The following is a 230,884-nucleotide window of genomic DNA, read 5'->3' on the forward strand; positions in this document are numbered from 1 at the left end:
TGGAAGACAAGTGTCCCCTTTATTGTCATTTTATTAGTACAATATAAAATGTTTTTACATGACAGAATGCATGGCGATGGATCAAAAACAGTGAAGTAGGCTACATTTATGATTATATTCTCAGAAAATAAATAAATAAATAAATGGGCTTGGTTGGAGACAAGACAGAATATAAAGGCAAAAGTCGGACTGCCTGTGCTAGATTCGAACCTGCCATGAAGCAAAAAATTCACTTTGAAATGCGGTTACTTAACCCACTACGCCACCTCTCGGTAGTAAGAAGCAGCTAAACATTCCTACGAATACCAGGGAATACAAAACATTAGTTGGCGATGCATGTTGATGTAAAACGTTTTTACATGAAAATAGGCATGGAATGGATTCAAAATAACAGCAAAGTGTATGTAGTGGATATATTCCTGACATTAAGGCTTTGTGAAACGGCAATGCAGTGAATTTTGGCAATGCTGCAACATTGAGCTCTTTGCAGTTTTCCACAAAGCAGATCTGTGCTGAACTTTCTTGGTCTGGCTGCCTTGATCAGCCATTGGATGCAACCAGTTCAAATGCATTGGCTGTGGGAAAAGAAGGAAGGACATCATTATCATATTAGGAAAACGCGCGTATTTAACGCGCGTTCTGACCGACACGCGCGTATTTAACGCGCGTCTTGCGGTTCTATCATGACGCGCGTAAAAGGCGGCGCTTGTTGGTAAAAGACTGCGTAAAAAGCGGCGTAATCTCGGGAGAACGCGCGTTTTTTGCGGGTTAACTTCAATCTTAACGCGAGAATTCAATGCGAAATATGACCTTCTTGGCTTGCCATAGATGCAGAGGAAACCGTGGCTCTGTTCGAAAACCTAGGACGGGTCCTCCAAGGACGCGGTCTACCTAGACTGGATCCTTCGAAGTCCTTGAAAATAAGGAGACCGGAAGAGTTTAGGCTGTAAATTCGACCAGGTCTACCCTTCGGCGGGTTTTACCGCCGTATGCTCTGTTGCTTAGCAACCGTGAACGTTGACACACAAAGCAGGAAAAGAATGAATACAGAAGTTTTCAAAACTGTTTATTTATTTATTTTTTGTTGTGAAGTGAACAAAGACTACACTCACAAGAATCCAGAGTGGAATAAAGGTTCCAACCACCAGGAGCAGGAACAAATATAATCAAATATAATGATAGAAACCTTAGTCAGTTAAATAACCTGCTGCTGTCATTTTGCACATCTCTGATGTTGCTGCTATTTTCAAACATCCATTACTGTAAAAATGTCCATAGCTACATACTGCTTATTTATTCCCCAGTTTTATATTGTTAAAACACTTTACAGAATTTTATTGTTTATATTTTAACTCTTCCCTATTATATTATTCTTATACATTTTTCTAAGGTCCACATTTGTGTGACCATTTTCAATAATCTTTCTGCTGCTGTAAATTTTCCCATTGTGGAAAAATAAAGGGATTTTCTATTCTATTCTATAAAAGGGGTAGAAATATAAAAGTAAATCTAAACAATATATTTACAAAAAATATATCTGCAAAATCTCTAATATTCAACAACAAAAAATACAAAGTTAAGCATATTGTGCAAAACAGCAATAAAAAGATAAAATCCTATCAGATTTATAGTCCCCACCCTGCAGATCTATTAGAATCTGTCCTTAAATTACAGCCAAACTCATTTACACAGTAACAGATAAAATCCTTTAGATAAACCAAACATTACCGCCACATATCTGACTCAATAACCATTAAAACAACTATTTTCATTCATTTCAGACGGAACTATTCACAGAGTTGTATTATATTAAACTGAACTTCCAATTTTCACACATTGGGAGCAAATCCCGATGATGAGACATTTGTTCTTTCAATCAGCAAGAGTGACTAAGCAGGAGGTGCATATATGGGTGAGAGAAACGAAGACCATGCTAATCAGGCGTTTGGGAGCAGGTGTGAAGAAAGGGGTCTAGAAGGGAGCTAGGGAAAAGGAGGCTCACACAGGAGGGCAACAAAGGCAAACAAGAAATACCTAAGAACTCAAATACAATTTAAAAAATAACTGGAATAACACACAATGAAAGTAAAACAAATGAAAACTCAAATATAAAACCGGAAGCAGCCTTGAAGCTGTCATCTTCCTCATCAGACATTGAATCAATGGTAAAACCTTTCCTGGGCCAATGCAGGAGCAGCTTTAAAAAAAAAACAGATATCAACACTCTTGACATCTGAACAATCAGAAAGTGTTTCACTTGCAAGCTGGCTCTCCCTTGCAGAGATACAGAAGATTAGAAGATCAACATGTCATCCAAGAGAGATCATGAATGGAGTCCTCCAGAAAATAAAGTGCAAAAACACTATATATTGATGTAATGTCCTTAAAACTGGTCGAAACTAGGCTCAGTATTGTCTTTAGTCTCCACTGGCTATGAGCTCCCTACTACTCCTTGGCATGCTCCTGACAAGGTGGTCTCCTGAGGGATTTCCTCCTGGACCTGGACTAAACCACCAACTTTTGGACACTCTGTGGTGCAACACAATGTTGGTGGATGGACAGAGACATGATGTCCCACATTTGTTCACTGAGATTCAGGTCTGGGGAACGGGCGTGCCATAGCTTCAATACCTTCATCTTCCAAGAATTGCTGACACACTTCAGCCACTTGAGGTGTAGCAATGCCCTGCATTAGGAAGATCCCAGGGTCAACTGTACCAGCATAAAATCCTGGTATAGGGGTGGAAGGATCTCATCTCGGTACCTAATGGCAGTCATGCTACATCGGGCGAGCAGATGGAGGGCTGTGTGGCCATCCAAAGAAATGCCACACCAAAACTACTGACACATTGCTAAATCCGTTATGCTGAAGGATGTTGCAGGCAGCAGACTGTTCTCCATGCTTTCTCCAGACTCTGTCACACCTGTCAAATGTGGTCAGTGTCAACCTGCTTTTATCTGTGAAGAGTACAGGGAGTCGGTGGCTAATTTACCAATCCTGCTGGGCTCTTGAAAATGCCAAGCAGAAGATGATTACCCTTGTGAGTCACTTACCTGGTTTAACAGGTCAGTCCATCATCTCCAAGGAAGGCAGGATCCAGCCAATGGACTGATAAATGAGCAGCAGCACAGAGCCACCTAGACAATTTCCCACAAACCAAATGAGCAGGCAGAAATCTGATCCCGGGTCAGGGAAACAGATCAAACAGGACAGTGCAGGAATCCAGGAGTCCGCAGCCCGGTCTGGGGTTCCGAACCGCACAGTAACAGACAGATCCAGGGTTCAAGGGATCCACAGAGCGTGAAGACAGGTTCAGAGTTCCATGCATCAAGCAACCAGCTCAGACAGATATAGAGACAATAAACAGCAAACAAACAATGATCTGGCCCCGATAGCTGGGCTGAGCCATATATGAAGCAGCAGGCGCAGGTAGATAAGGTGAGCAGTCAGAGTTAGGCAGGTGGATGAAGTGAATAGTTTAGGTATCAGGGCAGATCATCACAGTTTGATGTTGTGCTAACTTCAGATTGAATAAAACATGGCTTATGTTTTGTTAAATTAAACACTTTTAAAAGTGTAATTAGTTATCTTTCTTGTACTTAATGGTATTTCACTTAGCAGATCATCCCAGAAATTCAAAATGATATGAATGTCCCAAGTGTGAGTTTTGACAGAAGTTAAAACAAAACATGCATTATCCACAGCATTTTTCATTAAAATAACATTATTGACATATTTAAAAATATATATATTCATATAGAAGGTACACTTAATAATAGTTGTGAAAAATAATTGCAGTTTATTAAGAAAGTATGTTTCATACTTTAGTATTTATTTGTCTGTTATTTTTTACTTGTACTTAAGTACCGTATCTGAGTACTTTTTCCACCACTGTCAGTGGAGCAGGTCATTTAAATAGATTACAAAAACTTTGTTCCCAGAACTGATCTTTGAGCTGCACTACAAGGATGTTCCAAAATCTAGATCCTCCCCCAAGTTATACTCTAACCCTGAGGAGGAAGTTTCTAGCTGAGAAATGTCTTTGATTTGTAAAGAATTACACACACCTGCTTGTCCCACCAACAGTTTCTTCATGGCATGACTTCAAATATGCTCTAAATTCTTAAAGAAGTTTACTGTTTCACTTTCTGTTGTGGTCATGATAAACACGTCAGGGACAGCAGGAGGGGGAATCATTTGTTCCCCTAGATACCATCTCCTCAGAGGTGGAGCTTTGCCACCACACCCTGCTTTGAGCAGGTATATGAGGACCATGTTAGGAGCTCAGGAACAGCAGCCTTCATCCATCTCCAAGAAGAAGAAGCATTCATCCATCCAGAGCAAGCAGCCTTCATTCATCCAGCAGCTGATCTCTATCTACAGACCTGTAAGTTTCCACCATTTTACGTCCTTCTTTCAGCTGTAGACCTGTCGTCTGTCTTCCCTTTTTCAGCAGGATATTCTTGTTAATGATGTGTTGATCAACACTGAGATATTGATGTCTCCTCTGATACCACATCATTATACTCGGTTCTAACATCAAAATACTCATGCATTTAATATTCCCATTATAGAAATATATTCAGTAGTTTATTAAATGTTACAGGATCCAAATTGTAAAATAAATTATATGTCTCTATTGTTTTTAGCAGTCAGATCTCTGTTTTATCCTGCAGTTTCTTTTTCAGTGTTCCGGTGCTGTGTGTTTCCTGGGCGGGGCCGCCTTTAACAGTGTCCTTTTGCATCTCTGCTTCTGTCTCCTTTATCCCCAGTTGGCCTCAGCAGACGGCCGCTCACACTGGGCCTGGTTCTGCTGGAGGTTTCTTCCTGTTAAAAAGGAGTTTTTCCTCTCCACTGTCACTACAAGCATGCATAGTGTGACTGATTGCCTTCGAGTCCATGAGTCAATGCAATCAACTGGTTCTCCTTAGAACTCAGAATTCAGCGTGTGTGAGCTGTGATTGACACTCTATCAGACGCTCCTCTGGCTGTGATTGGTTGTTTTGACTCGTCCCGAATTATTCTTTCCAGATTGAAATACAGGCAGTAGGCGGGACCAATTGAAGCAGTTTTTTTCACAGGTTACATATCACATGTACTGCTGTCTGGGCATAGGGAGAGTTTTAGCCAATATGACAAAAAAGTGATTTTTAAAACTTACAGACTTCAGCTTTAATTGACGTGTTGTGAATTGGCGCCAAATAAATAAATTGAATTTGTCTGTTTTCCTGTGATGCAGAAACTAAAGATGGGCCAGTACATCACTACTATTGATGTCTCTACTAAGAAGAATGAGGAGTCTGAGCTCGACAAAAAGGGCTTCACCAAAATTCCTGTTAATCTGAATCCAGGAAATAAAGCAAACGGAACCTTCCTCTGGTACAATACCATTGAGAACCAGCCTAACACCCAACCAATCACCAGGATCCAGTTTTCCTTCACAGAGGGAATGGAAAAAGGTCTGAAAGCTCAAAAGTACCAGAAGGTCGACCAAGATCTTACCAATGGTACTGGTGAAAGGCCCATCTACCTGTGGTTCTTCAGAGGCACCACTAGGTATGATGTTCCAATCGTAGAGCTTTTCATCTCCACTGATGCAGCAAGTGATGCTGAAATGGTTCAGCCTCTGTGGGAGAGGTCAGCCTGTAATCTGAACCGGGCTGGAGTAAAGTGGTTCCACCTGTGGATGAAGAGGTCAGCACAAGCTCATGTCTGTGATGTCACCGCCACTGACAACAGTGCTGCAGACGCCGACTTGTTCCGTAAAGGTTACATCCGAATCGACGAAAACCTCAACAAAGGTGCAGGGGGGGAGGAAGTCTTCCTCTGGTATCGACAGACCACTGATGATGATGATCTCATCAGAGATCTGCAGATTTCCACTAACCTTAATGAGATGAAGAGCCTTCAGGGCCAATATTATCAGCAAGTTTTAACCAACCTGAGTAAGAGAGGAGCCAATGTGTTTCTTTGGTACAAAAAAGAGTGCGGGAAAAAACCCATCAACATGGTCACCCTGCTCGTCGACCAAGCAGCAATTCCGCTGTTTAAGATCGCCAAGGCCACGATTATCACCAAGGATCTCAAACCAGGAATTGCAGGGACCAAAGAATTCTTGTGTTTTAATTAGAGAGCATTCTTATTGTTTCTGAGTCTGCTCAGTGAGAATATTTACTGATGTTGTTGTGATCATATCTTCCATGAAACAATCTTTCTGTCTCTTAGACGTCCTCTTGTTTTCTAACTCTAATTTTCCTGTTTTAATAAAGACGAGCATCTGATCCTGTCTGTTACCAATTCTTTCATGACAACATTTCAAAAACCAGACACCACAGGTAGAGCAAAGACAATCGGTAGAGTTATTAGACAGCATGGGATTAATTTCCACTGTTATGCTGATGATACTCAGCTATATCTGTCTAGAAATCCAGATGAAGCTAACCCATTACATAAATTACAGGTATGTCTTGAAGACATAAAAACCTGGATGACTCTTAACTTTCTCCTTCTGAATGATCAGGACCTATTATTTAAATCCCATATAAAAGAGGTTTCTAGAATTTCCTTCTTTCATCTGTGGAATATTGCAAAAATTAGAAATACCTTGTCCAAGGGGGATTGCTGAGAAGCTAGGCCATGCATTTGCTACTTCAGGGCTAGACTATTTTATAAGGCTGGACTATAATTATTTACTATTATCAAGTCCACCACCTGTAGTTAAATATGGAGGATAAAAAGTGCCAAAATTAAATAAATAATTAAATGTGTCAATAATTAATGAAATGTGGAATTATATAAATATATGTGTCATTCATTAATTAAAAACACGTCACTAATATAAAGTGCCACAATTAAATAAATAAATACAGCGATAAACAATTAATTAAATGTGTAATTCATTAAATAAATAAGGAATTAAATATATAAATGTGTCATTAATTTAATACAATACATCTCCATTTTATCAAAAAAATATATATAATTATGTCAGTGTGCATTTAATTATTTCATGGTCCTGTGTCGCAGTGCATCGAAACCATTAAAAGAATCTGTCAAACTCACCCATTAAAGTTAGGGGGCGGGGTTAACGCGAATCAAGTCTCTGTAATCGATTTGCTTCGCCTTAATGTGCAGGGCGACCAATCAGGTGTTAGATAACCGCCCCCTAACTTTGATGGGTGAGTTAGACAGATTCTTTTAATGGTTTCAGCTGATCCAAAATGCTGAAAAGGGATCCCTATGTCCTCCAGCAGTCTGAGCCTATAGCAGCATAACTATAGAGATAGTGCAGGATAACCTGAGGAAATCTAACCAAAAGCTTTACAAAAAAGGAAAGTTTCAAGCCTTGCTTTAAACGTAGACAGGTTTTCTTCCTCGCAGAATAAAACTGGTAGTTGTTTCCACAGGAGAGGAGCCTGATAACTAAAAGATCTGCTTCCCATTCTACTTTTAGAAATTCTAGGAACCACTAGTAAACCTGCAGACTCAGAGATAAGTGCTCTGTTAGGAACATAAGGAACAATCAGATCTCTGATATAAGATGGAGCTTGGCCATTTAAGGCTTTAAATGTGAGAAGGAGGATTTTAAATTCTATCCTGGATTTAACAGAAAGCCAATGAAGAGAAGCCAGGATAGGAGAGATATGATCTCTCTTTTTAATTTTCATCAGAACTATGGCTGCAGCATTTTGGATCAGCTGAAGGCTTTTAACAAATGTCCATGTAAATGCGCCTCTACAGCTCTAATCCCCATAGTATGATGTTGCTCCCACCATGTCTCACTGTGGAGGTCCCAGTTTTTTGGATGTTAGCCTAAAATAATTATTAACCACATTTTACAAGACAAACATCATCATTTGCTCTGTCTCATTCATGGCCTGAGGCAAAACACAAATTGGAAAAGCCAGACCATTACCGTACACTTTAATACACAACAAAACAGGACACGGTTATGTTTATATAGAACATTAATTTATTGAGAGCAGATGGCCAGAAGATGCAGTTGCTGCAAGCACACATCTGTCCAATAAGTAAAACGCACTCTCACACTCACACGTACACACAGATTTCACACGATCACCAGCAGAGCAACAATTGTTACGTATTTTGGCCCCTTTCTCAAGCATTCACACACAGTCACTGCAGATCCGATAAAAAGCTTCATCTTTTGTCAAGAAAGAAAAGATGGACCATAAATTCAGCCTTTCACCTCGACCCATGGTCGAAGAAACATGTAACATAATGCTTTCAAGGTGAGGGATAGAAAAAAAGGCAAAACTTTTTCATGTGTGATGGTGCTAAAGTTTCAGACTAAGTGAAAGGAGACATTCCTAAGCAGTGGCTAAATGTCGGTTGTTGGCAAATAAGTTTACTTGTGTTAATGAATTAACTAACCCGATAAAATCATAACAAAAACTAAAGTGAGTTTAAAAAAAATACCACAGATGAGCATTTTATTGATACAAAAACAAGTTTTCAGTTGGGGAAAAAAATTGCCTTTTCACTTCCATGCTAAGAGAAAGGGGGATTACTGAGCGCTAAGCAGCTAACCCAAAGCTAACGGTGCTTTCAGTTTGTCCTAATTTGTCTTCACTGTCGTGTATTTGTACAGATTACGATGTAGGACATTGTTTTTTATCACAAGTAAAAGAAAACAACACAGGGTAGCTCCTTTCAATGTGTCTGGGGCAGTTTTCATTCCCACTATCAAGCATTTGACCTTACAGTGCACAAGTTAAAGACTTTGGATGCGTTTGAATACTGGCTGAGAATTCGTAATGTTGTGGGGAATTAATCTTCTTCATCACAGACAAAGTGTCTGCGTTCCGTACTGAGATAATGTAAACAGTAGGTCATTTCTCAGACATTTGATTGGCCCTGCATTAATAAATAAACATATATTAAGGATGTGAATTGTAAAGATTCATTTCATGAAACATTTGTAACAGTATAACTCATCGTAATATATTCTGATACATTACGAAAGATGGTAATTGGGCTTTTTTAAAACAATATTAGTCTGGAAAAACTCACAATACCTTGTTGCTCTGCTGCGGCTGAATAATAGGCTTTTGGGTGGTGCGCTACCAACTAGCGCTGGAGGTTTAAGAGTTATACGAATGTAAGAAAATAGAACGGATATTTCCATATAATTATTATATTTAAGATCCATTCAACTGTATTTTAATCTAAACCGAAACTGTTTGATCAAATATTGCTATATTGTTTTTTTTTTATCAATACAAACATTGTCTAATGTAATATCCTGATATTTGACAGAAGTTTTTTTCTCACAACCCATTATATAAAATATTGATGCTGAAGCACTAATTATCTAAGCCAGAGTATCTTAGATACAAAGCACAAACATAAGAGTGGAACTAAAGTATACATTAGTGAGTTTGATGCTATTGCTCAAGTTGTTTTACTCTTAGCAGGAAAGTGTGCATTTTCCCAAGCAGCTTTTCAGATGTAGAGGAATCATGTTGCTTTTGTACCTTTGTGAAACATGCAGCCAACTTGGGTGAAGTGCAACAGGGTGTTTTCCAGTATGAATTTTAAACAAATGTAACTTTCGTAGCAAAGAGGGGAAAACAGATCGGTTTTCTGATATTTTAGATACCCATCCACTGTATTGAAGTTAGACCAAATCACAAAGCAAGGCACATGTTTGAAAGACCAAAAAGGAAATATAAATCATACAAAAAAAAACAGTCAACAACAAGAACTGCTTGTATTATAAACATCGCCACATCTGAACACGTCTGCAGAAAAAAATAATAATAATAAAATGTTATAAAAGAACACTTCCTTAAAATATTCCAACATGGTATCCTACAATGATCGATTAGCTTGGACCACTGAAGCATGGAGAAGCAAACTGGTTCGGAATACTCAGGTTAAATCTGATTACTTTGAAAAATACTCTTCATGATGACACACACTTCATAAATACACTTCTTATTTTTATGTATTTTTTTGCAGATATCCATATATATATATTCTCTATGTGATCTGAATTTAAATATCACAACTATTCTCTGAATTATTACTTATTCATAGACAAAGAGTGCAGCTGCTATGTTACCCATTTCCTTTAGGAGGTGCTGATGATGAAATGAAATACTGGAGTATTGCACCTAATTTATTTTGGTCAAATAGAACTTAGTTCTTGCCTGCAGGTCCAAACTACTTAAACACCTTTAGATCTCGGCCCTGTTTACACAAAAATCGCAGCTACATGTTGTAGCGACCGATAAAAAATGGGATTTGATGCAGTAGATTGTCATGGCAAAAAAAGATGAGTGGCTTTTAGGTGTAGAATGAGAGAAGTATGAGTAAGGTGCTGAAATGTCATGGACTTTTTAATCATGTTAGAATTCACACAAGTTAGCTGTGTGCTAAGGGTTTTAGCATTCAGGCTAACGTTGCTGCTGCCTAATCAGTATTGCTGCAATTGCAGACAGTGTCTTGCAAAAGTATTAACCAACCTAAACAAACTAAGTTTGCAACTGATTCTAAATCATATTTAGTTCTGGACTTTGACTAGGCCATTCTGACACATGAATTAGCTTTGATCCAGTAGCTTCATGTTTAGGGTTGTTGTCCTGCTAGATGGTCCAGTTGTTTTTTACCTTCTGATTGATTTTTTAGCAGGATTGTCCCTTATGTTGCTCCTGGGTGGTCTTAACATTTCTCGGCACATACATACATACTAATAATACCCATTTAAGTTTTGTGTTTTGTTGCATGGCAAAATGTAAAAGTTTAAGAGGTTGACTTTTTGCAAATCATGGCATGAATTCCTAACCTAATTCTTATTTAACACAATGAGTCAGGGTGGACCCATCCTGGCACATCCAGTGGCTTTGATTTTTTCTAAAAAAATTTGTTTGGAAAAAAAAAGTTCTTCTTAAAGTTTTTATCAGATTCTATTTTTTAGCATGACTTTTTTTGTAAATTTTCTTTTTTTCTTTTGATGAATTGTATTCAGTACCAATCCCCTTTAAAACATTTCAGCCTTTCCGCTCCTGGGTTTTCTGTTGCACGAACCAGTAGAAAAGCTGTTGCTGATGTCCAATAGGAGCAAATTATTCCCTGCCGCCAAAGTCGGGAGAAATTACGTATTTGAAAAAATTTCTTTCTCAAAAATAGAATCTGAAAAAAAACCCAGATACAATTGATAAAAAGAATAAATATCTAAAAATCTGAAATTCCAATTTGAAACATAAAATCAGAAAAAAAGCAAATCATTTAAAAAGAATTATGATCAAATAAAAAAAACAACAACCCAAAATTAAAATTAAATAAAAGTTGAAAATATGGTTTAAACTTTGACATGCACCAATATTACTCTCAAAGGTTTTTTTTCCAGACATATTTTCTTCAAATGTTTTTTTTTAAACATGTTCTTTGCTTTTAATAATATTGGAACACATTTGTTTCCATATTTTTGTTAATTTGAAGTCTATTTTAATCATTAAAAGTGTTAAAAGCATTAAATTGACTTTGATTTTGGTGTTTTGAATTAAGTTTGTGGGGACGTGATGGACAGTGATGATGGAACCTGATTCTCCTGCTATACTGGGTCAGTCAGCAGGGGATTTGCAGCCCTCTATGTTCTCATGCAGCTCCGACTGTGGTGCTTGTGCTGACCTTCACAAGGTAATTTGGGGGAACTCAGACTCATCTAACCATACACACCCAGAAATATCTGACTCATTTGCCTTTCCTTAAATCGGATTTCATAAGTTCCATAACAACATCCTTAAACGTTTCCCTTAAGCTTCGCTAAACGACGAGCTGTAGCCCTATTTTTCTATGATTTTAGTTCATCTTATGAAGGTTCATGTGTATATGTGTGTGTGTGCAAGCAGGCCGCATGGGTCATTGTGCTTCTGCGGTGTGCGTGTGGGCCTGTCCGCGTGCGTGCTTGCATACGGGGGGGCGATGCAGACCGTGTGACTCTGATCAGCCACCACTGGGAACTGAAATGTGCTCCTGAATTCCCACGGCGTTCTCCAGATGCACATCCACCTCGCCGTTCCACAAATGCTGCACTCTCTCACGCCCATCGGGAGGTGAATAGTCTTAATTTGGTCACATATTATAATTTTTTTTTTTTTCACCAAGTCATTTACATCATCACAACACCAGAGGTCACCATTCCACACAGAACCAGGACATCAAATCAAAGAGCTAGAGATTTTATATTTATCAGCATATATCATATATTACTGTGCTAATGCAGGACTTTTTCAGTAGATATAAACTCTCCATGCTTAGAATGTACACATACCATACTATGATTCATTACACAGATGGTTTTTAAATCTGTATTAGGATTTATTCACTTATAGAGTCCATGTGGAGTTCTTATAAGACTCACAATGTGATTGCAATCTTCTCAAAGATGAAACATTTCTTTGTGTTTGTTTTTCTCTCTCTCCAGTAAGTTAGGCCTTTTATTCTCTGTTTTTCATCCTGTCTTTTAATCCATTTTTTCAATCCTGTCACTTCTCTCTCCACAAGATCTCTGTCCAAGCGTGTTTTGTTGCTCCGTCACCTTTCATTGTTTGAGGGGCCTTTGCATCGCACAAAAAGAACATAAGAAAAAAAAAAAAAGACAAGAATTGAGTTTCTTCTGGAGCAGCGATGGACAATTAGACGGAGATGAGCGACGCAGAGAGAGATGGATGAAAGAGAGAGATAGCTGGAGGGGAGGTTGCCTCTTGTGCCTTCTGATTCAGTCTCGATGCAGCGTCGTCATGGAGATTCACTTATCAGATTTCTGCTGTTACTCCAACATGGCGTCCAACTGGTCGGCCAAGTCGTCAAACATGCTGCCGATGTCATCGAGGATGCTCACTGTGGTCTTCTGCTCAGCCATGGAGCTAAAGACAAACACATGCAGAAGATTACCATCTACAGACCTATGAACTTCCAAGGACAAAGTCCAGATAGAAGATTGTACTGCGGTGCTTCTAATGATTTCTGTTTAAAGCAAACAACAAAAACAGCTTCAGATTTTTGCTTTAGTTTTAGGGATGATGATATGGTTTCAGATCATTTTTGCAGAATCTCTGTAGTTTTGTTAAATAACAGACAGCTGGAGATTTATGCCATTATAAATTGCAAGCTAATTGAGCTAAAACTATCATGAAGAATGTAGTAATTGTAGAAAAATGAGGGGAATTGATTTAGGAAATTTGTCTCTATGCAGATAATATTTATGCATTGGTAATGGTTAGGTTTAGGGTTAGTTTAAGGGTTAGGCCATAGAAAATGTTCAGAATGACTGAAATCAATGGAAGTCAATGGGAGTCAACACATGGTGCTCACTATGTATAGCAGAACAAGAATGTGTGTGTGTGTGTTCCATACTCGTCCTGTCGCAGAATCTTATCCTCCACGGCCTGCAGAGCAGCAGCCAGCGACGCGCTCGTCTCCTCCAGCTTCTGATGCACCAAAGAGTCCACACCAAAGTCTGCATTCATTGAGGCCTGTGGTGTGACAGCGCCCCCTACAATCCCACTGTCCACCGACACTCCCCCGATGGAGGAGCGGGGGGGCTTTACGGGCGGCGGGGTCGGGCTGGGAGTAGCCGGGGTCTGGGGTGTCTGAGGGGTAGGGGGGGTCTGCGGTGTGTGGGGGCTCTGAGGAGAGGGGCTAGTCGGCTTGGCGGCCGGCGGGTTGGGGTTGCTGCATGGCAGGAAGGCGGTGGGGGAACTTGTCTGTCGCGCCACGGCTGAGTGCTGTTTGGCCGGGGCGGAGGCCGAGGTCGGGGAGGCGGGGCTCGTCATGGAGTGGATCAGCTTGGCCGGTTTTGGCGCCGTGAGTGGGGGTGCTGGTTTAGGTGAGACCGGTGGAGGGATCTTCTTTCCTTCCACTGTGCGATGAGAGAGAAGAGTCACTTCCAGGATGATAAAGCAGGAATTTACTTTTTTCTTTCACAAAATCAAGACACCAATGGGAACCTACTAGCGCTAAGTTGGCGACTTAGAAACGACACTGTCAAGGAACGCTATGGACAGAGAAAACATGTCAGAGGAGGAGAATTTAGTGTCGGAGGTCGTGGATGAGTCTCCTCCGTCATACATTTTTTATTTAGAGGAGGAAAGCAGGGATGAAGATGTTGTGGAAGAGGACGCCAGGGCGGCAGAAGCTTGGTTTGGTGTAGAAGGCTTCCAGCCGTACATGTTTGAGCCCTTGCCTCGCAACGCTGCCAGTTCCTATAGCTCTACGCCTGCTGAAGACACAGACGTCCATCCTCGTGAACACTGGGACGGAACTCAATGGGAAAGGAAATGATTCCTGTTTCTTATTTCAACCGTTGCGTACATTAGCTGCGACATATGAATCAAGATGCCATGACCGAAAAAATTTGATTGACAGATGACTGTTGATATATAATTGGCCGAATTTAGGTGTTCAGGCTGACGTATAACTAACTGGCCTGCATTAGATAATGATTAAAAAAAAAATTTTAATAGAAATTTTCTTAATTTTTGGAACAATATCATCTGATAAAGAAAGCATTTATATACATGTTCAAGCCAGAATGATTTGACATTAAAACTGTTCTTTCAGTCAAGGAGGATTGAGTCAGACTACCTTTCCTACGATTCAGAAGAAGCTGAAGGTAGTGTTTTAGTTTTTCTTCCTCTGATACAAGCCGAGTTAAATGCAGTGTTTCCTGAGGCCGCCTGCAGGAGAGCAAAGGAGAGCTGATACAACTCTGGTAACCTAAGTCTAACCGCCGAAGGAGCAACAGCGACGCCCAATATTGCTGTTTGCCCAAGAAGCCGTTAGAGGCCGATAGAAGCTGCCGATCCGTGACTAGTGCTGCCTAATAGGAGCCTTGAGGAGCTGCTACATGAGGGTTGCGGCTACCAGCTAACCGGCGTAGCTAAAGGGAGACGTCCCAGGCTACCATGAGTTATAAAATTAAACCCCCTTTAAAAGTTATCTCTTATTTATGCATAGGATTGATCCAAATCTCTATGAAACCTGCTGTTGGATGTAATGAACCGGACCAGGTGAAGAACTGAACCGGGGCGAAGGCCTTCCATTCCGCCAAGCCTAAACACTAACAAATATCTCTTCATCTGATGCTTAAAGGGGAACACCGTCTTTTTTTTCACATTGGCCCTTAATTTTACATTATTACATCATGTTCTACTCACCTATATTAGTTTTGTGTCACTTGGAGCCGTTCTGAAGATATTCGGTTAGGTTATATCCAAGTAACGTCTTCCTAGTCTTCCTATGGGCAACGACTTGAAGGCACAAACTAAACTTTTCATAATTTATTATTTATGGTACGCCAGCATTCATAACATGTAGGCGAATCACTGTCCTCCCAGACATCCGCGGTTATATATTTTGATATTTTTATTTATTTAAAACAAAGCGGAGTGTGTATGACGTCATCCGCACGCCAGACTGGAGTTGTGACAGGCAGCCCGGGCCACAGGCGGCTACGCTCTACTCCTCATATTCATTGGGCTAGCTAATCTGAATCGTTCAATTCCATTTGGAGAGTGAGATCATCTGTGGTAGCAGCACTAGACATCTTCCAGGCATGTGAGGAAAACTAGCAGCAGTTCAGAGGACAGGATTAATGAATGGTAGCCAGCGCACGCCGAATTTGATCTATAATACGAAATGTGAAATAATGCAATTTGTAAAACTTAATGTATATAAAAGAAGTTTATTCTGTAAGAAAACCTGTCTGAAATTTAGTTGTTTCTCTAAAAATAGAATCTGAAAAATAGAACATGGAAAAAACTAAATTAACTAAATCTGAGAAAACAGCAAAGTTACAAAACCCTTTTTGTTTAAAAGAAGTTTGTTTAGAAGAAAATTCCATTTACCAAATCTGTTCTTTTTTTGCAATAATAATAATGGAGCTAAATTCATTCCTTAAAGAATAGTTCAAATGAATTATTAAAAGACTAACAATATAATGGAAATGTTAGCCATGATGAGCTCATATAAATGTTTAAACTTCTCTGTATGAGTGCACATTTCTGTGAGTACCTGGACTTCCTGGGGTCCCCGGCCCTGGTAGGGGGACTCTCTTGTTAGGTGCAGTCTGCGGTGGGGCCTGAGGGCCCCCTTGCCTCTTTATCTGGGCCACCACAGGTTTGGGGGAGACCGGAGGCTTTGGTTTCCTCACAGGACCTCCTTCGTTTCCTGCAGGAGCTCCCTGGTCCACGCTGTCCCTGCGGGGAGCCGGGGCCACTTGTTGCTGAGGTTGATGCTGAAGCTGAGGCTGAGGTTGCGGCTGTTCTGTCACTCCAGCATCAGAAGGCGGGCGGCGTTTTACAGTGGCCGTGCCGTTCTGGTACGGCTGCGGCTGCGTGGTGTTGGGCTGCCCGGCGCTAACCGCTTCCCCGTTAGCAGCAGCCATTTCAGCGAAGCCCTCGGGCTCCTTGTCGCGACTCTTAGGACGGCGTTTGACGGTGGACGATTCCTGGAGGGTGAAGTCTGAGCCGTTGGGGTGGGATTTGGAAATACGGGGCCGTCGTTTCAAGGTTCCGGTGGCTTCAGGGCTATCTTCCAGGGTGAATCCCCCGTCTTCTGGGGGGGCGTCGCTGTCACCCTGCAGACAAACACAAAATACACACTAACGGAAAGTTCATACATTCATGATAAAAGGTCATTGTTGCACAAACAGTCAAAGCATGAACAAAGATAAATGGAAACAACAGTTAAAGCTGAGCAAGCGCGTTAGCTTCACCGTAGCTTTGCACATTAGAGCACACTGACTTTTAGAACATTACGTAGATAATGCAGAGTAGAATAGATCGACTGACGCATAGACAAACATGAATATATACAAATAGTTGGATAGTTACCTGTCCTTCTCCGTCTCCTCGAGCTTGGCGGCGGATGGTGAGGCTGCCCTCTTCGGCGAATGGAAGGTTTTCCGATGAGCTGCCGCTGCCTGCTGAGCAGGGGACTGGGGAAGATGGAGGCTGAGGTGAAGAGGAGTTCACAAGAGGAGGGGAGGACCGAGGCGGAGGTTGGGTGGAAGGTGGGGTGAAATCCATTGGACGTGGTTGTTCCCGCCTGGCGGCCTCCACCAGCTCGGTTACGGGCCCGCTGATGGTTCGCCGCCGGTTCACCACCTCACCGTCCAGACCAATGGTCTCTCTGGTTTTTCCCACCTGAAAATAATCAGCAAAGTTTCTATTTCTCGTGTTTTGTTAAACAAGACTTCTCTTGTTTCAAGACCCAGTTGAGGTGACACCATCCTGGAGGGAAATATCAGCTGAACTGCTGCCATCAGCACCTTCAACTATAGATATTAGCCTGACCTGTTTTTCAGTCCTTAGTCCTGTTTCTCTCCTAGACATAGCTATGGGCTAAGATTTTAGTGTGACTAACTATGTGGTGTCTTTCATCTTTTCTGACATGAAAATCAGAGCTTATCTGAATAACTGCACAAAAAAAATTATCTTAACATTTTCTAAACTAGAAAATATTTATAGATCAGTGCTTGTATGTTTCTTTTGTTTCTCTGCTTCCATCTCCTTTAACCAAATATCCACAGCAGAAGGCCGCTCATCCCAAAACTGTTCAGTATTGCTGCATGCATGCTCAGTGTAAGGGATTGCTGCAGAGTCAATAACAGACTGCAAATGCTGCAGCCAGAGTTCTGATGAAAATTAAAAAGAGAGATCATATCTCTCCTATCCTGGCTTCTCTTCATTGGCTTCCTGTTAAATCAAGAATAGAATTTAAAATCCTCCTTCTCACATATAAAGCCTTAAATGGCCAAGCTCCATCTTATATCAGAGATCTGATTGTTCCTTATGTTCCTAACAGAGCACTTTGCTCTCAATCTGCAGGTTTACTAGTGGTTCCTAGAATTTCTAAAAGTAGAATGGGAGGCAGATCTTTTAGTTATCAGGCTCCTCTCCTGTGGAACCAACTACCAGTTTTAGTCCGTGAGGCAGACACCCTGTCTACTTTTAAGACTAGGCTTAAAACTTTCCTTTTTGATAAAGCTTATAGTTAGAGTGGCTCCGGTTATCCTGAGCTATCTCTATAGTTATGCTGCTATAGGCTTAGACTGCTGGAGGACAGAGGGAGCCTTCTTCATCATTCTGCTTAATTCTATCTCTATTCTCCCACTCTGCAGAATCTGTTCAATCTCTAAAATTCTCTCTCTGCTTTTTCTCATAGTAGCTTCATCTGGTCTGTTCCTATTTGGTTGTGACTCCATCCTGGAGAGAAATATCAGCTGTACTGCTCCCATCAACACCTTTGTTTTCTAGATGTCGGAGATTTGGCCTGTTTTCCAGTGTGGTCCTGTTTCTCTGACTGTGACTGGCTGGATGTGCTCTCTTCATCCTCTGACATGGGAGCTGGCTCGGAGCTCGTCTGCCTGGCTGTGTGTTTCCTGGACGGGGCCGCCTTTTACAGCTGCTTTTTGTGTCTCTGCTTCTGTCTCCTTGAACCCCAGTCGGCCTCTGCAGATGGCCGCTCACGCTGAGCCTGGTTCTGCTGGAGGTTTCTTCCTGTTAAAGGGGAGTTTTTCCTCTCCACTGTCGCAACAAGCATGCTTAGTGTGAGGCATTGCATTTGAGTCAATGAGTTGATGCAATCAACTGGTTTTCCTTAGATAGAAAACTTTGAATCAATTTGACAGGATGATCTGGTTGAACTGTAAAGTGCCTTGAGATGATGTGTTGGGAATTGGCGCTATAGAAATAAATTGAATTGAATTAAGGTTAGTTTATAGAGAATTTGCTGGCATTTAAACGTGTGTGGTCACATGGTTGAGGGACCATTCTTACAGTACAAGCAGCCCCCCCCTCCCTTTTATCATATGAACACACACACACACATACACATACACCCCCCCCACACACGCACAGCCCTGCTTCTGCCGCTTTGCCGAACAAACTTCTGCTGCTGTTGTTAATGCATTTTAACCATTTATCATTTAAGCTGAATGTATTTATGCTGTTTTAATTGCACTGTTGTTATCATCATACCTGCTGCTAGTCCAAACGAAAATTATTGAATTGGTGAATTGCCGCTATATAAATAAACTGAATTAAATTAAACAATGGTAGACTTCAGAGTTGAGCTTTTGTTTTGGATCATAGGCTTTTAAACTTATTGTGATGCTTGTCTGTGGCGGCCCTGACAGCAAGCTGCAGTTAGGAAGCATCATTTTCTGCCTCCTGTATTTGTTACTGTCTATGTTCTTCTCTTTCCAACACTTTGAAACACGTGCATACTCTTAACTACGTTTACCGCGCAAACTCTCATGGCATAATTATCAAAACACCTGTTACGGCTACCCCTGCTTCATGTACTTTCTTCTCTATGATCTCTCTCTAAAGGATGCCGTCCTTGGATGTGGTTCTAGTCTCCTTACTCTAAGCAGTTTGTAGAAACACCAACTTCTGAATGATTTTATAAAAGCAGCAGAAAAGATCTTGACGATGTGATGAAAAAATTATTGGCTGCAACCTTACGAAGGACCATGAATGACCTGCTCTAGAAATGCAGATGTGTGCCCGTACCTGCAGGTAATTCTTCTGCAGTGCCATGCCTTTAGCGCCGCCGCCTATGGAAGACATCTCCAACATGGCAGCAATGCTCCGAACGCTGCCCATGCTGTTGGTCTCCACTGCAGCCGTCTCCACCGATATCCCCAGGTCGCTGGCCCGCCGCTGCTGGTGGTACGGCACATCCAGCATCCCGCCTGTGGTGGTGTGTGTCTGCTGCTGCGTGTTGGCCTCCGTCAGATTAGAGTTGGAGGTGGAGATGGCGGAGCTCGAGCGTTTAGGTGGGGGCGGCGGAGGACCTTTCTTCTTTTGACGCAAAGCGAAGGACTGCGTCTGGCAGCGACCGGTGGACTTTTCCTGGTTGCGGACAGAATGGCTGCGACTCACGCGGTGGGTCACTGTGGCGTACTTGCCTCCCTCCGCTCTTACAACCATGGAGCCCTGGGCCACTGCTGTGTCTGCTTCCCTTCCTCCTCCTCCTGCTTCTCCACCCTCCTTCACCCTCTCCTCACATTCCCCGTCTAAAGCGGCGTATAGGTTGAGGCTGTGGGCACGTTTCTCCTTGAGAGCTGAGGGTTCTTTTCCCTCTGCCTCTTCCTGCTCGGCTTCAGGAGGCAGGCAGAGCTGTGGAACCTGTTGCTGTGGACCATCTCGAACCTCCATCACCTGTGTCTGCGAATGAGGATGTGGGTGGGATTGTTGCGCCTGCTGTGGCTGGGGGACTTGACATGGAGCTCCCCGGTGGGTGGGAGATTGAGAGGGGTGTGAGTGCGACTGAGGATGGTCCCCTTGTATCGACTGGGGGGGAGGTTTGGTTTTGCTCTGTGGGGAAGCTGTGCTCTGAACAGAGGAAGTGGAGGAGGAAGATGAGTTTCTGGTCTTGGTGGGTGTGTGTGGGGGTGTGTAGGGAGGAGCAGGTTGGTTGTGAGAGTGACGGTGTTTGCCCTGCGACGAAACGCTTCCTCTGTGGGACGAGGCACTCCCCTGGCTGCTCTGCTGCCTCACTGTTCGTGCCTCCTTCTTCGGCGGCCCAACACCCACCGATGTCACCTCGTCGTGGTCTTTGCTAAGGTTACGAGCTCGCTGAACCCTGACCTCTTGACCTGAGTGAATGATGGCATTCTGTAGCTCTGAGCTCAACTCACTGTCCTGGAAGGTGCTCATCTTTGGAGACATGATGACTTCTGAGAAGAGAATGAGACGGTATCGATTAATGTCAGCAAGGAAGGAAGGAAGGAAGGAAGGAAGGGATCAGCTTTTAGTGGCAGTGACAATGGGTCAAAATCGACCCGGCTCAAAATCTCCTTCAAACGACTCGACTACAATCGGCATACAGTGGGAACACTAGACCCAGGTCGACCCTCTTATTTATGCGATACCACTGAGTGCAAAGTACCGACGTCAACATACTGCGTCTCGTCTGATCTAACAAGCCAAATGAACTCTGCTTACATTCAATAAACATGGCACAGCACTGGTGAAAGAGATATTTGGGCAGATAAAAGAGTGAAACGATACAGCACCCTTACTATGCCCTGGCTTCCTTACATGTTGCTCTCATTGTTTACCGATTTCTGTCAGACTGGTTACATCATGACCACTAACCCAGTGTGATGCCGTCACCAGACACACACCACACAGTGAGGGTGCAGAGGCCACACAGCTTGCCACAAGGCTTTTTTGCCAAATGCGGATTGTTAGGGCCCTGTCACATCTTGACGACCTAGCCAGCATATCCCTGACGTCCCAGAATCTCCTAAAACGCTTGCATACGCCAAACTTTCAAGGATTTTTCCCATTTTGGGCATATACATAGAGTATTCATAACGAGTCCAGAACTTATGTCCTACGATAGCCTAACTTATGCATAACTAGGGCTGGGTATTGATCAAAAATTTTCGGTTCCGGTACCAATACCGATACCTTTACTTCGATACCGGTTCCTGAACGATACATTTTTATAAAATCAATTCGAAGAAAAAGAAAATTACACAACATAATAAAGTACAAATCTTGAGTTTTATTTTAAGCTCTGATTTTTCCATTTACATTTTTCCTCTTACATAAAAAAAAAAAAAAATCAGTGTCTAATATTCACTGTTACATTGTGAGGACCTTTTTACTTAGCAGTTTTTACTTTAGAAAAATTACCATGTCTGACAAACAAGCCCGTTGAATGGGATCCTACTAACAGCGCACCGCTGGTATGTGGGGGTCTGAGCGGCTCCGACAGAAATATTGGAAGGCAGGATGAACTGACTGCACTGATTAAGTTTTCAGGTGGATTTTCCCACTTAAAGGGATAGTTCGGTATTTTTGACATGAATCTGTATGGCATCCCCATCACCAGTGGCATGCAATCACACTGACTTACCCCTGGCAGCGTCCTGTGAGCAGAGTTATCGTCCAGTTTTGGTCAAGCCGAAAGTAGTCCGGCAGGTTTTTAGGACCAGCGAAATAAAACTTTTCTCTTCCCAAAACATTGTGTTCAAAAGAGTGATATTTTTGCATCCCAAAAACATTGTAGTGGAAAAAGTCACACGTCGTTATCACTTGGTCCTATTTTCTCTCTGTTCGTATCAGTGCGCGCCGTCATTCAGACAGCGAGCTCAACAACAGCCAGATGCATGTCTCGGTCCGCCCAGCTAGGAGCTAGGCGGAGGGAGACAAGCATCTGGCTGTTGTTGAGCTCGCTGTCTGAATGACGGCGCGCAGTGATACGAACAGAGAGAAAATAGGACCAATTGATAACGACGTGTGACTTTTTCCACTACAACGTTTTTGGGATGCAAAAATATCACTCTTTTGAACACATAATGTTTTGGGAAGAGAAAAGTTTTATTTCGCTGGTCCTAAAAACCTGCCGGACTACTTTCGGCTTGACCAAAACTGGACGATAACTCTGCTCACAGGACGCTGCCAGGGGTAAGTCAGTGTGATTGCATGCCACTGGTGATGGGGATGCCATACAGATTCATGTCAAAAATACCGAACTATCCCTTTAAAAACATAATAAAACTACTTAATTCCCACTGATCACAGCAAATATAGCTGCAAGGCAAATAAAGGATAGAGTAGCTCCGCCCAACGCGCGTCAGAGCCACTTTTTGACCGCGCAGCCAAAGCAGCAAAGCTTCTTCAGCCGCGCGTCAGAAGCTGGTACAAGCAGCAAAACATGAAGCAGCAGGCGTGATTTTGCTGCTCCTGCTGCGTCCAGTTTGAAAGCAGCATTCTCCAAGAGTGTCTCGCATGATTCACTCCACTCTGGCTTTGCTCCGCCCACGGGCTGCTGAGAGGAGGATGGTCGCGCCGGCTGAAGTCCGCTTTCTTGCAGTCAAACACAGAGCAACTTTCTGCTCTTAAATTGTTTCCGTGCGCGATGTATTGCATTGCGCATTATTGGCATCAGTCTTAATAAAGTGAAGCCACACTTTTGACCTGGGGGGCATTTTAAAGGGGTTCCACGACGCTGCAACCAGTTCACAACAGATACACATGAACCCTGGCTGTAGGCGTGACCACATGTGTATTTTTCCTGGATGACGCAATCACGTTAAGTGTTACAGCCAATCACCGAAACTTGGTACCGAAAGACGAGGCATGTTTAGTTACTCTGTAGAACCGAAGCATTTCGGTCGGTACCATAAAAGAACCGAAGTTCGGTACCCAGCCCTATGAATAACGGCAGCGTAATGCCCATGAAATGATGCACAAGCATCCCTTCAGCTGGTCGAAACATGTTTTAAAAACCTGCATTAATCTGCTAATTTTACTGTGAAAGAGGCTTAAGTAAATTCCCAGCTCACCGTCTGGAGGCGGGCTGTCCATTGAGATGACTTCCTGCTGCTGCGTGATTGGAGGTGGCTTCTTTCGAAGGGAACCACGTCCATCTGAGCTGCGCTGCATTTCTGCCAACCGCTTTACGGCCAGCATCAGTTTCTTCTGGTGACCTTTAATAGTAACAAAGGAGTTAGAATTCAGCTCAATATCAATCACTAAAATAAACCCAGCCCTTAAATATTCCAATACCTCTAAAATAAAGCTAAGCTTTTTTTCACCAGGCTTCTCAGCTAACAGTCTAGAAGATAAGCCGCCTCTGTTCTGGCTGGTTTTACTCAATAGAACCTTCACTGTTCTCTCAAGCCGCTTTGCTGACTGCGTCTATGGTCACTGTTACAAGCTGGGATCAGGTAGCATTAGCTTCCCCTAACACCAGCTTCCCATCTCTCTCCTGTATTTATCCAGAGTGCTTCATCCTGTCAGTTGGTGCTCAATTGTAAGGGTAAAAGAACCAAAATCATCTAGATTAGAATCAACTCAAGATGTGTCAAATAGAAAGGTACTAATGGAAAACAAGCAATAGACATTGTTAAGGATAAGGTTGAGGAACTGGGTGCATAGAAGGTGAGAATATACACTATATTGCCAAAAGTATTTGCTCACCCATCCAAATTATTGGAATCAGGTGTTCCAATCACTTCCATGGCCACAGGTGTATAAATTCAAGCACCTAGGCATGCAGACTGTTTTTACAAACATTTGTGAAAGAATGGGTCGCTCTCAGGAGCTCAGTGAATTCCAGCGTGGAACTGTGATAGGATGCCACCTGTGCAACAAATCCAGTCGTGAAATTTCCTCGCTCCTAAATATTCCACAGTCAACTGTCAGCTGTATTATAAGAAAATGGAAGTGTTTGGGAACGACAGCAACTCAGCCACGAAGTGGTAGGCCACGTAAACTGACGGAGCGGGGTCAGCGGATGCTGACGCGCATAGTGCGAAGAGGTCGCCAACTTTCTGCAGAGTCAATCACTACAGACCTCCAAACTTCATGTGGCCTTCAGATTAGCTCAAGAACAGTGCGCAGAGAGCTTCATGGAATGGGTTTCCATGGTCGAGCAGCTGCATCCAAGCCATACATCACCAAGTGCAATGCAAAGCGTCGGATGCGGTGGTGTAAAGCACGCCGCCACTGGACTCTAGAGCAGTGGAGACGCGTTCTCTGGAGTGACGAATCGCGCTTCTCCATCTGGCAATCTGATGGACGGGTCTGGGTTTGGCGGTTGCCAGGAGAACAGTACTTGTCTGACTGCATTGTGCCAAGTGTAAAGTTTGGTGGAGGGGGGATTATGGTGTGGGGTTGTTTTTCAGGAGCTGGGCTTGGCCCCTTAGTTCCAGTGAAAGGAACTCTGAATGCTTCAGCATACCAAGACATTTTGGACAATTCCATGCTCCCAACTTTGTGGGAACAGTTTGGAGCTGGCCCCTTCCTCTTCCAACATGACTGTGCACCAGTGCACAAAGCAAGGTCCATAAAGACATGGATGACAGAGTCTGGTGTGGATGAACTTGACTGGCCTGCACAGAGTCCTGACCTCAACCCGATAGAACACCTTTGGGATGAATTAGAGCGGAGACTGAGAGCCAGGCCTTCTCGTCCAACATCAGTGTGCGACCTCACAAATGCGCTTCTGGAAGAATGGTCAAAAATTCCCATAAACACACTCCTAAACCTTGTGGACAGCCTTCCCAGAAGAGTTGAAGCTGTTCTAGCTGCAAAGGGTGGACCGACGTCATATTGAACCCTATGGATTAGGAACGGGATGTCACTTAAGCTCATATGTGAGTCAAGGCAGGTGAGCAAATACTTTTGGCAATATAGTGTATCAGCCACAAATGCAAGTAAACTTTATGAAATCTCTGAGCATGACTCCACTATGGTGGCATTCAGCAACCCAAATAATGCAGCTAAGACAAGAGAGGAGTGTTTTTAAGGAGTCTTTCAATTTTTTGGCCTACCATCCGATTGAACTAGGGCTGAATGATTTCGCCAAAAATTAAAATTGCGATTATTTTCAACCAATATTGGGATTTTAATGCAATTTTCCTTGCACTAAGCACAAGTTCGTTGAAGTTTTACTCCAGGGTTTCAGTTTTTTCATGACATTGAAAGCCTGCTTGTCCAGAGTCCAGTGTTGCAGGACTATGCTGTAACATTTGCATGAAAAAGCTCTTACTTCTACCATAGTGTATAGATCTAAGTGCTAGCTGCAACTCTCTGTTCATTTCTGCGCAACAGCATTCCCTCTTTAATCGTTTTACCGCCAGCTAAAGAGCCAGAGGGAGAAATTTAGTGTCTTGCTCTTGTTAAATCTATTGTGACTAAAATTGAGTGCCTCTGCGATTTGAAATTTGAACTTAAATTGCGATTATATTGCAAATACAATTAATTGCCCTGCCCTAAATTGAACATCTCTTAAAATCGGTGTTGTTTTTTTTGTTTTTTACAGACATCTTCGATTTAATCTTAGTTTTCAGGATGAAAACCTTGATTTGTCTTAGTCACATTTTAGTCATTAGGATATGTTTTAGTTTTAGTTGGTTTTAGTCGACAAAAGTTAAAAAGGTTTTAGTCAGGTTTATGTTGCAAAAAGTGAACCAGCTCCAGCCTAGATACTACAATCACTGGGTAAACCTTTGATTTATAGAATTCAAATAAAGTTTTGTTATGAATTAATGCTCTACTTTGTAAAAAAAGTGTCTCAAAAAAGTTTTGAAAAAAGAAGATATAATTCAGCACATCATATTGTTTAATATAGCAGACAGAAAAGCTAACAAAATGTACAATAAAGGAATTGTTTTAAACACTTTCTGATCTACTATGAATTATGCGTTACACACAGATCGATAAAATCCTCATTGCTCCAAAAAAGCAAAGAACAAAAACATTCTTCTTTCTACTTTTGGGAATTTCTTTCTTTATTTCTGAGAATTTGTCCCTCAGTTAGTACTGCTCGGGGGTCAAAGTAGATTTAAAGTCACAGGGTATTGATTTAAATATATACAGAGAGAACCTACTTCATTGCCTTGTACTGCCATAGCAATCCAGACCTAACTTGAATGAATATGCTAACTAAAATGTTGATATATTTAAAGAAAACAGAAAGTTTTAATGACAATGCAAGGAAACATTTACATCATATTTAAATAGAAATGAGAACAATGAGAGAGAAATATTCAGAGATCTATGTACCTTTTCATCAGGCTCATTATCCAAAAATAAACAGAATTCAGTGAAATATTTGCTTTGGATATAATTTATGGATTTTGTTTGGTAGAAATTATAGAATGTTTAGCATCACCTCTTGTGAGCTGGATAAAATAAAATCTTGATAGTTAGAAAAAGGTTTTTTTTTACACTTGGCAGAGGATGATCAGCCACATAGTTTATTAGGTAGCGATTGAAGAGCCATACTGCTGAGAGCGAACCGTTTGCTGATTACCGCACAATGATGCATTTTAAATGTCATACCGACCACCCGCTAACGTTTTTATTTAGTCTTGTCTCGTGACGAAAACTGAAACCTATGACTAGTCAATGTTTACTCATCAAAGATCCATATTTAGCTCGTCAGTTTTTCTTACCGTCAGCAAAAAAAGGAGCGACGAGAAAATGATTTAGTCATTGTCATTGTTAACGAAAACAATACTTCTTAAAGGAATAGTACACCCAAAACATGATTAGCCTTCATTTTCTACTCACCCCCATGCTGAACAACACTCTGGAGTACTTTTTTGATATCTCAAATGCATCTGGAGATCTGGGAGGCTTCTTGCTGTCTGCTGACATTCAAATAATGGAGGTCCATGGCGCCCGAGGCAGAAAGGTCCATAAAAGTCCACAAAAAACGTTTCAATATTCCTCCATACTGCTCGTCCAATGTGTTCCAAGTGTCCTGAGTGGGTAGCATCCAGAAGTTACTCGAAACAAAGTCATTTAGAATGTTTTTAGAGCTTAAACAGTAGTGTATAGGATTTCCTGAAAGCGCGCACATGCGCGATCACGAAGCTACGGAAGCCGGCAGACCAAACCAGATGAAAGTGCGCATTCAGCGTCTGCTCTGCCAATAATGCAAGCGTAGAAGAAGAAATGTGCTGTTTACCTGTGCAAAGAAAGAAACAACGAAAGAAAAATGTCTGAGGACTTCAGTGTTGAGGAAGAGCATGGGTTCTTTGCCGAGCTGAATGCGCTGGTTTGGTCTGCCGGCTTCCGTAGTGTCGCGATCGCGCACGTGCGCGCTTTCAGGAAATCCTATACACTACTGTTTATGCTCTAAAAACATTCTAAATGACTTCGTTTCGAGTAAATTCTGGATGCTACCCACTCAGGACACTTGGAATACATTGGACGAGCAGTATGGAGGAATATTGACATGTTTTTTTTGGACATTTTTGGACCTTTCTGTCTGGGGCACCATAGACCTCCATTATTTGAATGTCAGCAGACAGCAAGAAGCCTCCCAGATCTCCAGATGCATTTGAGATATCAAAAAAGTACTCCAGAGTGTTGTTCAGCATGGGGGTGAGTAGAAAATGAAGGCTAATCATGTTTTGGGTGTACTATTCCTTTAAAATACCTAAAAATGGAAATCTACCAAAAGTTTTGCCCAGTCTGACAGAGATAGAGAGGCTCTGCAGGATGGAATGATAAAAAATACATACCCAAAAAAGGTATGCAAAGCTCGTAGAGATATATCCATGTTGATTTGAGGCTCTGATTGATGGCAAAGGGTGCTTCAACAAAAAATATTGCATATACGTATAGCTGACCTTGAAAGGCTAAAAAGCATGAAATACAACATTCAAAATGTATATGTATATGTAGGGAAAAACAAACACTGCATCAGGTCAAAATAAAAAGCTAGTCCTACTTAGGAATCCTGTGTGTTCAAAATAGAATGTATGTAAAAGCCATACTGTAGATGTACAGTACTTAAAATGCAGGTATAGGTCAAATATGCAAGCTATAAAGATGATAATTGAGAATAAACAAAGCATCATTCTTCTCTGATGGTCATAGCTTTAACATGAAGAACAGGGATTGCTGGAAACCCTCTGATGGTCATAGCTTTAACATGAAGAACAGGGATGCTGTAAACCAAACAGTGGACCAACACTCAACAAAACGTTTCTGTGCCTCACCAAGTTTTGTGATGCCTATTTCCTGCAGATCTTCCCAGGTGATGTCCGTGATGAAGTCAATGTTTTCGTAACCATTCTGCACCAAAACCTGGTGGTACTGGTTCAGACCTATAGCTGTGAGCCATTCCCCAAGGTTGTTCTGTAGGGACACCAGAAGTATGTCTGTTTATTGAGCCAAGTATTCTTAAAAATGGTGGATCTCACAGTGTGACCCAACCAAGTTCCCTGCAAAACTATTCATACCCTTTCACCGCTAGCACTTTTTAAACTGTACTTTACAACCACAATCTTCTGTCTATTTTCACAGAGATTTTATGTGATTGTCTAATAAAAAGCACAGAAGAAGAAAATGTATGCATGGGTTTCAGTATTCTCACTCTTTCAAAATGTGTTTTCTTGGTGTGCTTAAAGTATTTCACTGTAATATTGGGGAACCGGGTTTGAAGATTGGAAAAAAACTTTGACAAAGCGGTGAGCAAGATGTGGCCGACCATAAACATGGGAGGACAGAAAGAATCGCTCTTCTAGACCCTGGGTCAGCAACCTAGGGCTCCAGAACCGCAAGGCTCGTTAGTTCCCCCTTTGTGTGTCATGATCTGGCTTGTTTGCTCTCCCTTAATTAGTCATTCCTTTCTGTCGTTTTCCCTCCCTGCCTCAATTATAATTTATTCCTCTCACCTGTTTCCTCTTGGTTATATTCAGTTCAGCCTGAGCATTCAGTGCCAGATCATTAACTGTTTTTCTGTTCAGTCTATTTTCTTGGTTCATGTCCTGGATCCTGGTGGCCAGTGGAAAGAGGGTTTTGTGTTTGTCTCGTCTCCTAATCGTCCACTGTTCCTCCCCTGCTGAATCCTCTGGGTTTTTGGCTCTATATGTGGGGAGGTTCAGTTTTTATCCAAGTAAGCCTGGCTCCAAGGTGGATACCAGTTTAAAGGTCCTGCATCAAGTTCTGGTTCCACGTCCTGTCTCGGCTACCCTCTTCCACTGAGTCTGCTCATCTGCACCTGATCCTGTCTGCTCCTTTGCGTGAAAACCTGGTCATGCTTTCGGACCCTTTCAGACTCGGAACCCTCCTGGAAGCCTGTGGATACCTTGAAGTCTGGATCCTGCCTCCTGTTTCTGTTCCTGCCTGAACTGGATCCTGTCCCTGTCTGTTCTGGATCCCTGACCAGGATCGGTTTCCAGCATGTCTTCTGGGACTGCAGCACTGGGACATTCTACTAGGACTGGACTGTTAGACCAGGTAAGTGGCCAACTCAGATAATTATCCTATGTCAGATGATCATGGTCACTTGCCTGTGTTTCTCCTGCAGAGTTCTGTGATTGGGCGGTGCCCTGCTCCCCATCCTGCAGTGTCCACGAGCCACAGCTCCACTTTAGTTTTTGTTAATTTTATAAACCTTTTTGAACTTTCCTGCTGACTGTCTCTCCTTTAATACTGGGTCCATCTGTCCTCGGTTCATGACATTGTGGCCCGCTAGGGCTTTTTCATAGCCAGCAAAATCAAAAAACTGTTTTGTTTATTTATTTTAATTTTGTGTATGGTAGATGGTTAGGACCACCGAAAATTTTCTAAAAATTAAACTGATTTTTTTATTTTATTTCAGTTTAATATGGGATAAAAGTCAGAATTCTGACTTTTTTCTCAGAATTTTGACTTTTTTCTCATCTTAGAGATTCAATAAAGTAGCATCTTGATATTATCACTGAAATATAAGTAGTATTATTTAATCTGACATTAATACTGTGGTAGGTGAAGAGCACTTGTGCATGTAAAGTTTATCCAAAGGAAATATGCTCTCAATAGTGGTTGTGAAATGTATTATTTTTCTATATCATTGATTCTCTAGGTCCTCCATAGGTTTTTAACACTTTTTAACAGCTTTTGATTTATCTCTTTTTTATCTGTTTTTTAAATTTTATTATTTTGTGTAGTTGGATGTGTGTATATATATATATATATATATATATATATATATATATATATATATATATATATATATATATATATATATATATATATATATATATATATATATATATATATATATATATATATATATATATATATATATATATATATAAAAAACTGTAATTGGAGCGTGTAACAAAAGTAATCTCCTCTGGCTGCTCCTCTTTATGTGAGCATAAATGAGGCAACTCCTTCAAGCTATTTAAATTTTCACATACCCAGAAGTTCTGGGCGAGGAGGAGGAGTAGCAACAATCTTCCAGTCTGACTTACTGATTACTCCCAAAACAGTTAATACCTACAACTCTTTTGAACATTTAACCCTTAATTTCCGTGATCCAAATTTCAAGGCAAGAAAACCTCTTCTTTTTGTAACTTTGTATCGTCCACCAGGTCCCTACTCTGAATTTTTAGATGAGTTTTCAGAGTTCCTTTCTGATTTGGTATTAAATACTGACAGGGTCATCATAGTGGGAGATTTTAACATCCATGCTGACATTGAAGGCGATAGCTTAAGAGCAGCCTTTAATGCTATCTTAGACACTATTGGCTTTGTTCAAAATGTGAATAATCCCACACATTCTCATCTTCATACTTTGGATCTTGTGCTGACATACGGCATAGAATGTGAAGAAATAACAGTATTTCCTCACAACCCTGTCCTCTCTGACCACTTTCTAATAACCTTCAGGATTACTTTAACAGAGTTCTCCTCCCCCAAAAGAAGGTTCAATTTTAGTAGATCTTTATCAGATAGTGCAGTTATAAATTTTAAAGAATCTGCTTCACTTTCTCTCTCCTCTGTGTCACTGAGCAGTGCTGCAGAGTGCAAAAGCATAGCTTATTCCCCTTCACAGGTTGATGATTTTGTTGATGGGGTTGCTAGTTCTCTGCGTACTGCCTTAGACAACACAGCTCCTTTGAAAATGAAAACCATTAAAAATAGAAAGCTTGCTCCTTGGTTTAATGCAGAGCTGCGTACTTTGAAGCAAAATGCTAGGAAACTGGAGAGAAAATATCGCTCCACAGGCCTGCGGGAGTCCTTCCAAGTCTGGAAAAATGGTTTACTGCTGTATAAGAGGACCCTTTGTAAAGCAAGAGCAGCATACTTCTCCTCATTAATAGAGGAGAATAAGAATAATCCTAGATTTCTTTTTAATACAGTTGCCAAACTCACCCAGAGCCATAGCTCTGTTGAACCGTCCATTCCACCTGCTCTTAGCAGCAATGATTTTATGGGATTCTTTATAAATAAGATTGATCTTATTAAAAATAAGATCATAAGCACTCCTCTATCCGCGATTGTACCTGAGGTAGTCATGGAATCTGAACCGGGTTTAGACTGCTTTGATCCAGTTGAACTTTCTGAATTAGCAAAATTATTGTCTTCATCTAAGCCTTCAACTTGTATGTTAGATCCAGTTCCAACCAGGTTATTTAAGGAGGTATTCCCTTTGATCTCTTCCTCCATTTTAGATGTGATTAATCTATCTCTGTTACAGGGATATGTACCTAAAGCTTTTAAGATTGCTGTAATTAAACCTCTGCTTAAGAAACCGTCTCTTGACCCAGATGACTTGGTTAATTATAGACCTATATCCAATCTTCCTTTCTTATCCAAAATTCTTGAGAAAGTAGTTGCCAAAGGAGTTTGCGATCACTTACACCATAATGAACTTTCTGAAGAGTTTCAGTCTGGCTTTAGAGCTCATCATAGCACTGAAACAGCTCTGGTGAAAGTCACTAATGATATTCTCATGGCCTCAGATAATGGACTTGTATCTGTGCTCGTCCTGTTAGATCTTAGTGCTGCATTTGATACAGTTGACCATAATATTCTTTTAGAAAGACTTGAATATTTTGTTGGAATTAAAGGAACAGCACTAGACTGATTTAAATCTTATCTATCTGATCGAATTCAGTTTGTTCATGTTAATGACAAATCTTCCACATGCTCACAGGTTACCTGTGGAGTACCACAGGGATCAGTGCTAGGACCAATTCTCTTTACTTTATACATGCTCCCAATTGGTAGAGTTATTAGACAGCATGGGATTAATTTCCACTGTTATGCTGATGATACCCAGCTATATCTGTCTATAAATCCAGATGAAGCTAACCCATTACATAGATTACAGGCATGTCTTGAAGACATAAAAACCTGGATGACTCTTAACTTTCTGCTTCTGAATGCAGACAAAACAGAAGTTATAGTCTTTGGACCAGAGTCTCTGAAAAAGAAGCTGATTAGTCAGTCACTTCATTTGGATGGGATTAAACTGATTTCAGATAATAAAGTAAAAAATCTTGGTGTTATTTTTGATCAGGACCTGTCATTTAAATCCCATATCAAAGAGGTTTCTAGAATATCCTTCTTTCATCTGAGGAACATTGCAAAAATTAGAAATATCCTGTCCAGGGGTGATGCTGAGAAACTAGTCCATGCATTTGTTACTTCAAGGCTGGACTATTGTAATTCTTTACTATCAGGAAGTCCACAAACTGTAGTTAAAAGCCTTCAGCTGATCCAAAATGCTGCAGCCAGAGTTCTGATGAAAATTAAAAAGAGAGATCATATCTCTCCTATCCTGGCTTCTCTTCATTGGCTTCCTGTTAAATCCAGAATAGAATTTAAAATCCTCCTTCTCACATATAAAGCCTTAAATGGCCAAGCTCCATCTTATATCAGAGATCTGATTGTTCCTTATGTTCCTAACAGAGCACGTCGCTCTCAATCTGCAGGTTTACTAGTGGTTCCTAGAATTTCTAAAAGTAGAATGGGAGGCAGATCTTTTAGTCATCAGGCTCCTCTCCTGTGGAACCAACTACCAGTTTTAGTCCGTGAGGCAGACACCCTGTCTACTTTTAAGGCTAGGCTTAAAACTTTCCTTTTTGATAAAGCTTAGTTAGAGTGGCTCAGGTTATCCTGAGCTATCTCTATAGTTATGCTGCTATAGGCTTAGACTTTTGGAGGACATAGGGACCCCCATTTCATCATTCTGCTTCATTCTCTCTCTGTTCTCCTATTCTGCAGAATCTGTTAGTTCAGTCTCTAACGTTCTGCTCTCTCTGCTTTTCCTCAGAGTAGCTTTGCCTCGTCTGTTCCTGTTTGGCTGTGACGTCATCCTGGAACGAAACATCAGCTGTGCTGCTTCCATCAACACCCTTGTTTATAGATGTTGGAGATCGGCTTGTTTTCCAGTGTGGTCCTGTTTCTCTGACCGTTACTGAGTGGAAGTGCTCTCTTCGTCCTCTGGAATGGGAGCTGGCTCGGAGCTCGTCTGCCTGGCTGTGTGTTTCCTGGACGGGGCCGCCTTTTACAGCTGCTTTTTGTGTCTCTGCTTCCGTCTCCTTGAACCCCAGTCGGCCTCGGCAGATGGCCGCTCACACTGAGCCTGGTTCTGCTGGAGGTTTCTTCCTGTTAAAAGGGAGTTTTTCCTCTCCACTGTCGCTACAAGCATGCTTAGTGTGAGGGATTGTATTTGAGTCAATGAGTCAATGCAATCAACTGGTTTTCCTTAGATAGAAAACTTTGTATCAATTTGACTGTATGATCTGGTTGAACTGTAAAGTGCCTTGAGATGACATGTGTTGTGAATTTGGCGCTATAGAAATAAACTGAATTGAAATTGAATTGAATTAATTTCCCTCTGGGATTATTAAAGTATTTCTGATTCTGATTCTTAATCATCTTTAAGGAATCCAGTTTTTCTTTCTTTTTTTTTTCTTTTTTTTTAAGTTTTTGGATTAAAGTATGATTTTTAAAATGAATCCATCACCTGAGAAACTAACTAGCTGTGCAACAGAGATATAGTTGAAAACCAGGCCTTTTCTTTCCACATGGTTGTAACGTAAAAAAAAAGTAAAAAAAAAAAAAAAAAGGGTATGAATATCTTTACAAGGCACCACAGTTATCATGAGTTCAGTAGAAAGAAGTCTCTGAAGATGTGATAGGCATATCCTTCTCCGTTATCATCGGTACTCACAGGTTTCTGCTCTGGCAGCCACTCTGTGACACTGAGCTTGTTGATCTCTGACGTGATCTTCTTTCGGTGGCCTGGTTTAGTTATTCCGATGGCTGTCAGATCCTACAAACACACCAACACACTTGTTAGTAGCATACCTTGGCGGCATTTTGCTTCACAGCTTTGCAGTTACAGCAATCCAAGTGCCCAGCAGTGTTTCTGTCTCTTTCTCTGGTCAGACACACTCATACAGGGAAGACATGAGACAGCGTGACATCTGATGAAAGCTTCTGCCGATTGGAAAGAATAGCGATGATGCAAATGTTTCCAAATTAAATAGAGAAGCAAGGAGGGAAAAGAATAAATGTCTGCGGTGAAAGGAAGCATCTAGAATATCTGATCATCCTGATTTCTTAAAACATAACTCATATAAAGTTGTCATAGACACACAAGGAGACACTTTGACAGAAAACAAACATTTGGATCTGTCAAACACGGACACACATACCCACACACTACACTGGTTGCATAACTCGTTTCTGTGCAGGTGAGAAATCTCAAGAAGACAAACCTACAAGGGAGAAAGATCCCTCTATTTACTTTAAGGAAGGCTTTATTAATTGATCCTTAAACCCTTTAGAACTAACAAAAAAATAGAAATACATCGAGTAGGGTGACCGGATGTCGCATATTTCCAGGGACAGTTCCCGTTTTCAACCACCTTTTACCGTTTTATGAATGAGACGGACAATGTCGCATATACGCTGTTATTAAGGTAAAAAGAGCACGCGAGCATGCTGCGCACAGAAGCAGCTGTTAACCTATAGATGAAGACCAGAGTGTTTTAAAACAGACGGGGAAGTTTATTATCACAGCTGGCTGGATGCTGTGTAACCCAGAAATCCCACATCCTCTGTCCCCGCCCCGCTGCGCTCCAGACCTGTGAAAAGCCAGGCCTACAGCCTCCGCTGTTCCTCCCGTCTTGCTCCGCTCCGACTTCCTCAGAGCTCGAGGAGACCATGACCTATCCCCATCAGCCTCCAGCACATTTGCAGTTTCTGCCCAAATATTTTCTTTTTGTTGTGGGTTTTTGTAACAGGGATATAGGATCATATAACCTTTACATTTACTTCCTATCAAAATAATAACAGCTTGTTTAAAACAAAAGGAACATCTGTATCTCTGTACACATGAATAGAAAATAGGTTTAGGATTGTGAATATATATTCCTATTAAGTTTAATTATAATTTTATTTAAGGACACATTACTTTTATGCCATGAAGCTTATTTTTCAATAATCTAAACTTGTAATGACAACACATGTATTTCTGCTTCATCATATGAATGATCCAGATTTATAGATGTGTTTTAATTTTTTTAATTTAATCTGAATATAAAAATCTAACCTAATCCAGGTTTTAATCCAGGCTGCTGAAGGCTACCAAATGCACTGCAGCTGTCTAGGATACAGCTACAGGAAACAACTGGAGGTCGTTTCATTTTATATCATTATGTAGAAAAAAATATGTTTTTCTATTTGTATATATATAAAAATGTTTCATTTTAATTTTTGGTAATGGAAAAAGAGGGAAACTACAAACTGTTACTGAAAACAATGTTATGTTAAGGGAAGAAGACAGAGAAGACTGAATCATGGCACTTATAAACACTATAGATTGATTAACATTATTTATCTTAATGGAAGAGGCGCATTCCTGGATTTCACACTTGATATTTGTTTAAATATGAATAAATATGTAAAAATTGCATAAATCTGGTCACCTTAACATAGAGGTATTGCAGAGATTGCTGATCTAGTCGAAGGGAAGAATGTGATGGTAGCAGGGCGAATGGAGGAAAGTGTTTTCTGTTAGAACGAGTTTATTAAACAAATTCTAATAACACAAAAAAAGACCTCCATTAATAGAACATATGGTTATTAAATGAAGACTTCATGGATAAAGAGAGATAAGAAAACAGTTGTGCTTCCGTTGGCAACAACAGCTCCCTTTAAAGGGATTGTCGATTCGTTGCAAGAACAGACTTCATCTGAGGAATATTTATTTACGATGTCAAAACAATACAGTGAAAAATTAGCAAGTTGTTCAGTTTTAATATATTTAGTTAAAATATTGTCAAAACGACGTTCCCATGTTAAATAAAGTATGCTAGGTCTTGTATTGCTAGCCCGTTCAGCCAAAACAGCCATGAGTAGCGATAAACCTTTTCACGTTGAAATTGATGACAATGTCGAGATCGCAAGAGGTAATGAAGATGATCAGGACATAACAAAGGAAGAGGGGAAAGTAGGCTGAAGAAGCTGGTGCTTTTGTAGCTGCGCTTAAGGATGCTAATGTCATGATCTGCTCTGATAGCTGGCCTTAATTGCTAATATCCCTCCTTCCCATCTAATTATCACTCATCTCATCCACCTGCTGTTGGGGCTTTATATTCGTTCCAGCCCAGCTATCGAGGTCAGATCATTATTTTTTAGGTTTTTGTTTCGTCTGTTAGTCAGTTTTTAGTTATTTTCTTGGTTCCTGGGGGCCAGTGGAAGGAGGGGGTTTTGTGTCTTTCTCATCTCCTGATCGTGTCCTGGTCTTTCCCCGCAGAGTCCTCAGAGTTTTGGCTCGGAACGCGGGGAGGATCAGTTTTATGCCCATAAGCCTGGCTCCAAGAAGGAGACCAGTTTAAAGTCCTGCTCATCCTGGTGCAACGTCTTGTCTCTGCTTCCTCTCAACCACCGAATTTGCCCGTCTGCATCTGAGGCTGCCTGTTTGCATCTGTGTGTGTCCTTCTAGGCACACTTCTGAACTTTGTCGGACTCTAAACCTGCCTGAGCGCTCTGAGGATTCCTAGAAGCCTGGATCCTACTGTTTCTGCCCGATCTCTCTTCACCTGACTTGGATCAGCTTCCAGCAAGATCTCTGGGGCTGCAGCATCGGGAAAACTCTGTGTGACGCTGCGTTGGTTGGAAGCCCATCGGCCCCCGGCCCCTCTAATGGACTGGAGACGGTGCTGGGCTGGAATATCAAACCAGACAGGTGACTCACACAGATAATCATCTCCTGTCAGATGATCATGGTCACTTACCTGTGTTTCTCCCACAACCAGAGTGCCTGTGATTGGGCAGTGCCCCGCCCCCCCTCCTGCAGTCGCCATGAGCCACAACCTCGTGCCCCTGTTCTGTTTCTGTTTGTTTTATGTTAATAAACGTTTTAGAACTTTCCTATTGACTGTATCACTTTGAATACTGGGTCCATCTGTCCCGTTTTATGACAGCTAATCCAGACAGAGTGCTATGCTATAAAGAGCTCCGGTTTCTAACGGAAACTGGTTAGCATCACAACATTTTCTGAGATGTATTGCAATGATTTGACACAAAGGCTGTTTCTCAATTCACAAGAGCGTGAGTACGGACTTGTGTCCTCACCAAGTATTTTCTTGATAAGAACACAGGAAAGTATTGACTTGGTAGGATGGGAGCATGCAGCATAAATTGGTTCGCTGGTTGCTGTTGTCCTCTCAACTTCTGAATTTGTTTTTTAAATTACGCACTAAATCAGTAAATGAGTCATATAATGATGCTTAGAAATATCTTCTCACCTCAAACAATCTTACAAAGTCTTTGGTTGAGTAACCGCAACAGAGAGGAGAACTTTTAACTTAATAATCTGAGGTCTGTGAGCGCTCCATTGAAAGTTACTGCTGCTGCAGTGCATGCTGGGACAGCTGTCAATCTCAAGAGTGGACAAGTTTGATGCATGCTGGGTAAATACTACACTCCTCAACAAAATAACAACTAAACTTCAGAACTGTAATGAAAGAATTTTGGGCTTCTACTTTGCACACAGACAACCTGAGTGATAGATTGCAAACAGGGCATAAAAAAAGAACTGAGCTCAACCTTTGACACTTTTTTCGTTGGGTGCGACATGACTTCCAGGTGACAAAGTTGTTTGGCACAATCTGTTTGTTGCCAACATAACTGTAAATGAGTCAACCTGTAGTTTGCACAGATGCATAAATCTATAAATAAACATCCTCTTTAAAAATGTGCAAATATTTGCTCTGTTTTAGGAGCCAAATTCCCTTTGTGTATTCTACAGATGTAAAACAGCTATGGCTGTGAATTGGGTAGAGGTTAGCAATACAAGATGAATCACGATACATGTTTCACGATATGATTTATCCTGACTTATCCCCATATTTTAACAAAGAACATATACTGTGATTCTTTCATAAGATATTTTGCTTCAGCAGGTGCAGAGTAGCTGAATATTAGGCTATCAGACTTAAGGCTTAAGAGAGTAAACAGTATGACAATGAAATGGATATTTGCCCCTAAACTATTTTAACATTTAAGATGTCATATTTGAATAAATACAGTATCATCTAATGAAATATTTTGATATTAGAATTTTGAATCAATACAAATATCACAGAATAAAATATCCCAATATTTGACAGAATCAATTTTTTCCTAACAATCAAGTGCACACATTCTGCACTGCAAATATACAGTATTTGTGAATTTCTATGCAAGTATTTGAATATTTTCAGAAACTTTTTCTCTTATATTTTGATCTGCACATCAAAACAGTTCTTCCATACCTTTAAGTTTAATTATATTCAAAGGATTTTTGAAAGGGGTATTACGGTAAATATACATGCACCTGGACAACATGGAGGACAAAACAAATCATATTATTTCAGAATAGTTTCGTCTGTGGTCCTTGGAGGGCGGGTTCATGATCTCTGGGTTTCAGGGTTTGGTTGCCTTACCTCCGGAGTCATTCGGCTAATGGTGGGCAAGTCATAGCCCGCACCCTGGAAGTTTGGAGCGTAGACCTGCAGCTGAAAGTCGCTCAGCCATTGGACAACGGCCTCTGAGCTCTACAGGAGAGAAGACAGGGGGCATGCGGTCACTGGCACCGTGTTTGCTACTACACAGCAACCTTTCATCAGTAGGGCCAAACTGGGCCATGCAGCCGCCACTTTAAAGTTCTTATGGACGGATCAAACCAATTTCTGGCTGGCAGCCCAGAGCTGTTGTTATTACGTGTTTTAAAGAAGTTTTTTTTTTTTAAACGCCACCTTTTCTGTAGCTTTAAATGGAGAATCTGGCTTTAAACATGACATAATCCTCTTGGTGCTGGTTCCCTAGCCTTAGCTCTATCGTTATGGGTTGAGTTTTGTTTTATTACTGTTGAAAGAATAGAAAATACTTTTTAAATAAACCAAACACATTTTGTCAAATAAGATTATATAAAAAAAAATCCACACACAACACTCTGAAAACCATTTTTTTTATTTTCCTTTCAGATTTATTTCTCTTACTTTGTTTTATTTCTCTTTTTTTTTTTTTTTTTTTTTTTACAATTTTTTTATTATTTCATATTTTCAAAAGATGTATTTCTGCTGGGCTTTAAGTGAAAGGGTCAATCTGAAAATATACAAAATATAAATCTAGTTGATTGTCTGAAACATAAATAGAAAATAAAATTAAATATTAGATAAACTAGTTTGAAATAATAAGATAAGAAAAAAGGGAGCAAAGTTACTTCCAAACTTTTTTTACATTTCATTTCTCAATTGCATCTTTTCCCAAATTTCAAATCACAAATTTTTTTCGTTTTTTTTCACATTGTGAAAAAAAAAATTATGTTTTCAACAATAATGGAACAAAATTCACTCCATATATTGAAAACTAGCCTAAAGTGAGGTGGAAGAAACACCTGTCAACCAGTTCTAGAACTAAATAAGTAAAAATATACTGGAAATGAGGCCTTATAAAATAACTGATGCAAGTTCTTAAAGTCGTAGGGAAGCGGCCATTCCAACGGTTGCATTTCCGAATTCTCCCGGAGTGGTGCACGACTTTACACGAGTGAATAAAGTGAATGTGATTTGTCGTTTTTCAAGGGGGCAGTATTGTTGTGGTGGAAGGTTTGCAAGCAGGTTTGGTTTTCGCCGGTTTGTCGGAAGCATCTTGCTAACCAGTTAGCAACTTAGTGCTAGCAGGTTCCCAATTGGAAATTCCATTGGGACCAAGTAGCACTAAATTGGTGACTTAGAAACGACACTGTCAAGGAACGCTATGGACAGCGGAAACATGCAAGAGGAGGAGAGTTTAGTGTCGGAGGTCATGGATGAGTCTCCTCCATCATCCATTTTTTATTTAGAGGAGGAAAGCGGGGACGAAGATGTTGTGGAAGAGGACGCCAGGGCGGCAGAAGCTTGGTTTGGTGTAGAAGGCTTACAGCCGTACATGTTTGAACCCTTGCGTCGCAACGCCGCCAGTTCTGTTGGCTCTACGCCTGCTGAAGACACAGACGTCCATCCATGAACACTGGGACGGAACTCAATGGGAAAGGAAATGATTCTGATTTCAACCGTTGCGTATATTAGCTGCGACATATGAATCAAGATGCTTTGACCGAAAAAATGTGATTGACAGATGATCGTTGATATATGATTGGCCAAATTTAGGTGTTCAGGCTGACGTATAACTAACTGGCCTGCATAAGATAACGAAAAAACCCCACAGATTTTAAGACAGGATTTTTTATTTTTTCAAAATTTTGGGACAATATCGTCTGATAAAGAGTACATTTTTATACACGTTTAAGCCAGAATGATTTGACATTTAAATAGGATTTCCCTACGACTTTAAATCTAAGTACTACAATACAGCCTAATTTGTTAGCTTGTTTTGGGGCCAATTTTAGTGACTGTTAGACTTAAAAGCAGTGGATAAGCTCTGTTAGCATTGTTAGCACATTTCTATAGTATAGTACTGTATTGTCCAACCACAGGTTCTTCCTTATAGTGGGTTAGACTAGCTATAGATGTTGGATCTATACAGCACCGTGACAGTCTGCTCGCTCCACTTCAATGCTAATCATTACATCTTTCTATCATGTATAATAAAAGCAAAAAATATATTTTTAATTGACAATGTCATATTTTAAATGAGTGTGAATACATGCAGAAATCTTACTGTCTGATCTATCAGATATTTAGTACATCAAATTCACTTTCTCTAATAGTTCACTGCATATCAACCCTTCCTGATTTGTTTTTGTCCATCTTTTCTTCCAAATTCTTTTTTTTTAATTGCATACTCATCTCTATTCTAAAGCTGATACTCACTACTTAGTTAAAGGGAATAAAATATGCTCTGTTGTTTGAGATTCTCAGAAGTTTATATAATTTAATCTTCTGATCTGTAAGGAAATAGACACGATTGAGCTAAAACCTGCTCTGCAGGCTGCAGGAATCGGCCTGATTAAGGGTTTCTTTTCCCTCTCTGTTGCTGGCTACACCTGTCATTTTTAGTTTCTACCCCTTATTTATCTGCTGGTCCCGCATCTCTTTTTTCTGTCCGCCATGTTTCCCTGCTGAAGGAGGTATCAGGAGGCTGTCTCACTGAGGAGTCAGGATTCCACTGCAGCTAACAGATGGTCCTCAGAACATGGCTTACATAGCAGCACAGATACAAACAGTGCAGGCATGTGATGCACGTCTCCCCCATCGAAACCTGTTTCTTTTTAAATTTGCTGCGTCTGTTTAGAACTTAAAATAATAACATGCCATTAGACATGAGGCTAATCCACCCATAAACATGCACACCCTATGCCTAAATGGCATCTAATTGTAGATGGTGGAAGATCAGATTTAGCACTTTTTGTGCCGAAATAGTCCTTCCACACCATGCAGATTCCTGGGCACCTGCCACCACACACACACACACCCTAACAACACAAGCAACACCCATTAATCTCTGTCAAACTTCTGCTTTCTCTGATTTTTAAAATTAGTTCCAAAGAAAAAAATAAAACAACAAAAAGAAAAGCAAATGTTGCAATGGAAGAAGAGAAACTGCAACTAAAAGGAGTGAATAATGAAGTATTGCACATCTTCTGACACACGTTCACGCTAGATTCCTCCAGCACAGATTTGCATGAGACCCCTTCACGCACACACTCACCGTGTCGTGGCTGCATCCGAAAACTCGCAGCACAGACGAAGCCAGTTGCGAAAGAAACCGCTGGGACATCTTGGTGTGAGTGTTTTTGTGTGGAAGCGGGTGAAAGCGGAGCTACATTCTCATCCCCACGCAGTCAGAAGCCCAAAGTGGCGACTGACTATGTGAGACTTTCTTTTTTTTTTTTTTTTTATTACAGAGGACTAAATCTGTGGGGATTTGGGACTGTCCTACCTTCCCCTCGCAAGGAACCTCCCCCTTCCTGGATGCTGTGGCGTCGTAAGGCGGCGCTTCGTGGAGCGGGCAGCCTGATTGGCTCGACGTTCTGGAGGAGCTGGCAGAGCCTGTAGGTGAAGAGAAATCATTGGCCGGGGAGAAGCTGTCAAAGCAATGCTTGGATGACTCCATCCATCAACAGATGATTTTCCTCAGCTAGCTCTCTGACTTTTACTCTCCTCCATCACTTTCTCATTGCTTTACCAAGCAACCAATCAGATTCCCATTTACCGAGATATAAAAAAACCATCTGAACCAATCATACCCTTCTACACTTCCTCCTACATCCCCTGCCTTGGCCATCTGTCTGCTGAACAAGCCAAGAGCTGTGAGTGAGTGTAGACGTGATATGATGACATTATTGAAAGGCCGAATCTTTAACATTCTCATTTTACAGTCAAAATGTCAAACTGCGATTCTTTAATGTTTGTTTTACTGAATCGCTCCATTACCACCATTCTTTTTAAGTTTTCCCTTTTCTAGTTTTTATGTAGGACAATGTTTCTCAACCTTTTTTTGCCTTGTGTACCTCTTTGGGTATTTTGTCCGAAAAACTATTGATGATTCTCCAAAAGTGGAACGTACAATAAAAAGAAAAAAATTACTTAATCTTTAATTTGAAATATGCTTTCTAAGGCATTTTAATCTTTCCATTAAAAAAACATAAATGTGTTCCCTGGAAGTTTATAAGGAATCGAGATAAATACAAAATAAAATCATATTATAAACCTGTATTTATAAAACTGGAGCTCCTCTGAGTAACTCCCTTAATTGGAAGCAAAATACAAAAAAAAAAAAATGATAGTCAGACTGACTTAATTAGTTTTATTTGTTTTCATCAAGACACCTGAGCCGCTTTGATAGTTCAGTGTGAAAAAAAGCAGATCCCAGGCTGTTCTCTACATCCAGTCTGTTCCTCTGGTTGGTCGTGATGTGGGTCACGGCTGAAGGTGAACTCAAATATAGAAGAAAAACTTACTTTTTGGTTAATAAAAGCTTGCTTAATTTCTCAGTTGGGTCTTCACAAAGCAGAACAGATCCCAGACCCATTTTATTTTACCATCTAATAAAGAAAATATTTTCATGGACCCCTTGCAATGCACTCGCGGACCACTAGGGGTACGAGCACCCCCTGTTGGGAATCACTGATCAGTCTAACCTGCAGGTTGGTCCACAGACTTGGACTGCTCCATCAGATGCTCCTTGGCTTTAGCAGACTGGGACAAGACGGTGGCTAAAAGCTGCAACCAGATGTGGACAAAGATTCATTAGAGCTCGGATTTAAGGCCATCTCACAATTTAACTCATTTACATTGTAGGAGACTGAACATGGGCTGGAGCGGCAAAGCAAAACATGTCCAAAGATTCAAGCAAAAAGTACAGGAAATCAAATTTTAAAGTAGATTTTAAATGCAGAATAGTTTTAGCTAAACAGAAGTTTGAGGTATTTAGAGTTTGAATGAAGTAGAATTGAGTTGTTTCTGAATGACAGGCAACAGATACGTTATCTAATCAAGGGCAACTATGCTGCAGTTACACATTTTGGACTAAATGTATGGAGGGAATTTTGTTCCATTATTGTTGCAAGCAAAGAACACATATTGAAAGTGAAATTAAACAAACAAAAATGCAATTCAGAAATTAAACTTTTTTTCCTGTTAAAAGGGAGTTTTTCCTGTCCACTGTCGCTACAAGCATGCTTAGTGTGAGGGATTGTATTTGAGTCAATGAGTCGATGACTGTATGATCTGGTGAACCGTAAAACGCCTTGAGACGACACGTGTTGTCTATTGTTGAACTTTGAAAAACATCTTAATAAAAAAAGAAATGTTTTGAGAGCAACTTTGTTGTTTGCTCAGATTTTACTTTTATAATTTTTTTCAATGTCTTTATTTCAGATTGAATTTGACAATTTGCAATTTTATTATATTTGCAAAAGATAAGTCTATGAACTGGGCTTGAACTGAACTCTGCGCGGTTCAAGCAAATCATTTCTACATTTCTGAGACACATTAATATACAGCAAAATGGACAATTAATATTTCAGACAAAGGCCTCTTTGTGTGTTCTAATAATCATATAATTTTGTTGTAACAGATTTGAACAAATATGAATTAAAGTCTGTCCTGCTCTTTCTTCTTTGTATGTAAAGATAAATAAAAAAAATATCCTGTTATCAGCACAAAGAGTTTAAAGCTTGCTAAAATACCTGCTGATGAAGTAATAACTTGGCATGATCTACATGTACATCAAAAAACAAAAACGTTATAACTCACCCATTAGGCTATCACGGTTTTAAGCTAGTCCTAACATTGCTGTTTGTTACACGTAGGTCACATCACCATTGGTAACTCGCTGAATTCTGGCAAAATGGCTCTCAAACTTTTCCAGTTGGGCCCCAATTTTTTTATAGGACATTGTTTTGCAGAGCCTACATTTTCTGATGTCATATCTCTATAAAGATTATCTAACTGCTAAGATAGGCATTTCTCTTTAGACTCATCATTTTGGGGGTAAAATTTGAGTTTTCTTGGACTGTATTATTGTACGTTTTAACATCTCTGTATAATGCAGTTAATGTACCATTTTAATATAATGACCGTACCTTAAATCCTATCTCTACAGATTTTTCATTTCCTTAAGGAATAAAAGGTATTCCTTAAAAGCAGAGGCGTAGCCAGAAAATCCTAATAAGGGTGGTCAATAACCAATGAACATTGAGGGGTGGCCAAAAGGCACATGAACCTCAGGATCAATCTACACTGTTGCAACAGAAACGAGCACAACATCCATATTTTCTAAATAAACAAAAACTATACTTTTCTACAGCCTTTGCTAACAAAGAGATGCATATTTTTAAACATCCATGCTGTCTAAATTAAAGGTGCAGTGGACAAGATTTTTCAGTTTTAAGTTCTGGGGCAAACATCTTATTCATCATCATTATTTACCTACTTTTATTAATAATAAATCTGCATAAAAATTTATATTTACATGTTCTAATATCCACATTAAATGGATTACTTGTTATTAAAATAGTTATTTATCTCTGATTTCAGTGAAGATTCCTTAGATGACTTGCAGAGACATAATTTTGTCTTTATCCAATATAAGAAAAAATCTAGTTCTGAAAAGAGCATGAATTGTGTTATTATCATCTTTAATGTTAGTATATTGATGGGCATAATTAACCGCAGCGTTTTTTTTGTAAGGTAATTGTTTACATATGGAAAATTAAAATGTTAAAAAAGTTAAAACATCCCACTTGAGAGTGTTACTGCTGCCACCGTCTGTATTAGAGGGATAAAAATGGTAGTGGTGGCCACAGGGGTGGCCAATGATTGGGTTAGGGAGGCCATGGCCATCCCTGGCCCCCCATCTAGCTCCGCCCCTGCTTAAAAGGAAAAGTCCAGTCATATTCAGAATTCAAACTTCTGAAATTACTTTAAGTATTAAATTATTACAAACTGTTCTATAAATGATGAGTGTTTTTAATTAAGAGTCATTTTCATTTGAATGTGCTTTACTGGAGGCATCCATGTTTGCCAAAGAACACTACTGCCACCTACTGGTTTGTGATGTCACGGTGTGGTATCGGCTGTTGATCAAGTCACAACGCGCTATTATTCAATTCATCTTGAAAACATTCTTCTTCCAAATGTTGGCTACATATTACATGTTTTTTCTCTGGCCAGAAGTTCAATGACAAATCCTCCCTCTTCAAGTTGGCAACCTAACAAGGAACCAGTGGAGGATCATAAATTGTAAAGGTGAAATAACTCATTTTCTTTCACTTTTACCCGATGTATTCCAACATCCAGCTGCCATGCACGTGGGCATTGTCAGTTTCACTATAGCTCTGGTGAATTTCAATGGTGAAGTCTTCTGGAAATCTAAAATAATTGTTGTTGATTGCAGATGTGTCTAGTAGTTCCCATTGATTTTGCTTGTAAAGCGGGGAGAATGGCGCTAGGCTTACCGCACCGTGATGTCACTGCTGGAAGATGTCAGGAGTGAGGTGTTACTATATTTGGGCAAAAATGGCTCCCAGAGCGGCCATTTTTTTACTGATATCACCGCAAACGTATTAGTTTTAGGTATAGATAATGATCCATTAATTATTCCTTACTAACCGGACTTCTCCTTAAACTTTTTTTCAATAGAAATCATCAGACATCTGCTGTAAGTCTTGAGCAGATCAAGGGTAATATCAGAGAGTGTGTTTGTTCCTGTGCGGCGCACCTTTACACCCTCTGCCTGCGCGTGGAGGATGTGCGCAGCACTTGTGGCGCTCTGACCGCTGCCGGATGACCTCACACTGGTCACGCTCCCAGAACTCCCAACACTGCTGCGATCTCCACCTGCAATGCATACACGCACGCACACACGCACAAGAACATACAAGTACAATCAGTCACACACCCACAGCATCGCCCAGACGTTGCGTGGAGACGTTATACACATGCGGAAGCATTCGCACACACAAACACACACACAAAGAAATTAAGCTAACATCCAGGGTTGCAGTGTAAGAGGTGTGGCTCTCCGTGGAAATGCACTGGGCAGCATGTGGGTGGATGGACAGGACAGACAGACAAGCCAACAGATGTCTGAGTGACAAACATAAAGTGGAATAAAGACATGCCTCTCGCAATCAGACTCGTCAAATATACACACGCATACTATTCCCTCTATCCATCTTATTCTTTCTTTGCCTTTTTCGGTCTCTCCCACATCAACATCCTCCCATTCGGAAAGACACACAGACTGTAGACCGATGCAAATGCCTGCAGCCTAGACATACGGCTACTATGCTCAGATAGGTTTCAGATGGAGGGATAAGCAAAACATGGGAGACTGTCGGGAGCAGGTCAAAAAGTATCTGAAAGCCTTCAAGCACCATCCTCCTACGGCTCAAACAGTCCGATGGCTTTGTTGTCCCCTGTGGGGGGGGACGGTTGGAAGGCCACAGGTGGCGGGAGGGAAGGATTTTTACAGACGTCAGATACTGTTTGGTCCCGTTCAGACTTTAAGGAGTCAGAGGCTGAGGGCTCAGCGCAGCGCGGCTTAATTACCTGCCACGGGCTTGCGCAGAACCCAGATCTCTTCGTTGGAGCCTCCATGGGGCCCGCTGGATGGGGTGGGAGAACTGTGAGGACTTGCCTCTGAGCCTTGACAACCTTCAACACAGAACACCACTGTTAACCTCTAACCGAGCCCTGAAGTGACAAAGGGAGCTGCTGATTTGATATGGAACCATGTTTTTACAGAAGCAGCAAATTATGTTTATTTTATATTTAGGACCTTCTGTTTTTAGGGGGTTATTTGACAAAATTTTGGTTTGAACGAGAAGTTTTAGTAGAAACATATTTAGCTTTCTCACTTTTACATCTTACTAAATGAACGAAAGTTTAAAAAAAATTTTTCAATGATAACTGAACCGGCAGCCTGTCATCACAGCTTCATTCTCTCTCTTTTCATTTATAATTATTTATGCTTATGTAACGTTTTTAATCCTTTAGCTTAAAGGTCATAGCTACAACTTTTTTAAACTTTAGAAGGGGGCTGGGTTTTGCTATATAAACATTTTCTACGTTTGCACTTGGTCAACTGATACCAAAGATTTTATTATGCAAATATGGACTGTTTCAGACCATTTAATACTACAATGCCTTCCAAAATTATTAATATATACTTGTTATTTTAAAACAAATTGTGCAAGTAGAAGCACTAAATGGACACCTCATGTGCGTGTCAGCTGATCCGACTGCCTTTACCCCTCCTGGCATGGAGATTTTCTTTTTTTTATAGCCCCTCTTTGTGTGTGAAAGGATTATTTTTTTTTTTATTTGACTCAAATCTGCATTTAATTAGATGCATATTTGCAGTGTGCTTTATATTATCACAGACTTTTTCTACCCAGGTATTTTTTATTTCGCATCCCTCCTGGTCACAGTACAGGGCCTGAGAACAAATTTACCGTAAGTTTTGTATGTAACGTGCCCTTGTATTTCATTTTCCATTAGCTTATCACTGACTATTTTTTTTTACTGTCACAGTAATACGGGACACTAAATACGGGACAGGTACTTCTATTTCTAAATATGGAACAATTTCATTTTTCAAGGGACGGTTGGCAAGCCTAGGTAGATTAGAGTAGAGTTTGTTTGAAATATACTGTAGATGGTTAAGTTACCAAACAACAGTATATAAAATATATCTAAGAATTGAACTATCATTAGAAAGAATGAATAATCTTGTGGTAGAAATTAGATTATTGAACATAAAAGATAAAAAAAATGTAAAGAATCAAACTAACTTCTAGTATTTTAGCATTTGGTTCCTATGCTCCAATTATCTGGAACAAAATCCCAGAAGACTTTAAAAGTGCTGAAAGTTATTTTAAATCAAAGTTAAAAACCAATTTTTTCTTTTAGAACTGCCTTACACAGTTGAAGTTAAATTTAACTGAGGTATTAATAGTCTAAGGTTGTGGTCGTACTGTTTTATTTTCTTCTCTACCTGCTTTTATCATGTTTGTTTTGGTTTGTTTTTACTTACTTTTATACTGCTTTTTTGTGGTCCTGTTGTTTAATTTGTTTTACAAATGTTTTTTTTTTTTATTATTATGCTTTTATTTGTTTATTATCTAATGCATGTAAAGCACTTTGAAAGGTCCATGTACTGAATTGTGCCATACAAATAAAATTGCCTTACCTTGCCTTGCCTAGTAGGAGCATCTGGCATATTGCTTTTGATTTATGGCGGCGCCCTGTGCCTGAAGCACGGTACTACTGCTTATTTCTGCAAGGCACAGTATGTTCCCACTGCTATAAATAAATGTTTATGTACTATTCATTATTTTATTCTTGCTTTTATCTTATAATCTTAAATCTAATTTTCTTGAATTTCCAGGATATACCGTTTTCTCAGAATAAAATGATGAGCAGGGCTGATGAAACTGATCCCTAATCAGAGACATAATGCACAAAGCATGAAGGTCCGTTTTTTTATCTACATCTGAAGCGCATTTTCATCCTCACACATTCTCACATCTTTCTTCTCTCTCCCACACACAGAAAAAGACAGCAGATATATATAAATATATGAAAACATTTATATACTCATTGTGTATACATTATTCCTTACACAAATACCCGTGTATATACACATATAATGCCATAATGTACATACACATACATATATAATGCATCCATTGGCGTGTGATTATATATGTTGGGCTTTTAAGAATGGAGCTGTAGTGCATTTGGAGAGTGGCATAAACCATTATAACCACTTTAATAGGGGTTTAGTAATGGTTTATATGTGCAACCAATAGTGCTCTAGAGAAACACACACATAAGTTTTATTTCCTTCCTTGTGATCACACAGCTCCTTCTAGGGGTCGTTTTGCATCCGTCCAAGTGAGCTCAGAAAAACATCCACAGACCCTCACCTTATTAAAATCATGGATGAAAAGTAGGATTTTAATCCAGGTTGGATAAAGATGCTTATTGCATTTATCTTCCTGTTGGAGGTGACAGAACTGTCGCTAGTTACAGAAACAGAGGAGTTTGTGAAACCTTACCTGCAAATCCTAGAGGGACATTTTCTAATGGAGTCTTTAAACTTTACTGCTTGTATTTGCAAAGATTTTTGTCAGGAAAATTTGCACTTGTGAGTCAACAAATATCAAAAATATGATCTGTTATCAATCAGGAAGGCAAAAAAAATAGATGTATATGGTATAAGTTAAATGAAGACATTCAAAATCCTGCATCTGATACCAAACTCCAATTGAACACAATCTCTTCCCAATAATAAAAGACATTTTTTCCTTCTTTTTGTATTTACTGCTGAGTTTACTGGTTTCATCTATGACTCCAGGGTTTAATGGTGATATAGTGGTAAGTACCGCGCTTACGTAGAACAACACACAAACACAAACACACACATTATGGGTGCAAAGTGGGTAAAAGTGACATTAGTGTGATTCAATGGGGGAAGAATGAGACAACGTGGACGAAACAGAAAACGCTGTCTGGTCAGCATAAGGTTTGTAAGGAGGGTGTGTATGTAAGTGGTGATAAGGAGGGGAAAAAGGGAAAAACAAGATGATAATCATAATCCTTATACTAAGGGGAGAAAAAGGGAAACTAAGAAACCCAGACATCAAACAAAAACACAAACCAACTCAGGGAAACTGATGACAAACTGGTAAAATCTCCTCCATGTTTTCTTGTAGTTTTTTCCTATTTCTACTAATAGAAAATGCTGATAATAGGTGTTGATCTAAGGGTTAATTTAAAAGTTAAAAAAATAGTGTTTGTCTGCTGAAAGTGTGGCTTAAATTGCAGAGGGTCTAACTACTTCTAAAATAATTATTATGAAACTATCCTGTTTTCTTTACTGGTCCATTCAATAATGATTTCTCACAGAGTTTAACCAGAAAGAAGGAAGTTTATTTGGGATTTTAAATAAATGATGAAGGCAAAGTAGCATTTGAATGTACTGGAAAGTGGAAGGCATATATTTTACTGTTAATAATTTTACTAGTAAAAATAGTAAAAATCCAGTATTGACCAGTATTTGCCTCCTGATTGAATACTTTATAGACTCAGGTTCATCAAGCTTTAGAGTTGAACTCTGACTAGGACATTATATTACTTAAAAAGGCCTTAAATTAAAACTGATTTCTGCCCTGAAGCTGCAGGAAGATCTTTGTGTCCTCTGTAAAGTAGATAAAAAGGATAGAGAACCAACATATGGTTTAAGATATAACAATAAATGCCAGTTTTATAAGCTTTATTATTTTTCCTTTTTGTTTAATTAGCTGAAAGAAACAGCTATATGTTTTTGATCTATTTTTCTTGCCATTAACTTGGAAGGTCTGGGCCTGAGTGGGTTTTAAAGGGTGCAGACCCTAATCTAAACCCATCCTTTGTGTTTCTAGCTTTTGGAAGGTAAATCTTCAGCCTCACTCTTGAATCTTTTGCACCATCTACACATATTAATATTTCTATGTATTACAAAAAGTTATATCTGACTCTGGAACCATCTGATCCTTTATAACAGGATATTTGAGATGCAGTAGTATTTCTTTAGGCTGTTTTATTTCGCAGTTTGCATTTTTATTCTTTAAATGATCCTGTTTCAAAGATTGTTTTTAATATATATGTACAGTAATTGAGCCAATCTTTATACAAGTTTTTCTCTCACTTTCCTGCCTGGAAGACAATTTTATATTTATTTATGCTAGAGGAGGTTTTCCATCAAGTCAGTGACTCCATTAAGAACTGGTCTGATTTATCCTTGCATCTGCTCTGCTTTACCAGAAGATTCATATAAGTGTCTAATTTAACTTCTTTATGTTTTAGTCACATGTTTTCAGATAGATCTTAATACATAGAATGGAATTGATAAAAAAACGTCTTATCTTTTGTAAACTGAACCAGGCGCTCAATCATGGAGATGAAAACAACATATAACCAGAAAACAAAATTTAAAATGTATGAGGAACATAGAAAACTTGATAAAGAATGACTCAGAACAGAAAACTTTAATGGCTGCCTTCTCTTAAAGATAAAAAAAACATTAGCGTGCTAATTGGAATCTTAATTGAGCAATTAAAACATTTTCAGAAATATATCAGAGAAGCATTCATTAAAGCTTTTTAAAGAACATATAATAATAATAATAATAATAATAATAATAATAATAATAATAATAATAATAATAATGAAAAGTGGGTGTGTACCTGGGGCAGTGGGTGTGTCTCCCTGTGGAGTTGTCACGGGCGACCTGTTATACCCAAAGGAAGTGAAAAGTGGAAGCAGTGGCTGATGGGAATGTGGTGGAGGAGGAGGCGGTGGAGGCAGGATATGGATCTGATGAAACGTGGTGTCGTTGCCGTTGACTACCGCGTTGGCAGGGGCAACCGTCGCCGGGGGAACCAGCGGTATCTTTTGAAATTGTTGAGTGCAAATGACTGTGCTGGCCAAACCTAGACAACACCCACGGTGACGAAGCACGGAAACACACACACACACACACACACACACAACCAGCCAACAGTGAACCACCGTCACAGACGAACGACAAAACAGAGAATTACAAGTAAGAAAAAAAGAGGAGGGAATACAGAAAATTAAAAACAAAGACTGTGGTTAGAAATCAAACCAGGGGAAGGAGGGGATGGAGCAGGAAGCCGATGGAAAACCACAGGAATGGAGATCAGGAAGAGCAACAAAGAGGACGAATGATGGCCATGTACAGTATGAACAGATGAAGAAAGGGTGTTCAAAGGGGAGTCCTTGAAGTCTTGTAGTATTTAATATAACACTAATATCAATACGTTGCATAGTTACACAGTCATGTATTTCAGATACCAGCTGAAAATAAACATTTTTTTTAAACCAGCAATCCAATTTGGGGTCAGACCAGATCGAAAAGATCGGATTCATAGCAGAAATTAGAAAGATGCATTGTCTTTAAATGCATGTCGGTGATTTCAAGCAATACAAACTCGAAAGAAGATGCAGTGTTGCTTAACTTCATGTCATCGATGTTTATTCTGAATGCCGTTTAATCAAAAATAAGATCTGCAGAAGAAAACCTGAAGAGAAACTGCTGTCGGTGCCGGTGAAGGTGCCCTCATGAGTGAATAAATCTACTGGCAAGCTATTTTCAGCTTCAATTAATGTATTAAAATATTGGAAACACCGAGGCATAGGCTGTGTCCAACTGTCCGTTATAACTACTATATGGGGCACTATACAGTAGTTACGCCATTTTAGATGAGTGTCAGAATGTCTAGTGGATGAAAAGATAGTGAACTAGAAATTTACCACAATGCACCTTGAAAAGTAGTGATAATCCATGGTCAATTGACAAGCAGATATATCCCGGATTTACATACATCGGAATTATTCTCGGATTTACTGTCACAGAGCCCCGCTGTTGCCATAGGCTTTCGCTACCTGACAGCGATAACTAATGACAAAGATGGCACAGTCAAAGCGCAGTCGACGAGAATTTACGTGACCAACTGGGAGCGAGAAGTAGTGATCATCTATGCAAACGGTCAGTTAATAGAGTTCACTATAACGTCCAATGTATCGTCCCCGCTCTATACAGCGATTGAAGGATCTAGGGGTTATGGTGGACCTTCAGACACAAATATAGAGCTATCTAAAAGAAAACTTTTAATGTGAATAAGATGATAAAACATTCCACAGAAGAGTCAAACCTAAAGCCGATAGTAGGAAGGCTAATCTGGGAAGATGTATACCAGGGGCAACCAATTAAAAATTAGTGGGTTCTGGATAGAGAAAATCATCAACCAGTAAAGGTCCAGAGACATTTTTTTTATTACAATCTGTTTCTTTATATGCATTTTATGCATCCATGTTATACACTGAATTTTTAAATATTTATTTTTTCCATTTTTCCATTTTAAAATATTAAGTGTTTTTTGAAATAGATGACAACAATCGTTCAGTTTGGTATATAGACAATTTCCTGATTCACATTGTTTATAAAACACCTAAATTTGTGTTTTATAAAATATGTTAGGATTCCAGTTTGTGTGGTTTGTTTTTGTGTTTTACTCTCTCCACCACCAGGTGGTGCCCTGTTCCTCGTTGGGCCTCCCTGCACACCTGCGGCTCGTTGGATCATTACCGGAGGAGTATTTGAGCAGCGGGCTGTCGCTACCTCGACGCCAGAGTGTTTGCCAGTGTTGGGTACTCTAGCCAAGCTGAGATTAGCAGAGTCTAACCGAAGCTTTGTTTCTTTGAGTCTAACCTTGTTTTTTTGTCTGTGCTCTTCGGCTGGAAGCCTTTCCTGTGTAACTGGATAACCTGGACCTTCTTCCCCTGGAAGGATTACTGAGTACACACTGATCAGGTGTGAGGACTTGATCTATTCAAGTCCTCTTCTGAAAACCAAGTGAAAGTCTGCTCCTTTACTCCTCTGGGTCAAACGTATCTCTACCTGTCCGCTCTCCAACGAGTTCCCTCTCCTCTGGATTAATTCCCCACAAACTGGATTCAAGAATCAACAAGAGCCCCCTCAAACGTGAGTTTCTCTCCAGCTATATTCAAGCCTCAGTCTATTTTCCTACGGTCCCTGAACTGATCACTGTGACCTCTCCTTCAGACTTTCCGGTTCCGGCTCACCAGTCCACTTGGTTCCAGCTCCTACTTCTGTGTTTCATCAACATTCAATAAACCTGTTAAACTTTTTTCCCGTGGTCTCTGAGTGGTTCTCTGCATGTGGGTCAGATCGCTTAAACCAATTATGACAAAATATTTGAAGCAGGAAATTGGTCTTTAAGCTTTAGGCTGCCCTGCAAGGCTTTAAACCTGGGTTTGAATGGAGACAAAGCCATTCTCAAGTACATATCAAGGTGCTCATTTTGAGCCTGGATCCATATTTGTTTTTGATTCTGTTCATGGTGGAGAATCCTGCTTCACAGCAGCAGGTTGAGCCAAACATCCTCTAAATGTGCAGGGTAATCTTTGTGCACCATTGCAGTTTTCTATCTCCAGTTCACCACAGTTCCTCCAGCAGTCCCTACTTTCTCTGCTCTCTTTTTCTTATCATCTTCTCCTTCTTTCCCATTGCCCGGCTTGCCACAGGTTTGCCTGCTGTGTCTAAAAGTAGCAGCAGCAGCAACCCAGACTGACAGCAGCTCATTGGATAATTTGGATCACATTCTGGAGGGCTTTACCATATTAACAGGAGAAGCGGCGCAAGTGAATTTAGACACTGTAGTTTAACAACATGCAGTAATTTATAAATGTTTTAAATCAGATTGTGTCCGGATTAGCCAGCAGATGGGTCCGATAATCTGTGACCTCTGCTGTGTACAGTGGGTAATGCAAGCAGGAGTCATCGTGCTATTTATAATATCAGAGGCAAATTTAACTCAAAAGATTCAGCCATATATGTTGTAGGCGTGTTTATGAGTTGTTAAGTGACTATAAAATGGTCACATTACAATAACTGTAAAAAAATGGGAAGAGCTTCAAAACGAAGATATTTAGCATAAGAAAGAATGTACTCTTCATCTTTCTGTCAACTTTTAGATGTAACAGCATACTTTTTTTGAGAAATATTTCTATTTGATGTAAATACAATACAGTAAAATATTGAGCTGTTTAGTTTTAATACATTTATACAAAACACTGTCACACAGACGTCACCATGTTTTCTTAGGCTGCAGTGCATTCTGGGTAAATTATGTATACAAGGTCCTGTAACGCTAAACAGAAAGAGTAACATGTTCATTTTGAACCGGAGCACATTATATTCAATGGCAATGTAGAAATCACAAGAGGGAATGAAGATGAGGAGGATCAAATGGAAGGCAAAGTTGGACAAAGACGGTGCGGCTAAAATGTGCTAACCTAGATTAAGAGCTACGCTACAAAGAGCTTGAGTTTCAAGCTATTTATGGTTAGCGTCAAAGCATTATAGGAACAATGTGATATAACCATTGAAAGATGCTTCACTGTCACTTTAAAAAGTTGTTCATTGTCAACCAGTTAGATGTCAAGTTAGCCTCTAATAGTGTTAGCACTAGCCAATATAGCAAAAGTAGAGCATAACACATAAATCATGTATATCCCAGTGAAACACAATATGATATAATTCCATCCTGCGTTTACTCTGTAGGTTCCCGTCCAATAGGACTTAAGTGCCTAATTTACCCAGCATGCATTGCACAGGTGAAAAAAGGATTTATACGTTTTGAAGTAATTATGAGTTTTATACGTATCAAAAATGTCTGATTTTATGTTTAAAATGAAAATGACAGCACATTCAGTCCAACATATTTAACAAGTACTTGATTCCTTTAAAGTCGTAGGGAAATCATATTTAAAGGTCAAATCATTCTGGCCTAAACATGTATATATAAATGTACTCTATCAGACCATATTGTCCCAAAAATTACAAAATTTCTATAAAGAAATAAAATAAAATCCTGTCTTAAAATCTGTGGGGGGTTTTTCCGTTATCTTATGCAGGCCAGTTAGTTATAGATCAGCTTGTACACCTAAATTTGGCCAATCATAGATCAACGGTCATCTGTCAATCTAATTTTTTTCGGTCATAGTATCTTGATTCATATGTCACAGCTAATATATGCAAATATTAAATAAGAAATAAGAATCGTTTCCTTTCCTATTGAGTTCCATCCCTGTGTTCACGGGGATGTACGTCTGTCTTCTGCAGGCGTAGAGCTAACAGAACTGGCAGCGTTGCGAGGCAAGGGCTCAAACATGTACGGCTGTAAGCCTTCTACACCAAACCAAGCTTCTGCCGCCCTGGCATCCTCTTCCACAACATCTTCGTCCTCTACATAAAAAATGTATGACGGAGGAGACTCATCCACGACCTTCGACACAAAACTCTCCTCCTCTTGCATGTTTCCTCTGTCCATAGCGTTCCTTGACAGTGTCATTTCTAAGTCACCAATTTAGTGCTACTTGGTCCCAATGGAATTTCCCATTGGGAACCTACTAGCACTAAGTTGCTAACTGGTTAGCAAGATGCTTCCAACAAACTGACCAAAATCAAACTTGCTTGCGAACCTTCCGCCACAACAATCCCGCCCCCTTGATAAACGACCAATCACATTCACTTTATTCACTCGTGTAATTATTCACTCGGGAGAATTCGGAAATGCAACGACTTTAAATGGGTAGCTATCCAGTTCCAGGTTGTTAACTGGCTCCACTGGCTTAAAACCAGATGCAGTTTTATTAGTAATAGGTTTGACTTGCTTGTCTTACAGTAGGTGGCTTGTCTTTTTTTCAAAATATGTGGCACTCTAATTGCACCTTACCTGTTTGTTGCAATTTAATTTTTTTGGTGTGATGGTGCAAAGTACCTCTACCTCGAATTTAAATTAGAGTTTAATATCCAGTTGCTTGTTTTGGCTTGAAGAATTTTACCGAAGCCAAATGAGCCCCTCCCACCTTTTAATGGGCAACAGTTAAATCAAAGTCTCATGTTGGAATGAAAAAAGCCCCAAATTTGAAATTTGAAAACATGTGGACAACTTTTTCCAACTCTATTTGAAAGCATTATTTATCATCTGTATATATTTCCAGTAATTTGATTTTGTTTTTATATATTTGTTCTGGCTGTGATATGGTTGTGTTTTTATAGAAGAGAAGGGTCTGGAGACATGGATAAATATGAATACATTCAGATTTAATTGTTGTTAAATGCAGTATCTTTGATTTAAAAACAACATTCACTTATACAATATATGCTACACACAAACAGCACTCTCTCTCTCATGTGATGTCAATTACCAATAAATTTTAAATAAATAAGTGATCACCGCTTGTGACAAAAATACTACAATAAAGGTATATTTTACTTTATTTTGTTTTAACCTACATTTCTCTATGTATCTATAATTACTGCATCTTAAATGTATTTTTTTTTATATATTTTAACATATTGCTGTGTGTATACAATTTTGAATCCACCATTAACAAAGCTAAAGAATAATTTCAAAGGAAAATTTTATCAAGATTCTGTTTTTATGGATGTTTCAGAAGAGAAGATTTAGCCAATATTCTTTATTTTACCTTTTACGAATTAATCAGGTTTAATATGTCACATAGAGAACCCCAGTTAAGTTGAAAAACAAAAAGCAGAGGATGGTGAGGATATAAAGCAATAAGGAAAAACGTTGAGGCAACCAATAAGTGGAAATGTGAATTTCTTTACCGAGACAGGTATACAGATAGAGACACACACAGGAAGACAAAGCCAACAAAGCCTTGTTTTGCTTAGAAAACATGCAAATGAACCTCTGAAAGCCAGGCTTACACTGTGTGATTTTTTGCCCTTTTTGGGGCGACTTTCCAGTTGTGAGAATTTTCCGCTGGGACCGACTTTCAGCCTGATCGTGCGTCGTGTATTGCAGTGGTCCCCAACCTTTTTTACACCATGGACCGCTATATGTCAGACAATATTTTCACGGACCGGCCTGGGGTGGGGTGGGGGGATACGATCAAGTAAAATTATACGACTGGCATAAAATCAAATACAAACAGCATAAAAATTAAACAACAAGCCGGTCCCATCTAGGCTTAATCGTAGACAATGACACATGAAGTGTGCTCCTGATGTCCAATCTTCTCCGTAGCTTTGTTTTGGTCGCTGTAACCGCAGAAAATCCCGCTTCATAAAGATGGGATGTTATAGATAGGATGCGTCTTGAACTGAATTAACCTGTGTCAAGAGGCACAGATGCACCGACTGATGTAATTGGGAGAGAATACCGCAATTTTTTTATATTTTTCAAAATAATTGGGGTAATAATTGTAACGAGGTTCGATCAGCCTCTCACAACCAACTCAAACATGTTTGATTTTCAGTCGACCGCCATGGGCAAATCGTTCAGTGGGCATGCGCAAACAAGGATTATTTTTCTTTTTCTTCCTCTCAGAAGAAATCACAAAAGCACGGCGGAGGTGCGAATGAAATGGAGTTCTTTCTGTAAAATTGACAGACCCTAGTATCCACGTTTGCTCAGAAATGTCTTTGTCAAAATATGGCGTCGCCTTTTCTTCTTAGAGCAGCATGTTTCACCCTAATGAGCTTCATATTCCTCTTCTACTGTTTGGCTTAAGGTTAGACGAGTCTGAGTAGTGCCATCTCACTGCGGAGCTGATACCAACGTAGTTTTTTGACGTAGAGTGTGAGCAGGTAGATCGCATCAGAGCGTCGGGCCACACAGTATGAGAACATACAATGTGAGCTGTAAACGCGCATTGTACGACGAAACGGCAGGGTTTTCGTAGTACAGTGTGAGCTGTAGCAACGATTGAAAAAAATCGCACAGTGTATGCCAGGCTTTACAGGAGAACAGATGACCTCGCCTATTCAGCCAGGCCAACAATTCCCTTTAACGACCCGCCTTCCAGAGACATAGACAGGTATAGGGTATTGCAGGCTAACAAAAGAAGCCAAAGACCCCCATTCCAAAGGGATGGACCCGTTCGTCTGTTTCAATTTGCATGTTTTCTAAGCCAAAACAAGGCTTTGTTGGGCTACTTTATAAAGCCTCAAACTTAACTTTATTTCTGACATTTTGAATTGAAAAAGTTTCCTGGATTGGAAGAGAAATGTCTTCAAAATTGGAAACAAAGCCCAGTGGATTGTTTTTAACCTTTTTGGAAAGATGAAGGGCAGTTACTGAAAAAGAAAAATCTGCTGGGTATTAAAAAGGCAATCTGAGTAGATGTATGTAAATCCAATGTTTGGTAAGATGGGAGTAATGATGGAAACATGTTGAGGGTTCAGGTCTTTATTATCCAATTATGGAGCACACTGCAGTAGGCTAACAGTTATCCGGCAGCTAATAGTTTAGAAATTAGTTTTCCTCAAAGTTTGTTTCCTCTGCCTTTGTTGTTTGGAACTGATTTTCATGTACGATAAACGTTGTTCTGCTTGCTGGACTTGATATTTAAGGCACACATTTATTTCCCCTACAGTCATTTTACTCTCGATTGTTTTAAGTGTGAAACCAGTTATTGCTTCAGAGGTAGTGCTGACTTTTTTTTTTGTGACTAAAGTGTGATAATCTTAAGTGCTGCTATTTTAAACATATTTTGGTGTAGAGATTAGAGCCAAAGGTAAAGTGATGTTCTGGTAAAGATGTTTCCACCTCATGCAGACTACAGCTATCACTTTAATTATAACACACCTTCACAGATGATTCAAAAAAAGTTGAAAAAACAATCCACTGGACTTCATTTCCAGTCGGGCTCGGAGGAACAATTTTCGGCCCTGACATTTTTCCATCTACACCGGCCCACTTATGGACCACAGTGGATGCCCAGCTCTAATCAGCTATCAGATTTACTGAAGTGGACCTTGAGGGGTAACTTTGGGCAGCTCTGATTTATGTGTTTATCTCTACATTAGGGATGGAACGGTTTTTGAAAACCGTCCGAACCGTTCGGTTCGACTGTCTCGGTTCGGTTCGCGTGTGTTTCGTTCGGTTCATGCGCTTCTCATAGGCGACGCGTTCACACTCCAGAGCAGAAGGTGGCGATACTGCGACCAAAGCCAACCACCAGTAGTAAACAAGAAGAAGAAGCGAAGCCGCGTAGCCTGGTGTAGCAGAAAAAAATCAGTTGTTGTGGAGAATTGCGTGGGTATGGCGAGCGGGAAAGAACAGTGGTCTGGTTGCCTTGATCAGCGATTGGATGCAACCAGTTCAAATGCATTGGCTGTTGGAAAAGAAGGAAGGACATCATTATCATATTAGGAAAACGCGCTTTTTAACACGCGTCTTGCGGTACTATCATGACGCACGTAAAAGGCGGCGCTTGTTGGTAAAAGACGGCGTAAAAAGCGGCAAAATCTCTTGCGGGTTAATTTCAATCTTAACGCGATAAGTCAATGGGAAAAAGTCCTTCTTGGCTTGCCATAGACAGGAGTTGGAAGACGCGCCAGCAGCACTTTATAGGTCTGCTGTATGGGACCACTTTGCATTTAGAGTGACCTACCATGACGGCGGAAAGAAACTTGTGGATAAAAGTGCAACAGTGTGCAAGCATTGTGCAACACGTTTTGTTTATGCTAACAGCAACATGACCAACATGTCATGCTAACCCCGAAATCACAGTGCTCCACCCCGCTGCGCTCCAGACCGCCTGGACAAAGCAAAGCATACAGCCTCCACTGTGGCTCCCGTCCGAGATGATTAAATCAAAGCAGCAAAACATGCGGAAATGATCCATGGTTTCCGCGAATCATTAAAAATAATTACAATTCATTAATTTTTTTTGTATTTTTTCATTAATTTCATTTTTTTTAAATGTCATTAATTTTTTTTTATAATTTTTCATTATTTTTTTTATTTTTCGGTGTAACAATAAACATATACCGAACCGAACCGAAAACCGTGACCACGAAACCGTGAACCGAACTTAACCGTAGATTTTGTGAACCGTTCCACCCCTACTCTACATGAATTTTGTGAGACAACAATAAGGATGAGACTTACTATGAAATACATTTATCAAAATTAATGTAGTTGGAGCATTTTTTTTTCATCCATGAAGGCTAAATCAGGACTAAGAAAGGTGGAAAGTGAGTCGAGCGTTCCTGTACTGCCAACCAGTAAAAGATGTAGGAGTGGGAAGACTTGCTTTAATGCCATATTTTTTTTTATGCCACTAGCTTCAGTGATCAGCTATGGATCTGAGTGAGCCATGAGCGTAATCTGCAGCATTTAAATCTCACAGACATTCGCTCAATAAATACGACTCTGGAGAAACCTGTCTCAGCAGCTCGTTGCTCTTTCATTCTCTGCACTCACAACTAAATAAACTATTATGTGGCTGAACAACAGCAGCCGAACGTGAAAAATGCTTTAATTTTCAGTATTTTATTTCTTCCACCTTTCTATATTATAGCCAGAATATACATTTAATTTTCTTACTGTTTATTTTTGGATAAAGACCCAGATGAGACCTTACCCAAATATTTCTCCGCAACTATCTGTATCCGATTAGGATGTAAATGTTTCCTTGTATTGTCCTACAAATGTCTTTTCATTTCCTTGAATATCCCAAGATTTTTAATTAAATTTTTTTTAAATTAACTTCAGGATTATAATGTAATATTATAATCCTGAGTAATATTGTATTTTAAGAGTGTTAAGGAGGTTCTGTGTAATCTATCTCAGCGACTGGTACCGGTCCGTCGGTCATCTGGTACCGGGCCGCACAGAAAAAAGTATATATGTATAAATATATAATTTATCGACGATCAGAGTCTGAGTGATGTTTTATTTTGAAAAATATAAAAAATTGCGGTATTCTCTCCTAATTACATCAGTCGGTGCATCTGTGCCTCTTGACACAGGTTAATTCAGTTCAAGACTCATCCTATCTATAATGTCCTATCTTTGAGAAGCGGGATTTTCTGCGGTTACAGCGACCAAAACAAAGCTACGGAGCAGACTGGACATCAGGAGCACACTTCGTGTGTCATTGTCTCCGATTACGCCTAGTTTGGACCGGTTTGTTGTTTTATTTTTATGCTGTTTGTATTTGATTTAATACCAGTCGTATCATTTTACTCGATCTTATTTACCCCCCCGGTCGGTCCATGAAAATATTGTCTGACATATAGCGGTCCGTGGTGCAAAAAAGGTTGGGGACCGCTGATCTATCTGATCCGGCTGGTATGAGGTGATTAAAAAAATATTTTATGATGGAAACTGTTAAATTGTAGGTTTATTTTTTGTTAATCAAGAGATAAAACAGCTGCTAATCTTTTCCATGTCTGAATATAGCCAAAAAAAGCTATCCCTGGTAAGTTTAACTGCATTATTGTCATTAAAGGTTTTCCATCTTCTAAGGAGTATGCACAAATAGTCGCTATGCATTACTTGTTAAATATTTTTAAAAAATTCAGAAAAAAAGAAATTATAAAAATTATACTGAAGGTAAAGAATGTCTGCACATTTTCTATTTTCAATTAATTATCAAATATTTGTCAGCCCTGGATATTCTTATCTATACTTTGTTTTTTTTTGTTTTTTTATCAAAACGGAAAAGAAAATTCCTCAAAATCTAAAATACAAAGTGAAATTTAGCCATTATACATCTTATATATTAGCATATATATGGAAAAGTCTTTGAAAAAAAAAACACTCCATTCAGGTTTGATTAAAAAAACAAAAACTATAAAGTATGGTAGAAGATGTGTGATGCTGTGGGCATTCAAAAAGCCTAGGAAGATTTATTAATGTGTGGAGCCATAAACCCTTTGAGAAATCAAGGTGTTTTTGTTCTACTCCTATCTGGTATCTTCCTCTATTCAAATGTGAATGTTGGGTGTTTCATCAGGATAAAGATGTAAATATATGAGCTCAACAATGAAGTGACGGTAAGAAAATGGTTCATCCAACGAAAAATCAACCTTTGTCCGTGGCATCGCTGTCCCCGGACCTAAAAACCCTTAAGAAGACATACAGGTTGAGCTTAAGAACAGAGGAGATAAGAAAGGACCGAAGAACATTTAGAAAAAGCTCAAGATCCCTCAGAATAAAAAAGGTTCAGGGGGGGAGAGCATAGTGCTGCAGTGATTAATTAAAGTATTTTACCTGTGAAGCCAACAAAATAAGTAAATAAATCAGAAGATAAAACTGTCCTAAAGGCCATCATAAATCTTTTTTTTAAGGACTGGTTTACCGCCACAATGTAATTCATGGTCAAACTCACCGTACAAAAGCAGAATCATGGCCTCTGGAGAGAAACCAGCAAACCTTTCAGGTGTTTTTATGTGATCCAACACACCTTTGACACTCCAATACACAGCACAGCGTCCACACACACACACGCGCACACACACTAACACACACACCTGTACGCTTGCTGATGACCTCCACCAGAGTGGATGGGAAGTACCCCACTCGATCGTTTCCTGTTCGGTTGTCGTGGATACAGCCTTTCCAGCGTCCGTCAGGATGTTGCTCCAAAACCTAAGAGGAAACATTTAGAGGAAGGACTGTTTGGTTTAGCCAAATTAAATAAGTTGAAGGGAATAATCTGATGGAAGACGTGAAAACTTCCCCCCCCCCCCCCCCCCCCCCAGCACTCTGAGTGGTTTACCATCTCTGGAGCCTAATTGTTCCCTCAGACCCTGAGGAAAGACTCCCCAAGAACAGCTTGGCTTCGTTAAAACAGTAATCAGTTCCACGAAGGCTGAATTAATTCTCATCCATATTTATGAAGGATGGTGACGAGTGAGAGCATGTTCCTGTAAAAACATGCTGGTAGTAAACAGGAGGATACTGTAGATGCTAATGCTCCTGTATTCATTAGGAGGATTATGGAGTTTTACAACCAAGGCAGCTTTCAGGTTCATGTAGAGCAAAGACACCAGCTTTAACGTCACTATTAAAGCTCTGAGCTGGGACCTAAAATATCCAAACATCCACTGGTCAAAGATTTATGTTAATTACCAGCATGGCTTTCAAATTCACCTAGGAAAATTGCTGAGTGTTTTTGACTTAAAGAATCCATCACTGGTAATAAAAACAGAATTTAAATAAGAAATATTGATTTGCTTTGTAAATGCAATACACAGGGATTAAAGCAAAACAAAAATCCTGAGCCTGAACTTTTTTTAACACAGTTCAGGCATATATATATATATATATATATATATATATATATATATATATATATATATATATATATATATATATATATATATATATATATATATATATATATATATATATATATTTAGATTTAGAATTATATATATATATAATTATATAGTTTTTTTTCTTCCCTTGTTTTTGTTCTCTTAAATTATAAATAAACTATATATATATATATATATATATATGATATAGTTTATATATAATTTAAAAGAACAAAAACAAGGAAAGAAGTAATTAAAACGTTTTTGGGTTAAAAAAAGAATTCTTATTTAACTTTTAGATGATAAATAAAAATAGAGAAGTTTATCATGATTACATTTAATGATACAATAAATACCTTCCCCTGCTTTAGAAGCTCAGAAGATAATTTTTTTTACAAAACTCAATTAGGAAGTTACTCTTTTTTTTTTTTTTCCAGCGTTTTTATTGTCATTACACTGTCACAAGTATAGTGCAACGAAATTCACTCTGCATTTAACCCATCCCCTTGGGGAGCTGTGAGCTGCCATTTTGCAGCGCCCGGGGAGCAGTGTAGGGGTTAAGGGTCTTTGATCAGGGACCCAGAGTGCCAGTCTGTAGGAGGGGGGTTTAAACTCAAAACCTCAGGATTCCAAGCTCTATGCAGGGGTCTTCAACCTTTTCCAGGCCAAGGACGCCAAACTGATGGCGAGATGGAGCGGGGACCCCCCTAATTATATATATTGTATGAAATTGTGTTATATCAAACTGGTCCTATAGTCACTCTATTACAGATGAAGTAATGTAAAGAAAGTAATTTGGGATTTTTAAAGTATTTCTGATTCAGATTCCACGTTGATGGGACAGGTGTTGTGAATGAAACGATGCCCAGCTTGAAAGAGCTCCTGTGTGTCATTGAATGTGTGCATTGATGACTGAAAGACATCTTCTGCCTCCATTTATCTGTTTACTACAATGTGTTGAATTCATGTTAATGTGGATTTAAATACATTTCAATTAGTGGGGAAAAAAATTATGGAGGATCTAATCAACCAAAGCTTTTTCAAACCCCTTGCAGTACCTCCGTGGACCCCTAGGGGTCGCAGACCCCCCTGTTGAAGACCTCCGCTCTATACCTTAACCACTAGGCTGCCACTCCCCCTTATTCAGATATTAATCCTAATTATTTACACTAACATTCTCAGAGTGTTTGTGGAATCTGCCTGGTTGATCGTCCTGCTAATTTTAGTGAGTATTACCGTGATGACGTCTCCAGCTTTGATGTTGAGGCTGGTCAGGTCATAGTTGTTGCAGTAATCCTTCAGAGCTCGAACCTGCAGGGCTGCTGATGCATCTGGGAGGGGAAAAAACAAGGAAATAGTGAGGATCCTCCGTACCTCATGTCCCCCCATCCATCCTGGTGTACAAAGCATCCATCCATTCATCCACACATCCATAAACCTCACCCCTCAGCAGCTGCTTTATTTCCCTGCTGGCCTGTGTTGCTGTGAACTGGTAGACGATGTCCAGCGCTGTCTGGCTGTACGTGTTTCTAACAGCTGCATTGATGCCGCTCTGCAGAACAGAGTAAAAGATGTATGTATTTATTGTCTAAGGTAGAGTTACAGTATGTACGACCAGACATAAACTTTATTTTTAGATGCTGCACTTATTAAAAATTCTGAATTAAAAATTCTGTCATATTCTTCATTGAGGTGATTTATTTTTTTTTTTGTTTTTTTTTGTTTTTTATCATATTTGTAAATTTAGACGGATCTTGTGAAGAGAAAATGATAAATTGTACCAAAAACAATGTGAATAATTATTTAACAAAAATCTTTAAAACTTGATATTTAATTTGTCAGAATGTCTAATAAAGTCTCTAGTTTAAAGAAATAGTTTTTTTTTTGACAATTATTTCATGGTTCAGACCTGGGTTAAGATTAGGGGTGAGTATTGACATCATGCCTGCTGCTAGCATGTGCTTATGCTAACAAAAAAATTTGCTTCTTCTTCTTTAATTTCGAATTTAGACTTCAACCCATGGCGGTTAGGAAAAATCCACAGAAATTATCAACCTTCATATATGCCACATGGTTCAAAGTGTGGGAAGAAAGTAGTGGCTTATAGTCCGGAAAATACGGTATGTTTTGAGTTTTATAACAGGGAGCATCAGCCATTCGCTGTAATTTTTTTTTGTAGTTCTTTACTTGAAGGCTGTAGTCCCAGTTTGACCAGCAGTATTCATCTGCATCTCCTTTGCATAATCTATAGAGCTGAAGGCTGTCCAGATTCAACACAGCAGTCCAAAGCTCCTTTCCTACTCTGGATAGTGTTCTAACTATTGACCCCACAAAAGGTGAAAGATAGGAGCTAGGAACAGGAGGTCCATTAGGAGCTATAATGTCAGGTATTCAAAAGACGCCTGAGTCTTTTAAGTTAAAGTGAGGATGGGTGGAGCTAAATAAAATACAATGCTGGAACCTGTTAAAGGCCTTCACTTTGCAGCCTGAGCCTCAGTGGAATGGTTTGGATCTGACCTTTGACCCTGAATGTTTTAGCACACGTGAATCAAAACATTGCTTTCCTTCCTCAGTAGGGTTGCCAACTCCCTGAAAAGAAAAAAAATGGACACCTCATGTGCGTGCCAGCTGACCCGACTGCCTTTACCCCTCCTGGCGTGCTGATTTTTTTCTTGCTGCTCCTTTTTGTGTGAAATGACACCGTGCAGTGTGCTTTATATTATTTATTTTTTTCCCATTCCGCCCTATATTTCTGTATCCTTTTTTTTTGTTGAAGGAGCATTGCTATGCAAAGGTGCACCGCCCCCAAAAGCAGCATCAGCATTTAAAATATTCCGTTCATCCCCCATACTGCTCTGTTGTCTCCCGCTATCTTCTCCGTGAGTAACACTTGGCTCGACCAATGGGATGAGGGTATTCTGGATCGTTACAGATATGTTGTCAGCTCATTGGTCACACCGCAGGACAGTGCCCGGGAACAAGTTTACCGTAAGTTTTGTATCTAATGTGCCCTCGTTATTAATTTTCCATTAGCTTTTTACTGACTATTTTTTTACTCTGAAAGTAATACGGAACAAAGTGCGTTCCTTTTCCGCTAAACACGGGACAGATACACCCATTTCTAAATACGGAACAATTCAGTTTTTCAAGGGACGGTTGGTAACCCTACTCCTCAGCAGCCATCCTGTGCTGCAGGGGCCTGTTAAATTAGATGACCTGACAAGTCAACTGGCAGCACTGGGTTTATTTTAGGGATTATTGGTGTTCAGTGGTCTGAATATAAATCCACACACTCTATACTTTTTTGTTTGTTAAAAAGGAGCATGTTACATAATGAGCAATAAAGTAAAAGATGATAACGTGACTTGAAATGACCTCATGCTTAGAATCAAAACAAAGTCTTGTGTGATTTAAACTGGTAACAGTTTCTGTCTGAATGTAGGAGCGGCCAATCATCGTGACATCAACAGAAAACATCCAAATACTCCTCTGGCTCCTATTTTCCAGCTAGAACAGCTGAGCGCTGCGGACTGATATCCTATTGGGGTCTGTGGCGTCTAACACAGACTAAATGAACAAAGATGAATACAGTCCTAAAGGGCTGCAGGGTAAAGTCTCGCAGCCATTCGCAGCCAGCGTCCCTAAACGACAGGCTCAGTTTGTCATGCTGGAGGAGCCGCAGCCATTGGAGCATATTGCCCCTTCTGTTTTCCTTAAACCTCGGGGCCTTTGATGTCACCATCACAAGATGACTGCTGGCGTCTCTCCTGCTCTTTAGCACATTTTTTTCTTCTGACTCTGACTCATTTGTATCACATGAAGCTGAAAGGTTTTTAACACCCCTTTAGGGGCAAAGTGATTAAGACAATGGCCTCAAATCTCCATGGAAAAGCTTAAACCCTTTTTAGAGATTATGATGTTTTAATCACTAAAGTTTGTTCATTTTATTGCAATTTCATATTAAAGTCCAACAAAAGAGTGTGTCATTGTAAATATCTGAAAGTCATAGCTACTCTATAGGTCTGTAGCATATAGAAGGTGTTAAACCTCCAAGTAGGATTCTTTTAGAAAACGGTTTTCTAAAAGAAAACACACGTTGTGTGTAAAGCAGACAGGATTTTAACTCCTATGCCAGAAAATAAAAAATCGTGAAACTCAAATCCCAGGTATTTACCACTTTAAATATTTTCCTTTTTTCCATCCTTATTTTTTACTTTTTGCAAACTGGAATCATTAAAAGTCTTCAGATACACTCTCAAATAAAACTGACTTAGTATTTCATGGACCGTTTTGGGTGGCAGACAGAATATTCTGCTAAATACATTGTGTTTGATCACTTTTAACATGCTAATCTCAATGTGTTGGTCATTCATGAGCCAACGTGATAGGGCTGTGCTACAAAGATGTGTAGTGTAGTTCCAAATACCTCCAGCAGGAGTCTCACAACCTCAGTCTTTCCACAAAGGGCTGCTTCATGCAGGGCAGTGCCTGCTTTGGTCTGTCTGTTAATGTCAATGCCAGCCTGGATCAGCAGTCTGAGAGAAGGAGCAGAAGGAAACAAACACAGAAAAGAGAAGAGGAAGTTAGATCATAGTTTAAAGGAGAAGAGGAATGGAATTATGTCTAGAAAGTAATTTAGATATTTCACTCTGCTCACAACGTATATACTTTGTGGTCTATTAGTTGTTGCACCAAAGCAATATGTTACAAAAAGTATTGGTTTAAGTGGGACCTCAAATTTACAGAGGAAGACAAAGTGAGATGTCATAAAATATACAAAAAAACTGAAATTAGCACTCCTTTATTTCATAGGCACAAAAATGAAATTGTTTAGCTATTGACTTAGGCTGCTATAGGGTTAGGCTGCTGGATGACATAGGGACAATTTTCTACAAAAAAAAACTATAAGAAATCTAAATTAAAAACCATAGTATCTCTTTAACAAACAACAAAAATAAAAATAATTATCTAAACTATACTTATGCTGCTATAGGTTTACGCTGCTGAATTACATTTTAACATTTTAACACAGCCTTTAAGTGGCAGAAAATCAAAGAAAAAAAAAGAATAATTGTGGCACAATCTTTGATAGCTCTCACTTTGAGATAAATGTAACCATGAAACATTTCTACCACTGGATGTGGTACATGAAAGTGAATATTTTGAGAACAAACAGCGCTGTTGGATTTGGAGGTGTCATAGAAACTTATATCAACTGCAAAGCACGGTGGAGGACCTGTAATGCTGTAGGCCTGTTTCCTTTTAGATAACCTATAGGGACAAAAAACTCTTTAAAATATGAAGGAATCTTAAATTAAGTTATTAATCCAGAATAAATGTACCTAAATAAAAAGTTGAGAGTTTTTAGTGTAATAGAAAATACTTTTGAGTACAGTCGACCAATAAATGTAGTCGCCACTGTAAAGCACTACTGCACATCTTCAGCTGGACTCCTTTTGCAGCGTAGCTGCAGGAGATAATAAAGATTAAAATATGCATCCATCCAACCAAGCTTGTTCTCTTTCCCTATTTGCATTCTGGCTTTGAGTCAAAAGAAGAAGATCAATCCGACTTTTATCGCTGTTCATTACACACAATGTGACAGCACAGTCTGGACACAGCTGGCACCAAAACAGAAACCAAAAGGAAACTGTCAGCCTGGCTTTGTCTCGTTAATCTCTCTGACACATTTAAGGAAAAAAAAAAAAACTATTAGACACTGCAGCTATAAAAAAAACATCTGCTCTATCAACCTGTTCAAGTGACCCGTCTAAAGTCACATGCTTTAAATTTCCAGGGGTAAATAAATATCCTGATGACTGACATCCAGAGTTATATAAGTTAGACACAAATATAATTGTAGTTCTGAAACTTTAAGCATTAAGCATTTTAGCAAAGTGCAATGAAAACCATAATAGATTTTAGCCTGAAAAACATGAACATTGCAATCATAGTAGAAATTCTGCACCGCTTATGATGCAGCTTTAATATGAGCATAATGTTTTAATTGTACAAAAAACTAGATTAGAAGAGAAAGAGTGGGAAAAAAATGACAGGGTTCCCATAGATTGGTTAACATCAAATGTAAGTATTTTTCAGGAAAACCTGATTAAAAGCATAAGCTATTACTGGGAGTTTTAAATTAGCTAAAATATCTCGCAAATAATATATGTGACCCTCTTTAACTAAGAAGCAAACCAAAAACTATTGTTTGGAAGCGTTTTCCTATGAAGAAGACTGACAAATTCTCACTATGCTACATGAACACAGACTGGTTGGATTTTATTCAGGGGTTTTAAAATACAGGAGACCTAATTACGGAAGAGGATTAAAAAATATAAAAAGTTAACTGATTTTTAAATATTATTTCAGTTTAATGTAGGAAACAAGTCAGAATTTTGGATCTCAATGTACAGGTGCTGGTCATAAAATTAGAATATCATGAAAAAGTAGATTGATTTCAGTAATTCCATTTAAAAAGTGAAACTTGTATATTATATTCATACATTACATACAAACTCATATATTTCAGATGTTTATTTTGTTTAATTTTGATGATTACAAATGACAACAAATGAAAATCTCAAATTCATCATATCAGAAAATTAGAATATTGTGAAAAGGTTCAAAATTGATGGCCCCTGGTGCCACACTCTAATCAGCTAATTAACTCAAACCACCTGCAAAAGCCTTTAAATGGTCTTTCAGTCTAGTTCTATAGGCTACACAATCATGGGGAAGACTGCTGACTTGACAGTTGTCCAAAAGACGACCATCGACACCTTGCACAAGGAGGGCAAGACACAAAAGGTCATCGCTAAAGAGGCTGGCTGTTCACAGAGCTCAGTGTCCAAGCACATTAATAGAGAGGCGAAGGGAAGGAAAAGATGTGGTCGAAAAAAGTGTACAAGCAAGAGAGATAACCGCACCCTGGAGAGGATTGTGAAACAAAACCCATTCAAAAATGTGGGGGAGATTCACAAAGAGTGGACTGCAGCTGGAGTGAGTGCTTCAAGAACCACCACACACAGACGTATGAAAGACATGGGTTTCTGCTGTCGCATTCCTTGTGTCAAGCCACTCTTGAACCACAGACAGCGTCAGAAGCGTCTTGCCTGGGCTAAAGAGAAACAGGACTGGACTGCTGGTGAGTGGTCCAAAGTCATGTTCTCTGATGAAAGTAAATTTTGCATTTCCTTTGGAAATCAAGGTCCCAGAGTCTGGAGGAAAAGAAGAGAGGCACTTCATCCACGTTGCTTGAAGTCCAGTGTAAAGTTTCCAGTCAGTGATGGTTTGGGGTGCCATGTCATCTGCTGGTGTTGGTCCATTGTGTTTTCTGAGGTCCAGGGTCAACGCAGCCACATACCAGGAAGTTTTAGAGCACTTCATGCTTCCTGCAGCTGACCAACTTTTTGGAGATGCAGATTTCATTTTCCAACAGGACTTGGCACCTGCACACAGTGCCAAAGCTACCAGTACCTGGTTGAAGGACCATGGTATCCCTGTTCTTAATTGGCCAGCAAACTCTCCTGACCTTAACCCCATAGAAAATCTATGGGGTATTGTGAAGAAGAAGATGCAATACACCAGACCCAACAATTCAGAAGAGCTAAAAGCCACTATTAGAGCAACCTGGGCTATCATAACACCTGAGCAGTGCCACAGACTGATCGACTCCATGCCACGCCGCATTGCTGCAGTAATACAGGCCAAAGGAGGCCCAACTAAATACTGAGTGCTGTACATGCTCATACTTTTCATGTTCATACTTTTCAGTTGGCCAACATTTCTATAAATCCTTTGTTTTTATTGGTCTTCAGTAATATTCTAATTTTCTGATATGATGAATTTGAGATTTTCATTTGTTGTCATTTGTAATCATCAAAATTAAACAAAATAAACATCTGAAATATATGAGTTTGTATGTAATGTATGAATATAATATACAAGTTTCACTTTTTAAATGGAATTACTGAAATCAATCTACTTTTTCATGATATTCTAATTTTATGACCAGCACCTGTATACACGGCAAATTCCTTCATCTTTTCCATCGTCAGGCTGCAATTCCTCAATTTCCAGCCACTTTTGTTGAAATTAGCATTTTCCCCATTCTCTAGGCTTTTCTCCGCAGAGAGCTTCTTTTCTGAACATACAGCTTTACGATCAAACGGAAGCAGTTCCGCGCAAATATATTGCGATGTATTTGCAATATATATATTGTTTAATAAATTGTTTTTATAAACTTTTTTTCTAAATAAAGCATTTTAAATGCCAAAATCATTGCATTTAATGAATTTTAATGCCAAATCAGGCCTTCAATTAAAAAATAATCATTCAATGACTTTTAATCATTTTTAATGACCCGCGAAAATCCTGATTATACTGAAATAAAATTTAAAAATCAGTTTACTTTTTTTTTTTCAGCAGCCCTAATCCTCTTCCGTGCCTAATTCACAAAACAATTTTAAACTTTTTTCTTAGTAAAAATATTTTTCAAAACAACATAACCTTTACATTTTCCTTCACAGTAATACACTATTTTACATAGTAATTATTTAAAAAAAATAATTAAAAGACTATTTATGATCTACTAGATTCACGGTGCCTTGTTGAACTGTAAAGTGCCTTGAGATGACATGTGTTGTGAAATTGGCGCTATATAAATAAACTGAATTGAATTGAATTGTTAAGTTTTCAGATGACAATATTCATGATAAAATTGCAATGCCACAGCGGGTGAGCATCATTTATTAGTGTCACTTCTGAAGAGGTAGGATCTGTCAGCCATGACAGTCATTATTCTCCCTTCCTCATCTTCTTTCTCTCTCCTCCTTTGCTCTGCTCTATATCCCAGTTCAACTTGCATAGCTTCTGTTATCTTTCACTGCAGCTTATTAGGTTTGTGAGGTTTTATGCTGTGACTTTATCTAAAGCTGCATCCCATTCTGCTGAGATTTTTCAACCTGATCGACTTTCGCAAAATGAAAGGTGGGGATCTGGAAAGGATCCACTTGTTACAGCAGCTGTTTTCCAAGCGGACACTTGGACAGGTGTGTATGAGTATAGGGGAGAGGTGAAAAGCCACAGTTCCTGCATATCTGTCTGTGAACATATCAACCTTTTCACTTCACATATCAACCATTTCTTCCACTGTGGAGGGATTTTGTTCCTTTATTATTTCAAGCAAAGACCGTGTTTTGTAAAAGGAAATGATTTTTTAAAAAATCCAGAAAAGAAACTTCGAAAAATGTCTTAATCAATAAAAGTTTTTAAGAGTAACTTTGCGGTTATATCAAGTGTTTTTTTAGCATTTTATTTTTCATATTTGATTGTTTCAGATTTTGTTTTTTACAATTTAATATTTTGAAATTCCAATTTTTTTTATTGCTGTTTTTTGAACTACACTCTTTTTAAAAATGTTTTTTTACTGATCCCTTTCTGGTAACTTCAAGGCCCATACAAAAGCTCACCATTGAGCAATAAAAATGTTTTGCTAATAGAAATGACCAATAAAGATGCATTTTCAGTCCCAACTCCAGAGGACATCCCGCCCCCAGTGGTGAAGAGAATGTGATCTGTAACGTGCAGTTTTACACGATTCCTAAAACTAAATTTGGAAGCATTAATATCTGAAAACATAAATTATTTTTGCAAAAGTTTGCAAAAACAAAAAATAAAAAATGTTAAAAAAGTAAAAAAAAAAAAAAAAGCAAGAAAAAAGCAAAGTTACTCAAGTCTAATTTCTGGATTGCATTTTTTTTTCCATTTCAAAAATATGTTCTTTGCTCACAGCAAAATGGAACAAAATTGCCTAAATATTATTTATTTAATACATAAAGAAACACAATTACTTATTAAAAACAAAGTAGGAAACACAGAAAGTTAAAGGACGAGGAAAGCATTAAAGAAAAGGTCACTAAGACAGGAAGAAAGATGGAGGGAAGAATGACAAGGGAAGGAAGGAAGGAAGGAAGGAAGGAAGGAAGGAAGGAAGGAAGGAAGGAAGGAAGGAAGGAAGGAAGGAAGGAAGGAAGGAAGGAAGGAAGGAAGGAAGGAAGGAAGGAAGGAAGGAAGGAAGGAAGGAAGGAAGGAAGGAAGGAAGGAAGGAAACATTACTTTACATTACAATCTTACTACGAAACACCTACCCATCCAAAAACACTTCTTTTACTGTGATCCCTGACCTGCTGAATGCTTACCTGATGATATCAATGTGTCCATTTTTGGCTGCCAGGTGGAGCGGAGACGTCCCATTTGGATCTGCTGTGTCTCCCTTTTTAGGTTCCAACAAAGCGGCGCACATGTTACTAGAGAGCAACAACTGGACCACCTACACACACATGAAAGAGGTTTTCGGTGAGGAGAACAAGAGGCCAGCCCTAGTATTAGTTGAATTTTCAGAATCTTTCTAAAGACAGATTTAAATACGTGGGCTTACCCCGACCCGGCCGAATTCACAGGCCAGATCCAGAGGTGTTTTCCCTGCATTATCCACGATGCAAGGGTTGGACTGGTGCTGCAGCAGCATCTCAGACTGGAAACGGGGATAGCAAATAAAAACACACAGAAGTCTGTAAAGTGGGAGTGGTAAATGCTTTTCAATCTGTAAACTCTCCAAATAAAATCCAGAGTAAATGAACCTTTAGAAGTCGCCTGACTTCTAAAGTCCATGTGTAAGCCTCAGACGTTTCTCACAGGAGAACAAACAACTTTATGAACCAGGGAACCCAGCAGATAGCCCACCATTAAAGCTATAGCAGAGTTTAAAGTATGGATAGGTTGGAAAACAATGTACCAGGCTTTAGCCATAAGACAGAGAAACATTCAGTCTATCATCTGAAAATGGTAGTATGGGAGTACAGCATAACTGCAAAAAATTTAGAGATATCACTTAAGAAGTCATCTTAAACCTTAGAGAAAAGAGTAAACCCATGTTCACAAGTCCAAAAAGAAAATGGATGCACTGTTTTAAAGTGACACAAAGAAATCAGGATAACTAGCACTCCATGGTCCTTTTATTAGTTAAATTAGAGCCTTTGCACACCATTCAAGTCATAGTGGTCCAACTAAACCAACAGACATTATGTACACAATAGAGACTGACATTTTTTCGGGAATCCCACGGGTCACGGGATTCCCGTGGGATTTCCTTGGGATGGGAGTCAGTATTAGTAACGATCACGTGATTGGGACGGTACAGGATTAAACATTAACGGGAGCAGATGGGAGCGGGAGAAAACCAATAATAACTAAAAAAAAAACTAGGATCGATGCCAGAAAATAAAATAAAATAGAAAGGAAAAAAATCCAGTACTGGCGCCGCCATTTTGTAGTTTTTTTTCCTTGAAGCCTACACTATAATGCAAGTCAAAAAAACTACACGACCCAAAAACCAACAGTGCTTCCGCTCTTAGTTTTTCACCCGCGCTCAAAAACAACTATGGAGGGACCAACAGTTAGTGGCGAACTCGACTTCGAAAGGTTTGATTGTTTTGATTGTTTATTCACCTAAGATAAGCATGGTCTGTTTCCTTGTTTGTTACTTTTATTATGTATTTATAATTATTATTCCTTTTACTTTAACTGACCTTTACTACAGTTAGAAACAGGAACTTAACTGACCCTTCATAGAAATTCAGATTCAATGTATTGGCAGAAATCTTATTGAAGACAACAAGAATGGGAGTGGTGCAGGAGCGGGAGTCATTCTGAATGGGAGCAGGATGGGAGTGGGAGTAATTTCACCAGGAGTGGGATGGGACAGGATTTAGATTTCTACTCTGGCCCGGAATCGGGACGGGACACAATTTCTTTCTGTGGGAGTGGGACGGGACAGGAGTGAAAATCCACTCCCGTGTCAGTCTCTAGTACAGAATCATAAAACTTAAGCTTTGCTTACACCTGTCTGCTAGGAGTCCATCAGACTGTGCAGATGTTCACTGAAAAAACTGTATGTCTGAGCAGGTAGGTGGGTCATTCCAGTTAGCCAATCCACAAATCCTGCTTTTAGGGAAAAAAGCAAGAAGAAAACAATAGAGGCAAGAAATTCATAAGTCCAGTTCACACTTTTCCACAAGCCACTCAAAGGACTCAGCGAACTTTTGGAAAAAGGTCCATTCCACTTTGATAAAAAAAAAAGTATTTTATTATTACATGAAAATCACTGAGAGTCAAACAATGATCAAACATGGTGGACGCAGCATCTTGTTTTAAGGAGCCTTTTTTCTCCAGAGGGAATAGAGAATCTGCTCACGGTGGTTGGAAAGAGGGAGGCAACCTAATGTCCAGCAATTTTAAATGAAAACTAGTCAGAAGCAGCAAAACACTTGAGACTAGAACGTAGGTTCCTCTTCTAGCAGAACAACAATCCCTCAACAGTCAGAGCTAAATGGTTTAGATCAGAGCATGTCTACGTATTAGAATAGTTAACTCATAAAGAAAACTGGAATCCAACAGAGCAGGAAGATTGGTGCTCACCTTTGAATCTTACTGAGATTGAACAAAATTGTTAAAAACTGACAGAAATGTGTGTCATCCTGCTTTTTGTTGAGTCTTTTTGAGGGCCGGTTGGAGGTAGTGGTCTGTACTGTATGTGGCGCGACCTTAATGTCTAGTTACCCTCACACAATTATGTTCTGCAATGCATTGTTCTATTGTATTGTATCCCAGTAGAATATATTAAGAGTCAAAAGGTTCAAGCAGCAGCTACAGTTCTTGTCATGCAGCCTGCCGATTTTTGGGCTGACTGCTGCTTACCACTCTCTGCTCATCCACCCCGCTCCTCTCTGTCAGTCTTTTTTTTTTTTTATTCTCTTTATTGAAATATCACATCATCATAACAAAGATGGTTACAATATTACAACAAAAAAAAAACATTTTTTTTCCCTTTTTTTTTTCCTTTTGTACAATCTGTTTTTCTATTCAGTACAGCTCGCCCATCGAACATAGGAACAAACATAGAACCTGAGGTGTTTTTTCATTTTTGTCAAGAGTAAAGGGGGTTGTTTGAAATGAAATAGACAAAGTTTCAAAAATAATTGAAAATTGATTCAATTAGATAAAGGAAGGGCACCTTGAAGAAATGTACGTTTTCCATAAATTCCAATTGTCTTCAAATTTTGATTTCTGTAACCTGATGGAGAAAGTAATTCTTTCCATTATGAATATTTTGTAGATGATACCATACCAGTCCTCGATGGATGGGCTGCCTGGTTTTAGCCATTTCTTGGTGATTGCTTTCCTGGCTGCTACACTCAATATACTAAAATAAATATTTAGTCTTTGAGTTTGTCGATATTGAGTGTGATATTCCGAAAAAATGTTCCTCCCAGTTAAAATCAGTTTTTGATCCAAATATAACTCTTAGTTCTGTGCAAATTTTTTTGCCAGAATACAGATACAACTGGGCAACCCCAAAAAAGGTGAAAATGATTGGCTTCCTCTGAGCCACATTTCCTCCAGCAGCTGGATGAGCCTGACTGATGGGAACTCTGGGCGGGTGTAATAAAGTACCTACAGAGATTTTTCCAGGCAAAGGTTCTCCATGAGGTTGAGTTTGATATCTTCCACTGAAAATCACAATATTTAAGCCATGTTTGTTCAGGAATAGTCTTGTTTGTCTCTTTGTCCCACCTTTGTTTGATATACATTGTGTTTGTCAATTTTGTTTCCTGTAATCCATTATACAGCCTTGAAATGGTTTTGAGTCCAGAATTCTTTGCATACGCACAAACAAACACTTTCAATAATTCATTATCAAACACTTGCTGGACATTTGGGATTAAGTTATTTATATGGTGTCTTACTTGAAGGAATCTATAAAAATCCCTGTCCTTTAATCCAAACTGTCCTTTTAGAGATTGAAAGTCACTCAAAATGCCCTGTGCGAAAAAAGTACAGTATGACGTGAGACCTTGTTCAGCCCATTTCTTAAAAGTCACATCTTGCTTATTTGGGGTAAAGTCTGGATCATACGGGCATCACCTTAGGATCTTAATGTCCTCAAGCCAGCCTCTTTTAGAAACTACGTTTAACCATATTTTTAGAGATAAAGTGACCCATCTGTTACCCACCTCAATAACGTTTTTAATTAGATTTTTATCCCCCAGACAAGTTTGGATTGGAGTCGTGCCAAATAAATTCTGTTCTATTTCTTTCCACCTGGCATGGAAATCAGGACTGCACCAGCAAATCAAGAATCTCAGTTGGGCGGCAATATAATAATCTTTCAAACAAGGCAATGCGAGCCCCCCCTTACTTTTCTTTAGCTGAAGCGTTTGGTATTTGATTCTTGGCTTTTTTCCTTTCCATACATATCTTGAAATTAATCTGTCCCAGTCATTAAATTGCGTGTCAGGTATTTCAGTCGGAATTGTCTGGAACAGGTATAACAACCTCGGCAGGACATTCATTTTCACTGATTCAACCCGGGATTCAAGAGTTAAGAATGGAATTAGATCCCACCTCTTAATATCTCCCTTTATCTTCTTATTCAGTAAATTGAAATTTAAAGCATATAAATTTGTTAGATCTTTTGGAATTATTACTCCAAGATATTTAATTTGGTCTAGGTTCCAGTTCAGTTGAAAGTTTGATCTTATCATTTGGCTTGGCTGATAATTAAAACTCAAAATTTGAGTTTTTGTAATATTCACTTTATACCCTGAGACAGCACTAAATGAATCCAGTACTGACCACAGTTTTGGAATTGAACTTTCTGGGTTTGACATATAAATTAGAACGTCATCTGCAAATAAGGAAATTTTGTGTTCATGACCAAATAATTTAATACCAGTTATATCCGCATTCTGGATAATCCCCTGGCTTAATGCTTCTATAAACATTGCAAAAAGTACTGGACTAATGGGGCAACCTTGTCTAGTACCTCTTTCCAGGTTAAATGAATTTGAAATAGCTCCGTTTATTTTTATAGTTCCCATTGGGCTATTTTAAAGTGCCTGTATGGTTCTAATAAAAGTAGGATGGAATCCAAATTTTTGTAAAACTTTATAAAGAAACTCCCAATTAACAAGGTCAAAAGCCTTTTCTGCATCAAGGCTTAATAATACAGCCTGGATGTCATTTTTAATTATATGGTCAATTACATGTAATGTTCGGCGAATATTATCTTGAGTCTGCCTTTGCTTTATAAACCCAGTTTGATCTAAGCTAATTATGTCGGAGAGAGTATTTTCGAGTCTTTTTGCCAGAATATGGGTGAAAATCTTGTAGTCTTGGTTTAGTACACTTATTGGACGGTAACTACCACAATCAAGTTTATCCCTTCCCTCTTTTGGTATCAGGGAAATGACAGCCTCTTTCCATGAAGGTGGTGTCTCACCAGTCCTGAGAACATGATCGAAGGTTTTTTTCATTATTGGGGTTAACAGATCCTTCATTTCCTTGTACCACTCAGATGGAAAACCATCTGGGCCTGCTGCTTTATTAGATTTTAAATTTGAGATGGCTGCTTTAATTTCTTCATCTCTAATTTCTTTAATCAAAAGCTTGTTTTGATCAATGTTCACTTTAGGTAAGTTTATAAGGTCAAGAAAGGAATCCATTTTTGATTTTTCTATTTCTGGCTGTGTATATAGGTTTTTATAATAAATTACAAATGACTGTTGTATGGCTGATAATTTATGACATACAGAATTTGTTATTGGGTCTTTTATTTTGTATATTGTGCTGTCTGCCTGTTGTTTCTTTAATTTGTATGCCAATAACTTTGCTGATTTCCCACCAGTTTCATAATATCTTTGTTTTAGAAAGATGAGCTTTTTCTTAATATCGTTTGAGTAGATTTCATTAAGTTCATTCTTGGTCTTTTCCAATTCTATTTTTAATTCTTGAAGTGGTGTCTTTTTATGAATTTCTTCTAGATTTTTAAGTTTTGTTTGTAGACGGTTCAAGATTACCTTGTTTTGCTTCTTTATGTTAGAACAGTGTCCAATTATTTTACCCCTCAAGACAGCCTTCAATGCGTCCCAGAGAACTGGCGTAGACACCTCCCCATTGTCATTTTCTTCGAGATAATTTGTAATATCAGTTCTTATTTGATCCCTCATTTGATTTAGTATTCCTGTATTTAATCTCCAGTTTGTTTTCTTCTGTTCACAATTCAGTTGGATGCAAATGTAAACTGGGCTATGGTCTGATAGATCCATGGATCCAATACTACAACTAAGTACCTTGCTTAAGTCCTTTTGAAACATGAGAAAGTAATCAAGCCTAGAATATACAGAGTGTGTGTGTGAAAAAAAAGTGAAATCCCTTTTTGTTGGGTTCAATTCTCTCCACGCATCAATGAGACCCAACTCTGCCATCATTAGTTTGATGTTCCTTGTGATTTTTGTTTCACTTGAATAATAGGGTCTAGACGTATCTAAACATGAGTTAAATCTGATATTGAAATCACCCCCACAAACAAATAAACCCTGTGCCTCTGAGGATATTAATTCGAGTATGTATTTATAAAATTCCCATTTGGATCCTGGTGGGGCATAAACATTTAGAATGGTTATCAAGACCCCCTCCAGGTGACCTCGAATGAATATGAATCTCCCTTCTGTATCCACCTTTGTATATATACACTCAAAATTTTTATTTTTTGGATACTAGAATAGTTACAACTCTCCTTGGACCTTGATTGCAAGATGATGAATACTGGTTAAATCCGAATCTCTCCAGTTTACTGTGCTCTGATTGTGTCAAGTGTGTTTCCTGAAGAAGAGCTACTTCTATTTTCTCTCGTTTTAACTTGGCCAAGACTTTACCTCTTTTAATTGGACTACCTAAACCATTTATTTACATTATATGAAATAAATCTAAAACTTTGCATTTCTGAATTGAAAATATTGCTTTAAGCCCCCAGGTTAACCTGAATCATGAAATACACCTCTACTGCCACAAAGAACGATGGCAAGAACAAGAAAACACTGAACAATAATATCAGATTAAAACAACTGACCAGAAAACAAAAAACAGTCTTGACTTCCAAAAGTAAGGCCTGTAAATCGGCCTTGTGGCTCTGGTGGAGTGAGAGTGTAGAGGGAAAACTCCTTTCTCTTTGCAGTGAAAGAGGGCCCTCTTTAACCTCATAGCTGAAGCTCATGTCTGTCATCTCCCATTCCGTCCCGACATGAAGTTTACACTTTGTTGCCCATGTGTTGCATAGATAAAATTTAAAATTGTATAGTTTCGAACCACAATGTTTTGACAAAGCAGTTCTTATCACTGTTTTTAATTAGCATTAGCTAGATTTTTATTTTTTTTTAATATTGGGTAAATAAGAAATAGAAGTTTTAAAGCTTTAAAAGAAGAATCAATAACCCAATATAGTCAGTTCTGGAGAGAGAGGGGAAAAGCAGGCTTTGTTTCAATTTACTGTGTATCTGAGAGAGCAAAAAACACATACCACCTAACAACAAGCAACTTCAGATTAAAGAGCATCGTTCTGTCGTCTGAATGCCTGGAGCCGCTCCTTGTAGCCTCGCGCTGCGCTGGCTTTATCTGCATTACCTCGTCTTCCGCCGGTTTGCCAGGTTATCTGGCTTATTTGATCCAAGAGGGAGGTCGGCTTTTTCAAGAATGTCACCGGGAAGCCCCTCTCCGCTAAATCCGCCGTGGCCTCTTGCGCCGATCCGTAGGTCACCGTGCCGTTTGGGAAAAAAACTCTCATTCTAGCCGGATAGGGAGTCTGAAACTTCACGTTTCTTTCCTTCAGCGCTGCGTTTGCCTCAGCGTACTCTCTCCTTTTCCTCAGCAACTCCGGTGCGTAATCGTGGTCTAGCTGCACTCTTTTCCCTTGGAAGTCGAACCCCTTCTTTTGCCAAGCTCTTTTGATAATATCCTTCTTCGTTCTGTAGCTGGAGAACTTGACCACGAGTGATCTCGGGGGGGCTTCTTTAGGTGGTTTTGATGCAAGTGCTCTGTGTGCTCTTTCAATGTTGAGCACGGTGGTGGAAGGAAGCTTCATTAGCAAGTCTTCAACAAAAGCAGTAACCGATGTAGCGTCGTCCTCGGCTCCCTCCACAACCCCATATATCCTGATATTCTTGCACCGTATGCGCCCCTCCAGGTTTGTTAACTTGGCCGTGGTTTGTGTGTGTAGCTTCACCAGCTCCACCAAGACGTCCTCAGAGGACTGGATGCGCTCCTCCGCCGTATTAATCCGCTCTTCGACCTCGTCCATTCTTTTGTTAATTTTGTTAATATCCTCTTTTGTGTCGTGTAGTTGTTGGCTGGAGTCTTTTCTAAATTCGCGCAACTCTTTCAAAATGAAACTCAGGCTGCCATTCTGTTCCCCGTCGTCCTCCATGTTTTTGCTAGCTTGCAACTGTTGACCGTCGTGTTCTTTGCCTCGTTCTCTATTAAGCGGTGTAATCTTCTTCACCTTACTGGGCATTTTAATCACCCGCCCCATCTTTGCTTAGTTGGCCTTATCCCTATTTAAATTCGAGTTTTAATGGGCAGAAATAACCCCTTTGTGTCGGGAGCCTCGTGCACTAGGCTGCCATCACTGCCTCAGCTAAACCGGAAGTCCCTCTCTGTCAGTCTTAACCAGATTGTCTCCTCCTTGCCTGCACCAGGTTTTTTTATCCAGTGATTATATGCAACGCCTGCATTCCTGTTTTCCTATACTCACCCGGTTCTCTCTGAATCTTCATCATCTTCGTACTTTGCTCCTGTCCCAGACAGCCTCTGCCTACCACCAGTCTGTTCTAGCTATCTTTTAAGTTAGCTAATATCATTGAGCTGTTTGGAATTGAAATTCCAATGAAGCACAGAAGGTTTAAACTGTTTTTTTAAACTGTATGAATTTTAATTTTACTACAGAGGTGTTTTGTTGTTCATACATGCTTTGCAACTTAATGTTAGTAGGTTCCCAATGGAAAATTACATTAGGAGCATTAGTAGCACTTTGAAACGACACTGTCAAGGAACGCTATCGACAGCGGAAACATGCAAGAGGAGGAGAGTTTGGTGATGAATGTCGTGGATGAGTCTCCTCCGTCATATATTTTTTAAATAGACAAGGAAAGCGGGGACGAAGATGTTGTGGAAGAGGACGCCAGGGCGGCAGAAGCTTGGTTTGGTGTAGAAGGCTAACAGCCGTACATGTTTGAGCCCTTGCCTCACAACGCTGCCAGTTCTGTTAGCTCTACACCTGCTGAAGACACAGACGTCCATCCCTGTGAACACTGGGACGGAACTCAATGGGAAAGGAAATGATTCTTATTTCTTATTTCAACCGTTGCGTATATTAGCTGCGACATTTGAATCTAGATGCTATGACCAAAAAAATTTGATTGAGAGATAACCGTTGATATATGATTGGCCGAATTTAGGTGTTCAGGCTGACGTATAACTAAATGGCCTGCATTAGATAACGAGGGGAAAAAAACACTTTTTTTAAATAGAAAGTTTCTAAAATTTGGAACAACATCGTCTGATAGAGTGTACATTTATATACATGTTTAAGCCAGAATGATTTGATATTTAAATATGATTTCCCTACGACTTTAAATTTGTCAAAAACAGTGAATACTAAAACTTAGTTGGGTGAATTTCACTCTGTAAACCTCCTTGAGTACTAAAGGTTTGACTTAAAGTCTGATGAACACTGTTTTATAAATGACGAGAAATATTTGTGGTACAGCTGATGTAGTCGGGTGAGAGCTAACAACAACACATTGATCTAAACAACTTTCAACTGGGTTTATTCCACCTTCTTTGCTTTTTTTTACAAATCAAAGTTAGCTTTTTCTCCTTTATAGATGATGCCATGGCAGAAGGGGAGAGTGGGGAAGTGGTGCACACTCTCAACATCTACAGATGGTGGTCGCCAAGTTGGTGCAGCTCACAGTTTGCGCTGGAGTCTGTGGACTAGCAGTCGTGAAAAAGACTTCTCTGCTTTGTGATCCCTCACGAGTTTCATCAGCGTGTTAGCACCAAAGGTGAAAATCGGTATCACTCACCACCTCATAGTGGCCGTGTTGTGCCGACAGGTGCAGCGGTATCTGGCCCTCGTCTGATTGGCCGTTGACAGATGAACCTGACTTCAGCAGCATTTTCATGGGCTCCGCCTTCCCCAGCCAGGCGGCATAGTGCAGCGGCCGCATTCCTGCAACAAAAAGAGCCACCCTCAAGCTACGTTCATTTTGATGGTCGCCACTTTCAATGGCAACCCCCCTGAAAACATTTGAAACAAAAAAGGCCTTGAAATAAATCTAAACTTAATCAAAGCTGGAAAGTTTGAGAAAATTCAGGAGATGAAAATATAACAAGAATCAACACATGAACGTGTGGCATAATTGCAGCGTTTCCTCGCACTTCTGAGTTTTGGCCGCCCCTGTTTTTGCCTGTTCTGTGTTTCCGCACTGTTAACTGGATTTCATTAGATGTTGACCCTGGATCTGTCTTCTGAAAACGGCTTGGATTATCCTTCTGGATCCTTCTGTTCCTCTGCATGCTCTGGCTGCTGCTGGTCGCTGCTCCTCTTCTCTCCTGGATCTCTGGTATCGACTCAGTTTCAAGCTGCGGGGTTTCGCTCCTCTGGACTACATTCCTTCTTCTGGGCTCAGACTGAACTTTACCAGGCTGGTAACTTTCAAAATTCTTGTCATTGCCTGTTTAAGTTTCGGAAGTCACTGACCTAAGTCTCCATCCCCACAGTGTATCCAGTGACACTGCCTCAGCTGACAAGCAGCTTTTTCAATAAACGACTTTTAAGTAATCACTGTCTGTCTCGTCTGAATTCTGGGTCCTACGTTCTGAGCACTCTGACATGGAACTTGCTTAAATCTCCTGAGAACCTAACTAGAACCGTGTACTTTGGTGTTAGACAGCTATTCATTTTCAAAACAAACACGACAAAGTAATAATTACTAAAAGCAAATGACCAAATCAAGACAGAACGGCTCCTTTGGCACAAAAATCAACCTTGTTTCATGAGCTACGCAGTCCTCAGAGCTAATTCCTACAGAAATCATTTAGTCTGACCTGAGGAGAAGCACAGAAACAGAAGGACTAACCAGGAAAGACTGTTACAAAGAATGGTTACACATGTTAGAAAATACTAAAATGCAATATTTACTTTAGATTAAATTTACCCCAACTAAAGGGTAGGGTTGGGAATTGAAAAGATTTTCAGGATTCCGATTCCCTTTTCGATTCTATGAAACGATTCGATTCTTTATCGATTCTTTTTTCGATTCAATTTGGGGGAAAAAGGAGAACAAACAGTTTGATTATCAGCATCAACTTTGTTTACTTAACTATTGCACAATCTTACAAACTCAACAAGATCAAGATGTCCACAGGAAATGTGAAACTGGAGTAACATCTGTGTTTAAATGAAAAATAAATATACAAGAACAAACTTAATAACCAACAATGTCTAATAACAAATGATGGGATAATAACCTATTTTAAATAACAAAAAATACTAATTATAAAACAGTAGTAGGGAAAATTAACAGTTATTTTGCAGAAAGATGAGCATATCTGCTTTTTCTGGAAGGATACAGGATCTTTCAGGGCTTATGGTGTCTCCAGCCGTGGAGAACACCCTCTCAGATGGGGTGGAGGAAGCCTGCACACAGAGGTAGTTTTCAGCCAGTCAGATAGCAAGGGCAGCGTATCTTGCTTGTTCCACCACCACAGTGTGGCGCTATCCCTGCAGGGGATGGAGGGCAAGCTTTTATAGAGCTGGATTTCCTGGTCTACCCTCTGGGCTAAGGAAAGACGGGGCTTTGATTCACAAAGTGACCGCAGCTCGTTGTCTTCCTCCTCGAATAGTTCTTCCAACTTGCGTAACTTGCGTAACTTGCGTAACTTACGTAAAAAACGTGACGTAAGTCGTGCTCCCCAGAGCCGGCGCTCTAGGCTCTGGTGCTGCGGGAATCGAAAAAAGAATCGTTCAGTGAGCTGCCAAACGATGCCATGGAATCGGAAAATACGGAACCGGTTCTTAACAGGAACCGGTTTTCGATTCCCAACCCTACTAAAGGGTGAATACTTCTTTAATGAAAGATCAACTTATTTCAAGGTTTTTACACATCTTTTACTATAGAGAGCCAATAAATACAGAGAATAGGGCATGTGTGTATTAGAGTTTAAGCCAGTGTGTTTGTGCATCAGAAAAATCCAAAGGTTCTGTTTCCTGTGCTTTGGTCCTGGCTGGCTCTTACCTTTCTGGTCTCTGATGTCGACAGCGGCCTGCGACTCCAGCAGCAGAGAGACCAGCTCCAGGTTCCCGTTAAGAGATGCATGATGAAGGGCAGAAAACCTGTGGCACACACAGAAACATTACAAGGTTTTACAAACATACCCCTGAACATCCTGGGTCAGTGATAAGGACAAACATAGCATGACAAATGGATTTTAAAGCAGATCAAACATGTCTCTGCTGCAGAGCTGTTAAATGGGACCTAGAGCGAAGAGACGGAAATGGATGAAGATTAGCATGAGGGGATCTGTTATCTGTTCTGCAGAAGATCCAGGAAAAATATGTGTGTGAAGCCAGAGGGTGAGAGTAACATGTCAGCTTTGATGGGCAAGCTTGACGAACAGCATAAGGCAAAAAAGGCAATCACGTAACCCAGGGACACAAATTGGCAACAAGGAACAGGAGAGTCTCAAACAGACGCTCATCAGAAGTGACAGAGGCACAATGAAAAAAAAACAAGCCTAGTGCCGGTTTAAGATCGAGATATTTCCTACCAACCCTTAAAGAAGTATAAATGTCATGATTGGTGGTGGTGAGGAACTGAAGTGGCATGCGATCATTGGGATGCGCATGAAAACGAAGAATAATTGACCCCCCAGACACCAGACGTTATTTAGACATTGGTTTTTAGGCTAAATCTGGTCGATCCTTCATAGTCTTTATTTAGTCCAGAAACTGTGGTTGGTCAGTCTGATTTAAGATCTGGTTATACTCCCGCAGTGTTTATGCCCAATATTGAAGCGTGGTCTGTGCGGAAGTAGGTGGTGAGAAAGTAGGGGCAAGTTTGTGCGACAACGGAGGGACATGAGGGCGAAAAGGGGTACCAGTGCTCTCGCGCACCTCTCTATTCTAGCTGGTCCGCGAGTCGTTTTCCACAATGGTGGTCATACAAACAAAACACACCGGTAAGGTACCAAACAGGACATACGCATAGTGTAGAGTGGATGTAGAATTGACCAATCAGTGGCTTCTGCAGACACGTACAATTTTGGAGAGGTGCAGCAGGGTGTCTGCGGAAGGGGCGGGGCATATTTGCGTTGTGACACACACGCAGAAAACATGGATTCTGAGTATAATCAGCCTTTAGTCCAATACTAGATGTTGTTACCCCACTGTTAGTATTAACTGGTTTCAATTCTAGAGAAAGCAACTAAGCCTTAACCCTATGTACTGTTAGAGGGAATCCAGGATTGTAGTGTAGTAATACGATCCAAAGCAAAGATGGCGGCAGACGCACCAATTCACATCAAATCAATTTGTTTCAGTTTATTTATGTAGATACAATTAACAAGACATGTAACCTCTGTTTACAGACAATCAATAAAATCATAGACATATGGCTTAAAGTTTTCTACCTAAAAAATACCGGCCGATGCTCTTCCCTATGCCTTCAAATTTAAGGAACCATGTTTAGCAGTATTTGTTGCCAGATAATGCACATTCAGGACGGTGCTTTGCAACTTTGCAAGTATCTAACTTACCAAATAATTACAAAAAACCTGCATTAAAAATTGCAATAAAGGACTCAGCTCTTTGGTAACATATAAGTCTTTGCTCAGGTGATAGGGAGTAAATTTTGTTCAATTATTATTGCAAGCAAAGAACATGTTTTCTACATGAAAATTTGGAGAGAGAAAAAAAATCCCCACAGGCCATACTGACTCAAACCAAAATATACTTTGATAAGCTACTGCAATTTTATATAGCACTGTTTATTATGCTAACTGTGTTAGGACTCCTTTCTGTGTGGTTTGTGTTTTGTGTGTTTGTCTTCCTTCCTCCACCAGGCGGCGCCTGGTCCTGATTTACCTCCTCACACACCTGCAAAGGGTTACCTAATTAACAGGTGCTCTTAAGCTACTGACTGCCACTACCTCAATGCCAGAGTGTTTGCCAGTTTTGGGTACTCTAGCAGAGCTGAGTTTTGCTGAGTCAAACTGAGTTTTTGTCAACCTGAGTTTTAATCTTGCTATTTTTGTCTTTACCTCTCGGCAGGAAGTCATCCTGCAAACTGGACGTTTCGGACCTTCTCTCCCTGGAAGGATTAACTGAGTCTCAAACTGAGCTGGGGATTCAAAATGGAGGTCTGGATCCACTTTTCTCCAAGGGATCGTTTGAGTTTCACACTGAGCAAGGGATTCATCTGTACCACAAGTACCGCAGGAAATCTGAGTGGCAGTCAGTGTCTCCGTTCTCCTACAAACAACCGCATTCTGGGTAAACCCTGTCCGCCCTTCACCGAATGAGACAAACACTGGAACACCCCACACCGACTGGAGTCAAAGAGTCAACCACTTTTCTGGAAACGTGAGTCTACAAACCTTTTCTCCTCTTCAAGTTCGAGAATCAATTTTCCCACTGAAGCTGAACTAACCGCAGTGTCTTCCCCTCACCTTTCAGTACCGGTTGAGCAGTGTTCAGAGCAACACTGGAATCTCCACAAGCTTCTCAATAAACCTGTTAAACTTTTTCCCTGGTCTCTCTCTAATGGTCTCTCTGCATTTGGGTCTGATCTTTAGTTGAATCATGACAAACTGGAGGTTTTCTGCTGGTACTTTGACCACTGCACTCAGTAAAAAAGATCAAATTATGCCAATTGTATGTAAGACTTAATATATCAGAGGAAGCAAACTGCAATAAAGGCATACTTTTATAGCACTGTTCCTACTTTCTGAGGTTCATTCAATGCATACTTTCATATTCATACCATTAAGACTGAATGACTGAAAAATAGAGCTTCTGTATTTTGATTTTTTGTTAAATACATCACGTTTTACCTAGTAAAAAGTGTTTACCTCTAAATTACCCCTCTGTTACAGGGATATGTACCTAAAGCTTTTAAGATTGCTGTAATTAAACCTCTGCTTAAGAAACCGTCTCTTGACCCAGATGACTTGGTCAATTATAGACCTATATCCAATCTTCCTTTCTTATCCAAAATTCTTGAGAAAGTAGTTGCCAAACAAGTTTGCGATCACTTCCACCATAATGAACTTTTTGAAGAGTTTCAGTCTGGCTTTAGAGCTCATCATAGCACTGAAACAGCTCTGGTGAAAGTCACTAATGATATTCTCATGGCCTCAGATAATGGACTTGTATCTGTGCTCGTCCTGTTGGATCTTAGTGCTGCATTTGATACAGTTGACCATAATATTCTTTTAGAAAGACTTGAATATTTTGTTGGAATTAAAGGAACAGCACTAGACTGGTTTAAATCTTATCTATCTGATCGAATTCAGTTTGTTCATGTTAATGATAGATCTTCAACACGCTCAAAGGTTACCTGTGGAGTACCACAGGGATCAGTGCTAGGACCAATTCTCTTTACTTTATACATGCTCCCAATTGGTAGAATTATTAGACAGCATGGGATTAATTTCCACTGTTATGCTGATGATACCCAGCTATATCTATCTATAAATCCAGATGAAGCTAACCCATTACATAGATTACAGGCATGTCTTGAAGACATAAAAACCTGGATGACTCTTAATTTTCTGCTTCTGAATGCAGACAAAACAGAAGTTATAGTCTTTGGACCAGAGTCTCTGAAAAAGAAACTGATTAGCCAGTCACTTCATTTGGATGGGATTAAACTGATTTCAGATAATAAAGTAAAAAATCTTGGTGTTATTTTTGATCAGGACCTGTCATTTAAATCCCATATCAAAGAGGTTTCTAGAATTTCCTTCTTTCATCTGAGGAACATTGCAAAAATTAGAAATATCCTGTCCAGGGGTGATGCTGAGAAACTAGTCCATGCATTTGTTACTTCAAGGCTGGACTATTGTAATTCTTTACTATCAGGAAGTCCACAAACTGTAGTTAAAAGCCTTCAGCTGATCCAAAATGCTGCAGCCAGAGTTCTAATGAAAATGAAAAAGAGAGATCATATCTCTCCTATCCTGGCTTCTCTTCATTGGCTTCCTGTTAAATCAAGAATAGAATTTAAAATCCTCCTTCTCACATATAAAGCCTTAAATGGCCAAGCTCCATCTTATATCAGAGATCTGATTGTTCCTTATGTTCCTAACAGAGCACTTCGCTCTCAATCTGCAGGTTTACTAGTGGTTCCTAGAATTTCTAAAAGTAGAATGGGAGGCAGATCTTTTAGTTATCAGGCTCCTCTCCTGTGGAACCAACTACCAGTTTTAGTCCGTGAGGCAGACACCCTGTCTACTTTTAAGGCTAGGCTTAAAACTTTCATTTTTGATAAAGCTTATAGTTAGGGTGGCTCAGGTTATCCTGAGCTATCTCTATAGTTAATGCTGCTATAGGCTTAGACTTTTGGAGGACATAGGGACCCCCATTTCATCATTCTGCTTCATTCTCTCTCTGTTCTCCTATTCTGCAGAATCTGTTAGTTCAATCTCTAACCTTCTGCTCTCTCTGCTTTTCCTCAGAGTAGCTTTGCCTCGTCTGTTCCTGTTTGGCTGTGACGTCATCCTGGAAAAAAACATCAGCTGTGCTGCTTCTATCAACACCCTTGTTAATAGATGTTGGAGATCGGCCTGTTTTCCAGTGTGGTCCTGTTTCTCTGACCGTGACTGAGTGGATGTGCTCTCTTCGTCCTCTGGCATGGGAGCTGCCTTGGAGCTCGTCTGCCTGGCTGTGTGTTTCCTGGACGGGGCCGCCTTTTACAGCTGCTTTTTGTATCTCTGCTTCTGTCTCCTTGAACCCCAGTCGGCCTCGGCAGATGGCCGCTCACACTGAGCCTGGTTCTGCTGGAGGTTTCTTCCTGTTAAAAGGGAGTTTTTCCTCTCCACTGTCGCTACAAGCATGCTTAGTGTGGGGGATTGTATTTGAGTCAATGAGTCAATGTATTCAACTGGTTTTCCTTAGATAGAAAACTTTGTATCAATTTGACTGTATGATCTGGTTGAACTGTAAAGTGCCTTGAGATGACATGTGTTGTGAATTTGGCGCTATATAAATAAACTGAATTGAATTGAATTGAATTAAATGCTTTCACCTCATAGAAATCGCTGTAAATAAAGGGCGATCTAGTTTCTATTTCAATGACATGAAGCTTTAACTTACTATAGCATGAAACTTGTACCGGTTCCACAGCCAGCTGCTAACTCTATCCAACCAGCTGGTTTCAATTTTGCAATCAAGCTTTATCTGTCGAGCCCCCACTAGAAAACTGCTGAGTGAGGGATTTTCACTGATGGGCTTTTAGGAGATCTTTCAGAACGATGAACATCCAAACACAAGAATGTAAAGATCAGGGGGTAGGAACACTGAAATCGGCCCATGTTTAGTTTTGTCTTTTCATCAGTGCAGCTCCTACTGACTGAGTTTAGAGACATTTTGTCAGGTGGAAAAGTCAAAGAAGAGGTCAGATGTTGAATGAATGGAGAGCCTATACACGTTTCTGAGGTCTGATGTTTTGATCCCAGAAGGCAAACAAATTTTAAACAAGAAAATGTGACGTCATCATGTTTGTTTACCAAAACATGAGAAAACTGGGTAGAAATCTCCCAGAATCCCCAGTCTCAGAAAGTTTAAACAAGGCTACACCCTGCAGCGCCAGGTTTGAACTGTGAAAATATCCAAGTAGATTAGGATTTGAAATGTTTTTTTTTTCCTGTTTTGTTAAAGTTTGCTTCCAACATTAACAATTCAATTCAATTCAGTTTATTTATATAGCCCCAAATTCACAACACATGTCATCTCAAGGCACTTTACAGTTCAACCAGATCACACAGTCAAATTGATTCAAAGTTTTCTATCTAAGGAAAACCAGTGGATTTGCATCGTCTCATTGACTCAAATACAATCTCTCACACTAAGCATGCTTGTAGCGACAGTGGAGAGGAAAAACTCCTTTTTAACAGGAAGAAACCTCCAGCAGAACCAGGCTCAGTGTGAGCGGCCATCTGCTGAGGCTGACTGGGGTTCAAGGAGACAGAACATCTCAATAAAAATTCAAATACAATGTGAAAGGATACATTTTTGCTTGTATTTGATCGAAAAAGGCTTAAATCTGAGATGAGATGCAGAGAAGAAGTAGTTTCTGATAATGGATAATAGGCTGTGCCAACACCTGATCTCAGTCTCACTTCAATCATATATTCCTATTGGTACACAATCCTTTAGTGTTTATATTGGCATCATAAACTGGAAATTTGCATGATTACAGACTACAACTCACCCTCCCCCAAGTTGGTGTAGCTGATGCTTACTTCCTTAATGGTCTAAACAACTTTTTTGGAAGGTTTGAGGCACTAAACAGCACTCCAGCAGTGAAAGCTGTTCCCCATCAGGGAGAGGAGGCACCCTGCCTTGACACAGCTGATGTCTGGAAAACTCCCCAATAACATACCTGGAAAGGTGTTCAAGGTGGCTGATGTCCTCACAGACATCTTTAACACCTCGCTGGACCAATCCATAGTGCCAGCATGCTTCAAGCCTGCAACCATTATTCTGGTCCCAAAGAAGCCTCAGGTCACCTCACTAAATGATTAGTGGCCTGTCGCACTGACTCCAATCATGATGAAGTGCTTCCAAAGGCTGCTTAAAGAACACATCATCTCCAGTCTGCCGCCAACATTCGACCCCTTCCAGTAATCCTACCGACGGAACCGCTCCACTGAGGACGCCATCCCTACTGCTCTCCACCTGAACCTGGCACACCTGGAGGAGAAGAACACCCACGTGCAGATGCTGTTCCTGGACTTCAGTTCAGCTTTAACACAAGACGACACCACGGTGGTGGGCCTCATCAGAGACGACAACGACCAGAACTACAGAGAGGAGGTGGCGCAGCTGGTGAACTGGTGCAAAGATAACAGCCTGATCCTGAATGTGGAGAAGACGAATGAGATCATCTTAGACTTCAGGAAGCACCGGCCTAACCACGCTCCACTGGTCATCAACAGTTCAGCTGTAGAGGTGGTCAACAGCACCAAATACCTGGGGGTGCGTATCACATACACCCTCACCTGGACTGTAAACACCACCTCACTGATCAAAAGGGCACAAAAGCGCATGTACTTCTTGCGGAGGATGAGGAGAGCCCACCTGCCCCTATCCTCACCACCTTCTACAGAAGCACCATAGAGAGCGTTCTGACCAGCTGTCTCATTGTGTGGTGTGGAGGCTGCAGCGCCTCAGACTGGAAGAAGGTGAGAAGATCATCGGGACTCCTCTTCTCTTCATAAAAGACATTGCATCCCAGCGCTGCATGCCCCGAGGCCGTAACATCATCAATGACCCCTCACACCCCCACCATGGACCGTTCTCCCTGCTTCCCTCAGGGAAGAGGCGTTGCAGCTCCGCTGCAGGTCCAGCAGGTTTGGCAACAGCTTTTCCCCGCTGCCATCACACTGCTGAACTGTTGAACTACTGTATAAACTGGACTCTGCATCAAACTATTTTTGCACTACCATTGTGGCTGATCTTTTATAATCCTTTCAAATACGACACAACTCAATGTTCTACTGCATTTTGCACCATATTTATTTTGCAATGCCCTGAACCTTTTCATCTTAACGTTCTTTTGCACCATCGTTTTAAACTGGTTTATTGGTAATCTTATTCCAAGTGCAATATCATTACACAGTTTTAAGCTGTATGCAACAAAATATCATTTTGTATACAAATGACACTAAAGTTTGTCTTAGTCTGTTATTAAATATATTTTGGAACTGTCATAATAAAAAAAATGATTACTTATATTAGTATTTTCAGTAAAATTTATACTTTATTCTGCACTTCTCCAGACATTTTGGATTAAAATGCTGTAGCTATGACCTTTAAAGTGTGTTTGGTTTTAAAGGCAAAAAGGATTTCAAAATGCAAAGTGAAAAAACAAAAACAAAAAAATTCATTGCCCATTTTAAATGTTTTATATGAAATTATATTTACAACTAGATTCATGAAAAGTGTTTTTAATCTCCATTTAGAAACAAGATTTGAAAATACATTTTCAAATTGCAGTATTAAATGGATTGCTATATTCAATTTGCAATTTTCTCTAATAATTTAATAAAAATGTTTACTTTTTTAAAAACACTTTTCAAGTTGGATTTCTAAATCTATTACTTAAAAGTTAAATTTGAATATTTTTGTATTTCTGTTTCACTGACTCTCCTGGTCCTCTACAGACAACAGGAAGCCTGTGCTTTTGCCAAGTTACACAAAGTGAAATGCGATATCTATACCCTCCATCTTTCTTCTCTCTCTCTATTCTTGTTGAGCAAACAGTCTGAGAGTCTGACTTCTTAATAAAGCTGTCTTCTACTTCCAGTTACTTCCTTGCTGTTCTTATCTTTTTCTATTTCCCTCCACAAATCCATCAGTGTTCCCATCTGATGCTTCCTGTTCCTAAAGCCAGTTTGTATACTTGAAAGAGGATTCTCATCCAGAACAGCTAATGTTGGCAGTCTCTAGTGTGTCATGTCGTCTCTGGAGCTTTAAAACACTACAAAGAACTAATCTATACTTTACAAGGTCAACACACGGGTTCTTTTAAAAGATAATAAATGGTGAATCTTAAAAGTGTTTATGTCTCTCAAGATGTTTGTGTTGAAATATATGGATTTCCTACTTTGTATGAGTCAGCTCAGGTAAAAAACAAACAAATGGATTAGAGAAAAGAAGAAAAATACATTTTAACTAAAGCTCAAATAACCTAGTTATTGAAATGTACAAAACCTTGAATTAAAACGTGGCTTATAAACATTTCTTAGCATCTTTATTGAGTTTATATATGCAATCGGTTATACAGCTTCAGAATAAATGTAAACAAAGTTTAACTGGAAGGATTTCTGTTTTTATGTGGGAAATAGAAACCACAAATGAAGGGATGGGAATCACATGTGAAATTCATAGGATATGATGTGGGAAAAGGAAATCAGATGTGAAATTAATGGGATTTTCATGTTAAAAAATGGGGATCACATGTGAAATTCATGGGATTTTCATGTTAAAAAATGGGGATCACATGTGAAATTCATAAGATATGATGTGGAAAAACGAAATGACGTGTAATTCAAGTGATTTGATGGGGAAAAAGGGAATCACATGTGCAATTCATGGGATTTTCATGTGGAAAATGGGGATCACATGTGAAATTCATGGGATTTTCATGTGGAAAATGGGGATCACCTGTGAAATTCATGGGATATGATGTGGAAAAAGGTAATCACATGTGAAATTCATGGGATTTTCATGTTAAAAAATGGGGATCACATGTGAAATTCATAAGATATGATGTGGGAAAACGAAATGACGTGTAATTCAAGTGATTTGATGGGGAAAAAGGGAATCACATGTGCAATTCATGGGATTTTCATGTGGAAAATGGGGATCACATGTGAAATTCATGGGATTTTCATGTGGAAAATGGGGATCACCTGTGAAATTCATGGGATATGATGTGGAAAAAGGTAATCACCTGTGAAATTCATGGGATTTTCATGTTAAAAAATGGGGATCACATGTGAAATTCATAAGATATGATGTGGGAAAACGAAATGACGTGTAATTCTAGTGATTTGATGGGGAAAAAGGGAATCACATGTGCAATTCATGGGATTTTCATGTGGAAAATGGGGATCACATGTGAAATTCATGGGATTTTCATGTGGAAAATGGGGATCACCTGTGAAATTCATGGGATATGATGTGGAAAAAGGTAATCACATGTGAAATTCATGGGATTTTCATGTTAAAAAAAAGGGGATCACGTGAAATTCATAGGATATGATGTGGGAAAACGAAATGACGTGTAATTCAAGTGATTTGATGGGGAAAAAGGGAATCACATGTGCAATTCATGGGATTTTCATGTGGAAAATGGGGATCACATGTGAAATTCATGGGATTTTCATGTGGAAAATGGGGATCACCTGTGAAATTCATGGGATATGATGTGGAAAAAGGTAATCACCTGTGAAATTCATGGGATTTTCATGTTAAAAAATGGGGATCACATGTGAAATTCATAAGATATGATGTGGGAAAACGAAATGACGTGTAATTCTAGTGATTTGATGGGGAAAAAGGGAATCACATGTGCAATTCATGGGATTTTCATGTGGAAAATGGGGATCACATGTGAAATTCATGGGATTTTCATGTGGAAAATGGGGATCACCTGTGAAATTCATGGGATATGATGTGGAAAAAGGTAATCACATGTGAAATTCATGGGATTTTCATGTTAAAAAAAAGGGGATCACGTGAAATTCATAGGATATGATGTGGGAAAAGGAAATGATGTGTAATTCATGGGATTTTCATGTGAAAAAAGGAAATCACATGTTAAATTCATGGGATTTTCATGTTGAAAAAGGGAATCACATGTGAAATTCATAGGATATCATGAGGAAAAAGGGAATTACATGTGGAATTCATGTGATTTGATGGGGAAAAAGGGAATCACATGTGCAATTCATTGGATTTTCATGTGGAAAATGGGGATCACATGTGAAATTCATGGGATTTTCATGTGAAAAAAGGAAATCACATGCTAAATTCATGGGATTTTCATGTGAAAAAAGGAAATCACATGCTAAATTCATGGGATTTTCATGTTGAAAAAGGGAATCACATGTGAAATTCATAGGATAGCATGAGGAAAAAGGGAATTACATGTGAAATTCATTGGATTTTCATGTGGAAAATGGGGATCACATGTGAAATTCATGGGATTTTCATATGGAAAATGGGGATCACATGTGAAATTCATGGGATTTTCATGTGAAAAAAGGAAATCACATGCTAAATTCATGGGATTTTCATGTGGAAAAAGGTAATCACATGTGGAATTCATGGAATTTGATGGGGAAAAAAGGGAATCACATGCGAAATTCATGGAATCTTGATGTGGAAAAGGGGAATCATCTGTGAAATTCATGTGATTTGATGTGGAAAATGGGGATCATATGTAAGAGTCATGGGTTTTTAAGGTGAACAATAAGGAATTACATGAGAAATTCATGGGATTTATATGTGAAATGTTCATAATCACGTGTGAAATTCATGGGATTTTCATGTCAAACAGGAGGAAAATCTGACTTCTTTCTGTTTAACTTTCTTGATAGATGGTCAGAATGTAAAAGTAACTCAGTTTAAATCACTCAACTTCAAACCATCTACTGTAGCTGACACAAGTACATGCTGAATAACTGCCATGGAGAGAGAAGTAGCAAACATCTCTTTTCTCTTTTATAGTTAGTTTATTCTGGGTCTTTAAATAATTAGCAGGGAGAGGAATGACATCTAAAATAACTGAGCGTGAGGCTCATTAACAGCTCGTGCAGATAACTGAGCTACAAGTTGATCTATCAGGAAGCAAAATGTGGAAACTATTTCAGAATAGCCTCCCAAGCATCTTGTCGTCAGGTTGCAATTAATTCTGTACAAATGGTTTGGAAAGAATGATGAATTAAAGAGATTAAAATGTAATTTCCAGTGGAAAAAAAACTAACTCTTTGAGAAGCGTTTCAATCTACTGACTGTAGCGCATGTTTCTGACAGGAGGGTATTTGTGATTTCAGCTGATTTTAAGTCAAAGCTTCTCTCTGCTAACATGGATCGCCATAGAATACTGTCACATAGAAGAGACACGCAGGATCTGAAGGTTTCATGTTAACATTGATGAACGACACAGTTGCAGTTTAGATGACAGAATTAAATGTAGGTAGGTGTGCAATTGATGCAGTGGTTAATGCGCATGACCTATGTACGGGGGCCTTAGTCCTCAACGCGGCCGACCCAGGTTCAAATCCAACCTGTGGTCCTTTGCCACATGTCTCTGCCTCTCTCACATACCTGCTTTCCTGTCAGCCTACTGTCGAAAAAAATAATTAGTAAAAAAAAAAGTGCTGTAAAAACTCTCAAAAAAAAAGATTACTTTACAGGATTCCCTGTAAAGCTGATGGAAACAGATGAGCAGAACATGCCAGGAGGAGAAGAGCGGCTGACTTACCCGTCTGTATCCTGAAAGTTTACATTCACCTTCTTCGTAGAACCAAGGAGCTCTGAAACACAAGAGAAAATAAATCATAAATAAAACATGTCTTTTTTTATTACCAGAAATTATTATTTCCATTTATCAAATTTCTAGAACCATTAAGGATTTTTTTGCATTTTATCAAACTCAAATGTTTACATACACAGTGATTACCTATGAAAATAATCAGGAAACACATTTAAAAGGAGCATTTTGAAAGGTTAAAGCAGCAGTTCAAAACATCCCGCTTTAGCTTGCAAGAAAGTTTTCATGCCCCCCTTCCCTCAACTTTTTTAACAGTTCAATACATTAGTTGTAATGAATCATAAATAAATGAAAACCATATTATTCAATAAATATCAAATGAAGCTTATACATTAAAACTAATACATCATAAAACATTGAAAACTAATACATAATATCTCAGTTAAATAAAGGCAAAGTCCATCTGTTTCATGCAAACATGAACATTATTGCTCATTATAAGAAGCATTGTCAATGTTCTTCTAAAGCAGAACGAGAAAGTTTCAATATAATAACAACCATCAGAAGCTCTATGGCAACCAGATACTTTTAAGGCTGAGAAATTCAGAGGGATGAGTTTTTATTACGGTAAGTAAGGGAGAGTATGTGTGATGCTCTGGGCCTGCTTCTCCTCCAAAGGCTGTGAGAACCTTTAGGAGAACAAGATCTCATCAAGAATTTAAAAGAAATAAAGCAGTCAGTGGTCATTGCGTCAGAAATGATGTTGAAATGTTACCAGACCTGAATACTACAGAAAACCTCTGGAGAGAGTGAAAGAGAAACCAGAACTCTGTGGAGGCTGTGGGCAGAGGATATTATTGAAAGCAGAGCGAATAATTGTTCCACCAGTCATTAGTTTAATACAATGATAAAAAAAAAAATTTTCACATCTTCACCAGCGGTGCTCTGCAGTAAGGTCGAGGCGTCCAGGGGCCGTTTTCTCATTGCAGCAGACTTTCAGCAAACCCTCACATTTTCAGTTCTGCTGATCCTACAATGTGCGAAACAGCTAAGTGTATTAGTGGCAGAGACAGATGGTTCCCAAGCTACAAAACCTCCATTTAATTACACCCTGAGTTAAAAGAATAAACAAAATAGACTGGGTTTCAATAATTAAATGTAAATATTGGCAGCGGGAACAGTCATAAAAACGTCTTTCATAATAAAAGACCCACAAATGTTTTCCTGGAACTAAGTTCTCACTATTAAACTGGAGTGAGAAGATATTTCTGCTTCTATTTCCATCAAGTTTATGAACAACAGACCAGAAAAAAAACAACTTTTCTCCGTAGGAAATCTGAAAGCGTTAGCAGTGACAGGAGCAAACTGAGGGGGCTTTTTGTTAATGTATGTTCTATTAAACGTTTGATCACATGTGGAATTTGCGATTACATATTTCTCTCATCTGCACCACAGCTTAGGATATTTTTTTTCCTATATAAAAATCATTAGAACTTTTATTTTTAAAACTCTTCTTACATTTACAAAACCCCTTGAATTTCATGTCAATCAATAAAGCAAAAATAATTTCAAAAACCCTTTTCCTAGTTTATTTTCAAGTTTCATCTCTGGATTGCATTTTTTTCCTAATATTCTTTTACAAAACACATTTGACAACTTTTAATTAATCTTTTATATTAAAGTTATAGTGGAGGATGTTCTTTTTCCAGGTGGATCACCAAACGAAGTGGTCCTGCTATGTGCTCGTCCCCATTCTCACTAACCGGTGGTGAGTCATAGTGGAAAAATTGCAAATCTCTTTTGGAAAGTAAGCTTGTATGAGCGATGCGAACAGCAAGTTTTAAACAGAGCGTGCATGAGAAGAAATGAGCTTGTTCACGCTCTGCACGTGTTCAATAGACGTTCCCTCTCCGTATGGAAGCAAATCGTTACCATATTTCAAATGAAAAAGCATTTCCAGAAATGCTTTTGTCATTTTAAGAATGTGGCTGCATTGTTTGACTCATAAATGAAATTTGTAATCAATCATCCTGTTTGCATTTTCATTTTCTTCTTCAACACTGCTCATACTTTTACTTAATTAAAATGAAAAAGACATTTGAGATTTATTTTTCAAAATGCACCCCAGCAAATACATACCAAAATTCAATTTGAAATGTAAAATTTGAAAATGAAAAAGCATTTCTGGAAATGCTTTTTCATTTGAAATATGGTACGATTTGCTTCCATATCTCTGGAGTGGGTACAGGGTTGTTCATGTGCATTTTGTTAAAGTAGAGAGGGCCTCCATTATACCTTAAAAAAACAGTAAAACTTTTGTTTTTTGTTTTTTTGTTTTTTTTTGCAGTCTTTCTTTCTATGCAAAACACCAAGCACTGTTAGGATTGGTTTATAACGTTGAAAAAATATATTTGGAAGGGTTGTTTCTGCCCAGATCCATCCATCCATCCGGTGCCGGTTCACGGTGGCAGCAGTCTAAGCAGAGAGCTCCTCCGGGGTAACTGAGCTCCTCACCCGATCTGGAAGGGTGCGCCCAGCCACCCTGCGAAGGAAACTCATTTCAGCCGCTAGTATTCATGATCTTGTCTTTGACCACAGGTGAGGGTGGGAACGTAGATCGATCAGTAAATCGAGAGCTTTGCCCCCCGACTCAGCTCCCGCTTCACCACGACACTCCGATACAGTGACTGCATCACTGCCGATGCTGCACCGGTCTCACGCTCCATCCGTCCCTCACTCGTGAACAAGATCTTGAGATACTTGAGCTCCTCCATTTGAGACAAGGACTCTCCACCGACCTGAAGAAGGGAGTCCACCGTTCTCCTGTGGAAAACCATGGATTTGGAGGTGGTGGTCCTCATCCCGGCCGCTTCCCATTCGGCAGCAAACCGCCCCAGAACACATCGAAGGTCCTGGTTTGATGAGGCCAACAGGACAATAATATCTGCAAAAGGCAGACATGATATCCTGAGGTTTCCAAACCGGACACCCTCCGGTCCCTGGCTGCGCCTAGAAATTCCTCTGAATTGTTTACCATATTTATTTAAAAAACAATTCTGTCCAGTTTCCTTTTTTAAAATCTTCTTCACAACTTTAAAAAATACAAATTTGTTCATAACTGTCGCTCTTATTACATACTTTTAACATTAAATCAGATCTTATGAGCCAACTCTTACTCAGTACTTCTACTCTTAACTATTTTCTTGGATGATTAATTTCTAGTTTAAAATCTCTGTTTCTGACTGATTTTTCTTCCAGTGATTAAAACAGAGACCTGAGCTGAGTGTAATCCAAATACCAGCTCTGCTTTCATTGAGCCTCCAATTCATCCTACAGGCGGTACTGTAGGTTCTGATTATCTTCTTTATTTTGCACAAACAGAGAAGGTCCTTTCTCTTGTCTGCATCCTCTCCACATGTGCAAAACAAATCCACGTTGCCGCCCAAAGTCTCCCATCGGCAGCATACCTAAAATCTTTGCACCACTGTTTCCCTTGTAATGTTGCGGTTGAGCCACTAACAGTAAGGTTTAGTTTCTTATTTAGTTTCTTAGGAGAAAAGCTCTTTTTATTTCCATTTTGAAAGAGTCAACAAGGTGCACATAAAGGTCCCTCAGAGCCCAAAGGATGATTCTTTTCTGCTGCCCTTTCTGTCAGCATTGCTGCTTATGCAAGCTAGAAAAGGTCAAAAATATCCACATACCAAGCTACAGCTACAGACCGTCAGGTAAGGCAGGTCCTTATCCACCTTTGGTAAATGCTCAGATTTTTTTCCTGAGGCAAAAATGAGCCAATTCTGCAGAAACAGGGATGTATAAGGATCAGTGTTTTTTTTTTTTTTTTCATGGCGATTTTAACATATTAATGCTAAACCAAAGACCGACTTGTCGTCCTGCAGATTGATCCTAAAATCTTCTAGGGTTGCCCAGAACTTACCTCCAACTATTAGCAATAGATAAAACAAACACACCCCAACAGGGCTTTAGAAAAACCTGAAGCAGTCATAATCCTATTTTATTCTGTGACATTGTTTCAGGCCAGCAAAATAATAATTAAAAAGGTTTTTATCAACCAAAAATCTATTTTTAATATATGTTTGAGTTCACCTTCAGCTTTGACACCCATCCAAACTGAGACTGGATGTAGAGAACAGCCTGGGATCTGCTGTTTTTCACACTGAGCTATCAGAGCTCATCAAAGCAGCTCAGGTGTCTTGATGAAAACAAAGAAAAATTTATTAATTCAGTTTGAATATAAATTTTGTTCACAATTCATCAAGTTAAAAAGTGATTATAGGGAAGCTTAATTTTTATAAATACAGGTTTATAATATGGTTTTATTTAGCATTTATTTCGATTCCTTCCTAACTTCCAGGCAACATATTTATGTTTATGGTGACCAGATTTGGGTTTCTGAAAAGGAAAGAGAATTTTGAAATTCCCCCCGCACATTTTTTAGGTATGAAAAGTAGGACATGTCTGGGGAAAAAAGAGGACGTCTGGTCGCCCTATTTATGTTGTTTTTTTTATTTGAGAAGGAAAGCATACATTTATAAAAAATTTAATTCTCAAATTAAAAGATTAAGTAAAATTGTCTTTATTTAGTTATTGTATGCGCCACTTTTGGCCAATCATCAATAGACAGGACGGTAATCATGTAGCGTAATATGACAGGCATGAAGCAGGACCCGAGCAGATCTGGTACCTACACCACAACTGCTCTGTGCTGCGTTCCACCATCTTGGATCTAAACCTTCCTTCTAACGTCGCCAAAATAACTAGTGTTGCACTGATGCCATTGTTTGGCCCTGATACCGATACCATCTGTTGGAAATTGATATATGTGTGTATTTATTTTTTGAAGAACTGCATACTACTTCGATGTAAAATAATTGCCATCACGGTTTTGTCAAGCTGCTGCCTACCTTTGTGAAGCAGGAAAATAAAAATGATACAAAGTGAATCCAGTACAACTTTTTATTGCCTACCTGGAATAGGAGACAATAGTTGAATAAACTCATGGCTCTCAAAATGGTATTGGTGCCCTATTTGTTGGTACTCGCTGATACCGATTAGAGGTGAGTATTGGCATGAGTGTTGTTGCGATTCTATTCATGTCGCGATACTTGGGTCACGATACGATATTATCACGATATTGCAGTATCACTATTAGGGCTGCAACTAACGATTATTTTAAAAATCGATGAATCGGCCGATTATTTTTCCGATTAATCGATGAATCGGACAAAAAAATGTTTTTATATTAACCTCTTTATTCCAAAATAAACATTTTAGACAGAACAAACAAGCACACAAGTACAGGTTGCTCATTAACTGTACTGATGCAATATGAAAAATAAATGTTTGTGTTAAAACTACGCAAACTTACATGAGAAATGTAGCTGTACATCCACAAAATATAGGGTACTTTGTTTCATAAATTTTTGTTTTTTAAAGCCCCTAAGGGGTTCAAACAATAGGCCCCCCCATTTCAACAAATGAGGTTTTTTTAGACTAGAAGAGTTCTGCCTTTTAAGACAGGAAAGTATAGCAGTTAAAGTTGCTGCTTGAGAAAATACTGAACCATAGAGATAAAAATAGCCCGGTGATTCAAATTATAAATTGTATTTGGAATAAAAATGAGAGAACTAGGGGTGCTAAAAAACACATCCTCCAAAGACAGATATTTACATGGGAATGTGGCAAATAATTAATTGACATATTACTGATCTTGCTGGATTTTATTCTGCTTTACTTCCATAAATTGCAGGATCTTCTTTACTTTATCTTTGCCAGAAGATTTAAACTTTAAAAGCCTTGCCCTCATAATTTGCAAGTTAATTTATTTATAAAGAAAATATAAACGCTGCTTAAGCTAATTCAAATGAAATTAAAAGTAAAATAAGTAGCCAACCTTATCCCTGTCTGTAACCTACTAACACGGTAAGGAAAGCATCAGATGAGCTACTTGAGAAACTAACGTAACGTTTCCCAACTTTAAAACCAAACAAACATGGTCGCTCACCCTGCTGATCAGCTCTCTTCACTGCCATTGAAGGCTCCAACGTGTTTTCTTTTCAGGTGCTGCATCATAACAGTGGTGCTTCCGTGCCATGTTCATTTGTTTTTACAAAAGCTGCATGTTACGACTTTTTTTTACTTTACAAAGCGCAGGCTATTTTAATTATTGTGATCAATTTGCGCCGTCAATCCCGGCGCATGCGCGCATCATTTGCAGTCTGGACGCTGAGGGTAAACTCCTTACTAATATCCTGCGGCTCTGACTGCAGCGCTGAGAGGGATTCCTGTGGGAGAGGGAGAAAGAGGTTGGGATGGGGGAGGCGCCCCACGGCAGGCAAAAGCCGCCAGTGACACCGTGAAAAGTCGCCAGATTTGTCGCTAGTCGCTTTTTTTTTAAAAATAGTCGCTGGAGGGGTCTGAAAAGTCGCTGAGTTGGCAACACTGCAACTGCGGCGCTGACTCGCTCCGCCATATTTTTTTTTCTTCCCCCGGATGACGGCAGCGGTGGATGACGCAATAATCGCGCGACACAACTAATCGATGATTAAATTCGTTGCCAACGCTTTTAAAAGTCGATTTTTATCGATTTTATTGATTCGTTGTTGTAGCCCTAATCACTATATATTGCCATGTTTTCCCCAGCTATCAAAATCAAATGATGAGATAAAACAGCAAGTGCTGTATATTTTCATCAGAAAATATTGATTAGGTATTATTATCCATGTTATTTGGGGTTTTCTTCCACTGTGACTGCCTCAAATACAGATTTGGTGCTGCACGCACAGTTAGAGGGCTCCACAGCGCTTTCTGCCAGAGTGGTGGTGCAGAGGTAGCCCATTTTCCCATCAATGTTTTATGTAACCATTTTTTTTTTTTTGAAAATCGATACTAAGAAGTGAAAGATCGATATTATATTGGGCAGCCGAATATCACGATATATCCCCAAAACGATTATTTCCCACACCCCTAATACCGATACCACCAATTTAGTGCTGGATCGGGGCTACGCCTGATGCTGGTATCGATATTGGAAAATAACACAACAAAACATCCATCAGGGGGCGCCTTGGTGAGGTTTTCAACCAACAAAAGGAGCACAAACCTGTTCATTGCTTGAAACAATGAAACTAAATTCCCCCCATTAGATGTGAATTGTTTCATTCATTTGTAAAAGAAACATAACCTGACTGCATTTTACTGCAACTAGGATACAAATTGAGTTTAAATCATTTGAATCTTTCCATATGATTGAAATAATGTGACTCTTTAGTCTAAACTGGATCGCTTTCTCTCTTCTGAATTGGTGCTTCTTTTATAAACTGAATTTAACTTAATAAAAAAATCTGATAGTTATTTTGCTTGCAGTCAGCCGCCCTCTGTGCCATGAAGAGCAATTAGAGGCCCTCACACTAACAGTGTTGCATGTTTGCACCTCCAAGGACTGACATAAAGGTGTTCCAAGAAGACCAGCCAAACGTGATGCTCCCTTCACCCTCATTATTTTTTTATCCTCTGCTTCTTTCTTCTTTGTATTTCTTTCTGTTCGCTGACGATGCAGAACTGGGGTATAGCGAAGATAGGCCAGCATTCACCCTCGTTATGGTTTCTCCCTCATTTCACACACATACACACTCACAGTTGCAATGTCTCACTCTGGGGTGCAGGAAACAGGACAGTCGCTCTATTGTGGAAGAGACAGCTCCCAGCGCCACTGGGAGAGGAACATTGATTTCCTTACAGACTATTTCTGGCTGCTCAATGCAGGGATTCACTCACACTTGCATACACAAGAAACCTTCCCAACATGCATCCTGTGTGAGGAATAAAACTGCGAGTAGCAGATTCCTGCAGGAGTGTGATTGAGCTGTGATACAGACATGAAGAAACGGTTCAAATGTCTGGAGAAGCCTTTTTTGTTTTTTGTTGTCAATGAATTGGTTTTTACCAAAAAGGACTAAACAGAAACACACACTCCAGGCCTTCTTGCTCTGTTGAATCATTCGCTGACCATGACCCATGACCTTTGCAATGTCATAACAAACAGCCATCTACCATGCAGCACAGCCTCATCAGAATTAAACAGCACTAGATAGTTGAACAGGACTAAGAGTCCTAACAAAAAAAAACATATTTAAATCCTTTGTATAGTTTACCCACATATTACAGGACACTAGGGGTGTGCAAAATAATTGTGATGATGATGCATCGTGATTCTAATTTTCGTGATCTACTGCATCGATTCTTGATGCCAAGAATCGATTATTAATTTAAAAAAATGAATAAATAAAATTGCATGAATGGTTGGCGAACATCAGCCAAAAACAAGTGCAATACCACTTCCAGTCCAATAGATGTCGCTGCAAATGTGTTGACGCACGCTGCCTTGTGTCACAAGCATTTCCGGCCGTGGGATACTGTGCCGAGTCATTCAAAAACAAAACATGGAGGAGAAAATATTGCAATGCATCCCAATAATTCAAGTATCGTGATGCATCGTGATAGAATCGCATCGTGGCCTGTGAATCGTGATTCGAATCGAATCGTGACTTCTTTGGCAATACCCACCCCTACAGGACACACAACTCTAAACTGCACAGTTAGCAGTTTTTAAGCTGTATTTTTTTATTCATGCTCCTCTGAAAACAGTCACCTGTAATGAAATAATATTAAAATATGCTCCAGCCGGATAGTACATGATAAAAAGCTAAAGTACAAAAATGAATGTAGGAGCTTGTAAGTCACAGGAGGAGACTACAGGAGCCGTAATTCAACCAGATCGAAATGTCACCGGGCTTTCAGCTTACAGCTATAGAGCACTTGTTGGAGGTTATGTTCTGGGTAGATAAATGAGGCTTAATGATACAAACATTAATATTTAATGATAGGCATTTAATCATATTGTAATCTAGGCCATTTTAGTGTGTAGATACCACAGGAAAAAGACAAGAGAGGTCTATTAGGGACACGCTGACATCCTTTTTAACATATCCAGAAGGGACATATGGTTTTCGAGTTTTCAGTCCATTACATGCGTACAGACAGGTTAAATATAATAATATAATAATAGGCATTTAGTATATACATTTGGCAATTAATTAGTAGTGTTTATGACCTGAATCTGAATTCCTGACATTTTCACTATGTATTTGTAGCTGTGCTAAAAAAGATATGCTTGTTAGGAATCCAGTTTGTGAGGTCTGTTTGTGTGCTTTCCTTCTCTCCACCACCAGGTGGTGCCCTGTCCTCGTTGGCTCTCCCTGGACCATTACTGGAGGAGTATTTGAACAGTGGGCTGTCACTACCTCGGCGCCAGAGTGTTTGTCAGTTTTGGGACGCTTTCCTGTGTCACTGGATACCTGGTCCTTCTACCCCTGGAAGGAATAACTGAGTTTACACTGAGCAGGGGAAAACCTCCACATGATCCGTTTAAGTTCCCTTGGGAAATCCAAGTGACAGTCCGCTCCTTTACTCCTCCGGGTCCAACGAACATCTACCTGTCCCCTCTCCAACAAGTCCCCTCTTCTCTGGAAAACCCCACACAGACTGGATTCAAGGTTTGACAAGAGCCCCCTCAAACGTGAGTTTCTCTCTTGCCAAATTCAAACCGCAGTCACAATTCCCACAGTCCCTGAACTGATCTCCATGATCTTCCCTTCTGACTTTCCAGTTCCGGTTCACCAGTTCACTGAGTTCCAGATCCAACCCCTGTTCTCATTACAACAAATAAACCTGTTGAACTTTTCTCCGTGTTCTCTGAGTGGTTTCTCTGCATGTGGGTCAGATTCGTTAAACCAATCATGACAATTCTAACATTTTGGCTACTAGTTTTATAGCTCCATTTACACTACCATTTTGAAACTGTGAAACCGGTAGGAGTTCAATAACCGAGATAACTGTAGAGCGTAAATGGCCAGCAAAACTGAAACCGGACTGCGCCAGACACAACCGAACCGCGCTAAACTGGTACTAGTAGTTTATAAGTGGGGCTCTGTGTAGTTCAGTCCTAGCATGGTTCTGCAATAACAAGGAGCACATGAGCAGATTGCATCATCTCCTTACAGTCAACCTCCGTAATCATGAAACTTCAGACATTCATAAAAATACTTGCTTTCCTACCGTGCCACACGATTTCCAGTGAGAATTCTGCTTAGCAACGTCTGTCATAATTTCCACTTCCCAAAAGTGACTCTGTCAAGTAAATTCACCAAAGGCTGCCTTTTTCACCTGACTCTGTGCAAACAACGAAATTTCAAAATGATACCAAAACATAACTTCCTGAATGTTACGGGCACTGCCTTGTTGGTTCGCTTGTTTACCTCTAGAGAGCAGTAGTACCGTAGATCACTGTTAGGAGGCAAGGATTTATGCCAGCGTGATGTATAAATGGTCATAAGGAACCAAGCTCGGCACGGTAAACTCATCCAGGCTTGGCATGGATTGGTTTTCAGAGGGTCTGGGTCTTACGAGCACATGGACAGATATTGATTTACGGAAGCCAGAGATGTTTTCTATCTTTTCCTCTCTCTCACTCTCTGCTCCATTTTCCTGATCAGCTATCTGTGTTTTTCTACCCCGCACTGACTGACAGCTGACTCCCAAATGAGGGGGTGAGGAGGAATCAAGAGGAGCAGAAACACACCTTTGGTCCCCCCCTCAGTAATAACAGAGCTGTTCAGGTCACCAGGAAATAGCCCGCTGCTGCCGGTGTCCAGTCCACCACTGAAGGTAGGAGTCCCATGAACCTTTCTTATTAACCTATGGCTTCATAGTCAAGGCCAGAAACCAACAAACACAACTACACAAGTTGAAATGTTAAAACAACTGATAGCATTTTTAGTGTGTTAATTATTTAAAAAAATCAGGTAGATTCATGCTTGTTCCCCATTACGTTAGCATGGTTTTTTTGACATGACTCAGTAAAGTTTGGCCTGTTGTGCACATTACTAGCTATAGTGGGGGATATCATATATTGATGGCCTAGATAATAAAAAAAACAACATTTTATTTCATTGTGGATCCCTGCCGGTTTCACACTGAGCTCCCACCAGACGACAGGCATCCACAGAACAATTACTACCAATGAAAACCTATGCAACCATCTCTTAAAACTGTTTCCTTTTCACAGTTTAACTAGAGAAGGGTAAATGGCCTATAATTATAAAGCACATTTTCACGTCAGGAGACTTGACCAAAGTAATTTAGACATTCAGTCATTCACCCATTCACGCACACACTGATGGTGGAGAGCTAGATTGTAGCTACAGCTGCCTGGGGGTTACTGAGAGAAGTGAGACTGCAGTGCCCCTGGGCCCTCTGACCAGCATCAGTAGGCAATGCGGGCAAAGTGTCTTGCCCAACGACACAACAACACTAAAGGACTTGAGCAGACAACCATCCGGTACAAGTCAAACTCCTGTCGCCCAACAAGAGAGAAGCCATGTGCAACAATGTGGCACAAACTCACACAAATGATTCCTTTCCCAAACTAAGCCTCAGGTCCTATTACATTGTGTTGAAAACACTGAGAGCAAAAGTAATGACATTTCTAACCAAAAAAATATTAAATACATATACTATGTGACCTTCATAGAAGGGAAAGCAAGAGTATCCAATATTCTTCCAATACATAAAGTTACTTTGGTTACATTTGATCAGTTCATAACCATAGCAACGCTCATCAGTGTGCACAGCTAATTGTGAGGGATTGCCTTTGAGTCAATGAGTCGATGCAATCAACTGGTTTTCCTTAGAAAAGTTTGAATCAATTTGACTGGATGATCTGGTTGAACTGTAAAGTGCCTTGAGATGACATGTGTTGTGAACTGGCGCTATAGAAATAAACTGAATTGAATTAAATTGAATTGACATGTGAAAAAGTATTCCCAAAGGAGGAATCCTTGACTTGACTGGGGTTCGAAGGTCACCCCTCGCTGGACGCAGGAGCTCTTCCACACTAGCAGCCAAATGGAAAGCCTTAGCCTACTTTTATGTGGCAAAGATCCCTCCTCTCATGACAGAAAGTAGCAACGACCTTCTGACTTGAGAGAAACACCTCATCCTCTTCCGTTTCTTTCTCTATGCTACTAAAAAACGCCTCCTGTCGTGTCATAACCTGCATATAAAACCACTAACTTCATAACAGCTAAGCTGCTTCAACAAAAAAAAAACAGTGCCGATCTGAATCTGTGTCAAATGAGAGACACAGATTCGCTCTCTTTTTCCAGCCGCAGTTATCTTCCCAGAACATATGGGTCTTCGCCTCTAAAGACTCAGCTGATGTTCAGGGATCCTCAAGTGTATAACGGAAAATGAAGGACAAAAAACCGACTTATATCTGAGAGTAACAACTAAAACTGTTTCTAAGAAGCATACGGCCCGGTGTTGCCTAAAATGAGTAGTCAGTAATCCACCATGCTTATGAATATTTCAGTGTTAGTGCTTTCAGACTACATAAGCAGTAAGGCCTGTAATGGGCCTTCTAGTACAAAAAGTGCAAATAACGGCCGAGAGATTAGCCAGCAGACACATGAATAACACATCATTCTCACAGGAAACAACACACAGTCCGAGTGGACGTTTTTTGTTGGTTTCTAGGAAGCTATTCTTCTTTTCAATACTGTTTTATGCTTAAAAACAGTCTTAAAGGAAAAGTCCGGCCAGCAAGGAATAACCAATGGATCATTATTTATACCTAAAACTTATACATTCGTGGTGATTTAATGAATTTAGCATTAATCAGTTAAAAAATAAAACCAATAATTTTCGTTGCAATCACTAAATCACAGAGTGAGCTTGTCGCGGATATTTTTGATTTATGCCCAATATTGAAGCGTGGTCTGCGCTAAGTTATTCCACGCCACAACGCCAGAGGGACAATCAGGAACTAGCTGTGGGTCTAGATACGGCCGAGGCGGTGAGGAAGTGGGGGCAAGTTTGGGCGACAATAGAGGGAAATGAGGGTGAAAAAGAGCTGGGATCCAGGTGGAAAAAGGGTCCAAGTGTTCTCGCGTACCTCGCTCTTCTAGCTGGTCCATCTTTACCAGTCGTTTTCCACAATGGTGGCCATACAAACAAAACAAGCCGTTAAGGTACCAAACAGAAAATACGTACAGTGTAAAGCGGCTGTAGATTTGACCAATCGGAGGCCTCCTGTCTGTGATCACCTACAATTTTGGAGAGGTGCACCAGAGGCTCTGCAGAAGGGGTGAGGCTCATTTGCATTCACTGCCAATCACACGCAGATGACCTGGTTTCTGGGTGTAAATCAGCCTTGAGTCTGGGAGCTCCTGCCATCTTCCAGCAGTAATGTCACGGTGCGGTAAGCCTAGCGCCATTCTCCCCGCTTTACAAGCGAAGTCAATGGGAACTACTAGACACATCTGCAATCAACAACAATTATTGAAGATTTCCAGAAGACTTCACCATTGAAATTCACCAGAGCTATAGTTAAACTGACAATGCCCACGTGCATGGCAGTTAGATGTTGGAATACATCGGGTAAAAGTGAAAAAAGAACTACCGTAATTTTCGGACTATTAGCCGCACCTGAATATAAGCTGCAGAAGCTAAATTGCATGATTTGTACATATACAAGCCGCACCGGACTATAAGCCGAAGGTTTTTTATGTTTAACGTCCGTCTTTCTCGCTGTCGTTCTGTCTCATACCACTCGCGGTAGTAGTCTGCTTCCGCAGGACCTCCGCATTCCCCCGCGCGCGGCTACCGTACTTGTGTGTTGAAGCAAATGTGACGTCAACATGGTGGATGGTAAAATCCATAGATTTAGGTATTACCCTAGTGGCCGTTAGCTGTAAAAGTCCATAGATAAGCCGCATTGTTATATAAGCCGCAAGGTCGAAAAATGGGGGGAAAAGTTGCGGCTTATATTCCGAAAATTACGGTAGTTATTTCACCTTTCTGATTCCAAACTAAAGATTTCTGCACACTTGTATCCAAGCAAAATGTCACTTTTGAATCAGAAAGACCTTCATCACAGTTCACTGAATAATATCCTTCACAGAACTGATGAAAACAAACCCGCCTTTACATAAAAAGAAACTCCGGTTAGTTCTAAAATCCGTGTATCATTCGTTCTTTCTATTTTCAATTGTCAATCAAAAAACAAAAAATAAAAAATTGACTGGTTATTTTGTTTTTTGTTTTTTATGGTTAAACCAAAAACGAAAAAAGGATTTGTTTTTCATATATCAATTCTAAGCTCAGATCAAGAATACGAAATGGAAAAACGCAGAATTTGATTTTAATATTTAATCGGTACAGTTTACGTGACCCGGAAATAGCTCTTTGCGAGGCAGTGGGGTGATGAAGTGGCTACCATGGCGACGCTAGAACGGTGTTTGTTGTTGCTAGTTAAAAGTACAGTGCACAGAAAAGTTTCAAGAAAAAAGTTATACCTGGAAAATCCTGCTGATTTTCTCCGTTGTCATGTCCTCCTCCTTAAGAGTCACACGCTTGGATCCTCGACCGTAACTGTCCATGGCTGATAGGTCCGACTGCCTTATCTGGTGCAGCTTGATCGAACGTGGTGGGGGTAAGCATAGATATCCATAATAAAGCCTTTATTATGGATATCTATGGGGGTAAGCCAATTGTTTTTTTTAGCTAAAGCTCCACCAAACTTCCGGGTCATGTAAACTGTACCGATTAAATATTAAAATCTAATTCTGCGTTGCTGTCCGTTTTTCCATTTCGTATTCTAGATCTGAGCTTAGAATTGATATATGAAAAACAAATCCTTTTTTCGTTTTTGGTTTAACCATAAAAAACAAAAAACAAAATAACCAGTCAATTTTTTATTTTTTGTTTTTTGATTGACAATTGAAAATAGAAAGAACGAATGATACACGGATTTTCTAAACATGGCTGCCTTTTCCATTGGTTTCAACTCTTATTAAACTCTGTGAGTGTTTAACAAGACTTGGGAGCATCTTTAGTTTCACTTTGGGGGCATTTAGTGAACAGTCTGCTTGTTTTTACCAAGTCAAAATGGAGGCTGCTCAGAGCCCAAAGGAGGTATTTTATTTTGCTGCCCTTCTCCAACATTGATGCATATGCAAGAAAGAAAAGGTTAGAAATATCCATATGCCAAGTATGACACAGGTGGTGAAGGTATGACCCGCTGAGTTCATAAAGTAGGTTATTCAGTCTGCTGCTTGTTTCCCAGGGAGAAAGTCGTCTGGTTTTATCCTCAGTGGAAAGAGAAAAAGATCAGATCATTTTTTTAAGGGTAATTTCTGTTAAACCTGTGAGAAGTTTTTCTCTAAAGGAAAATCACTTCACTGACTTAAGAGTCAACTCATTAAATTGCAGACAGATGAGGAGGCATCCTAGCAACATGAACTTGTGTTTTGATTTCTCTGGCCTTCTCCTGCCTCTCATGTCACTCTCTCTGACCCTGACAAAAAAAGAGTGGAAAAAACCAGCATATTACTCTCTCCTTCTCCCACTCTTTGCTTTACCTCTATTTCTCGTTCTGTTTTTTCTAGTTCTTTATCCCAAAAGTATTTGTTTAAACTCGGAGAAACTCGGCAGACATTGAAGAAAACATTTCTTCCTGGAGAAGCACAAACATGTTGACTTAGCTTCTACTTTTCAAAGGAAGACCCAATAAAAGTTAAAGTCTGCCTAAATAACCACATTTAAACATTTAATAAATCAGGGGTAAGCAATTAAAAATAAGCAGGGTCAGAACAAAGAAAATAATCAACCAGTAAAGGTCCAGATACATTTTTAATTATACTCTGTTACTTTTAACAGAATATTTTTCCATTTTAAAATCTAAAGTGTTTTTTGAAGTACAGAACAACAATCGTTCAGTTTGGTATATAGACAATTTCTTGATTCTCATATTTTATAAAACACCTGAACTGACCGTTTGTTTGTTTGTTTTTCTTTCTTTTTTCTGGCTTAAAGGCATACTATGCAACATTCTTCAGTTTGTTAATGTGTTCCATAACGTTTTGGATGACTAAATGAGTCATTTCAGGTCAAACAAAGGTTTTTTTCGGCCGGCCTCCCTGGTGGTCTGTAGGGGAAATACCGTACTTGCAATTGCAGGAGCCCTCGGCCCGCACCCACAGGCTCAGAAGTATCATGCATCGCGAGAGTCGGTCTTGCTTTACGGCGAGAACTTGGCTAACTTGCTAAATTTTCAAACTCGAAAATTGGAACAAAATAGTCACTTACCACGGTAGACATGGTGATTCGTTGCATTCGCCTGTCTGCTAAGCTCAAAACAACCGCGCCTGGCTTGACGGAGAAACCAGGAGAACAGCTGAGCATATTTACGACAGTGCACTTTTACTTTCGCCCTCTGGGGGGAGCCTCGCTGGAAAATCAACACTGGTTGCGTAGTATACCTTTAATGAGGGCAGTGGGCTTTAGGCTGCCCTGCAAGGCTTTAAACCTGGGTTTGAATGGAGACTAAATTCTCAAGCACAGATCAATGTGCTCATTTTTAGCCTTACTTTACTTTTAATTTGAGAAAGGTAACTCAGTTTATCTGAAAAAGGAAAAAAGAGTTGGGCCTTTCAAACAAGATAATTAAACAATATGCACTTGAAATAAAATGAAAGAGTTTCTTTTTCTATTTCAAGTATAAATCATCTTATTTCATCTGCAAACCATCTTATCTACTTGCTCAAAACGAGGTCATTTACATTTAATTCAAAAGAAACTTATATTTACAATTGTGTAGTTTCTGTTTTCACTACAGGGGCCCGTTCTACAGGAGCATTAGCTGTTTGGCCCTGCCTAGAAGCGCCCGTTCCTACCAATAAGTTCTGACCCGTCCTGAATGCAGAATAAAATCACATTTATCTCTTGATGTCCCCTGGTGGCCTGTAGCATCACTAATACTGGGAAATGGCCTCTACTTATAAAGCACTTTTTAAATTCAGGATATTTGACCTTTGAACTTTACACTACATTCAGCTTTTCACCCATTCACACACTCAATCACACACTGATGGTGGCAAGCCACATTAGCCCCATTTACACTACACTCTGAAAACCGAGTTTGGACCGAGCTTGGATCAGCTAACTGTGCCAAGATCGGTTCTTTACAACCTTTTACACACCACGCCAGCACGGTTCCTCGCCTCCTAGTGGCGATCTACGGTATTACTGCTCTCTAAAAGGAAATCAAGCAAATCAACATGGCGCTCCTGTAACATTCAGGAAGTTTGGTTATAAGTAGGGATGCACGACATAATCGGCCCCCTATCGGTATCGGTCTGTATCGGCCTTAAAACTGAATATCGGACATCGGCCACCCCACCGATATTTAACCCGATATTTGATCAGCTTTTGAGTTTCTAAAGTCTAAAAAAAATATATATATATACTACTTCTTCTTCTTCCTCAAAAACTTCTTTTTTACAGACTTAAAAACTTCTAAAGACGAGGGAAAAAATATTGATACATTAAAATATCACAATATCTTCATATGCTGATATATTCCCATTTAAAAACACCATATCAATCTCTTTTACTAATGAAATATTGCTATATGTCATCGTTATGCTACGAAATCCCCCTGAAAATTCACAAAATTTGGCCATATTTTTATATGTTGATATATTGACGCGGTATTGATCTATTTTACTAACAAAATCTCACAAGAATTTGCAAAATATCACGAGTTTGTAACAGAACGATGAAATTTCATGAGATTTTGAAAGTAAAATAGATCGATACTGCATTTTTAAAAATCTATTTGATATCAGCATATGAAAATATATTTGAGTATATTATTTTTCAAAGTGTCAGAAATAGATAACAAAACTGCTTTTTTCAATGACTACTTATTTTTGTCCAGCTTTAACATCGGTATCGGTTATCGGCTACATGAGTTTTAAAATATCGGCATATCGGATATCGGCCAAAACCCCAATATCGTTCATCCCTAGTTATAATTGTGATATTTTTGTTGTTTTGCTGCAGAGTCAGGCGAAGAAGGCAGCCCATGGTGAATTTAGTGCTGGATCGGGGCCCTGCCCAATAATGATGTCGATATCGGTGCAACACTACCTACAAGTATCAACAAAGTTACCTTTTAATCGTACATTAAAAGCTGTAAAAGGTTGGAGCAGCTATGGAGGAGGCGCGTTCAGCCCAGGTCGGATGCTTGGTTCTTAGAAGCCCATTGAAACTCAGTTTTGTATCCCTTTGGACAGATTATAATCCTGGGGTGAATCAGTCGGTGTTAGTCTGTCTACTTTTATCTGACTCTTCAAGCTAAATTAGGCCATGAATTGCTGCATTGCCATGAACACACATCTAGCTTTTAAAGTAAAAAAACAAAGGAAAAATTAAAATGCCATCCTTTAATGGCTTGCCGTAAAGAACATGCCTTAATACGCACAGAGCATTTAGCTGAACTCCACAAACGGCAGTAGACCAAGTAATGTGTTTGTATGTTGAAGCAGATTGACTGCAGGAGCTCCTTGATCCCCATTGACCTCTCAGCCCGTCTGCTTTATGCCATCTGCTCACAGTTCACACACATATAAACACTCCATGATGGCAGGGAGCGCCGGCAGTCAGGTGTTTGGGTGTAATCACTTCATTACTGCAGGTTTCTAGGATAATGAAACTCATTTGTTCCGTTTTTTTAAGGAAAGCAGAAGGTTCTGCTCAGCGTCGGACCCACTCAGGAACGGCTGAGTGATGGGAGTTGAATATCTTTTAGCTCCACATCTGTTTCTGTTTCTATCCAGCTCACGACACTTGGATGGAAGCAGGTCAGCATGCTGCGAGCCAGAGGACCGACCCCAAATCTTCTCTGTGCCATATTTAGAAGATCAGATTGTCTTTAAACGTTAAACTAGAAAGCAGCTGTCAGTGTTAGTAGGAGGGTCTCTTTTTATGAGTGTGATCTTTCCACCTGTTTAGATTCTCTATGGCAGAGTTTTCATTTTATTTCATTCAACCTTTTTTTTCATATCTAGTCAATAAGATTCTATGTTATCGTCCACAAACGTCCTAGGATAAAGAAAAGTGTTTAATCAGGACCAAAGAAAAAACCCACGGTAACACTCCTGTGACCTTCTGCTAACAGGAAACAGGTGAGGAAGGAATTCATAGAGTCACACATTTTTAACAGTTTGGAGTCAAACTGTGTCTTGGATGCTGGATAAACTTTTCTGCTCCTCAAACATCTTTAGCTGGAGGGTTAGCAGCCTCCACTGCTCCGATCTGATAAAGTCAAAATATTTGAATGATGGCAACCATAAACAATGTATGGAGTTACATTTGTTCCATTATTGTTACAGGCAAAATAAATAGAAATAAGAAAAAGAAGAATCAGGAATTGAAAACTGGGAAACATTTCTGTTATTTAAATCTTATTCATTGTTTGCGTTTCTTTTTTTTATATTATTTTTTTATATATTTTTTTCTTTTTTTGTCTTCTTCAAATTTCCCTAATTTTAAATTAAGTTTTGTGAATTGAAATCCTTTGAATAGTGTTTTCCAGATCACATCCTCTTCATTTCTAGAGGCGGGCTTTCAGAGATGTGTTCCTATTGGTTGGCTGGATGTTAGCAACATTTATTGGGCTTGAAGTGAGGAAAATATGATCTGTAAAAGGCAATTTAAAAAGAAAGTATTTTTTAAAGCTCAAAACAGGAGTTTGAAAAAATATATATTTGAAAATATAAAATAAGGGAAAAAATTTAAAGAAAAAAAAGTTTGAATAAAAATGTAAATGAAATTTAAAAAAGCAGGAAGGAAAGCAACATAGTTCCTCTCAAAACATTTTTCTAGGTATGAAAATTTTTCTTTTTTTTTATTTCTGATTAACAAAACATGCAGCAACAATTTAAAAACATGATGAATAACCTGCTTGGATGTCTTTGATCTGTGATGCAAAACTGTTAAATATACAGCTTCTTTTGAAACACCTAAATCAAACATATGAAAGTCAAATACTGCATCAAAGATTTTAATAAATATTTCCAGAGTTAAAAACATCTTCTACAGGTTAGACCTGGATCAGGCCGTGGATCAAGTGAGGAAAAGAAAAATGATGGCCTCCTTCCTTTACTGCTTCATTTATGGCACTCTATTCATCTACGAATTTTGGGGGATTTTAAATTGGCAGGGATTTTTTTGGATTATACCAGAAGCATATTAGATGCTGTAAACGGTTTAGATTGCAACAGATTGTAGTTAATCTGAATCCACTCAATCTGAAAGTGGCAGGGCACATCGGATTAACACGATTGACGTGAAGGTTAACTTTAAAGAACTAACAGAGGTTTATGACAATAAGATAAAATTATACCTGGGAATACTTTAAGTATACTTCAAAGTAGGCGATTATTTTGCAAATCGATTAATCTGTTGATTATTTTTTTGATTAATTATGGGATAGCCAAAGGTTCATTAAAGAAGACTTTTTATGAAATGACACCAGGTGAAACAAAAAAAATTTCCACTGTCATGAGCGGTGTTTGTATGGAGGACCCAAACGCAGAGACCAGTAGGCAGAGGTGAATTAAAGTCTGTTTATTTAAGTTCACAGATCCAAGGGCAGGAATCTAAGTCCAACAGAAAACAACAAACGCACCTGAACCAAGGAGACATCAGGGGTAAACCAAAACTAGAAGCCAGGGAGAGACGAGGAACATAGACAGAAGTTAGACGAGGATCCAGCAAACAGGAACTGAAGAGGGAGGGCTTTTAAAGGGGACAGGGACAAAGAGAAAGCTGACGAGGAAATTGAAAACAGGTGCAGGCAGAACAGAAAAACAGAGCAAGGGAGGACACAAGAGGGCAGCAGAGGACAACAAATGGAAAACCAAGAAAAACAGGAACAAACAGACCAAGACTCTGACATCCACTTCACTTCTGGACAGAGCAGATTGACAGACAGATAAGTTTGTTTTTTTATCTAAAATGCAAAATGTTTCCGTAATTTGTTTACAAAAACCCGGACAACTAAAGCCATTTTCTCTATACTACAGTTAACAATTAATCGTCTACAAGATTAGTTGATTATTTTTCAATAATCGATCACTCAAAATTAATCTGATTAGCTGTTTATGCCCTACTTTAAAGCAAACATGAAATCTCCCAATTTAATCACAAGAAGTTTATATGTGAAAATATAAATTAGCAGTGGCAGTATTCATGGTTTTGATAGGGACAACCAAAGTCCACATTGTCCCTCGTTACAGTCGTATTAGAGTTGTTCTTTACCCCTTTAACACCAGATGTTTCATATTTAATAGATGAGTTTTTCAGACCAGTTACCAAAAATTTTAGCCTGTAACTCAAAAAATAACAATGCTGGAAACCGGACACTGTGTTTGCAAATGTATTCAGTTCTTAAGAATATGTATCATTTTCAAATTAAGTTAAATCATTAAATTTTTCATTTTAAATATTTTATTATTATGTAATTGGAGAATTAGGTATTAAATTATGTATTTAACAATTTAATGGTATATTTTATATTTGAATCATAGATTAAATTAATACATAGTTTAATGTTAAATCTTTATATATTTTGGCTCTTCACATATTTCAGGAATCACATCACAAAGATTATAAAACCACCCCAGTGACCTCTAACCTCTACAGCTCTACACCATCAGTGTATGGAGAGCCATTTGATTCACTATTAAATAAACATATCAATACTGCATTGATTAATTGACAGTAAATATTTAATTGAAATAAAAGCAAATAAATATGTAAAAATATTTTTTATTTAATTTAATTGTTTTACATCATTAAAATTAATAATGATGTAATTTATTTATTTTGTTATTTATTTATGTATTTCATAATGGAGTATTATTTTGTGACGCTTTTATTTTGAAAGCTAATTCGGTATTCGGTACTCCTTTTTTCATTTCCTCTTAATGAGGAAACTGTTTCACAGCTAAACTTCATAAGCTAACAGGCATAAAAACAATTTAAGAAAACGATAAACCTTAGTAGGAATTTAGATCCATCATAACCATAACCATAACCATCATGCACGACTAATATTTTGCACGTCTTTTTTTTAATCTAACCTGAACAATCCTTTATATCACTGACCAGCTGACATCTAGCTTACAGTCATCTCAATTAATTAAAACTTTAATGAATCAACTGTGAAAAACCAACCTTGAATGAGGCAAAGCTGGCAGTCTGCTGCAGCAGAACTCTGGGAAAATACTGATTTCATAATGTTGCTGCAAACCCTCAGCCCTAAAACGTTTACACAAACACAGCATCTGCACACACTCTAGGTTTCACTGAGGCGGTTGCTAGGTAACAAGCATCCCAGATCTTCCTACACACGGAGAAGTGTGCACATGTGAAACACAAGGAGGCACCATCACGCACACCCACACGCACACGGATCAGCACGGAGAGAGAGAGAGAGAGAGAGAGAGAGAGAGCGACGGCGTGGCGTCCTTATTTCCAGATGAACTCTCCAGAAGAACATCTGCTCCCTACTCAGAGGCTCACAGGGAACAAAATAAAACTTGGTGCTGTGTCTCCTGTTCTGAATCCAGATCAGGCTGTCAGAAACAAAAACAGCAAAAATCCACTTCCTCATTTTTTGCATATCCCAGAGCAGCACAAATCAAAGCGACACCAAAGGGGAGCTATTACAGTTACAACTTCAGACACAAACACATTAATGGAGCTAAACACGGGGGACTGACAGAAGCATTTATGCTACAAATGACTACGTCTAATTTGGTTTATGCTTCTTTTTTTTGAAAGGATCCAGCCTGTTATGAAGCTCTGATTTGCAGAGTTTAGAAACTTGTGCGTAGGCGGAGGGTTATAAGCTGCACTGGATAGTTTAATTTCATAAAACAAAAACGATAAATGAGTTTGAGATTGTTAAGCATCATGTTGGTCTCAGAAAGTAAAAATAGCAAAGACTAAAGCTGCACTAACCACGTTATTACGGTGAATCATCGGCACAACTTGTGATAAATTAGGAAACACTTAACAAATGTTCTCTGCTTTTAATTCACTGCGGAAAAGAAAAAAAACCTCGCTTTCATCTCAACAACCTGTTACTGCACCATTTTAAGAAACATGAAGAATCTCCAAATCTATTCCTGGCACAGAGCCTAGATGAATGCTACTCAGTAGACTCGGTCAGAGCAGTTGGTTATGATTTATTTAGGATAATTGATCCATTTATATAATGAATAAACTTAGCGACCGAAAAAGCTGCCAGCTGATCATTTTTGGACGATTCAGGCAGTTTTTCCTTTTAGCTCGTTAAAGGCGGCGCCTTAAGATCACGGGAAGCTCACACATCGCCATCCCCTCCTGCTTTGTTAATGTTTTTCAGTTCATTTATAAAAGCTTCTTTTTTGTTTGAACTTAGACTTATATATAATCCAGAAAATCTAAAATTAGCAATAGCCAGAATGTGCAAAAAACACTTGTCTTAAGTATCCATTCCAAGTCAAATTATGGTTGTATTTGACAACCATAACTGCAATATATATTGCATCCAGGTACAGACAAACAAAATGATGAGTAAAACAGAAAAATCTTTCAGCTTAATAAGCTGTGACAATGACAGCCAAGTCCTCCCAGGGGCGTTTTTTAACAAAAGCTGAATTCAGAAATCCCAGGATAAAAGATTAAACCAGACTTCGGCTAACCTGATCAGTGGTTCCTGAGGGCCGTAGCACAAAGTAAGCCCAATGTAGCGGGATTACCTCCGATCTATCCAGTTTAACCAATCCATAACCATGTCAATCAGGATCAGCGGTACCATGAAGCTGGTTATCACCTCACTAAATCAATTGGCGGAGCTCATCTGCATGGCTGTGTGTTTCCTGGAAGGCGTCGCCCGTGGAGCTGGTTGACAGCTGCTTTTTGTATCTCTGCTTCTGTCTCCTTGAACCCCAGTCGGCCTCGACAGATGGCCGTTTACACTGAGCCTGGTTCTGCTGGAGGTTTCTTCCTGTTAAAAGGGAGTTTTTCCTCTCCACTGTCGCTACAAGCATACTTAGTGTGAGGGATTGCCTTCGAGTCAATTAGTCGATGCAATCAACTGGTTTTCCTTAGATTAGGGCTGCAACTAACGATTATTTTAAAAATCGATGAATCGGACGATTATTTTTTCGATTAATCGATGAATCGGACAAAAAATATTTTTTATATTAACCTCTTTATTCCAAAATAAACATTTTAGACAGAACAAACAAGCACACAAGTACAGGTTGCTCATTAACTGTACTGGTGCAATATGAAAAATAAATGTTTGTGTTAAAACTACGCAAACTTACATGAGAAATGTAGCTGTACATCCACAAAATATAGGGTACTTTGTTTCATAAAGCGCAAAAAAAGACATTTTTGTTTTTAAAAGCCCCTAAGGGGTTCAAACAATAGGCCCCCCCATTTCAACAAATGAGTTTTTTTAGACTAGAAGAGTTCTGCCTTTTAAGACAGGAAAGTATAGCAGTTAAAGTTGCTACTTGAGAAAATACTGAACCATAGAGATAAAAATAGCCCTGTGATTCAAATTATAAATTGTATTTGGAATAAAAATGAGAGAACTAGGGGTGCTAAAAAACACATCCTCCAAAGACTCCAATTTACATGGGAATGTGGCAGATAATTAATTGACATATTACTGATCTTGCTGGATTTTATTCTGCTTTACTTCCATAAATTGCAGGATCTTCTTTACTTTATCTTCGCCAGAAGATTTAAACTTTAAAAGTCTTGCCATCATAATTTGCAAGTTAATTTATTTATAAAGTAAATGTAAACGCTGCTTAAGCTAATTCAAATGAAATTAAAAGTAAAATAAGTAGCCAACCTCATCACTGTCTGTAACCTACTAACACGGTAAGGAAAGCATCAGATGAGCTACTTGAGAAACTAACGTTACGTTTCCCCACTTTAAAACCAAACAAACATGGTGGTTCAGTGCCATGTTAATTTCTTTTGAAAAAAGTTGCATGTTATCACTTTTTTAGCTTTACAAAGCGCAGGCTATTTTAATTATTGTGATCAATTTGCGCCGTCAATCCCGGTGCATGCGCGCTTCATTTGCAGTCTGGACGCTGAGGCTCTGACTGCAGCTGAGAGGGACTCCTGCGGGAGTGGGGGGAGGCGCCCCACGGCAGAGTAGGAACGATACATGCTTTCACGTAAGAGTCTCCAAAAGCCGCCAGTGAAACCGAAAAAAGTCGCCAGATTTGTCGCTAGTCGCTTTTTTGAAAAATACTCGCTGGAGGGGTCTGAAAAGTCGCTGAGTTGGTAACACTGCTCCTGCGGCGCTGACTCGCTCTGCCATATTTTTTTTTCTTCCTCTTTCAGTCAAGAGGCAGTGATGACGGCGCGGCGGATGACGCAATAATCGCGCGACACAACTAATCGATGATGAAATTCGTTGCCAACGCTTTTAAAAGTCGATTTTTATCGATTTTATCGATTCGTTGTTGCAGCCCTACCTTAGATAGAAAACTTTGAATCAATGTGACTGGATGATCTGGTTGAATTGTCTTTGTAAAGTGCCTTGAGATGAAATGTGTTGTGAATTGGCGCTATATAAATAAACTGAATTGAATCCAGCTTGAACTGATCATGAATCTGTGAACAGCACGTATAAAGTGGCAGTTTCAAGGTAGCAGACTGATTAAAGCCATGAGTGCAGAAGGGAGAGCGGCTATTTCTCCTGTGAGGAACAAAAATTATAGGATTAAAGAAGCAAAAACGTCTCAATGAAAATTCAAACATGGTAGAGCCATGAAGAGACGCCAAATATGGTGGGGAAGGGTTACTGAAAGCAACTGACAACTTAGAAATCAGTAACATTTAAAACAGAAATACATTCCAATAACTTTACTGCATATTAATAGCATTCCCCTCCGCAGTGAAGAGGACCTAGGAGCAGATACAGATAAAACACAAAAAATACTTTATTTGGTTAGTTGGACTTTTTAATTCAATAATGTTTGGGCTACAATAAAGCTGGAAGCTGATGCCACCATTGCATCAAATTAATACAAGAAGTGATCAGTCAGAATAAAATCATCCTGATTTCTGAGCTGTGTTGGAACTCAGGGAGCCAGAGAGTAAAAATCTGCTCTGCTTTTAAAATGGTCCAAGTATAAAGAATACTTTATACTTATATAAATATAATATAAAGATATACTTTAATGTCTTTTTATACTTGACTGAAATTTCTGTTTCAGTCTCATCCAGACCGTTTGTTCTACATGATCAATGATCCATTTCACTGTAACGTTACAGCTTTATTAGTGTTTTTTTTTTATTAACTGGCAGTTTACCATTAACCCCACTCCCTGACCTTCAGTGTAACATCTCCCCTTCTCATTGATACTGTTACAGCAAACAATAAGATAATACGGATCGGAGACCACCGGTTTTAAGCGCCGGTCATTGTGTTGATGAGTTCTTTTCAGAGCGAGCATCTTTCTCCTGCTCTTGGTCCATGTTTGTTTTAGTCACAGTGACCAAAACAGGAGGAAGAATAATCCATCAACAGAGTTAAGAGCTAAGATAATAGCAGAAACCAAAGCCGTTAAGATACCAAAGCCCTTTATAAACCAGAGCCTGTTATAAACCAGAGCCCGTTATTAACCAGAGCCCTTTATAAACCAGAGCCTGTTATAAACCAGAGCCCTTTATAAACCAGAGCCTGTTATAAACCAGAGCCCGTTATAAACCAGAGCCCTTTATAAACGAGAGCTCTTTATTAACCAGAGCCCTTTATAAACCAGAGCCTGTTATAAAACAGAGCGGCTTTATAAACCAGAGCCCGTTATAAACCAGAGCCCTTAATAAACGAGAGCTCTTTATTAACCAGAGCCCTTTATAAACCAGAGACTGTTATAAACCAGAGCGGCTTTATAAACCAGAGCCCGTTATAAACCAGAGCCCTTTATAAACGAGAGCTCTTTATTAACCAGAGCCCTTTATAAACCAGAGCCTGTTATAAACCAGAGCGGCTTTATAAACCAGAGCCCGTTATAAACCAGAGCCTGTTATTAACCAGAGCGGCTTTATAAACCAGAGCCCGTTATAAACCAGAGCCCTTTATAAACGAGAGCTCTTTATTAACCAGAGCCCTTTATAAACCAGAGCCTGTTATAAACCAGAGCGGCTTTATAAACCAGAGCCCGTTATAAACCAGAGCCTGTTATAAACCAAAGCGGCTTTATAAACCAGAGCCCGTTATAAACCAGAGCCCTTTATAAACGAGAGCTCTTTATTAACCAGAGCCCTTTATAAACCAGAGCCTGTTATAAACCAGAGCCCTTTATAAACCAGAGCCTGTTATAAACCAGAGCGGCTTTATAAACCAGAGCCCGTTATAAACCAGAGCCCTTTATAAACGAGAGCTCTTTATTAACCAGAGCCCTTTATAAACCAAAGCCCGTTAAGAGTAAAAAAACCCATTCCATTGGCAAACTATCTCATTTACCTTCTTAAATTAATTACTTCTTTCTCCCTTGACATCTTAATCATCATGAATGTCTCAATGTCTAACTACAGACCCTCAAACAGCTGCTTTTATATAACACTGATTCCTAAATCCCTCAGAAAACATTCCAGTAAAATGTTTAAATTTCACTCAGAGAGCTGCAAACTGTTAATTAAGCACCAGGCAGCATCTACTGGGGCTAAACATGGAGCTAAATCAATTTAACCTGGAACAAATGTTTGTTCGAAAGAACAACTTTTCAGATTTAAGTGTTTTGTGTTTTTTTTTGAACATGCAGATTATCTGGGCCGCAATACAATTTAATAAAAATTCCGTTAAAGTGCAACCACTTCTAAAAGTGAATTTGTTTCAAAAATGCTTTTAGGTAAATGTAACTGAGGTGTAGATACTGAATGATAGAGCAACCAAAAGGGTTAGAAAAAAGAAAAGGAAAAGCTGTTGATGAGGAGAAAAGGACGGAATGATGTGGAGGAAAAGGAGGTTAATCTGGAAGGAAAGGGAGGAAGGAGACGGGGAGAATAAATCAGGTAAAGGAGTTTTTCTTCTCTTTGGTGTTTTCTGGAAGTCTGCTTATCACATGTGCTGGGAATCACAGCCTTGACTCTTCCTCTGCTCTCAGGGTTTTATCTCCCGTTCCTCCTCCTCCGTTCCCCTGCTGGATGCCCCAGAAAACAGATGTGTCGTATCCCCAGTGTGAAAGAAAGATGTTTCTCCTATCATGTGCTGCCGTCACTCCCTGAGTGAGAGTAGAGTTGGTGAGGATGTGACGTGTGTCTTTACAGTGAATGAAAGCAGCTGGCTGCAGTTCAGACTTCCTCTGGCACGCTCTGAGCAATGCTCCTCCCAGTGCATGCAGCCCATTACCTATTACACCGGTTCACAGCCCCATTGTGTTTACATCCTCTGCTTCACGTGCTCTTTGTTTACATGTTTACACGCTGCATCTGTTAGGTGATGGCTATGGAGTCTGAATAAATGTTGAAATCACATTAAATACTGAAACGAGAAGTTTTTTTGGAAACACACAAGTGAACTCTACCTACAAATAACGCTCGATGGATTTTGAACGTCTCATGTGTCTTCATTCATTACCATGAACCCCATTGATATTTCCCAGCCATCAGTTCACACTCTGTTCTTTCTGTATGGTGACATGCTGAAGCCGACTTTCTCTCGCAAATCATGCAACTTTCAGATGCTAGAGCCATATGGGGAGAATTTTGTTCCAATATCACTGAAAGCAAATATAACATTTTAAAGTCGTAAAGAAACAGCTGTTCCAATTCTAGAGGTCCAGTAAAAACCTGTCTAGGTCATAAAATTAAGCTAATCACGCATCGTTGAGGATTTAAGGCCCAAACTTTTTTGTATTACGGTAGTAGCCATTCAAAATATCCCCACTTTCGTTGATGGGCCCTTGGTTGGTCCTTGGTTGGTCCATGGCTGGCCCTTGGCTGGTCTTTGGCTGGTCCATGGTTGGTCCTTGGCTGGCCCTTGGCTGGTCCTTGGCTGACTTTGGCTGGCCCTTGGCTGGCCCTTAGCTGGTCCTTGGCTGACTTTGGCTGGCCCTTGGCTGGTCCTTGGATGGTTCTTGGTTGGCCCTCGGCTGGTCCTTAGTTGGTCCCTGGCTGGTCCTTGGATGGTTCTTGGTTGGTCCATGGCTGGCCCTTGGCTGGTCCTTGGCTGACTTTGGCTGGTCCTTGGCTGGTCCATGGTTGGTCCTTGGCTGGCCCTTGGCTGGTCCTTGGCTGACTTTGGCTGGCCCTTGGCTGGTCCTTGGCTGACTTTGGCTGGTCCTTGGCTGGTCCGTGGTTGGTCCTTGGCTGCTCCTTGGTTGGTCCATGGCTGGCCCTTGGCTGGTCTTTGGCTGGTCCATGGTTGGTCCTTGGCTGGCCCTTGGCTGGTCCTTGGCTGACTTTGGCTGGTCCTTGGCTGGTCCATGGTTGGTCCTTGGCTGGCCCTTGGCTGGTCCTTGGCTGACTTTGGCTGGTCCTTGGCTGGTCCAAGGTTGGTCCTTGGCTGGCCCTTGTCTGCTCCTTGGTTGGTCCATGGCTGGCCCTTGGCTGACTTTGGCTGGTCCTTGGCTGGTCCATGGTTGGTCCTTGGCTGGCCCTTGGCTGCTCCTTGGTTGGTCCATGGCTGGCCCTTGGCTGGTCTTTGGCTGGTCCTTGGTTGGTCCTTGGCTGGCCCTTGGCTGGTCCTTGGCCGGTCCTTAGTTGGTCCTTGGCTGGTCCTTGGTTGGTCCTTGGCTGGCCCTTGGTTGGTCCGTGGCTGGTCCTTGGATGGTTCTTGGTTGGCCCTTGGCTGGTCCTTAGTTGGTCCCTGGCTGGTCCTTGGATGGTTCTTGGATGGTCCCCTACAATTCCTATTTAAACATCAATCTTTGTACTAAAATATTCTGTCTGTCATGATTTGGGGACATTACCATCTAAAGAGAAGCATCATCTCCTGGCCAGACCCTGCAATTCAGTGAAAGGATTGAGTGGGCTGCCATTGCATTTAACTGGAAAGGGCCATTGTGAATGGCTGCTACTGTAGCTCAGTTTGACGCCCAAATTTGTTTGACCATCTGAAACATTTAGACAAAGGGAGATGGATTCTCTAAGGGGGTGAATACTTTTTAATAGGAGAATAAAAATAATGCGTAAGGAAGTTGGACACCTGTGTGAGTTGAATGGTAGCCGTGGCATTTGGCACAGCAAATGTAGCACAGGGTGATGGACAGATTAGCTCTTAGCCCGCCTTCCATATTTGCACAGCTGCACACACACTTTGACATAAATGGGAGCAGAGAAGCAGGTAAACAGGAAGAGTGTTATTGAATTAGAGGAGAGAGGCTTTCCAAACGGATCCGGGGCCATCTGAGAGGAAAAGGACAGAGATGGATCAGAGGGAAGGTTAAAACAAGTGGGACGGACAGCAGGAAGCGGTTAGGAGGCAAACAAAGCAGCTCCTGGTTAGACTGTAGCGCTTCTTTGAATATCTCCCCTTACAGCTGTTCACAGTCAGATACAAATAATCATCAATGCACAGTTTATCTAGATAAGACCTCATCTGGAATCATGGAAAAATGTTTTCTGGTTATTTTCTCTTATTAAATCTTTTTTTCATTCTTCCTGCCAATGATTGTTTATATTAAAAGGCCAGAAAAAAACATGGTGTGTGTGAGAGAGGTTGGTTACTGTACATAAAAATAGTTTAAACAAAAACTAGTTGGTAAAACACTCAACAAGTAAACGTCAGACCGTTTAGAGCAGGACAGCTGCGAAGAAGCTCCGTTAAACAGCTTTGTTTCCTTCAGGGATTAATATCAAACTGTAAGAAAAGGTTTGTATAATTTTTAAAGATCCTATTTAAAAGTCACCTAAAGCAAAATATGTCATAAAATTACAATAAAGCCTTTAGAGATTTTGCAGGTTTCATTTTGGTATAAAATGCAGAGCTTCTTCCAACCAATGAAGAGATAGACAGAACTTTTTTAAGCTAAATGCAAATATTGATTATTTTAACATCATCTAACCGCTCCCCAATATGTACTGTTCATATTTCTGGGTCGTTTCTTGAAGCTGATCCCCATCTAGTTAATAGAAATCACTCACTGATAAAAAAAAAATGTTGAAATCTCAATTCAAACAAAAAGGAAACACTTATTAACAAATCAAACTTGGACTTAAAAAGTTATTTGGATGAATCCTAATTAATTGATTGGTGAAACAATTGTCAACTCAATTAATCCTTATCTGGGATATTTAGCCTCTAAAAAAGCAACCCACTCGGAGAAGTAACCTGCTGTGTGCTCATTTAGACTTTTGCCACTGTTGCTTGCCGTAACAATTGACAGAGTAAACTGCCACTGATTGGCTACTTTTCAGGAAATCCCAGTTCCTGAGAAAGTACGTTTTTCTTCCTGGTTGAGGCTAGTAAAATTAGCAAAGGTGTCACTACCCAATCCGTCCTGCACATGCACAAAAACATATACATCCAGGTGTCTATAAATAATGTAATTATGGTACTAAAACTACTTATTTCTATCCTTAACTCACTAAAGAATACTAATACACATCTGTAAAAAAATATTTTAAGGCTTTTGTGAGACAATTTTGATGCTTTTTACATTTTCTTCGTTAAACTGCTTCACTGACATCATCATGGGACATCTGTTCGGCAAAATATGATTAAACCACGTTTATCTGCATTTTAGTTGTTTCTTTCTTTAGATTTCCCACTATATACCATGAGGTTAAAATGAAACGGAAACATAAAACTCAAAAAGACTAGATAATGTTTAAATCCGAAGCCGAAATATTTAGCTACTGAAAGTAGCTTAGGATCCCATTTCTGGCTATTAACCTTTAATGCTGCGTTCACACCGGATGCAGCTGGCGCGACAGAAGCAGCGAGTTTACATGCAAAGTCAATGGTTGACGCGCGTCAAGGCGCAGCAAAAGGTCCCGCGGCGCGTTTTGAGCAGCAGGCGCAGCGCGTCTGAGCAGCTGAAGCAGCGCGTCGGGCGCGTTTAAGCATCTGACGCGCGTGACACGCCGCAAACGCGTTGCTGCTCGAAATGGAAAAATTGAATTTTTGCTGTTCGACGCGCCGCATCAACCAATCAGAGAAGCTGATCTGGGAGCTGGCTGGGAGAGAGACACAGCGCTGATGACACAGACCGCTCTGATTACTCCTCTTAAACAGTTTATTAACGCATAATTAACTTAAAATGCAGAAATCTGCCGGCAGAATATGTTCGCTTTTATTATTGTGGTGCCTGCAGATCGGATTATTTAGATGAAAAACACCTACCAGCCGCCGCGGTGAACCGCGAGGAGGCGACCCGGCCAGAGGCTGCTGTTGAAGGGATTCCTTCTGTCGGCGCACCGCCGGTATGTGGGGGTCTGAGCGGCTCCGACAGAAATAACATTGGGAGGCAGGATTGTAATCTGGAGGAACTGACTGCACTGATTACGTTTTCAGGTGTATTTTCTCACTTAAAAACATATTAAAACTACTTTATTCCCACTGATCACAGCAAATATAGCTGCAAGGCAGAGAAAGGATAGTGAAGCTCCGCCCAACGCGCGTCAGACACACTTTTGCACCGCGCAGCAAAGCTGCTTCAGCCGCGCGTCAGAACTAACTGGTACAAGCAGCAAAAAGGAAGCAGCAGACGCGATTTTGCTGCTTTTGCTGCGTCCGGTCTGAACGTAGCATAACACATTATATTTTGGTACGTTTAATATTTTGGGGGAGGAAAAATGTCATATAGGTATTTTTAACAAAATAAAATCGAGGACGACCCAGATGTATATCTATCTATCTATATATATATATATATATATATATATATATACTGTATATATATATATATAGAGAGAGAGAGATAGATAGCTAGATAGATAGAGATATCTCTCTCTCTCTCTCTCTCTCTCTCTCTCTCTCTCTCTATATATATATATATATATATATATATATATATTCTTTCTCCGCACCTTTCTCCGCTTCCATCAGTACTATGCATCGGCACCTCTTTTCTTGACATCAGAAAAAAGGTGACTGTGAAACATGAGGATAATCTGTCATAAAATCCTACTTTTGAACGGTAAATCCACTAGATCTGGTTTGTAGTCTTGTTTTATTTGCTTTCCGTAGGTGGAATAAAAGTCGGGCATCCTGAGAGACAGCTCTGGAAGGCTTCTAACTGTCAATACAAAACCAAAATTACATATAAAGTAAGAAAATCCTTTATATCCGCCTTAAACTTTGACGTTCTCAGTCAGCCAATTTATCTGGAAATCAGTTGAGAGTTCACCGGATTCAGAGAGTCTGAAACCATAAAGTATAATTTGACTCGACGATGATGCATCTGACGCCTCTCACCCGATGACATGGGGTCTACCGATGTCTATGGCTGCAACTAGGAGAAAAACAGTACCTCTCAAGAGGCGGGGTTGCCAGAAAATTAGCCAATCCCAGCAATTTTAGTCTGTCCCGGAGTTACAGCAAGCAATAGTGGCAAAAGTTAACCTGAGTGCACAGAAAAAGGCGCACATGAAAAGTGGGAGAGAATCTACAGGTGCATAAAAAGCAAAGAAGCCTTATGGTTTCTGCAGTCTAGAGAGAAGTTGATTTTTTTGCTTGAAACAGAACTGCTCATATGAGTATTTATAATACATGTGACTTCCAGCATCATTTGACATTTCAAGCAGTTTAACTTTAATGCGAACACAAATAAAGTCATTATTTCTCTAAAGGACTTTGTATCTACAGGATCCAAAGGTAAAAGCTGTACCTTTATACCAGTTTGGTTTCTTTATTTTCATTCGTACCTATTTATACACTCGGTGAAACTCAACCCTCCACTGTGGGCAGCGACTCAAACACTCCGCCTCCATGGATACCAGAGTGCTCCTCAATTAAAGCCCCACATTATCCTACCAACATTATCTCCAGCAGGCCGTCCCCATTCAAGCTTTCCCTCCACCAATCACAGCTGCAGCATCTTGGGTCTCTATCTGTGGCAGAATGAAGCAGAGCGGTGAAGATAAGGCGAGCTGAGCTGCAGCATCACACGTCCACGACCTTGATGTAGTTTTACCGCCTCAATGAGAGCAACAGGGGTGAGCGGAGGAGAGACACGATGTTAAGCTTCCTTTAAGCCTCTAAGAAGTCTGAGAAATCAAAACAGAAAGAACTTCCCATAATTACTGGAAAAACTACACAATGGCCTATACATTTAATTGTTTTTACATTTTCTCAATGATAAACTTCAGTGCTTTTTACAATTTCTCCAGCAGGTGAAAGTCGGCCGTATATGAAAATATGCTTCAGTTAAAGCTAATAGTTTGTAAAACCGTCATTTACTGCAGTAATATCAGCAGGTTTCTCTGTGAATATTCCCTCCAGCTTTCCACACTGACAGTAGAGATCAACTTAAACGTTTTTTTGGCGCTGATACAATTATTCTGACATCAGTCTAACCAACCCACAATATGTGGCACGGATTTTTATAAGCCAAACATTTAAAGCAATATTGCATTTTTCTTTTTCAATTTACATTATAGAAAAAAAAAACTTTACAGGTAATAAATTTTAGGGTTTAACATGTTCAGCATTTTAACAAGTGTAACATCAGTTTCAGCGAGCAAATACAAAATAACGTGCCCAGCTTGAAAGAGCTCCTGTGTGTCGCTGAATGTGAGCATTGATGACTGAAAGACATCTTCTGCCTCCATTTATCTGTTTACTACAGTCTGTTGAATTCATGCTAATGTGGATTTAAAGACATTCTAATTAGTGGAAAAAAAATGCAGGGGGGAATATTAAAAAAAAAGTCTAATCAACCAAAACTTTTGCGACCCCCATGTAGTACCTCCTTGAGCCCCCTAGGGGTCACGGACCCCCTGATGAAGACTTTCAGATCTAGATTAAACAAGCAGCGGTACTTTGTCCTACATTGTCACGAATCTTCTTTTTCTTCAGGTTAATCTAGAGTCAATCAAGTGGAACCTGGAGTTGAATGCTTGGCAAATGTGCTACATCAGCTTAAAAAATACACAGCATTAAAGCATTTTAGCTAATTAGATATTGAACGTGTTGAAACTGCCATAATATTTTATTCTATTGTTTCCACTTCATGTCATCTGGCCAGAGTTTCTACTTTCACCCTGTTTCCCTTATATGGCTTATAGCAAACTGGCTCTTTCTCAGTGGTGGATATAGAAAATATTACATGGGGGGGCAAAGGTCACCAGGTGGCTATGATGGACCTCCTTAATGAAGCATGTAACATATGTCTTATATGTAAAGTCAAAATAGAATCCCAAAACATTATTTTTTTAAATCAAAATGAAACTTACTGCTGTTTTTGAAGCTGAAAAAAGATTTTAAAGTATTTTTCATTTAAAAAAGTGTTTTTAAAACAGATCAAAGCTATTTGAAACTAAAAACAATTATTGAAAATTTAAAGACATTGAATTAAAAGAAAATGGATATTACACTGAAAAATAGGATTAAAAACTGAACGTACTTTTGACATTAAAAAAAAGATTTGAAAGAGAAAAATTAAAAAAAAAGGAAAAGGAAAAATAAAATTACTGAAACCGAAAAACTTGAAACAGAAAGGATTTAAACCTGAAAAATATTTCTGAAGCTCAAATACTATTATTTAATCTGTAATTAGGATTTAAAACCTAACGGTATTTTCGAGGTTTAAACAAAAAAAGATGGGAAGTTAAAGTCGTAGGGAAGCAGCCGTTCCAATAGTTGCATTTCCAAATTCTCCCGAGTGGTGAACGACTTTACACGAGTGAATAAAGTGAATGTGATTGGTCGTTTATCAAAGGGGCGGGATTGTTGTGGCGGAAGGTTCAAAACCAAGTTTGATTGTGGCCGATTTCTCCGAAGCATCCTGCTAACCAGTTAGCAACTTAGTGCTAGTAGGTTCCCAATGGGAAATTCCATTGGGACCAAGTAGCACTAAATTGGTGACTTATGGCCAGATTTAAGTGTTCAGGCTGACGTATAACTAACTGGCATGCAGCAAATAACGAAAAAACCCACAAATTTTAAGACAGGATTTTACTTTTTATAGAAATTTTCTAAATTTTGAGACAATATCTGATAAATAGTACATTTATATACATGTTTAAGCCAAAATGATTTGAAATTCAAATATGATTTTCCTTCGACTTCAAACATTGTTTTGAAAGTGATTTTTTTTTTTACATTTAAAGTATTTTTATCTGGAAAAAAAAAGGATTTGAGACTATAAAGCATTTTAAAGCAGAAAATTCAAACGACGGTTTTAAACAAAAAGAAACTTCTTTTTAGATTAAAGTTTTATTTTAATTTTTCAGATTTCAATTTAGTTCCATTGTTGGTCTTTAACGGCATCCTAATAGAATATTGGACATTTTTTTATGTAATTTATGAAAATGAAAAAATGAAAGATTTAATGAATGGGAATGAATACTTAAGTTACAGCTGTGCTACGCTGTCTCAGCTGTTTATAATAATCACAGATGGTCTCGCTCAAAACTCAAGCTTATCAAAAAACACTTCCTATTTATAATCACATAAATTGTTGCGTGAGCAAATTCTTCACATCTGATTACTGCTATGGTACACCTCTGGTTTTTTCCCCTCTGTTCACGTCTGTTCTCCCTTGGGATCCACCAGAGCAGAGTGCAATCAACAGCAGGCAGAGAGAGAGCTGATAATAAAATATGTGTTTTATATCTCCATTATCACTGTTCATTGGATCGTTGATGGGAAGCAATTCAGCTGAGGCACGGCGGCACCCCGTCGTTACCTAGCAACTGCTTTCCCACCCGATATCAAGGTTTTCTCCCTGAGGGGCCGACGTGTTCGTCAGGCTGGCAGATCTGAAAGCAGCGCGCCTTCCTGAGCAGGCAGGTGACCCTCCTGCTCCGCCTCTGCTTCATTTTCCAACACATATTTAGTTCCTGCGAGGAGTTTCCACTGCTATGTGTCACTTTCTGAAAAGTGTCTCTGTGGGTTTTAGTCCCACTGATGCACCGATTTAGTGTCTTTTTCACAGCGTGTTGAATGCTGAGGCGCTGAGAGATGTCTGTCTGTGCAGACGCAGCATGAAGAAAGAACACAGGTGTTTTTCTTTCACTTGTTTTGGTGAAGCGACGCTTCCTTGGATTTAACCCTGAGCTTTAGGCAGCTCCTTAAATAGAAAGAGTCAATGCAAACGTTACAACTTAGGCTTCTGTTTGTTCTGGTAACAATTTTAAAACATAAATTAAAAGCAATGACCGATACGGCCGATACTTTTGGCCAATATAAGCATCCTTTTTCTTTTTAGCTTCAGTTGATACGTGTACCTCTTGTGGGATCACACAAAGTGTATTCATTATGTTGTCTCCATTTTATGATTTAATAAAGCTTCCTTTTTTTTGTTCAAAATGAGATTTGTGTAACATTCATTATAGTTGTATTCTTTTCATCATGGAAATGGAGGAAAAAAACTTTGTTAGCTTTAAGAATCGGCCCCGATAGAATCTACAGCACGTTTCAGGGCACGCTCAGACTGATGTCATAATGATTGGTTTATCGCCATCGATCACCTTCTTTACATTTTATCACTGCTGCACTTTAAAAATGGAAATGTCTTGGGGCTGTACTAAATGAAATTTATTTTTCTATACACTCTGTGTGCACAAAATGACAATAAAGTCTAAGTAATTATCCTCATGAAAACAGCCTTATATATTCCTAATTAGTAGATATTAAAAAGGATCCCCATAGCATGACACTGACAGCACCATGTTATAGCATGAAACATGGATGGAGGAAGAAATGAATGATAAAACGAAGGAATGGCAGAATGATTTATTAAAAAAAAGACTCACTTCTGCAAAGTCTGTGCATTTTTTATCCATATTATACCATAGATACTTGCAAAGGAGGGATATATTACAGTTAATATGTTAACCTTTTTTCTTTTTGTCTTTTTGTCAAGGTTACCAGTTCTACGCACAGAATCTTCAGCTCAGTCCATGGCAACTTTATGTTTTGTAAAGTGATAGCCAGAATCATTGCAGATGGGGGGGGGGGTGGGTGTGTGTGTGTGTGGGGGGGGGGGGGGGGGGGGGGGGATGCTGGGGTGATAATTTACAAGAATCTGGATATTTGACGAAAACTTTCCTATCAGTATCCTATAACACTTTTTAACTGACACCCTGCAGCCAATCAGAATTAGAAGTATCCACTCAATTCTCTCATTGTTACGACTACTGTTTAAAACTGTACCAAATCTTACATAATGATTGATTTAATAAATATAATTGTCTGTCCATCTCTCTTATACATATATATATACAGTATATATATATATACAGTTACTTATCAAATGATAAACTAAAGTGCTGGTATCTTTGTGGAGGTGATCTACTTCTAGATCAGAGGTCACGGATTAGTGGACCCACCTGCTGGCTAATCCGGACCCATCCTGATTTAAAACATTCATAAATTCCTGCATGTTGTCCGACGACATTGTCTAAATTCACTTGCGCTGCTTCTCCTGTTAATACGGTAAAGCATTCCCGAGTATCCGGCACCAGGCTGCACGTGATCCAAATGATCCAATGAGCTGCTGTCAGTCTGGGTTGCTGCTGCTGCTACGTTTAGACACAGCAGGCAAACCTGTGGCAAGCCGGGCGATGGGAAAGAAGGAGAAGATGATGAGAAAAAGAGAGCAGAGAAAGAGTGGACTGCTGGAAGAACTGCGGTGAACTGGTGACAGAAAAGTGAAATTGTGTGTTCAAAGATGACTCTGCACATTTAGAGGATGTTTGGCTCAACCTGCTGCTGTGAAGCAGGATTTTCCACCATGAACAGAATCAAAAATAAATATGGATCCAGGCTCAAAATGAGCACCTTGATATGTGCTTGAGAATGGCTTTGTCTCCATTCAAACCAGGTTTAAAGCCTTGCAGGGCAGCATAAAGCCCACTGCTCTCATTAAGCCAGAAAAAAGAAAGAAAAACAAACAAACGGTCAGTTCAGGTGTTTGATAAAATATGTGAAACAGGAAATTGTCTATATACCAAACTGAACGATTGTTGTTGTCTACTTCAAAAAACACTTTAGATTTTATAATGGAATAATGTTCTATTTTTAAATATTTTTTAAAGTCAATGTATAACATGGATGCACAAACACCTCATAATATTATTTCAGTGTTAAATTCTGTTTAAATAACAGAGTATAATTTAAAAAATTCTCCGGACCTTTACTGGTTGGTGATTTTCTTTATTAGGACCCAACTGATTTTTAATTGGTTACTCCTGATCTAGATGGTTTTAAGACGATGTTGTTCAATACTTTCCCAACATGCCTTTTGCCTGGAATGAAGTAAATAACCAAGAAGCTGTTTAGACCAAGATGCAGATCAACAACTTATCTGCATTGCAGTTTGTTTGTCATCCCACGTCTGAGACAGGACGCCTGGAGAAATGGTAAATTCAATGAATATCAAGTGGAGACACAAATGCCACTTCGAATCCCTGAACACCTAACAAGCAGAGACGTGCAGACAGCGTGACGACACCCACACAGCCAGGCCAGCGGGCTGCAGGCAGACGAAACCTCACAGAGGACCCCAGCGTAGCCGGGGGGCCAGTCACAGCTTCACTGATCAATAGGAACCATGTGTCAGCTGGAGGAAAATCACTCTGCCCACATTCAAGGTCTTTCTTAGTGTTTTCATCCTTTCCTGCATTCTGCTTCCTTCCCGACTATCCATCTTTCTGTCACTCCGAAAAAAGCTAAAGTTTTCTCTCCAGATAAGGCCTGCAGGAGGATTCCTCTTTTCCTCCTTTAAAGGAAAAGTCTGTTCAGCAAGGAATGATCAATGGATCATTATTTATACCAAAACTAACACATTTGCGGTGATTTGACGAATTTACAGTTAATCAGTAAAAGAAGAAAAAAAATTATTTCTTTTGTGATCACTGAGTCTGGGAGCGGCCATTTTTGCCCAAATATAGTAACACCTCCTTCCTGACAACTTCCGGCAGTGACGTCACGGTGCGGTAAGCCTAGCGCCATTCTCCCCGCTTTACAAGCAAAATCAATGGGAGCTACTAGACACATCTGCAATCAACAACAATTATTGAAGCTTTCCAGAGGACTTCACCATTGAAATTCACCAGAGCTATAGTGAAACTGACAATGCCCACGTGCATGGCAGCTGGATGTTGGAATATATCTGGTAAAAGTGAAAAAAAGTAGTTATTTCACCTTTCAAATTCCTGATCCTCCACGGACGGGTTCATTGTTGGATTGTCAACTTGAAGAGGGAGGATTTGACATCAAACTTCTGGCCAGAGAAAAAACACGTAATATGCAGCCAACATTTGGAAGAAGAATGTTTTCCAGATGACTTGGATAATAGCGCGTCGTGACAAACACCAGATACATCACTGGGACTTGATCAACAGCCGATACCGCACCTTGACGTCACAAACCAGTAGGTAGCAGTAGTGCTCTTTGACAAACATGGACGCCTCCAGTAAAGCACATTCACATGAAAATTACTCTTAATTAAAAATACTTATCATTTATTGAACAGTGTGTAATAATGTACTATTTAAAGTACTTTCAGAAGTTTAAATTCTGAATATGACCTGTATAAGAGTATTTCCACTGGTCATTACTTAGGTTATTAGAGACATAATTTTCCCAGCTCAGGATTGTATCAAACAAATACTTGTTGAAATCGAACAGAACCTTAAAGAGCCACTTAACATTTAGCCATACAATCTACCAAAAACTTCCCCTCTAGACCAGAATATTAGATTAGATTAGATTAGATTAGCTTTTTTGATCTAACAGCGGAGAAATTCACTGGTCCCATATTGGAATAGTAATTAAAGAAGGTGCAAACAAGGAGGAAAAAGGTGCATTAAGAAAAAGATAATAAATCAAGATAAATAAGAATTAAGATGCAAGGTTACATGTATCACACACAATGAAAAACAAAATAAAAATAAGAAATAAAAAAAATAAAACATACAAGGGAGTAACACAGAGATTATCTGCTGAACATGGAGGACAGAAATGCATAAACTGTCAGATGCTCGACATAGGCCAATTCCAGCCAGTTTCTGCGTCTTTATATTAGCTGCAGTAATAAAGCTCTGTGTCTGAAACCTAAAATCCTAACTTTGTGTGAGATGACTGACAGCAAATCTGGGCCAGTGTGTCCTAAATCACCCAGAATAGTACTGCTGATCCTGCATTACTCACACCACTCACTTTCATAAGGGTGAGGGGATTTTCTGCTTGGAAAGCAATACTGTATTCAGAGGCCTGGTGTATTTGTATAATGGACATGGATCTAAATCTTATGCTCCTATATCCCCTGTGCTTTCTCTGCCAAGATGTTATTTACCACAAGAGATGTCAAGAACAGAGAGATGGTGGCATTTAGAGTAAAGGTGTTAAGGTGGAAATAAACCAGAGGTTCTTCCAGTGTGTGATGTAAGCGGTGCGGCTTATTGGTGTATTTATGAAAACAGAAAGTTACACAAAAAGCTGCAAAGTACGCAATGTAGAAACTGGGTTCTGACCAAAGAAGAACTTTCCCTACTTGAGTAAATCATTTAATCAAAGCTATAGGGGTAAGTTATAGGGTGACTGGATCTCCAAAAAAACTAATCTGGGAAACTAAGATGCTTATAAGTGACGATGCAGGACAGGCGTGGCATTTTCAGCTGTGAGTTACTTTGGTGAATCACTTTTTACAATGTCGTTTTACATCCTCATCATATTGAAAAATAACTTTGGTAAACTTAACGGATCACCTGTCACTCCCTCACCTAGTTATAAACAATAATTAAACAGTTTAAAATAAAATGCTGTCACATGTGTAACCTACAGGCCTAGCATGCGTACAGGTTTGCTGAGCTTACGTGCCGTAGCACGTCTGGTCTATATTCTCCATAAGAAGAAAATCAATTCCAACAAATATGCATTGATGTATATGGTGATGATTTGAAAGAGGGGGAATAATAAACTACAGCCCCAGTCGCACCTTGATGACCAGCATACGCCTGACATATGAAAAATCTGGCAAACATGCTAGCATACGTTGGATTAGTTATGGGTACGTTTTGTTTAAGTTGTGAGCACGATGAAACACACTGGCACATGTCGACAGAAGGCGACATTTCTCGAGTAGCTAGTAGTGAGAGCTTGTAGGTCCCATGTCTGTGGAAGCTACTAGCCAGTGTGTTTCCTGGAAGCAGCCGCCTGTGGAGCTGGTTTACAGTTACCTTTTATATCATTGCTTCTGTCTCCTTGAACCCCAGTCGGCCTCGGCAGATGGCCGCTCACACTGAGCCTGGTTCTGCTGGAGGTTTCTTCCTGTTAAAAGGGAGTTTTTCCTCTCGACTGTCGCGACAAGCATGCTTAGTGTGAGGGATTGCCTTCGAGTCAATGAATCAGTGCAATCAACTGGTTTTCCTTAGATAGAAAACTGAATCAATTTGACTGTATGATCTGAAAACTGTAAAGTGCCTTGAGATGACGTGTTGTGAATTGGCGCTATATAAATAAACTGAATTGAATTTATAAGTGTCTTTGGTAAGAATTTTATTAAAATCTGTTCATAACTTTTGAAGTGATCCTGTACACAGACTGACACCAACACACAAACTTGTCTAAAAAAAATATATCTCCATGGTGAATAGGGGTGGAACGGTTCACAAAATCCAAGGTTCGGTTCGGGTCACTGTTTTCGGTTCGGTATATGTTGATTGTTAGCATGACATGTTGGTCATGTTGCTGTTAGCATAAACAAAACGTGTTGCACAATGCTTGCACACTGTTGCACTTTTATCCACAACTTTCTTTCCGCCGTCATCGTAGGTCACTCTAAATGCAAAGTGGTCCCATACAGCAGACCTATAAAGTGCTGCTGGCGCGTCTTTCAACTCCTGTTCTTTCCCACTCGCCATTCCGACACAATTCTCCATAACAACTGATTTTTTTCTGCTACACCCGGCTAAGCTGCTTCGCTTCTTCTTCTTCTTGTTTACTGCTGGTGGTTGGCTTTGGTCGCAGCACTGCCACCTTCTGCTCTGGAGTGTAAACGCTTCGCCTATGAGAAAAAGGAGCAGCGCATGAACCGAACGAAACACACGCGAATCGAACCGAGACAGTCGAACCGAATGGTCCGGACGGTTTTCATAAACCGTTCCATCCCTAATGGTGAAAGTAAAAAGGGGCCTAGTCATAACTCAAGTCAATACCCATATTTAACTTCAAAGTGACTGGATTATGTGGCACATCCAGTTATCAGATTTAGGGGTACAGTACGTTTCTTTTTGCTACACAGATCTAGATTTTTCCCCTTAAATAAAGAATACAATTATTTTAAAACTTTCTTTAGTATTTTTTCAAGATTTCTTCTACATAAAATATATTTTATTACCTGAAGCATTTGAAACGGACATTTGAAATCTGCCGGTTCAGTTGTTCTCTGAGTGTTAAATAAATCCTAAATAAGCACAAGTGTTTGTTTTGGTGAGAGCTACAGCTAAGTGACCCCCCTTTACACCAGACTCCTGGGCTAACATGTGATTAAAGTCCACAAAACCCGTGTCCCACTGACACATGCACAACTAAAGCACCATCAAGCCGCAACTCTGTTCACCTAAAAGCCACCAAAGGACTGTCATTTTCAGGAAAATGCTCCCCGTGATAACAACCACACTCGGCCAGTCCCACTCAATGTTAGCTATTTACATGATGTGTTTCCTAAATCCACAAAGGCACGCAAGGCCATCTGTTGCACTACAGACACCTTATAAAAAGCGCTGGTAGAACGGGTGCGCAGACGGAAAAGCCTCCAGAGTCAGCGCCTGGAGGGCAGGTCTAGTCGCAGGGCGTCATTATGTCGTCCTTCATCACAGAGGCCACATGTTTGGCTTGGAGCAAAGCACAGGCTGGCAGCGGAAATGAGGGAGAAGAAAGGATTTGTTAAGTGGTAAAGAACAATTTAAGGGAGGAAGGAGGAGACAGAGAGCAAGGCAGCCATGTGAATGCTAAAACACAACAGATCATGTCTAGAGATTCACAGAACTTTTACAAGACACCTGGAGAATGGTACGACTTATTGAACCAGTGAAACCTTCCTAACTGAATATATCTAAGTGTTTAAATACATTAACTGCAGCTAATGGATTTAGTTTTCTAAACACACGAGTTCTGAAAACACAGATAAACAGGTCAGGTGAGTAAAAAACGGACTTGTTGGTATAAAAACACAATATTCACGCACTGAATCATGAGTCATGATGTTGTTGATAAAGCTTGTAGTTAGAGTGGCTCAGGTTATCCTGAGCTATCTCTATAGTTATGCTGCTATAGGCTTAGACTGTTGGAGGACATAGGGACCACTTTTCATCATTCTGCTTCATTCTATCTCTATTCTCCCACTTTGCAGAGTCTGTTAGATCAATCTCTAACAGTATGATGACTCTCTGCTTTTTCTAATAGTAGCTTCATCTGGTCTTTTCCTGTTTGGCTGTGACTCCATCCTGGAGATGGAGAAATATCTGGAGAAATATCAGCTGTGCTGCTGCCATCCACGCATCTTTTTTATAGATATTGGAGATCTGCCTGTTTTTCAATGTAGTCCTGTTTCTCTCACTGTGACTGGCTGGATGTGCTGCAAAAACAATCCAGAAATAAGTAAAAAAATTCTTAAATTAAGTATATTTACCCTTAATTTGAGCAGGTAAATAAGATGATCTGCCAATGGAATGAGTATTTTTACTCTTAAAATAAGATAGTTAGATAATATTTACTTGAAATAAGACGATAAAATAGTTTTTTCTTATTTTAAAAGGAAATTGTCTTGTTCCATTGGCAAAGTGTCTTACTTACGTCCTCAATTCAAGGAAAAATTCACTTATTTTAAGAAAAAATAACTTATTGAGGTTTCTATTTTTTGCAGTGATATCCTCTGACATGGGAGCTGGCTTGGAGAGCTCGTCTGCCTGGCTGTGTGTTTCCTGGACGGGGTCGCCTGTGGAGCTGATTTATAGTTGCCTTTTGTATCTCTGCTTCTGTCTCCTTGAACCCCAGTCAGCTTCGGCAGATGGCCGCTCACACTGAGTCTGGTTCTGCTGGAGGTTTCTTCTTGTTAAAAGGGTATTTTTTCTCTCAACTGTCACTATATGCATGCTTAGTGTGAGGGATTGCTTTTGAGTCAATCAGTCGATGCAATCAACTGGTTTTCCTTAGATAGAAAACTTTGAACCAATCTGTCTGTATAATCTGGGGGAATTGTCTCTGTAAGTGCCTTGAGATGACATGTATTGTAAATTGGTGCTAATTATATAACTGAATTGAAATTAAATGGAAACCCAGCTTCATCTGGATGCAGCCTCAGCCTCAAACTGGTTTTCCTCCAGAATATCCAAGGGTTTATCTCCATCTAAATGATCAGGTTCACTGTAACTAGTGGAGAAAGGCCTCCACACAGCATGATGCTGCCACCTGAAGTAGCAGATGAAGTAGCAGCTTCACACAGAGGAGAAAACTGTCTCACTCCACCACTCTCCCTTTGCTCTTCTCTTTTTTGTATGCTGAGTTTGTTCCTCACCTGTCAATATGATTTCTATCAGACCCTCGCTCTGCCTTTCTCATCTTGAGCCCTCCATTAAACCCTAACGCGTGGGCTGGGACTGTAGTGGAACAAAGTGATCGCTCAGTAGAGTGAGAGGAGGAGAGAGGGAGGGAGGGAGGCGATACAGAAATAAAGAGAGACAGCGGGAGAGATAAATTAAGATTAAAAAAGGTATAGAATCCTGACCTTATAGTGGTTAACCTTGGGGAGTTAATAAAGCAGAAAACTAACAGGAGGAGAGGAGAGGAGAGGAGAGGAGAGGAGAGGAGAGGAGAGGAGAGGAGAGGAGAGGAGAGGAGAGGAGAGGAGAGGAGAGGAGAGGAGAGGAGAGGAGAGGAGAGGAGAGGAGAGGAGAGGAGAGGAGAGGAGAGGAGAGGAGAGGAGAGGAGAGGAGAGGAGAGGAGAGGAGAGGAGAGGAGAGGAGAGGAGAGTCCCAGATTCATTATGATCTGTCATCTGCTCGCGTTCTCCCTCATGACTTCGCACTCAGCTCCAGAAGGCCTTTTGATGCCAGGGACTGGCAGTGAGCTCTTTCCCAGTGACCATGCAGCCTCCATGGGCATGACTCACACACACACACACCTCCTCCTCTCCCATTATCCATCAGGCGCTGCCGCTCATCTAGACCTCCGCTCCACTTTCTGATCTCTCCTCCAAAGCTGCTCTCCCTCAGTCACGCCCCCTTTTTATCCCGTTTTTCCCACTCAATCATCCTTTGCTTTCACCATCATCCTCTTGTTCCTTTTTCTCCAGTGGGTTCTTAAACTCCCATTTTCCTTGATTTTCTGCGTTGCCTCCCCGGCAGCCCTCTCAGGCATCCTCTTACTCCCTTTTTCCGAGCAGGGTTTTCGTTATCTCCAGCTTCCAGGCCGGAAATTGGCTTTGGAAAACGGCCAGGACATAAACCCCAGCACCAGCGTCATGACCACCACCCCCTCTACGCCAACACACGGCGCATACAGATTAACAGGAAATATATGTGACGGCTAACTTATAGTAACAGGAAAACCCTTAAGATGCATGATGGATGCATGTATGGACAAAGACAACCTGTGCAGAAAAGTAATATAATAACAAATGGTTTATAATCGCACCATTTTCTAAAAAAAGACCCATTTATAACTCAGCTAAGTGCACATGAGATGCACATGTATGAAGCTTTCACGTCACTCCGTCCACCAACTATTTTTGGTCTCAGTTTGAGCAGAGAGAGACTCCCCAATCTGCTGCCTTATTTAGCTCATAAACCAGGCTGGCTGATTAATAGTGGCTCGATTTTCCTCTTTGGAGATTAGTCATGTTCCATCATTGAGGCAGGGATCTTTGCCAGCTGATTTGGTGCACTTTTCTAAATCCTGCTAAAAACAAACACAAGTAGAGTAAAAGATGCACAGGAGGAAAATATTTAAAGCTGTTTTTTTTTCTGAGCTTAGAAGATGTCAACAAATTAGCATTTAGAAATTCTGCCTTTAAGACTGATCAGACACTCATATGGAGTGAATTTTATTCCAATTATTGTTCCTACATTCTGTTGGTATCATGTTCCTTTATTGTTGCATATAAACTGTTTTATAATCTGAAATGTGAAGAAAAAAAACGCAATCTGAAATTAAATTTAAAAAACTGAATTTTGCTGTTTTTACAGATTTTGTTTTTTCTATTTCTTTTTACAGATTTTATATTTTCATTTTTTTTTCCATTTTTGTTTTTTTAATATTGATTTAGAGAAAGCATTATTTTCAAATTTCATTTCACAGATTAAATTCTCTGGAGTTTGGAGAGAAAACACAACTTTTTTGCTCTGCTGGACGTTAGCAACATCGATATTATTGGTCTAATAATGACCTGAAATATCAACTATGCAAAAACAAAATTGAAACAATATAATCAGCTTTTATAATTTTATAATCTTTTATAAAAAAAAATAAAATATAAAACATACATTAGAAAAGAAAAAAACATTAAAATAAAATCTTGATTACATTCAATTTATATGTCTGTTGTTGTTTCTTCAAATTTCCGTTTACAAAATGTGTTTCTTTTTTTGCAATCAACAACAGTGAAAAAAAATTCACTCCATATGTTAAAAATCCAGAACAATCAATCCTGATACTAGAGATTGACAAATACATCATCTGACGGATATTTCTGGCTGGTATTAGAATATCTTTCCATGTGTTGGCAGATTCATTAGCGCTTTTAGCAGCCACGCCTTAAGGTCAAGGGAACAGCAGCCTTGTCACTCTGTCCATTTGCTTTCCATGGGTAATATGTCTTCTTTGATTTGTGAATAATCATTTCTGTCCTCTTTCTGGTGCAACATAAATTATCCTGGTGTCCTTTGATCATGTAAATGTAAGAAAGAGCAACATTTGCCTAAAAGGTCGGGCCAAAAAAATCAGATGTTTTGGTGAAATCTCCTTTAAAGGAAAAGTCTGATCAGCGAGGAATAATCATTGGATCATTATTTATACCTAAAGCTAATACATTCGTGGTGATTTAATGAATTTAGCATTAATGAGTAAAAAATTAAAACAATTTTTGTCGCAATCCCTGAGTCTAGGAGCAGCCATTTTTGCCCAAATATAGTATAGTAAGCCTAGCGCCATTCTCCCCACTTTACAAGTGGACAAGTAACTACTAGACACATCTGCAATCAACAACAATTATTGAAGATTTCCAGAGGACTTCACCATTGAAATTCACCAGAGTTATAGTGAAACTGACAATGCCCACATGCATGGCAGCTGGATGTTGGAATACATCGAGTAAAAGCATTGGCGTAATGACATAACAATAGGCCTGTAAGCAACATTACCTGGGTGGGCCCCATATGAAGTACAACACGTGTTTAAGGTTCAGGATACGGCGACAGTTCCATAAATCAGCCAAAAAGATACAATTATGCAATTCTCAGTAGTATATGTTCACACATCACACACGGAAAAATATTTACTGTGCACCAACACATGTTAGCGGTTATGCTTTTAATCTACGCTCTGGGTTACCCATAATTCCAAGTCATAGTGTTAAAAATAAAATGCTCAGATACATTGTTTTTTTTAAGATCTTTATTGCGGTTTGAAACATATTATGTGAGTGTATTTTTCCCAACCATCTAACGAACTATACACAGTTACTAACTAATATAAGACCTGGACGACCAGCTGCTCCAAACTCATCAAGAAGGCCCACCAGCGCCTCTTCTTCATGAGGACCCTGCGGAAGAACCATCTGTCCACAGAGATCCTCACGAACTTCTACCGCTGCACCATCGAGAGCATCCTCACCAACTGTATCACAGTTTGGTATGGGAACTGCTCTGCCTCGGACCGGAAGGCGCTGCCGAGGGTGGTGAAAACCGCCCAGCGCATCGCCGGGGCACCGCTTCCTGCCATCCAGGACATCTACAGGAAGCGGTGTCTGAAAAGGGCCGGGAAAATCACCAAGGACCCCATTCACCCTGTACACAGACTCTTCTCCCTTCTGCCCTCTGGGAGGCGTTACAGAAGCATACTGACTAAAACCACCAGGCACCGGAACAGCTTCTTCCCCACAGCTGTCACGCTTCTGAAGGCCTCATGACACGAACTATAAGGACTGTACTCCCATCCCCCTACACAACAATAACCATGGACGCTCCTCACACATACCACAAACTGCTTCCTCACACGCATTCACAATCCGTGTATATAATATGTTAACTTGTACCATACATTATAACCCCACTAATATGTATATTTATATGATCCAGGTAACATCTCTGTATAGTTGTATACATGTATATAGTGTTTATATTCATTTACAGCCTCAATCACTGTTCATTGCTGATTACTATCAATGCTGTTTATACTGTTTAACATACATTTTATAGTCTATTTATACATACCCTCTGTACACTTGTAAATGCATATTTATATCCTGTATAGCACTTCTGGATAGATGCTAACTGCATTTCGTTGCTTGTACTTGTGACAATGCAATGACAATAAAGTTGAATTCTAATTCTAATTCTAAAAGTACCACTGTCTGCTTTGCTATTGGTGTCTAAACGGCTCACCATCATGTTGAAATCTGCCATGTGTTGCGGTATAAATACGGTCCGGTGAGGTCAGTCAATTCGGTATCAGGTGGGTTTAAGAGGAATTTTTCGCACTATTACATCTGCAAAGAGACGTCCTTGTCTACAATTGCGTAAGGGGGCCACCAACTGTCAGTGATGGGGCCCCCTAGAGGTTGTGGGCCCGTAAGCAACAACTGTCGTTTCTTACAGATATTTACGCCATTGGGTAAAAGTGAAAAAAGAGGCGCGCGCTTTCAGGAAATCCTATACACTACTGTTTATGCTCTAAAAACATTCTAAATGACTTTGTTTCGAGTAAATTCTGGACGCTACCCACTCAGGACACTTGGAATACATTGGACAAGCAGTATGGAGGAATATTGACACGTTTTTTGTGGACTTTTATGGACCTTTCTGCCTCGGGCGCTGGGCACCTCCATTATTTGAATGTCAGCAGACAGCAAGAAGCCTCCCAGATCTCCAGATGCATTTGAGATATCAAAAAAGTACTCCAGAGTGTTGTTCATCATGGGGGTGAGTAGAAAATGAAGGCTAATCATGTTTTGGGTGTACTATTCCTTTAAGCCTGTCAGCCAGAAAATGTCCCTCTGATCCTAAAGTCTACTTCAAATCAGCAAGACAAATCCAACTAGCAGCTGACGCTAGCCGGATAGCCGCAGAGGAAGTTGGTTCTCATGGAGAGAACAAAATAATTCTGTTTTCTGAAAGCGAGGAGATGGTATTTGAATATTCACTATGCAGCTGAAGCACTGAGCCACTCTAGGTAGAAAATCATTTCTATTTTCTTACTGTAAATTTATGCCTCTGCCAAGACAGCTGGGAGATTACATAAGACCAAAATAGGCCAACAGAGGAATAATCTTCACCCTGAATATATTTATGCCAACATTAAATCCAAATTGTAGACTAACTTGTCTAAAAAGCAAATTACCATTCAGTGTGAATAAAGAGGGTGAGAGAAACAGAAAGGTTCGGCCTCGGAGGCCTCTGATCTGCAAGATGGTGCATCTTTCTACGAGAGCAAATGTCAGGTTTCTCCCTGAGAAGTCCCGGGGAGAAGGTCTAACCCTTCATGTGTGTGAGTGAGTGTGCAGTCAGATCGTGCTATGGATCTATTCCAGTTGACTGCTGGTACACACGGCGCTATTTCTGTCTGTCTGCTGGGAAACAAGGACACAAACAGAAAGATGAAGATTGAAGAAAGGAACAAAGGCAGCTTGGAGGAGCTCTTGAAAAGGGAGAAAAAATAAGTTAAAGAACAAGAGCATCTAAAGAAGAAGAAAAGTTTGGATTTGAGCTTTCACTGATTGATGGCCTCAAAAGGAATCCTTACTCTCAGCTTATTATAAAACATCTTGACAGTTTGGACTGAAAACAGTAAAGCAATGAAAGGGGTAAACAAGAATCCATCAGACGAAAGCGACCCGTGTTCACTGCCCTTATAAAGAGATTACAAAATGAGGTCGTCTGTCCCTCTAAAAGGCCTGAAGCTTTCGGAGACGCATAGAGGAGGGTCACACGTTGGTCTGCTGAGAATGGAAACCAAGGATGGTTCCAGTAGAACTGGAGAATATCAGAGGCTTTTTTAAACATGTTGGGATTGTCTTACACTAAAATATGATAATCCGATGCTGTAAATGAGGTTCAAACAGAGATTTATACAACATGAGAAGTGAAGAAAGTGTAGTTATGTCAAAAGTACACATATTTGTTACTTAAGTAGAAGTATAGATACTGCAGTTTAAAAACACTGGTAAAAGTATCAACTTGACCTCTTCACTCAAGTAAAAGTGAAAAAGTATGTGCTCCAAAAACTACTTAAAGTATAAAAGTATAAAGTAACCTTAAAAAAAAAAAACAGCCAGATGCCACTATATGAATTAAAAGCTAAATTTTTCGACTATTTCAAAACTTTCTCCGAGATAGGGCCAAGGATGAGGGAGGTCTGTTGGTCTCCATCTCCCTATACTGTTAAGAATCCAGTTTGTGTGGTTTGTGTTTGTCTTCCCTCCTCCACCAGGTGGCGCCTGGTTCTGGTTGGCCTCCTCACACACCTGCAGATGGTTACCTCATTAACGGAGTGCTCTTAAGCTGCTGACTGCCACTACCTCGACGCCAGAGTGTTTGCTAGTTTTGGGTACTCTAGCCAAGCTGAGTTTTGCTGAGTCAAACTGAGTTTTTCTCACCTGGGTTTTAATCTTGCTGTTTTTGTCTTTGCCTCTCGGCAGGAAGTCGTCCTGCAAACTGGATGTTTTGGACCTTCTCCCCCTGGAAGGATTCTCTGAGAACCAAACTGAGCTGAGGATTAAAGTTTGTGTTTTGGATTAACTTTCCTCCCAAGGATTGTATGGGGCTTCTCTCTGAGCAGGGGATTCATCTCCACTAGAACCCGTTCAAGTACCGCAGGAAAACTAAGTGGCAGTCAGTTTCTCCGTTCACCAAGGAACAACCGCAATCTGGGCAAACCCTGTCCGCCCTCCAACGAGCAAGTCATTCACTGGACCAACCCACACTGATTCAATAAGAGACACCTTTTTCTGGAAAATGGAGTCTGCAACCTAAATCCTCTTCTTCAAGTCAAAGACACTAATTTCCCACTGAGCCTGAACTAACCGCAGTATCTTCCCCTCACTTTCCAGTTCCGGTTCGACAGTGTTCAGAGCAGCACTGGATTCATCTCATTCACTATCAATAAAAACCTGTTAAACTTTTCCCTGGTCTCTCTGTTTGGTCTTCTGCATGTGGGTCAGAGCTCTAGATAAAATCATGACAGATACGCTCTCGCCTGTGTCCTATCTTTCAGATATTTCAACGTCTTTTCCTTAATCCTACATTGTAGCATGGCATAGACAATTCACGTTTGCAGTTTGAAGAACACCTGCTTGCTTCTGATGATTTCCTTAAGCTAGCTAATGAGTGTTTGCGTTATATGACTCATCCAATTGCACTAGTTTTCACTAGATGTGGATGGATCCAATGATCATTGGATGGCGCACATGACGTGAAATAAATATTAACATAAAGTGTACTTAAGTACAGTAACAAAGAATTTGTACTTCGTTACTTGACACCTATGATAAAGTGGAAGGTAAATCAAACTTGTTTCCCTGAGCATCATGTTAGCTATACCAACAGGAACAGCTAAGGGCGTCTTTTTGTGCTGTATAGACATCACTGGTATTATTTTTGTAATTTACTCATGTTTAAAAAGTCCTGCATCTGAATTGGAGTCAGTATTTTTAATGTTGGCTCCAATGATGTTTTGATGTCAGTCAGAAAACCTGACATCAGTAGTTCTGGTTTATAGGAGGAGTCTGTTCAGCAAGGAATAATCAATGGATCATTATTTATACCTAAAACTAATATGTTTGCTGTGATTTAATTAAATTTATTGTTAATCTGTAAAAAAAAAAAAAAAAAAAAGATAAAAATAATAATTTTCTTCGCCATTACTGAGTGTGGGAGCGTCCATTTTTGCCCAGATATAGTAACACCTCACTCTTCCAGCAGTGATGCCACGCTGCGGTAAGCCTAGCGCCATTCTCCCCGCTTTACAAGCAAAATCAATGGGAACTACTAGACACATCTGCAATCAACAACAATTATTGAAGATTTCCAGAGGACTTCACCATTGAAATTCACCAGAGCTATAGTTAAACTGACAATGCCCACGTGCATGGCAGCTGGATGTTGTAATAAATTGAGGATTTGCCATCAAACTTCTGGCCAGATAAAAAACACGTAATATGTAGCCAACATTTTAAGATGACTTGAATAAAAGCGCGTTGTGACAAACACCAGATACAGCACTGGGACTTGATCAACAGCCGATATCACACCGTGACATCACTAACCAGTAGGTGGCAGTGGTGTTCTTTGACAAACATGGATGCCTCCAGTAAAGCACAGTGTTGTTGATCACTTGCATACCCCTTATAAATGGAGTACGTACGCCCCCATCCCTCAGTGAGGCCTAGAAGCAAAAGATCTATATCCAGCCATTCAGCAAAGATACTACATGGTTGTATATCTTATTTTGCCAATTAGATTAGCCCTTGAATGACAAATTACCTACTGTAAATTAAGTTGGAAAAATATAAGTTAACAAGTCAAGGAAAAAAAAAAGGTAAAAAGCTAATTGAGGGGTTCAAAAGTTAAAAAGCCTATTTAACAATGTTATTTAGGTTTATAAACCAAACAATGTGCCGGTATCAGCATTAATGCCTCTAAGGTTTTGTCATACCAAAAAAAAAAGTGTTGTTTTTTCACTCTCAGAGTGTTTTTTTATGAATATCATATAGAAGCACTTTTGTTACATTTCTTAATATATTCAGGCAAGTTGGCATTTTTTATTACATTGATATAAATTTTTTGCTATCGAAATATCCATATTTTTTTAACGTCACCAAGGTAATAAGTTCTTGTCCTGAATTCCAATAACTGTATTAACTTGAGCACCCTATAAACAGATATCAGTCTCTTAGCACGTTGGAAAATTGAGCATTTTGATTGTTTTCAGGTTATTAGCTTAACTTTTAGTTTGTTTATTTTGTTTATTCACACCTAACAGCCCATGGATACAGAGAGTAAGTTGTCCTTGTTGACAGCTTGCCAGGCAGAGATGCAACTAAACTTCCACCCTAGACCAAGTCTTAGACTGGAGTCACCCTCTGTCTCTGGATCCACAGATAAAACCTTTGATTGGTACATTCCTACAGGCTTAAATATAACCCAGAACCTCTTTGCAACTCCTTGGAAAGTTTCCCTTGAAACTGTTTCTAAACAGGCAGGATGCAAAAGTCAGCTTTAAAATACCGACTATCTCATTTGAATTTTTTGGATCTATGTGATTTCAGGAAGCTGCCTTTTAAACATGATATATCCTGAATTTAAAAAGGAGTCTGAACTCTTTGAAACCAGGCGAACAACTGGTCCCTCTCCCTTTCTTTCCCCCTCGTCATCCCGTCCATGAATTGTCAACCTATTAAATGTCTCTTTGTATCTCGCCCATTCACACGCACTTACCGGAACGCTCTGGACGGGCGCTGACTAGCAGAAAGCAGCGTGTGTGTGTGTGTACGCGCACATGATGGCTGTAACAGAGATGTCCTAGTTTCTCTCTGCGCACCGCTGTGGTTTTTACTGGCTGAGAAAAGTGAAGCACTGCATATGTGTGCGCCTGTGCACGACTGTGTGTAAATGAGACATAGAGCTAGAAAGTGTGTGATAGAGTTACATGGAGAACAATAGTCTTATTGTACCTGTCTGATGCTACTGTCTGCATTGTTTTGATAATACAGCTTTGCTGCAAGACTTGCCTTAAATATATAAATCCATCCTTCACCTTAAACAGTAAGAAATCAATTTTATATTGCAACAAAACCAGGGAAAAGAAAACAGTAATTAAACGATCCACTACGGATGATTTGGATGCACAGCAGCGCTGAGCTAAACCCGACCTGCACCATCCGCCCTCCCCCATGCATTGGCACTTGGCCCTGCAACCATAGCAGCAGTGAGAGGAGTACTGTGGGTGGGGGGGTAATCGAAGATGTGGTTGGAAGGATAGAACTGGAGAAGAGATGGCACCCACACAAAGATACAAGTCTGAAGAGCTGCAGAGATTAGTGAAAGGTGATTATGGAGTCAATTTTGTTCCATTATTGTTGCAAAACAAATGTAGAAATGGAAATTTGGAAAAGAAAATGTAATCCAGAATAATAAAAAACTTTTAACTTGTTTTATGTATTTTTTCAGATGACCACAAAGAGGCTTAAACTCATAGGAAAGCTGCAGTTTCAACGGTTGCATTTCCAAATTCTCCAAAGTGGTGCACGAGTGAATAAAGTGAATGTGATTGGTCGTTTATCAAGGGGGCGGGATTATTGTGGCAAAGGTTTGCAAGCAACTTTGGTTGTGGCCGGTTTGTCGGAAGCATCTTGCTAACCAGTTAGCAACTTAGTGCTAGTAGGTTTCCAATGGGAAATTCCATTGGGACCAAGTAGCACTAAATTGGTGACTTAGAAACGACACTGTCAAGGAACGCTATGGACAGAGGAAACATGCAAGAGGAGGAGAGTTTAGTGTCGGAGGTTGTGGATGAGTCTCCTCCGTCATACATTTTTTATTTAGAGGAGGAAAGCGGGGATGAAGATGTTGTGGAAGAGGACGCCAGGGCGACAGAAGCTTGGTTTGGTGTAGAAGGCTTCCAGCCGTACATGTTTGAGCCCTTGCCTCGCAACGCTGCCAGTTCTGTTAGCTCTACGCCTGCTGAAGACACAGACGTCCATCCCCGTGAACACTGGGATGGAACGCAATTGGAAAGGAAATGATTCTGATTTCAACCATTGCGTATATTAGCTGCAACATATGAATCAAGATGCTATGACCGAAAAAATTTGATTGACAGATGACCGTTGATATATGATTGGCTGAATTTAGGTGTTCAGGCTGACGTAGAACTAACTGGCCTACAGAAGATAACGAAAAAAAAAACAGATTTTAAATTGGTATCCAGACTTTTGCTCAGTTTTATATTTTCAAGACATTTTGACGCCTATCCAGGAGCCCTTGTCGATTTAGTTTGCTCGCACCACAGCAAACTCTAGTTGGAGCGCTGATGTCTTTAAGCAGCATGGAGGTCTTACCTCCTGCACACATTCAAACTCAGATGCTAATCAAATAGCCACCCCTTGTTCTTCTAGATTGTTGGAGCCTTTTGTTGTGCATAGGCTCTATGATTGGTGTTTTCAAAAGAATTTACAAAGGCATATTGTTCTGATGTAATTTTTAGAATAAAAAAAACTTTTCTATACCGTATTTTTATTTTTGTGCTATTTTTTTCTTCCAATTTTTGTTTTTAAGATTAAGTTTAGCTATAATTGAAATCTTTCAAATTGTGTTTAACAAATTCCATTCTCTCCAGTTCTGGGGGCGGCCTTTTCCTCTGGAGTGAGGAGAGAAGTCGCATTTCTATTGGTCTGCTGGACTTTAGCAACAATAATTGTTTTGCTCAAGTGTTTGCATTGTTCCTCAAGTGAAGAGAATTTGATCTGTAAAATACAAATTCAAAAGAATGCCATTTGTAAAACTCAATCAGAAATAAAATAAAAACATGAAATCTATAAACAATATTTTTTTTTATCAAATATGAAGCAAAATTTGCAAAAAAAAAATTAAATCTAAGAAAGCAGCAACATTATTCTTAAAACCGTTTTTTTTTTTTTCTTGAATAAACTAATTACTGGATTACTTTTTTTTAATTTTCATTTAAAAAATAGGTTCTGTGCTTGCAACAAAAATGGAACAATGTTCACTCCATAAATGGGCCATTGCATGATGGAGGACTATGGGATTAAATTAAAATAAAGGGTTAAACACCAAATATACACATTATTTCATAATTGGGTTGTTTTTAACTGGAAATGATGAATAAAAACAGGAAAATTAAAGCAAAAAAAGAGACTTAATTCAAAGTGTTGCAAGGAAGTAATCTGCTATGCTAATCCGTTTTATCAGATTATAATGTAATCCCATGACAGAACACCAAGGGTGTGAAGAATATGGCTGGACCCTAGAATACGGAGCGGAGCGCTGATCGAGAAATTTCCTGGCCTACAACGCTTTTTGTTACCATGGTGATGGCTCTGGAAAGTGGGAGAAAAGGAGAGAAAGAAGGAAAAAAATAAGATGTGTTAAAAAAAATGAGAGCAGACCCAAAGGGGAGGGGTGTTCAGATATATCCGCACACATGAGCATGCAGGGCCAAACCACATGCTCTGCATGTGTTACACAGCCCATCAGCTCCAACATATAAACAACTCTGCTCATTGGCTTAGAGGAGCCACTACTTCTTCCCCATTGGCTGATGAGCCGCAGCCCCACCCCTGTAATTGGACCGTGGTCACACTCAAACACACCGCAGCTGGAGGATCAAAGGATGCTGATATGGTGCTGCTACGTAAAAACACATGGTGCTCTGAACGCCCTCAGTGACGTAAAGGAAACCTGGAGAAAAGTTCAACACAAAGATACAAAAGGCTCCAATTTCAGGATTAATGAAGATGCTTCTGTTTAGATCAGCGAAAAACTGATAAGAGCAAAACCTCAGAGAAGAGTCGGCTTTGTCACATGAGATCCATTTTAAACGTCTTTGAGAGAAACTTTGTAAGGGATTGACTAGTCGATTAATTAGACCAATATTTGCTGTAACCTTTGTTCCAGCTATTGGCCGTGTCAGACCGCATTAAGCTGATTAACATCTGATGGATCATATTAAGCTGATTACCAGCAAGCATTTTTTTTTTGACACCAATATCCTTGTCCTGAATGCAGAGAATGATCAGTAGCAACAGGATCTTTATAAAGGGAACAGCAGTAAAGAAAAATTATTATTCACTGGTCATCCATGATCTTTTTTTTTTATAAATATATTTCCTTTAAAAGTTCCTTATGTTCCTAACAGAGCACTTTGCTCTGCAGGTTTACTAGTGGTTCCTAGAATTTCTAAAAGTAGAATGGGGGGCAAATCTTTTAGTAATCAGGCTCCTCTCCTGTGGAACCAACTACCAGTTTTAGTCCAGCTTATAGTTAGAGTGGCTCAGGTTATCCTGATGGATGGATGGATGGATGGATGGATGGATGGATGGATGGATGGATGGATGTGGATGGATGGATGTGGATGGATGGATGGATGGATGGATGGATGGATGGATGGATGGATGGATGGATGGATGGATGGATGGATAGATAGATAGATAGATAGATAGATAGATAGATAGATAGATAGATAGATAGATAGATAGATAGATAGATAGATAGATAGATAGATAGATAGATAGATAGATAGATAGATAATTTAATGCAACGATTTCATTACCAGATCAGCATTACTTTCATTAATGTTTTTTTTTTTTTTATAGCAGACAGGCAATGTAAATCAGCTGAAAATTATTCTTTAAAAAATTCGCTCCACATAAAAAATGTGACACCAACCAATCCATCTGATGTCCTACAGATAATCTTGTCATTGAAAAGATCCCAAAAAAGTAATAAAGATGGAGCAGTTGTCTGAGTTTGCTAAGTGAGGGATTGCCTTCGAGTCAATGAGTCGATGCAATCAACAGGTTTTCCTTAGATAGAAAACTTTGAATCAATCTGACTGTATGATCTGGTTGAATTGTAAAGTGCCTTGAGATGACATGCGTTGTGAATTGGTGCTATATAAATAAACTGAATTGAATAGAATTAAGTTTTCAGGAAAAAAGATATTATTTTGGCAGAACTTGCAGCCCAAAGCTTTCTTCGGGTGTAGTGAAGTGTTCATATGAAAAGAAGTTAACTAAAGAAGAACCAGGCCAAGAGATCATTCGGTATTTCCAAGAAGATAAAATGTAAACCCCTTCTTAAAGAAGAAAAAAGAAAAAAAGAAAGAAAAGGGAGCAGCTGTTGCTTTGGCAGATAATTCCAGACTCACTTCTCTTGTCAACTTCACTTTCACCGGGTCCCTGGAAGCCCCACTCTGCCAGCCAGACTGATTCGTGGAGCAGACAGGGACAAACAGGGGGCTGAGGGTAGCAATGGGAAGGAAGGAAGGAAGGAAGGAAGGAAGGAAGGAAGGAAGGAAGGAAGGAAGGAAGGAAGGAAGGAAGGAAGGAAGGAAGGAAGGAAGGAAGGAAGGAAGGAAGGAAGGAAGGAAGGAAGGAAGGAAGGAAGGAAGGAAGGAAGGAAGGATTTGGTGCTAAAGTGTCAGTCCCCTACTTTTAATGTTACGGGGGTTGTTTCATGGGCGTAGGCGTAACTTTCTGAAGGACTGGTGGGGACATAAATAATTTCAATACTAAGACTTTGGCCCTCGAGTATATGAGGGACAAATTTCTAAATTAGATTTTGCTGCTTTTAAAGAAAGATAATCACTGATGTAACTGAAAGGGAAAACATCCATCAATCAATCCCAATTTTTCTGGATGGATGAATGAAACTGAAATTGTTAACATACTAGGCACCATGTTTTGCTGTTGGCATTGGAATCTGCTGTAATTCAACCTTTTTTTTATATATTAATGTCTAACCACCCATACATGTTCATATCAGTGTATTTTGGTTCTTTTGTGTTCTCGTTTGAGCTCAATTTCGTTAAAATACAAACCCTATTGAAAGCGTTAGTGTCGAGTAACTGTAGGTCCATCAGCCACCACCCTTAGAGTGTCCACACCGACTTTCATCACCCAGTTCATGGGTATGGAGTAAAATCAAATTAAGGTCAAAGTTAGGAATATACTTATAATGGTTAGGGTAAATGTCAGGGTTAGGAATAACTGCAGTCACTAAAATAAATGATGGTCAATTTCAAGTCCTAATATTGGTTAAAAACAATACAAACACATGCTTTTATGTATGCTGTGTCTTGGCTTTATTTTACCTTCATAGATGCACATTTGCAGAAAATTCCACAGACTTTACCCGACATCCAAAAACTAAGACAAATTACAGTGCGTACTGAATGTGTGGAAGTGAAAATGGCGTCTGACAATATTAACCTTTAGCAGTACATACCTAACCGTAAAGCTAACCTGAACTCAATTCACACCTGAGTGCTAAAGCTAACTAAAAGGGTGCAAAAAAGTGAGAACCAGGCAGATGTCCTAGTGTGCAAAAAAGTGAGGACCAGGCATATGTCCTAGTGTGCAAAAAAGTGAGGACCAGGCATATGTTCTAGTGTGCAAAAAAGTGAGGACCAGGCATATGCCTAAGTGTGCAAAAAAGTGAGGACCAGGCATATGTCCTAGTGTGCAAAAAAGTGAGGACCAGGCATATGTCCTAGTGTGCAAAAAAGTGAGGACCAGGCAGATATCCTAGTGTGCAAAAAAGTGAGAACCAGGCAGATGTCCTAGTGTGCAAAAAAGTGAGAACCAGGCATATGTCCTAGTGTGCAAAAAAGTGAGAACCAGGCAGATGTCCTAGTGTGCAAAAAAGTGAGGAACATGCATATGTCCAAGTGTGCAAAAAAGTGAGGACCAGGCATATGTCCTAGTGTGCAAAAAAGTGAGGAACATGCATATGTCCAAGTGTGCAAAAAAATGAGGACCAGGCATATGTCATAGTGAGCAAAAAAGTGAGGACTAGGCATATGTCCCAGTGAGCAAAAAAGTGAGAACCAGGCAGATGTCCTAGTGTGCAAAAAAGTGAGGACCAGGCATATGTCCCAGTGAGCAAAGAAGTGAGGACCAGGCAGATGTCCTAGTGTGCAAAAAAGTGAGGACCAGGCATATGTCCTAGTGTGCAAAAAAGTGAGGACCAGGCATATGTTCTAGTGTGCAAAAAAGTGAGGACCAGGCATATGCCTAAGTGTGCAAAAAAGTGAGGACCAGGCATATGTCCTAGTGTGCAAAAAAGTGAGGACCAGGCATATGTCCTAGTGTGCAAAAAAGTGAGGACCAGGCAGATGTCCTAGTGTGCAAAAAAGTGAGAACCAGGCAGATGTCCTAGTGTGCAAAAAAGTGAGAACCAGGCATATGTCCTAGTGTGCAAAAAAGTGAGAACCAGGCAGATGTCCTAGTGTGCAAAAAAGTGAGGAACATGCATATGTCCAAGTGTGCAAAAAAGTGAGGACCAGGCATATGTCCTAGTGTGCAAAAAAGTGAGGAACATGCATATGTCCAAGTGTGCAAAAAAATGAGGACCAGGCATATGTCATAGTGAGCAAAAAAGTGAGGACTAGGCATATGTCCCAGTGAGCAAAAAAGTGAGAACCAGGCAGATGTCCTAGTGTGCAAAAAAGTGAGGACCAGGCATATGTCCCAGTGAGCAAAGAAGTGAGGACCAGGCAGATGTCCTAGTGTGCAAAAAAGTGAGGACCAGGCATATGTCCCAGTGAGCAAAAAAGTGAGGACCAGGCATATGTCCTAGTGTGCAAAAAAGTGAGGACCAGGCATATGTCCTAGTGTGCAAAAAAGTGAGGAACAGGCATACAATATGTCCCAGTGAGCAAAAAAGTGAGGACCAGGCATATGTCCTAGTGTGCAAAAAAGTGAGGACCAGGCATATGTCATAGTGTGCAAAAAAGTGAGGACCAGGCATATGTCCTAGTGTGCAAAAAAGTGAGGACCAGGCATATGTCCTAGTGTGCAAAAAAGTGAGGACCAGGCATATGTCCCAGTGAGCAAAAAAGTGAGGACCAGGCATATGTCCTAGTGTGCAAAAAAGTGAGGACCAGGCATATGTCCCAGTGAGCAAAAAAGTGAGGACCAGGCATATGTCCTAGTGTGCAAAAAAGTGAGGACCAGGCATATGTCCTAGTGTGCAAAAAAGTGAGGACCAGGCATATGTCCCAGTGAGCAAAAAAGTGAGGACCAGGCATATGTCCTAGTGTGCAAAAAAGTGAGGACCAGGCATATGTCCCAGTGAGCAAAAAAGTGAGGACCAGGCATATGTCCTAGTGTGCAAAAAAGTGAGGACCAGGCATATGTCCTAGTATGCAAAAAAGTGAGGACCAGGCATATGTCATAGTGAGCAAAAAAGTGAGGACCAGGCAGATGTCCTAATGTGCAAAAAAGTGAGGACCAGGCATATGTCCTAGTATGCAAAAAAGTGAGGACCAGGCATATGTCATAGTGAGCAAAAAAGTGAGGACCAGGCATATGTCCTAATGTGCAAAAAAGTGAGGACAAGGCATATGTTCTAGTGTGCAAAAAAGTGAGGACCAGGCAGATGTCATAGTGAGCAAAAATGTGAGGACCAGGCAGATGTCATAGTGAGCAAAAATGTGAGGACCAAGCAGATGTCCTCGCTGTCCAGAAATGACCTCTCTTTGTTGATTAAAATGTGACTCTGTCTTCTCTTGGCATCATGTATAAAAACAAACACACACTCAGATCAGACTAAACATCTGTCCTGCTTGCCAACCCCTCCCCGACCAGGATCATTGCCCCCCTCCATGAGGCCGTTCACACAACCACACATGCCGGCACAGAGAGAAAAACACACTTAGTTATGCTTTAAATAGTGGAGAATCAGAATAGTTAAATATTTAAAAAGCAAAGAGCTTAGCAGACAGCAGCTTTAAGAGATTTTTAATTGACTGCTTATAAAAGTGAGTATTTTTAGAGCAGACATAAGAGTTTGGTTACAAAAAACGTTCCAGCTTTTTCCTTTGTAGTCACTTATTAACCAAATTCATCTGAATCTGGGCTTTAGTCACACTGCAGGCAAATAAATGAACAAAGGCACAAAAACAGGGCAATAGTACAGTTTCTACTAATAGACACTGGTTTGGAAAAAACAGATATTTCTTGAGTTTTTCATAAGAAAAAACTACTATATAAAAACAAATAGCTGTTTACATTTTTGTCAAAATGGACGCTTGCTAATCAATCAATTCACTCTAGTTTATTCAAATTAAAATTCTGTTTATTTCTATGGCGCCAAATCATAACACATGTCACCTGAAAGCACTTTACAGTTCAACCAGATCATCCAGTTAAATTGATTCAAAGTTTTCTATCTAAGGAAAACCAGTTAATTGCATCGACTAATTGACTCGAATGCAATCCCTCACACTAAGCATGCTTTTAGCGAGTGTGGAGAGGAAAAACTCCCCTTTAACAATAAGAAACCTCCAGCAGAACCAGGCTCAGTGTGAGCGGCCGTCTGCTGAGGCCGACCAAACTATAAACAAATACACAAACTCACCAATCTGATGAATATTACATCAAATTTGGGGCTTACCTGCATTGTTTATTTTCCCGGACTAAAGGCTCATACAGCATATGATAACAACGGTTTCTAAAAGCCAGAAATTGGTAAATAACTTTAACTGTATTTCACATATGGTCAAAATTATACTATATACTATATATTAGGGATGCACGATATAATGGGCCCCCTATCAGTATTGGCCTTAAAACTGAATATCAGACATCGGCCACCCCACCGATATTTAACCCGATATTTGATCAGCTTCTGAGTTTCTAAAGTCTAAAAATAAAAAAAAATACTACTTCTTCTTCTTCCTCAAAAACTTCTTTTTTACAGACTTAAAAACTTCTAAAGACATTTAAAAACACCATATCAATCTCTTTTACTAATGAAATATTGCTATATGTCATCGTTATGCTACGAAATCCCCCAAAAATTCACGAAATTTGATATCAGCATATGAAAATATATTTGAGTATATTATTTTTCAAAGTGTCAGAAATGGATAACAAAACTGCTATTTTCAATGACTAATTATTTTTGTCCAGCTTTAACATCGGTATCGATATCGGTTATCGGCTACATGAGTTTTTAAATATGGCATATCGGATATTGGCCAAAATCCCAATATTGTGCATCCCTACTCAGAGGCGTGCACAGACATTTTGGGGGGCAGGTGCTCAGGAGGGGGGGGAGGCACTTTTTAGCGCACGTGTAACACTTAATTATAAAAAAAAAAATACATGCATGTTTAATGAAATTTGACTTTTATTTGTAACATTCTCTAAACATGAGTTTTCAATGGAAAAAAGTCACATCACCAACACAACAGACTAAAGCATACTTCTTTCATCTGGCTCATCTCCCTGTTTTCCCCTCACCCATATGCTCTCCCTCATCCTGCTCTTCCTCATCTCCTGTCCTGTCAGGGGTGTCAAACTGGTTCCAGAAAGGGCCATGTGGCTGCAGGTCTTGCAGCCACATGGCTGCAAGACCATGTGGCTGCAAGAGAGAGAGAGAGAGAGAGAGAGAGAGAGAGATAGGCTGGTCGGTTGTGCGTAAGAAGGTGGCTCATTTCGGGGCATTGTTTCAGTCTTTTTTAATGGCTCAGGTTTTCAAAAGATAATTTCAAAACCGACATCAGTAAAATCTTAATAATATTAATAATAATAATAATAATAAAAAAACGAGTTTCAAAAGAGCATTTTCTTTGATAAAGGGCAAACTTCCTAGTGCTTTAGCACCACCTAGTGTCTATGTATGCACGCCCCTGTCCCTACTATATATACTGTACTGTACCATTAAACTAGAGTTTCAGATATTTCAAAGGGAAAAAATGGAGACATAGCTGTTATATTTTACTTTCATCCATTTTCAGTTCCTCCATAAATCCTAATGGAAGATATTGAGAGACACTGAAACCATTTAAAACTTTAAATCAGAGTCTGAATCAAATGTATTGATTAGAAGCTGGCAAGAAAATGTCCTTGAATCTTGCTTGAGGATAAAACTTTAGATTTGTAAAAGTTTTAAATAGTTTAGAGAGTTTTTCAGAAACATTTAATCGTCGATCCCAAACAGTCTGTGATTCTTTCTGAACATATTTCTGTTAGCTTTCAAAAACCTAGAATGCAGCAATCGAGTTGATCCCTTCCAGCCATCATCGCAACCCCAACCCCTTTATATGGGATAAAACGACCTCCCCTATTCAGCCCAGCCAACAATTCCCTTCAATGACCCCCCTTTCAGAGACATAGACAGGTACGGGGTATTGAAGGATAACAAAAGAAATCAACCGACTCCCATTCCTAAGGGGTGGACCCCTTCGTCCGTTTCAATTTGCATGTTGTGCTACTGTATATAGCCTTGAACTATTCCCAGAGATGGGAAGTAACGAAGTACAAATACTTCGTCACTGTACTCATGTAGATTTTTCTGATATTTTTACTTTACTTTACTACTTATTTTTATGGCGACTTTTTAATTCTACTCCTTACATTTTTACACAAATATCTGTACTTTCTACTCCTTACATTTTAAAAAATTGGCTCGTTACTTTAGTTTTGAGTCATTTCAATGGAGTTACTGTTATTATTTTTCACGTCATCAATACCAAATTCAATCTAATTGGATGGGAATCTACGCTGCATTTGACGCACCACTACAAGATGAATCGACAGATTCGGCGGTTGCATTGGCTGCAAATCATTGCAGCTTGGTGGCGGTGGCGTTAGCATAGTAGCATGGACGACGAGATGATTGAAAATGAACACAACAGAGATCTAGTCCTATTGGCAGACATCCATTTAAAATGTAGGCAACGGCATAAAAAAAGTGGTTTCTACTTTTACTTTTCTACTTTAAGTAAATTTACAAGCCTGTACTTTGTTACTTTTACTTGAGTAAAGAAGTTTAATCAGTACTTTCACTTTTAACACAAGTATCTGTACTTTTACTCAAGTACGGAAAGTGAGTACTTTTGCCATCTCTGGCTATTCCTGACATTTTGAATTGAAAAAGCTTCCTGGATGGGAAGCGAAACATCTTTAAACTTGTAAACAAAGTCCAATGGATTGTTTTTTTACTTTTTGGAATGATTTTCCTGTTAGCTTTCTGAATGATGCATCATTTGCCACTCCAGAAGAACATCTCCATGCATATCATCAACATGTTTTATGTTTTATCAATCATCTGGATACTTTATAGGAATGAGAATGTCCCTCAGAAATACAACAAAATCATCCAACTTTCACCTTTATTGTTGTGTTCAGTCTAGTTTAGATCTGCACATCTCGATCAACCATCAGTCTCCCATGTGTCGGTATACCATGGGTGCGTCAGTGAGCTGTGAGCAGGCACCCAAACTATGTCCTAGGCCTGTTTTTAGTGGCTGCCTGCATAGCGGCTTTCATTCAGAGTCCCACTGCGATGCTAAATGCATTCACTGTGGGCTGGGTCGGAACATTTCTGCCCTGCTCTTGTGTCGAGCACAGTAAAACCTTGTCAGCCTTAGAAAACTAAAATAAAAAAAATGAAGCATCATTTCCGGCTGTTACAAACTACTCAGACGTTCATATGCAGCAGTAAGAACATGCTGTGTGTAATGAAAGCTGGGTGTGAGTGGAAATAAGCAGCCGGAGGATGTTAGAGGGGCACTCTGCAGGAACATCTGACACACCCTCACATGCTGCACACAGACGTTTTATTACTAATGAAATGACACAGCTTTTTTTCGTATGCCTTTGAGAATCAGTGTGTGTGCGGCGGCCTGGTGACTCCTGCCCCCCCGTCAACATGCTTGACTTATATGCTTAGACTGTACCTCTCTGTGCCAGTTACATAGGGTAGACAAGCTCTGGGTCTTTGTGTGAGGATCAACCAGAGCAGGAGGAGCTTAATGCCACTATGGTGCCGACTGAGTGAAAGGAGGTCCCAACTAGCCGTTCCTCTCATTTTGCGGGTGGTCTTCACATCAGGACTAAGCTACTCAATCCCCTTCTACCCCCCCTGCTGCTAATTGACCTTCCACAGATGACAGATGGACAAAATGAAAGACAAAATGCTGACACAATGCACATGATGCTGATTCTTCAATTTTGTCTAGTTATCATTACTCATATTCACAGACCCTCTGGCGGTCTTCTTCCCCTTAATCATCACCTTCTAATTAACATCTGCTTTTGCCTTTTGCCAATTATTTCAGCTAAAAAAGATCCCAATATTACCAAGACTTGATTTGATTTTAACTAAATTGTTAAAGTTTTATATACAGCAAATTTTGTTTGATTGATTTAACTCACAGGGAGGTCATTTCAACACTTTTAAAGCATATATATTAGTGCACCCTAGATCAAGTTTAAAAAGACAACCCTTTTAAAAGAGTTAACCAGTTAACCCTGTAATAGAGTGAACAACACTCCTAATAGTTTAAATTGAACTCTTATCAGGGTTGAGTTTATTTAACACGTATATATTGTGTCCAAATTTAAGCCTACAGGACTTTTGGACAAATATAGCTGTATATCATCAGCATAACTGGTAATCAATCCCACGCTGTCTGATACTTTGTACAGGGTTCCTACAGCATAAGGCAGGTTAAATTCAAGACTTTTTAAGACTTTTTAATGCCACTTGAAATAAAAATTTAAGACCAAATTCACAAGAAACACAAAAAAACCTGCTTGCGTCAACTTAACCCAAAGGTTTATTTTAACATAAACCGCTGCACTAACGTTTCAAATTTTGAAAAACTTCACATACATGAAGAAAGCTAAAAACACACAAATGATAGATATATTTAAAAAATTATTTAACTGAATTCACAAAATTATTTAACTGAATTCACAAACTTTGCTTTAGCAGGGAACAAAACAAATCAGTTTTAAAGCCACAACATAACCAGTGCTAAGACTTTTTTGCAGCTATTTTTCTTTGTATCGTTTTCTTAGTATGTTTGATTTGGTGATAAGTGGAGGCATTGCAGAGACGAGGGTGGAACAAAACTGAGAAATACCGGCTGTTTCTCGGTAACTCGATTTTGACGCTTTGTGTTTCGTGCTTCGCATGAGCGACTCCACTGCCTTAATTCCCATCGTTCTGAGCTTGAATCGCCTCTTGCACAAAATCCACTGAGCCTCATGTATGTTCCCCTGGTTTTATCCATGGAGAAAACTCTTGGCTGGAGCCAATTTTGGTTACATTTACACTTGCTCATATTTTCCAGACAAAAAGTAAATGGTGCATCTCCCAAATGTCCCGGCCGCAATAACGCTTTTATTGGTTTCGCTATCGGGACGGAACCAAAAATGGTGAGCCATTATTTTTTTTTAAATAAAAAAAAAATTTGTAAATTTTAACGTTTTTTTTAGATTACAAAAGTAAATCGTAATAAAAATAATCCTATTTATGATGTTTTAAAAATTAAGACCTACGAAAGACTAATTTAAGACATTTTAATACCAATTAAAGCCTTCATTTTATTTTGAAGAATTCAATGCCTTTTAAGACTTTTTAAGGACCCGCCGGAACCGTGTTTGTAGCCAGAGCTGCCCTGGGGCATGCTGACAGAAGCAATGCTACATTGTTAGCACATGTGTTTTTAAAAGATAAGAGTTCAAAACTATCATATAATGTAATAGATGCATATATGGGATATTGTGATACGATATGTGTCACGATACTTGGGTCACAATACGATATTATCATTATATTGCAATATCAACATATATTTCAATATTTTTCCTGCTATCAAAATTAAATGTTCGTTCACGTCTTCCACTGTGACTGCCTCAACTACAGATAATGAACTGTGCCGCACAGCAAAAGGGCTCCACAGGACTATCTCCCAGACTAGCGGTGCAGAGGTAGCCCATTTTCCCTCAGTTTTAGGTAAATTATATCAGCCAGCCAAAAATCACGATATATTGCCAAAACAATTTTTTCGCACACCCCATGTATATGGTGCAATAACTATCAAATGGCCGATTTAATTCCATTAAATGTAATTTAAATATATAATAGGACATGGGACCAGAGAACAAATCACTGCCCTCTTCCATCTCTGGAGGAGATATACAGAAAAGTATAAAGCGAGGCTGCCCTAAAGGGAGACTGAGCACAGCATCACCAGTAACCCATACCCCCTCAGCCATCACCTCTTAAAACTACTGCACTAAGGGACGTGTTTCAGAGCAAGAAAGTCAATGACTAACCAACAAAAAAACAGTTTCTACCCAAGAGCCATTTTTGCCCTAAATTATGGAATTTCATCCAATCCTCTATTTATTTATTTATATCAATATCAAGTAGTTTCCGTGGTATATGTGTTATGCTGCTATAGGCTTAGATTTCTGGAGGACATAGTGTCCCCTATTCCATCATTCTGCTTCATTCTATCACTATTTTCGTTCTGCTCTCTCTGCTTTTTCTTATAATAATAATAATTTACATTTAAAAACATTTATAGTAGCTTCGCCTCGTCTGTTCCTGTTTGGCTGTGACTCCATCCTGGAGAAAAATATCAGCTGTGCTGCTTCCATTAAAGGAAAATTCCGGTTTTTAACACTTTTAGCCCCTTTTCTGTAGTGTCCAGGATGAAATCGAATGATCGACACCAAAATTTCGACGATTGCTCCTGTCTCTGCTTTTTGGCTCATTTAGAATCCACCCCTGGCTGCTTCAGAATGGCTTGCATAGTGCATGTCAGATAATGTCCTTAAAACAACCTTAAACGTTCTTTTTTTTAAATATGCTACTCACCGAGTCGTCAACGCTGTTCAATGACGTTCCAAAAAAAGTTTCGTAAAGAAAAAACGTTCCTGTAGTGTTTAATTTAGCATTTTGTAAATCCCATTGAGTTCTGTTGGAATAGTCAATATCCCTCCGCCACCGGAAACGGAAAGGGGGCCTGTTTACGCTTAGTGGTAGTCTTTTCGCAAGGCCCAAGTGTTTCTGCTTCACTCTGTGTACTCCGACGTCGAGGTGCTAACGTCTCTGTTAAACACTTTAAAAAACTCTGAAAATGGAATACGAAAGGTGGATTCTTGAGGAGGACATATTGGACTTTGAGTTTAACGGTAGAGGATACCGTTTTGAACCGGAATATACCGAGGAGGAGTATATAGAGACATTGTCGCCAACTAGTGGTCTGGAGTGTGCAACGCTTCAGATTCGAACGGGAAGCGGAAGTTTATAAGCGGTTGTGATGTATTGGAAAAAATAGTTCTGGGATTTACAAAATGCTAAATAAAACAAGACAGGAATGGTTTTTCTTCACGAAACTTTTTTTGGAACGTCATTGAACAGCGCTGACGACCCGGTGAGTAGCATATTTAAAAAAAAGAACGTTTAAGGTTGTTTTAAGGACATTATCTGACATGCACTATGCAAGCCATTCTGAAGCAGCCAGGGGGGGATTCTACATGAGCCAAATAGCCGAGACAGGACCAATCGTCAAAATTTTGGTGTCGATCATTCGATTTCATCCTGGACACTACAGAAAAGGGGCTAAAAGTGTTAAAAACCGGAAATTTCCTTTAACACCTTTGTTTATAGATGTTGGAGATCGGCCTGTTTTCCAGTGTAGTCCGTTTCTCTTCATCCTCTGACATGGGAGCTGGCTCAAGGCTCGCCTGCCTGACTGTGTGTTTCCTGGACGGGGCCGCCTTTTACAGTTGCCTTTTGTATGTTTGCTTCTGTCTCCTTGAACCCCAGTCGGTCTCAGCAGATGGCCGCTCACACTGAGCCTGGTTCTGCTGGAGGTTTCTTCCTGTTAAAAGGGAGTTTTTCCTCCCCACTGTCGCTACAAGCATGCTTAGTGTGAGGGATTGCATTTGAGTCAATGAGTCGATGCAATCAGCTGGTATTCCTTAAATAGAAAACTTTGAATCAGTTTAACTGTATGATCTGGTGAACTGTAAAGTGCCTTGAGATGACGTGTTGTGAATTGGCGCTATTTTTAGGTCCAACCTTTAGTTGCTTTTTTTTTATGCACAATATAACTACACTTCAGGTATTATAGAAAAAATATGTCAAATATATATATATATATATATATATATATATATATATATATATATATATATATATATATATATATATATATATATATATAATAAAGTACATCACACATTTAAATGCAGATCATTTTAATAACATGTGAGTGTAAAGTGGCAGTGTCTGTGCTCAGGCATATCATAGGATCAGATAGATGAGACCGCTTCATTCCTGCTTCCCATCCAGTTCCACCCTTTTCCTTCCCCTTTCACTCCTTCTCTGTCTCCCAGAAGATCCCAATGACCAAATAAACCAAAAATACATCAATTTAAGTCAAATTATAATTTATTTCTGAAGGGGTAGTGAAGCTGTTTGCGTTTGGAACAAAAGTATGGGGAAAGGGCAGCATTTTCCCATCTTTCTGTTTCCTCACCACCCCCATCTGTGCTCATCAGCAAACATCTTACCCCTCCTCTCACTTTAGGATATCTCTCTCTCTTTTTCCGTCTTCTGTAACTACTTTCCTGTTTTCCCTTAAGCAAAAATATCCATCCCGCTCTCTCTTTGACTGCGTCTATCTCTCTCCCCATCTGTGCTGTAATTTAATCACGAAAGGCAGTCGGCAGCAGCAGAACTGAGTGATGATGTTTTGCAGGAGCCACAGCAAACCAATCCACCACTCTGACTTTGTAGATGTCATCATTTTTAATAAAGCGAGCCTCAATCTCAGGTTGAGTAGCGAGTTCAGAGCAATCTTTCACACCGTTTCTTCTCTGCTCATGCAGCTATGCCATATTGATGGTATGATATTCTTTACCCAAAATGCATACAAAATAAATAATAGAGCAACAGTCTTTCTGCTTGAGTCATTAAAAAAAAGAAAACGCACATAATAATGAATAGTGTGATAGCCTCTAAATATTACATTTAGTCTGCACCTTGAGGAAATCCTGCAGGATGTCACTCAAAGTTATTAGGATTTAATTCCGGGGTCATGATCTATCATATGTTTTATAAATTGATCTCTAAACTAAAGGCATATATGAATATTCATCGCTCTTTATTGCCCCAATTTAGGAAAACACATAACTTTAAAAAAGCAACAACAAAAAAATGTCAAGTGTGAAAAAGTAGTTTTTGGACAGAGGGAAACTGCAACAAAAAAAAAAATGGGGAAAAACAGACAGAACAGGTTCACTGTAACACTGTTACGCAGATGACACCCAGCTTTATTTATCCAGTATTCCCCATTTCCTCACTCCCCCCCTCTTGTCCCTTACTAACTTCTTTTAGTTATCAGGCTCCTCTCCTGTGGAACCAACTACCAGTTTTAGTCCGTGAGGCAGACACCCCGTCTACTTTTAACGCTAGGCTTAAACCTTTCCTTTTTGATAAAGCTTATAGTTAGAGTGGCTCAGGTTATCCTGAGCTATATCTATAGTTATGCTGCTATAGGCTTAGACTGCTGGAGGACATAGGGACCCCCATTTCATCATTCTGCTTCATTCTCTCTCTATTCTCCCAATCTGTAGAATCTATTAGTTCAATCTCTAACTTTATGCTCTCTCTGCTTTTTCTCATAGTAGCTTCATCTGGTCTGTTCCTGTTTGGCTGTGACTCCATCCTGGAGAGAAACATCAGCTGTGCTGCTGCCATCAATACCCTTGTTTCTAGATGCTGGAGATCTGCCTGTTTTTCCAGTGTAGTCCTGTCTCTCTGACTGTGACTGGCTGGATGTGCTCTCTTCATCCTCTGACATGGGAGCTGGCTCAGAGCTCGTCTTCCTGGCTGTGTGTTTCCTGGTTCTGCTGGAGGTTGATCTGGTGAACTGTAAAGTGCCTTAAGATGACGTGTTGTGAATTGGCGCTATAGAAATAACCTGAATTGAACTGAATTAACTGCCTACTTGAAATTAAAGACTGGTTCACCTTAAACTTCCTTAAACTAAACAGTGATAAAAACAAACTCCTCCTCATCACCACCAACCAATCACTACCCATTGACAACTCCTTGGTCTCCCCCTCCCCTCGGGTCAAAAGTCTGGGTGTCATCCTCGATCCTCCCTCTCCTTTCAGTCACACATAAATAACATTACCCGATCTGCATACTTCCACCTTCGCAACATTAACCGCCTCTGTTCCTCCCTTACCACTCACACTGCCTCTGTCCTTATCCACAGCCTCATCACCTCCCGTATTGATTATTGTAATTCTTTTTGGCCTCCCTCATAAATTCCTCCATAAACTTCAACTTCTTCAGAACTCAGCAGCTCGTATCGTCACCAGAACCCCCTCTTTTCATCATATTTCTACCCCTGTCCTTCAGCAACTCCATTGGCTCCCATTTCAATTTAGAATACAATTCAAAAGCCATCCATAACCTTGCTCCTCCATATCGGTAAAGACCTCCTTCACATCACCACCTCCTCTCGCTCCCTTGGATCCTCCTCCTCCATCCACCTCAGTGTACCCCCAGCTCGACTTGTCACCATGAGGAGCAGAGCCTTCAGCCGCTCTGCTCCCCAGCTCTGGAACTCACTCCCTCCTGACCTCCGCAGTATTGACTCTCTCTCCTTATTCAAAACCCATCTGTTCCAGCTGATTATTTGTAAATATATTGCTCTTGTCCCTCCCCATAATTGTTTTTATATTCCTGTATTTGTATTTTTGTATTTATATTTTTATTTCTGTAAAGTGATCTTGAGTGTGAAGAAAGGCGCTGTTAAATAAAATGTATTAACTTATGCAAAAAGCACCTCAGTTTAAAGACCATGAAATGTCACAAGACATCCTGAGGGGGGCAGCAATGCACCTGGAGGCGGCCGGCCTGCATAAAAAGAATTATTTGATTGCGGCATTAACCCTAGCTGCAGTTTACCATCCGCCACTAATAGGTTTATGATAAGCTAGACACCAATACTTATGAGTAACTTACACTTAACGTATGTCAACGATCAGATAACTTACCTGTAACGTATGACCCACGTAAGTTATACGCTGGCATACGGTGGGACATTTTTAGCATGCTTAACATTTCCACTTGTATGTCGACTTGTGCCGGCATTCATCAGCACGCCAAATTTATCATACATCATCATAAGACATCATCATGTCTTATAGTGTCAGGGATTCCACAACAACTCAGTTTTTAAAGTTTTCAGAAGTAGCTTCATCAACCAATCAATCATACATTTAGCCTGGGTGCCATTCCGAACTTAGTCCCGCCCACAAGGTTTGAGGTCGGGAAGTTTGGTCTGGCTCTGCTCCATAGTAGCGCGAGGATGATCGCCCACCCTCTGGCGATCCAATCAAAGTGTCAGGGCGGGCTTTATACGATGATGGACAGATGATCAACAGTAACGTAATCAACCACGTGACCAAAGCGCGCTTGGGCGACAACAACAATGGCTGCCGCCGGAGAGTTGAGGTGTGTAGATTCTGCTATTAGGTCTGTTCTAGAAGATATCGACAGCAAATTAATTTTAAAAGATGACAAGAGAAACGCGATCAAGTCTCATCTTCTTATTCTAGGCGCGCAACTCCACGCTTTGATTTTTGTTGACAACAACTATGCCTGGCTTAACAAACGTCACGCACTCCGTTGCTCTTATTGGTTGTAGGTCTATCCAATTGAGTGCAGAGGCATTTTTCTTCCTGGTCTGTTCAAAACACGCCCCATAATCACAGCTCTATGGAGCAGTATCAGACTCATATTCTGACTAGAATTGAGTAGGACTACGTCAGGCTATCAAACATTCCTTTGTAGAATCCCTTTCTGTATCCCTGATTATAGTGAGCAAATTGCTTTAAAAAAATCTATTCATTACAAAAAACAGATCAAATAAATCATTACATGTGGGTTCAAAGTAAATGAAATGTCATCATATGATTTAGTATTAAAAGCCTGTTGGAATAATAAAAAAAAAATCTTTTAATTTAAAATATTCATGTTTAGTTATAGATCAAATATGTAGTGGAAGCTGAATTAAGAGTGGAGGGGCTTCCATAGGGAAAGCTTGCTCCACCCAGTGTTCGTACTTTGCCCCTAAAACTCTGAATCAATGTTGACTGTCTGAACTCAAGGACTTGGTGCAAATAAATAAATAAGGGGAGAGCTACAAAAAGCTCTGCTAAGAGCTTCCAAACAAATACTAAAAGCTTCAAGTGATTCCTAAAACAAACAGGAAGTCCATGCAGTTAAAATAAAGCAGGTGTAATGTATCCCCATCTGGGAGTGTGGGATAAAAGGAAAGCTGCTGCATTCTGAACATGCTGGGTGTAACCATAGGATGACTGGGGCACGCAGACGTGCAGAGCATTAGAGGAGTCAATACTAGAACTAACAGAACAATTAACAACTTCTCCAGATCACAACTGGTTAAAAAGAGCTTTAGGTAAGTTAGAAGACATGCATAATCAAAGCCAGAGCAAAGTACAGAGGTAATGTGTTTGTCAGCTTACCTTAAACACCTTTCGACACACTCGCTTAAATTAGCAGACAAAACTCCAACACCAAACAAAAATTAATTCTGTTTTTGGGAAGTAAAAGGAAATCTGGTTTCGCTATGGTTTAATAGCTGAGATGCGTTCAATAAGACCACTTTGAGTTTCACTGTATTCTGACTTTAACTGCAAATAAATCTACAAATCATCTGCATAGAGATTTGGGCTGGGCAATTAATTGCATTTGTAACAAGTAACAAGAGTAAAATATAATAGTTTTCCCTCCCACCCTTTCAGTGGTTATAAAACTCTTAAAGGTGTTTTTCGACATACAGAAAGGTAGAGAGAGAGGCAGCTTGCATGTAGATCCATGCATATAAGTAGAAGTAAACACTTTTTCCACATAATGGTTACAGTTAAGGGCTGTAACAATGGACTCTGGCAAACAAGCTTTTTCAAACGGAAAGCCTGGGGTGAAACATCTGCAAGCTTGAGGATTCTGCAAAGGAAAATCGAAAAAAAATCGCAAACGATTTCGGTGAAAAATAATCGCAATTTGGATTTCTGGCAAAAATCGTTCAGCCATAATGGAACTGTACATTGACCTGGGTTAGGAGAGAGCCAAGTGATTTTAACTAACATCCATAACTAAAACGTAAAGATTTGTCATTATACTAACAAAGTATTTCAAGATAATTTAATGTGTCGGTTCTTTGCTTTTGTACATAACAAACCACTAATTGTTTAAAATTACTTAATTCAGAATTGTTTGGGTTATCCATAAGTACTGAACTTTGCTGAATCGAGCCACAAAACTACTGTAAATAGCAGTTTCAGCTGACGCTCTTATAAGTGGCGTAGTAGCACAGGCACACTCAGTAGAATTAAACAAGCGCACCCTTTCCCAGGCTGTCGTTCTATTGGCTGGAATGGTTGCTAGGCGACGATCCAAGTGCAATCCGAGAGAGAGCAGAAAAAATCCGCAAGCAGAGCCTACGGGTTTGCGAGTGTATCTGAGACTCGAGCAGAGCGCGGTTTGTGCGCGAAGAGAAGGAGGCAAGCGAGAGGAGAAAATATCTGTGCAAGAAGCATTAAATCTGAGAGAAGAAACAAAGATTTAAGAGAGAAGAGAAATATTTGAGAGAGTGCATGTTTTGAGTGTGAGCATTGTAAGTTTTGAGTGCAAGAAGATGAAATTCTTTTCTCAAATTGAAATTATGTGCCTTGCATTATGGCAGGATAATTCTCCCATACATCTGTAAGGATAACAGAAGAGGGCTTAAAACATCTGTCAATCAAGGCCCCCTGGATGATATTTGATTACCATTAGAACCGGCCCACAGGCCACGGCTGCTGCTGTGACTTTGCGGGCTACCGTTGCATTGTGGGGAATGTAGTGTTGGTGCAGTTGTGTTACACGCACCAACACTACATTCTGAGGGGAAAAACATGACTGTGTTTTTCTTTTATTTAAATGTTTTTATTGTGCTTTGCATATTTGGATTGCTTTGGTTTTTGCTTTTGCCTCTTTACCAATCAAAGCTGGGCTGAATCAGGTTGTCTAAGGAGGCGGAGTGCACTAACTGTAGTGCACTCTGAGATTAGACAGATTAGACTTCTGCAGCCGCACACATCAAATGTCACTTAGGTCCGGTCATGAACCAGTTTTGCTGGTATGCTTCTGCACAGTCTAGAATTTCTAGGGACGCACAGCAGTTTCCCGCTAAAGCGCAAGAGGGAGCCTATTTGAGAACTTGCGAGAACTTCGGCGGATAGTCACAAGAACCGCAGCGGCATCGGCGGAAGTGTTTATCTTCCAAAACAACAATAGCATGTCTCCAAGATATCACGGTCACGGAGATGGATCTATAGTTGCTAGACATTGAAGAAGATATATTTATATAATTTGTCTGAGGCATCAAGTGGTTATACTTCCGAACCTCCTCGATTAACCTTTCGTCGTAGTTATCCATTGTAGTTGTTCCTTGGTTTTTAAAAATGGTCGAGAAGGACGACCACACAGACAGCCAGAAAGGCATACGAAAAATGCGCAGAATTTCATTGGCATTCGTTGTTCTGAATTTCACTTGGAATGTATGATACTGGCTGCCTACTTCCATTTATCCTGCCTTAAATACTATTTGGCTGTGATGGCAGAACAATTTCCACAAATTTTTTTTTTACTTTGTTTCGCAAGTCAGTTTGGCCAAGATTCCATTCTGTGTTTTTTTTTTTTCTTTTTTGTATTGCCGTGCAGAAAAATTCCAGCTGTTGGAAGATGTCTGAATAATGTTCTGTTTACCGTTATGGTAACTGTATTTTTTCAATACATGAACATAGTATTTTATAAGTTCAAAGAGGCACAAAATCTCGTTTTTATTCATTCCACTGGTAGTCTGTTTTATTCAAATAGAAATAATGGCCTGGACCAAGATGTATCTGAGTGAAATAAAGGCCCCGGTCTATATTAGAGGATTTACGGTATTTTAATTTGATATTCCTGGCCTAAAATGTACCAACAGCCTACTGCAGTTTGTACAATATCTTACCTCACAGCAGCACACAGCAGAAATATACAGACCTTGCTTCCGTCATGGAGTGGTTTTCCACCAATTAAAAATCTGAGAGAGAAATGTGGGCCATGATTGTCCAATCAAAAGCTCTGAAACAAACCCTTTGTGAAATTCAGCAGGCTCCATGTAGTAAGTGCAGGTCATTTATCATCATCAAATGGAGTTAGAATTACATGTCCTTTGCTGCAGCGGATTGTCTTTCCATGCAACCAAAGTGTCTGGTAAACATCTATTTGGAGTTATTTTTATGGACGACGCAGTATTTTTCTAAGCTTTTCCATTTGTTGTTTTGCATTTGTCTTTAGCAATAGCCTGAATGCAGAGGCTTCTCTGTGAGCTGCGTATCACACGCATTGTTTTCTCATTTTTTACACAGATAAACATAATATTTTAACTAATTTAATTCATATGAGAGACCATCACAAAGTAGAACATTATAATAGAATAGAATTAAAATAAATAATATTGTTTTAACAAAACTGCATGGGGGTTTTGTTCACCTTTGAATTTGTTGTTCCTCAGTAAGATGAACATCTGCCTCAGTTTAGAGCCTCTAAGAGCCTGTTGAGCTTTAAGCTACAGATAGCACTTTGTAAAGGTTAAATAGCATCTTTTATCGAGCATGTCTGCTTTTTGTCAAAGTAGCTTAAAGGAATAGTACACCCAAAACATGATTAGCCTTCATTTTCTACTCACCCCCATGCTGAACAACACTCTGGAGTACTTTTTTTATATCTCAAATGCATCTGGAGATCTGGGAGGCTTCTTGTTGTCTGCTGACATTCAAATAATGGAGGTCTATGGCGCCCGAGGCAGAAAGGTCCATAAAAGTCCACAAAAAGCGTGTCAATATTCCTCCATACTGCTCGTCCAATGTATTCCAACTGTCCTGAGTGGGTAGCCTCCACAATTTACTCGAAACGAAGTCTTTTAGAATGTTTTTAGAGCATAAACAGTAGTGTATAGGATTTCCTGAAAGCGCGCGCCCGCACGTTCACGACGCTACGGAAGCCGGCAGACCAAACCAGATGAAAGTGCGCATTCAGCGTCTGCTCTTGATAATGCAAGCGTAGAAGAAGAAATGTGCTGTTTACCTGTGCAAAGAAAGAAACAACGAAAGAAAAATGTCTGAGGACTTCAGTGTTGAGGAAGAGCATGAGTTCTTTGCAGAGCTGAATGCACACTTTCATCTGGTTTGGTCTGCCGCGGTTTCCGTAGACTCGTGAATGCGCTTTTAGGAAATCCTATACACTACTGTTTATGCTCTAAAAACATTCTAAATGACTTTGTTTCGAGTAAATTATGGACGCTACCCACTCAGGACACTTGGAATACATTGGACGAGCAGTATGGAGGAATATTGACACGTTTTTTGTGGACTTTTATGGACCTTTCTGCCTCGGGCCCCATAGACCTCCATTATTTGAATGTCAGCAGACAGCAAGAAGCCTCCCAGATCTCCAGATGCATTTGAGATATCAAAAAGGTACTCCAGAGTGTTGTTCAGCATGGGGGTGAGTAGAAAATGAAGGCTAATCATGTTTTGGGTGTACTATTCCTTTAATCTGGTCTGTTCCTGTTTGGCTGTGACTCCATCCTGGAGAGAAATATAAGCTTTGCTGCTGCCATCAACACCTGTATTTATAGATTTTGGAGACCGGCCTGTTTTTCAGTGTAGTCCTGTTTTTCTGACTGTGACTAATAGTGGTGGATCCCTTGAAAAGATTCCATCCAAAGGTATTATATGGGCCCCTTCTTGCTCTCTGTGTCATTTTAGGACAGTGATTGCATAATAACTTCAGTTGTCCCAGACTTTAGTGGTTTTTATGAGTGTCCTGTGAGATTGTTTTGTGTCCTAAATCTGCTTCAAGCTTCCCAAACTTCCCGCTGTGTTCCTTAGACTTTCTGATGCTCCTTCTCTTCTCCTTTAAGACAAATCTGCTTTATTCAATCAGCAAATTTCCTCGATATCAATAAATGTGTGAGATCAAAGAAGGTAGAAGAGAATCCAAAACATTAAAGACTTTAGAAATAACAGAGCAGAACCAAAAGTGTCAATCATTTCCAGGATCTTACAGCAGCAATCCGTGCACAGATAACAAATATGAAGACTCTGGCTGAAAACACATCCACCCAGCCTGTTCCTTTGTCAATGTGCAGTGGTGTGGATGCAATAATCTACTCTAGTCCCACAGCCGGACTAGCACATCATCGTAGAGAGAAAGGGGGGGTGGGTGACCGCATCTGTGACAAAGGTTGGAAATACGAGCGGCAGATAAGCTGTAAGGAGATGATTCAGGTGAGGTGCAGTGAAATCTTCCAGCTCTGCTCAAACACACAACGGTAATAAACAATTAATACGGATCACAGCAGCTTTCCTGACGTGCAAACATTGAGCCCAGGTCACGCTCTGATGATACCCCCCTCCAGGTGACGCCAGATGTACGTGTGCATGTGAAGCGTGAGTGTGACGGCGGTGTGTGCAGGCCGTGTGTTTGGGAAGAGAGGGAGTAAAGGAGTCGCCGGGGGGCGAGACTCTGGAAGCCTTAGCTGCTCCTGTGAGCTTTGTGTTTAATGCTGGATGACAAACAGGTCGGTGTAAACGTCAAGCCTGTGTTAGACTTTCCTGCTGTCTACTGAGCACTAAGCTCCACCCCTCTGGTTAACGCCTACCTGCTCAGACCACATGTGTTTTTCTGTATTACGTGGCCCTTACTTTAAAGTTTAGATCTTTTTAAGGCCAATTTTAGCACAACCTGTGCTTTTTCCTGTAAATGTTCATGAACATATTCAAAGGTTTGCGATGCTGCTGAGGGAAGCAATAACCGCCGGTTTGGGACATAGGAACAGGGGTAATATAAAGCCAGTAGTTTAAGTGAGAGGTTGAGAGAATTTTAAGCTTTTACTGATGTTAAAGGCAGCCTGTAAACCAATGGTGGGAAGACAATACATTATGCTTGGAACAAGACAAAAACCTGTCATATAAAACTTCATTTTAAAGCTGAATTTTATACTTTCCATTTAACCTACTTCCATCCATCGTTTTTTATAACCAACATAAAGATATTAACAGTTATGGGAATGCTGGTGTCTGTCTACACACATCACTGAGATAAAGGTGAGGTATACCAAAGGATGCAGTTTAAGGCAGGATTAGATACTTAAAGTCATAGGGAAGTCATATTTAAATGTCAAAATATGTATACGTATTTATCAGAACATATTGTCCCAAAAGTTAGAAAATTTCTATTTAAAAAAAATCCTGTCTTAAAATCTGTTTTGCTTTTCATTATTTTATGAAGGCCAGTTAGTTATAGGTCAGCCTAAACACCTAAATTCAGCCAAACATATATCAATGGTCATCTGTGAATCAAATTTTTCCATCTGGCGTGCAGGTGGAGCAGAGGTTAGCACGCACGACCCATCTGTGGAGGCCTTAGTCCTTGAAGCGGCCAACATGAGTTAGAATCAGACCTGTGGTCCTCCGCTGCATGTCTTTCTCCTTCTCTTATACCCACTTTCCTGTCAGCCTACTGTCAAAAATATGAGCCACTAGTGCATAAAAAAATTTCAATCATAGCATCTTGATTCATATGTCGCAGCTAATATACGCAACGTCTAAAATAAGTATCCTTTACTTTCCCATTCCGTCCCAGTGTTCACAGGGATGGACGTCTGTGTGTTCGGTGGGCGTAGAGCTAACAGAACTGGCAGCGTTGCGAGGCAAGGGCTCAAACATGTACGGCTGTAATGCTACGTTCACACCAAAAGCAGCAAGGGCAGCAGGAGTAGCTGGTTTAAATGCAAAGTCAATGGTTGATGGACGTCAAGGTGCAGCAAAATGTCCTGCAGTGCGTTCTGAGCAGCAAGAGCAGCACGTCTGAGCAGCTGAAGCAGCACGTTGTGAGCGTTTGAACATCTGACGCTTGCGACGTGCTGCAAACGCAGCTGCTGCTGGAGTTTGAAAAATTTAATTTTTGCTGCTCGACACACCAAATCAACCAATCAGAGAAGCTGATCTGGGAGCTGGAAGGGAGACGGACACATCGCTGCTGATGCAGATCACTATGATCACTCCTCTGAAACAGTTTATTAAATTAACTTCAAATGCTGAAATCTGCCGGCAAAACACACTTCATTTTTATTATCCTGGTGCCTGCCGTTTGGAGTACGTACATGAAAACCGCCTTCCAGCCGCCACGGCAAACCGCGAACAGACAACAACTGCTGTTGAATGGGATTCCCAATGACTGGCACCGCTGGTATGTGGGGGTCTGAGTGGCTCCGACAGCGAAATAATATTTGAATGCAGGATCGTAATCTTTCATGTGGACTTTCTCTCTGTTTCTGCATAATAAAACTACTTTATTCCCACTGATCACAGCGTATATAGCTGCCATTGTTCCAGGCAAAGAAAGGATAGGGTAGCTCCGCCCAACGTGCATCAGACCCACTTTTTGACCGCGCAGCTGAAGCAGCTTTGCTAATTTCATCAATGCAACAAAAACCTAAACCGCGTGGTCAAGGGCAGTGAATCAGCGAAGCGTTTACTGCTCCTCCCTCACCTGATGCTACATTTGCTCCAGGATAAACATTTAATCATGAATGCTTATCATATATTTAAGCCCACATAGTCATTTTCTATACTGGGTTAATACACTTAGAGCCCATCTTGCCATACGAGACATATATAAGACTTACATTTTTGCAGCTCCAGACAGATTTATTTTTTGTTTTTTTTGGTCCAATATGGCTCTTTGAGCAGTTTGGGTTGCCAGCCCCTGAGTAAAGGGATTAGCTCATACTAATTTCAAATTAGACAAATCTTTTCTTTTTATTTAATCAGAGATTATGAACACTTTCCTAAGCCCTCCTGTCACCTCACAGTTATGGCAGGGGATTATTTAAAAAAGAGCAGTAATTAAAACCTAAATATTTAATGGTACGTTGATTTTAGAGCTTTATCCTGATGTAACAAACATGAAGAAAGCATGCGTCCTATAAACATACAGCCTGACGCCCCCAACAAGCAGTACATAATGCTGCTTTTATCTGCCGGACTTGTTTGCTCTGCGATCCACTGAGAATTTTTTTTTTAACAAACAACTGTGCATCATTATCTTGAAAACTGAAACACAATCAGAGGAGGGCTCAGTGCTGAGGTGCATTAAAGGTTGTTTTGTAATGTGATCTTTTACTAATGTGCCCCACTTAGTTTTAAAAGGGCCCTTTTCTGGGCTCTATCTGTGGCCCCTGGATGCTACCAACTCTTTGAGGGGGCAGGAGGTTTTTGGTTAATTAGGGCTTGCCATATGCTGTTTATTTTGCCATTTGGGGTTTACCATAATAGTTCCCTTTGCTCACTTTGTGCCAGGTGTTGTTTTGTTTTTATCTGGTTAAATAGTCTCTGTAAAGGGCCTTGACATGACAAGTGTTGTGAAATGGCACTATATAAATAAACTGAATTGAAGTGAATTGATTTTACTTTCTCTAGTTTTCTATAAGCCCTCTCTGTATTATGACTTCTCTCTCAGACTTAATTAATTGTAGATTCCATTCACCAGCATCTCCTCGTTTTTGCCTGTTTTTTGCAGTTGTTTTCACTCATGACTGTGTCTTCGGTTAGGCTACATACAAATGAAGAAAATGCCTTCAGATTTCAGAAGCTTTCTCAGTGAGCTTGAAGCCACATCAGTGAACAGCCCAACTATGGAGTGTCACTCGCATTAAATTCCCACTTGTAGCTATGGAAGGTGCCTGAATTGTATGGAGCTATAACGGTCTCAATTTTCACAAATACACATATGTGATTTATTCATGCACAGGACAAGATCCACACACACAGAGAACGATTCATGAAAGCACAAAAAAAGGTGCAGATGGAGGATGTTGGATGTGGGATGTGGGGGGTCATCCCACGTGGCGTAATTTCTTGTGATTGGGTTATACAAGGGAGCTTTGTGATTGGTGGCAAACTATTCCCTGTTTAAAAAAATGCATTTGTGTATCGAGCCACATAAGGGGAGTCTCAAAAATCCACACAAAAAGGCAGTGAAGTTTAAAGACCACTGGTACTTTTTAAATTAATTTATAATTGTTTATGAACCAGAAATACCTTATTCTGTGCATGTGTGGATCTTGTGTGCTTGTGTAAATCTTTCTGTGCGTGTGTGGATCTTGTGTGCTTGTGTGAACTGTTTCATGCGTGTGTGGATCTTGTGTGCTTGTGTGAATCATTCTGTGAGTGTGTGGATCTTGTGTGCTTGTGTGAATCGGTCTGTGAGTGTGTGAATCTTGTGTGCTTGAGTGAATCGTTCTGTGCGTGTGTGGATCTTGTGTGCTTGTGTGAATGATTCTGTGAGTGTGTGGATCTTGTGTGCTTGTGTGAATCGGTCTGTGAGTGTGTGGATGTTGTGTGCTGGTGTGAACTGTTCCATGCGTGTGTGGATCTCGTGTGATTGTGTGAATGATTCTGTGAGTGTGTGGATTTTGTGTGCTTGTGTGAATCGGTCTGTGAGTGTGTGGATCTTGTGTGCTTGAGTGAATCGTTCTGTGCGTGTGTGGATCTTGTGTGCTTGTGTGAACTGTTCCATGCATGTGTGGATCTCGTGTGCTTGTGTGAATGATTCTGTGAGTGTGTGGATCTTGTGTGCTTGTGTGAATCGGTCTGTGAGTGTGTGGATCTTGTGTGCTTGTGTGAACTGTTCCATGCGTGTGTGGATCTTGTGTGCTTGTGTGAATGATTCTGTGAGTGTGTGGATCTTGTGTGCTTGTGTGAATCGGTGTGTGAGTGTGTGGATCTTGTGTGCTTGTGTGAATCGGTCTGTGACTGTGTGGATCTTGTGTGCTTGTGTGAATCGGTCTGTGAGTGTGTGGATCTTGTGTGCTTGAGTGAATCGTTCTGTGCGTGTGTGGATCTTGTGTGCTTGTGTGAATCGTTCTGTGTGTGTGGATCTTGTGTGCTTGTGTGAATGATTCTGTGAGTGTGTAGATCTTGTGTGCTTGTGTGAATCGTTCTGTGCATGTGTGGATCTTGTGTGCTGTGTGAATCGGTCTGTGAGTATGTGGATCTTGTGTGCTTGTGTGAAATGTTCTGTGCGTGTGTGGACCTTGTACTGTGTGTGCGTGGATATTTTGTTCTTGTGTGATTTGTTCTGTGTGTCTGTGGATCTTGTCCTGTGCATGTACACTATATTGCCAAAAGTATTTGCTCACCTGCCTTGACTCACATATGAGCTTAAGTGACATCCCGTTCCTAATCCATAGGGTTCAATATGACGTCGGTCCACCCTTTGCAGCTAGAACAGCTTCAACTCTTCTGGGAAGGCTGTCCACAAGGTTTAGGAGTGTGTTTATGGGAATTTTTGACCATTCTTCCAGAAGCGCATTTGTGAGGTCGCACACTGATGTTGGACGAGAAGGCCTGGCTCTCAGTCTCCGCTCTAATTCATCCCAAAGGTGTTCTATCGGGTTGAGGTCAGGACTCTGTGCAGGCCAGTCAAGTTCATCCACACCAGACTCTGTCATCCATGTCTTTATGGACCTTGCTTTGTGCACTGGTGCACAGTCATGTTGGAAGAGGAAGGGGCCAGCTCCAAACTGTTCCCACAAAGTTGGGAGCATGGAATTGTCCAAAATGTCTTGGTATGCTGAAGCATTCAGAGTTCCTTTCACTGGAACTAAGGGGCCAAGCCCAGCTCCTGAAAAACAACCCCACACCATAATCCCCCCTCCACCAAACTTTACACTTGGCACAATGCAGTCAGACAAGTACCGTTCTCCTGGCAACCGCCAAACCCAGACCCGTCCATCAGATTGCCAGATGGAGAAGCGCGATTCGTCACTCCAGAGAACGCGTCTCCACTGCTCTAGAGTCCAGTGGCGGCGTGCTTTACACCACCGCATCCGACGCTTTGCATTGCACTTGGTGATGTATGGCTTGGATGCAGCTGCTCGCCCATGGAAACCCATTCCATGAAGCTCTCTGCGCACTGTTCTTGAGCTACATGAAGTTTGGAGGTCTGTAGTGATTGACTCTGCAGAAAGTTGGCGACCTCTTCGCACTATGCGCGTCAGCATCCGCTGACCCCGCTCCGTCAGTTTACGTGGCCTACCACTTCGTGGCTGAGTTGCTGTCGTTCCCAAACACTTCCATTTTCTTATAATACAGCTGACAGTTGACTGTGGAATATTTAGGAGCGAGGAAATTTCACGACTGGATTTGTTGCACAGGTGGCATCCTATCACAGTTCCACGCTGGAATTCACTGAGCTCCTGAGAGCGACCCATTCTTTCACAAATGTTTGTAAAAACAGTCTGCATGCCTAGGTGCTTGAATTTATACACCTGTGGCCATGGAAGTGATTGGAACACCTGATTCCAATAATTTGGATGGGTGAGCAAATACTTTTGGCAATATAGTGTATAACTCACATATGTGTATTTATGAAAGCTGAGACTGATCTAGATCCATAGAATTGAAAGTGGGGGGGTATAAATGAGAATGGGATAGCCTCTTCAGTCCACCAGAAAAAGAATGTAGTCGTTTCTATGACAACACAGTGTGCATGTGCATGGCTGTAGCTTTGATGCGCAGCTTGAGATCAATCAAACATTTGTCCCTTTCTTAAAAATAAATGTATAGAGTCAAACAACTATTAAATAGAGGACCTTCACTTTAGAGGTTAATGACGTCTTTTTTTTCTTTTTCCTAACTTGTGATTTCCTGAGATGAAGATGCAGTAAACCAGTGGATCTTACATTTGAATCCATGTGGTTCCTCTGTCACTATTTCACCGTTACACCCGCTGCCAAAACCCAGCGAGGCTGCACTGATGCAGACTTGCTATTTATGGGCTGAACGGTCCACTAGCCCTCCCCACTAAATGGTTTGGAATGACCCTTAACATGGCGGACCCTCATTGGGAACATGCAAACAGAGGGTTAGTGGGGGGTCGGCTTATGATTAGGCCATCGTGTGATTCCACAGTAAATGCAGCTGAAAACACTGAAGTTATACCAGAACAGTGCAAAACTTTACAAATCTATGTTCATTTTTGTTAAAAAGTGCATTTTCCCTTGATTTAAGAAAATGCCCCTACAAAAACATTTAAAATAAGGAAAAATAACCTTATAATATTATTTCAAATTAATGTTAAAAATCCTCATTCCTATGCTGATTTTTTTGTTTGTTTTTTAAATGTTTTTACTCTTTTTTTTTAGATCACTTTTTGCAATGAAGAGAACTGGATATACGCAGACCAACAATGTTTTGGTGCCATTGATGTCATTGTGTTTGCATAGAGCAGGGGTTTCCCATTTAATGAAATACATAAATATGACTGAAATAAATATACCATGAAATAAGTCATTGTAAAATGAATTTAATTATTTAATACATGATTTAAATGCAATATTAAATGTCCAATTTAAGCAACTCAAAATACATTTTTAAATACTTATATGTCATTTTCAAATAAGTAATTTACACAAAATATAATATAATGTGCTTTATAATATAAAATACTTATGTAGTATAGTAATTATATTGATTTTAGGAGATGACCAGTTAGTTTTGTTTTTATTTTGGGGAACTCAGGCTGAAATCTACGAGAATATATGGGCATGCTTATGACTTTTTAAATATTTTCACTCTGGTTTCAGAAATTTTCCCTTTATAGACGCCCTAAACGCCCGCTGCATGTGGATGATAGGCCTGAGCTTGTCTCAATTGTCACATCTTGCTGCTTCCAAACATCTGTCTGCACTCTGATGCTGAACACCAGACCCTTTCTTGGCATTTAAAGATAGAAAGAGATGATAAAGAGTGAATTTAGTTGAATTTAACATGGTTTTATTTTTATTAGCAATCGGTGCAAAACTGTGTTTCCTGTTCAGAGAAGGCCCACCTGATGATGGACCTTTTCCAGACAGGACACCGTTTCAGATACAGCTGTGACACCAGCAAACTAGTGAATGGAAGGGCCACTAATTAGCTAATCTAATTATTCCACATTTCAGTGGGATTTGATGAGATAAACACAAACAAAGTAGTTCATGTCGTGCATCGAAAGAAAAGTTTTAATCTCAGATTGAGACTTTTATCAGTTTAGACAGACAGTCTGGATTTGGAAGGTCTGTATCAATATGGAAAAGCAGGAACAAACAAAACAGTGACGGTTATAGACCAAAAGGGCCCAGGTTGGGGCAAGTGTTTTTTTTATTGACAGAAGAAACCAAACAAGAAAGAAAGAAAAAAAAGAGGAAAAAGTTCATCGTTTCATATGTCAAATGATCCTAAGAGCCATTTGCAGCTCTGGAATCCTCTGATTTAGCAGCAAAAAACTGTGATTCTATCTGAAGATGAAGCTCAAAGTGCAACAAATTAATTTTTAAAGTCGTAGGGAATCTGTTCGAACCGCTGCATTTCCGAATTCTCCTTAGTGGTACACGACTTTACACGAGTGAATAAAGTGAATGTGATTGGTCGTTTATCAAGGGGGCGGGATTGTTGTGGCGGAAGGTTCGCAAGCAAGTTTTGTTATGGTGGGTTTGTGGGAAGCATCTTGCTAACCAGTTAGCAACTTAGTGCTAGTAGGTTCCCAATGGGAAATTCCATTGGGACCAAGTAGCACTAAATTGGTGACTTAGAAAAAACACTGTCAAGGAACGCTATGGACAGAGGAAACATGCAAGAGGAGGAGAGTTTAGTTTGGGAGGTCTTGGATGAGTCTTTTTTTTACAGGAGGAAAGCGAGGACGAAGATGTTGTAAAAGAGGACGCCAGGGCAGCAGAAGCTTGGTTTGGTGTAGAAGGCTTCCAGCCGTACATGTTTGAGTCCTTGCCTCGCAACGCTGCCAGTTCTGTTAGCTCTACGCCTGCTGAAGACACAGACGTCCATCCAAGTGAACACTGGGACGGAACTCAATGGGAAAGGAAATTATTCTTATTTGTTATTTCAACCGTTGCATATATTAGCTGAGACATATGAATAAAGATGCTATGACCGAAGAAATTTGATTGACAGATGACTCATGATATATGATTGGTCGAATTTAGGTGTTCAGGCTGACTTATAACTAACTGGTCTGCATAAATAATACAGGATTTTTTTTTTATAGAAATTTTCTAAATTCTGGTACAATATGGTCTGATAAAGAATACATTTATATACATGTTTAAGCCAGAATGATTTGATATTTAAATATGATTTCCCTACGAAATCAATAAAATAAAACTGGAAAAATAAAAAAATATATAAATCAGTCCAAGACTCCTCCTTCTGTATTACGTCTTTGGTACAGGGGCCGGTTCTAAAGGAGCACTGGCCCCTATTGGCCCCTGTCTAGACCTTTAACCAATGCTTTCGCTTTTTGTTTTTATGTTTGTTCCCTAATATTAACGCAGATTACACATGAGGAATCCATTTACAAACTACACAGCAGTTGATCCAGGTGTGTCAAAATAAAATAGATGCATGCCACACTTTCCAGTTTCTAATCCATAACTATGCACCAATCTGCAATATTATATCACAAAAAATCCCAGCAACGTACGCCCCGGTTTGTAACCTCTACATCAATACATCTGGGGAAGTTCAAAGCATGAATGTTTGGAAATCACTTTGTTTGGGTCCAATTAGGCCACCTGTTGCATTAAGTATTCACAGCCATAATCACCCCCCCCCCACCCCCCACCCCCCCAGCCATTGGCAGTGATGCAGTATATGAGTGGAAGCAGCAGTCATCTATCTGCAGCCTTCTCTCTGCCTGCCTTGCCCACACATTAGGAGTGGGCTGTGCAGGAGAAGCAGTGTTGCAGATCTTCCTAACCTGCAGGAAACCAACGGGTTTTACCTCAGGGAAAAATAACCAGCATGGTCACAGTTCCTCCCTCTTTTCCTCTGCAGTGCACTCACCCACAGCGGGGTTTCATCCGTCTCCAATCACCACTGTCATCTCTCCCCCCCTCCCTCCATCATCTTGAACACCTCGGCCTTGCAGCCACTGATGAGGCAGATGCCATTGCATGGCTCCAACCCGGCCATCTACAGGCCTTTATTTGGATTCTATTGTTATCAACCTTTTTGCACAGATTGTCTTACTTGCTTTCCCTGGCCGCGGCCTCTGCAGCAGCTTCTGCACGGTGAGGAGGTCCTCGGTCTTCACCGCCTGCAGCAGTTCCTGGTCCTTCCCCATCTTCCCTTCTTACTCCCGCAGCATCCTCCAGCACAGCGGCGCTTCAGCCCAGCCTCAGCGGGCGGACGGTGCGTGTTCGGCGGCCGGGGACAGCCTCCCGCCCCGCCACCCCCACCACTAACAAACGCACCTAAATGTTTAGCATCTGATGGGGAGAAAAACCAGGAGCTGGAAACCAGAAGGAGTGATGCTCTGGGATCCCCCCCCCCCCACCACCACCCCCTCCACCCCTACGCTCCCAGCGTCACCAGGCAGGTTCGGTGATCCCGGTACCGGCTATCAGGCTCTCCTCATGCAGCTGCGCTCCGGAACGGAAGCCTCACGGAGTCCAGGCGTGAAGGAAGACGGTGCGATCAAAGAGCGGGCGCGCGCGGAGTTCTTCCCATCGGTCTCGTGCTCCAGGTCGTAAACACAATCCAGCGGTGCCACAGCAGCAGCAGCTGCAGCAGCTGCCATCTCCCCGTAAACTCGAGCTCTCTGAATGGGGGGGGTGGGGGAGTGAAAGGACCACGTTCACGCGCTCGCGCTCCACAGTTGGCTCGGCTTGTACCGTTAAACGACTCGTGTGCGGTAACTCGGGGGCGGACCAGCAGTGGTGCTCCCTCTTTTCATCTCTCTCTCTCTCTTTGTGGCTTTCCCTCCACAGAAGAGCTGCTCAGATTTGTTCTAGAAAACTCAGCCTGTTTATCAGCTCTAGTTGGTTCAGCTATGGAGTGAAATCTGCTCCATTATTGTTGCTCATTTTGCAAATGGAAATCTGAAAAATAATCATGCTTTTTAAATGAAAATTGGAAAGAATTTTGATTTAGAAAGGAAGTTTCAAACACGTTGATATTCAAAAATGGAGTTTATTTATTTTTTGAAAAAAGTTTTTTGTTTTATATTTTCGAATTTAATTTTTTTTTCAACTTTTTTTCTGATTGAGTTTTACAAATTGTATATTATTCAATTCCTGTTTGACAGATTACATTTTCCTCACTTCAAGGCCAATACAGACGTTTAACATCCAGGCAGATGAACGGAAATTTGTTTGCACTCCTTACTCTATAGCAGGGGTAACCAATTAAAAATCTGTGGGGTCCGAATAAAGAACATGAAAAGAAAAACGGTCTGGAGACACTTTTTCATTTTAAAATCTAAATTGCTTTTGAAGTAGAGAACAAAAATCTTTCAGTTTGGTATATAAGTAGACAATCTCCTGACTCGCTTTTTTTTTTTTTTTTTTTACAAAACACCTGAACTGACCGTTTGCTTTCTTCTTTCTTTTTTATGGCTTAATTAGAGAAGTGGGCTTTACACTGACCTTTATTACGCTGACCTGCCAGCCCTTATTCTTATTTTTTATTTTAACTGTTGAGTAAATTTAGCTGCAACATATAAATCAAGATGCTATGACTGAAAATATTTGATTGACAGATGACCGTTGATATATGATTGGTCGAATTTAGGTGTTCAGGCCGACGTATAACTAACTGACCTGCATAAGATAACGAGGGGAAAAAATGATTTTAAGACAGGACTTTTTTTTAAATAAAATTTTCTAACTTTTGTGACAATAAGATCTGATAAAGAGTACATTTATATACATGTTTAAGCCATAATGATTTGACATTTAAATATGATTTCCCTACAACTTTAATTCTTAATCAGTATGAATCACAAATATATGAACACAAACCCCAAATTTAACAATAAGTAACAAACTGACAAGAAGACTCACAAATGTATGAGTACAAATCTCCAATTAACAAAAACAAATCACAAATTTACAATTCTGAGTAAAACATTTACATTTAATTATCAGGAATTTATATAAGTACAAATTATAAATATACAATCAGAATCACATATTTTCAAACCCTAAATACAACTTTACAAAAGCAGATTACACATGAGCATGTTAGAACCAGCGTGGGGCAGCGGGTAGCACTACTATCTTGCACCCCGAAGGTTTTGGGTTCAAATCCTTCCCTGGGGTCTTTCTGAGCATGTGTGGGTTCTCTCTGGGTACCCCGGCTTCCTCCCACTTTCCAAAAACATGACTGTTAGGTTAATTGGCTTATCTAAATTCTCCTTAGGTGTGAGTGTGCGCGTGAATGGTTGTTTGTTGCTACGTTGCCCTGTGATGGACTGGCAAACTGTCCAGGGTGGACCCTGCCTCTCGCCCGTAGACAGCCGGAGATAGGCACCAGCACCTCTTGTGGCCCTGTTTGGGATAAGCCAGATGGAAAATAGATGGAAGTAAAAACCACAAATTTATGAGCACAAATATAAAAACCCTCTGGTGAAGCAGTTACACTCCTTACCAGTCAGTGGCAGTAGCACACCTGCACGTCTTTGAGCAGAAGACGAAAACAAAACCGTTGATCCAAAGTCACACTGTGCCGCACTGAAAGCAACTTTTCAGCAAAGATTTTTTTTATATATTTAAATAGATAGATATATATATATATATATATATATATATATATATATATATATATATATATATGTGTGTGTGTGTGTGTGTGTGTGTGTGTGTCTTCTTCCTCTTCTCCTCATTGAAAACTGAAACCAATGGTAGGGAGTGTAACAGCTTTATCCCAGCTTATTGATTCAGTTCGTATTTTAGCAGGGTTCTACCATCATAATCTTACATTTTGTATTTTCCCCGATGAAACATCTGATGTCACATGATTGCATGAGCTGAAAAGGTGTAAATACAAATCTAAATTATTTTAATTTATTTAAATTTACAAATGTAGACACCGTGGCATATGCTTTTATTGATTGTTTTATTACTCCATACAATCCAGATTTAGATTCTGATCCAGTTGCATCAACGCCATTTTTTAAAAACAAACCTCAAAGCAATGAGAATCATTTTAGTCAAAATAAAAAATAAAAATGTAAATAAGTAAAAAGTTTTGTAAGGAAACCTGCAGATTGCATTGAATATTTGAAATCCCCCATCGAAGCCTGGAAAAAAGATTAGAATAAGCAGTTTTAGTCGTTTCTGTATCTGATTTATTTTTGAAAAGGTAGAATAGATTCTTGCTCAGCTAAGCTACATAAATCCAGGTTAAATATGTGATAGAAGATCATAGAACGGTCACCAAACCAAAGCATATCCCTCTTTTTGGAACCCTGGAACCTTCAACCAAACTTCCTTCACCTTAGAGTAGAAAACGGACATGGAATTGTCCCCATATGTTGTGTTTAGAAACATAATCGGAGGAACGGGAGCGTAGATCTGTGAAACAGACCGTGACTTCTCACAGCAGAATGATCAGTTTTTTCTCTGTCTCCTCCGGCTTCATTATTCCATTCTCTTCTTCATTGTGTGTGTGTGGGCAGTTTGCAGGGCTTGGATGCTGCTCCTGCCTCCTCCGCAAATCCACTGAGTTATATAAGAGCAGCTGAAGAGTAGTCCATACTTTAGAAATATTTAAAAATATGTCTAATGAAAAAGAGAAGCTAACTGCCCTGGAGCTGTGATAACTCATGTTTTAAACTCAGAGCTTTATTTTATGTTTTTCATAACTATTAAAATGTATCTTATGAATTTGCTTCATTTTATTTTATTTTATTTAAAAAGGCCAAAACAAAGAAGCGTATTACATAGAAGTGGAAAGAAATAATGCATGTTTTTTGTTTTTCCATTTATTTGCAAATTAAAAACACAAAAATGTGCCAAATATGTGAGTGTCCAATTTAGCTGTTACCTTTTGACTGAAACATTCGCTTTTTTTTTTGCAAATTATGAACAATCATATGAAGATTATATATGATATAAGCCTCCAGCTGGGTGGGACAGATGTCAAAGTTTCACATTTAGACCTGTAATGTGTTTCATCCTTAAAAGCAGCAGCCTGAAAAAAGAAGGATTTGACCAAGAGCATCTAAAAATTGAGCAAACATGAAAAATAAGATAATTAAAAATAAGATGGATTTGATTGTTGTTTAAATACGTGTCAAGATCTTCTAGCTAGAGCCAAAAGAAGGATAAAATAGGGTCAGTTTGAAGGGTTTAAGATCCCATAGCCACGCACTGCCCTCTAGCGGCCAGAGGGAAGAATAACCCTCAGGTATTCAGTGTTGGGAAAGAATACTCCTGTTATTGACCGAGTAATTGGAAGGAAATATTTATATTTAATCATATTTACTATTCATAAGTGGTAAATACAAAGCTTAGATAGAAAGGGTTTACATTTTTTTAAACAGCAAAATAGGTGAACTCTCTTTTATTCTTTTTTATAGACATAAACGAGTGAAGTGTCTGAATTATATGCCAGCACTGCTTTTGTGTTATTCCAATGGAACCATTTACTACCTCCACCAGTCATTTAAGTTATACGGTGTTCCTTAAAAACTTAAAGGCTTTGTGGGAAAATAGAGAAAAATAAAAATAAAAATCATGGTTGGAAAGCATTGGCAGAGATTGATGGCTCAGAAGGAGCTATTTGTAGACATGGCAACTCTGAGCTGGTCTTTAGGGAAGAGTCATGGCATTCCGAAAAAAGTTAAAAGAACGATGCACTGGACTTTGTTACCAAGTTTGAAGACGTTACACTTCCCAGTCGGGAAGCTTTTTCAATTCAAAATGTCATGAATAAAAAAACAAGGCATTGTTGGCTATTGTATAAAGCCTCCAACACAACACTATTTCTGGCATCCAGGTCTGGCATGACCTGGATGACTGAGAATCTTCACCAGCAAGAGTCATGACAGTTAATGAGAATTTGGACTGGTGGGGTTTTGTGAAATTGTGAATTGATGCTATATAAATAAACTGAATTGAAATGGAATTGAAATTTTAGATTTTGTACTAGATGTGGTATTGTACGATTGTTTAGCCCCTTGAACCCTACGGACCCACCGGTGGCTCCAGCTGCTACGTGACCTCGTAATTTTAACAAACCCCCAGTATTGATGTAAAAAACACATTTGGCACAGTTTGGTGACATTTTTGGATAAATGTGCCAAAATGGCCTCTCTGCCTAAGAAATTTCTCACTAATAATATTCTAAAATAAATATGATTCATCTGATTGAGTCCAAATTTGGTATATTTTTACACAACATTTAGATTTAAAAGTCTGTACTACTTTTTTGTGCTATAAATAATATTTTGGTAGTGTTTTGCAATGTTTATTTCAAAGAAAATTTTGGCGAGGTTCAAAAAATGCTAAATATTTTGTATTTTGTCCCTAATATTTCAGGCAGGGTCAAAGCTACAATGGTGCTGACACCAGAAAACCATTTTATGACATCTTACCTTTACAGAGGTACCAAAAGTTTCTTCTTAAATCTAATGGCTGTGAGGCTATAAGTGATTTACTTTTGTGTGTTTTTGTCAGGCAGAAATTTATTTATACCCCCTGAGGGTGTAAGAGGTTAAAAAAATCACTCCTGCTGCTGTAATACATGTAATAAATAATTCTACTGTGGTATGGATACTAAAGACATGTGATGTTTGCATATTTTTGCTGTTAATATTAGATTTCTAGATTGTATGAAGATTCAGTTACCTTAAAAATTGCCAAATTTATTTTGCTTATATTTAATTGACTATAGGTGTTCATTCTATTGTGAAAGGATGGTGTAAATGAGAAAGGTGATATTTTTTTATGTTAATAAAAGTCATAGAGTATCTAATAATATACTGGGTATTGATATTAGGTTTTATATTTTTGTAGTGTTGTGGTGGAAATTAGCAAATCATATTGAACACAGCCTGGTGAGGCTCACAGACACTGAAAGAGCAATTTCTAACCCTTTATAGGGCCCTCAGTGAAATCCTTTAAAATCACAATTTCAGGCCAGTAATGTTTTTTGAATCCAGGATAACACCTTATTACCTTTGTAACATTAAAAAATATGGATATTTTGATGGCAAAAATGAATGTCAATATAATAACAAGAAACGCAATCTTGCCTGAATATGTTAAGAAAAATAACAAAAGTGCTTCTTTAAGAAATTCATTAACTTTTTTAACTTTTCAATTTGCTTTTTACCTTTTATCAATACTTTTTAACATTTTAATATTTTTTTTTTACCTTTTTGCCTTGACTTTTTAACATTTAACTTTTTACCCATTTGTAAGGGATATTCAAGTGATCAGAAACGCTAAATTGCCTTATAAAGGGTTAAATTATGGTAGCAATTTGGGATACATTATAAATGTGTGTTATTTTTTAAATGTATTTATTTTGATATGAGAATGTAGTTCAGTTTTGTCTCAATTGGGACGTTTTCTGGTACAAAAAGGATCATATTTTATTGAGCGAACTAGTTAAGCTGTATAAACTAGATGCATTTGCCACTCACAGCATGGCGGCTGCGCCAACGTATCATGGCTGCCAAGAGAGCCCATGTCATACGCCCATACATCCCTTTGATTTGATTGGCCAGTGGCCACGTCCGTCAAAGACTCCGAGCGACGCGCAGTCAGACAGTCTGAGTCGGGCAGGTTGAAAAGCCTCGTAGGCTTGAAGCGATATTCAAATACGGCTGGTTGCAGGTTGTAACCGGATCTGAAACACAAGCTGGTAAGAGAGGCTCTATAATGATTATTATTTTCCCTGTTCTCGGTGTTTCCTGTTAACCTTGCAGCCAGACGCTCACCGACCCATGAAAAATCCCTCCGCTGCTCTGCGAGCTTCGCCTCGGAGGGATTATTTTTAGCCAGATCTCGCGTTAGTACTCAGGCGTTAATGTTGGCTTCTCGTTATGCTTAGGGATGGGGATCGAAACCCGGTTCTATCAAGGACCCGGTTCCAGTTTTTTCAAAACCCGAAAATCAATAACGTTTGGGCTTATCGATACCACTATCGAGTCTGGTCTTTTTTTTTTTTTTCCCGGAGGTCCTGTAACATAATTGTGTGTCCCTCGAGTCGCGTCACAGCATTTAAATCTAATCAATCCAATCACTGCAGCATGTCTACCAATGTTTTGGAATGAAATTGTAAGCAAACAGATATTAAAAGTAAAACAAGTGAAGTCTGGCAGTTAACTTTGCTCGCAACTCGAGAATGGCTGAACGGAAAAGACTCCTCCTCCTCCTGCTGCTGCCCCGCCGCACCACAGTCGGGCCCGTCTTCATCATCCACTCAGAGAACCACTGGTTAGCGCGCACACAGACTTTGTAGCTTGTCTGGTCACTTAAAAATGGTAATTGTGAAATCCGTGTTGTAATCGGCAGCATACAAGCTAGTTAGCTTAAAAAGTAAATAAAGTTTCAGACGTGCTGCGTGATGATGTGTTCAGGTTGGCTCAGTAAAACGACAATTAGGTTATCATGATGCGTTCAAGTGTAACGTAAAGAAAAGGGAAATTGAGTTTTTGGCGAGAAACATGAGTAATACAGTTGTATATTGCTGTAATTATTTTACAATATATAATTAAACTACTGATGCCAACATTTATTAAAAATTACATTTAATTTAAAATAAAATTATTTATTTGATAAATATTTTCCTAATCTCTAAAAACCTGATGAAAAGTGACAGACATGTTAATTTTTCTGCAAAAAAATACCTGTTAATTTATGGGCTGATATTTTATTTCCTTTTTTTCTGACACAGCATATTATTCATTTAATTTATATACATTATGACATTTTATTTTTCATTTGGTGCTGCTGATATATTCTAGTTAGTTTTATGTCATTTAGAAGTGGCCTATTACATTAGCCATGTTTACTGAAGGCTAGAAACTTTTTTGTTATGCTCACTTGTTAAGCAATAAAAGCAATACCAGTTCTGTTAAAAACATATTGTCGCATCGTCTTTCCACCAAATAACAGAAAAGTATCGATAGTGGTATCGATAAAGACTCGGATCGATAAGGAGTATCGATAAAGGTATCGATATCAATAAATATTAACGATCCCCATCCCTAGTTATGCTACGATGCTAAAGTCGATCCTATTTCCCTGTTTATTGAAAAATTATTTATTATGATTACTATTATGGTCTATTATTTTATTTCTGTATTAGAGCAGCTCATATTTTAAATCTGGTACAGTGTTAAATTAAAATACATCCCTGAATTGTGTTGGTTAGCATAGCATGGTTAAAGCTAACGTCGTGACTGTTTTCACCCACTGCCTGTCACGTGCTCATTTCTTATAAACAAGGAACTACCGCAAAAAAACACAATTGTTAAAATCGTTTGAAGAGTTACTAACATTTTTACTTTTTCGCACATTATTTCTTATTGTAGTCTGACCGTTTTTCTACTGTTTATCACAGACTGTAACCTGATATGCCCTCTTATAATGATTATTATCACCTCCAATTAGCATGGCTGGGTTTTTGTTTTTATTTTTCCTGTCCGAATAGTTAAAATAATTTTAATTTGGATAAACTTTTTGACATTTCGCTTCAGAAAACAACCTGGTGTCATTTGTTCCCAAATTTACCTTGAAACTTGTGAAAAGTTGTCATTAAAATCACAAAAGAAGAATAACTTAACAAATAAATTCAGCTACTTCCATGAAAATCTGTGAAGTATTATTAATTATTCTACTTATTAAGAAGTTACAATTAATATCAGTAAATATATCTGCAGTGGTTCTTTTATTTTAGGTCGTATTTAATTATTTTATGTATTTATTATATATATTATTATTTTTATTATTATTATTAATTTAGGTGGTATATGGAGAGGCATGATTGTGTATGTTCAAACATGAAGCTTTCTGGTACCGTTTTTCCAAGCAGCACCTTTAAAATTTCATCGATTTATGTAGAAACAATTACTGAAATCTAGATATTTTACAGGCTAATTAAACATATGTAAGGTTGAGTTTTTCTAATAGTTTGAAAACCTCATAGAGATTACTAGAGTTAAGTCATTTATCCGTTTTTTAAATGTAAATCCAACCTTATTTAAAGATCAAAATTACAACAAAAAATAAAGCTAAATTTCTGACTATCCTATTAAAAGAAGCGTTTTTATTTAAATTGTAACTAACTAGTAAATGTAGTGAATGTTTTTTGAGGGGATAGAGCAGATGGGTCTTATCACACGTCACAGGATCAGGGTGCAAACTACACCCTGATAGCACCATGCTTCTATTGTGTGCAAATTCACCACAGTTGTCAATATTATCACTTTGTTTAAATGTGTCGTCAATATGCTTAAAGTCTGATCGCAGGCTCACCTTCTTATACACCATCAGTGGAGGGAATGGATTTAATCACTTATTCCCTGCCCTAAGTGTTAGGATTAAAACTAGAAAAGTATTCGGAAAGCGCAGACCTGCCAGGCAGCATATTTCCCCTCCATATTATGATTTAAACCTATAGCTACAACTCTCAGATGATCTGGATCATTACATGGTGTTAATGAATTTTTCCTTGACACGAGGCCGGCCGCTGGTAAAAATAACGTTAAAATCTGTTCAGAACTTTTCAAGTTATGCTGTACAAAGACAGACAAACACAAACGCTCCAAAAAACTCCTGATCCAGTAAAGTTGTTCTCATCATGTTACCATTTTACTGCAGGAAGTCTGGAGTATCCTTTTCTGTTTTTAAAAAGGTCTTCTTTTGTAACTAGTTCAAATAAATAGACAATTTTTAACACTGAACAAACGTTAATATTCTAACATTTTATATGGAGCTGAAACAATTACCGTAATCAGATTAATCGATTATTGAAATAATCGTCAACTAGTTTAATAGTTGATTAATCGTTAACTGGAATATAGAGACGATAAAATATGTTAGCTAACAGTGACCCTGTTAGAGCAGCCTTTATATCAAAATTGTTATAAAAATGTAAAAATTTAGCATGTAATATAAAAAAAACCTTTTAATCTGTCAAAATGTTCAATCCAGAACTCCTCAAGTGGAAAAGTTTTAGTTTCATCTGGTTTAATTTTGTAAAAAAAAAACTTCTTTTAGGAACCTTTTGCTATCCGATTATTAATCAAAAAAATTATCGACAGATTAATCGATTTGCAAAGCAATCTATAGTTGCAGCTCTAATTTTATATATATAAATTTTTTTCTGGGTTTGAATCCTATACATAATGAAGAGATGATTACAGATTATATTGGTATAATGCTTCCCCTGCTAGTCGAGCCTTTATTATATTCCAACTATGACAACTTCAACATATTTTCTATAACCTTAACTTTCCCCTCAGCCTTTTATGTACGAGGATAACATTTCAATGAGCTGAAGTAGAGCTGGGCGATATGGCGATATATATCGTGAGGACGAGAGAAACATGTCTATCGTGACCTTTCTCCTCTATTTTTTCTATCGTGATAAACTTTTTTATTATTATTATTACTGCTAATATACATTTTAATATAATTTGTTAATATAACATTTTGCGTTTTTGCTATGCAAACTCGAAGTGTATATAACGAAAAAAAAAGAGAATAAAAAGATAATGTGTAGAGAACGTGGTTTTGCGACACTACACCGCTTTACGTCACGCGGCTTTGCACCATACGTTTGCGACATTACTGACGGAGAGAGACCGCGAAATTTCTTTCTGGCGTGAAGAAAAATGAATGATGGACACCCAAGAAGATGTTACCACAGCAGCGGTTACAGAGTCCGAAACGGTTGCCAGGTCACAGACACAACAAACACCACTTTTGCCCAAAAGGGGAGGCAGCTCGGTTGTTTGGTTATATTTCGGATTTCAGCCATCTGATAAAGAACAAACGCAGCCGATATGTAAACTGTGCAGCAAAGCCGTTCCAGCGGCTGATGCAAATACTTCCGGCCTCTTTTACCACCTGAAGAAAAATCATGAACAAGAACACGGGAAACTACAACCACTCCGATCAAAACAAACAAGGGATGAAAATACAGGAAGCACTGGAAAGAAATTCTCACAGCCGAAGCTTAAGGAAGCATTCGCCCAAGGATCACAATATGAGAAGACGTCTCAGCGACACAAGCAGATCACAGGTGCTATTTCACGCTATATCTGTAAAGGCATGGCCCCCGTTTACATAGTCGAGAAAGACAGCTTTCGGGACCTCGTCCGTACACTCGATCCCAGATAGAAAACAAGGTAAGTGAAAGACAAGAGAAAAACCTGGCCTTGGAATTTTATAAAATGTCAATAACAAACGAATATGAAATGATTAATTACTGCAGCGCAATAGCCAGGATTCTATACTGTTCACTGTCATGGCCGCAAATTGCATAACTGGTGTTCTTGGTTTGGGGTTGGGATTCTCATATTAGGAAACAAGATGATGGGTAAAAAATAGGCGATGAAAGATTTTTTTCAACCCTGTCCATCTGACGGACTATGAAAACATAAAATGCAACATCAGTAGTGGTATATCGTGATATATATCGTTATCGTGATATAAAATAATCCATATCGTGATATAGTTTTTTTTCCATATCGCCCAGCCCTAAGCTGAAGTAGTTTGAAGGAAGTTAGCCATTGGCATTGCCATATCAGAGCGACAGTCGTGCATGAATTATAGTGTCGTGTTTTGGAAAGTAGTTCAGATTAATTCTGCTTTACTTCATCTGCTAAGTTGCTCACCCACCAACATAAGTTAGTGTGTTTTTCACGTTAGATTCAACCATTCTGAGCAACTTTAACAGATAGAATTTAACATGCTGAAAATCTGCAAATCCATAAAACATTCTAAACTTCACATCATGTTCTCTGTTTCTACCCCTATAATTATAAAGGTTATTTGTTCCATGCACAATTAAACTTGGTACAATGCATACCATTAAGACAAATGTAAAGAGATGCGTATGTGTAAGATTACATCAACGAATCTCTAAAACCCATTATGTAGGTAGGAATGATGTCGGGTTGCTGTATTCATCTTGGATCATGTAAACAAAACGTTGACATCTATAAACTTATGAGCAACGTTGTTGTCGTCATGACAACAACATGAAATTGTTTAATTGACGCTCCTCCTTTTTTTTGACGATAAAAAAAACTGACGAGCTAAACATGGATCTTTGATGACGAATCATGGGTGTGAGGTTTCGTTGATGAGACTAAATAAAAACGTAGCGGGTGAGATTTTGGTCGACCACAATGCAGCACGTAGTCGAAACACACCGGCCACTCGAACCGAGCCGTCAGCGCCGGCTGGTCCGGGAACCCCGGCAGACGGGGGCAGGGAGGCAGCCGGGGATGGAGCGACTGGCCCTGGACACCGGCGGCCCCGTGGACTCCTGGGGAGCACGGTAAGGCAGGCGGGGGGAAGGGGTCGGGTTCGGTCGCTCCGTCCCCTGCTATTCCAATCTCCACTATTCCACCATTGGAGGAGAAAAAGGGAGTGGCATATGATTAGCTAAGGCCTGCTGGCCCCCCATCTAGCTCCGTCCCTGATAGTATATGCTTGTTTCTAATGGGAAAAATGTCTTTATTTTCACAAGAGGAGACCCCTTTTCTTCATGGAAAGGGGTTTCCTAAGCAGTAGCTCACTGAGAAATGAGCTTGATCTCACCAGCTGAAATGAGGGGCAGTTGCTGCAAACTGGATCCTGTGCTCGGTTCAAACCAGCCTCTTTAGCTTAGCGGTGTTCCTGCTCGTCGTTAACCGCTCCTCCATCTCCACTGCAGGAAGGTCTCAGCGCAGCGTGGGTGCCCAGGGATCCACTGCCTGAGTGTGGCCAGAGCAGCGGCCGAGACCCCAGAGACATGAACCACACCAAGGGCGGCTTGGTGATCTTCACCGCCAACTCACACCCGTCGAGTCGCGAACTCGGCAAGAGGATCGCTGAGTGAGTATGGGGGGGGGTTTATGGGGTGTTGAGGACCGCACAGGTTTAGAATAAGGAAAAGTTAAACTTCTAATGGCACATTTAGACATTTATTACGGGTATTTAAAGGGGGAAGCCTTTTCTTTTTACATTGGGCCCTTGATTTTACGTTATTACATCGTGTTCTACTCACCCATATGAGTTTTGTGACATTTGGAGCCGTTTTGAAGATATTCCGTTTGGTTATATCTAGGGCTGCAACAACGAATCGATAAAATCGATAAAAATCGACTTTTAAAAGCGTTGGCAACGAATTTAATCATCGATTAGTTGTGTCGCGCGATTAATGCGTCATCCGCCGCCGCCGTCATCCCGGGGAAGCAAAAGAAATATGGCGGAGCGAGTCAGCGCCGCAGTTGCAGTGTTGCCAACTCAGCGACTTTTCAGACCCCTCCAGCGACTATTTTAAAAAAAAAGCGACTAGCGACAAATCTGGCGACTTTTTACGGTGTCACTGGCGGCTTTTGGAGACTCTTACGTGAAAGCATGTATCGTTCCTACTCTTGTCCTCCAGCGGCAGCTGCTGCCGTGGGGCGCCTCCCCCATCCCAACGCCTTTCTCCCTCTCCCACAAGAATCCCTCTCAGCGCTGCAGTCCGAGCCGCAGGATTTTAGTGAGGAGTTTACCCTCAGCGTCCAGACTGCAAATGAAGCGCGCATGCCCCGGGATTGACGGCGCAAATTGATCACAATAATTAAAATAGCCTGCGCTTTGTAAAGTGAAAAAAGTCGTAACATGCGACTTTTGTAAAAACAAATAAACATGGCACGGAAGCACCACTGTTATGACGCAGCACCTGAAAAGAAAACAGGTTGGAGCCTTCAATGGCAGTGAAGAGAGCTGATCAGCAGGATGAGTAACCATGTTTGTTTGGTTTTAAAGTGGGGAAACGTAAGTTAGTTTCTCAGGTAGCTCATCTGATGCTTTCCTTACCGTGTTAGTAGGTTACAGACAGTGATAAGGTTGGCTACTTATTTTACTTTTAATTTCATTTGAATTAGCTTAAGCAGTGTTTATATTTTCTTTATAAATAAATTAAATTGCAAATTATGAGGGCAAGGCTTTTAAAGTTTAAATCTTCTGGCAAAGATAAAGTAAAGAAGATCCTGCAATTTATGGAAGTAAAGCAGAATAAAATCCAGCAAGATCAGTAATATGTCAATTAATTAAATGTAAATATCTGTCTTTGGAGGATGTGTTTTTTTAGCACCCCTAGTTCTCTCATTTTTATTCCAAATACAATTTATAATTTGAATCACAGGGCTATTTTTATCTCTATGGTTCAGCATTTTCTCTAGTAGCAACTTTAACTGCTATACTTTCCTGTCTTAAAAGGCAGAACTCTTCTAGTCTAAAAAAACCTCATTTGTTGAAATGGGGGGGGCCTATTGTTTGAACCCCTTAGGGGCTTTTAAAACAAAAATGTCTTTTTTTGCGCTTTATGAAACAAAGTACCCTATATTTTGTGGATGTACAGCTACATTTCTCATGTAAGTTTGCGTAGTTTTAAAACAAACATTTATTTTTCATATTGCACTAGTACAGTTAATGAGAAACCTGTACTTGTGTGCTTGTTTGTTCTGTCTAAAATGTTTATTTTGGAATAAAGAGGTTAATATAAAAAAAATATTTTGTGTCCGATTCATCGATTAATCGAAAAAATAATCGGCCGATTCATCGATTTTCAAAATAATCGTTAGTTGCAGCCCTAGTTATATCCAAGTAAAGTCTTCCTTGGGGCAACGACTTGAAGGCACAAACTAAACTGTCCATAATTAATCATTTAATGTAGGCCAGCATTCATAACATGTAGGCCAATCACTGTCCCCCAGACATCCGCGGTTATACCTTTTATATTTATATATTTTTAAAAACAAAGAGGAGTGTGAATGACATCATCATACACACTCCACATGTTTTTTGCTGTTTAGAAAAATAGGATTTTTATTATTTAAATATCCTAAATAATCACCTCTGAATGTGGCCCAAGTTTTCCCCTGATGTCGAGTTTTTTTTATTTATTATTTTTCAAAACTGTGTTTCACTCTTTTCGCTTTAGATCTCTCAGTTCTGATGATGAAACCAAATATAAACGGCCGCTGATGCTTAGTGCTACAAACTCTTAAAAATTTAAAAACATGAAACTGTTTAGAGAAGGAAGGAACAACTTGGCTTTGTCTGCTGGGCACTACATTTCACGACAGGACTTTGATACATTCTGCTAGAAAACTATATTTTGAATACTTTTGACAGGTTTATTTTCTCCCTTTATTTCCATATAAATATTCACGTTTATTTCTGTTGAATCCATTGATAGTGGTGGTATTTATTAGCCAAATCACAGGATCTTTAGATGTTTGCTCACCTTTCCAATGGGAGATGTTGCTCAACGCCTCAGGGATGCATGTGGAAGCCAAAAAGGACATAATTTGGCTAAAACAAACTCTAGTGATGTTTCACTCCACCATGTGATGCTAATGTGAAGCCGGCAGCGCTAACAGCTGATTAGTCATGTGACATACATATTTGCTATGTCAGAACTTCATGAAACCGTTTCCGTCTCCTTTGATCTCATTTGTCAAAAAAAAAAATACAAAGTCAAAAAACCAACTCAAGGGAGTGTAAAAACTTTTTTTTTTTTATTAAGTAAATGTCCCATCTTTCTTTCCCCATCAAGTTCTTTTTAAAGCCAAACTTCAATATGAGCAATAAAATAAATGATGTCAGTTTAACATTAAAGCCAAATGAGGAGGAGGCTGTCAGTGAAACGGTCGTCCAGAATTTAGAAAGAGGTGGAATTGGTTTTAAAGCCGAATGTGACGGCGGCAGACAGGAAGCACCTTGGATTCCAGCCAGATTGCCGCAGTGAACCTCTTAGCCTGGAGCAGCCGGTTCGGCACATTCATTGTTCAGCAGTAGCAACTAAAAGCTGCAATAAAACAAACTTGGAGCTTCAACTAAAACACAACCTGCTGGAAAAAAAACTACATCCAGTTGGCTGTCTGAGTTCCCCACACACTGTCACAGGAGCGCTTCATCTCCAAACCAATGTTTAAAAAGTCAAAATTATGTGTTTAATATTACTATAGTATAAAGCGACTTGTTTGAGGAGTAAAACATTGTTTGTGAGGTTTTTGTTTCTTTTTTACCAATTTTGTTTTTTGTCAACAAAGAATACCACATTCACACCTAAAGCAGCAGAAGCAGCAAGTTTACATGCAAGGTCAATGGTTGACGCGCATCTCGGCGCAGCAAAAGTTTTTTGTTTTTTTTTAGCAGCCGAAGCAGCACCTCACGAGCTCCTGAACATCTGACGCTTCAGAAGCAGCAGCTGCATTTTGCTGCTCGACGCGCCGCATCAACCAATCAGAGAAGCTGATCTGGGAGCTGGCATGGAGACAGACACAGCACTGCTGATGCAGATCGCTATGATCACTCCTCTAAAACTGTTTATTAACGCCTAAATTAACTTAAAATGTGGAAACCTTCTGGCAAAACATGTTAGATTTTATTATCCTGGGGGCTACAGTTAGGATTACGTACGTGAAAAACGCTAAACATCTACTTCCAGCCGCCGTGAACGGTAGCGGCACACCGTGAAGAGGCGACCGGGCCAGAGGCTGATGTTGAAAGGTGACAGAGCAGCGCAGGTGTACGGGGGTCTGAGCGGCTCCAACAGAACTAATATTTGATGACAGGATGGTAATCTGGATGAACTGACTTAACAGATGATGTTTTTAGGTGGATTTTCTCACTTAAAATATGTATTAAAACTACTTAAAAAAAAAAAAAAAAAAAAAAAAAGATTAAGAAAAAAAGGGTGGTAGGAAAAAGTAGCCTGGGTGCCATTCCGAACTTAGTCCCGCCCACAACGTTTGAGGTCGGGTCAAATTGTCAGGGCGGGCTTTATACGATGATGGACAGATGATCAACAGTAACGTAATCAACCATGTGACCAAAGCGCGCTTGGGTGACAACAACAATGGCTGCCGCTGGAGAGTTGAGGTGAGTAGATTCTGCTATTAGGTCTGTTCTAGAAGATATCGACAGCAATTTAATTTTAAAAGAGGAACAGAGAAACGCGATCAAGGCTCATCTTCTTATTCTAGGCGTGCAACTGCACGCTTTGATTTTTGTTGACAACAACTATGCGTCGCTTAACATAAGTCACGCACTCCGTTGCTCTTATTGGTTGTAGGTCTATCCAATTGAATGCAGAGGCATTTTTTTTTCCTGGTTCGTTCAAAACACGCCCCATTATCACAGCTCTATGGAGCAGTATCAGACTCATATTCTGACTAGAATTGAGTAGGACTACATCAGGCTAAGGAAAAAGTTCACCAGCAACAGGAATTATAACAGCATTCAAGCAAAATTGGGAAAGGCTACAGAAGAACAGAGTAAAGCTGAACCACATCAAGGAAATTCCAGGAAGTGTGAATCTCTAACTTGTGGCAAAACCATTTTTTTCCTTTGTTTCTTTATGTGCTTCCCATAAAGCAGTTATTTTTTTATTAAAATTATGTGTCTCCCTTGGTTTGGCAACTTTAACCTAGACTTAGACAACTTTTATTGTTGTTTTGTTTACACAGAGATTTCATTTACTTTGCTGCTTTTCAGACAGTAAATGAACATTTCGATTCCATAAAGTGCAGCAGTGATTAAATGTAAACAGTGTCGGAACGCAATGATGAATTATTCTGGATCAAGAACATGTTGTGAGGAGTTTGGAGGAGGTAGATCCAGCTGTTTAGAGCACAATCTGGAAATGAATCTGACTGTCGGATGGGGGCTGGAGGAAACTTTTCAAAGCTTTTCAATATTACTTTTCTTGCCCTGAAAAAATAAATCATGCGTCTTTTTCATCTATGTAAGCATATTTACTTACTTTAATACAGCTGTTTCTTGTTAGCAGAGTAAGATATGAAATAATTGTATAAAAGTAACTTAATATGCAAGATACATGACTTCTTTTATTTAGTTGTGTTTTTAACTATTTTTGCAACACTGTGTGATACCTATGTAAAAAGCACTAGTTTAGTAATAGTTTATATAGCTGCAATTGTTACAGACAAAGAAAGGATAGGGTAGCTCCGCCAACGGGCAGCCAGAGCAGCAAAGATACTTCAGCTGCGCGTCAGAAATAAACTTGTACAAGCATCAAAAATGAAGCAGAACGCGCATTTTTGCTGCTCCTGCTGCTTGCAGTCTGAACGTAGCATGATACTCCGTTTTATTTTTTGGTTTTGAATATTTAAAATGTCGTCCTCTTCCAGTGTTCTTCAAAATAGAAGCTTTATTGATCTTTTATAGGATTAACTTACATTATTTATTATATACCGTACATGAAAAATATACGTTGTCATTTATTATTATTTATTGCAATAATTTCCAATAAAAGATGTCCTTTCCTGACGGTACTATTGAAGACACATTCTTTCAGTGTGTAGCATGGTGGGGGCAGCATTATGCTGTGAGGATGGTTTTCCTCAGGAGGCACAGAAGCTTATTATTGATGAGCTCAGATCTGTTTGAACGTTTTAAAACCATTTCTTTCCTTCCATTTCTCAGTAACACCAAGTTTTCATTAAAATATTTAATTTCATAATCTGGCGATATGTTAAATAACTTAATAATAAGTGACTGAAAATATATTCTCATTCTTGTATTCTCCCATTCTAGGCGATTAGGGGTGGAGCTGGGAAAGGTGCAGGTTTACCAGGAAGCAAACAGAGGTAAGTTGATGACCAACAGGAAACGCCCTCCCCTACCCGCCACATATCTGACTCAAAACCATTAAAACAACTATTTTCATTCAGAAGGAACCATTCACATACTTGGATTATTTTAAACTGAACGTCCAATATTCACTGTTAGGCGCAAAGTACCATTTCCTCTGATCATGGATGTGATGAAATAAAGTTAAAAAAATATATTTTTTTTCTTTATAAAAATTAAGATTTTCAAAAAAGAAGAATTGGAATGAATGACGGATTTCTTTAAGACCTTTTTGATTTTGGAGTTTTTGAAAGTAAAATTTCTGGATTGCATTTTTTTCCACCTACAAAACTTGTTCTTCATTTGAAACCATGATGCTGGGAATCAGTTTCTTATTTCTTATTATCAATCTAGTGATCCAGGCGGACCAGGGTGATTGTTTGATGATGAGGCCGCCATTTTCAGAATAATTAAAATTGTAATTAGAAAACAATTATGTTGGTCCATTAATCTGAACATTAAGAACTCAACCCTGAGCATTTAGATTGCTGTTGCACTTTTTATTCACCATGACCTCACCAAAACAAAAGTCATGTAAATAAGCTCAAACCACAGGGCAGGGAATGCAAAGCTGCTACAAACACAGTGAGCTCAGGTCATTGACCTCAGTCCCTCTGACTGGTTCAAAAAGATTTAGAGCAAATGTTGGAGCAGCGATCAAATAATTTTATGAATTGTTCAAAGAAAATCGATTTATTTGAACCAATCACATTGTTCCAATAAAACTATAACCAGATTCCTAAAAAGGTTTAATAAAGATGTCTTTAAAACCTCACTTATAAATGTGTTTCTTCATAAATGCCTCTTTAAAATCCATGGGAGAGGGTGTGGTCTGACTTCAGAGGCGTCTGATGCTCCATGTGAGCTTAGAGCTCCTCTAGGCTTCGCACTACAGCGGAGCAGACATCATGGAGTTAGAAGTTTGGCGCGGAGTTTAAACTGGGGGTCAGAATGCGTTCACGCTCCATCACATTCTGTCTAAGCAGAGATGATCTGTTCCACGTGACTTCAGCCTTTGGTGTTTGTTTTTACCAGCATTGTCACTAATGATTTAGATGCTGATTCTAAGGCAAACTGTTCCTGCTGCCTGTTTATCTGAGACTGATGATGAAAAATCATTAAAAAAACGGATCAATCTGAGGTTAAACTACAGAACCCGTCTCTCCACACTGTTGTGGGAAACCGTTGTGTTTCTAATTCCCTCCTAATGTGGGTGGTTTAGTTCTGGAATGCTGGTATCTACAGCAGTGTGGGGGGGGGGGGCTTCTCAGGCTTTGTTATCAGATAACAGGCTGGATTTTATTTTTTTTTAATTTTTTTTCATACCCTGTTTTTGTTTCCTTAGAAACGCGGGTACAGATCCAAGAGTCTGTCCGAGGAAAAGATGTCTTCATCATCCAGACGGTGTCAAAGTAAGAAAATATTCACACCCCTTTAGATTCATCTTATTCTGTCACTTTAGACGTTATACTGAGAATTATTATGGACCGCTTTTCTTTTTTTTACTCATATTTTTATTGTTGTTAAAACAGATGTACAATGCCATTCAGATTGTAGTGTTTTATGACTCTTTTACTAGTGAGAAGGGACAGTTGCAAGTTTGTCAAAATAACTCAGACTTTGTAGAATTTTTTGGTTGATCATTTCAGAAAATATTCTACTTTTTCAATTTTTAGGAGCATCATTTCAATTCAATCAGTTTATTTCTATAGCGCCAATTCACAACACGTCATCTCAAGGCACTTTATAGTTCACCCAGATCATACAGTCAAGTACATACCTACACATAGGTGGTAATTGGGATTTCCATTCTAACAGTGTTCTCCTTCGAGCAATTAGAGTTGCAAAATCAATAAAATTTTCCTTGCTAGATATCGCTAAGATGACTCCGCCAGATGGATTTGCTCCGCATATCCATCTGGAAACCTTCCGTTGAAGTTATTTTGGGAAGGGGCGAAAATACTGGTTAGCTGATTGGCCTATGTTGGTGATAGACGGGCCAAATAAACCAATCAGATCAATGAAGCATATGACGTAACAGAGCGACGACAGAGAGGAGCCAATTGATAGATCAAACTCTTGCCGAAATCAGTTGGGAGAAGAGCATAAACATCTTTTCCTCTGAGAAAAGCTTCCAGAGCAGCGTTTTGCTCTTCTTTCAGTGAAGCAATACTCTGTAATTCCGATAAAACTTGCTCGATAGCCACGCTAATGCTAGTTTCATCGGCTGAAGCCGCCATGTTCTTTAGACTGAACTGTCGCGCTTCTCGTTGCGTCACACCTCAACCCGCCTCAAAGCCAACGCTGATTGGACGTTCGTTTGGTGAACTGCCCCAAATTTTCTTTAACGGAAAGTAGCCAGACTGATCTGCGATTGAAAACTTGAAAACTCGCAAGATCAGGATGGTCTCACGAGGCTAAGATATCGCAGCATCAACCTCAAAAACAGCCATGAAAGGAGTCGGTTTTAGATGTACGGACCACATTTTAATCTTTGTGATTTCATACAGTAAAAGAAAACCCAATTAACATTTAATACAATAACTGAATATTCCAAATGCTTCCTTCCTTCCTTCCTTCCTTCCTTCCTTCCTTCCTTCCTTCCTTCCTTCCTTCCTTCCTTCCTTCCTTCCTTCCTTCCTTCCCCACTCAAATCAATGTTGTCGCTAATGACCAGCAGACCAATAGAAATGCATCTTGGCTCCAGAGAAAAGCCAGAAGTTCATATGATCTGTGGAACGCAATATTTGAAGAATGTAGTTTGTAAAACTAAGTCTGTGATAAAATAAATTTAAAAACAAATTTTTTTTTCTTTATAAAAATTAAGATTTGAAAAAAAAAAGAAGAATTGGAATGAATGACAGATTTCTTTAAAAGCTTTTTGATTTTGGAGTCTTTGAAAGTAAAATTTCTGGATTGCTTTTATTTCCATTTACAAAACCTGTTCTTCCTTTGAAACGATGATGGAATAAAGTTCACTTCATATTTTTCACCCGACGACCTTCGTTAACATAGATGGACTAGAGATAAAAACTTCAGGAAAAAGATGGTTTGAGATTTTTTGGCAAAATCTACTAAAATGAGAGAATCAGAAGTCCTTAGCTTAGCTTAGCTTAACTTAGCATAGCAGCGCAACATATTAACGTCGGAGACGGAAACGAAGGTTTCCAGTGGAGACGGCGACAAGCGCTAAAACCTCTGTTCGTCTTCAGCTCAGTAAAACACGGCAGACGTTGGTCAGAGTTTCCAGGTGACATGTTTGTCCACAAACTAAACCTAGAAGAACCTGAGAGGATTTAGAGAAACTAAATAGAGCAAACAATGAGGCCAGTGTCTCCAGATAACTCGTCTTTATCTGCAGCGTCAGCGTCTGTTTTACAGGTGCTGGTCATAAAATTAGAATATCATGAAAAAGTAGATTGATTTCAGTAATTCCATTTAAAAAGTGAAACTTGTATATTATATTCATACATTACATACAAACTCATATATTTCAGATGTTTATTTTGTTTAATTTTGATGATTACAAATGACAACAAATGAAAATCTCAAATTCATCATATCAGAAAATTAGAATATTACTGAAGACCAATAAAAACAAAGGATTTATAGAAATGTTGGCCAACTGAAAAGTATGAACATGAAAAGTATGAGCATGTACAGCACTCAGTATTTAGTTGGGCCTCCTTTGGCCTGTATTACTGCAGCAATGCGGCGTGGCATGGAGTCGATCAGTCTGTGGCACTGCTCAGGTGTTATGATAGCCCAGGTTGCTCTAATAGTGGCTTTTAGCTCTTCTGAATTGTTGGGTCTGGTGTATTGCATCTTCTTCTTCACAATACCCCATAGATTTTCTATGGGGTTAAGGTCAGGAGAGTTTGCTGGCCAATTAAGAACAGGGATACCATGGTCCTTCAACCAGGTACTGGTAGCTTTGGCACTGTGTGCAGGTGCCAAGTCCTGTTGGAAAATGAAATCTGCATCTCCAAAAAGTTGGTCAGCTGCAGGAAGCATGAAGTGCTCTAAAACTTCCTGGTATGTGGCTGCATTGACCCTGGACCTCAGAAAACACAATGGACCAACACCAGCAGATGACATGGCACCCCAAACCATCACTGACTGTGGAAACTTTACACTGGACTTCAAGCAACGTGGATGAAGTGCCTCTCTTCTTTTCCTCCAGACTCTGGGACCTTGATTTCCAAAGGAAATGCAAAATTTACTTTCATCAGAGAACATGACTTTGGACCACTCACCAGCAGTCCAGTCCTGTTTCTCTTTAGCCCAGGCAAGACGCTTCTGACGCTGTCTGTGGTTCAAGAGTGGCTTGACACAAGGAATGCGACAGCAGAAACCCATGTCTTTCATACGTCTGTGTGTGGTGGTTCTTGAAGCACTCACTCCAGCTGCAGTCCACTCTTTGTGAATCTCCCCCACATTTTTGAATGGGTTTTGTTTCACAATCCTCTCCAGGGTGCGGTTATCTCTCTTGCTTGTACACTTTTTTCGACCACATCTTTTCCTTCCCTTCGCCTCTCTATCAATGTGCTTGGACACTGAGCTCTGTGAACAGCCAGCCTCTTTAGCGATGACCTTTTGTGTCTTGCCCTCCTTGTGCAAGGTGTCGATGGTCGTCTTTTGGACAACTGTCAAGTCAGCAGTCTTCCCCATGATTGTGTAGCCTATAGAACTAGACTGAAAGACCATTTAAAGGCTTTTGCAGGTGGTTTGAGTTAATTAGCTGATTAGAGTGTGGCACCAGGGGCCATCAATTTTGAACCTTTTCACAATATTCTAATTTTCTGATATGATGAATTTGAGATTTTCATTTGTTGTCATTTGTAATCATCAAAATTAAACAAAATAAACATCTGAAATATATGAGTTTGTATGTAATGTATGAATATAATATACAAGTTTCACTTTTTAAATGGAATTACTGAAATCAATCTACTTTTTCATGATATTCTAATTTTATGACCAGCACCTGTAGTGTCTCTGATTAAACTTTGAGCGCAGCACAGCTGTGCTAACCCCGGGGGGTTAGAACAAACGAGCTAAAAAGATCGAATAAGGAAATGTTCAATAAAGGCAAAGAAACAAAGAACCTGCAGAAAGCATTTATCAGGTTACTCTATTAATGAATGGGTTAATACATGTTTTTACGACCTGATTCTGACAAAATGAACGACATATGAAAGCTCATCATTCCTCAATCCAGTCAGAATCAGGTTGAGTCTCAAACGGCATCACACTCTGTGTTAATTTGTTTAAATGAGGTTTTCAAAAAGGAAAATCTTTATTTGAAAATATAAACCTGTAAAAATATATTGTAAAAATATATATATACTCAAATTAAGAGAAAATACACTTAATTTAAGATGTTTTTACTAATTTCTAGATTGTTTTTCTAGTGTATTAGAAAGTTAGAAGTTCCAGCAGAATAAACGGTGTTTTTCTGTATCAGGGACGTCAACACCACCATCATGGAGATGCTGATCATGGTGTACGCCTGCAGGACATCCTGCGCCCGCAGCATCACGGGCGTCTTTCCCTACTTCCCCTACAGCAAGCAGTGCAAGATGAGGAAGAGAGGCTCTATCGTGTCCAAGCTCATCGCCTCCATGGTTTGTAAAGCTGGTGAGTAGGAGGATCAAAGCTCCGCCCTCTGGAACGGTTCCTTCATAGAGTCAAACATGACGGTGTGGTTTCTTTGAAGGCCTCACCCACCTCATCACTATGGACCTCCATCAGAAGGAGATTCAGGGTTTCTTCAACATTCCAGTGGACAACCTGAGAGCGTCTCCGTTTCTGCTCCAGTACATTCAGGAGGAGGTAAACCATCTGGGGAAGAGCATCGTCTTCCTTTTTCTGTCACTTAAATGCAGGGATTACAGTATTCTGGCCCCAGGCCATGGGTAAAAAACATCACTCGAAAATAAATTGACAGTAAATACATTTTAAAAATACAGTTGAAATCCCTCTTGCATTTGTCAGCAATGGTAGCAAAGGGGCGTCTGAAACTAACAGTATTAACCAATCAGAAGAAGAAGGGGGCGGGTCTTAGGAAAGCATGTACCTTCTACTCTCATTTCTTGCCAGATAGATTGTGGTTCAGTGCTGAATTTCTACACAGAGAGTCACCTTGCACCGTTTACGGCTCCATTCAACAGAGAGATGAGTAACAACTCAAAAAATAAATAAATGAAACTCTGTGTTTGGAGAGAAGGACGATGGAGAGAACGGAATTGCATGGATTGGGTACAATGCAGTTCATGAAGATCTCACAACCATAGATAAAAGACTCAAAAATAAATGGCGCTGGGCCTGGCTGGAGGAGACAGGGCGAGATGGCGAGCCAAGCAGCAGCTGGTGCAGGAAGTTAGGTTAACCAGGCGCTTGTTTCTGCACGCTGTGCTCCAGGGAAAACTTGTCAGCAAAACTGGACATCAAAAGAAAAGTGGTTCATGCAAGTGGTAGATATAGATTTGGTATTGGATTTTCAAAAGTCAAATTTAGTCTTCAATCATTCATGCAATCTGTGATCCCACACACCCCCCCGGCATAGCTTGAAAATACAAATGCACACACGCATATATATATATATATATATATATATATATTAGGGCTGCAACTAACGATTATTTTGAAAATCGATGAATCGGCCGATTATTTTTTCGATTAATCGATGAATCGGACACAAAATATTTTTTTTATATTAACCTCTTTATTCCAAAATAAACATTTTAGACAGAACAAACAAGCACACAAGTACAGGTTTCTCATTAACTGTACTGGTGCAATATGAAAAATAAATGTTTGTTTTAAAACTACGCAAACTTACATGAGAAATGTAGCTGTACATCCACAAAATATAGGGTACTTTGTTTCATAAAGCGCAAAAAGAGACAGGCATTTTTGTTTTTTAAAGCCCCTAAGGGGTTCAAACAATAGGCCCCCCCATTTCAACAAATGAGGTTTTTTTAGACTAGAAGAGTTCTGCCTTTTAAGACAGGAAAGTATAGCAGTTAAAGTTGCTACTTGAGAAAATACTGAACCATAGAGATAAAAATAGCCCTGTGATTCAAATTATAAACTGTATTTGGAATAAAAATGAGAGAACTAGGGGTGCTAAAAAACACATCCTCCAAAGACAGATATTTACATGGGAATGTGGCATATAATTAATTGACATATTACTGATCTTGCTGGATTTTATTCTGCTTTACTTCCATAAATTGCAGGATCTTCTTTACTTTATCTTTGCCAGAAGATTTAAACTTTAAAAGCCTTGCCCTCATAATTTGCAAATTAATTTATTTATAAAGAAAATATAAACGCTGCTTAAGCTAATTCAAATGAAATTAAAAGTAAAATAAGTAGCCAACCTTATCACTGTCTGTAACCTACTAACACGGTAAGGAAAGCATCAGATGAGCTACCTGAGAAACTAACTTACGTTTCCCCACTTTAAAACCAAACAAACACGGTTACTCATCCTGCTGATCAGCTCTCTTCACTGCCATTGAAGGCTCCAACATGTTTTCTTTTCAGATGCTGCGTCATAACAGTGGTGCTTCCGTGCCATGTTTATTTGTTTTTACAAAAGTCGCGTGTTACGACTTTTTTCACTTTACAAAGCGCAGGCTATTTTAATTATTGTGATCAATTTGCGCCGTCAATCCCGGGGCATGCGCGCTTCATTTGCAGTCTGGACGCTGAGGTTAAACTCCTCACTAAAATCCTGCGGCTCGGACTGCAGCGCTGAGAGGGATTCTTGTGGGAGAGGGAGAAAGGCGTTGGGATGGGGGAGGCGCCCCACGGCAGCAGCTGCCGCTGGAGGACAAGAGTAGGAACGATACATGCTTTCACGTAAGAGTCTCCAAAAGCCGCCAGTGACACCGTAAAAAGTCGCCAGATTTGTCGCTAGTCGCTTTTTAAAAAAAATAGTCGCTGGAGGGGTCTGAAAAGTCGCTGAGTTGGCAACACTGCAACTGCGGCGCTGACTCGCTCCGCCATATTTTTTTTTCTTCCCCGGGATGACGGCGGCGGCGGATGACGCATTAATCGCGCGACACAACTAATCGATGATTAAATTCGTTGCCAACGCTTTTAAAAGTCGATTTTTATCGATTTTATCGATTCGTTGTTGCAGCCCTAATATATATAGATATAGATATATTTTTATTTATTTTTTTTTTTTTTCTTGCCTGTGTTGAAAAAGTTCAGGCTCAGGATTTTTCTTTTTTTTTTGCTTTATCCCTGTAAATGTTAAAGATGTTTATACTGGACTAAGAGAAGTTGAGTTCAATTATTATTAAATTATTATTTTTTTATCATTATTTATGTATCTAAATAAGTCAATTTTTTAAATAATTTTATATATATATTATTTAAAAAATTGTTAGAACTGTAAATTTACAGTCACTTTTACTAGTTTTCAAGGCAGTACTTTTAAAAGATGAAATTGTCCAGTGAGCTGTTTCCAAATTAAATTTCTTTTTGTTTTACACTTGTGTAAACAAAATGACAAATAAAATCTGTATAAAGTCTAAAAAAATAAGTTTTTAAATAAGTGTTCTGGTGCTCTGGTTGAGCTGTAGATCCTGTTTGACTTGGGGTGAAATCTGGATCCTGATTGGTTGATTGTTGATGAGTCCAGCATTGATTGACAGGTCAATGACATTCAGACTTCAGTCAGAAGCAACTTTCTCAATCAGATGGAAACACAGATTTTTATTACCAATAAATAAATCATCTGATCTGTTTCTGATTTTAACCAAAAGCAAAAGGACTTTAAATCTGGTTGTTTATCAGAAGACACAGCAGCATCTATCCTGGTTCTCACAGCTTTATTTTTATTCCTTTTTATTAAACAAATCTTAGATATTTATCATAGAGCCTACAGATTAACGACTGCTCCACCGTTTTAATCCCATTTTACTTTCTTGCCTTCAGATCCCCGACTACAGAAATGCTGTAATTGTGGCGAAATCCCCGGCTTCGGCTAAAAGGTGAGGTCTGCTCCGGTTTCTATGCAGCTTTATTGGTTTGTTTTTTACGCCAAAGCTGCAGAATCAAAGATTTTCACATCTTTCTTACTTTCAACTGTGTGACAGAAAATAAAAGAACCAGGAACCTAAATATTCAGACATGTTTTTGAATTTGGCTCCCAGGGGTCGACTTTTCTATCGTGTTTATGTTCCAGTTTTACAAAAACTAAACACAGACGCATCACGTTGGGTATGCTGTCTTCAGAGCGATGCTCGCTGTGAGTTTTCTGCTTTAGATGGAATTTAACATGAAGTCAGATGAAAATAAAAAGTTCCTCCTTCAGAACGCGTGGAAAACTTTTAACAAGGATTTAATTTTTACCTGCTTCCCATCGAGGCTGTTAGCTGTTAGCTGTCCTGTTAATAGATTCTCCCTCCTGAGCTGTGGACTCCTGCAGCTCCTCCACCGCCTTCTGCCTGATGTTCTTATTGGCCACTCTTGCTCAGTCTTGTTGGTTTTTCAGGATTAATCTATAAAGGGGACAGTTTGAAACATTTTCAAGTTTGTAAAATTAGTTTTTTCCCGTTTTCCTTCCTGAACATGATGTTTATCAGGATAGAGGAGCTCCTAGTGGAATAGAAATATGTGCGTAGTGTCTGAATTTGTCATTTTAAGGCATTAAATCTGAATAAATATAAGATGTGTATTTGTTCCTTGTGGTCAACTCATACATACATACATGTGACATCAGATGTTTAAACTGAGGAAACAAGTTTAGAAATAACAACTTTCCAAAACTTACTGTAGAAATTGTAATTTCTAAAGATGAATCTCAATCCCTGATGAAGCTGTTTACACTCCTTACCAGTTGGTGGCAGTATTGCACCTAAAAGTTGTACGTTAAGCACCAATAAAGGAGCAATAAGTAAGAAATGTGCAGCATAACCAGAATATTCTGAATGTATGCAGGGATTTTTGTTCCATTATCATTTCAAGCCACAAAACTGTTTTGTAAATAAAACAAATTGAATGCAGAAATAAAACTTCATAATTAAAAAATGTTAATTAAAGTAACTAGAATGAGTTTGCATTTATTTTCCTATTTTTTTTTTTTCTTTTTATAGGTTTTAGATTTTTTTAAATATAATTTTTCAAATATCAGCTTTTCAGGAAGGCAAATTGTCAGAATTTGCATTCTTTTCAAAATGGCATTTTCCAGATCATGTTCTCTTCACTTCTGGGGGCGGGCTTTCCACAGCGCTATGCAGCAAAGACGGATTTCTGTTTGTCAGCTTGGGTGATGGCATTTTAATAGATCACGACTGAGCTTTTATGTTTGGTAGAAGTGAAGAGAATGTGAAAAAAAAAAAAAATCAGTTTGTAAAAATAAATTTGAAACTTTAAATTTGACAAAAAAAAGAATCTGTGGAAAAAATCTGTAAAAAATAAAAAAAATGTAAAAAAAAAATAATTAAAAAAGAAACATTTGTACAAAAATTCAGAAAATTAACTTACTCTTAAAACATTTTTTATCGACATTTAAAATTCTTATTTTCTTGCAACAATAATGGAACAAAAGTCACTCCATACATAACTGAGATGGTTATAGCATCTAGAAACGATCTGTTCTCTCATCATCAACCTCTATCTGGTTTTTCTCTTTAAACTTAAAAGTGCGGCCCAGAACTCCTTTCCGTGCGGTTTGTCGCCTTTGTTTACTTCCTGGTTCCTGAGCCAATCACGTGAGAGTTCCCAGAAAAGAAAGAGACTTAGCGTTTAGTTTATGGTTAATGAAAGTTTTCAAGGCGTTCACTGTTCGACAATCACTCCGTGGTTCTGCTTTCATCTTCCTCATCTCGTCATCGGAGCACTGGATCCTACAAAGCTTCTACTTCTAAGCTTGTTTTTTTATCAGGAGAAAACTCTGTCACACAAATCTCTGATTTAAAGGAACAAACAGATCGAACCTTTGCCTATAATCTCCTTGGTGATATCAGTCTCTGCTCTGTGTTCAGGGCTCAGTCGTTCGCCGAGCGGCTTCGTCTCGGCATAGCTGTGATCCACGGGGAAGCTCAGGACGCCGAGTCAGACCAGGTAGACGGTCGACATTCCCCGCCCACCGTCAAGACCACGGGAGCCATCCACCCCAGCATGGAGATCCCACGTAAAGCTCAGTTTCTAACCCCGAACGCCCCCAGCTGTGTGAGCCGCCGTTGCTTAGTGGAAATGTTGATCTGTGTCCGCAGTGCTGATCCCCAAAGAGAAGCCCCCGATCACCGTGGTGGGTGACGTTGGGGGCCGCATCGCCATCATAGTGGTGAGATTCGCACAGGTCATTTAACTTCATCACATTCTCAAACAGGTCGCCATGACGTCTCTTGTCCTGCAGGATGACATCATCGACGACGTGGACAGCTTCGTGGCGGCGGCAGAGACGCTGAAGGAGAGGGGGGCCTACAAGATCTTCGTCATGGCGACGCACGGCCTGCTCTCCTCGGAAGCCCCGCGGTTTATAGAAGAGTCGGCCATCGACGAGGTCAGATGCCTGTTTTTCCTGTTTCTGCTGGACCTGCTGTGACGTCCTCCTTCATAGTCTCCTCTGACCCCCACAGGTGGTGGTGACCAACACCATCCCCCACGAGCTGCAGAAGCTCCAGTGTCCAAAGATCAAAACGGTGGACATCAGCATGATCCTGTCGGAGGCCATCCGCCGCATCCACAACGGAGAATCCATGTCCTACCTGTTCCGGAACATCGGCGTGGACGACTGAGCGGGCCGCCATGCCGCTACGGGACTCTACCGCCTCTCCTTTTCCTGTCCCACACCCACACTCCAGCCTGGGGGGATCCAGAGGTCACTGCGGTGGTCATGGTAACGTTTATACAGGGAGGAAAACAGAAAGCATCATGGCCCCGCTGCTGTGTTTATTGGATCAGCTGAATTCATCTCCTCACTTCCTCTAAACCTCCTCTGGTTTCCCTCTGACCTTTTTCCACAAAAACAAAACAAATCTGCTAAAAATCAGTCAATATTTCTGGATATGGAAATGAAGGAAACGATATTCCAGGAATGATTATTCCATCCTTAATATGAGATTAAATCTACGTGATAAAATAAGATTAAAGAAATTATCTTTTTTTTTTTCTCTCATTCTGAGCAATAAGATCTGCTTCTATTGGTGGATCTTTTGATTTAACTACTAGAATCCGGCGAAAAAAACATATTTATATGTTACTTTCTTTTCTTCCCTTTTTGCTTTGAGGATTACAAATTAATCTAACAAAATGTACCGACTGACATTTAAGCTTTTTCACTTTTCTCATATTACAACCTCAGATGTCTTTATATTTTATTGAGGTTTAGAGAAAAAAAACTGACAAATTAAGTCATAGATGTCATGTTTTTTTCTAAATAAATCTGAAAAGTGTGGCTGGCATTTGTAATCTGCCCCCTTGAGCCGATAAACTTCAGTTTCTGTTGTCTGACCAAAGCAGCATAGCCTGTAAGGGGGGAAAAAAGACCTTTTGGATGGTTTCTATTTGAATCTGTTGTCATTTCCATCCTTCAGTCTAGATCTAGATCTACACATGTTCCTTTAGTTCTTGTCAGAAAGATCTGGACTTGAATGAGGAGCAGAACCCAGCGATATTACTCTGATCTCAATAAGACCTCATCACGGAACGAGTGCAATGTAGCTACATGAAGTAAATCAAAGATGGCGGCAATAAGGGTGCAGAGAGCATTTTTACACTGCAACTTTAAGGCCACCCCCCTTTTTGTTCTGCATCAAAGCTGCGAGCTCTGAAAATACTTAATATGATAGGAAAGTAATGTATGGAGTGAAATTTGTACCATTACTGTCGGAAGCAAAAAGCAAACTTATGAAATGGAAATTTAAAACAATTAATTTAGAATAAAAGCTTTCATCAAAAAATGTTTTTAGAGTAATGTTTTCTTAGAATTTATTTTCCTTTTTTTTTTTTTTACAAATTTTTTTCTATGCAAATTTCTCTCAATCTGAATTTGTTTATTTAAATCGAAGTTTTTCCAAATAAAAAAGGTGCAAAAATATTTATACAATTTTTTTTTTTCCATTAACAGATTGTGTTCTTTGCTCTCAACAGTAATGGAACAAAACTCACTCCATATATTTAAATCAATGAAGAACCTGGAAACCATTGAAGTCAGTGGTTGTAATTTGACAAACTGTGTTAAAGCTGAAGTGCTGTTGGTGCCTTTTACTGTTTTAATCGCCTGTAATGGATTTAATGGATCACTTCCTGGCTGCGGCACTGTCCAACCCAAACACACCTTCAGCTTCTCCTCCCGTCTGAAATGTTTTGCGTAATTCGGTTGTGCTGAGAGATGGTGCCTTCTGGAACACAAACCTTCACGGTTTCGCTGCACATCTGATAATGTCACCGATTGCTTCTTTAAACCAGAGGAATATGCAGGTTCAAACTAATCAATCTTGTATCTTTCAATACTTTTTTAGATAATACTTATTTCTTACGGTTGACCCGTCTTTTAGTTGCAGCTAGCCATAGATCTGTAGTTGCCAAAGTGTTAGATTCTTATGTTGTGTCAAATTTTTATTTTTTTAAATTGAACTGGAATTGAAGTTGAGATTTCTCCCGTTTTCTTTAACTTTAACTGGACTTAATGGCCGAGCACCTGTGCAAGGTTTATTAGTAACGCTCATACACTATATTGCCAAAAGTATTTGCTCACCTGCCTTGACTCACATATGAGCTTAAGTGACATCCCGTTCCTAATCCATAGGGTTCAATATGACGTCGGTCCACCCTTTGCAGCTAGAACAGCTTCAACTCTTCTGGGAAGGCTGTCCACAAGGTTTAGGAGTGTGTTTATGGGAATTTTTGACCATTCTTCCAGAAGCGCATTTGTGAGGTCGCACACTGATGTTGGACGAGAAGGCCTGGCTCTCAGTCTCCGCTCTAATTCATCCCAAAGGTGTTCTATCGGGTTGAGGTCAGGACTCTGTGCAGGCCAGTCAAGTTCATCCACACCAGACTCTGTCATCCATGTCTTTATGGACCTTGCTTTGTGCACTGGTGCACAGTCATGTTGGAAGAGGAAGGGGCCAGCTCCAAACTGTTCCCACAAAGTTGGGAGCATGGAATTGTCCAAAATGTCTTGGTATGCTGAAGCATTCAGAGTTCCTTTCACTGGAACTAAGGGGCCAAGCCCAGCTCCTGAAAAACAACCCCACACCATAATCCCCCCTCCACCAAACTTTACACTTGGCACAATGCAGTCAGACAAGTACCGTTCTCCTGGCAACCGCCAAACCCAGACCCGTCCATCAGATTGCCAGATGGAGAAGCGCGATTCGTCACTCCAGAGAACGCGTCTCCACTGCTCTAGAGTCCAGTGGCGGCGTGCTTTACACCACCGCATCCGACGCTTTGCATTGCACTTGGTGATGTATGGCTTGGATGCAGCTGCTCGACCATGGAAACCCATTCCATGAAGCTCTCTGCGCACTGTTCTTGAGCTAATCTGAAGGCCACATGAAGTTTGGAGGTCTGTAGTGATTGACTCTGCAGAAAGTTGGCGACCTCTTCGCACTATGCGCGTCAGCATCCGCTGACCCCGCTCCGTCAGTTTACGTGGCCTACCACTTCGTGGCTGAGTTGCTGTCGTTCCCAAACACTTCCATTTTCTTATAATACAGCTGACAGTTGACTGTGGAATATTTAGGAGCGAGGAAATTTCACGACTGGATTTGTTGCACAGGTGGCATCCTATCACAGTTCCACGCTGGAATTCACTGAGCTCCTGAGAGCGACCCATTCTTTCACAAATGTTTGTAAAAACGGTCTGCATGCCTAGGTGCTTGAATTTATACACCTGTGGCCATGGAAGTGATTGGAACACCTGATTCCAATAATTTGGATGGGTGAGCAAATACTTTTGGCAATATAGTGTATCTCGTTGTGCCATCGTCACAGAGCTTCCACACCTTTTATGTCGAGTTCTGCTTTAAATGTGTAACGTTTGTCTTTTTTTCCTCCCTATTCTTGGTTTGAAGGTCTGAGAATAGAAATGTTACATACGGCGGTCAGTTTCTGGTCAAAAAGTTGTCGTTTTTTTAATGTTGAAATTGGTAAAAACTTGATTCTTGGATCTGTGTGGAAGAAATCGCATTAGTTTTCTTTTATCAAAGTTCCAGACGTGTTCCGTGTTCGGAGCAGTTCTGTGTTAACCTGTTAGCATATGCTTCAAAAACTGTTTTTGTATTTATTTTCTGCACTGAAGATTAATAAATGTTGTCAAAGAAAGCCTGTTGTTTTTGGGTTCTTTTAAAAAAAGGCAGATTAACCCGGTTAATGTGAATGTATGGAGTGAAATGTGTTTCATAATTGTTGCGAGCACAAAAAGCGGTTTGGAAATGGAAATAAAACACCATAAACCAGAAATGACACATTGATTTTAATTTTAAAAAGTTTTGAGAGTAACTTTGCTTATTTCTTTTCTTTTTTATTTCAAATAGTTTCCTTTTTCCATTTTCTTCATTTTTTAAGATATATTTTCAAACAAAATTCAGAATTTTATTATAATTTTTTTTCTTTATTTTTCACTTTCAGATTTAACGTTTAACATTTTGTTTTTAACCACTGAATTGGGAAGATGCTCTCTATATGTGGAGGAAAATCTGCTACATTATTGTAGCAGGCAAAAAACGTATTCTGTAAATGGGCATTTAGGGAAAAAAAATGCAATCCAGAAATTAAGCTGAAAAATATTTAGATATTTATAATAAATTAAATTTTTTTAGCTAATTGCATTTCAGAGTTAACACTCCTCACTACAGGCCAATTCAAATGCTTGTTCTTAAAGCTTTCTGTGACAAAAATGTTGTTGCTAACGTCCAGCAGACCAATAGAAATGCCTCTTTGCTCCTCGATCCAGAGGAAAGCCCGCCCCCAGAAGTAAAGCGAACACGATCTGTTAAATACAATTAGACCATAATGTAATTCAAAAATTTCTATCTGGAAAAAGAGAAATGAGAAAATGTGACATTGTACAAAAATAAAATGGAAAAGTAATCTTAGAAAACAGCTTAAAGAAGTTATCCTCAAATCAGTTTTTTTTTATTTACATATTTTTCAGCCAAATTTCTGGATTGCTTTTTTTCCCCCCTAAATGCCCATTTACAAAATGTGTTTTTTTTGCTTGCTAAAATAATGGGACAGATTTTCCTCCATTTCAATGCAGCATCCATCCAATTCAGTGGTTTAAAAATAAAATATAAACAGCCTTTAAAGTTGTGAAACACGTCAGAAAAATGAGGAAACCAGGAGGTTCATTGCTTTTGGTGAGAAGCTTGTTTGTTTGACACAACCTGAACTTAGCAGGACGAGGAAAAACTGCTGCAAAGGATGATAATTCAAGTCTCTTTACCAATCAGACATCACAGGTCTGCTGGTTGTTTAGGAGCGATACAAAAAAAAAAAACTCTTCTGTCCTACCATCATAAATGGTGTTTAGTAAATTCTGCAGCAACTTTATTTAGTAACAAACACTCCAGCTGAGTTTAGAGTAAAATAAAATCCCACATTGGAGGATCTGTGATCAGGGGCGGATTTAGGAAATTTGGTGGCCTAGGCAAAGGCAGGCAGGGGACCCTCTAAATTGAGAAGACAAAACATAAGACAGACCAATTATACAGATACAGACATTTTAATAGAATAGACATACATTATGTGTTCTGTGTTTTGTCCAGTGATGGGCAGTAGCGCCGCTACATGTAGCGAAGCTATTAGTTTAACTACATTTTCCAGTAGCTTGACCGTAGCGTCGCTGCTTTATTTATCAAGTAACTTTCCTGTAGTGACGCTATTTTTTTGATCAAGTAGCGACGTCGCGTCCACAAACGCTACAAAATCCAGGGCATAACTAAGCAATGAAACCAGGTTTTCTATTTTGAAACAACAATCGGAGTTATTCGTTGGACATTCACGCATGAGCCTCTATTCTGCCTCCTCTGTGTGTATCTACGAAACATGCGCATGCGCATGGCAGTGGAACTCACCGAACAACACACTGAGCCACACACCCACACAGGATGGAGGAGGAGACAGAAGCAGAGCGAGAGGAGCAGCCAAAAGTCCCTACCACATCGTGGCCTTACCTTCACAGATATATGAAACTTGTTGAAACTTCTGAAAAAAAGTAAGTGTTCAGATGTCTGCTTTGTAATCCCAAAACGAAACTGTTGTCAACGTCCTGGACATCGAACACCAACCTGAGAACCCACATTCAGGCGAATCACTGATTTCCCTACTGCAGTATGCAAGTAAAAATGTCTAGCATCAATGTACATCCCAACTCACTTTAGCCAAATGCTGTATATAAATTAGTAAAACGAAAGCTACCTAGCTAACCAGCAAGCAGTGTGTGATGGAAAGGGACTAGCCAAGTGGCTAAGCAGAAGTGTTAAAAAAAAAAGCTTATGCAGTTTTTAGAATTGTAAAATTCGATTAGCATGTTGTTTTATAATGTTCAGTTATTCAAACATGAGTGATTTTCAAGGTTCTTGGCCATAGAGAGCTCATGTGGCCAAGACTAGCCATTTGTTTTACATAGCTTAACACTCAATAAAACGGTCAACTACAGTCAATTTAAAAAAAATAAAAATGAGAAAAATATATCAGCTTTAACTTTATTAGCGCCTTTAATTTCCAGATAGTTCCACTAAGATACTCTTATTAGAGAGCAAACTTAGATATTGTATTTTCATGGCCTAGTTTACCAGACAGGATGATTATATGAATCTGTTTTAGGGCTTATTTGCACAGATAAGATATTTTTATATATGGAGGAACAGCTATGCCATATATATAAAATAAATACAAATATAAATAAATGCTCAATAATCAAATAAGCATTCAATTAATTGCCCCCAAAAATACAATAAATAAATATATGTAGGTAGAAATTAAATTATACAGTGAGACATGAATGTATATATATCACTTAATTAACTTCTTTATTTTTTCACCTTTGTAATCATTCTTATTTATTTATGTAGTATTTTATCTGTTTTATTCTTCCTTGTAATTTTTTACCCTATTTATTTCTTCAATGCTATGTAGATTCGAACCAATGAGCAGAAGTTGACCCTCTAAGACACAGCCCTTCCTGATTTGCATAATGAAGCAGAAATGTAAAAACCACAGGCAGAAATAAATAGGGAGAAAAAATACAAAGGCAGAATAAAACAGACAAAAATAATATATCATGCACATAAATAAATACTTAAGAAAATTTTAATAAATAAAGTTAAAGATTATAACAACAATAAATAAATAAGGTAATGTTACAAAGGCGAATAAATAAAGAAGCTAATTAAAAGGGATATATACATTTATGTTTCACTGTATAATTAAATTTTTACCTACATTTATTTATTGTATTTTTGGGGCAATTAATTGCATGCTTATTTATTTATTGAGCATTTATTTATTTCTGTATTTATTTTTAAATATGGCAGAGCTGGTCCTCCATATGAGGGGGGTTTGGGACCACAAAATAATTGTGAATCAATCATTTCTTCTTTAGAGGGTCCACCCAAATAAAATGGAATGGCTGGACAAGGAGCGTGCTCGGGCCAAAAAAAGATGTCACCAGATGTCGCCACCTGGAAAAGATGAAGACCGTGACTTACAACCCAGCGTGTCACATTTTTTCAGGGGGGGCACACCCATCATATCTCAGGAACATTTCGATAAGCTGATTCTTAACTTCATAGTTCAAGGAATGCACCCCCTCCACACTGTGGACAGACCTGAATATAGACAATTATTTAGTGAAATTCTGCCCTCAAGGCATTTGATTCCAAGGCGAACATTAGGGCGACTTCTTGACAAGGAATACTCTTCCATGAAGACTGCTTTGGCTGAAGTAATGTCCAAACAGAGTCACCTGTGCACCACCGCAGATGCCTGGTCATCAAATAATAGGAGCTTCCTCGGTGTCAGTGTCCACTGGATAGATGAGGACTCCTTGAACATCCGCTCTGGAGCATTAGCCTGCCGTAGAATTGTAGGGAGGCACACTTTTGATGTTTTGGCAGAGATGCTTGAAGCTGTTTACAGAGAATTCAACATTAAAGACAAGCTTACTCTGACAACTACCGATAACGGTTCTAACTTTATCAAGGCCTTTAGTATATTCACGGAAGTTCAGAGAAGTATCCAGGAATACAGAGCTGAGGAAGAGGAGGAGGAAGACGATGAGGATGAGGAAGATCAACCTGTCTTCATTAATCTCACAGAGATCCTGGCGGAAACACAGGAAGATTACAGCCTTCCTCCACACCAGCGCTGTGCCTGCCACTCTCTAAATCTTGTTGCCAGCAGAGACATTGAACACGCATTGACCCAGTCAGAGACATTCAAGAGATTATCGAGATCAACGCTTGCCAAATGTCAGGCTCTCTGGAACAAGCAACACAGGAGCACTCAAGCCTCTGACACCATTCAAGAGAAGCTAGGATGTCAGCTGATAGTGCCCATTTTAACCAGGCGGAACTCCACTTACCATGCCATGGAGCGCTTGAATACTTGTATCCTCACAAAAGAACAAGAATTCTATGAAGTCTGTGAGAAGCTGCAGGTGGCACGATTCAAGTCAACAGAATTCACATACATACAGGAATACCTGAAGGTAAATATGCCTAGTGTGCAAATAGTATGTGAATATGATGACAACAAGCTATCACAATAGCCTGAATTTTATAAGTGATAAATAGGGCTGGGTAATTTTGCCAAAGTCCTGAATCAATTCGATTTTGATTCATACAGTTCTAAATCAATTAATTTCAATTCGATCTGTTTTTACAATAATGAAAGCGGTTCAACTGTGTTTCAAAATACTCATATATTTTATTTTTTCCGGTCATATTAAACACAAAGTGCAAACTTGTAAATCAGACAGTTTAAACTGGAGATGTGAACAAAACTGTCTCAAAAGTGCAAACTTGTTTGTGAAAAGTGAAAAAGTGAAGCCTCACTCGAGCAAGCAGACGTGACACAGCAGACATGCATGAGCTGCATTATCTCCACTGCACAAGCCATATTTTGCAGTGTTGTCTGTAGCAACTACAGGGTGTTTGCTGCTCAGCCCCCATTTGTTAATGTCTTCAGTCGACCTATTGGCTATATTTGCAGCTGTCTGGCATCTTGAGTGCTTCTCTCCTGCTCATTTGAATATGCACGTCACAGGCGTCACTATTAAACCAATCGATCTCATTTCCTAGACATCGATTTTGCAAAAATGTAAAGGAATCAATTCAAAATTGATTAAGTTGATTTTTTTACCCAGCCGTAGTGATAAAGTAAATAACTAAGAAGGCACTTGGAGAGCGCAGACCTCCGCCAAGGTAAAATGGGTGACTGACCCACAAATTCCACACAGTGTTATGGATCACCCCCAAAAATCAGCTGTTCTTTGTCCCAATACCCATGTTTTTTGAAAATTCCATCCAAAATATTGTCTTGCTAACAAGCAGACAGACAGAAATAAAAAACATAACCACCTTGGCGGAGGTAATATTAATATAATAAAAACAACTCAATTTTTTTACTTAAATAATTTAACAATATGTGATTTATGTGAATTAATATTTTTCTTTGACTGTTTTCCAAGGTTATGACGCCTTTGGCCAAGGCTCTTGACGTCTTACAGTCTGACCGAATGGGCTTCTCGGGAGTGTTGGTGCTAACCATCTCAATTCTACTTGAAAGGATGGAAGAGATGAAGAGGGAGTGCCGGCTTCATCACTGCAACCCAATGGTAGATTCGATCATCAGTGGGATTAAGAAAAGATTTGAGTACATTTTTCAAGATACCAGGTTGCTCAGAGCCTCTGCAACTCATCCGATGTTCAGACTGACCTACATCCCGAGTGACAAGAAGGCTCAAGTTGTGTCAGACCTGAAAGTAGAGGTACAGCTGCTTCAAACCCAGCCTTCAGGTCACAGGCAAACAGAAGATGACAACCTAGCTGATGATGTTGATGAGGTAACGGGGTACTTCCCATCACTGAGATCAGCCACAGAGCTGAATGAAGTAGACACCTACTTGCAGTCATCTGAAACTAAACTTGTAAATGCATTCCAAAGTCTGCCACTAATGAAAAAACTCTTTCTTAAGTATAATACAGGAGTCCCAGCAAGTGCAGCCTGTGAAAGAGTCTTTAGCGTAGGGAAAGACATTTTCAGACCAAAGAGGAACCGCCTTTCTGATGCAACTTTTAAAAAGCTTCTTTTCTGCCGTGTGAACAAACACCTCTTGTAAGAACAATAAGGGCTGATGCATACACCGTTAGCCCCCCAGCCCCACCCTGTTCTATTCCTTATTTACTAAAACTTTGATTGGACTTCACAGAAATTTGATTGTCATTCAGTTTAGTTCATTGACTATTGTTCCAGTGATCACTCTCTCAGCCATGCTTATTAATCATTGTGTTAAATGTAAGGTTAGTTATGTTTTTTTTGTAAGCAGTTTAATTTGTTATTTGAATCGACTTGTTTATTTGAGGTCTAAAGAAGTTTTCTCAAAGACAGACCCTAAAGATGCCTTTTGTAGGGTTTGGTTGTTTACTTGTTTACAGATTGTTTACTAGTTTGTCTACTAGTATTTATTTCAGTTTTCATTTTATTATGCTGATCATAAAGCAATGTTAACACTGTTATATCATTGGCTAATCTTTAATAAATGTTTTAACCAGTGTATCAGACTCATTTTGAATTGATATTAGGTTGGTACAACGTTAAGTAGCTTCTGATGTAGTTAAGCTACTGTTAACATATTAGTGTAACTTAGCTTGCTATAATTCTTTAGGTGGTAGCTTTGGTGTAGTGAAGCTTAATTTATTGTTGAGTAACTGATAGCTTAGCTCACTACACTGGACAAGTAGCTTGCCCAACACTGGTTTTGTCCCTCTCTTCTTGTCCCTTTTCTTGTTGTTTTCATCTCTGTTTCGTACTCAGCCAACTGTTCATGCTGTCTCAAAAGGAATGTAAGATTTTTTCCTATCACTACTTAACTGATTGCTTTTTGCAATGGCAAAAGTACATAAAACACTCTTTTTCTTTTCACTGTAGACAAGCCATGATCTGCTTATCTGTTCTCCATTTTTCATTTGGATGAAATAATAGCTGCATGAATCATGACAGCAGACAGGATAGAGGAGAGCAGGAGGCGGGGTTACCAATCTACTTGCTCTGGAGAGCAGAGTTTGCTGCTTTTAGATGTCTTTAAACAGAGCATTTTAGCAAAAATGATTTTTATCAAAAACATAATGTGCACAAATAAGTGATAGTTAAATTTACCATAAATGTAAAAGGAGTTTTATGGGGCCCCCGGGAACTTGGGGCCCTAGGCAACTGCCTAGTTTTGCCTTATCCACACCTGTCTGTGATGCTGTGGGCCTGTGTTGTTGGGTTTTCCCCCAAGAGGCTGTGCGAAACGTATTCTTATCCAAAGTATGAGGATTAAGCTGAGGCTGAAACACCAGCAGCTTTTAAAGGAAAAGTGTAAAAACTTTGCCAGAAAATTGGTTCTTTTAGCAAAGATCAAAACAACAAAAACAGGACACATCTGCTCTCTTCAAATGTGCATCTCATTCTTTAGATCTAAATCCTTTTTAAAACCCGTGCCTAGATGAAGAGGAGCTGCTGAAGATCTATGTGATATAGAACAGTCAGATCCTGTCTGGAAACTATACATCTAAAAATGTCTAAAAGTTTAGAGAGGCTTTAACAACGTGTTGGTGGCAGCCAATAACTGCTGCTGATTTAGTCAAAGATAAGTTCCACTTTCTTACTTTTAGAAAAAAAATGTGTCCTTTCTTTCTTTGCATCTTTCTTCAGTTTATTTCTATAGCGCCAATTCACCACACATGTCATCTTAAGGCACTTTATAGTTCGCCAGATCATCCAGTCAAATTGATTCAAAGTTTTATATCTAAGGAAAATCAGTTGATTGCATCATTGACAACCCCTCCCACTAACAATGCTTCTTCTGTTCTCTTTCCCAAATTCTTGTCTGTTTATATAAGTTCCC

General features: G+C 39.5%; 3 protein-coding genes across 8 annotated transcripts; 2 read left to right on the forward strand and 1 right to left on the reverse strand.

The window, feature by feature from the left end:
• The first annotated feature begins 4,304 nt into the window (after positions 1-4,304).
• Positions 4,305-6,276, forward strand: LOC119772717. Its single transcript, XM_038269267.1, has 2 exons — positions 4,305-4,388; positions 5,241-6,276. The coding sequence occupies exon 2, from the start codon at positions 5,250-5,252 to the stop codon at positions 6,129-6,131; it is 882 nt and encodes a 293-aa protein (XP_038125195.1). The 5' UTR covers positions 4,305-4,388; positions 5,241-5,249; the 3' UTR covers positions 6,132-6,276.
• A 5,180-nt stretch (positions 6,277-11,456) lies between these two features.
• Positions 11,457-189,878, reverse strand: caskin1 (CASK interacting protein 1). Of its 6 annotated transcripts, none has more exons than XM_038269249.1 (24): positions 189,161-189,878; positions 99,096-99,147; positions 87,117-87,214; positions 84,903-85,048; positions 75,362-75,457; positions 75,123-75,253; positions 69,347-69,455; positions 66,364-66,472; positions 66,157-66,251; positions 64,132-64,249; positions 52,475-52,720; positions 47,793-47,897; positions 46,960-47,078; positions 43,877-43,958; positions 42,676-42,785; positions 39,237-39,347; positions 34,472-34,573; positions 28,515-28,653; positions 23,340-23,483; positions 19,549-20,717; positions 16,864-17,175; positions 16,043-16,607; positions 13,385-13,889; positions 11,457-12,894 (listed from the first exon to the last, which is right to left on the reverse strand). In XM_038269249.1, exons 1-24 carry the CDS (start codon positions 189,252-189,254, stop codon positions 12,798-12,800), a joined length of 4,854 nt encoding a protein of 1,617 aa, XP_038125177.1. In that variant the 5' UTR covers positions 189,255-189,878; the 3' UTR covers positions 11,457-12,797. The 6 variants fall into 6 exon arrangements, with proteins under 6 accessions (XP_038125177.1, XP_038125176.1, XP_038125180.1 ...); XM_038269248.1 differs by having other exon boundaries at positions 16,043-16,631; positions 189,161-189,254; XM_038269252.1 differs by lacking the exon at positions 52,475-52,720 and having other exon boundaries at positions 16,043-16,631.
• Positions 189,879-195,633: 5,755 nt separating this feature from the next.
• LOC119772709 (phosphoribosyl pyrophosphate synthase-associated protein 2) lies at positions 195,634-220,297 on the forward strand. The gene is made up of 11 exons (XM_038269258.1): positions 195,634-195,784; positions 201,815-201,975; positions 207,697-207,749; positions 209,138-209,204; positions 213,260-213,432; positions 213,512-213,627; positions 216,751-216,806; positions 218,802-218,950; positions 219,033-219,103; positions 219,176-219,322; positions 219,399-220,297. Exons 2-11 carry the CDS (start codon positions 201,893-201,895, stop codon positions 219,555-219,557), a joined length of 1,074 nt encoding a protein of 357 aa, XP_038125186.1. The 5' UTR covers positions 195,634-195,784; positions 201,815-201,892; the 3' UTR covers positions 219,558-220,297.
• Positions 220,298-230,884: the final 10,587 nt, after the last annotated feature.

The sequence above is a fragment of the Cyprinodon tularosa genome, unplaced genomic scaffold (assembly GCF_016077235.1).
Source record: "Cyprinodon tularosa strain WSP-4 unplaced genomic scaffold, ASM1607723v1 ctg726, whole genome shotgun sequence".
Lineage (NCBI taxonomy): Eukaryota > Metazoa > Chordata > Actinopteri > Cyprinodontiformes > Cyprinodontidae > Cyprinodon > Cyprinodon tularosa.

Coding starts and splice junctions, on each gene's coding strand:
- LOC119772717 (XM_038269267.1), top strand. CDS start 5,250: ATGGGCCAGTACATCACTACTATTGATGTCTCTACTAAGAAGAATGAG.
- caskin1 (XM_038269248.1), bottom strand. CDS start 189,254: ATGGGGAAGGACCAGGAACTGCTGCAGGCGGTGAAGACCGAGGACCTC. Junction 99,148..189,160: donor GCCGCGGCCAGGGAAAGCAA/GTAAGACAATCT, acceptor CTTGTGTTTCAG/AGCTCCTTGGTTCTACGAAG. Junction 23,484..28,514: donor AATAGGCATCACAAAACTTG/GTGAGGCACAGA, acceptor TTACTATTAAAG/GTCACCAGAAGAAACTGATG.
- LOC119772709 (XM_038269258.1), top strand. CDS start 201,893: ATGAACCACACCAAGGGCGGCTTGGTGATCTTCACCGCCAACTCACAC. Junction 201,976..207,696: donor CTCGGCAAGAGGATCGCTGA/GTGAGTATGGGG, acceptor CTCCCATTCTAG/GCGATTAGGGGTGGAGCTGG. Junction 209,205..213,259: donor ATCATCCAGACGGTGTCAAA/GTAAGAAAATAT, acceptor TTTCTGTATCAG/GGACGTCAACACCACCATCA.